Below are 258,140 nucleotides of genomic sequence, written 5' to 3' on the forward strand. Positions count from 1 at the left end.
GCCGCGCGAAGGTATGGGCTAAAATATGCGAGGCATGTGGCAGGACACGCGTGCCAGGATGTGCGTGCCACTCGTCCTTCCACCTCCAGCAGCCCACACCACAGACCTTCGAACCCTTTGCGCCTCCATTTTTTGTTTGCAAATTTTAATTTGTGTCAAATTGTTGCTAAAATGCAAAACGCATTGTGCGCCAGGAGACATCTCAACCCATTCGGGGCATTCCATTACCGGCTCCTTGCCGATGTCCTTATTCTATGGGCTGCCTCTGCTGCTCCTGCTGCTCCTGCTGCTCCTTCAGTCCCTCAGTCGGCACCTTATTTTCATTTTCATTTTCATTTTCCTTTTGTTGCCTTGTTAACACAGTTTTGTGCTTTTGTGTGCATGTGTGTGTCTGCGAAGGTTTGTTGTTTCTACTTTCTTCTTATTGTGGCATAACAAAAACACGGCCAAACAAAGGGGGAACTGGCGAAAAAGTGGGGTGAAAGCATGGGGCGTGGCTAGAAGGGTTGGGGCAGCCCACTCCCCTGCTGAAGGGGCGATTGCAGCTGCTGCAGTGTCTCCATGTTGCAAAAGCACAACAATAAAATGTTGTTACAAATTCATTACCGAAGGCGTTAAATTTGACACAGTTTTGCATGGTGCTCCATGCGGACGAGAAGAGCGCAAAATGTGGGCTGAGGAATTCAGGACGTGGGGCATTAAGGACGAACAGGACGTGCAACAAAGGAAATCAGTCCGATAGGGCAACGAAGTGCAATTTAATTCCTCTCGACTCCCTCGTTATTCAACAAAGACTTTACACAAAAAAGTCACGGATAGCATCCATTAAGTTATTTGACATTATTTTATACTATATGGCTTGTGCTGCCAATTTATATTTAAGCAGTTTCTTCAATGTTTTAGGACTTTGGCCTAATAGTAAATCTTATAATATGGTTTTGTAGGATGTGCACTGACATATCAAAGGATTGAATTAAGCATTCCCTACCTCTATATTCCATATTCTAATACAATCTTAAGCCCTGATTTCTACGTTTTAGACTCCGCGACTTTATGATCCCTTCCATTATTTAAATATACTTTATTGAGGATGTAGCCGAATAATTTTGTGACACATTTTATAACTCGTGGAGGCGTTAACAGAAAAGGATTATTATCCTGTGACATCTCAGCTAACACGAATCGTTTGGCACTTTGCATCTAAATCGAAATTACAGCCGCACGCATGCATGAGCAGGACGGCAGGAGCGGTGCGACAGAGAGGGGCGCAAGCGGAGTGAAAGAGAGGGGAGACGCCCCATAAAGTATGCAGAGGGCGTCACTTCCGCTTACTGTTCATTGCTCTTCGCAGGAGTGCGTGGCTCCCCTCTCTTTCACGCCCAGCACACCCATCTCCTTCACTCACCATTTATAAGCACAATTTATCCTCCACATTTTGTGGCGCGGCATTAACCTTAGGGTTTAATTTGTTGCGACTTCCGTTCGGCTGGCGGCATGTATGGGAATTCCTCAAATTGCGATTTCCGTTGATTTTGCACTGCCAGGGGCTTCTTCCTGCGGTTTTCCGCCCTTTAAGTGCAAAGTATTGAGACTTGCCAGTAGCTAAGTAATATTATAAAGGAGTTTGGAAAGCCTAACAATTATTAAAATAACAGGGTTCCTAATTCATTTTGTGAGTATACTAATCTGCACAAAGTTGAGATATGGGAGTGGCAGCCATCTTGCTTGCCTACCAAGTGACACTTGGTAACCGCACAATGGGACAATTCTTAATGGAGAATCGCATATTCAAGCAGGAGTGGAGCAGCTTGGTCTTCAGTGTTTGCTCAGCTGTGAAAATGACTCGAAAAAAGCTGGAACAATGAGGGAAAACAAACAAATGGGCGAATGCGAATGTGAGTGTGACTGTGTATGGGCGAATTCTATTCGCATTTAACCTTTGGCAGCCATTACCAACTGGCGGCCACCAAATGGACAATATCGATTGACCCCGTTTCCGTTTTCGATTGCAATTCGTTTCAGTTTCATGCACTTTGCACTCCGCAAAGCGCCCCCCATGTGGCCCCCTAATGTCCAGAATCCGATGGCGAGCGAGCAAAGAAAACATAATTTACTTCCGCTTGAACGGATTGACTTTGAATTTCATTTAGCGTCGCACCCCAGGACCTGGTCCCGAACCCGGACCACACCGGACCCACTCTTTATCCTGATGTTTTCCAGCCAGATGCTGACCATGCTTAAATGCGGCTCATTTATCAATAGCTGCTTAGCATGGAAAGGACACGAGAAGAAAGTCCTGCACCGCCTTAAATACTTTTAAAGCATGTCTTAAAATATTTGTAGGTATTTTGTTTTTTTAATGACTCTTACTCACGAATATAAACACGAATTTAGATTTTATTAACTCATGGGCTTGATGTATACAAATTATACTATTGTTGCTGACCATTGCTAGGCTCAAAAATATTAATTTCTGATTTTGCCATGTTGTCCCACCCTTTTTCCAGTGCACTGTGTTCACTTACCAACCAGTTGCTGTCCAACTGGGTGTAGTCCTGCATCCCAGTGCGAAATGGGCAAGGAGGTGAATCGAGGTCAACAGCAAGTCTCTGTTTCTCGGCTGCCGTTTCCGATTTCCGCTGGCGCACTTCAAAAATTGACTTTTACAAGAAAACAATTGCAGCAGTGCTGATAAGTGGCCGAGAGCAATGGACAGGCCATGTCCGCGTCTGTGTCCACAGTGTTCAATAGTCAACATGCCGTGGGATGGCCCACTGGACCACTGGCCACCGACTTCGCTCGGTATCCTTGTCGTTTTCGATTTCGTCCTGGAAGTCGCGGCTGTCGAAATGCGGGGAGCCAAAGATGGAGGCGAAACACTGGCGAATATAATCAATTCTTTATGGCAACGAACGTTCAATGCACTGCCAGATTTAAACAGGGGGTTTTCAATGGAATTTCATTAGATTGATTTTTGGTGTTCTTGTATTTGAATGTCAGTTTAGGAAATGAAAGACCCAATAAAATGAAATGGTCTGGAAACATCAAATTTAATATAGCTACTTATTGCAAATTCGGATTGGATTTTTTTAGTATGATCAGAGTAAAATTTTAAGATAAAAATTCCAATAGCTGATCAAATGTTCAGCATTTTTTGTGGAAAGGATTAACCTAAATATTAAACTTAGTGAGCTGCAAGCTAAATCGATTTCGTATTCTTTTGAAAGCTGCGACCCAGCTTCTCCTTGCACTTTTTCGCTCATTAAATATCGCATTAAATGCACTTGCTGGCAATAATGGAAAAAACGTGCCCAAGGAACCTTATTATCCTTTTGTCGGCAACTTAAATTCAAGCTCACAATTTCCATACAGAAGCCAACGGTTTTACTTCCATCCTTTTATATCCTACAATAAGAAAAAATAAAAAGTTAGTTTTCTTGAGGCTACGTGGTAAATTTAAATTATGTTTAAATTTTAAGTGATCGTATTCACCACAGCTGGAACTGCCACCGCGCTTTGCATTGTGGTGAGATTATCGATGGGCGATACTCACCCTGGCAATCGATAAATAATAAGTGCGCAGTTTTTGTGAAAGTTCGCGTGGAAATGTGTAAGTTGTGTGTAAGTCTTGATTAAATTAAAGAAAATGGCCGCGTAAAGTGAAGAAAAGTGTTACTGCTTGATGGAAAGTGTGTTGCAAGCTGAAATATCCAAGATTTTTGCGGGTAAGTGGCTTTTCTTGTCGCAACTTTTGCAACTGGCGCATATTTTACTTTGGCTTCTCTTTTCTTGCATTTGTTTTATGCTGAAAAGAAAACATGATTTTCCATTGCAGAAGTCAATTTGCTCAGGTGCAATTCAGTATTATTCCAATATTGTCACTGGGCAATGGTTTTTACACAGCAAATACGACTTAATTATGAGTGCACACACACATAGAAAGCATGCAAATGTAGGCAGTAGAAACATGCACGAAAGCGGGCTCAACAGTGACGTTCACGACAATAGTTGCTTGTAATGAAAATACGATTATATAGCCAGTTTTAATCCCTTGCATGAAATTTATGTTGATACTGCGTATTGAAGAGTCATATTGCAACTATGTATTTGATTTGCTGGCCTAACATCTGTATATTGTGCAACAGCATGTGTTCTGCCATCCACACCGACCACCATAACCTTGACCATCACTGTAAGCTACCGTTTTGCGAGATTGCTTGACCGTTGGTGTGGGAGCAAGACAACGGCAGTGATCTACACGTGCGCTTGCTCTCGCTCTTGCCTCTTGTGCACTTGCCCATGCAAATTTCATTTGTCGATTTTGTTATTGAAATATTTTGTACAACTAATGAATTGCAGAACAAACTGTGAACAAACAATTCGAACAAGGAAAACGGGCGACGGGGGGAAATCCCTTTCATGTGCCAGTTAACACGACCAGTTTGTCTGGCTTTTCAGTTAGGTAATAGCCCTCAATATTTAATGCCAATTTATGTTGTGTGTTCTCTGGTATGATACATGTATGTATACATGTACATATGTATATGTGGGTAGTATTCAGCTGGCCAAAGGAGACTCCCTGTATATTGTATCTGTTCTGGATATGCAGCATCAATTAAAGGTAATTCGTTCATGTGAATATTGCATGCCAGAGCCTTGCAAGGATCCACAGTTTCTTGCCCCTCCACTGCTCAATATCTCTATTTTCCTGCCTGCGAGTGTGGGCCGTCCCATCGATGGCCTCAAGTTTTGTGTTAGAACACTGAGAAAAATGTCCAACTTTTGTAATTTGCAGAAAATGTCCTGAAATGTAGCTGAACAGCAAGCTACATATATTAATATGTAATTATGCATGTTAAATAATAGGTATGGAATTAATATTTATATTTGCTTCTATACTCCAAGGCCCGTGAACTGAAACTCTGGTGTCCCCAGCTTGTCGCAGTGTATGCAAATCGAGCAAATGTCGCCCCTGGGAACTGCACCTTAAGTGGTGGGTGGTGTAACGAAACCCATTAGCCTTCGCCTGCGTTTGCTCCTGATGCTCCTGCCAAACTCCTGGGCTGGAAAATGTAAATGTGCATCTTAATGCAGATGTAAGCATTTCGCACCTGACGTCGGTTTATCTTGTCCACTTGATAATTTGCCAAGATTGTCTTTGGGAAAGGCATAATTTCGCCCCAAAGATTATTGTCTGGTCCATTGGGTGTGGCTTGATATGGAGATATGGGGCTTAGTTTGCCGCAATTATGTTCTGCGGCGTATTGGCATCAATGAAACCCAGATACCAGTGTTGAACAAAAGTAATCTAATTATCAGAAACAAGTCAAAACAGCATGTGATTGGATTACAAGGAAACAATGTAGGGAAAATCATTTCGTACTGGAAATCTCTTTGCACAATTAGGCCACTTTTGGTAAATTGAAACTGCATTTGTGTCGTTTTGTAGCTTACACGACGTGCTCGCCAGACGCAACAAATAGTACGGAATCAAATTTAAGTTCAAGGAATTTCATTAAAAGCGGGAGGTAGTGATTAAACTAGGCTCGAAAATAAAACGTCGCTGTTTACTGCTTGTCTGCCATGGCCTTCAGTTTAACCACCTTTTCCTCAACTTAACTAGTTCATTGCCTTTCAAGTTGCCGTCAAGTTTGCCAGAACACTGTTTGAAACTTTCTTTTGTTCTATTACAAAATATGTGTTTAGAACACAGGTGCAGGTGCCGGTGCAGGTCTACCACCTCCTGTTGGGGCACGGCATTTGAGGTCACGTCGCTCTGGCTCCTCTGACAATTTCTAATAAAATCAAAAGCTTCAAAGGAGCCCACGCTCAATATCCGTAACTGGCATCCAAACAAACAGTGGTATTTGAAATCTGCGAGTGACCCAGCTGCGACCTGGACAGAGTGGCAGAGTAACTTGCAAAATAAATAAAACTCGTCACTTGCAATACATTCGGCAGAGATGAGAAAGGTATTTTCACAAATATCAAAGGTTTTTTTTATAATACAACGAAAGAAAGGGGTCAGGAAGACGGAAATTCAAAACATACTTTCCGACATCTTTTTGATTGAATGCAGTTTCAAATATGAAATCCGCATGAAGTGTTATCATTTGAGCTCCGCGCTGTGCTCACTGTGATGCGCTCGCATCACCGATGTCCACACACAGTGGAGCAGTTGAAACTTTTGCTCACCTGGCGCTTTGCCTACCTGGGTCGCCTGTCTCCTGCCATCTAACTGGAAACTCGCAAAATATTTGCATGCAAAACTTTAGTCATAATTTCAATTCGTGGTAGGGATTTCGAGGAAGTGGGGGTTTCGCTCTAGTAGTCACTTCTGCCCTTCTATCTTTTACTCCAGTTTGTTGTGCACGAGAAAGTTTGCCATTCCTTTTGCTTTTGCTGCGCCTGCGGCATCGGCTTCACTTTCATCGTTGCTCGCACTGCCTACTTTCGACTTTCCAACGCGGTCTATTGATTTTTTTTTAAATATAGCCCTCACATCCCATATTCAGCGATTTTTTGGCATTTTTTTGCGGGATGCTAGAAGAGTGGAAAGATTGAAAGTTGGCTTTCTGAAAACGCGGCACGGAAAACTATGCGGGACCATAGCAATAACAATTTTACTACGCAAAAGCGATTGAGAAGCGAAGTTACAGTTTCAATAAACGATGTATTAATGCTCTCAGTCGCATCTCGAAAAAAGTGTTGCTGTGGCGCTTAAAATTTACAAATTTTAGTTTAAATAGTTACCAACTCATGAACATTGAAGTCAAGTTCGTGTTAAAAGCAACCGTAAAATCTATAAAATAGGTACCCAAATATCCCATTAAACTAAAGGAAAAACTATTTTCAACTTGCTGGCAAACTTTTTGCCAATTTGAATGGACCCACACCAAGCAGAGGATACTTTTGGGTCTCCATTGGCGTGTAAAGCATGATTTTTTTGGGACTTGTGGCGCACTTTTCGGTTAACATGAAAGCGGGCATTTGTTAGCCATAAATGTTTGTGGCCTGGCCACGTTTGAATGCTTGAATGTGATAGCCACAACAGCCGAATGGTATAGAATTATAAATAAACTCGGAGCACACTTTTGGGCATTTACACACCAGTAAACAGGTGTGCATACAAACAGCCCCAACTGGCAAGCTGCCTTCTGAAACAGTTTTTGGCCAGAATAGCCATAATTTTTTGGTTACTTTCCATGCAGTGCGTTCCCTCGTCCTCGATTCTCCTGCCCTTTTCCACCACTAAAAGCACTCAGCTCTCGGCCATTACTGGATGCACTCCTGGAACACAATTTTAAACTGCATCGTTTGCCGATGTCCTGCTAGCCCTCCTACCTCATTTTTTTTTTGGTAATCGGACACAGAATTTGTTGTGACCTTGTGCCCGAATAGTAGGTGAGTGGTCCTCCAAAGAAGTTGGCCCGAGTTGCATTTAAATGTGTGCACGTGTCTCTGTGCACGCTGTGTATAAATCTCATACTGTGCAAAATACCTTCGGAAATGTAACAATTAGTGGTGTTTATAAGGCAATTGGGGGAATGTAAAACATAAAGTTTGGAATAAAATATATTTCGGTAGATCTTATACAGGAAAACCTAACAACTTTTAACTAATAATAAGGCATACTTTTAGACAGCTTATGACCTCATGACGACTTGTTCATTTAATTTTGTAATTATAGGAAATACAACTAATGAACTTATTGGTTCTTCGAATTTTTCCACAGTGCATCCTCCCCCCCTCATGTGCCCCAAAAGTGGAGAACTTGAAGCCGTTCGGGCTGCTAAAGACACGCCTTCGAGGAAACTAAACGAGGGGCAACAAAATTCGAAAAAGGAAGGCAAAGGCTCTCTCGTGTATATTTTTTGGCACGCACTTCTGGATGCGGGCTTTAAAGGACGAAGGATGGGGGTCGAGGGCTAGTTTCTAACGTTTGTGGTCCGGTTGAGTGTTTGGGCTTTGTTACGGTTTTGTTTTGGGTTTTGTTTTGCACTCGCGTTTGACATGCATTGACTATGCATAGACCCCCTTTTCTTTTCCCCATTTTCCTCCATAGGTTCGGCGCCTTGGCGACGCAGCAAAGGTTCTCGAGATGGCAATCTTTATGATCTTTGGCAGGGTGCCAGAGGAGGGGCAGGAGCCGCAGAAGTGGAAAAACCCTCAAGTATACTTGTAATTCGAAAATGCAAATGCAAATCGTGGCTAGGCAAAGCACTTCCTTTGAGTCGTTTCACTTTGTGTAATTGCATGTAACAGGCAATAGAATTATGCAACTCGCAAGGCATTTGCATTAGGAAAATGTCCCTCAGATTGAAGCTGCTTTTTACGAGTATATATAGTTATATGGCGTTTTTATGGGCGAAAATGCCTATTAGATATGTCTTAAAGAAGGCGAGACTGTCAGAAGTAGTTTAAATCTATTTTGCAGCTTAAGTTCTTAAATTTATCTGCCTCTATTTCAATTGTCTACTTCCAATAGTAAAGAGATTGACCTGATAAATATTGTCCAAGTGCTGTTAAATATTTTTGTTAAGTATTTAATTAAGCCGCTCTGGTGAAGTGACTAAACCCGATTTAGTTCCCAGCTAATCCACTACTATTGAAGGATGCTTATATCACCGATGACAAAATTGGCTAATAGCTCCTGACATTATTTGAGCATTTCATCTTCAATTTCTTGCTCAACTGTCATTTATTGTGCTGCTTGGAAATTCTCGTATTGAACCAATTGTGCCAACACTTGAAACCCCTTTTGTTTGCCCCATTTAGTGCTGCTGTGTGTGTGCTCAAACCAGCCAAAACACACAGTGAGTTGGCCCAAAAAACTCTTGAGAATGTCGCTGTGTCTGTGCGTTAAACACACACTTTCGAATTCATGCGAAAAGTTACCCTGTTTTACTTGAGCTTGTTTTTCTTTTCCCCACTTTTTCCTGGGCAAATAAAAGTTTTTATCAGCCGTGTGCATGACTGGGAATGAATGTCACGGCTTGTTATCGCTGGAAATGCGCATAATCATAATCATAAAATTGATTTAACTAATCAAACAAGCATAAATATGTGGGAGTAGGCGTATAGGAAAATTAACACAACATTCAATGGGAATTGTCAAAGCGTTCGGCAAATCAGTACCTAATTCACGAAACTCGCAACTGCCAAGTTCAAAGGCCATCGAAGCTAGGAAACTTTGCCATCCGAGCTGACAAATTGGCAAATTGAATGTCAACATGCGTAAAAATATCACACCATTTGAGAGAACGTTGCTCCTGACATTCACCCACCCCATCTGATATATTCCGTATATATCCTGGGTCTATGCACATACGCATGTCCTTTTTGGATTTGCTTATGACGCACAGGCGACGAAGGCGAAGACATCTAGGAAATGCTACAATCAAATATAAATTACTCAAACGCACGTGTCGCCCTCTGAACGCTGCTCGTTCTCCCACTTTTGCCAGTCTTTAGATCTATATCTATATCCATATCTGGTATCTTTATTTGGCAGGACGAAGCTAACTAGCATTTAAAGTCGCATCCATCCAGCCATCGATTTGTCATGCCAGGCACGGCCCCAGGCTCAGTTTAGCTTAGTTTCGTCTTGGCTCACATAACATTTTGTTTAGCATACTTATCACACTCGCATGAAAACCTCTGCCCCACCACTTCTGGCCCATTTTCCGGGATCTATTTTCCGGGCACTCGCCAAGTTCGTCCAGTGATTGATTGGTGCTCCTGGCAGCTGACTGAGACTTCGATTACGTGCGACCATCTGAGAGCTGAGACCGCAAAAGGTCGCAAATTAGCCGATGGGTAAAAAGGAGAGCTTTCAAAGTACTCAACTTTTCCTTTTTATAAAAAGGTGAAATATTGAAACCTTAGGCCCTTAAAGCAAAGGGTATTTTAAAATACAGTATGGCTTTCTGGTCTCTTAAAATAATGAGCTGATTCCTCTCTCGAATTAAGTCATTCAATTAAGTAGAAGTTGTTAATTTTGTGTCAGTGGCTGTCAGGATTTTAATTCCCCGCGTCAACAGAACTTTGCTCAATATACTTGATTGAACTTTAAACTATTTGTGTCAATAAATTATTAAGGGAAACTCATAACCATGGCTGCACTGGCCTAAGTAAATTGTTTCTTCGACATGTTGTTTAAACCTCCTGGCCATGAAAATGATTTCATCACACATCCGAAACACTCTGCAATTCCCCAACGATTGCAATGTCACAATTTGCTGTTGACAACAGTTTGCTACATATGTACATAAGTACTCCACGGGCAAGTTTTCCAGCTGGGCTTTATAGTTTTTCACGATTCCTCATGGGCGAGATGAGTTGCTGTTGCAACTGCAGCTGCAGTAGCAGCTTCTCTGTCAGATGAAGGACATTTGTACAAGTAAATAAATGGGCTTTATTGCAGTTTTTAAACGCTTTGCTGATTTTCCTGCCATCGCAGCATCAAATGTGTGGCCCTGCGACCGAGTGCTCACTGTAGTCGAGTTGAAAATGTGGCAAAGTTTGTCAAGTCTCACAGGTGAATTAACTTTTCCGCTCCACTCACTGCTCCTGCTTCGGCTGCTGTTGCTGTTACCTGCTGCCTGCAGGCTGCAGCTGGCCAAAAAACTTTCGGGCCAAGTCAAGATGCATTTGGCGAAACTTTAGCAGCTCCGTGAATTGTCAACCGCAGGAGCAAAAGGTGGCAAATGGCAGCAGGTGGCATCGAAGCCTTAACACTCGACTGCCCACTAAGCCAATGCCCAAGTTATGCCACCCAGAAATTGTATTTAAATTGGATGCTTTAATGTCTCCCATTTATCGGGGTCATATCTGCTTGGGACGTTTGCGGTTGAGAATGCTGGGAAATGGAAATTGGTTGGTTGCACCGAAAAAAAGAAGAAAATTTATCATTTTGGTTTGTGTACAATTTATGTTCGAACCTAAAATGGAATAACATTGGTATACAAATATACATTTAAATAACTTTTTTAATATTAATACCATACATAGCACTTGTCTGAATTTCAAGGAATAAATATTCCAGCACCAGTGTACTTCCCCAAAAGCCAGCCAATAACGAACCGGAAGTGACCATTGCTTCACCGATTGAAGCTCAACAATTTGGCTTTGTTTACTTAACTTAAGTGACGACTGCCTTTGCCGCCTGAAGGATGAAAGTTGTTGGGCAAATAAGCCATAAAAGGGCATAAAAAATGTTTCAATTGTCGCCAGCTGAACAGCTGAACACTGCAACAAAATGACATATATATTTGTATATATATATACGAGCAGGCAATGAAAATATTTACACAGACAGACGGACACGGACTGAAGTTCAGCTCGACTGCAGATGCGGTAGTAAAAATAACAAAAATAAAAGCAAAACAACACGACTTCAGTAGCTGTAACGTTGACTGAAAAAAAGTGTATATAAAATTCACAAGGCGGAGGCCCCATAAAAAATTAAATCAGTTTGCGGAAAATACTCGTGCACACTTTTCTTTGCTTTCTGGTCCGGCAGCTAGCATTCTCTATATATTCCTCCTTTAGTTTGCCACCACCCCCTTTAATCCAGCGATGCCAACGCCCTTGGCCTTCCGGCCGCCATCAGGATTTCAATGAAACGCACGCGCACCATTTTGTTTGAGTGATTTTGTCTTGCAGAACGCGTAATTGCAGCGAAAGTTGAAACTCAAGCTCGAGACTTCAAAAAAGAAGGAAGAAAAGTCGGCAAATGGAAAGAAAAACTGTTGGTTGCCGGATAGTTATTATGATGTGTTCGGAATTGGACCAGTCAGGGGCGTTTCTGTAAATGAAATGGGCCAAAATATTTCTGGCGCGATTCTCTATAAATCAGCATTCAAATTTAGAAATTTATTTTTTTTTAATTTTTTTTCTTTATTTATTTTTTTTATTTTTTTTTTAATTTTTCTGTGTATGTATGTATGATGTTGAAATTAAAAAAAATTAAGAAATGTACTAAAGCTGAAGTTCTAAACTCCATAACTCAACTTATATTAATCGGATTTTAAAGTGGCATACCTCTAAATGTTTCTGGAGCAATTCTCTAAAAATCTGCATTCAAATTTGGAAATTTATATTTTTTCAATATTTTTGTCATTTTTCTGATGTTATGTTGTTGTACAAATTCAAAAGTGTCCCAAGGCTGAAGTTCTAAAGTCCATAACTCAACTTATATTAATCGGATTTTGAAGTGGCATACCTCTAAATGTTTCTGAAGCAATTCTCTAAAAATCTGCATTCAAATTTGGAAATTTATTTTTTTTCAATATTTTTGTCATTTTCCTGATTTTATGATATTGTACAAATTCAAAAGTGTCCCAAGGCTGAAGTTCTAAAGTCCATAACTCAACTTATATTAATCGGATTTTAAAGTGGCATACCTCTAAATGTTTCTGGAGCAATTCTCTAAAAATATGCATTCAAATTTGGAAATTTTTTTTTTTCAATATTTTTGTCATTTTCCTGATGTTATGATATTGTACAAATTCAAAAGTGTCCCAAGGCTGAAGTTCTAAAGTCCATAACTCAACTTATATTAATCGGATTTTGAAGTGTCATACCTCTAAATGTTTCTGGAGCAATTATCTAAAAATCTGCATTCAAATTTGGAAATTTATTTTTTTTCAATATTTTTGTCATTTTCCTGATGTTATGATATTGTACAAATTCAAAAGTGTCCCAAGGCTGAAGTTCTAAAGTCCATAACTCAACTTATCCTTATCGGATTTTAAAGTGGCATACCTCTAAATGTTTCTGGAGCAATTCTCTAAAAATCTGCATTCAAATTTGGAAATTTATTTTTTTTCAATATTTTTGTCATTTTCCTGATGTTATGATATTGTACAAATTCAAAAGTGTCCCAAGGCTGAAGTTCTAAAGTCCATAACTCAACTTATTTTAATCGGATTTTGAAGTGGCATACCTCTAAATGTTTCTGGAGCAATTCTCTAAAAATCTGCATTCAAATTTGGAAATTTATTTTTTTTCAATATTTTTGTCATTTTCCTGATTTTATGATATTGTACAAATTCAAAAGTGTCCCAAGGCTGAAGTTCTAAAGTCCATAACTCAACTTATATTAATCGGATTTTGAAGTGGCATACCTCTAAATGTTTCTGGAGCAATTCTCTAAAAATCTGCATTCAAATTTGGAAATTTATTTTTTTTCAATATTTTTGTCATTTTCCTGATGTTATGATGTTGTACAAATTCAAAAGTGTCCCAAGGCTAAAGTTCTGAACTCCATAACTCAACTTCTCCTTATCGGATTTTAAAGTGGCATACCTCTAAATTTTTCTGGAGCAATTCTCTAAAAATCTGCATTCAAATTTGGAAATTTATTTTTATTCAATATTTTTGTCATTTTCCTGATGTTATGATGTTGTACAAATTCAAAAGTGTCCCAAGGCTAAAGTTCTGAACTCCATAACTCAACTTATCCTTATCGGATTTTGAAGTGGCATACCTCTAAATGTTGCTGGACCAATTCTCTAAAAATCTGCATTCAAATTTGGAAATTTATTTTTTTTCAATATTTTTGTCATTTTCCTGATGTTATGATATTGTACAAATTCAAAAGTGTCCCAAGGCTGAAGTTCTAAAGTCCATAACTCAACTTATATTAATCGGATTTTGAAGTGGCATACCTCTAAATGTTTCTGGAGCAATTATCTAAAAATCTGCATTCAAATTTGGAAATTTATTTTTTTTCAATATTTTTGTCATTTTCCTGATGTTATGATATTGTAAAAATTCAAAAGTGTCCCAAGGCTGAAGTTCTAAAGTCCATAACTCAACTTATATTAATCGGATTTTGAAGTGTCATACCTCTAAATGTTTCTGGAGCAATTATCTAAAAATCTGCATTCAAATTTGGAAATTTATTTTTTTTCAATATTTTTGTCATTTTCCTGATGTTATGATATTGTACAAATTCAAAAGTGTCCCAAGGCTGAAGTTCTAAAGTCCATAACTCAACTTATCCTTATCGGATTTTAAAGTGGCATACCTCTAAATGTTTCTGGAGCAATTCTCTAAAAATCTGCATTCAAATTTGGAAATTTATTTTTTTTCAATATTTTTGTCATTTTCCTGATGTTATGATATTGTACAAATTCAAAAGTGTCCCAAGGCTGAAGTTCTAAAGTCCATAACTCAACATATCTTAATCGGATTTTGAAGTGGCATACCTCTAAATGTTTCTGGAGCAATTCTCTAAAAATCTGCATTCAAATTTGGAAATTTATTTTTTTTCAATATTTTTGTCATTTACCTGATGTTATGATATTGTACAAATTCAAAAGTGTCCCAAGGCTGAAGTTCTAAAGTCCATAACTCAACTTATATTAATCGGATTTTGAAGTGGCATACCTCTAAATGTTTCTGGAGCAATTCTCTAAAAATCTGCATTCAAATTTGGAAATTTATTTTTTTTCAATATTTTTGTCATTTTCCTGATGTTATGATATTGTACAAATTCAAAAGTGTCCCAAGGCTGAAGTTCTAAAGTCCATAACTCAACTTATATTAATCGGATTTTGAAGTGGCATACCTCTAAATGTTTCTGGAGCAATTATCTAAAAATCTGCATTCAAATTTGGAAATTTATTTTTTTTCAATATTTTTGTCATTTTCCTGATGTTATGATATTGTACAAATTCAAAAGTGTCCCAAGGCTGAAGTTCTAAAGTCCATAACTCAACTTATCCTTATCGGATTTTAAAGTGGCATACCTCTAAATGTTTCTGGAGCAATTCTCTAAAAATCTGCATTCAAATTTGGAAATTTATTTTTTTTCAATATTTTTGTCATTTTCCTGATGTTATGATATTGTACAAATGCAAAAGTGTCCCAAGGCTGAAGTTCTAAAGTCCATAACTCAACTTATCTTAATCGGATTTTGAAGTGGCATACCTCTAAATGTTTCTGGAGCAATTCTCTAAAAATCTGCATTCAAATTTGGAAATTTATTTTTTTTCAATATTTTTGTCATTTTCCTGATGTTATGATATTGTCCAAAATTCAAAAGTGTCCCAAGGCTGAAGTTCTAAAGTCCATAACTCAACTTATATTAATCGGATTTTGAAGTGGCATACCTCTAAATGTTTCTGGAGCAATTATCTAAAAATCTGCATTCAAATTTGGAAATTTATTTTTTTTCAATATTTTTGTCATTTTCCTGATGTTATGTTATTGTCCAAAATTCAAAAGTGTCCCAAGGCTGAAGTTCTAAAGTCCATAACTCAACTTATATTAATCGGATTTTGAAGTGGCATACCTCTAAATGTTTCTGGAGCAATTATCTAAAAATCTGCATTCAAATTTGGAAATTTATTTTTTTTCAATATTTTTGTCATTTTCCTGATGTTATGATATTGTCCAAAATTAAAAAGTGTCCCAAGGCTGAAGTTCTAAAGTCCATAACTCAACTTATATTAATCGGATTTTGAAGTGGCATACCTCTAAATGTTTCTGGAGCAATTATCTAAAAATCTGCATTCAAATTTGGAAATTTTTTTTTTTTCAATATTTTTGTCATTTTTCTGATGTTATGATATTGTACAAATTCAAAAGTGTCCCAAGGCTGAAGTTCTAAAGTCCATAACTCAACATATCTTAATCGGATTTTGAAGTGGCATACCTCTAAATGTTTCTAGAGCAAAGCTCTAAAAATCTCCATTCAAATTTAGAAATTTATTTTTTTTCAATATTTTTGTCATTTTCCTGATGTTATGATGTTGTACAAATTCAAAAGTGTCCCAAGGCTAAAGTTCTGAACTCCATAACTCAACTTATCCTTATCGGATTTTGAAGTGGCATACCTCTAAATGTTTCTGGAGCAATTCTCTAAAAATCTGCATTCAAATTTGGAAATTTATTTTTTTTCAATATTTTTGTCATTTTCCTGATGTTATGATATTGTACAAATTCAAAAGTGTCCCAAGGCTGAAGTTCTAAAGTCCATAACTCAACTTATCGTAATCGGATTTTAAAGTGGCATACCTCTAAATGTTTCTAGAGCAAAGCTCTAAAAATCTGCATTCAAATTTTGAAATTTATTTTTTTTCAATATTTTTGTCATTTTTCTGATGTTTTGATATTGTCCAAAATTCAAAAGTGTCCCAAGGCTGAAGTTTTAAAGTCCATAACTCAACTTATATTAATCGGATTTTGAAGTGGCATACCTCTAAATGTTTCTGGAGCAATTATCTAAAAATCTGCATTCAAATTTGGAAATTTATTTTTTTTCAATATTTTTGTCATTTTCCTGATGTTATGATATTGTACAAATGCAAAAGTGTCCCAAGGCTGAAGTTCTAAAGTCCATAACTCAACTTATCTTAATCGGATTTTGAAGTGGCATACCTCTAAATGTTTCTGGAGCAATTCTCTAAAAATCTGCATTCAAATTTGGAAATTTATTTATTTTCAATATTTTTGTCATTTTCCTGATGTTATGATATTGTACAAATTCAAAAGTGTCCCAAGGCTGAAGTTCTAAAGTCCATAACTCAACTTATCTTAATCGGATTTTGAAGTGGCATACCTCTAAATGTTTCTGGAGCAATTCTCTAAAAATCTGCATTCAAATTTGGAAATTTATTTTTTTTCAATATTTTTGTCATTTTCCTGATGTTATGATGTTGTACAAATTCAAAAGTGTCCCAAGGCTAAAGTTCTGAACTCCATAACTCAACTTATCCTTATCGGATTTTGAAGTGGCATACCTCTAAATGTTGCTGGACCAATTCTCTAAAAATCTGCATTCAAATTTGGAAATTTATTTTTTTTCAATATTTTTGTCATTTTCCTGATGTTATGATATTGTACAAATTCAAAAGTGTCCCAAGGCTGAAGTTCTAAAGTCCATAACTCAACTTATATTAATCGGATTTTGAAGTGGCATACCTCTAAATGTTTCTGGAGCAATTATCTAAAAATCTGCATTCAAATTTGGAAATTTATTTTTTTCAATATTTTTGTCATTTTCCTGATGTTATGATATTGTACAAATTCAAAAGTGTCCCAAGGCTGAAGTTCTAAAGTCCATAACTCAACTTATCTTAATCGGATTTTGAAGTGGCATACCTCTAAATGTTTCTGGAGCAATTCTCTAAAGATCTGCATTCAAATTTGGAAATTTATTTATTTTCAATATTTTTGTCATTTTCCTGATGTTATGATATTGTCCAAAATTCAAAAGTGTCCCAAGGCTGAAGTTCTAAAGTCCATAACTCAACTTATATTAATCGGATTTTGAAGTGGCATACCTCTAAATGTTTCTGGAGCAATTATCTAAAAATCTGCATTCAAATTTGGAAATTTATTTTTTTTCAATATTTTTGTCATTTTTCTGATGTTATGATATTGTACAAATTCAAAAGTGTCCCAAGGCTGAAGTTCTAAAGTCCATAACTCAACTTATCTTAATCGGATTTTGAAGTGGCATACCTCTAAATGTTTCTAGAGCAAAGCTCTAAAAATCTCCATTCAAATTTAGAAATTTATTTTTTTTCAATATTTTTGTCATTTTCCTGATGTTATGATGTTGTACAAATTCAAAAGTGTCCCAAGGCTAAAGTTCTGAACTCCATAACTCAACTTATCCTTATCGGATTTTGAAGTGGCATACCTCTAAATGTTTCTGGAGCAATTCTCTAAAAATCTGCATTCAAATTTGGAAATTTATTTTTTTTCAATATTTTTGTCATTTTCCTGATGTTATGATATTGTACAAATTCAAAAGTGTCCCAAGGCTGAAGTTCTAAAGTCCATAACTCAACTTATCGTAATCGGATTTTAAAGTGGCATACCTCTAAATGTTTCTAGAGCAAAGCTCTAAAAATCTGCATTCAAATTTGGAAATTTATTTTTTTTTCAATTTTTTTGTCATTTTCCTGATGTTATGATATTGTACAAATGCAAAAGTGTCCCAAGGCTGAAGTTCTAAAGTCCATAACTCAACTTATCTTAATCGGATTTTGAAGTGGCATACCTCTAAATGTTTCTGGAGCAATTCTCTAAAAATCTGCATTCAAATTTGGAAATTTATTTATTTTCAATATTTTTGTCATTTTCCTGATGTTATGATATTGTACAAATTCAAAAGTGTCCCAAGGCTGAAGTTCTAAAGTCCATAACTCAACTTATATTAATCGGATTTTGAAGTGGCATACCTCTAAATGTTTCTGGAGCAATTATCTAAAAATCTGCATTCAAATTTGGAAATTTATTTTTTTTTCAATATTTTTGTCATTTTCCTGATGTTATGATATTGTACAAATTCAAAAGTGTCCCAAGGCTGAAGTTCTAAAGTCCATAACTCAACTTATATTAATCGGATTTTGAAGTGGCATACCTCTAAATGTTTCTGAAGCAATTCTCTAAAAATCTGCATTCAAATTTGGAAATTTATTTTTTTTCAATATTTTTGTCATTTTCCTGATGTTATGATGTTGTACAAATTCAAAAGTGTCCCAAGGCTAAAGTTCTGAACTCCATAACTCAACTTATCCTTATCGGATTTTGAAGTGGCATACCTCTAAATGTTGCTGGACCAATTCTCTAAAAATCTGCATTCAAATTTGGAAATTTATTTTTTTTCAATATTTTTGTCATTTTCCTGATGTTATGATATTGTACAAATTCAAAAGTGTCCCAAGGCTGAAGTTCTAAAGTCCATAACTCAACTTATATTAATCGGATTTTGAAGTGGCATACCTCTAAATGTTTCTGGAGCAATTCTCTAAAAATCTGCATTCAAATTTGGAAATTTATTTTTTTTCAATATTTTTGTCATTTTCCTGATGTTATGATATTGTCCAAAATTCAAAAGTGTCCCAAGGCTGAAGTTCTAAAGTCCATAACTCAACTTATATTAATCGGATTTTGAAGTGGCATACCTCTAAATGTTTCTGGAGCAATTATCTAAAAATCTGCATTCAAATTTGGAAATTTATTTTTTTTCAATATTTTTGTCATTTTCCTGATGTTATGATATTGTACAAATGCAAAAGTGTCCCAAGGCTGAAGTTCTAAAGTCCATAACTCAACTTATCTTAATCGGATTTTGAAGTGGCATACCTCTAAATGTTTCTGGAGCAATTCTCTAAAAATCTGCATTCAAATTTGGAAATTTATTTTTTTTCAATATTTTTGTCATTTTCCTGATGTTATGATATTGTACAAATTCAAAAGTGTCCCAAGGCTGAAGTTTTAAAGTCCATAACTCAACTTATCTTAATCGGATTTTGAAGTGGCATACCTCTAAATGTTTCTGGAGCAATTCTCTAAAAATCTGCATTCAAATTTGGAAATTTATTTTTTTTCAATATTTTTGTCATTTTCCTGATATTATGATATTGTACAAATTCAAAAGTGTCCCAAGGCTGAAGTTTTAAAGTCCATAACTCAACTTATCTTAATCGGATTTTGAAGTGGCATACCTCTAAATGTTTCTAGAGCAAAGCTCTAAAAATCTCCATTCAAATTTAGAAATTTATTTCTTTTCAATATTTTTGTCATTTTCCTGATGTTATGATATTGTACAAATTCAAAAGTGTCCCAAGGCTGAAGTTCTAAAGTCCATAACTCAACTTATATTAATCGGATTTTGAAGTGGCATACCTCTAAATGTTTCTGGAGCAATTCTCTAAAAATCTGCATTCAAATTTGGAAATTTATTTTTTTTCAATATTTTTGTCATTTTCCTGATGTTATGATATTGTCCAAAATTCAAAAGTGTCCCAAGGCTGAAGTTCTAAAGTCCATAACTCAACTTATATTAATCGGATTTTGAAGTGGCATACCTCTAAATGTTTCTGGAGCAATTATCTAAAAATCTGCATTCAAATTTGGAAATTTATTTTTTTTCAATATTTTTGTCATTTTCCTGATGTTATGATATTGTACAAATGCAAAAGTGTCCCAAGGCTGAAGTTCTAAAGTCCATAACTCAACTTATCTTAATCGGATTTTGAAGTGGCATACCTCTAAATGTTTCTGGAGCAATTCTCTAAAAATCTGCATTCAAATTTGGAAATTTATTTTTTTTCAATATTTTTGTCATTTTCCTGATGTTATGATATTGTACAAATTCAAAAGTGTCCCAAGGCTGAAGTTTTAAAGTCCATAACTCAACTTATCTTAATCGGATTTTGAAGTGGCATACCTCTAAATGTTTCTGGAGCAATTCTCTAAAAATCTGCATTCAAATTTGGAAATTTATTTTTTTTCAATATTTTTGTCATTTTCCTGATATTATGATATTGTACAAATTCAAAAGTGTCCCAAGGCTGAAGTTTTAAAGTCCATAACTCAACTTATCTTAATCGGATTTTGAAGTGGCATACCTCTAAATGTTTCTAGAGCAAAGCTCTAAAAATCTCCATTCAAATTTAGAAATTTATTTCTTTTCAATATTTTTGTCATTTTCCTGATGTTATGATGTTGTACGAATTCAAAAGTGTCCCGAGGCTAAAGTTCTGAACTCCATAACTCAACTTATCCTTATCGGATTTTGAAGTGGCATACCTCTAAATGTTTCTGGAGCAATTCTCTAAAAATCTGCATTCAAATTTGGAAATTTATTTTTTTTCAATATTTTTGTCCTTTTCCTGATGTTATGATATTCAAAAGTGTCCCAAGGCTGAAGTTCTAAAGTCCATAACTCAACTTATCGTAATCGGATTTTAAAGTGGCATACCTCTAAATGTTTCTAGAGCAAAGCTCTAAAAATTTCCATTCAAATTTAGAAATTTATTTATTTTTATTTTTTTTTGTAATCTTTCTGATGAACAAATTTTGATTGATAATTGAAATTCAAAAAAACATTAAAAAATGTCCCAAGGCTAAAGTTCTAAACTCCAGAACTCAAATACACAATTTTAGGCAACATCTTTAAGTATGTTATATTTATTCCGAAAGTCCACATAATATATATATATATATAATTTGTAATTATCTTTTTATGGAGACAGTCACTTTATGACCAATTCCGCTCCGTGGTTTGGCTAGTTACTTTTTTGCTGTTTGTGCTCGCCATCGTTTCAAAAGTTGCACAAACTGTTTTGCCTCTGCGCGGAGCTGTAGAAACTTTTCCAAGCAGCATCATTTGTCAGTGGATAAATAGTTTTCCAGTAAGTAGCTAAAGTTATGTTTTTCAGATTATGTGGCCGTGCTTGATAATTTTTCATTGCGATAACTTCAAGTGGCGCTCTGAGTCTCTCAGTGAAAAGGAAACACCCAAAAAACATTATCAGGCACGATATCTAAGATGGGCATTTGGTAGGCCATAAATTCAAATTTCGTTGTGTATTTGGGGAAACCAATTTAGTTAGTAGACAAGACTTGGGACTTAATGTGTAATGTGTAAGCCGCAAACATAATAAATAAGCTTAAGTTTGGTCAATTTGACAAAATTGTTTGAGCTTAGCGAACTTTAAGGTGAGGGGTGTGGTCAAGTTGAATGGGGAGGGGAGAGGCAGTTAGGGCGGCTCAAATAAATCAGCTGCCATTTAATCTGCCAGCGTTAGCCATAAGCGAATTTATTACACACTCTGTCGAGGATGAGTGAGGTTCCAGCAGGAAGCTCTATATGTACCCAGGAAATATTGATGAGCCGAGATTTTGCTGCGACGGAAACCATTCTCCTTTTCTAATCAAATTTAACATAAATGATTGAATAGAATTTTTACCACAAATTCTGGAATGCTGTCATTGATTGAGCAGCCCACAGTTTTAATGCAGTTAGCAAAAAAAAAAAAAAATAACGTAAATACATAAAAAGGAACCCAAAAAGCAGACTTTTTCCTTGATTGATGAACTTAAAGTTCGTTGTCCGCTTCAGTTGCTACAAAAAAAGTGAGGGAAAAGCAGGAAAATCGGGACAAAACTTTTTCTGTAATGTATTTTGAAACCACTTGACAATAAATGCGAAATTGCAAACGAAGTGCACTCCATTGTGAGCCAATCCCGAGTTCCCTGTGTAAATGTAGCCATGCAGTTGCTCTCTTGTGACCCCTGCTCCCATCCTCTATATACATCTGTATATAGAGTATATAGGGTATATACTCCGATCCGATCCGAATCCCTTTGCTCCTGGCATTGTCACTGAACATGGCGTGGGATTTAAACGTTGTGTCAACGTTGCAAAGGTAATAAAAGAAGCGCACTCTTTCTCCTGCTGCAACTGAAATTAAATATTAAATGCATCCCCCTTGAATGCTGATAGCTCTGAGGGGCTTTGGGGGTTAAGGGAAAACATGGATTTGCCACTTGTGCTCAGATAGCAATCTTCCTGATTGGGATAGAGATATGGACAGCAGCGTAGTGTCCAGGTGGTGACAATGAAAGCATAAATCTGTGAGATCGATTGGGTTAACTGCACGGTCAATTCCCAACAAAAAGGCAATCCCGTTTAGATTGATTAATATAGATTTAGATTGATTTAATATAAACGGGATAAGCAAGCATAGTTACCTTTTTATAGGATTTAGCTTTGCATATACAACTTAAATGGTTAACAATAAACAAAATCCCACAGTTGCCATTTAAATTGTCTACAAATGATATCCTTGCTCCAAAGCTTTCATCTCGTCTGATAGCCAGGCATTAGCGGAAATTTAGCTGATATCTATATCGAAGCGCCATAAAATATGCTAATTTTTTTTAATAAAATCTCACATAAAAATACCTTAAATGCTTCTTGTCGCTTGTCCTGCGACAAATTCGAAATCCCCGGCACGTTCTGAGCGTTGCGTTATTAACACGTATACGCCGCGTTGTGCCGCGAGCCTAGAGCCTGTGGACAAAAAGCGATTTCGCCGTGAAATGGCTTTAATTTTGATGTGAAGAATTGCCGTTCAGGCTTTTGAATGCGCCCGTTTGTTCGGTTTGGGAACTTGTTAAAGCTTAGTTGGTCTCAAAATGTCATAAAATTTAATGCCAGCTCCCTTTTTCGTTGGCTCTTTGAATCTGACCATGGTCATTTGTTTGGGCTCTTTGTGGGCACTGTTGTGCGGGATGTTGTGTGTGCCATGTGTGTGGAGATGTTGCTTGTTAGCGGCCAATGCTGATGATGGCCTTTTTGTCTTTGGACGCGCCCGTTTTTATGCCACGTCATAAAAGCAGCTTGGAGGCGTCACACATTACCCCACCTTTTGCACACAAACAATGCTGCGCTGTAAAAAACATTGATGTGATTCCTTTTAATTTTGTATAAGCAATAAAAATTGTAATAGTTGAACTTCTATTCCTATTGTGTACACTTAGATCTTAGAAAGTAAACCACCAATTGAAAATTGTTAGTGTCTAAATAAAATGGTGTCTAAAACGAAGTAATTCAGAAAAGTTATTGATTACTACTTGCTCCATCCATAAATCTGTCTTGAGCAGTTATTTGTTATATCAATTTGATACTCATGCCAAATTTCGACCAGTGCACACGTGAAGTGGCTGCTATTTTGGTAGATTTCGCTCGTTAGTCGCGCTCTCGCCTATTTTGAGAAATTGTAGCTGTCTGCTGGAGTGCCTCTGCATGTTCCCGAATCTGGATCGAACTTCGCCATCAGTCTGTCTGATTGATTAATACATAAATTTGTTATTGAGCCATCTATCTCCTGGTAGCGCCGTTTTTCGTCGCTTTCATCCGACTGTTTCCTGCCGTTTTGCGTCCTTCCATAATCATCATACACTTGACACAGTTTGCAGCTCATTTAATCACCACAATACCGCATAAAAGCTAATTGTGCAAATTCCTTTTCTTTCATTCACCACTCGACCCCCCAAGTCAGAGCCTTAACCGCAGGAACTTGCCCACAGGAATCGACGACAAAAACGAAGAAGGCGACAACATATGATGAAAGTTCTCCTTAATGACACGCACAAAAAGGATGAAGGGAACAAAGGGCGTTTTGGTTTTTCTTTTCTTCGGAAGGCCGTAAATGCCGAAGTGGCAGGGGATGGGGATGTCAATTTAGGGGTCGACTACGTGTTTCCTTGCCTCTTGGCAGCGCAATTGACACCCTGCATCGGGAACTTGAGCAATTTAAAGTCCTCGTAAGAACACACATTCGGAATTCTTTTGCTTCTCAATATGCTTTAAAGTTCAAGTACTCACATTTAAACGCAGAACTTATTTTTTTAACACGTGTGTATTCTAAAAACTCAAAAAAATAGAAACATAAAATTTAAAATGCAAATGTTAGAAGAAAGTGCCTTGAAACTTGGTTTGTTGAACGCTTGCATACTCTTGTGGCTTCCCATTTTTATAGACAGGCCAGTAAAGTGCATTATTCTCCGAAATGAGGGAAATTACAGGGATATCGACTATTAATTTTTATTAAAGGTACTTGCTGCAGCTGCAGCACTCTATGAAGCTGCATAAAAACGTCTTTGTCTTTTGGCCCACACTCTATCGACCCGATTTGCGGTTAGCTTCATCGATTCTTGTGTTAAATTTTAATTGCTTTTCCCCTCTTAACCGCAAGACTTCGTTTAGCAAAGAGTCAAAGACTTAAATTGATTGCCCCAAACGCAACGAACTTTGTCTGCCTCATTCTGTCTGTTATTTCTTCTCCACTAGCAGTTTCCCTTTTATATAGTATACTTGCTGAAAAATGCACACTAGCAGTGCTGCAAAAAGAAATAGTATCAATAGATGGTTTAGGCAATTGGCCGACAGACAACGTCATAAATTATTCAGCTTATAACGGTTAGGAGCCACAGAGACGTCTGTGACAGCATTCAATATGCATAGTTAAGCAAGTTGTGCAATTTGTTTGATTGATCGACTGCCTGATTGAGCCGAGGTGCGCCGAGTTCGATTCAGTGCAGTTCAGAGTTCAGTTGAGTCCTTCGAGTCGAGTGCAGTTTAGCATTGGGTTTACTTTCGCAGTGATTCGGCGGCTAAGGGATGATGATTGCCAACCGCTTCAGCAGAAGTTAAACTTTGGCTTTATGACCTTTGCACAGGGAGAAAAGGGAGAGTGCACAATTAAAAACAAATGATATATCAAAAAATTTTCGTATTTAACCCTTTATGTATCTATTCAAATAAGGCAAATCAGATGTATCTTAAGAGGAAATTCTACTGCACAATTCATATCATCCTCCGTCGATTTTTCCTGTGTGTCCTTGTTGCATGTGGCAGCTGCTTTCGTGTCCTGGCGCAATTAAAAGCCAATGAAGAATCACGCTCTTTAATTGTTTGCACTCGCTGCCTTTGATTGGCGCTTTAAATGCGGAGCGCACATCAAAGTTTAATCGCTCGGCGCCGCACGAAATCGAGCATAGGCAAGCTAATTTGCAGAAGGCCGGGGTTAAAGTGCGGCTCCTCTGCAAATTGAATTATTTTCGACTTGGCTACCACTACTCGCTGAGGTAGAAATTGAAATATATTTTCTTATCGTAATTGGCGATCAAATTAATTCATGCCGATTGATTGCTTTAATTGCATTAATTAAAGTAGATACTCGAATGCTTAAGTTGAGATTTTTGGATCTCTGAAATGACCATTAGCGCAATTGAGTTAGGGCCCCAGCAACTTGGCTTGAGTTGACTTACCAACCCACACTTTGTGCAGTTTCAGTCTGCGTTGCTAATGATTTTATGCTTTCCTTTTATTTCAATTTCAGCAGTTATTATAATTTTATTTTTCCTTCCGTTGCGCATCGTAAAATCAAGACCGCAGCACACAAAAATGTACGAAACAAATTTTGAGCATTGCTTCCTTTATGAGCAGCCACAGCCCTCTTTCCCTGCAAGGGCCTCTGCCCCTCTTAATGTTGTTTTTTCGTGTAAATTTATAATAACTTGCATAAATTAAGGCTGGCGCGCTTGCAATTGAATGGAACTCAACTCCACCGCAGCGGCGAAGGGGAAACTGGACGAAGGTGTGGTGAATTTCGCTCGAAAGGTGACTCCCCTGATTTCCCCTGTACAATTTTTCAAACTATGCTTGGGCTTGGTTGGTGTGTGTTTCACTTTCTGCCTTTTGGTAAATCTCACATACAGCCTATGAAAATGGTCAAAGGGTCCTTCGTCCTACGTCCTTGGGTCAAATTGGCAAATTTTATATATGATTAGCCAAACTGGCACATGTTGGCCAGATATTGTAACATAACATTTATCTGTGCCTCCCACACGTCGAACAAACTAATGAGGGTCAACATTTCTGACATCAAGACACGCCCACATACCCCGCCTCCCGTCATCCCAAAACAAAGGACCTTGATCCTTTGACTTTAAGTTCCACAAAATTTCACTCCTGCCATCTTTAAATTTGCATTTAAATTTCTTGTGTCCTCTTCGTAGCCTTGCTCTTTTCCGGGCCGCTTTAAATTATGCATCAAAATAGTCCACAAATGTTTGTGCTCCCAGTGAAAGTAAAATGAGTGAAAGTCGGCTGAGCGGGCGGGCACATAAAAAAATAAGTAGTCTGTGGGCGTGGCACTTTTCTGGGCGGCTTGCAATATTTGCGATAAAATTGTGAGCCCCACTTTTTGGTCCTGTTTCCATGCACATAAATTTGCTTTAATGCGCTTAGCAAGCGTTGGCAGTGCCTCAATTCTACTCGTCTCTGGAACTTTCAGTCTATCTATCTCTATTTGGGTGGAACATAAATCGAGCCGAGAATTTTGATAATGACACGCGGGCCTGATTTCCTTTTTTATATTGTTTCGCTGTCATTTTGCCTTTTGCCCCAAAATTGTTTAATTAATTAGGGGCAACATTTTAATTAGGCTTAAGTGCTGCTGCGCTGTGGCAGCAAGTCCAATCATTAAATGAGCAAATGCTTTAAATGCCAGTTAGGTAGCCATCAGATGCGTGGGTTGCTTCTGCGGTTTTAATGGCTCATTATGAAAATATGACAATTTTTGGTCTTATCACAAAAAATTGGGTAGAACTGCATAATTTATTATGAAATTTATAACTCATAATACGCACTCTAGGAGTTTATAGAGCTTATTGTAATTTGGCCTAAAATGCAAATGAAACTTGTAAAAAAAGATTTCTGTAGCATAATTTTCAGGGCTTCTGGAACTAAATAACTGGTTCCAGCAGAGAGCTGCTTCTTAATCAGCTTGAATTTGCCGCCGTCACGGGCACTCAACCGCAGCAATGGCGAGTGGGTACCGGGCCAAGAACATATCGAGTAACCCATTTGGGGCTGCAACCAGAAGCTGACCCACTGAGCATGCAAACAAAGGCGTGGACTTGCGACTTGCCAAGACAATGCTCGTGGCATCCGTATGTGAAAGCATTTCGGCGGACTGACTCCGTGTGCCCACGAATGTTTGTGCGACTGTGTGCATCTTGGCCAAACAAGCCAAACAATGTAGACAATTGCTTTTAGAGCGTTGACTGATGACAATCGCAATCACTTTGCCGCCCACTCAACCTAGATTTCCACCAGCTAAAGCAAACACGCCAGGGGCAAGAGATTTCGGCATGTAGGATGTTGGATGTTGGATGTTAGATGTCGGCTACTGGATGCGGTATTTGGGACGATGATGCTATGTACCCGATCTCCAGTTCCCAGTAGTCAGGTAGCATTCGCTGGCGCTCAATTTGTAGTTTTCGGCATGGATTACACATACGCCGTGTGGTGCATTCAGCTCGCTTGTCAGCTTATAATTCAATTCGCCGGCAGATGCAGCTGCTGCAGCTTCAGCAGCTTCAGCATCTCCCGCCATAGCTATATCTATATCAGCTGCCCCAAATTGACAGACAAACTGCACACTGCCGTGTGCATGGCAAATTGCATTAGCTGTCAGAGGGAACTTTTAGCTTTGATTGTGTAATTTATACAAAGATTTGACCTGCACTCGCTTTGAGTTCGTTTCTACATGCGATGCCATGCGGTGAGTGAAACTTCTTTGACGTACAGTTCTTTTCATTAAAGAATTGCCTGTTTAGGCATCAAAGCAAGCGATTGTGTGGAAATTAACATGGAAAGTTAATGAATTTATCGCATTAAACAAGCATTATCAAAATACTTAGGGAAAGTCCGGGCCTCCGAAATATAGCAATCCCAAAGTTGTCCCACATTTCGACACTCATGCTTGACAGGAATGAGTTCAAGTTGCTGTCAGTGGCAAAGATTTAATGCTTTTTGCTCTCGCCCTGCCCGTTTTCATTTTTTTTCTCGTTGCTCCCTTTATTGAGAAACAGCTGCCATCATAATTCAATATTTTACACTCGAATGTACACGGAACAGAACTTGACAGCGACAACAACAAGGATCTGAGCAGCGAATGAAAATGTTTACACGCTGCTGAGTTGCTGAGCTGTGAGCTGCTGAGCACTTCGCACAGCCCCAGCCAACTAACTGAACTGAATGAGTGACTTCCCCGAGGTCGAGGAAGGAGTAGGGTCCTCAGAAAGGCGCCAGCACGTCTCCTGAATGTTCTGGGTGACCATAAGGAGCAGCAGCTGTAGTCTGAGCCCTGCTCCTTGCACTGAAAATTAAGTGAAATCTGCTGTATAATATGAGCCGTATACAATTTAAAAGGATTACAAATTGTCCTGATCAGAGGCAAAAAGCCATTCACCTGGCTTTTGCAGATAGGAAATAAGTTAAAATTACCATTCTAGGCAGAAGCGGTACACATTTAGACAGTTTACTACAAAAACACAAAAATATAAATGTATAAATAGCATATCGTATATCTTAAGAGAAATCAAATTGAAAGCCCACTGTATATGCTCTGTAAATAGGCTCCTTAGAGTATTTTTAGTAAATATTTACTGAATTGAAGATTAAATCGTCTCTCAGTGTAAGCATGTAAGCAACAGGCAGCAGAATCAAAGACGAATTGTAGTCAAGGTAACCAGATTGGCCAGCAGCCAAAGGCCTTTGTTTAGGCCCACCTTCCACCCACCGTGTGCTTGGGGCAATTAGCATGGTGTAGTTAATAATTACATTTAAGCCCTAACCCGCCCCAAATCATGAGGTTTCATGGCTGTCACGGCAGCCACGTCTCATTTAACTTAATGATCCTGACTGCATTTGCTGTGGGTGTGCGTGGGGGAGTGTCAGCCAGCAAATTCAATCAAAGATTCTCACACAACTCAACTGCAGTAAAATGGCTTACCGCAAATGCCGAAAATAAGACCAGAATTGCAGGTAAGCAGGCGCCTGAAAATCCAGTTGGAGCGGCAACCGAAACCACAGTTCTGCTACCCAACAGACAGCTGGCTATAATCCATTTTGTGTGGGGCTTTGGCCACTGCACTTTGAGTGGAGATTACCGATAGCTTTCATTTAATGGGAAAAATTAAATCGGTTAAAGGTCAAATGGTATCCAGACTTTAATCTTTTTCACTTTCATTTTTAGACAAACAACTATACAATGTTTATGGTTTAGATTATTGCTACCTAAAGCACAAAATATTTGCGAAAATGTTTCTTAAATTACTCAAACTGGATAGCTATTCAAGCTATCTTCGGTATTTCAATCTTCCTAAGCTTTGCATTTTACGACCTGCCTTCTGTCTGACTGCAATTTGCTGTCTGATATTTAAACGTCGGGACACCTGTGCGTATGAGCAATAAATTTGCAGAGAATATCACGCACTCGCCGCGTTTAACCTTTGAAAGAAATTGTGCGCTCAAAAAGCATTTTAAAGTCCTATTACACACAACAAGAACCAGCAGAGCCACAACAATTTATATAGGACACAGCTTCCCCTATCTGAGGAAACCGCAGTGAAAAAAGGAAAAGTTTTTCAAGGGTCGATAAGAGTTTTTTAATTTGTCTAAAAAAGCGCGGTAAAGGTGCGGAGGTGCGGAGGTGCCGAGTGTTCCCTGCCTCTATCCCTATATACTTATACATTCGTTGGGCGAACTTTTTAGGCGGCGTAATTTATGCACAATGAAAGCGTTTGGGATTAAGGACACACAAAAACACCGTCAAACGGGGCGTGGCAAAGGCGCCGTCTGTGGCGCGGCGTAAAAAAGCAAGTGCCCCCCACTCCTGTTTATTTTTTGTAAGGCAGACAGGTGTAGCAGGCAAGCCGGAAAATTAGCGGAAAGCGTCAAAAGCGTTCCCCAAACGGCAATGTCGGGGCATGTCTAACCTTAGCTGTGGCCCCTGCCCCCCAAAAACGCCCACCACTTTCCCCGTTTTTACCTGAGGCAGCAACTTTTTGCATAACCGCAATTAAACACTTGGAAAAACATCAATACAAAGATCAAAAGAACTGTTGTTAAACTTATTTAAAGTGGAATTTTAGACAAATTCATTCTAGGAACTGCGACATTTAAAAACAATATAGTACCTTCCAAATTCAAATTATTGTATCATACTTTTGTAGAGCATCAAATCGTGTTTATATGGGGTACGCTTATTAGGGCTCAAACTTACATGAATGTTTATTTTTGAAAAGTTATTGGAAATTGTTCTGAGTGCAACTGACACCACTAACTAACTGGTGCAAATGAGAGCACAGTTTATGGCTTATTGTCGTTGGTGTTGGCGTTTCTGTTTCTGCTGCTGCTGCAGCCATTTTCGTGTTGACAAATTCGCCGGCGGACAAGTTGGCTTTTTGTCTCCGCGTGTGGCTGTTGCCGCCGTATAGTATAGTTTGCCTATGCGTTTGGCTTCTGGTCTTGTGGTCCACGGCGTAATTACCTGGACTGCGGGCCACAATGGGAGCAGGTTGTTTGGCAGCTGCCTGGCGGCCACATTGACTCACAACAACAGGGAAACGAGCGTTTTGGGCATGATAACTTTGTCCCAAAACTTGTGAATGGGGAAGCAACCGATGAGAAAGGATAACTTTTTGCCCGAATTTGTGTTTGAATTGGTTCGGGGGCTAGTGAAACGAACTAGCCGGGCTCAAAACACTTTGATTAACTTGAAAGTTGGGACGTCGTTCAATAGCACGGATGCAAAATGTTTCTGCACTTTATATTTTTCCCCAAAGTCTTTTTGAACGGGTTTGTAAATAGGATTTGAGTGCTTTGGGAAATTCTTGGTTTTCAAAATTTACTCGAAATTAATTGGGTTGAATTGAAGATTTAAGATATTACATTTCAGCGCTTGTTATATTTATTTGAACTCTCATTTTTTGCGGATTATACTGTAAACATTTAATTTGAGGCCACAATTCAAAGTTCTTGTTGGTGATTTCTTTGTTTTCGTTATGGTTTTTTGTCATGCATATCAAAAGCTTTATGGCCTGTGGACACTCCCCAAAAATTCCCTCCTTATCCATGGGGCTTAAGTAGCCATTGTTTTTAGTGTTGTTATTGCGTTGAGTTTTTTCTGTTTGTTTGTTATTTTTTGGTTTATTTCTGGTTTTGCCTGCGGCTTTGGGGCGGCTTAAAATTGGATTTGCGTTTCGCTTTGACATTGCCTGTTTTTTTGTTGCTTAGCCAGTGCTGCGTTTTTTTCTTTTTGTTTAGAGATTTGTGCTCACCTCCACACAATTGTAAAAATGTCACTTTAATAACTTTGTGTTGCTATCTTGTTTGCCTGTATTTTTTTCTGTTTTTTGGCTTTTATTCGGTCGTGTTTTGCAGCACGTTTTAATTGCCCTTGCAGCAGCTGGCAACAATTCTCCTTTTGGTTTCTGCTCTTCTTCATCCGTTATTGTCGTATTTTTAGACGTGCCACAAATCCCCAACAGGCCAAAACATGGAAAAAGAGAAAGAAACAGAAACATTTTGTTTTTATGACTGCCAAACATGAAAGACACGAGCAACACAACAATGCGAACAATGTGTGAGATTTCGCACGTCGTTATAAATAGCAATAAAATGCAAAAAAAAATGTCTTAGAGAGGAAAACAATTTCCAAATTGGGGAAACTCAAATTGTAAATTATAATTTGATTCCATAAATGCGGGCTCCATTGTGTGGTTGCGGGAACACGCAAATAATTTTTCAGCTCTCCCCGTCCAGGGGTCAAAGTTGAGGCTTTTCGGGCCCCCATTACCCAACTCCTCCCTTGGAGGCATTAAATTAGCAGTCTGTTTGCCAGTGCTTCCCCCTCGATTCGACCAACTTTTCTTGGTAAGCTGCTTAGGAACTGCAACAGAAATGTAACAAAGTTTCGCCAAAGTCCACCGCAAAGTTATGGCCACACAAAAGTTAATTCTGAATGGCTGCGCCTGTCGCTATGCAGCACATTTTCCACAGATGAAGGGTAGCACACGGTCTATCTGCAAACGGCTGTCAACTCAGCAATCGACTTTGTTGATTTCAAAAAATTGTACTTGTGAAATACAGCTATGCTAGGTGTATAAACCTCGATAAATCTTTTCTCAGAAGCATAGTTTTAAATCGGTCAGACTATCATAATCGGATTTCTTCAAAGAATTAGTAGCGGAAGGAGGCTGGGCAAATCGCTTGAAATAATAAACATCTGCATTACGAGGTATCATGATTGCTCCTAATAATTTACAAACTCTTTTTCAATTACAAGCGGAATGTAAGAAACAGCAGCAGTGCTATAAAATTTCCTCGTAATTATTTGCACAAAATGCTTAATTGTTTGCGTTTCACAGCGAATTTCGTTGAGCGCCCCTGGCAAATATTGACGCTCATCAATGGCTGTGTTTGTGTGGAAGTGAGTTTTCCGCTGGTGGAAAAATTATAGCACAGCGTGTGAAAAAAGTGGAAGCAGCGCGCTCTTTGTGGCTCCTGCCTGTTGTTGTTTGGCATTTCAATTAAATAAATAGGCTTATTTTTTTATGGAGCACAGCGGCCGAGCCAAGGAAAATTTAAATAACGTACGTGAAAAAAAATGGCTCTTGCAAATGGTATATGTACATTGTACACTGTGAATAACTGAGTGTGTGTGTTGTGTGGTATGTCTGCCGAAGCATTGAACCAGTTTCAAACGACACGCACACATGTGCAGAAAGGGGGGTGGGGGTGCAGGAGAAGGAAAAGCTGCAGCTTTTAGTCAAGTCTCTGGTTGTACATAAAAAAGTCAACAGACAAACAAACAAACAACATGTAAATTATGAAAAATGTACTAACAAAGCAGCATAAGCACACATACACCAACACTCAGTCTGAGCACACTCCTGTCCTCACAGCAGAGTCCACAAAATTAGAATCCTCTGGTGCCTAATTCATAAAAGAGTTTTGGGTGGAAGATAGGTGTTGGAACTCTATTGAAACAACATTTTCAGTTCAATCCTCACGTTCCCTGAGCCCTGCTTATAGCATTGGAAGCCAATCTTCATCAGCTTCAGGATCCGTCATTCGTTCTCTTGGTGCTCCATGATGGCATTGCTATAAACAGTGTCCGTTAGATCACGTTTCTCGTCGTCCGACAGCGGAGATCTCTCAAGGGTCCACGGAAATTCTCTATCGGAGTGAAGGGGCGGCAATGGAAACTGATATGACCTCATCAGGTAGAACAGGTCTACTTTCGGCTCTAAGAGATCTGCATTACTGCTTGTATGGCGTGCGTCACTCCACTCCGGATAAATATTTGGTGGCATAGTGGGAAAGAATCCATCCATTATAGGTAGGATGCGGTAGGTCAAACCTATTTCTTGGTTTCCTTTTTTTTCTATTTTTAAGAATTTAGAATTTCGGAGGCAAGTGAAGCAGACAGCTGGAATTCGTCTGTTTTTGCCCGAATATAGTCAAAATGATTAAGGTTGGCAGGGTTTCTGAGTTGGCACTAGACTGAAAGCAAATGGATTTGAAGCTAATCAGGAAATGCTCAAGAAGTCGCATGCTTTTGAGTGTGAGCTTGAACTTTTTGTGTGCCGCCGACTGTTTGGGAATATGTACATTCAGAATTACTGCGTCTCGTTAGCCACCGACTGAGCCTGGTCTACCTGGTCTGCTTTTGCGCTGCTGCCAGTCTTTTATTTATTTTTTTTTTTGTTCGTATAGACCCTGTCCAACGATGTAGGCCGACAGCAGCAATAACCCATCTCATGTGCCTTCCGCTCCTGACTGCCCCTCATCCTTCCTGTTGCGAGTCCATCACCTCGCCGCCCCACCTGAAAAATGCGCACCTGTTTTGTTTATTTTGACTGCGCTGTTGTTGCAGTATCCGCTTCAATCGCGTTGCCGCAGCTCCTGTGGTCCGCAACTTGCCGCTGCTTGGTGTTTTTGTAGCTTTAGCCCAGCTGTGCCGCCATGTTGTGCATTTAAAGTGCAGCTCATCCCGCACGGAATCGAGGGTAGCACTTTTAAGCACGTTTCAGGATCATTTGCTCACAGTGCCCGCATTAAGTTGTAAGTCGTACAACATGGGGCCCATAAAAACGAGGCTGGTGTGTGTCAGTTATGGCTTATCCCTTGCACCTCACATCGATCAAAATAATGCCCAAAATGCATGTTTAAATGCTTTGAGTGTGCATTTTCTGGTCGTTTTATTTGAGTCCACCATCGATTTCACGTAGATCTACTTAAACTCGAATAATTATACAAAAAAAACAAGATAAACTGGAAAAATAAAGCGCATAAAGTGCTGAGGGACGTAATTCCCTGTTCCATTCCCCCAAAAACAATTGCTGGTCATCTGCGGTAAGAAACTCATTGCAAAGTATGTCCGCCGGCGATCGAATGGGTTTGAGCATTCCGCAGTGAGCTGAAAAGGCAACTTTAACTGCAACTTTGACTGCGGGTTACGCTTAATTAAATGGCCAAGCATCAGACCGAAGGGTAGCTAAGTAAATACCGGAGTGCGAGTGGTGAGTCGAGTTAGTTTCCTTTTGTTTGTTTGGAAAAAGCGCCCCTCTCAATCTCGCCCCGCTCATTGACAATGCAAGCCGGGGCTAATCAGTTGAGAAAATTTCTGTGAGATGGCTAAAACCAAACAAAAGAGCAAAAGCTCTGACCCTTTGGGGGCTGCCTTAACTAGCGCTGCAAACAAAGGAAACTTTCCGAGTCCGAGTCCAAGTCCGAGAAACGTTCGGTCAAAAGTGCCAATACAATGTGTAAATATAAATGAGCAGTGGTGCAAAAGCGTTCTTAATTATTGCGCATCATTGGAGATGGGTGGGAAATGTCGGGAAAATGCCGAGGAAATGCCGGAAGAGATACCTCGAAGTCAGAGACGGTGTCGGTGATTTCCGCAAGGTAAATGACAGACGGCTTAAGTTATTAATATATTTCCGCAGACTGCGTAATTCGACATCAATCAAGCCAGTCGACGTTGGCCTTAATGCTTGCCAAATTAATCGCAATTGTATTGAGATTGATAGGAACAGAAATTCGTTGATTTTCGAAGCGGGGAAAACAGCAATTTTACCCATTTTTTATGGGCCAATTAAAATGTTTGTTGTGCATGTGCTGACAATGCTTAAATGAGAAATTAACAGGAAAATGTGCATTCCACGCTCGAAAGAGGAAGGCAAATGGATCCTGTATAAAAAGAGGTTAACAAATATAAAATGGAAACGATAAAAATGTTATGGAGGGGCTTGTTAAAAAACTCACAGCAAAATTGTACGGTAGACAACATTGGTTTTTCAGTGCATCAGCGATTTTATCCGTATCTTCTCGGCAACTAACCCCACAAAAGGAGAGACTACGACTTTCCAACTATTAAATTCCTGTAATCAAGAACTCAAATCCAAATAATCATAAGTGGTTTGGTAGCTTGAAACTTCTTGGGAAACCTTTTAGGAACCCAGAACCGATGATAAAACCCCGGCTGCACAACCACAATAATTCAATTATGAGCGACCACATTTGCGAGCTGCCTTCTCCCAACGACGACAAATTGAATAAGTTGAAGGTCTTCCGGCTTGTCCTTTTCCCAGGATTGCGGAAGCTTTCAAAAGTTCCAACTCCAATGCTAGCCAAAGTGTTGCGGAGCATATAAAGTTATTGTAGTGAGGAAAAGTTTTTAGTGTTTTAGGCCTACAACAACCGCGAACAATTTAACTAAAAGCGGTCATGACCATTTAAAAGGTGTTTGGTTCTCGAATGGCCATCAGCCAGACCATTAACATTTATGCGGCTACTTGTTCAATGGCATAAAACTCACTTATTCGGAGCGCACAAATCCAATTGAAATCGTTTTGGCGCTGAATCCATTTAATAACCAACATAAATACTGTTCAAGACGCTTTACGACTTGAGTGCGCCGCAGGAAACTACTGCCAACCATCAAGAATGAAACTTGCTCACTGGCGCACAGATAGATATGCTTAAGTACGTATGTGTCCAAAATAATAGTAATGAAGAAGTTGTTTAAAATATTCGTGTCTAAGAACCTTATAGAGATTACTTTTCAAACAGCTTACCTTATATTTATAGAATACTCGTACTTCGGTCCTGTTTATAGACGGGAACTATGACTCTATTGTGTTGAACACATATGTGGGTCTCTGAGGAAAGACGTGTTCGTGTGAACATAACTCTATGCAAATGTGTTTGGGGCGTCGATTCCCGCAGCGACACTTTATGATATTTGCACGGAGCAATTGAGGAGGATAAAGCCGAGAAAGCGAGATTATTTTGAATATTTCTGCTGATTAATCTAAGCTCGTAGTTCGCTAAGACCTTGGCCCAATAATTTGCAATCTATCCGCTGAACCGATCTGCTCAGTAGATTTGGCCCCCTGTATGGCTCATAAAACGCAATAAAATACCCATAAATACATGGCAACAGTTTTCCTCGTTTCCTTTCCATTCAATGGCTGCCAAATTGAGTTGAAACGATGGCATATTATTGTGTAATTGCTCTTCATTGCCATAAATAAAAGTTCTCAAATGGGTTGGCCGACATTTAAGACGTTTGCATCTTGCATCTCGTCTCAATTAGGCCACAAACAGTTGCAAGTGCAGTTGAAATATTTAAGCAATTTCCGCAAGATTTCTTAATTAAAAAGTTGCTCCATCTTGGTGCTTCTCCATCTTGCATCCTTCGCGTTCGCCGAGGTGTCAGCAACAATGAAAATATTTTCTACTTACCAGCCAAAGTGTTTCGGAATTTTCTCCATACACTTCTCGCCCGGCAATTCGCTTTTGCACATTTTTCTTCATTTATTCTCAAGCGAAATCTACGAAATTTCATTTGCAGTTATGTGCTGCTATTTTCCCAGTCAGCCCAGCCAACACAAAAAGCTGGAACTTCAACACGGCACACGTTCTGTCCAGTCACTTGCCTAAAATATTTACAGAGCGCTTCACATCGGACTCATAGTCAAACAATTTGGGTCCGGGGCTCGGGAGCTTTTCCGAAAAAGAGATATGTACACAGTCTGAAGTTATTATTGTTGTTCCCCTGGAGAAAGTGGGGACTCCTGCCTTCAACTCTGCCCGCTTTCTCCCTTCTCTAATGCCATTTTACTGACTTCAATTTGGCTCTGTGTGCCTAATGCGAAAGATGTCCATTGTCCACGGGAATTTGCTGCACGCTTCAGTTCTTAAGCTGAATGTTGCTGAAGACAAACTTCGTATGACATTATTTTAGGCCACCTATTTTCGGTGATTTGAAGGCATTTTACTCACCCTATGAACGTAAATGGATTGGAAATAATATATTCTCATTTTATAACCAATGAAACGTTACAATGGTCCTGTGATACTTTCATGTTCTATCCATTCTTGTTTAGAGGTTTAGATTTAAAAATCCCTATATCCCTTAAAAATAAGAAACACCTTTTTTTAATTTAATATTACATACTTTGTTTGTTATCCAAATCATTTCCTGTATCTAAAATAACCCCCGATGTTAGGGTATTGAAAACTTGCTCCTCTACTCTTCGAACTTTTAGCATATTTTTCGACTCTTTCCGCCCCACTTCCTCATCTTTTGGGACAGGTCAATGCGTTTCGAAACTCACTTGTTATTACCCATAAAATTTGACTTGCCCTTGGCATAAGAGAGCCATCAAGTGGAACGAAAGGAAACGGAGGTGAGTGTCATGGATATGTGTGATATATAAAAGGGAAATCTTCTGCCCTGCTTCCCAGTCCCCGACACATTGTAATTGCAATTTGAATGACTGCATTTGGCAGAGTGATTGTGCGGTGTTGGTTTGGGGATAACCTCAGTACACACATGTCGCCGCTTGGCCGCAAAATATGGTAAATTAATTCAATATTAAGCAATCAAATGTTGTCGCCACATCATCAAATGCTGCGGCCTCGAACGTCAATAGCTATGTGTGTGACTTGTGGCCCAGTGTTTGTATTTGCAGACGCCCTCAATTAGAATATGGCAAATTGAACAGCAGCTGAGCGGAGGGCTGAGGATTTGGATTCAGTTAGAGATTGTCTGGGCTTGAATGGATTGCAATCAATGCTACAGGGTTACAGGATTCATCTAACAATGCGCAGTGGCGCATTTATTACATTCTGAAGACCCGCCCACATATGATTGGCTACCCATTTTGGCATTTGCCGGAGCGAGCTTCCTCTGCATTTTTATTAATTTTCCGCTTTCCCAGCCAGCTGCCACTGACTCTGCAGCTTTCCTTTCGCTTTTCTCGTTTCCCGTTTCCCGCTCCCCGTTCGAGTGTTGGATTTTTGCATGCCCGCCGCCTGTATGCGACAAAAGAATTTAATTAAAACGCGTGGCCGGGCAATGTCCTCGGGGCTCGGCTGCCATATCCTGGCAAAAGGATTAAGACGCTGCTGGTGTCATTTCAACGGAATAAGATCGCACCTACATAGATGGAATGGACTTGGGACTCGGATAACTACACGTTGACTTTAGTCTGCAAGGGCATTTACGGTGGCCTTTTACTTTGTCAGAGAAGTGTATGAAAATTGAAATTGATATTTTCCCATTTCTTTTTGCTTCCATAATATAAATATTCTAGTTTATCCTAGCAATTCCGTTAACCATGTCTTATAGAGTTTGGAACCCCTTTTAGAATTAGCTGTCATCCCTGACATTTGGTTAAGTTGGCTGAGCTGATGTCATTTCAGTTGATTATTGCCGCGACGTTAGGCAAACATAATTTAAAACGTGGTCGTAACTTTGCAACAATTATAATTTGCATAAAACGCTCAGCTCAGGTGTAGAGTGTGTGTCTGTCTGTTGTTTAATCCGTGTGTCACTGTGCGAAATTATAAAACTTTTTTAATTACACCTACATACATGCATACGCACTCTGTTTTGGCAGCATACATGTAGTAAGCAGACTTTTTGTTTTTTTTAGGGCCAAGATGAAGTTAAAGCCACATTTGTGTGTGAAGCTCGTAGCTGTATCTGTCATACGCCACGTTGTAGACGCACTCATTTTGACACTTCACATACTTTGATGTGCATTTAATTGCAGCAAAAATATGAAACCCGCTTTCTTTGTTTTCTTGTCAACGGAATTGCTGAAATGTCGAGCATAATGGAAACAACAGCAGCGGAAACAAATTGGGAAAGTCTAAAAAAGCAAGGGTGTGCGATTTTGTGTCAAGGGGCTTAGAAAACAATGCTGTGAGAATGTGTCAACAGGAGGTTCCAGACAATGGAAGGAAAAATTAAGAAAAAGCTACCGTCACTCCTGGTAATGCTATAAGCGAAATAAATATTAATGCTTAAAAGATCTTAGCATGCGTTCTAATCTCTCCGAAACCCCATTGTCTCTAATCGTTTCGAATCGTTTGTCGTCTTTATTTATTGATTGCATAACTATCCACACCATAAACAGACAAATTTAACAAGCCATTTGTTTGGATTGCCTTTGCACTAACGCAATTTTATCCTTATGGCCATCTGCATTTGGCATTTGTCTTTCTAAGCTGTGCAGCTCGGAAAACAAAAGGAGGCATTATATATTTAAATGAATCAAATGAAACGCCATCTGCAGCAAGAGCCTGTGTCTCTTTGTATTTGCCGATTTAAATGTAATTTATTTGCTGACTGTTTCACATGACTACGGTCGAATGGCATTTTGAATGGCTTTAATTAAAAAAGAATTTATGCTGCACACGTTTGTGCAGCAAGTTTGTTAGATATGCAGCCGGTTATTGAAGCCAAATGACACGGCACAAATCCGGATCGATTTGCCAGTTGCCAGCTGCAAAGGAAGTAGGAAGTTCACTATTTTTCCGTGTTTTCAGCTCTTTCGGTTATTGTCCGTGTTTTGGATGGCCTCGGCTTTTATTGCAATGGTCTATGGTCTATGATTATAGCCCTGACCGGACTTTTGTACGGCCTTTGGTCGGTTGAGCGCGTTTTCCATGCTTCGCAACGGAACTAGTGTCATTTCCGCAAAAAGTTTAGCATGCTTTTAGGCCGGGCCACTTAACACAGTGTTGTAGACGAAGGACATGCTGTGAAATTGGCAAACAGATGTCAGAGTGTTCTGGGAATTTATTTCAACCAGGCTAAGCCAGATAAAGGTCGGTGAAATTTGCGTTTCCTTTAGCTACTTCCTGGCATTTATCACTTGGCCATGGCCAATGAAGAAAAATGTGGCTTACAAATTGTACGCACTTGAAGACAACTATAGTAAATTTAAATAGTTTTTCGTTAACAAATTGAATATAAATTGCAGCATATTGTGATTGTTGTAATAGCACAAGGCGCGGAGCTGAAATATTAGAAATTTTCAAAGGATGTTCTAGATCAAACTAAGTTTCAGAGAAACCGCTTCAAGAACATTTTTTTTCTCTGCACGCATTCTCGGTAATTTAGTATGTGTTTTATAAGTTTTTCCCACCACTCGAAGGATTTGTGACCCTGAACTTGATAAATATCCCGAAATGTGTACATCCGCTGGCCTTTTCCTGGATTTTATCATTCCGCCCCCAAAAACAATGGGAAATTAGCATACGGAACATCCTTCGCCCATTTCCATGCTGATTTCAGAGCACTCCAGCTGTCGTTGACCCTGAAAGTTGTTTAATAAATGTACTCACACATGCTGATGGCCCATCGCGTGGTTTTTCCTATTTCTTGGTGGCCATTTTTCTATTTCCCTTATTTGCTTGCTGGATCAGCAAAGTGAAACGGACGACCTTGTGCGCCATGAACTTTTTTAATATCGAATAGCGAATAACTATTTTCCGCATATTTATTTAAGCCTCCAAATTTCCGAAATATGTTGTCTCCAAGTTGGGTGTGTGATTTTTGGCCACGTTGCATTTAATTTATGTGCCGCGTTTATTTATGAGCGTCGTCTGCTAATTACGAGTGCTTTTAATGAGCAGCAGTTAAGAGTCGTAACGAGCTTAATTGCGAGCAGCCTTTCATTAATAATTTTGTGTCTCTTGGCCGCTTTTCCCTCCTTGATTTTCCTTGTCTTCACTTTGTGCAAGTTTTAATGAAGTTTACATTTAGATTTCGTCGCTCGCTTACCTCGCTGAGTTGTTGTTGAGTTAACTCGAAAGTAAATGTGTTGGCCAAGTGGCCAGTATTTAATTTTCTGTCCAATTTTCGTATTTTTCAAAGCTCAAATTCTGCCTGCTGAATATCAATTTCTTGATTGAATGTGGTACATTCTTTATGGGCCTGTAATATTGTAGAAGGCAAAATAATTTGCAACTAAAATTGCTTTTATTTATTCGATATGCCAGAATATTTATTAGTTTTTGTTCGGATTTATTGACCATAAGAAAAATCTCTGTCGAGTCATATTTCACTTTTACTGTTGACTTGGAATTCGATGAAATCTTGCTACGATTTTGTTTGAAATGTGTAACCCAATTGGGAATGCAAATTGTGCGATAATTGCTGCAAAAATATATAGAAATAATCCCCTTGGGACTGATAGTTTGGACAGCTGCCGTTTGGACTAAATAAATATGTGACTTTTTGTGTATGTAACTTGCGAATTGCGTAACACGATATGGGTGTCCGGTAAATTGAATTAAAGCTGGCCAACGCATTGCGTTAACAACGCTAATTGGCGGTCATTATACCGCAGCTGATTAAATCCTTCGGGCACCTTTCTGACCACTGAATATGTGCTCTTTTTTGTCTAGACATGATTTAGCCCCGAGCTGCCGCCCATTTCGGGCTGGCCCAAATAAATCTGCGTGGGTTTATGTCTCAAAAGGGCGTTGGTTTGTGGGCCTGGCTGGGTTAATCAAATAAATGTTCTTCGGGGTCAGTGTTTCTATGGCTGGGCAGCTTCCCTCTATCTCTGGGCAAACACATGTAAACACAAACGAAAGACAAAACTTAAACACGTAGGAATCAGCTTAACAAGTCGCTTTTTGTTTGAGTTGTGCGTGGGTGAGCTCTTCTCAATAAAGCAATGGTACATTTGCTGGTACGCCTTAAAGGGCTAAGACACCATAAAAGCTGAATACTCAAAGGTGCTCAGATCTTAAATTTAGCATTGGTAGGGTTGGGTGACCCAAATTTGCATTCTTGACTCCAGACTCGCAGACATGCCATTGCATCCACTCAACAGGTGAAAGACGATGATCCCCCAGATGTCGTAATGACATTGATACAGCTGCCGCTATTGGCCTCTGTGGTGTTAATGCCATGCAGCAATTTGCCAGATGCCGAGCTCATTAGGGCAGCTCTCAATGGATGTCCAAAGTGGGTCATCTATGTGCCTGCATCACGGGCCCCTAATCACACATAGACACTCGCAGATACACATAGATATCATGGATATCCACAGCGTACCCACACTCGAACATTTCCATGCAGTGCTAAAGTTTCTTTTGGCCAAAGTTTTATAGCCCAGCTGTTAACACTTTGATTGCCTGGGAAGTTTTAAAACTGTCGACAGTCCGACCTCCCCCGAAAACTTTAACCCTCTCAAAACGGTGAACCCGCCACCAATACGTATGCAAATACTCTCGAGTGCACATGGCAAATGCTGGCCAAAAGTTTACTCAACTGTAACGCCAATTTATTTTGGCTATCAGGAAATCTATACGATAGTTGGGAGGGAAGTGGCCACACCAACTGCGATAGATAAAATGAATTCGAGTTCCTCAGTGCTAAGAACTATTATGATATACTATAACAAACTGAGATGGGCTATAACTGGAAAATGCTTTTTCAGCCTTAAGAACACAAATCATTATAATGTAAACAAGACAAAAAATTGATTTATTTAGTGAAATGATAAATATTTAATTTTTAGGCGTTCCTAATAAATTGGTTAAGCAATTCATTAAATTATGGAATTCTCCAAGGCCTTAAACCGTTTTGCTCGCCAGCCATTTAAGCTAGGTTTTTATTAAACACTACAGCAAGAAGTAAAGCGGAGTCCTTGAACTTTTCACTTCAATGACGAGGGTCTAACACCTTGATCCGCTTCGCTGCTTAGATAAACAGAGGGTAAGTGCATTTAACAATCGACTGCCCTCAATTACTCTCGATGGCCGGGGGATCCAGGGGCAATAAAGCCTTAAAGTAGCATTCGATGAGCGTTGCATTTCATGTGTAAACAGAGCCTGGCAGCTCTGAATAGCGCTGTAAGTACTTGTGTAAGCATGAGCACAACAGGGTTGCCAGGTAGCCGTGGTGGAGTGAGGGTAGTCATAAATAAATAAGATTAAGCGGGACACTCGAGTCCAGTGTCTGTGCGAAATGACTGAGTTGCGGCTTCGCGAACGGGGAATTTCCCGAACTTTCCGGACTCCCGCACTACAAACAACGTGCTCGGACTTGAGAAACATGAAATAAACATTTGCCACAATGCGAAGGAGTCCAGAAACATTTCCGCATGCCGCACAAGTGCAGTGGCATTACAGTGCGAAAAATGAATTAGCAAGAAGTTCGGTAGGTGATAACAAGAGCTTGAGCCAGGAACTTTATGATACGTACAGGTTTTAGTAGGATATGCAATGCTTTAACTTTTAAATGGATGAAATTCAATAACATGTTTTTAACAACGTTCATCTGTTTGTTTTTAATCCCTGTGATGTTAGTTATTGAGACTTCTGATGAACCAATAATGAACACCCAGCTGAAACGGTTTTCATTCCCGTGTAGAAGCTTCAAAGGCAAAGCGGAAAACTGGAGCTGACTGCATTCCGAATCAGCGCTGCATGTTCAAAGTCTGACTTTTCGCAGCGTCTTCTCCTCGGGATCCTCCACGTCCTGCAAGTCCTTGCGTCAGTTCTACTCATAATTCAGGAAGTGTGCAGCGCTTTTTGTACTGCGTACTTGCATTTCATAACAAGCTGGGCTGCCTGTCTCCAGGACAGCTTAATAAATGTCATAAAAGGAGCCCGGGCGCAGAAAGTTTTTTTTTTTTCAAAATCAAGAAGCAACTTTCAAAGTAAACAATTTAATTTCGCCGCCGTGCTGCTTTTTAATGAAAATGACATTTAATAAGTAGCAAAAACAGAGAGTGGTGGAATGTGCAGCCAGGCATTGTTCACTTTTAATGAGCCTGCAAATAGCCAACGCGCAAAAGAGCGATACAAATTTGCACATAACATTAATGGGAAACATTTTTATAATTAATATAAAAATCTGTGGGGCCGGCGCAGGGCGTCTGCATTTATTGTTGTTTAATTAATCAGCCATTGAGCACACAGTGCGGTCGCACAATTTGCGTGAACAATTTGTCATTGATTAATTAAAAATCTGCGGCACCTAAGAGTTGCAACTAAATGGGCAAATGGGTAAAATGTGCGTTACACTCAATGGGAATTCTGAATGCAATATCTGTTTAACAAAATGTTTGTGCATGGATTAAACCTATTGTTGCGGTTGAAAATATGAATACATGAAGTATCACGAAAGAGCTTCAAATGGTATGAAGGGGTCGTAAAAGAGCATTGTTTGTTATTCACATGTGTCAGATATTTATCGAAAACATGGTTAAATGATGTTTTATAAAAAATAATTATATGCCTGCGGCTAAATATTATTAAAAGGTGTCAATGCCCATCAGTATTGAAAAGTTTTGTTTGCAGTTTGAAAGCTCAATGTAATCAGTTTAAAATTGGTAAATATTAAGCTTAATCCCAGAAATAATCTATCGTTAGCTTAACTTTTAATTGACTTGCGCGAGTTTTTCACTTTAATAAGCCTTAAATCATGTCCGCGAATTACCGATTTTATGGCACACTTATATGGGCACGTTGCACGAATTTTCACCGTTTTTTACTTGGCATTAAATAATTAGCCGCGAATGAAGCCCAAAAAACAGTCGCAATTAGCGGCACACAAATTGCACTTAATTATATAATAAATTCAATTGACAGCTGCACTTTTTGTGCTGCACATTGTCGGCGGGATTTCATGCATGATTTCAGCATTATTTATGAGTTTAGCCTTATCTTTGTTTATGCACTTGTTTGCCATTATGATACAATTATCGCGATATTAAATACTTTTCATTTTCCCTCTTTTGTGATACATCACCAAGTTTGTTGCCGACTAATTGGCTTTTGTGGTTTTATCCGATTGCTCGAATGACGTTAATTGTGATTAAATCTCGACATCGCACCCCTCCCGAAACCTCGCCCCAAGCAATTTACCGGCTGTAATTGAAGATTGTTGCTCGGAAAATGCTTACAAAACCTATTTCGCCCCCTCTCAATCTCTAATTTGCCTCCGGCTGACGGCACAGAAATGGAAAAGGCAAAATGGCAAACTGAAAATTCAATCAAAAGTGTATACAGCACAGAATTTCATCAGGCATTCCTCTCTATATCAAAGCAAAAAAAGACAGGAAAGAAATATTACAAATAGATTTCAATATCTGGATAAATTTATCAGAAAACAAAATGCACAGCCAGAACAAAGTTTTTCTTTCTTTAGCCCAAAAGTCTCTTTTTTTTCGCATGATGAAAACTTTTTCAGGGCACAACTTTGTTGTTTTGCGCAGATTTCATTTGGATTTGTTTAAAAACGAAACACATTTTCTTGCCAGCCCGGAGATTCAAATATATATCGTACGTATGGAGAATAAGTGAGGGGCAGATGCAAATTGGGGAACTGGAAGGACTCCGCACAATGCCAAATGGCAGGTAAAACCCGCGCCAGGCTCTAGACCAACAAACATTTACATAGATACTTCACTTCGTTTGCATATTTTTTAGTCACCTGAATGAGGGGTAATCACGGGAATATCGGGGCAATCGAAAAAATAAGTGTTGTGGCTAAAAAGAAAAAAACGTATAAAATACAATGCATTTGACTTGGATCATAAGGTGAACTCTTCTGTGTACTGGGTAAATTATTTGGAGTATCATAACCAGTTTCAACGTAGGTCATCTGCGACTCTTCACATTCACATTCCACACTTTAATCTCGCCGAGTCGACAATGTGCCCATTGGAATTTACATGCAAATTTGTTTTGTGCAATATCCAATGATTTCCCATTCGCTGATAGCTGATGGCTGATACCAAAACACCCCGGTTTGCCAGCGGATGGAGGATGAGGTGGTGCAGGCTTAAAATCAGTGGTCAACTGACTGTCAGCGCATATTACGTATCCGCCCCGTGTGCCACTGGCTAGGCAGGATGATAAATGACGTGAGCGGGTCTGGGTCAGGGAATATTTTGCACTGTATTTAGCAGCTAACCAAGCCGTATTAATTAACTTTTATGATGGGCGTCGTGCTCTGAGCAAAGTGGGCCAAAGAAAGTGGGTTAGATGAGTGCTCTACTGTGCGTATGCGTAATATTTCATTATACGACCATGGCAACCTCAGAGGCCTCCTACTTTGGATTTTATCTAGGGCTCTCCTTTGGGGGCCCACAAGATTTATTGCCTGCTTGAGAGATAAAGCCATTATGATGGCATTATGAAAAGGGAAAGACGGCGGCGCCATGCGGCATTTAGGAGATATGAATCTTTGATGCATGTAATTGCCCCGGAACTCTGATCATATGTGAGTGGCCTGTTTAGCATTGATTTTCCTCAGGCTCTGCCATTTATGGTAATTTAGTTCTTACGTCTTTTTATCGCTTGTCTTGCACTAATTAAAATTTCATTAGCCACACTTCGCCAGCCCAGCCAGCCATCCATCCATCCAACCATCTATCCATCTATCCATCCCAGGGCGACTCTTTGACTTTTGTGGCCCCACCCGATGTGCATTAATTATGCATGTCAGAAGTCAAGGCGGCTGAAACGCTCAGCTGACAGCTGTCACCGCAGACAATCAACCGCGTCCCGCCCCAAACGCGCACATAATCAATATTTTCCGCGGTTGCCAAACACACACGTGTCACTAAATTACTAGATCGGAATATACGAATTCCCAAACTGCAGCTAAGCGAATATTGTGCACATTTCGCTCCGGCCCTCTGAAGTTTTCCGCCTTTCTGGCATTGTCCATTTTGGCAGACTTTCAAAACTGCCAAAAGAAATTGCAGACACATAGACGTGGCGCCTACACACATTGCGCGACGAAAATGGCCGACGAAATGGCGGCGCCGACTCAAAATGGCAGCGGGTCAGCGATGCCAAGCGCCATTTCAAGGTGCACTCTTTAAGTGCTCGAACATCCGCCGCACTGAGTGGTTTCGGTTCAAAAAATGTTGATTAAATCTGGTCGACTTTTGCCAGTCATGCCGATAAGGTACTTTGCACATAAGGTCTACAAAAATTGGTTATACAGTTATATAAGTTTACGGATTAGAAAAGTATTTTTTGATATTACATCCCCAATAGATGTACTCCAATTAGTTTTCTTTGAAGGTCTATCAGCTTTACACCTATTTTATACACCTATTTTATATAGTTAGTACTTTAAGAAACTATGCCTTTTTTTCGAAATAGCTTACATGATTGCCTGTGAAGTGAAACCAAACCGTGCCTTAATCCGGTCGACTCATTTCCTTTTTGGCTTTCGAATTCTTGCCTTGATTGAATTTCAGTGCCTGGCAGCCGGCGGCTGCATCGGTGGCGCATATGTTGCCAGTAGCTCGCATCATGTGGCAAGAAGTTTATTGGAATCGATCGAGTGACTCCACGACTCGGAGCCACGATACACAAAAAAGGGAAGAAAAAGTGAGCTCATGCCTGTGCATTCGCCATTTGCATACCGAGCAAAGTGGGCAACAACGGAGTGCCATGGAATTTTTGCAGATTTATGTTAATTTATTGAATTTAATTTGATTTTCTTCACTGTATCGATATGTTGTGCCCGGGAGTAAATCTGGACTGCGAATGAATTCAATCCAGTTTGGCGCATAAATTACACCTTTTTGGTGCCAACAAAAAGGTGCGCATCCTTAAGATACGATGGGCCAAGGCCAATGGAATACCAACAATACGGCTGCCATTTGTTGCTTTCCATTTTATGTTCATAATGGCAAAAGTTTTGAGGGTTGCCTTTTTATGTCTGTGATATTTAAAGAGGCCCGAGGTCAGGTCATTAAAATGGCAGAAAGGTTGGCCACCCGACTTTCTGCTTTGTATTCATTAAGTAATTGAGGGAAAGGTGGAAAGTGGACACAAAGCATCTGGGGTTCTTTTGTGGCATAAATAATTTATATACTAATTTGATTATTATTTAATTGCCATGATGATGAGTTGCGTAAGTTAACTTTATTATTACACCTGTTCAAGGTATTGCTGTAGATGTCTGAGTTCCACTTGCTGCACAATGTAGACGATGCCTGCCGCAACTACAAGATTTAAAAGTAGCTTAAAGTGCCTGGCTATGGTATTTAAACTAAAATACACAGAGTTACTATTTCGTAACTTGTTCGTTATAAAACAAATGGAAACAGGTTGATGGTCACATATAGGGATTCCTGAAAAAAACTGTGGATACAAATATACACAATATAAGCACCACATCCTTGTTTATATTATGTACAAACCAGTAAATCCAGAATATCCAATTGCTTAAAAGCATGCCCCGTCCAGCAGTTTTCGTCCAGAAATTCTTTCATTTCGCAATCGTGTTCATCCGATTTGAAATTCCAGCTTTTTTCCATTAAGTTGCAATATTCCTTCTGTTGAGTGTAAGCTGCAGCAAGTAGCAACATCCACAATGCAAAATGCCAGGATAATATCAGCAAAGGTGTCATCAGCGGCTCCTTGAGATTTGGCTGCCTTGAGTCTTCCTGGCCTTCCCAAAACGCTTCGTCGTCTAGATCATCCTGGCTCTTCTGTTTCTGCACAAGCTCATCGGCATTATATTTAAAGAACTGCAGAAATTCAGCTATTCGGAAAGCTATCATGCAAAGAAAGCACATGTAGGACACTTTAAAATAGTGACCTGCCAAGATATTGACCCCTTTTTGATTTGAGAATATATTGCGAAGCTGAAACTGATACAGCTTGAGATTCCTCTGCAATCGTAGCATTCTTAAGCATTGAAGCCACCCAGCGTTAATTAGATGAAACAGAATACGTAGTGCCATAATTAGTACAAAAAATAATCTGGGTATACCCATTATGTAATCGGAAAGCTGATGCAGTTCGGCAACCGTTACAGTATTGGGTTCGCCAGAAGTTTTTGGCCAGTTGAGAAATACAATGTTAACTAACATCATAGCTAGTAAAAGTAGCAAAAGTATGACATATATGAGGACGACCCAGGAGCATTCCAGTACTAAATGCTTTCCCAGCAGTGATTTTAGCTTCTTATAGTTCGTTTGCGCCTCATTTATCAATTTCCATAGTTCATTCTTGTTGACTAATGAACAGACTAGAGTCAGAAAGATATAAATGCTGGTTAAGTTTTCGCTCCATAGTTCTAGTTCGCTTCTCAGAGGTCTCTTTTCAATTTGTAATACGTTTACCAGCTTGTTCTCTCTTTCCAATCCATAGCTTGATAGCTTATGCAAGAGCAATATCAGAGTTATAAAAACGGCAGGTAAAAACCTGCAAAAGTTTGGCCTTTGTTGATATGTTTGTTGAGATGTATTAAACCTCAGCTGTAGAAGACCAAAAAAATGCGAAGGGAACCGCAGAACTTTGGCTATGTTAAGGATGAAGCGAAGTCGAGCCATCTTGAAAAACAACTAAAAGTTCCCACAAAGTGTCATTCATACCATAATGACTCTTCTCAACCATTAGGTAATTGATAATTAGGTTAATGTGGCTCATTTTGCTGTTTACTATTCACTCGAACTCATCATAGAAATAAAAGCGATAAACTTGACTAATTGTTTGGGTAACATTTCCATTCAAATCGTCCTGGGACTCATACTCATAATCCTGCCACGTTACGTTTTTGTTGAAAACTGAGCGAATTACTAGCATTAACATAAGTTCACGGATGTGGGTTTTCAGGCAACTCCTTAGCATAGAAAGAGAAATTCCAAACCTGAAAGGTTTAAAGCCAACAAATGTTAAATAGAGTGGTTGTTTGGTCAATTGCAGAACCGGGTAGTTGTTCGAGAACTGAAAAATATCAAATATTTATAAAAATATATAATAACGTTATTGAATACTCACCATCATAGTTACCACATCCTGTTTGTACCGAATTTTTTTCCGCTTTCGCAAAAATGTCACTTCGAATGCCTTTGGCAAAGTTCTATGGTGCAACAGGCTCCAGGATTTCAATACAAAATAGTTGGGATCATCTTTAAGAACAAGATAACTTCTCTGAAATTTGCGATGCTGCTTTTGTAGGTTCAAAGCAATTGTCAAAAATAAGACCAATAGAAGTAAATGTAACATTAGTGAAATCATTTGAGCATTCATTTTTTGACTTGTACTCTGCAATATGCATATTTTTATGCCCGGCTGGATAATAAAACTGATGATATGCAGGGCAAAGTATCGTGAAACAGTTTGATGAACGCGCCAAATTATGGTTTGCTGTCTCAGCACTCCCTTCAACATATGCAATCTATCATGTCTCATGTCTTGCAAGAGAAACGCATTAAGCGATCTGAAGATACAGCTTAGCCAGATCAGATAGTTTCCAAAGAACAGCAGCTCAAAGTGATAAATAAATCCCACGCCGAATAAAAAAATACTCTGGTAAACCGAATAGATTCGTATCTGCCATAGAAGTCGCAGAATAATCAGTATGACTAGCAGTAGGGTATAGATACATTCTCGAGGAATCTTTGCACACAACAGATCTCCCATAATCATTTGCATCGACCTATGCAGGCCAGCACATTCATTCAACAGCTTCGCGAGGTGTCTTCTCAGGATTAAAAAGTAAATATATAGCGGAAAATATAGTAGGATCACAAACTGGTCGTACATCCAGCGATGACTGAAGCACAGATAAAGCCAACTGGTCAGCAGATTAACAAAAGCCATTATTTGCACGTATAGTTGCTCGTCGCATACAAATTGCCTCAGGTGCTCCGAGTAGCCCACGTTATAGAAACCTAAATATAGTCCGATCCTTCCAGTCTGATACCACACACACATTAAGTGGCACAGACAAAATCCCCTGGCAGTTGCGTGTTTCTCCATTTGTGTGGTAATAAGCGTCGTCACTGAACTATCACAAAACTGTATCGAAAACAGGGGAAAGTTCATTTCAATTGAACTGAATTGGATTGAGTATGATAATAGATAATCGTTTATATAATTATTGCTGATCTAATGGCATTTATCCTAGTTCATGGTTATTTATTCAATTAACGAACTATATTAATCAGGTAGTCTGCAATACTCCAGAAACTCGTTTAAAATGCGTGTACCAAATGAACGAGTTAATACATTTGAGTGCGCGACTGGTTTGCAAATTCATTACCTTTGCGAAAAACTTTTTAATAAATTTGTACAAGGTTTTGTTCATAAACACAAAGAGCATCAGCCACTATCAATTATTTTCCATTGTTAACATACCTCTCAGAGTTTTTTTACCCACGAGAATTACTTGGAAAAAATAAAGAGAATCATATTTTATGCTCTGTTTATTTGCGGAGTTGCACTCCGGACCGCTTTAGCAGTTGACACTCGGATGTGGAAGTGGATAGGGATATGGATGTGGATGTGGCTATGGATACGGCTATGAAATGGGTGGAGCACTTAAAATGGCATAAAGCCATAAGAGGTCACCTCGTCCCCGTGCTCCACACAATCCCTGTTTACCTCTATCTCTGTCTGGCCATTGCCAGCGCACCGGAGCCCATTCTCCCCCGGTTGGTGGCATCTTGGCCAAAGTTTTTTCCTGGCTTTTTCATCGCCCGGCAAATGGTTTTACACGCATGTAACTTCCCCAGCCCACATACATATATGAATGCGATGGGGATCTCCATGCCGCAGTACAGGACAGCTTGTGTGGCCGCATATAACAATGGGAAAAAGTGCATGTTTTTATTACAAATTGCAATTGTGAAAAATTTTATACATGGCCGCATCGTTGTCCTCTCGTCGCCGCATCGTGTCACATTCCGGACCTTCGTCCTGTAACCGGCGTGACACGAAAAAAGGAACCTAGGGGTACACTCCAAAAATAACAGGGAATATAAAGTATAATTTCAATATCTTACCTATTTTATGGGACTTTGGAACCATGGGCACTTGTGTAACATTTTCAATATCATGGAATTAATTTAGTTATTAAAAATAATTTAATGTGCAGTTGCTCTGAAAACTGGAAAGTTAAGAAAAGCATTACTCAATGGTCTAAATTGCAAAAGAGAGTTTAGTTAGTCAAGCAAGAATCGGCTTTTTTACTTCACTCAACAACTTTTTATACTGCATAAAAGGGTTCGAGGGTATTGGGAGCTGTTCCTGTGATAGTGTCGCCAAAAATAAACTGCCACATAAAACTTCTACCGCATATCCTGTCTGTGTCCTTGCCACTTGCCAGGCTCCATTTTTTTGTTCTGTTTGTTTGCTGCGTGCGGCATGCATAAAGCAAATGAATTTATTTTTGGACTGCCATTTTTTCAATTTAAATGCTTTTTGCCGTCGGCTAGTTGGAGAGTCTTTCTTACTTTTATTTTTTACTCCAACTTTTTATAGGGATTTTTCTTTTTGATTCCACGCTTTAGTCGAACATTTTTTTGTCGATTTCGTTCGGCTATAAATTTCTGCATATTTTCATTAGTTGTCAGAAATGCTTTTGATGATTTATGCATGTTTTTGACGCTCTTTCGTTCGCCTTCGTTCCACATGCCCTTTTTGCATTTTTGGAGAACACCCCAGCCAGCGATAAAAAACAAAACAAACAAACTTATTAAAAATGTAGTTGGTAAGGCAAAGTTTTTAAGCTAATGAAAATTGCTGCATTTGTCGGAATGTTGAGTGTGGACAGCTGCGTACTCGAAAATCCTGTGCATTGAGGATAGAAGATTGAAGCGAAAACATTGTAGCAACTTTGTTAGTAAAAACTGTGGCAGACATTTCTCCAATTATGCTATGGAGAAGCTTAGAAAATTAGAAAAGCCAAAGCTTTATTAAAACCCATGCTCTCAATAGCTTTTATATTATATATTTTTCTTTTTTTTTCACTAAGTCATATTTTTAATGCCAGAATTTCCTAGAAACTCCTAAAAGCCATTACGAAAAAAAGGAATGGTTTAAGCTGGAGCCTTCCACATTCCTGTGAAGTTTCGCGCTGAGAGCTGGAATAATATTCCGCTCATTTTCTGCAAAGACGTCTTATTTAACTGCCGTCGTAAATTCGCACATAATGAAGTGGTCGACGGATATCTGCCATCTACTCCGGTTAGGTGTGATGTGGTTCAGACGGCAGCTGCTAACGCTGATTGTGATGTTTTCCAACGCCTACATTCCTGCAGCTTTTCCTCTGCCGACTGACGTCTCTAATGATTGTTTGACAAACATGCCCTGCTAACTGTCTGCCTTTCTTCCTGCCTTCCTGCCATCCGTTCTTGCTTTCCCTCATCAGTTCTGCGAGCCCAACAGCCTAGTATCCCGACATCGGCCAGTCGAAGCTCTTTATTGAATTCCAACGTGGCGCCCAGACTGGTCCTTGGCTCTTGGTCCTGAGTCCTGGGACCAGGGTCCTTGGGTATCCGTGCCTGGGCCGACATGTACAGGATTTTAAAAATGCCACATAAAAGCGCTGAGCGCTACGACACGAATTCAAAATTGAAATGACAAAGTAAACGGCGAGCGTTGAAAGCTGAGTAGGAAAGCAAGTACACCTAAAGAAATTGGTCGTTGAGCGGCACTTTTCCTTCTAACACAAATACATTCAGTATACATTCCGCTAAAAAAATATTATACAAAAGCAGTACTCTAAATTTCGCTAAGTGTGGTGTGGTTAGCAGCGTAGAAAAGTCGCCTAAGGAAGGAGCCGCTTGAGTTTGACAGTTTTGGGTTATGCTGCGATGAACATGGCCGATATGCTGCCATGCAAATCTCCTTCGCAAGTGGCAAGTGGAAAGTTGAGGGAGGGAAGTGAGCAAGCAGCGATTGAGACCTGAACAAATTAATCGCCATTCGGTGCTGAACTGAAAGTCAGGTTTGACCGAGTTTACACACTCTGCGCTTTATTTTTTGTCGCTCTTTGCGAAGGTGGGCTTCTGCGGCGAATTCCCAGTTCGCAAATAAATTAGTTTGCTACGTGAGCGACGCAAATCTGAAGTGGGTCTGACAGCGGTTCGGTAGAATTTTTAAATATTTAAGCGTGTGCAACTTATCGATTTGGCGGACTGACTACAGAGTCCGCTAATTGAAGTGGTTTTAGTGTGTGGCAATGCCATCAATTATCCGCAGCTCCGGAGGAGCTAAAAGCATTTGCCCAGGGATCCAAGTACAAAGCAGAGGTACACTCAAACAAATTACGGATAAGTCAATGGGGGTAGTAACTAAAAGCAGGACTAAGAGCTAAATATTCCTTACAATGTGTTTTAACACAATGTGATAAAAATGGTATTTAGATCTATTACGGTCTATACGGCGAAGTGCTCTTAAGTACTTAAGACTAAACTACTGTTATATTTTATACCGGTGTAACATTCACACATTAGAGCTAAGTACTCACCAAATTGTTATGGCCGTCAGTCGCATTTTTGCTCCTTTGACTGCACAGGACGACTCATCCTGTTGCCGTCGCTGTCGCTAGTCCAATTAGTTGGAAACATGCCGCTGTCAGCGCCGCTGCACAAACTGCTCTGCGTGTGCCACATTGTCAGCTACTTCGATTACCAGAAGAAAGTGTGCCAATTTCTGTGCTTGTACAACCTGCGATACAATGAGGACACCCAGGAGTTCGACTTTGGGCATCAGGTGTTCATATACTTCTTCTGTTTCTGGAGCCTCCTGTGTCTTTCGTGTTACTTAATGTATCTCGATGGATATGTTATCGATCGAGGTAGCCTCTTTATATACTTCCTGCCCTGCCTCTATTACAAATATCTGCAGAGATCAATGCTAGCAACTTTGAATGAGATGGCGAAAGTTCACAGGAATCTGCAATCCACAATGGGAACTATGTTTTGTGTGTCCGTCAAGCGGGCATTTTGCTGCTCCTGGCTGATATCTATTGAACTGGTCTTCGTCATCTACTGGCAAATTCGGTCCTTAAAGAACGTCATCCAACGTTTGTTGGTGTTTTCCTGCCTATTTGGCTGGCATCTGCAGCTTCTCCTCTTCGTTAACAGCTACATTTGGCTGCATTCCATCTACATAGTTATGAATCAGATATTTACTTCAAATCAACTTACGAATGAAGAGCACTGGAGAAGAATCAGGACTATAATGAAACTTCACGGTACCGTACAGCAAATCCAACGAGACATATCCCATTACTTCAGTGTGTACATATGTTCTGTAGTAGTACTTTTATCAAGCGTTTTCTACCGCGCTGCTTATGAAGCTGGTTTTGATTGGGATCATAGCCGATTGGTGTCGTTGAGATTGCAGTTTTGGCACATAAGATACTTTGGAAATCTAATTCTGCTCATTGGCACTCTACTTATTGTTGTTTGCGACTATAAATCGCAGAGAAATAAGTTCTTAAAAACTGTATGGAACACCCAACTCCTGCTCCAAAAAACATGGAGTAGCATAAGTTCGAATCGCTGCAAACAAACCCCCGATGTTCTCGATTTAATGGTAATTTAACTTCCTTAAGCCTTTTTATTAACTATTAAACGCTGTAAGCCCATAGATCCTGACTGGAAATACATTTCGGGATATGATATGCGCGACCGTCACTCTGTGGGAGTTAAGGATCGAACAGGACACTATACTCACACTAGAAGCAGCCTGCTTCATGAAGTACTTCTTCCTGCTGATGTTCAACGTTTGCCTAGTACCTATTATAGCTATCGCAAACGGATTTGAAATAGATTTGGAGCATAAGTTTTTAAATTTCTCATTCATTGAAATATATTCAAATGACTCGGATCCGGTAGTACTAACTATCGAAAATTTAACGATGTATTCCTATGTCCTGAGCCATGCGCTGGAATAATAAAACCAACAGATGCAGAGGCCTGAACTCTTGCCAAACTCTCGAAAGATAATTATGCAAAGCACGTCTGCTGGGTGGGTTACACAAACGAAAGAAAAAAATTGCTGAAAACGAAACCAATAAATCAAAGGAAAAAGGATGCCTAACCATTCATTACTCAGCAAACACTTTGCGGACCTCAGCCACCCAAAACCCCTTTTCCGTGAATACATACAAAATGTCAAAATGAAAATCTATTAAATCACTCGAGGGGCTAGAGTTGTTCGAACCTTAATTAGCTCTTAGCTGTGCAACGTGGCGTATGATTAACACGCGAGTAATGAACGTCATATCTACACGGATTGAAAATACTTTTCACTAGCGAGTCTGCATTTTATCTTTACTGTTGTATTTTATTTTATTGCTCAATATCGATATAATTCTTTCCCGGTAACGCAGAGTGCTATCACTCATCATATGATTTATAATTTATGGTTTGGTGAAAAAAAGTATGTACATACTCGTATATCAATCAATTGTTTCCGGTGTAGCAATAGCTGTTCCTCTACTGGGTCTGACATCGTTCGACTGTGAATGATTGAATTAAAATCCATTCGGCGGACCTGGCATAATCAATGAAATTATGGCCCCGGCCACGCCCACTTCAGTTCAGTGCACAGGCGGAAACTATTTCCGTGATTTCTAATTTTCGAACAGTCAAGTCCCGCGAGGCCAGTTGACTGGAAAATCTTTCGATTAACTGCATTCGGATCGGGGGCCCTGCAACATTAATGAGCCACGCCCCCCGACCATTAGCAGCCCGATTGTCACCCGCCCACATACACACACACACACACACACACAAAAGGAAGCCCACCCGCCCAATTTTGGGGCTTAATTGATATGCATGTGAGGGGGTGGATGGGTAAATGCAATTTCCTTGTCGCCCCTGCTGCTGCACTCTCTAATGAGTTCGAAATAATTCCATGTTATTGTACAGCTATCTTGCCGTCCATATACGCCCCATTAAAGGCCCCAAAATCATTTGATATGCGGCCCAATAAATTGTGTAGCAGTGCAAAAATATAGAAAAAAAAAGGAAAACAACCCAAAATGTAGGGAAGGCAACAAAAGTGGAGGATACGAGCAGAAAAGCAGAGCTTACGTATTGCAATTTGTGCAAAATGCAAATTTCCTCACTGATGACAGCCGCAATTTTGCGCTCCATTGTTGTTAGTGGCTCTCGGGTTGTTGCTATTGTTGTTTGTGTTTGCAAACGTCCATTGTTAAGGACATGAGTGCGGACTTGTGTATATGTGTTTGCCTGTATGTGAGGATGGACACATGTCCACAGGCGAGGATAGCTAAATAGATACAAATTAGGAGTAGACAGCTCATACATTAAATTATAATAGAGATGCACGTTTGGGAAAGGTATGATAAATTAACACTGGTCTCTTAATGTTTTTTAATTTTTTATATATGTTACTAGATATTAAAATACAGAAAGCACTTTGAAATAAATTGGCTTCACTACAGAAAACTAATTAGGCCATACCATTTCCCATGGTCTTAACCTTGATTGTGCCTGCAGTTCAGACAGCACCGGGCACATACTACCGAGCACAGCAGGCCGGGCGAAAAGCCACAGTTGGTCTGAATTCCTGACTAGCAAATGTCTGGCTATCGGCCATTGGCCACCGGACAGCACAACAATGGCTGACCAGCGTCAGCATTAGGGTTACTCCCCAGATCCTGCCTAGTCCGCCTTTGATTAACAATGATGGGCATTATTTTTGCAAATAAATTCTGACGAGCAGATGAGGGCCAGATAAGCGGAGGTCAAGGCAAGAAATGCTTTGTTTGTCCAATCGTTGACATTTTTCCATGCTCAAGTTGCACTCTATTGATTTATGGCAGTCGGCGTCAATCATTGGGTCATGCATGTGCTGGCCAGGCAGTTGGCTCGTGCTTGGTCATAATTGCACATTTGCTAAGAGCAACAAGGACACGCTTCTCAGAGCCGAGCGGAAGCTTTTAAGCAAACAGGATGTGCTGGGGATGTGCATGTGTGTATGCTGGTGCAACAGCTTTTCGGAACAATACTTACAAGTCCGAGAAGTTGAAGGCAAAACAATGCATTTGTTATGCAAAGCCTCTGATGAGTCTGATGTTGTCCTTGGCCAAAGTGCCGAATGCAGGAAGGGGCCATGAGGATGCAGATGTAAATGACAAAGTGATTTTGCTGTGAGCGGGCCAAACACTTTGCCTTTTTATCGGGAAATGCTCTTAAACTTTCGAGTCCAGTTTTTCAGTTTGATGCCCGGCCAAATGGGTCAACAGCGAAAACAACTTGGGCAGCTACAGAAAGTTTTCAAAGATTAAAAAATATAAAGAAAGCACAAAACAAAATAATTAAGGTTGTTCAAGCTTATTGACGTTTTTTGTGATCGGGTGGCGGACCAAGTTTATTTCACTGAAATTTTCAGAGATTATAATTAGGGTAGCCGCAGAAATGAGCAAAAAAGAACAAAAGCCCGGGAGTGGCAGGCATAAAAAGGTCCGCTAAATAAATATTAAAAGAACCGAGCTAGGATAGCCAAAGAAATAGGAGAGTGGGAGTTAATACCCTGCTAAATTCCCACATAAACGAATGTCGGGCGCACTTAGCAGGCAATTGCGAGATAATTTAATTATGCGCCACTCCTGGCAGCAGCAGAAGCTCCAGGATAACAGGATAATGATAACGAAATAAGCAAACCAAAAGGGCTTACACCACATTCAGCCTGTTAAACAGGAGCACGAGGAAAGCACCAGATAAACCGAAATGAAAAATGGCCAGCAAACACCGCGCACAGAAATGTGTGCCACAGACCGATAACAATAGTATCGGCGGTGTGGCTTATACAAATTGCACCCGACTTAATTGCCGACCGGAAGCGGGCAAAACTTGTCGCCGGATGCGATGTACTCTATACGAGTATGTGTTTGCGCCGCCGGAGGACAGGTAACAGCTGGATGTGCCAGCGAATAACCATTGCCAGGACATTAAGCATAATTAGCGTGGAAATAATTTATTCAAGAATCGAAAAGGTCAGTTGTGGGCAACTCCACTAATTACCGTTCTCTCGTTTTACACATTTTCAATTGAAAATTCGGTTTCAAACATTTCCGCCATGGATTATGCAAACTTTCCAACGGGTGTCACGTGTGCATCAGATGTGAATGATGTTTTGCGGTCAAGCTAATTTGCGAAGGTTAAACTATTTGACTTGTAGGGAAATTAAATTGCCTGACAGTGCCATGTTTCGTTTTGGCTATGAACTAGTGGGTTAGCCATTAATATCAATTAAATGTAATAGTTTTCAACTCTTTTCTTACCCAGGCGAATGGGCGATTTGACTTTAACATTACGGTTAAGCATGCATGTCAAGCACATTGCAACACTGCAAAGTTTGTTGCTCCAGCTGCAGTCGTAGTTGTAGTGTTGCTGCACTTGCAAATTGCACTTGCAGTGGCAACTTGCAACTTGCAACTTGCAGCTTGCACTGCCTGTGGCATGCAGCCCTTGGCCTGTGTTGGTAGTGGTGTCAGCCCCAGGCGGAACGCCTTGGTGCCCCCGTTTCAGTTCCTTGTGCAATAATTAAGTGAGTGCCAAGTAGAGTGAAGCGTGAATCGTCGCCGCCGCTCTCATTTTCGCATTTACCGCCGCAGCCCTCCTGCAAATTCATGCGTGAACAAAGCAAGCAAAAGGACTCATCACAGGGTTACGAATTTAGCGTACCCCGTAATCAGACAAATAAATAGCACCTTATGATTGCGATGCCTTTAAAAATAGCTATAATAGGGAAAAGAGGTAGGGCTTATTAAGATCCCAATTGTATGACTTTCTTTCTAATATTGGTATTACAAAACAAGTAATTATAAATTAATTAATTGGTAATTATCAGAGAGATTTCCGTCAAAAATATTATTTATTGTGCTCCCGAGAACACAGTTACTCCATATGCTGAAATACCCATTACTTGCTAAAATGAGACGGGGATTCACGTAAAGGAGAAGGCGAGAAGTTCGACGGGATGCGAATGTGTGTTATTTTGGCTACCCTCGCGGGCACCGAACGCGGCTGAGTAAACGTTGCACGCATGAGGAATCAAAAGCAAGCAGCACCACCAGCGACGGACTTTGCCACCCACTCAGCTACTTGCTCCCCTCTTTGGCGCCCACAGTTCCCCTCGAGTGGTTGCTCCTTATGCTGCATGCTATTCTTATTCTGCTTTCCCAACGACGACTCCTGCGGAGGAACTTTTGCCTGGCAAGTGCCCCAAACTGTAGCCACTGTGCGCCCATGAAGGGTGAGCTGCTGGTCCAGGGGAGCAATGTGGCAGTTGAACTGTGGGGTAATGGTAAATTACAATAACTGGAGAATGTAAAAGCGGCAGCGGGAAACACGGAAAGATGTATAATCAAACGCTTAATCGAAGCTGGGGGCAATTAAAAAGAAAAAAATGGCCAAACATGCAATTCAGACGCCGGATAGGTTAAGAAAAGCGATGGGATTACCATTTTGTAAAGCATTATACCGAACAGAGTTCTTTTTTTAGAAATTGTAATATTAAAAACCAAGAGCCCTATTGTTGAAGTCAAAGAAGTTTAAGCTACTAAACCTTCGAACCGAAATCATATAAATTTAAAAGACAGCTTTGGGTAATTATTGAATGGACCCAGCGTGACCAAACCAAATCGCATTTTATCGCTCTGAAAATTGGGACTTATCTCAAACTACTTTTTAGTTTGGAAAATCACGAAAGAAACTTCCTGGAATCCCCAGCGGTTGATTGAAGTTTCTTATCTGGCGCTTTAAGTTCACTTGTCTTAACCTGTTCCGGTACGCAAGTTGAAGTTTCCCTTAAACGCTCTCGACTCGCCTCAAACTTTCAGCTTGAACTGGAACTTTTGGCCATAACAAGGACACGTAAGCTGCCGCAACACGCATTCACTTATTTCGCCATCAAAATGCTGGCACTTGAAATCAAATTTAAACATCTCCCACGACCCCACACACACATCTATTTATCCCCTGTGGTGGTGTTGGCAAATGTGCGTAGTTTTTTCTCATCTTTTTTCTATATATGTATATATATACATTTTTTTATACCATCCTGGCTTCTTTTGAGGCAAGCGACACGTATATCCGTTCATAAGCCAAGCCAAACTAGGCGAGAAGCAAAATGGTGGCGAACTAAAATGGTAAAAAGAAAAGAAAGCAGTCGCGAGGGGAAAAAGTCCACCGAACACTCTCACACTTTTAACAGTGTAACGAGATAATATTTTTCCAACATATTCGTGTGCGCCTAGGACAAGGCTAAATGATATTACCTGAAGTAACATCAGCCCAACTGACAGACAGGTCCTGCTGTCGGAGGGCGTGGCACTGGGCGGAACGGGGCGGGGCGGGACGGACTTGCACAACTAACGGAAACCGGATGTGCTCGGCTTGGCAGTTGTGAAGTGATGTTTAGGCCAGGATGGCAATGCTCGTAGGCAACCAACCGCCACTACACCCACACACATATATATATATTGGTTCAACGCGATGTGCGAAGTCGCCCATAGGCATCATCGAGTGCCACGTTTTATGTCTTGCGAATGGAAGCCCGGAGCAGACGCAGCGACTCCAGTCGAGTCACACGCTCCGATGTGACTGGCAATGATTGTGTGGCTCCCACAGGCAGTGGTGTCGAAACCAACTGGCTTTAGTAGACATATAGTGAGGTATTTAAGCATGAACACTGCAAATCAGCGGAAGCAATTGTAGTAAGCCCTAAGATATGGGAACGCGAATTCTTAAGCATTCGAACACATTTATTTTGTTGCAACATTAACTTCTATATAAGAACGGCCCATTTTTTTTTTGGTTTTTGGATCCCTCTTTTAAGACAATTATTTTTAAAATTAAAATTATTTTCAAGAGAATTGCAACATAGTTGAAGAAGTAGGTTTGTCAAATAAAGTGCTGTTTAAACACTAAAGTGCTGATTTGTCAGCACTATCGCGCCTCCACGTGTTTGACTGCGAGTAGAGTTGTTATGGCCCCACAGGCGCCGCTTCACTTGCTGCTTTCACTGCTGCCCCGTCGAACTCACCCACTAAATGTGACAGCATAAATCGCTGCCACAGGCACAGGAACTCGGAGGCTGCGAAGTCTGGATGGGAGATCTGAGGACAATAAAGCCATATTGGCAATTTAATGTGCTGCAAAACATTAGAACATTCGATTGGCACTAGGAGAACGACAACACGCATACGCAGCGTATGCCGATGCCGATGCCGAGGAGTGCATTTTAAGCAGCTGAGCTGGGCACGTAAACAGAAACATTACCAGTGAGCAGTGCACTTGTGCAGCTGGAAGGCAAAGCTGAGTTCAACGTTTACTTATCTTTGGCAATGCCCAACACGTATCCACATTAAGTCACAGCCGCCCACCGAACAACCAGCTATTCACCCAATTCCCTTCAGAAAGCAACTTCATTTTCAGCTGCTGCCTGCCAGATGGTAGCTGGCCAAGTTTAAAAAATTTAAGTATTTTTTTTCCCTGGCTTGCTGTGATCCTTAGCGCCAGGAGCAACATTCTCACAGGGGACACCCATTGTCGTTTGCATATTTTGTGTAGCGAATTTTCGTAGCGAACTTGCAAATTTGACTTTATATATGCAAGGTGCAAATCTGTTTAGCGTCCCTCGTGTGCCTGCAGCTGCATCAAAATGCATTTATGCTAAGGCCAATGGAACTTACAGCGAAATTAAGTCACCGTGGCCTGAACATCTGACTGATGACGGAGTTGAAAGCGCGGAAAAATTACTGCGGAGTGAAAAATATATATCAATGGCAGCTGATGCAGAAATTTTGCTGCACTTGCATGGAAAACTCTGCGTCTGTAAATTATAACTCCCATTCGGCGGAGTTTTCGTGAATTATGGAAATATAAACCACCGAGAAAGGTTAAGTAAATATTTATAATTGGTAGAGCTTGAGGATTTCGAATCGAGAAAAAATATTATTGTTGTGCTTCAATCATGCGCACATGTTTTCAATATATTATTGATAAATAAATTATTTTCCTATTATGGTAATACTACCAACGATGTCGATTATTTATAGGCACATCAACGTGTACGTATTGACGATTTAATTTTCCTGCTTAAAAATTGCTATTCGTTTACGAGCAATCCACAAATATCCAATCACTTTTATAAGCTTTAAATTATAGTAGTAGTATCTCTTCAGTAGTTGATTCATATTCAAAAGTGTTGCCCATCGTTATCCCCACTCACCAAAAAATATGCTCGTAAATGTCAAAACACTCTATAATGGGCTAATCAAGCAAACTCCAGCCGACAACATAACAAAGTTGTTAGCGGATAAATGCAAATGGTTTTCGGTTTTGGCCACAAACTGAACTTTTACGATGGCATTACAGAGCCATAAAATATCTGACTTTCTTTGGTATAGCACCTAGATTGGCGGGTGTAAAACAAAAACGTTGAGCGCAGCACAAAAGTATGAAATCAAAATCCAAATAAGGCTTGGGTTTTCAGCGCTTTGAGCCCCTAAGCCATAACATTTTGCCAAGCAGAATTTTGACAGACGGTTCTTTAATAAATTTAGCACACTCTGTGGTGTTAGCTAATAGCTGGAAAATCAACGCAACTAATGGTGTTGGCAGAGGGCAAGAGGGCACAGGGGGAAACGAGCCATACACCAATAGCATTACGTATACGCCACGTTGAGCGCATTTTGGCAGAATGGCAATTGACTTTAATTACTTCGCCGCCAAAAAGTCATGCAGACTTTTGGGCGAATGTGTGTGTGTGTGGTGTGTGCTTAGCGCACGATGTCATCAGATGTGTGAAGAAAGTACATATTCGGTGGTGGTCAGGGGGTGACAGAGGAAGGAACTTTCATTAGTTTTTGGATTGCTCGACTGCCACGGCGGAAGCCACTAAAAGTCTTTACACGGCAACAGCTCTTCCACCTCCTCCACATGTGAAAACAGTTCGTGAAATTTAATTTTCAGCTCTCTTGATTTTTAAATGGCAGGAGAAACGAAAGGGAGTGCAATCATATTTGCTGTTAATTTGTACAGAAATGTCTCTATTAAATTTTAAATTGGTGTTCTGGTAAATGTAATGAATTGGCTCAAAGTGTGGCCACCAAGGGTTGTGAATGCATGTATGGAAAAAGGAGGACGAGTTAAAAAAAAAAGTTCCATGTTCTTGCTGCGGATGCTCTCAATGCAATGCATTCATTGGGAAGGAAGCGCCTGAATGGACGGGGTGTGTTGTATATGTGTCTGTGAAAAGAATCAGGTGCACAGAAAGAAGTTTTGACGATCCACGGATTTTAAATTGTATGTGGAACGGACTTGGGGTTCTCTTCAGATTCATAATAATAGAAAGGATTTTAAGCATTCGAAGGCTTCGAATAAATAGGGTAATAAATACATTCAAAGCCGCTCTTTTTTTACTAACCGGTTCCTTTCTGTGCAGGAAGGTGCTGGTGAATAAAACCAACTGCAGTTGTGGGATGCGTGTGCAATCTGGCAATAAATATTTTATATTTACAATATGCTGCTCTGCTGGGAGCCAGCAGCAATCGGGCATATTGATTCTCCTCAACTGTTCGCAAATAGTTGGGCGCAAAAAAGCTGAAATTGTATTGTTATTTAAATCGTTAAATACGCCAGCTGAATTCGTAATGGTCGTCTAAAACCAGTTTGAATTGTAGTTAGAGTGCGAGTGGCATTGCTCTGGGCACAGTAATTCCATACCGTTTATGGCATGTTTCTTAAATGTTTGCACACTTTACTCAACGGAAATCGGTTGATCCTGATGCCACTGCAGATCGTTCCGGAAGTTTTCCGTTTTTTATTTTATTTTATATCTTTTATGACGCTGCACTTTGTGGCATGTATGGGCCTGTCAACTTGTTCCTGGCTTTATTGCCGACAACTCCTTGGTCCGGGCAATTACACATATATACAGCTGCTTCGTCCTGACTATTTGGGGAATAAACCTGACCATGCTGCGCATCGTAAGTGAGTACGGATGTTTTAACAAGGCTAATGTCTGACCAAGCGACTCATGGGGGGCTAATGCAATGGCGTAATAAACATGAGCTGTAAGTAACATTTTATGGCTTTTTGCTAAATCTGCCAGAATAGTTCAGTTAAGGAAATAAGTATTAATAAAACTGTTTTATAAGTTAACTTGTTACAATACCATGTATTTGGTAAATTTGCAAAAAAGTGCTTATAAGATAATTTATTGTTAATTCTTCATTTACAAGTGTTAATAACAACCCGTTGAATTCTGCTACTTCCTTCTTTTCCTCTCTCCCTTTAAAAGATTTAGGTATAGAATAAGAACTAATGGTTTTTGTGATTTAAACACGCACTTACCATCATTCGAAATTTGCTTTTTTGAGCTTCCGTGAGTTTTGACCACATCTTGGCTGCTCTTTGCAGCCTTTTCTTTACGTCTAAGCTGGCGTTTCTTCTATGGTACTCGCGCAGAAATCCTATGAAGGCGCCGCTCATTACAGGACTCGAAAGATTATTTTTAGGCCTGAACATTGTTCTTTTCCTGACATGATAACGCCAACCGGGCACTGATTTCTTCTGCTTATCAGGCTTTTTTCTGGTGGCGGGCAATACTCTATTTACGGAGATTTCTTTGGGTCTCACCTGCTCAATTGGCGCTAAAAATACTGTATGAACATAAATACTCATACTCACTTCAAAATGCTTTTTTTGATGGGGCATAAGCTTTCCCCAGGCATTTTCTCCTGACCTCTTCACCTCGTCTTCGTCTAGGTCGGCATGGTTCTTCCTGTAACTCCTCATGAACCTCTTCATGGCTTTGCACTCCGCGTCAGAGAAGGGCTTAACTCTCGATGCTCCCATGGCGCTGATTAACTGCACTTTTTATAAATGAAACCATAACAATTTTGGCCCAAAACAAAAATTATAAGATGAACACACGTCCTGAAAATGTCCTTACATATATTATATACAATTTTTAACATAAATTTCGTTCTTAATTTGTTAAAAATTTAAGCTTTCAATATTGATGTTCATCCGAACACTAATAGTACAATCGAAGCCTGCTCATTTCTCTACACTTCATGAAGTCAGATTCCAAACTCTATTTCCTTAGGTAGGCTTCAGGCTCACAAGTTGATAATTAAATTAATTTGCAAAACAAACGTCTTTGTTGTTCTTCTGAAGTCATCCTTATTATTTTGGGAAGTAATTAAGCAAACTTTCTACTGTCTTTTCTTACGTCTTTATTTCGTGTTTTTATTCCTAGGCCATCACGTTTGACGAGCGTCGACATGGCCAACGAGAAAAGGAAGAAAAACTTGGGGAGGTGGTGCGATAGGAAAAGAAAAACCAGAATGGGCCTCAATTTTCTACGTGCACACCATAAAGTTGATGTGTAATTTGCTTTTATATGCATTCAACAGAACTTGCCAAATTCTATTACAAGTTTACAATTGTGTTACTACGGCAGAGAGCTTTCCGACTCGTCTTCACCTTAATAAACCATAACTAATGGGGTCGCACAAGCAGAAGTATCCATTTGTGTGTGGAAAATGTTGCATAATACTTGAAGATGTCGTCTTTAAAGCGTCAAAAGGAGCTTACCAGCTTTCAATTTCGCACAATAACAACGGTAGGAAAATTGAGTGAAGGACCGGTCCCTCAGAGAAAAAAACAAGTCACACTGTCACTCAGATAGTGGAAGTGCAAACGAGAAATTTCAACATCTGGAATATTGGTAGAAATTGGGGAAAAAAAATTATAATATAAAAAATCATACCATTTTTTTTTAAGGTCTGGGCGTGGCAAAAAGATATTTGCAAATCTATAAAAATGTACTCTACGATTAACTTGTAAAATTAAAAAAAAATCGAATACAAAAATTTTCTAAATCTGAATGCAGATTTTTAGAGAATTGCGCCAAAAACATTTAGAGGTATGCCACTTCAAAATCTGATTACGATAAGTCGAGTTATGGAGTTTAGAACTTCAGCTTTAGGACATTTCTTAACTTTTTTGAACTACTGCAGCATCATAACATCAAAAAAATAACAAAAAAAATTTTAAAAAATAAATTTTTAAATTTGAATGCAGATTTTTAGAGAATTGCGGCAGAAACATTTAGAGGTATGCCACTTCAAAATCCGATTACGATAAGTTGAGTTATGGAGTTTAGAACTTCAGCTTTAGGACATTTCTTAACTTTTTGGAACTACTGCAGCATCATAACATCAAAAAAATTACAAAAAAAATTTTAAAAAATAAATTTTTAAATTTGAATGCAGATTTTTAGAGAATTGCGCCAGAAACATTTAGAGGTATGCCACTTCAAAATCCGATTACGATAAGTTGAGTTATGGAGTTTAGAACTTCAGCTTTAGGACATTTCTTAACTTTTTTGAACTACTGCAGCATCATAACATAAAAAAAATTACAAAAAAAATGTTAAAAAATAAATTTTTAAATTTGAATGCAGATTTTTAGAGAATTGCGCCAGAAACATTTAGAGGTATGCCACTTCAAAATCCGATTACGATAAGTTGAGTTATGGAGTTTAGAACTTCAGCTTTAGGACATTTCTTAACTTTTTTGAACTACTGCAGCATCATAACATAAAAAAAATTACAAAAAAAATGTTAAAAAATAAATTTTTAAATTTGAATGCAGATTTTTAGAGAATTGCGCCAGAAACATTTAGAGGTATGCCACTTCAAAATCCGATAACGATAAGTTGAGTTATGGAGTTTAGAACTTCAGCTTTAGGACATTTTTTAACTTTTTTGAACTACTGCAACATCAAAAAAATTACAAAAAAAATGTTAAAAAATAAATTTTTAAATTTGAATGCAGATTTTTAGAGAATTGCGCCAGAAACATTTAGAGGTATGCCACTTCAAAATCCGATTACGATAAGTTGAGTTATGGAGTTTAGAACTTCAGCTTTAGGACATTTCTTAACTTTTTTGAACTACTGCAGCATCATAACATCAAAAAAATTACAAAAAAAATTTAAAAAAATAAATTTATAAATTTGAATGCAGATTTTTAGAGAATTGCGCCAGAAACATTTAGAGGTATGCCACTTCAAAATCCGATTAAGATAAGTTGAGTTATGGAGTATAGAACTTCAGCCTTAGGACATTTCTTAATTTTTTTAAATTTCTACAACATCATCACATCAAAAAAAATTACTTAATAATTTAAAAACAAAGAGAATGCTATAGTAGAGATCCCCGACTATCAGATACCCGTAACTCAGCTAGTGGAAGTGCGAATAAAATTTCATAATTTTCTGGAATATCGGTAAAAATTGCGAATAAAATTAAGAAATTAAAAAAAATTGTTCAAAAGTTTGGGCGTGACAGTTTTTGGCAGTTTGTGGGCGGTAGAGTGGGCGAGGCAGAACTATTGTTGCTAAATCGATAGAAATTTAAAAGACTAATCAAAAAATGAAAAAATATCAGACGGACAAACGGACTGATAGTCGTTTACGACGATTGACTCGGCTATTGATCCTGATCAAGAATATATTTACTTTATATGGTCGGAAACGTAATAAGTAAATGAAATTTCCGTTTTGAGCTGTTCCTCCTCAGTTTCCTTCTCAATCGTTTAGTGTATTAATAACTGAATAACAGGCTAAAGAGACTATGCCCTGCAAGTGCTTGGCGGCTTTGTTTGCTTCTGCAATTTGATGTGCCGGAAATATGCTATGGCTTTATGGGCCTCTGCGCATATGAAGGTCAGTCCTATCACAGACATTTCTGGTCAAAAAGTTGGCTCAAATTACTGCGGCTAGCCGCACAGAGAGTTACATCTCAGCTCCTCGGTGAAGATAATATCTTTTGATTAGTGGCAACCGCAAAAACTTTAATTAAATTTGCACACAATTCTCTGCTGGAAAGTTTATGCAGCATTTGTGCCATGTCACCAGATAAGTTTCTACCGCCTGGACTCACGCATGTGGACCGGGGAGTTTTAGCTTTTGTTTTTCCAGTCCAGACCTGCGCTTTAAGTTTTACAATTCGAAAATACCCGAAGAAAAGTTTTCCACAAAGTTATGCGGCGGGAGACAAGTCTAATGAATTAATTATTAGAATTCAGATTAAGTCAAAAAGCTTCCGCCAAACCAGAAAGCACTTGAAGTCGTAATTCATTGAAAATTCTTCGATTAATTTATTTTGTTTACTTGATTCCGTTGGGTTGATTTAATTTGATCCTTGTCTGACAATCTCAAATTGTATGGTCACTTCAAGCATATATTATTCCAATAGCCCACAGGGCTGTAGCATAGTAAAAATGCTTTGTTATATTTTATACAATTTATTTATTTAGCTCTGGTAACTTTAAAGACACACGAGTATATTCCCTCTCATATTCCTATGCCATAAATTTAAACCAAGGCGAATCCAGGACAAAGGCAACGGCAGCCAGCGACTCGCAACACACTCCCCAGGAATAACTCATATCGAATTGCACCATTTGTTGTTTTGTCTCCCGAGAGGATATTGAGTTACGCTGGCTGGGATGGAGATGGCATTGGGCGTTTGGAGGGTTGTGGCTCGTTGGCTCCCGTTGCCCGATGCCGATGGATTGGCGCTTGGTGGCATTTTTATTCAGTTTAATGTTTTGTTGCTTCGTTTGACGCTTTCGATTTTGATAGATTTATCACAGCTTACAAAAATAAGGCACAAGTAAAACAATATAAAACCAAAAAGGAACTCTATGCAAATGAAAAATCTAAAATTATGTCCGTTAATTGAATGGCGTAATGGCCATCCAAAGGCATTGAGCCACGCCCACGCACCCGAGCATTAAGTTTATTCTTCGCTCGCACTCTTTGATCGGGGGTCGTGGGCATCGCTATCAATGGGATGCCACATTACATTACACCATCCTCACATTTCGTCATCTTTACTAAAGTACAAAAAGCTATAAAATCAAGGGGGTTCTCCCCATTGTGTTGTTGATATATAAAATACAATTGAAATACGCTTAACCTACGACTAAAGTGTTTCTTATTTCGTTGTCGTTCATCGACTATTTGGAGCTCTTCTTCTTTTTGCTCTTGGGCAAGTCAGCCCACAACCGGAAGAAGTACTCATCGCGTTGAAGCAGCCTGCCGCGGGCATACGAATGAATATCTGCATCCATGTGGTGGTCACGCAGCCACGAGGAGGTGTTGCACGAACTCATCTCCGTGCGCGGCTCGTCCGGCAGGATCTCATGACCTGGTTTTGAAAATAATAAATGTATATAAGTAATGACTATTTGTCAAGATCGCAGATCCATTTCCATGCCCTGGAAGCGACTTGTAAAATAGGTTACACCTATCAACCAACAATCAATAAATTGACCAATAGTTGTTTTTGATAAGTGTGAGCCTATGTATATTCGACAGTTGCCACTTACCAGCAGTCATTGCCTTGTAGGGCTCCTCCGATTCCAGAGGTTCACTTAGACCAATCTCGTTCTTCGCGAATATGCGAATCATGTACTCGTGGTTCTCCTGCAGGTCTCTGATCTGGAACTTCTGCACGCCAGCTGGCACACGACCCACCTCGATCCACATGGTCTTCTTCATGTCCCGTATAGCAATGTGGTAGCCGAGCAGAGGCGCACCTCCATCTGACTCGGGTATACCCCATTCGAATATGTGGGCATTGACGGCGAGAACGCGCGCCTCCAGTGGGCCGGTGGGTGGTGAGGGTACGGCTGTAAGGAAACCAAATTCAGTATAGGATACACAATTAGGAACTGCCAATAAGAACTTACTAGCATGTGTCTTGAGCGATATGCTCTCGGTGACGGCTGGTGCACCTAATCCAACCTCATTCTCCGCTGACACACGGAACCAGTACTCGCACTTCTCCTTCAGATTGTCAATTGTGTAGTGCAGCTGGTGAGCATCCAGTGTAATGACCTTCGTCCAGTTTGTAGATGTTGAGGAACGTTTCTCCACGCAATAGCCTGTTGGAAGAGTTATGAGTGAGGTGATGTCGTGGACACCTTCTTTAAACTATCTTACCGGTGATTTCTGATCCACCGTTGCGGGCTGGCACCTCCCAATCCAATGTGACACTTCGGCTAGTGACATCCGGGGCCCTCAAGTTCTGAGGGGGCGATGGCGGCGCTGGAATTCATTAAATCAATACCCATTAGTATCCAAGCATCCTGAACTTTTTAAACTCCTTACGTACCTAAGGCTTCATTATCGTTAGCTGTTGTCGTTTTGGGATTAGATTTGCGCATGTTTAAGCATTAGTGGCGTTTAAAAGAAAGCAATTTGCGAAAGCAATAAGCAATTGTGATAAAACGAAAAGCTGTTGAGACTTACTAATTTTGCGGCCCACGACAATCTTCTCCGTGGTCTCAAACGCCTCGCTGGTGCCAACCTCGTTTCTCGCATATATGCGGAACAGGTAGCCCTTGTTTCTGACCACCTTCTCTACGTGGATGTTGGTCACTGTGCCCAGGGTTACGCCCACCGATCGATAGGTGGTTTCAGTCTCTTCCCTTATTTCCACAATGTACTCTATGATCTTTGAACCGCCGTCGGTCTCCGATGGCTCCCACGCCAAATTGAAGGACGTGTCGTTCATACCCGAGACTGTGGTAGGCCCACGAGGAGGCGATGGTTTTTCTGTTATTTTTATAAAAGTTTAATTTAATAAAGAAAATGTATTAATTCTTGATTTAAAATAATCTGACCACATTTGTTATCGGGTTCCATGTAAAAACCGTAAGTGATTTCCATTCCCGATTGTAAAACTTACCGAATTTTTTCGTTATTGTCACTGGATCACTTTCCGTTGGCTCAGACGCGCCAATAGGATTAGCGGCCACCACACGGAACATGTATTGCGCGTTCATCGACAGTTTTTGAACAGCATACGATTTAATGTCTTTGTTAAAGTCGGATACCTTCATCCAGACATTGTTTTGAATGTCGCACTTCTCCAGCGTATACTTTTCAATCTCAAGACCTCCATCATCTACAGGTGGTGTCCACTCTAGGACAATGGAGTCCTTTTTAATGTCCTTGATCTCCAGAGACTGGGGTCTGCTGGGTTTGTCAATCACCTGAACAGTGCACTCTACGTACGTAGTGCCCGACTCATTGGTGGCCGTCACCTTGTACTTGCCGGATTGTTCGCGAGTCACCTTCTTAACCGTGTAGGTGGAAGTAGTCTCCGTGGTCTCAATGGTTACCGACTTGGTAGTCTTCTGCTCGATCGTCTCTTTGTGCCAGGTCACAGTGGGCTGTGGATAGCCGCGGACCGCCGCTGGAATGGTGAGAGTGCTGCCCGTGCGCAGCTTCTGCGTCAAGTACTTGTCCTCCACCTCGAGAACCGGTTTCTGCTGCAGTTTCAGGCGACACGAGGTCTCCGCGGAGCCCTTCTCATTGGTCGCCACGCACGTGTAGGTGGCTTCAGTCTCAATGGTTGTCTTTTCAATGGTGTACTTGGCCACGCGATTTTCGTAGCGTATGCTGCTCGATTCGAACACCTGGCCGTTCTTCTTCCACGTCACCTTTGGCTCTGGAATGCCGCCGAACACGCAGGACAGTGTCACCTCCTTGTCCAGTTCGCTAACCACATCCTGTAGTGGTTCTTGTACGCTGGGCGCCTTGGTGTCGACCTTGGGTACCAGTCGGATGGGCGGCGATAGCGGTGATGGCGGCGACGGCCCCACTTCGTTCACAGCAATTGAACGGAACACGTAGTCCGTGTCGATCTTCAGCTTGCTTATGGTGTAGGTGGTGTCCTTGATCTTTCTAATTTCAGTCCATCTTTAGATAAAAATGATTACAATTAAAGGGCTTTCTCAATGTACGGTTTATATTCAATATATGTACATATGTATGTCAATTTAAAAGACTGTTGAACTAGCATTCCTTACCATATTATAAACATGGAGTTTTAAAAATGAAGTTTCATAATAGATAGATAATTTGATTACTTACTTTTCTTCCTTTACATCGTGATACTCTAGAATGTACTCAATAATCTCCGACTTGCCATCATCCTCCGGAGCCTTCCAGTAGAGCGTAATCGAGTCATGCATTATCTCAAGGGGTTGAGGTGTGCCAGGTGCAGTTGGCTTGCCTAAGTATTTGATTGGGGTATTCAATTCCGGGGTAATTAACTTCAAATATAAGCTGGGCTACTTACGCATAATGACCAAATGGAGGCTGGCCTCCGCCTCGCCCACCGGGTTGACAAGCTTGACGGTGTATTCGCCCTCGTCATCGTCAACAACCTTTTTGATGGTTAGCGTGGCTGACTGCTCATCGATGGTCGGGATTGTCCGCTTTGACTTGGGTACGACAACCTTGCGCGTGGTCCAACAGGCCTCAGGCGTTGGCACGCCTGTGTACTTGACAGAGAAAGTCACGTCTTCGTTCTCCTTAACCTTGATGGTCTGATCCTTGTCAGAGGTAATGACGGGTGGCAGCTTGAGCTCCTCGACGCACAGCTTAGTACTGCTGGTGACGTTCTCTGCCACGCAGCTGATCTCACCGGCATCTTCGTCGCTAGCATCGTGGATGACCAGTCGTCGGACAGTGCCCTCAACGAATACCTCGTGCTTCTGGTTGGGCTTGATTGGCTTGCCCTTCTTGCACCAGGTTACCTCGACATCGGGCTGTGAGAGCTGCACTGTGAACTCGGCATCCGTTGTCTTGGTGGCCAGCGTGATATCCGGCAGGCGGATGACAAAGTCTACGAGAGGCTCCTCTACTGTCAACTTCGCCTTTGATGTCTGGTCGCCCACCTGAACGGAGTATTCACCCACATCTTCCGGCTTGGCCTTGACCATACGCAGAGATTGTTTCTTGCCATCGATGGCCAATTGAATGCGCTCATTGAACACGATTTCCTTGCCGTTCTTGAACCATTTGACAAGGGCATCGCCCTTGCTAAGTTCAACCTCGAAAATAGCATTCTCGCCCTTGGTCACTGCAACGTCTGTCAGTGGCTTCACGATTTCAGGAGGTAGCTCGATTACAACCAGCTCACAGCTACACTCCTGTCCCTCCATCTTGCATGTGTACTGGCCCTCGTCGTGAATGGTGACATCGCGGATAACCAACCGACGAGCCTTTCCATCCTTGATGAACTCGACGTTCTTGTTTTCTGGAGTGATCTTCTCGCCGTCCTTGTACCAAGTGACTTCAGTCGCCTCGGTAGTAAGCTCCACATCCAAAATGGCGGTATCCTTTTCGGTTACCTCGTAATCCTCGAGAATCTTTATAAAGTCTGGCTTACGTTGCAACACCTCCACAGTCGATTGGGTTTCTTGCTTCTTAACCTTGCACGTATAGGTTCCAGAGTCACGTAGATTCGTGTTTCTGATAACCAACTTGTGAGTCTTGCCGTCCTCAACCACGACGCGATGATCCATTCCACTGAGTTCCTTGCCATTGAAGAACCACTTGGTGGTGACTACGTGGGAGGTCTCACACTCCAGTGTAAGAGATTGTACCTCTTCAATGGTGATGGTTTTCTTAAGCTTCTTCGTAAACGTCACTTCATCGACCTCGACAATCACACGAGCACCGTGGGAAGTCTTGCCAATGGGGTTACTTGCAATGCATTTGTAGTCTCCAGAATCGGTTTCTGGATTGGCATCCTTAATGATAAGCTCGATGTTCTCGCCATCGTAAACCTGCTGGATGCGGTCGCTGGGGAACAATGGTGTGTTGTTAAACAGCCACTGAACCTCAGGCACCGGGTTCCCGGAAACTTTGGCTGGCAAATGAATTTCGCCCTTTTGCGGAACGTTCTGCTCCTCAAAGCGTTCTACGAAGAGTGGTGGCTCAGCATTACCGCCAGCAGGCTCTAAATTAAGAAATAACACTAGTTAGTACATATTTTAACAAATTTTTTTTGTAAACCTAAACATGAAACAATGAATTTACCTTCAATTGTTAGATTAGCAGTGGTCTCCACGCTACCCAAGGGGTTCACAGCCTTCACCGTGTATTCACCCTTTTCAGACTTTTGTGGTGTAATCAGTGTTAGGGTATGCAAATCCTTGTCGGACTTGGCGTTTTTAACAGGCTTGCCATCCTTATACCAGGTTACCTTTGGCGGTGGATTACCTACAATTTGCGTAGAAAGTACGACACTCTCGCCCTCACGTATAACCATGTTGCGCAAGGGTTCCAGGATTTGCGGCGCCTCCTTGTCGGTGGTGCGCACCTTGAGCGTGATTGGCAGACGTGCCTCACCCTCGCGATTTGTTGCAATAACCTCGTAGGTACCTTCCTGCGATTTCTTCACCTTAGAGATGTGCACCACACTGCAATACATGTGCATGTCGGATTCGGTAACGATGCGAATGTTTTTAATCTCTTCGTCGTCAATGTCTTCGCCATTGAAGGTCCAGACAATATCGGGTTCAGGCACGGCCACCAGTCGGCACTCAAGAATCACATTTGTATTCTCGTCCACATATTGAGCTTTGGGTTTCTTTGAGAAAGTTGGTGGAATGCCCTCCAATATGTCAGCCAGCGAGGATTCACGAGACATGCTGCGACGTGAAAGAGCTGTGGCATCAGAGCCGTGATCAGATAGTGGACTTTCAACAATCAGTTCCGTTGTGCTGGAAGTGAAACCAGCAGCATTCTTTGCCACAACTGTGAATTGGCCGGCATCCTCGGGGAACACCTCGCGAATGATCAAGGTGGCAACATTGTCATCATCATAGAACATTTGGAAGTCTTGGGAGGGTTTGATAATAGCAGTTTCGCGGAACCAGGCAATCTGGGGTCGTGGATTGCCCTCCACCTTACACTCGAATTGCACCGTATAACCGTCAGGAGTATGAATCGGCTGCAGTTTCTCAATAAATCTTGGGGCAATGGGCTTGCCCGGTCCAGGACCTGAACAATTGACAATCACAACAAAACACAAAATAATTTGTTAATAGACCAAACGCGGACAGTGACAAATCATTTTTATGGCTGACAAATAAACCTTTCGTATGGGCAATAACTTACGTTCAAATACAGGCAGCTTATCGATTTTCTCGTGCAGCTTATTTTGCACATACTGCGCGTATTCCTCGGGCTCCATCAGATATTGAGCTGGAACCCAGCCTTCCTCTTCCGTAGTGCTTTTCTTTACGTACCACCACTCTGAGCTGTGACGCCCAACGACCGTAACCTTCTCACCTTCGACTAGGTTTATAGCCTCGTTGTTGTCGGCAATATAGTTGCAGATTGAGTACATAACATTGATATTCTCGGATTCTAATTTAAAAAAAAAAATAATAAATTGCGTATATTTCATTGAACACTTTTAAATCTGGGAGTACATACCTTCAACATTCATTTCTCTGGTAATGTTAAGCGAAGCTCCATCTGTGCAAAAAATTTGGACATTATTATTTTATCTAAACAAGATTTAATTTTGTTTAGGTTGTGAACAATGAATTGTTATAGCGTTAGCAACCAACATATGAATTGGGTATTTTTACCTTGCCACTCTGATATCATATAAGCAGATATTTATTTATGTAAAAGTAAAGCATTTTGATGTTTTTTAAAATCTACCGTAACTGGTCACAAAAGACGGCTTACCTTCGTTGAAAAGTTGTTGCACAACCTTACGCTTCTTCTTAAAGGTAAGAGAATCCTCGTCGTATGTGACCGAATCGCGTTTGGGATGACGAATGCCAATTAGGAATTGTTCTTCCTCTTCATCTTGAACAGAATAGGATGGTTTCGGATGCTTCTTTGGCTTAAGCTTGAAATCCACTTCGTCTGGTGGCAATTCCTCAACAAAGTATTCTTCTGGCTCCTCCACTTCATCGATGGTATCCTCATCGTCTCGAATTTCTTCGATAATGGGTTCTTCACCATCGTCGAAGTCCTGTATGATCTTAATCTTGGCTTCATCGGATGCTTCAGAGAATGTCTTCTTAATAGGCTTCTTTAACTTCACCTTTCCAGACATGGAAATTTCCTCCTCGGCATATGAGTCCAGGGCAATGTTGAACTCTTGATCGACATCCTCCTTGGTCTTGGTACTTCTGGCACGGAATGTGACGTTCTCAACGTCTGCGTATTCGGGAATGTCTACTTGCTTTCGACGCTTAAGTTTCTTCACTGTGTAGGCCTCCTCATCCTCTTCTGTGATTTGCAAAGGCTTGGGCTTTCTTTGCTGACTGACGACGAACTCTTCGATGTCATCGCCCTCTTCGTATTCTTCTTCCTGACGCTTGATAGAAAGCTCAGCTGCAGCTTCATCCAGAGTAGTGGGTTTGACAGGTCGTTTTTTCAGAACTGTGGCGGCCTCTTCCACACCCTCATTAATGGTATGGGGCTTTTTGAAGGAGAGACTGAACTCTGTTTCTTCGAGATCTTCAACAGTCGGCTCGAAAGGCTTCTTTGGCTTTTTGCGAATGATAACTGCTTCTTCAACGATCTCTTCTTCTTCAATTTCCACAGGTCTTTCTTCGACAACAGTTTGCTGTAGCTTAAGCTCGTCCGCAGCTTCTTCCACTGGTTTCTGTGGCTTCTTCTTTTTCTTGAGCTGTACAGTTTGGTCAGAAGTTTCCTCTGTAATCTCCTTTTCCTTTGGCAGCTTAACATCAACGGAATATTCTTCCTCTGTAGCCTCCTTTTTCGCCTTGGGCTTAAGGGTAACTTCAGCCACAACTTCTTCAGCATCTACTGGCTCTGGTTTCTTTAGTTTCACAATCGCAGCATCGACAATGTCCTCTGGCTCCGGCTTCTTCGGCTTCTTTTTAATCTGGATTTCTTCTATCACTTCTTCTTCCACAATGGGTTCTGGGATAACCTCTTCTTCAACCTTAACCGTAAGCTCGTCGGCCACTGCTTCTTCGACATTTTTCTTTGGCTTTTTCTTTACTATCTTCGCTTCTTCCTGAACTTCTTCCGCCTTTGGCTTTGGTTTTAGAGTTACTTCTGCTTCTGGCTCCTCAACCACTGGAGCCTTCAGTTTCTTTTTCGGTAAGCTGACTTCCTTTTCTTCTACAGTTTCTGGTTTGCTTTCCTTAACTTCAATTAAATACTCTGTCGGCTTTTCTTCCGCGATCTCTTCGATTTCCTCGATAATCTCTTGAACTTCTGGTTCAGTTGGAATTTCTTCAGTGATAGTTACTTTAAGCTCTGCTGCGGCCTCTTCTTCCTTTACAGGTTTTTTAGCCTTCTTCGTTATCTTAGCTTCTTCAGTAACTTCTTGTACAGGCGTCTTTGGCTTAACCAAAAACTCGGCTTCGGGTTCTTCGACTACTTCTGGTACTGCCGCCTTCTTTTTCTTTTTGTGGATCGTGACCTGTTCCTCGGGCAGTTCTTCCACAGTCGGTTCCTTTTCGGAATCCCTTGTGACAAATGTGAAATCCGTTGGTTGTTCTTCAAGGGCCTTTGGTTCCTCGACGATTTCAATTTCTTCAATTTCCTGGACAAGTTCTTGTGGTGGTGTTTCTTCTTCAATTATTGTTATCTTGAGATCAGCGGCCTCATCCTCAGTAGGTTGTTCTGGAATAATAGAAATACTGGACGTAGCTTCCACTTCATCGACAGGCTTTGGAGCAGAGACAGTAACTTCCGCCTCGGGTTCCTCCTTGATTTCTGGCTTAGGTTTCTTTTTGCGAATAACCTTTACCTCCTCCTCAATGACTTCCTCTACCAGTTCTCTAGGTGTTTCCTCAATGACTCTAACCTTGTGTTCCTCGAAAACTTCTGGTTTCGGTTCTTCCTCAATTGGCTCTGTTACCACCGGTTCTTCCTCGACAATTACATCGGCGGGTTTTTCCGGCTCCGTCTCCTTGACGCCAATTTTGTATGTCTTCTCTTCAACAGCTGGAGCTGTCTTCTTGATTTCAGTGATCACCTCTTCTTCCGAGACCTCCTCCACTATGGGAATTTCCTGCGGAAGTTCCTCAGTGATCTGAATCTTTAGCTCCTCAGCTTCTACATCCTTTACCTTCTTTTTCGGCTTCTTGGTCTTTATATGAGCGTCCTCAGTAACCACTTCTGTGGGCTTACTCTCCTTAAAAACGATTTCAGTGGCAGGTTCGTCGGCGAAAGTAACAGACGGCTTGCGCTTTTTAACTGTGAACTGTTCAACACTTGGCTCTTCGGGCTTAGTTTCTGTTTCAGAAACCCGAATTTTAAAGTCTTTTGGCTCTTCTTTCGCAGTAACTTCCTCCTCAACAATCTCACTCTCCGGAGCTTTAGTCAACACTTCTTCGGGAACAGAGGCTTCACTCTCGACCACCTTCATTTGTAATTGAGCTTCCTCTTCGTTCTTCTTTGGTTTTTTCGTCTTTTTCTGTTTGATTTCAGTTTCTACAGTCGTTTCTTCTACGACCTTGGGTTCAGTCATTACAAACTCGGCCTCGACTGCTTCAGGTTCCTTGGATTTTTTCTTTAATATAACTTCTACAGGGGTTTCATCCTCGGGCTGATCGTCAACTGTGATTACCTTTTCCACATCAGTTTCCTTAAGAGTGAATTCGTAGGAATCGAATTTCTCGGCAACCTTTTCCTCTACAACCTTTGGTGTTTCCTCAGGAGTTTCTTCAACCACTTCTATTGGCTTTTCTTCAATAGGTTGGGACTCTGAAATTTTGAACTCGTACGATTTCGGTTTCTTGGACTTCTTCTTTTCGTCCTGCTTTTCAACCTCCTCGACTGTTTCCTCAACTGGTTGCTCCTTTTCTTCTACTTCAACCACGACAATTTCATCCTCTTTGACTTCCTTAACAGGCTTTGTCTTGGCCTTTTCCTTGACTGCGATTTGCACATCATCGGGCTCTTCTGGTGTAGTTTTAGATATTTTAACTTCAACCTCATACTGTTCTGGCTTCTGTTCTGGTTGCTCAATCGGCAAAGAGATTTCAGCTGAAACTACATCCGGTTGTATTTCTTCTTCTTTTGGCTCTTTTAAGGTGACTTCGAACTCTTCAGGTTGCTGTGGTTTTGGTTTCTTCTTGCGCGTCACGATCTTTTCTTCAATTACCTCCTCGGTAGTTTCCTGACGCTCATCAAAATCAATGACTTTGACTTGATGTTCCTTTGGTGCATCCTCTGGCTCCAAGACTGTAGTTGTTATTTTGTACTCCACAGGTATTTCCTCGGGTACTTCTTCTGGCTTCGGCTCTTCTTCAAAAACGACTACTTGGGACACAGGTGCTTCCTTGGGTTTCTTCTCTTTCACCTTGACTTCTTTTGGTTTTTCAATTTCAACGGGTTTGTCAACTAGAATTTGTTCCTCTTTCACCGATACCTCAAATTGCTCGGGTTCTTCCTTTGCAGTCTCCTCCTCCTTTGGTTGAATCTTTTTAGGCTTAGATTTCTTTGGTTTCTTTTCGTCATCGACGGTCTTATCTTCGGTTTCCTCGGGAAGTGGCTCCTCTGCCTTGGGCTTAACCAGAGCTTGTTCGGCAGGTTCTTCAGCCTTAGGAGCCTGAGGTACAGGACGTAGCTTAAATTCAGAATCAGTCTCTTCTGGAGCGTCTCTCTCGGGCTTACGGAACTTAACATCCTGTTGGGGTATTGCCTCTTCCTCCTTTGGAACCCCGGCAACAATCTCCGATATAATGGTTTCCGGCTCAGGCTTAGACTTATCTTTAGGCTTGTACTTAGTCTTAGACGGCTTCTTAACCTTCTCGGGCATCTCTGGATGTTCGATCTGCTCAAGTTCATCGGGTACGTATTCAGGACGATCGAATTCAGATGGTTCAAATGGCTCCACAACGAACTCTCCCTCCTTGGGCTTTCTTGTTTGTTCCTCAACAATAACAACCTCCTTAGGTTTGTGTTTAAGTTCAACTTCTTCCTCAGCTTCTTGTGGCTTTTGCGGAATGTTTTTGAGAGTAACATTTTCGGGTTCGTTGTCCTCCATTGGCTTTTTCTTACCCTTGCCCAGCTTAAGGTTTACATCCTCTTGTTTTTGCTCTGGTTTTGGTGCCTTTTCAGGTTTCTTATAAGGGGTCTTTTCCTCTGGTTCTTCCTCGCTACTAATATATTTTTCGTACTTTTCAAGCTCGACCTTTTCTAAATCATCCTTGATTTTCTTAATTTTCTTAGTCTTATGCGGCTTGAACTTTAGAACTTCTTCAGCCTCTTCGATGTTACGAGATAGTTCTCCATTGTCTTTGATGGCCCCAATATCCGTGGTTTTCGGAATTAGGGGAGCCGGAGGGTATTCAACCAAGACCATTCGGGCCTTAAGTCTGAACTTTGGAAGTTGAACAGTCGGTTCCTCGGCAGGTTTCTCCTTACGTTTACTTGGTTTGAGCTTCACTGTTTTAGGAACATCAGTGGCGTCGAGAATCGTCACCTTTGTGGGCTTTTGCTCTTTGCGCTCGATCTTTATTGGTTCAAGAGCAGCGAATTCTGGTTTGAGTTTCTTTGGAACATCAAATTCAATTTTCTCGTATTTCTCCAGTTCCGTCTTCTCTATTTCCTGCTCCAGCATCTTCTTGATGAGTTCGTCATGGTCATCGGTCTTCTTTTTAACCACCTTCTTCTTTTTAGACTTGGGTTTTGTGACGTCCTCAACCGTTTCTTCTATAGCTGGCTGCGATTCCTCCTCTTCAACCTCTTCCACAATGGGCTGTGATTCTTCCACCTCGGCGACTTCATCGATAACTCTAACCTCCAAAATCTTTTCGGGCTGGTCTTCCTCGACAATGTCTTCGTGAATGATTCTAATTTGATAGTCTTTTTGAACCTCTGGTAGTTCACCTGTTATAAAAATGCATCAAGGTTTTTATGAATAAAGCTTAATACGGTGCATAAACCCGGAAAACCACGCATTGCTTTCGCAAAGCAAGCCTTTCGATGAACTGGACAAAATACATTATTTGAGGCTTTATTTACATGGACAGCAGTTGAAGGAAAACATTTAAAAACTGAACCAAATTAAACAATTAAATTTGTAAAGGAAACTGTTAAAGACGATCACGATTAATATATGGAAATGTGGTTAATGTGTTTTTAGTGTGAAACTATAATTTAATTTAATGATATAAATTTTGCTTTTAATTTGTTTCAACAATTAACGCGTGAAATTTGAAATGGTATGGTCAGACATTAGTACTACATTTTTATGTTACATAAAGGTTTAGAACATTAAACATGCATAAGATATTATTACAGAGTGACTGTTTTTTGGGACTGGTTAACTGGAAGAGATTAGGACCGCAATTAAAATGACTCAAATTAAGAGATCCGAAATTCAACAGCGAGAAAGAGAAGAGAAATATAGGTGGGAATAGGCGTAACAATTGGAAATCAACGTTGATTCAGGGGGAATAAACAAATGCGAAAGACACAGACAAAGGAGCAGAAGGTACTGCGGCAGGATTTGGTGGCTCCAAAAACTCCCTTCTGGTAACTTACTTGTTTCAACGCTTTTTTGTGTGTCTGGTTTTGTTTTCTTATGTTTAACTGTTTTCTGAATTGTATCTTTAGTGTCATCTTGAGTAGATTTCTCATCTTGTGCGCTTGGTGTAATTTGTGCAGTGGCTGTGTCCTCGGGCTGTGCAATTTGGGTTGGTGTAAACTCTGGTATGTCAGTGGTGTCTACAGTGGTCTCTGTCGGTTCGTCCGGTACTTGCTGGTCTGCGTCTTCTGTCTTTGGCTTAGGAGTTTTAGTTTTCTTGGGTTTCGTGGTATCGTGTGCTATTGATAATGGTTGCGATTTTTCAGGTTTTGTTTCTTCCGAAATGGTTTCAGAAGGAGCTTGTTTTACAGGTTTTTCTGGCATTTCTACCTTTTCATATTTTTCAAGGTCTACCTTAGGAATTTCTTCTTCAATTAGTTTCTTTACGTATTCGTGTAAGTCGTCCTTTTTAACCTTTCTTACAGTTTTCTTGGGTTTTGGAGCTAGTTTTTCTTCAGGCTGTTCTGGATGTTCTTCGGTAGACTGTATGGGAACTATTTCAGGTTCTTCGTCAACAATAACTGTAACCGAGTCATTATCCTCACTTTCAATCGTTGTAATCTTGAAAGTTGTTTGTTCCTCGGGTCCCAACTTCTTTAAAACACGCTTAGTAGTCTTTTCATGACCCGGCTTGCCGTCTTTAGTTATAACCTCTTTAACATCTACCTCTGCTGGCTGAACTTCTAGAATTTGGACTGGTATTTCGGGTTGCTCAGGAGCTTCTTCTTCGACCACTTTGACCGTTGCATATTGATCCGGAACAGGAGTTTCCTCTTTTGGAACTTCCTTAGACTTGGGCTTTTTATCTTTTTTCGGCACTTCAATGGGCGTCTCGTCCACAACGTCAATCAGGCTATCCAATGGCTTATCCTTGACAACTGGTTCGAATTCGATTTTTTCATACCTTTCCAGCTTCGTCTTTGGAGTTTCCAAGTCTATTAACTTTTGTATGTAGTCATGTATGTCATCCTTTTTAACCTTCCTCGTTTTCTTTTTAGGTTCTTTGGGTTTTTCATCTTGGCTTACATGTTCTGGTTCATACTCCACAATAGTTATTTCCGCCTCAGGCTGATCATCCCTAACAACCTCAATAATCTCTATTTCACCTTCGCCGTCGGGTCGTCGTAGCATTCGTTTTGTAGTAACTTGCTTATGTACTTTTCCAGTGTCATCTTTGGTTTCTTCTACGTTTGTTTCGCTCTGAATAACCTGAACTGTAAACGGCTTTTCTTCTTCAGGTTCCAACACTTGTTCCTTTACTGAAATTTCGTATTGTTCCATAGAAGGCTGTTTTGGTTGTTCTGCTGTTATTTTAGAAGATTTCTTCGTTTCAGGTTGAATACGTTTTTGTTCGTCTTCCTTAACAGAAACAAAGAATTCCTGAACATCTGGTTTTTCCACCTCAGAATCCTTCTGTAAAACATCCAAAGGCTGTTCAACAGTGTCCTCTAGTAGTTCTTTCGTTTGATTTACAGCTGAAGACTTCGGTTTCTTTTTCTTCTCGGGTTTCTTAGTATCGTCAATCTGGTTTACTTTACTTTCTGGTTCTTCTTCGATTGGTACTGAATCCACCACAGTTATAAGATCATCACTAGCTGGAGAGTCCTCCGGAAGAGACTCAATGAACGTAACTTTATCCTGGTGAGGCGTTTCTTCCTCAATGGAAGATTGCTTTTCTTTTATTGGCTTCTTTTTCCTCTTCTCAGAACTTGGTTTGGGAACCAAATCCTCGATAACCACTACGTCCACGGGCTCATCCGGCTGTGGTGCCTCCTCTTCAATAACTCGTTTAATAAAGTCTTCAACTTCGTCTTTCTTAATTCTCTTTGTACGTTTTTGTTTTACTGGCTGTTCTTCCTGATCAGCTGTCTCCTTTGGAACGGTGGTCGTGACTGTTATTACAGATTCGTTTGTATCCTTATCGACTTCCTCGACTATGTCATGAACCATTTCCACAGAGCCTCTATTCTGCTTTATCTTTTTAGTCTTAACCACCTTTTCTCTTACGATTCCTTCTTCATCTGGTTCACGCTTTGTTTCTACCGTTTCTTCAAGTACTACTATTTCGAATGGCTTTTCTTCTGTCTTTTCTGGAACAAATTCCTTAACAGAAATCGTTAGCATTGGTTCGTCAGTGACAGCTTCAGGATATTCAGAAATCTTCACAACCGGCTTTTCCTCCACTGGCTCTTGAGTTTCCTTTGTTGGTTGTTCCTCAGATTGCTTGACCTTTTTGATTGGCTTTCTTTTCATTTTTACGGGCTCGTCCAAATCAATTTTTTCATATTTTTCCAATTCTGTTTTTGGAATATCTTGCTCAATAAGCTTCTGAATATAATCCTGAAGATCGTCTTTTGGAATCTTTTTAGCTTTGCGGACCGTTTTCGGTTTTTTCTCCTCTGGAGCTTCTTCGCTGGTTTCTTGAACCTCTTCGGTAGTTACAATGACTTCATACTCTGGAGTATCACCTGTCTTAGTTTCCACAATTTCAATAATTTCTTCCTTGGGGCCAACCTGCTTTTTGATTTTTCTTTTGGTTACACTTTGCTTTGTCGTTTCTCCCTTGTCGTCGGTAACATCTTTTTCCACTGCTTCGTTTTCGATTTCTTCTACATGGAAAGTTTGTTCTTCAGAAGGTTTATCTTCTGCAGCTTCAATTACCACATAATCTTCAGGGACTGGTTCATCATTTATGCTTTCTTCAGATACCACCCGAACAAGATAGTCTAGGCTTTTTTCAACAGAAGGCTGCTTCATGGACTTAGGCTTGCTTATCTTTTTGGGCTTAGGTTGTTTTTGTTCTTCACCCACGGGTTCTTCTTCAACACTGATGGTATATTCAGGGGATTTTGAAAGCTTTTCTAAACCGTACTCAATCGTTTGCTCTAAGTCTTCCTTAACCAACGCAGTGACATTGTTATCTATGTCTTCTTGTTCTGTGGCTATGTACGTTGTTGGAGATTTCTTCGGCTTTTTAGTTTTTTCATCCAGGACTTTTTCTACTTCACCTTCAACTAGGCCAACTGGAATTGGCTCTATGAATTCTTCGATAATATTAACTATATACTCTTCCACGTCATCCTTCTTTAACTGCTTTGGTTTTTTAACAATCTTCCTTTCATACTTCGGTTTATCTTCAGAAGCTATGATTTCGTCGCTGGTCAACTCAACTACTGTAACTTCAGCCGTGGGCCGATCTTCACTTGTTGTTTCCGTAATTTCAAAGATGTGATCCTTAGACCCCTTTCTACGCGATACCTTGCGTTTCTTGACAGTTACTTCCTTAACAGTTCCATCCAGCGTGGGTTCAGCAACGACTTCAACGGTGTGATCAAATGCTTCCAAGGAAACAGGACTCTCAACGACCTTTTTCTTTTTTAACGGCTTTTCCTTTTTCTTGGGTTCCTCCTCAGTAGGCTGTTCTATTTGCTTATCAGCTTTACAAAATTCATCAGAAATGTTAATAAGGTAATTGGAAGAATCGTCTGGCAGTTGTGGTATTTCCTTGATTTCCTCTAACAAATTTTCTGGTTTTTCCTTGTCCTCTGGTTCTGGAACTATGTCCTCCACATTGAACTCATGAATGGTAACTGGTAACCCATCAACAACTTCAATGGTTTTTTTGTTGTGAGATTTAACCTTCTTCTTGGGCTTCTTCTTCGAATCCATTTCGGTTGGCTCATATTCTTCTAGAGGGGTTTTTGTGATTTCCTGTTCGATTAACTGCTGTATGTATCTGTCAAGATCGTCTTTAACAGGCTTCTTCTTTTTCACTTTCTGGATAACAGTTACTGGTTGATCACCAGAGGCATCAGGAGAGTTCTCAGGAGCCAACTCCGTAGTAGTTATTTCAATGTCGCCCTCTGGCTTGTTTTCTTCATACGTTTCCTTTATTTCAATGAGATACTCTTTAGGGCCTTCCTTTTTCTTAAGTTTCTTGGTTGTCTTAACTTGTTTTACTTTCTCTCCCTCTTCGTTTACAATATTTTCTATAACCGTTTCAGGTGCCATTTCTTCTATAAGAATAACATTTTCTAGTGGTTTCTCAATCGGCTTCTTAGGCTTCTTGCTTTTTGTTCTAGTTTCAAGTGCCTCTTCATCAGTAGTTCTCTCAAAGTTTTGAGGCTCACTAAACTCTTCTAAAACATTAACGACATAGCTTTCGACGTCTTCAGGCTTCAGTTTCATTGTTTTCTTGATTGGTTTCTTTCCCTTAGGCAGAATAATGTCTTCTTGAGACTTGTCACCACTTAGCTCGAGGATTGTAACTTCAGCCAAAGGTTCGTCACTAGTTTTCGTTTCGATGATTTCAAAAACTTGTTGTTTCGTACCTTGTTTGCGGGAAACCTTTTTCTTCTTAACCTCAACTTCCTTGGTTGTGCCATCTTCTTCAGTAACTGGAACAATTTCAACGGATTCTGCAATGTCCTCAATAATTGGTTTTTCGGCATTTGCATGCCATTGAGGTTCATTAAACTCTTCCAGAACATTAATGACATAGCTTTGGATATCTTCAGGCTTCAGTTTTTTCGATTTCTTTACTGTTTTCTTTTCTTTAGGTATCTCAATGTCTTTATATAAGCCTTCTTCTGTTACTTCTACAATTGTTACTTCAGCTAAAGGTTCATCACCAGTTTTTTTCTCGGTAATTTCAAAGATTTGTTCTTTTGGACCATGTTTGCGGGAAACCTTCCTTTTCTTAATTTCAATGTGTTTTGGTGAGCCGTCTTCTTCTATAATTTGTACAACTTCCACATCCTCCGAGATATCTTCAATTACTGGTTGAGGTTTGTCTTCTTCAGCTATTTTGAACTTTAACGATTTTTCTTTCATTGATTTAGGCTTTCCTTCTGAGACTTTGATTTTCAGATCTGTGGGAGCCTCCTCTGCATCCTCATTATCGGTTTCCTTTAAAGTGTATTGATCTGGCTTATAATCATCTTCATCAATATCACTCTCTTGTATTGTTACCTCAAATACTGTAATCGGTATGCCGTCAATAACCTCGGTAGTTTTTTTGTGATGTTTCTTAATTTTCTTTCCCTTTTTAAACTCTGGAGAGGTCTCCAGTATAGTAGCTTTAAATTCTTCATGATCTAACTGAGGAATTTCTTGATCTATCAGTTTTATAATATAATTGTCCAAGTTTTCGGTCTTTGGCTTCTTCTTCTGTACGACTTGTATCTTGTGGTCCTCCTGAGGCTTGGAATCAATTGATGGCGTTGTCTCAGTCGTCCGAATAAAAACATCGGCTTCTGGCTTGTTATCTTCATATGTTTCAGTAACTTCGATTAGATATTCCCTCGGTCCCTCTTTCTTTTTGATTTTTCTTTTGTTAATAACACGTACAATTTCCGTACCGTGTTCATCTATTTTTTCGGTGACTGTTTCCGGAGTCAACTCCTCAATACGAATGGTGTAAAGCGATATAGGCCCAGCGAGAGATTCCTCCTTTTGCTTCCTTAAAGATTTCTTTTTGGATTTTGGCAAACTATCTTTCACTTCTACCAAATATTCGTCCGTTTGAGGATTTTCATCATGTTCTGAAATCGTTGGAGTATATTCCGTGATCGTTGAATCTTCTGAAGATTGAGTAGGTTCAAATTCGACTGTTTTTATCTTTTGCTGATTATCAGTTTTCTTTTTCTTATGTTTTGGCATGCGAGCATCGTCCACCGGTTTTGTTTCTTCGGGCAGCAAAGGTTCTACTATTTGGTCGTCAATTACCGTAGTTGTAAATGAACTAATATCCTCTTTCTCCGAGCTTTCTCTGTCAGGAGGTCTTGAAACACCTTCACATATTTCAGAGACGTGATCTAATGGGGCTTCCTCGACTACATTGACAATGAATTCCTTCAGCTTCTCTTTCTTCACTTTTCTGACAGATTTTTTTGGTGCCTCAGTACTAGATGAAGCGGGTCCGTCGATTGTATCACCAGAAACTTCTGTCGTTATAACTATAACCCTTTCGTCATCAGGTTTGTCATCTGGTTTTTCGGTTTCAATTATTTCGATTTCGTATAGTTTGGAGTCCTTCTTAGCTCTGACCTTTCGTTTCCTTAGTATTTTCTCATCTTCTAAAGGAAATTCATCATGGTCCGATGGCATATTCCTCAAATCTTCCTCAACAACCACAAAAGGTAGACAATCACTTAAATCTGCCAAGACTTTATCTACGACCGGCAAGATTTCTTCTTCTGTTCCTTCAATGTTTTCATCTTGAGGACGTTCCGACTCAATCTTGTTGATAAGGAACTCATCGTATTGTGGAACTCCTTCGTGATCATCAAATTCTTTTTCTTTTACCATTTTCTTTAACTCCGGTTTTTTTGTTTTTAATTTTTTGGTTGGCTCATGATCTGTGACTCCAACTTGAAGAGTTTCGCCTTCATCAATAATTGGTTTTTCAGCTTTTGGCTTTTGCTTTTTAGGTTTTTTCGCTTTACCATCTACATCGATTTTTTCATATTTTTCTAGTTCTGTTACTGGGATTTCGGCATTGATCAACTGCTGTATATAGGCATCGAGCTCATTTTTTTTAATTCTCCGCGATTTCTTTTTTATCTTGTCAGTTGTCATCTCTCCACTTTCTTCTTCCGTATTTTCACTAGATATTACAGTTATTTCATAGAAAGGTTCTACACCGGGGGCTATCAAGCCTTCGACAATTTCCAAAACTTGCACTTCATCGCCCTTTTCATGTCTTAACCTGCGTTTCTTAGGCATATCTTTATCCGTCTCTGCCGGCAATTCGGTCAACTTTACCTCATAGAAATCAGACATGATAGTCTCATAGACCTTCTGATTTGGCTCCTCTTGTAACTCTGTGACAAAATCATCCAATTCATGTTTGTTCATTCGCTTTACCTTTTTCTTAACAAGTGTTTTTGCTTTGGCGTCACCTTGAAGAATTTCTGAGCTTGTGACTGTAATTTCAAAGATTGGTTCATCGTTATCCACAGGAGAAAGAGGTACGATTTCAATCGTGTTATCTTCTTCTTCCGTCTTAACCTTAATCTTTCTCTTTTTCTTGGGTTCCTTTGATATTGTTTGACTAAAAGTTACTGTTTCAGCTTGGACCCCTTCTGGTTCCAGATCAAGCAGTTCGAACTTATAAAATGGTTTGAGCTTAATATCTGTCATTTCATTGTCAGGCCTTTCACCTTGTCGTTTGCGCAGATTAAGGTAATTTTCTGGGCTTTCTTCAAGTTCCCTTGGTTCCCCTGGTAATATTTCGTACTGATTTCCCTTTTGACTAGGAGTTACCTTCTTTTTCTTTTTATTTATAGGTTTCTCCTGCGTGAAAGCACTTTCTACAGAAAGTGATGTGTCGGATTCTTCTGGGATCTCAGACGTTGACTCCATGTCTTTAAATTCAATAGGTTCAAACTGAAGTCCTTCTTCAGGCTTGGAGCTCTTTTTGGCCTTCTTCTTAACAACTTCCTCTTCGTGTGCTTTAACTGGCTTCTCATCATCTTTAATCTCTGCGATATCAAGCTTAACTGGTTTCAAATGCACTTCCTCAGAAGCTTCCTCGTTTTGTGGAATTTTACCCTTACCAAGCTTAAGTTTCCTTGGTTCTTCTGGAGTTTCGCTCTTTTGCTTTTTGGCGCGTTTATATTTCGGTTGTAATAGTTCCTTGTTAGACTTCTCGGAATGATCAGATTCCAATGCATCTAGATCGACTTCTTCGAGTTCAGCCTTTTCGGGCTTTGAATGCTTAAATTTCCTTGGACGCAATTTCAATACCTCTTCCGCTTCATCAACATTTCGTGAAAGTTCGCCTACCTCGCGATTAGTTTCTAATTCGGTAACTACATATGGGAAGCAGTATGGTGCATATGGTACAAATCTAATCCAGCTCTTAAGTTTTTTGTTTTTGAATGAAGCTTCCTTCTTCTTTTTCTCTTCCTGAGGACGTTGTTTTGGGGCTTTAAGTTTGAGCATTTGTGGGAACTCTACTACCGAACTTATTTCAACCATTTTGGGCTTTTTAATCTCGACTTTTTCAATTTTCATTGGAGTAAGCTTGACTGGTTGTTTAAAAGAAGAGTCACTACGTGCTCTTTGTGGAAGTTCCATTTCGGTGCGTTGGTACGGTTGTAGTACAGTCTTTGGAATTTCTTGGTGTATGAGAAATTGTATGTAGTCATCCATTTCATCTCGTTTTGTTTTGACCACTTTCTTTTTTGCCTTTTCCTTCTTTTCAATTGGTTTCTCATCAACAACATCTACCTGTACGTTACCCTTAACCTTTTTTGGCTTTCGTTGTATAGCTGTCTTGTCAGTCTGTTCCTCTGTACCCTCTTCAACGATAACAGTCTCGTCAACTTCCTCAATTGGAGTTTCTAGTGTCTTTTTCTGTTTTGGTGTTTTGTCTTTAGTTGGTTTTTGTATAGCGTCTGCACTTGCCTCTTCAGGTTCAGTGATAGTGTACTCTTTGTAGTATTGGTCTGTTTAAGAAAAAATTATGTGTTTTGTGTTAGCACTAAACTAATTTTTAAATTTATATTTGCATTTTATATAATGCTTTACAACGCACAAACTTTGTATATAGAACAAAGTTTTGCGCTTAGAGATGAGTTCGTTAGAGAATTGCTTTTATTAAATTGTGGGTTACTCTTTTATAAACCAAAACCAAATTATAAAAAATATTTACAAAATACTTAAAAAGGATTAACCACTTAAAAGGATAGAAAACATATTTTTCTTTCTATTTGCGAATTATATTTAGTTTGTAAAAGTTTAACCCATGTACGTATTAGACTCAATGGTATATAGTTTTAAATTAACGTCCCACGTACATAAAATAAGTTAGTTAGTAGATATAATTATTACAAAATATCGATCATGTTTCCGTGTATGCAGTTTTGTTACGTATAAATTTTATGAAAGTTATGCCTATAAATCCTAGCCTGATAAATTGTGTGAACCTCAAATTTTTCAAACATTGAAAGTTACCTATATATTTGTTTGTATATGTATACATATAAAAAATACGTGTTTATAAAGAAAAAATCACCTGTTGGTTCGCTGACTTCGGTTATTTCAAGGTGTAATTGTGTTTTGTCTTCTGGAATGAGTTCTGTATCGCTGAGGACTTCCTCAACAACGATGCCTTCCTCCTGAGAAATTCGCTTGTTTTCAGTTTGTATGGTTGTTTCTCCATCTTCGTGTTGTACAGACTTAAATGTCGTAATGTAAACTGGGTGTTCCGTTTCTGTGTTATCGTCCATTGGTTTATCCACTGTATTAAGGCATTTTTATGTTTGTTTGTGTTTTGTAAAATGATCAAAAAAATATGTTATTGAAGGCCTATTTTAAGTATTAAATAATAACAAAGATATATAACAAAACAATTGTGAAATAAAAAGTGGAAGAAAAAAAGATGTCTTGCGTATACTTCATTTTTAATGGTTTTTGCTAATTGAGTGTTTGAATTGTGTTTCTTTGTGTTCTTACCCTTATGCTTGTGTGGCTTTTGTTTGTGTTTTGTAACCTTTTCATCATCAAGTTTACTAATATCGATAATATCAGCAATATTTTCATCGCTAACAACTCGAATAAGCGACATGGGCTCCAAGCCCTCTTCATCTATTGTTTGAATTTGGAAATATTCATCGTCATCTGGACCTCGCTTTTTAAATGTGCGTGTTTTGGTAGTTTTCTTCTTTGGCTTCTTATTCTCGTCTAATTCTTCGGTAAATACGGTTTCCTCGGGAAGTTCTTCTATCGGTATAGGCGCGATTGATATCTCATCAGAAGGCACAACTTCTATGTTTACTGTTGTTAGTGGTTCCTTATCCTCCTCCTCTATTATATGGATAGTTGTAACTTCGTCAAGATCATCGTCAAGGCTCTTTTTGAAAGCTCTCGATTTAACGGTCTTTTTCTTCTTCGTCCCATCAGGCAAAATTACTTTTAGTTCTGTAACATGTTCGGGCAACTCGATTAATTTACCGTCCTCTGGCTTCGATTCAGTTAAGGGTCGTTCTTGTATTTTAACTGAATATATAGGCTCCGTATTGTCTTGTTCAATAATTCCTATTTCAGTTACTTCTTCAGTATTATCCAGTGCAGGTTTTTTAATGATACGCTTCTTGGTTTTAATAATTTTTAAACGTCCTTCATCATCAACAGCTTCAGACTCAAAAACTTCATCAGGTAACAAAACTACTTCAGATAGTCTTTCTTCAGGAAGTTCCGGGAATGGCATATTGAACTTTTCTACTGATACTTTAGTTTGTGGTGCTTTTTCATATTCCTCAACGGTTTCAACTTTTGTGACCTCCATGTTCGGCCCTTGAATCTTTTTAATGATTCTTGTTTTAATAACAGTTTTGGTCGGAGTTCCATCTTCTTTTTCTGAAAGTATAACTGATTTCCGCTCAGGCAATTCAAACACAGTAACATCGTCTTCGGGTTTTTGAACGATAACTCTTTTCTTAAGTTGAACTTTGCCTACACTGGGAGCACTTAATTCAGTTTCTTCGACTGTTACCGTTGTTTCCGATTTCTTGTCGTCCTCCTCGACCGTTTCAATCTTGGTGACTTCCTGCTTATCACCCTTGACCTTCTTGATAACGCGAGTGCGGATCTTCTTCGTCTTAGGCTTGCCATCTTCCGTTATGCTTTCAACGACGCGAACCTCTTCTGGAAGCTCTTCAATTTCTTCAGGCTTCTTTTCTTCAATCGGAAGTTCTTCAACGGTGACTGTTGTTTCGGGCTGTTTGTCGTCCTCCTCGATAGTTTCAATCTTGGTAACTTCTTGCTTATCACCCTTGACCTTCTTGATAACGCGAGTGCGGATCTTCTTCTTATTAGGCTTGCCATCTTCCGTAATGGTTTCAACGACGCGAACCTCCTCCGGAAGCTCCTGAATTTCTTCAGGCTTTTCTTCTTCAAACGGAAGTTCTTCAACGGTGACTGTTGTTTCGGGCTGTTTGTCGTCCTCCTCGATAGTTTCAATCTTGGTAACTTCTTGCTTATCACCCTTGACCTTCTTGATAACGCGAGTGCGGATCTTCTTCTTATTAGACTTGCCATCTTCCGTAATGGTTTCAACGACGCGAACCTCCTCTGGAAGCTCCTGAATTTCTTCAGGCTTTTCTTCTTCAAACGGAAGTTCTTCAACAGTGACTGTTGTTTCGGGCTGTTTGTCATCCTCCTCGACAGTTTCAATCTTGGTAACTTCTTGCTTGTCACCCTTGACCTTCTTGATCACGCGAGTGCGGATCTTCTTCTTCTTAGGCTTGCCATCTTCCGTAATGGTTTCAACGACGCGAACCTCCTCCGGAAGCTCCTGAATTTCTTGAGGCTTTTCTTCTTCAAACGGAACTTCTTCAACGGTGACTGTTGTTTCGGGCTGTTTGTCATCCTCCTCGACAGTTTCAATCTTGGTAACTTCTTGCTTGTCACCCTTGACCTTCTTGATCACGCGAGTGCGGATCTTCTTCTTCTTAGGCTTGCCATCTTCCGTAATGGTTTCAACGACGCGAACCTCCTCCGGAAGCTCTTGAATTTCTTCAGGCTTTTCTTCTTCAAACGGAACTTCTTCAACGGTGACTGTTGTTTCGGGCTGTTTGTCGTCCTCCTCGATAGTTTCAATCTTAGTGACTTCTTGCTTATCACCCTTGACCTTCTTGATAACACGAGTGCGGATCTTCTTCTTCTTAGGCTTGCCATCTTCCGTAATGGTTTCAACGACGCGAACCTCCTCTGGAAGCTCTTGAATTTCTTCAGGCTTTTCTTCTTCAAACGGAAGTTCTTCAACGGTGACTGTTGTTTCGGGCTGTTTGTCGTCCTCCTCGATAGTTTCAATCTTAGTGACTTCTTGCTTATCACCCTTGACCTTCTTGATAACACGAGTGCGGATCTTCTTCTTCTTAGGCTTGCCATCTTCCGTAATGGTTTCAACGACGCGAACCTCCTCCGGAAGCTCTTGAATTTCTTCAGGCTTTTCTTCTTCAAACGGAAGTTCTTCAACGGTGACTGTTGTTTCGGGCTGTTTGTCGTCCTCCTCGACAGTTTCAATCTTAGTGACTTCTTGCTTATCACCCTTGACCTTCTTGATAACACGAGTGCGGATCTTCTTCTTCTTAGGCTTGCCATCTTCCGTAATGGTTTCAACGACGCGAACCTCCTCCGGAAGCTCTTGAATTTCTTCAGGCTTTTCTTCTTCAAACGGAAGTTCTTCAACGGTGACCGTTGTTTCGGGCTGTTCGTCGTCCTCCTCGACAGTTTCAATCTTAGTGACTTCTTGCTTGTCACCCTTGACCTTCTTGATAACGCGAGTGCGGATCTTCTTCTTCTTAGGCTTGCCATCTTCCGTAATGGTTTCAACGACGCGAACCTCCTCCGGAAGCTCCTGAATGTCTTCAGGCTTTTCTTCTTCAAACGGAAGTTCTTCAACGGTGACCGTTGTTTCGGGCTGTTTGTCGTCCTCCTCGACAGTTTCAATCTTAGTGACTTCTTGCTTATCACCCTTGACCTTCTTGATAACACGAGTGCGGATCTTCTTCTTCTTAGGCTTGCCATCTTCCGTAATGGTTTCAACGACGCGAACCTCCTCCGGAAGCTCTTGAATTTCTTCAGGCTTTTCTTCTTCAAACGGAAGTTCTTCAACGGTGACTGTTGTTTCGGGCTGTTTGTCGTCCTCCTCGATAGTTTCAATCTTAGTGACTTCTTGCTTATCACCCTTGACCTTCTTGATAACACGAGTGCGGATCTTCTTCTTCTTAGGCTTGCCATCTTCCGTAATGGTTTCAACGACGCGAACCTCCTCCGGAAGCTCTTGAATTTCTTCAGGCTTTTCTTCTTCAAACGGAAGTTCTTCAACGGTGACTGTTGTTTCGGGCTGTTTGTCGTCCTCCTCGACAGTTTCAATCTTAGTGACTTCTTGCTTATCACCCTTGACCTTCTTGATAACACGAGTGCGGATCTTCTTCTTCTTAGGCTTGCCATCTTCCGTAATGGTTTCAACGACGCGAACCTCCTCCGGAAGCTCTTGAATTTCTTCAGGCTTTTCTTCTTCAAACGGAAGTTCTTCAACGGTGACCGTTGTTTCGGGCTGTTCGTCGTCCTCCTCGACAGTTTCAATCTTAGTGACTTCTTGCTTGTCACCCTTGACCTTCTTGATAACGCGAGTGCGGATCTTCTTCTTCTTAGGTTTGCCATCTTCGGTAATGGTTTCAACGACGCGAACTTCCTCCGGAAGCTCCTGAATTTCATCAGGCTTTTCTTCTTCAAACGGAAGTTCTTCAACGGTGACCGTTGTTTCGGGCTGTTTGTCGTCCTCCTCGACAGTTTCAATCTTAGTGAGTTCTTGCTTATCACCCTTGACCTTCTTGATAACACGAGTGCGGATCTTCTTCTTCTTAGGCTTGCCATCTTCCGTAATGGTTTCAACGACGCGAACCTCCTCTGGAAGCTCTTGAATTTCTTCAGGCTTTTCTTCTTCAAACGGAAGTTCTTCAACGGTGACTGTTGTTTCGGGCTGTTTGTCGTCCTCCTCGATAGTTTCAATCTTAGTGACTTCTTGCTTATCACCCTTGACCTTCTTGATAACACGAGTGCGGATCTTCTTCTTCTTAGGCTTGCCATCTTCCGTAATGGTTTCAACGACGCGAACCTCCTCCGGAAGCTCTTGAATTTCTTCAGGCTTTTCTTCTTCAAACGGAAGTTCTTCAACGGTGACTGTTGTTTCGGGCTGTTTGTCGTCCTCCTCGACAGTTTCAATCTTAGTGACTTCTTGCTTATCACCCTTGACCTTCTTGATAACACGAGTGCGGATCTTCTTCTTCTTAGGCTTGCCATCTTCCGTAATGGTTTCAACGACGCGAACCTCCTCCGGAAGCTCTTGAATTTCTTCAGGCTTTTCTTCTTCAAACGGAAGTTCTTCAACGGTGACCGTTGTTTCGGGCTGTTCGTCGTCCTCCTCGACAGTTTCAATCTTAGTGACTTCTTGCTTGTCACCCTTGACCTTCTTGATAACGCGAGTGCGGATCTTCTTCTTCTTAGGCTTGCCATCTTCCGTAATGGTTTCAACGACGCGAACCTCCTCCGGAAGCTCCTGAATGTCTTCAGGCTTTTCTTCTTCAAACGGAAGTTCTTCAACGGTGACCGTTGTTTCGGGCTGTTTGTCGTCCTCCTCGACAGTTTCAATCTTAGTGACTTCTTGCTTATCACCCTTGACCTTCTTGATAACACGAGTGCGGATCTTCTTCTTCTTAGGCTTGCCATCTTCTGTAATGGTTTCAACGACGCGAACCTCCTCCGGAAGCTCTTGAATTTCTTCAGGCTTTTCTTCTTCAAACGGAAGTTCTTCAACGGTGACTGTTGTTTCGGGCTGTTTGTCGTCCTCCTCTATAGTTTCAATCTTAGTGACTTCTTGCTTATCACCCTTGACCTTCTTGATAACACGAGTGCGGATCTTCTTCTTCTTAGGCTTGCCATCTTCCGTAATGGTTTCAACGACGCGAACCTCCTCCGGAAGCTCTTGAATTTCTTCAGGCTTTTCTTCTTCAAACGGAAGTTCTTCAACGGTGACTGTTGTTTCGGGCTGCTTGTCGTCCTCCTCGACAGTTTCAATCTTAGTGACTTCTTGCTTATCACCCTTGACCTTCTTGATAACACGAGTGCGGATCTTCTTCTTCTTAGGCTTGCCATCTTCCGTAATGGTTTCAACGACGCGAACCTCCTCTGGAAGCTCTTGAATTTCTTCAGGCTTTTCTTCTTCAAACGGAAGTTCTTCAACGGTGACCGTTGTTTCGGGCTGTTCGTCGTCCTCCTCGACAGTTTCAATCTTAGTGACTTCTTGCTTGTCACCCTTGACCTTCTTGATAACGCGAGTGCGGATCTTCTTCTTCTTAGGTTTGCCATCTTCGGTAATGGTTTCAACGACGCGAACTTCCTCCGGAAGCTCCTGAATTTCTTCAGGCTTTTCTTCTTCAAACGGAAGTTCTTCAACGGTGACTATTGTTTCGGGCTGTTTGTCGTCCTCCTCGACAGTTTCAATCTTAGTGACTTCTTGCTTATCACCTTTGACCTTCTTGATAACACGAGTGCGGATCTTCTTCTTCTTAGGCTTGCCATCTTCCGTAATGGTTTCAATGACGCGAACCTCCTCCGGAAGCTCCTGAATGTCTTCAGGCTTTTCTTCTTCAAACGGAAGTTCTTCAACGGTGACTGTTGTTTCGGGCTGTTTGTCGTCCTCCTCGACAGTTTCAATCTTAGTGACTTCTTGCTTATCACCCTTGACCTTCTTGATAACACGAGTGCGGATCTTCTTCTTCTTAGGCTTGCCATCTTCCGTAATGGTTTCAACGACGCGAACCTCCTCTGGAAGCTCTTGAATTTCTTCAGGCTTTTCTTCTTCAAACGGAAGTTCTTCAACGGTGACCGTTGTTTCGGGCTGTTCGTCGTCCTCCTCGACAGTTTCAATCTTAGTGACTTCTTGCTTGTCACCCTTGACCTTCTTGATAACGCGAGTGCGGATCTTCTTCTTCTTAGGTTTGCCATCTTCGGTAATGGTTTCAACGACGCGAACTTCCTCCGGAAGCTCCTGAATTTCTTCAGGCTTTTCTTCTTCAAACGGAAGTTCTTCAACGGTGACTATTGTTTCGGGCTGTTTGTCGTCCTCCTCGACAGTTTCAATCTTAGTGACTTCTTGCTTATCACCTTTGACCTTCTTGATAACACGAGTGCGGATCTTCTTCTTCTTAGGCTTGCCATCTTCCGTAATGGTTTCAATGACGCGAACCTCCTCCGGAAGCTCCTGAATGTCTTCAGGCTTTTCTTCTTCAAACGGAAGTTCTTCAACAGTGACCGTTGTTTCGGGTTGTTTGTCGTCCTCCTCGACAGTTTCAATCTTGGTAACTTCTTGCTTGTCACCCTTGACCTTCTTGATAACACGAGTGCGGATCTTCTTCTTTTTAGGCTTGCCATCTTCCGTAATGGTTTCAACGACGTGGACTTCCTCCGGAAGCTCCTGAATTTCTTCAGGCTTTTCTTCTTCAAACGGAAGTTCTTCAACAGTGACCGTTGTTTCGGGTTGTTTGTCGTCCTCCTCGACAGTTTCAATCTTAGTGACTTCTTGCTTATCACCCTTGACCTTCTTGATAACACGAGTGCGGATCTTCTTCTTCTTAGGCTTGCCATCTTCAGTAATGGTTTCAACGACGCGAACCTCCTCCGGAAGCTCCTGAATTTCTTCAGGCTTTTCTTCTTCAAACGGAAGTTCTTCAACGGTGACCGTTGTTTCGGGTTGTTTGTCGTCCTCCTCGACAGTTTCAATCTTAGTGACTTCTTGCTTGTCACCCTTGACCTTCTTGATAACGCGAGTGCGGATCTTCTTCTTCATAGGCTTGCCATCTTCCGTAATGGTTTCAAAGACGTGGACCTCCTCCGGAAGCTCCTGAATTTCTTCAGGCTTTTCTTCTTCAAACGGAAGTTCTTCAACAGTGACCGTTGTTTCGGGTTGTTTGTCGTCCTCCTCGACAGTTTCAATCTTAGTGACTTCTTGCTTATCACCCTTGACCTTCTTGATAACACGAGTGCGGATCTTCTTCTTCTTAGGCTTGCCATCTTCCGTAATGGTTTCAACGACGCGAACCTCCTCCGGAAGCTCCTGAATTTCTTCAGGCTTTTCTTCTTCAAACGGAAGTTCTTCAACAGTGACCGTTGTTTCGGGTTGTTTGTCGTCCTCCTCGACAGTTTCAATCTTAGTGACTTCTTGCTTGTCACCCTTGACCTTCTTGATAACGCGAGTGCGGATCTTCTTCTTCATAGGCTTGCCATCTTCCGTAATGGTTTCAAAGACGTGGACCTCCTCCGGAAGCTCCTGAATTTCTTCAGGCTTTTCTTCTTCAAACGGAAGTTCTTCAACAGTGACCGTTGTTTCGGGTTGTTTGTCGTCCTCCTCGACAGTTTCAATCTTAGTGACTTCTTGCTTATCACCCTTGACCTTCTTGATAACACGAGTGCGGATCTTCTTCTTCTTAGGCTTGCCATCTTCCGTAATGGTTTCAACGACGCGAACCTCCTCCGGAAGCTCCTGAATTTCTTCAGGCTTTTCTTCTTCAAACGGAAGTTCTTCAACAGTGACCGTTGTTTCGGGTTGTTTGTCGTCCTCCTCGACAGTTTCAATCTTAGTGACTTCTTGCTTGTCACCCTTGACCTTCTTGATAACGCGAGTGCGGATCTTCTTCTTCTTAGGCTTGCCATCTTCCGTAATGGTTTCAACGACGTGGACTTCCTCCGGAAGCTCCTGAATTTCTTCAGGCTTTTCTTCTTCAAACGGAAGTTCTTCAACGGAGACTATTGTTTCGGGCTGTTTGTCGTCCTCCTCGACAGTTTCAATCTTAGTGACTTCTTGCTTATCACCCTTGACCTTCTTGATAACACGAGTGCGGATCTTCTTCTTCTTAGGCTTGCCATCTTCAGTAATGGTTTCAACGACGCGAACCTCCTCAGGAAGCTCCTGAATTTCTTCAGGCTTTTCTTCTTCAAACGGAAGTTCTTCAACAGTGACCGTTGTTTCGGGTTGTTTGTCGTCCTCCTCGACAGTTTCAATCTTAGTGACTTCTTGCTTGTCACCCTTGACCTTCTTGATAACGCGAGTGCGGATCTTCTTCTTCATAGGCTTGCCATCTTCCGTAATGGTTTCAAAGACGTGGACCTCCTCCGGAAGCTCCTGAATTTCTTCAGGCTTTTCTTCTTCAAACGGAAGTTCTTCAACAGTGACCGTTGTTTCGGGTTGTTTGTCGTCCTCCTCGACAGTTTCAATCTTAGTGACTTCTTGCTTATCACCCTTGACCTTCTTGATAACACGAGTGCGGATCTTCTTCTTCTTAGGCTTGCCATCTTCCGTAATGGTTTCAACGACGCGAACCTCCTCCGGAAGCTCCTGAATTTCTTCAGGCTTTTCTTCTTCAAACGGAAGTTCTTTAACAGTGACCGTTGTTTCGGGTTGTCTGTCGTCCTCCTCGACAGTTTCAATCTTGGTAACTTCTTGCTTGTCACCCTTGATCTTCTTGATAACACGAGTGCGGATCTTCTTCTTCTTAGGCTTGCCATCTTCCGTAATGGTTTCAACGACGCGAACCTCCTCCGGAAGCTCCTGAATTTCTTCAGGCTTTTCTTCTTCAAACGGAAGTTCTTCAACAGTGACCGTTGTTTCGGGTTGTTTGTCGTCCTCCTCGACAGTTTCAATCTTAGTGACTTCTTGCTTATCACCCTTGACCTTCTTGATAACACGAGTGCGGATCTTCTTCTTCTTAGGCTTGCCATCTTCCGTAATGGTTTCAACGACGCGAACCTCCTCCGGAAGCTCCTGAATTTCTTCAGGCTTTTCTTCTTCAAACGGAAGTTCTTCAACAGTGACCGTTGTTTCGGGTTGTTTGTCGTCCTCCTCGACAGTTTCAATCTTGGTAACTTCTTGCTTGTCACCCTTGATCTTCTTGATAACACGAGTGCGGATCTTCTTCTTCTTAGGCTTGCCATCTTCCGTAATGGTTTCAACGACGCGAACCTCCTCCGGAAGCTCCTGAATTTCTTCAGGCTTTTCTTCTTCAAACGGAAGTTCTTCAACAGTGACCGTTGTTTCGGGTTGTTTGTCGTCCTCCTCGACAGTTTCAATCTTAGTGACTTCTTGCTTGTCACCCTTGACCTTCTTGATAACGCGAGTGCGGATCTTCTTCTTCTTAGGCTTGCCATCTTCCGTAATGGTTTCAACGACGCGAACCTCCTCCGGAAGCTCCTGAATTTCTTCAGGCTTTTCTTCTTCAAACGGAAGTTCTTCAACAGTGACCGTTGTTTCGGGTTGTTTGTCGTCCTCCTCGACAGTTTCAATCTTAGTGACTTCTTGCTTGTCACCCTTGACCTTCTTGATAACGCGAGTGCGGATCTTCTTCTTCTTAGGCTTGCCATCTTCCGTAATGGTTTCAACGACGTGGACTTCCTCCGGAAGCTCCTGAATTTCTTCAGGCTTTTCTTCTTCAAACGGAAGTTCTTCAACGGTGACCGTTGTTTCGGGCTGTTTGTCGTCCTCCTCGACAGTTTCAATCTTGGTAACTTCTTGCTTGTCACCCTTGACCTTCTTGATAACGCGAGTGCGGATCTTCTTCTTCTTAGGCTTGCCATCTTCCGTAATGGTTTCAACGACGCGAACCTCCTCCGGAAGCTCCTGAATTTCTTCAGGCTTTTCTTCTTCAAACGGAAGTTCTTCAACGGTGACTATTGTTTCGGGCTGTTTGTCGTCCTCCTCGACAGTTTCAATCTTGGTAACTTCTTGCTTGTCACCCTTGACCTTCTTGATAACGCGAGTGCGGATCTTCTTCTTCTTAGGCTTGCCATCTTCCGTAATGGTTTCAACGACGCGAACCTCCTCCGGAAGCTCTTGTATTTCTTCAGGCTTTTCTTCTTCAAACGGAAGTTCTTCAACGGTGACTGTTGTTTCGGGCTGCTTGTCGTCCTCCTCGACAGTTTCAATCTTAGTGACTTCTTGCTTATCACCCTTAACCTTCTTGATAACGCGAGTGCGGATCTTCTTCTTTTTAGGCTTGCCATCTTCCGTAATGGTTTCAACGACGCGAACCTCCTCCGGAAGCTCCTGAATTTCTTCAGGCTTTTCTTCTTCAAACGGAAGTTCTTCAACGGTGACTGTTGTTTCGGGCTGTTTGTCGTCCTCCTCGACAGTTTCAATCTTAGTGACTTCTTGCTTATCACCCTTGACCTTCTTGATAACGCGAGTGCGGATCTTCTTCTTCTTAGGCTTGCCATCTTCCGTAATGGTTTCAACGACGCGAACCTCCTCCGGAAGCTCTTGTATTTCTTCAGGCTTTTCTTCTTCAAACGGAAGTTCTTCAACGGTGACTGTTGTTTCGGGCTGTTTGTCGTCCTCCTCGACAGTTTCAATCTTAGTGACTTCTTGCTTATCACCCTTGACCTTCTTGATAACGCGAGTGCGGATCTTCTTCTTTTTAGGCTTGCCATCTTCCGTAATGGTTTCAACGACGCGAACCTCCTCCGGAAGCTCCTGAATTTCTTCAGGCTTTTCTTCTTCAAACGGAAGTTCTTCAACGGTGACCGTTGTTTCGGGCTGTTTGTCGTCCTCCTCGACAGTTTCAATCTTAGTGACTTCTTGCTTATCACCCTTGACCTTCTTGATAACACGAGTGCGGATCTTCTTCTTCTTAGGCTTGCCATCTTCCGTAATGGTTTCAACGACGCGAACCTCCTCCGGAAGCTCCTGAATTTCTTCAGGCTTTTCTTCTTCAAACGGAAGTTCTTCAACGGTGACTATTGTTTCGGGCTGTTTGTCGTCCTCCTCGACAGTTTCAATCTTGGTAACTTCTTGCTTGTCACCCTTGACCTTCTTGATAACGCGAGTGCGGATCTTCTTCTTCTTAGGCTTGCCATCTTCCGTAATGGTTTCAACGACGCGAACCTCCTCCGGAAGCTCTTGTATTTCTTCAGGCTTTTCTTCTTCAAACGGAAGTTCTTCAACGGTGACTGTTGTTTCGGGCTGCTTGTCGTCCTCCTCGACAGTTTCAATCTTAGTGACTTCTTGCTTATCACCCTTGACCTTCTTGATAACGCGAGTGCGGATCTTCTTCTTTTTAGGCTTGCCATCTTCCGTAATGGTTTCAACGACGCGAACCTCCTCCGGAAGCTCCTGAATTTCTTCAGGCTTTTCTTCTTCAACCGGAAGTTCTTCAACGGTGACCGTTGTTTCGGGCTGTTTGTCCTCCTCCTCGACAGTTTCAATCTTAGTGACTTCTTGCTTATCACCCTTGACCTTCTTGATAACACGAGTGCGGATCTTCTTCTTCTTAGGCTTGCCATCTTCCGTAATGGTTTCAACGACGCGAACCTCCTCCGGAAGCTCCTGAATTTCTTCAGGCTTTTCTTCTTCAAACGGAAGTTCTTCAACGGTGACTATTGTTTCGGGCTGTTTGTCGTCCTCCTCGACAGTTTCAATCTTGGTAACTTCTTGCTTGTCACCCTTGACCTTCTTGATAACGCGAGTGCGGATCTTCTTCTTATTAGGCTTGCCATCTTCCGTAATGGTTTCAACGACGCGAACCTCCTCCGGAAGCTCCTGAATTTCTTCAGGCTTTTCTTCTTCAAACGGAAGTTCTTCAACGGTGACTGTTGTTTCGGGCTGTTTGTCGTCCTCCTCGACAGTTTCAATCTTAGTGACTTCTTGCTTATCACCCTTGACCTTCTTTATAACACGAGTGCGGATCTTCTTCTTCTTAGGCTTGCCATCTTCCGTAATGGTTTCAACGACGCGAACCTCCTCCGGAAGCTCCTGAATTTCTTCAGGCTTTTCTTCTTCAAACGGAAGTTCTTCAACGCTGACCGTTGTTTCGGGCTGTTTGTCGTCCTCCTCGACAGTTTCAATCTTAGTGACTTCTTGCTTATCACCCTTGACCTTCTTGATTACACGAGTGCGGATCTTCTTCTTCTTAGGCTTGCCATCTTCCGTAATGGTTTCAACGACGCGAACCTCCTCCGGAAGCTCCTGAATTTCTTCAGGCTTTTCTTCTTCAAACGGAAGTTCTTCAACGGTGACCGTTGTTTCGGGCTGTTTGTCGTCCTCCTCGACAGTTTCAATCTTAGTGACTTCTTGCTTGTCAACCTTGACCTTCTTGATAACGCGAGTGCGGATCTTCTTCTTCTTAGGCTTGCCATCTTCCGTAATGGTTTCAACGACGCGAACCTCCTCCGGAAGCTCCTGAATTTCTTCAGGCTTTTCCTCTTCAAACGGAAGTTCTTCAACAGTGACTGTTGTTTCGGGCTGTTTGTCGTCCTCCTCGATAGTTTCAATCTTGGTAACTTCTTGCTTATCACCCTTGACCTTCTTGATAACGCGAGTGCGGATCTTCTTCTTCTTAGGCTTGCCATCTTCCGTAATGGTTTCAACGACGCGAACCTCCTCCGGAAGCTCCTGAATTTCTTCAGGCTTTTCTTCTTCAAACGGAACTTCTTCAACGGTGACTGTTGTTTCGGGCTGTTTGTCGTCCTCCTCCACAGTTTCAATCTTAGTGACTTCTTGCTTATCACCCTTGACCTTCTTGATAACCCGAGTGCGGATCTTCTTCTTCTTAGGTTTGCCATTTTCCGTAATGGTTTCAACGACGCGAACCTCCTCCGGAAGCTCCTGAATTTCTTCAGGCTTTTCTTCTTCAAACGGAAGTTCTTCAACAGTGACTGTTGTTTCGGGCTGTTTGTCATCCTCCTCGACAGTTTCAATCTTGGTAACTGCTTGCTTGTCACCCTTGACCTTCTTGATAACGCGAGTGCGGATCTTCTTCTTCTTAGGCTTGCCATCTTCCGTAATGGTTTCAACGACGCGAACCTCCGGAAGCTCCTGAATTTCTTCAGGCTTTTCTTCTTCAAACGGAAGTTCTTCAACAGTGACTGTTGTTTCGGGCTGTTTGTCGTCCTCCTCCACAGTTTCAATCTTAGTGACTTCTTGCTTGTCACCCTTGACCTTCTTGATAACCCGAGTGCGGATCTTCTTCTTCTTAGGTTTGCCATCTTCCGTAATGGTTTCAACGACGCGAACCTCCTCCGGAAGCTCCTGAATTTCTTCAGGCTTTTCTTCTTCAAACGGAAGTTCTTCAACAGTGACTGTTGTTTCGGGCTGTTTGTCATCCTCCTCGACAGTTTCAATCTTGGTAACTTCTTGCTTGTCACCCTTGACCTTCTTGATAACGCGAGTGCGGATCTTCTTCTTCTTAGGCTTGCCATCTTCCGTAATGGTTTCAAAGACGTGGACCTCCTCCGGAAGCTCCTGAATTTCTTCAGGCTTTTCTTCTTCAAACGGAAGTTCTTCAACCGTGACTGTTGTTTCGGGCTGTTTGTCATCCTCCTCGACAGTTTCAATCTTGGTAACTTCTTGCTTGTCACCCTTGACCTTCTTGATAACGCGAGTGCGGATCTTCTTCTTCTTAGGCTTGCCATCTTCCGTAATGGTTTCAACGACGCGAACCTCCTCCGGAAGCTCCTGAATTTTTTCAGGCTTTTCTTCTTCAAACGGAAGTTCTTCAACAGTGACTGTTGTTTCGGGCTGTTTGTCGTCCTCCTCGACAGTTTCAATCTTAGTGACTTCTTGCTTATCACCCTTGACCTTCTTTATAACACGAGTGCGGATCTTCTTCTTCTTAGGCTTGCCATCTTCCGTAATGGTTTCAACGACGCGAACCTCCTCCGGAAGCTCCTGAATTTCTTCAGGCTTTTCTTCTTCAAACGGAAGTTCTTCAACGGTGACCGTTGTTTCGGGCTGTTTGTCGTCCTCCTCGACAGTTTCAATCTTAGTGACTTCTTGCTTATCACCCTTGACCTTCTTGATAACACGAGTGCGGATCTTCTTCTTCTTAGGCTTGCCATCTTCCGTAATGGTTTCAACGATGCGAACCTCCTCCGGAAGCTCCTGAATTTCTTCAGGCTTTTCTTCTTCAAACGGAACTTCTTCAACAGTGACCGTTGTTTCGGGCTGTTTGTCGTCCTCCTCCACAGTTTCAATCTTAGTGACTTCTTGCTTGTCACCCTTGACCTTCTTGATAACACGAGTACGGATCTTCTTCTTCTTAGGCTTGCCATCTTCCGTAATGGTTTCAACGACGCGAACCTCCTCCGGAAGCTCCTGAATTTCTTCAGGCTTTTCTTCTTCAAACGGAAGTTCTTCAACAGTGACTGTTGTTTCGGGCTGTTTGTCATCCTCCTCGACAGTTTCAATCTTGGTAACTTCTTGCTTATCACCCTTGACCTTCTTAATAACACGAGTGCGGATCTTCTTCTTCTTAGGCTTGCCATCTTCCGTAATGGTTTCAACGACGCGAACCTCCTCCGGAAGCTCCTGAATTTCTTCAGGCTTTTCTTCTTCAAACGGAAGTTCTTCAACGGTGACTATTGTTTCGGGTTGTTTGTCGTCCTCCTCGACAGTTTCAATCTTAGTGACTTCTTGCTTATCACCCTTTACCTTTTTTATTACACGAGTTCGAATCATTTGTTTTTTCGGGGAGCCGTCCTCAGATATTGTTTCAATAGTTTTAATAATTTCTGGCGATTCTGTGATTTGATTCGAGCTGGATTCTAATTTTTGTGTTGGTGTTATTTGTTTTTTGTGTGTTGTGTCTGTGGTTTGATTTGTATCTGTGTAAAAAAGTGTGCATTTAGTATTTTGTATTGTATGGCTATTGTGGCATTGCTTTGTTTTGTGTAATATGTGCTTTGGGCTTGTAGGGACGGTGCTAGTGAAAGTAATACGCCTTTTTTTTAACTACCTAAATAAATCCTAATAATATACTTACCCTTTTCGACTTTTACCGTTTTGTCAGAGTTCTTTGTCGCTAATTTATTAATCTTTTGAACATCCTGCATTAATTTCTTTTGAGTACTATCAATGTCATCTCTTAAATCGTGTATTGTTGCTTGTGACTCAGTGGTCGTTGAATATGCCTCTTCGTGTGTTTTTGTTTCAAAGTGTGCATTTTGGGAAATCAGTGGTGAAATTTCAAGGATCGACTCTGATTCAAATTGTGAAGTTTGTAAAGCATTTTTTGTGCTTCCCTCTTTTATGGTTGGCTTGGTACAAATCTGACTCGGTGCTGCATTACACATGTTGGGTTCTTCTGGTGTGACTGAAGTTTTGTTTTCAAAGTATTCTTCTGCATCTCCCTGAGTGTTAAGCAATTTATCTTTTTCTACAATAACCTGTGCATGTGGGCTAAAACTTTCAAAGGCAAGTTCCTCGGTGTACGCAACATTTTTTAATGATTTGGAAACTGACACTGATTTCAGCTCCTGGGGTTCGACCGTTGCAAGGCTGCCCAAGGATGGTACCGAAGTCACCTCTTCTACTACCGAAACTACCAATTCGGAATCCAAATTGGAAGTGAGGTTTGCAGTATTCGGCCTAAAATCACCATGCCCTTCAATGTTTTCATAAATATTAACGGTTTCATTTTCGGCTGGTTCAAGATCTGTCGTTACAGAACTAGAGGTTGCGCGCATTAATACGCGCGGCTCAAACACAATGTCAGGAGTTTGTTCATATGCAAGTTCCTGACAAACATTTACAGAATTCTGTGGAGTTTGCTGAGTTACGTTAGCTGTTTCTTCTATTGGAATTTGAAGTTCATATGTTTCTGGGATAGACCTTACGCTCACAACTTCCTCGGTTACCAAAGATTGGAGTTCAATATTACCAGCTTGAGCTGTATCCTGAAGAATGTTAGGTTTGGGTAGGATGTCCTCTTTTAAGAATGTCGATTGTATTGTTGTCAAATGAGCATTGCTTATATCAGAATCCTTTGATACTTTAACAAATGAGCCCTGCTTGTTTTGATGTTGAATAGCTTTAGTTTCTTCGTAAGCATTGACTTCAGATACGTTTGTATGTACTTGGACTTCAGCTGATTTGACCTTAGCTTGGGCAATGTTGTCGTAAACAGCTTGAGCTTCACTTTCCATTTCTAATGGAACTTGTGTTTGTACAATGTGCGAATGATTGATTATATCGGTAGATGTGAAAGTGGCTAAAAATTTAGATGGCTCTGGGGCTAAATGAATACCACCCACATTATCTATTGGCACCACTTCAATAACAACTGTTTCCTGCTGCGTGCCTTCAGTAATTGGTTTACCAAAATTCGCCATCTCGGCAATTTCTAAAATATCTTCCTTATGCATAACTAGGTTATCCGTTTGAACTTGAACTTTATTTGACTCCACCTGAGTGACATACTCCTGTTGCGCCTTTTGCACAGCGACTTGAGTATCTTTAATATGTACGGATGATTCTAAGGGAGTGACATCGAATGTGGTGGCTCCTTGATGTAGATTCAAAGATGGGTTTGCTTTGGCCTCCAATGGGCATACAGTCGGTATTGATAACTCTTTATGGAAAACTGGTGGTTGATGAGAATCTGATGTCACCTTAAACATAAGGTCAATCGACTCGACAGCGGAAATAGGACGCAAACGTGCATCTGTGAGTTCTTCGGATTCCTCCATCGCTTGGGTTTCGCTGACATCTATTTCATATTTGGTTTCTTCATAGTTTGTCTGCGCAAGCGTTGCGTTTGGAGGCAAACTTAACAGAACATCAGTTCCGTCGACAGGGTGCGTCTTTGTAGTTATCGCCAAACCAAGTCGCGATGGAATAATATCCGTTGTTGCTGCTTCATAAGTTTGCTTACGACTCTTTAGCTCTTTTTCAGCATCAAACGCTTGTTGCAGATCGGTTGAATAAACTTGAGTTAGATCGTGAGTGACCTCCGCTTGCTGTAAGTTAAATTTATCTACATTTTGCTCCTGTCCCATGGCTTCATATACTGCGGCTTCGTCCACGAGTTTAGCATGAAGATTTTGATCATCCTTTAGAAGTTTAGCTTTTTGGGTAGGGGTAGTTTCGGGACTCAGATTTTGTGCAGACTCGAATGTTCTTCGATCCTCTGCCATTATCGATTGACTTAGGCTATCTTGCACATTTGTTGCGATTTGTTGATCGGCAGACACGATTTCGAAATTATCAGATGCATCAAAAGCAATGTTTTCTGTCACCATTGTATGCCGATAGGGAACCAGCGATTTTTGAGGCACTATGCCACCTGGGAACGAAGAATCAACTGATTTTATAGACGAGTCGTACACAATCGTTTCAGATGAGTTTGTTTCATATAAATGATCAATTTTAGGAGAAGCACATATGTTTGAAACTTTGAAATCCACCATGTCGCCAATACCTTGCTGTGCTTGAACGTATTCAGTTAGAGGCAACCCAAGTAACTCTGAAGAACCAGGTATTGCCTTTTCCGGCAGAAATGAGGGAACTTTAAGATCCTCCTCTTGCTCTAGGGTTTCTTCTTGTCGAACTTGTGCGATGCCCGTCGTGGAGTCCAATACAATTTTAATCAGACGACCACTTGGTTGAGCAACATCTTGCAGGGACTCCTCTTTTTCCAAAATATCTGTCTCTCGTACATGTATCTCGTGTAAACTTTTAATTGAAGATTGAATCGTTCCCAATGTGGGTAATACCGTGTTCAAGTTCGAAACATGTTCTAGAACATTTGTTTCCGCGGAAATAGAGATTTTCTGGTCAGATTCATAAGGCCTAGGCTTGATATGAACTGGTTGGGTAATGCTTATGTCCTTTAATTCTTCTGTTCTTTCACTTACAACAGCTGTTGTCGTGTTTAACGATGTTGTGCTTTCAATTAACTGTACACGACTTACAGATGATTTTGTGTAATCTGGTATATCCAAATCGCTGAGGACATCAAAGGAAGCGATTTTCTCAACATTTGGTATAGTGATTTCCCCAATATTAACATTTGCCTGATAAGAAGGCATCTTCTGTTCATCTAGCCCCTCCAAAGTTTCCATGTGCTGGGGTCTCATGCTGTTAGCCACTTGCAGGGCAGACGAAGCTCCAATAGATGCGCTTTGCATGGGATGGGGCTCTTTAACTGATAGAATGCTTTCTCCTTCTAAGGTTACACATGAGCTGGTTTCCAGAGATTGCAGCAAACCAAACTGGCTTTCTGTTGTTTGCGTCTGAGGCTTTAGATCCTCCTTGTGCGTTTCAGTGCTTTCTAGGGGCTCCTGCTCTCTAACATCTGTTCCAAATTGTTGATGCATGCTTATGTCTGCAATTACCGCCGTCGGTTTGGTGTCTTCGACTTTATCGATTGTCGACTCCATTGAAATTACAACTAAGCCCTCAGCATATTCAAATGCATCGGTGACAGCTTCGGCATTAGTAAGCTTTTGATTAGGAAATACATCAGTAATATCCGTACTTGACTCGGTTATCTGCACGTTGGTTACTTCTAAAGGTTGTTGGTTTTCATCCAGAATGGTGGCCCCTGTTTTGAGCTCAGGATGTTGGAAGGCATCAATGTGACTAGTACTCTCTAACATAGCTGGCTTACTAGCAACTCCAACTGGCATCGTCTCAAAGACTTGATGTGCAGATACAGGCTTCGTTTCCTCCGTGATGATATCACTTGATGTCACTCCTGGTTGAACTTCGTATATGCTTGTAACCTTTAGCTCAGCAGGGAACATATTTGATACAGCTAACTGTGGTGGCAGTTCTATATTGGGATATAGAATCTCCTCCTTCTCCGCTGTCGTATTCTGCTTAATCTGCAACGCAGATTGCTCGACGAAATCGAATTTGGCATCCACCAGTTTTGGAGCTACAGAAATAATATCTTGCTCTGTGTCAGTCACCATCGTAGTCTGAACTTTTGCCACATACTCCCCTTCACTAATATTTACTTTCCCTTGCGCTAGCTTGCGATTGTCGTCTGGCACCAAACCGAGTGATTCGAGGGGGGTTTCTTCGTTACTCTCGGCTGTGCCATATGCCTCTGTTAAGGCGCCCTTAGCTGGTTTTGTTGATTCAACATTTGGTTCGATGAGCTCAACTGCAGTTTCTACAACGTTCATCTGCTGCGTTTCCCCAATAGTTAACGCACTAGATTGCCCCAATGTGCCCTCAGCCATTTTCGGAATATCACCTGATTTCAAGTCCTTTACTGCATCTTCATTTGAAACTGTTTCGAGAGTTGTTACGTGGTGTTGCGTTTGCATATCTATCGTGGCTTCTTTTACATCTTTCTCAAAAATAGGCAACTCCTCGGCTATTGGACTATGAGAATCTGCGGTAATGTTGACTAAACCCTCGGCTAACTCGAACAATTCAATTGCATTACTTTCGGCAGTCTGTTTCTTGGTCACCGCTTCTCTTTGCAAACTCTCAAAAGTTGTAATTTCTTGTACCTGTACTGGAACGTCCTCGGCTTTAATGGTAAAATCAGCCAAGCCCTTGGTCGGCTGGGTTATACATGGCATATCGTCCACGCTTTCCAAAACGTCCACTTCCTGTCCACCAGCTGCCTTAGATTCCGTTACCGACGTTGAAGATGTCTCCAGACGACCTTTAGCAACTTGTTGCATCTCGCCTAAAGAATCCTCCGGTTGGCACTCGGTAATGCAAAGGCTCATGTTGGGGGTAACTCGAGGAGAAATCTTTTCACCCGGTGGCCTAACATCAGTGACATCCCTTCCAACAGTTTCGGATGCTAGCACTTCCGCGATAATAAGCTCCTCCTGGTTCAGCAGTTTCTGCTGAACGGTTTCCTCAATGGCAGCGGTGGGCTTTAGCTTCTCAATGGTCTCCAGTGCATGGTGCTGTTCCTCGGTTATCTCATGCGAGACTAATATGTCGCCATGTACCTTTTGCGAAACGGCCTTCAGTGGCTTTAGATCTTCGATAGCTTCTTCGGCGCTTGGAGCTTCAACCTCCAAGGAACGTGACTCTTTCATTTTCCGCTGGGCTTTAACGGATTTCGGTATTTTGGAAGGCAATTCCCTCGGAGACTCAACCGTCTTTGCTTGTGACACATTAAGAGCATGCTTTAACCTTACTTCCATATTTTCGGTAAGCTTGTTTTCTTCGGGCTTGGGAGATTCCCTCGGCAGGCCAAACTCATCGAGTGGTAAAACCTCCTCATTGATGGCCAATACCTTTTGGGGTAGTATCTCCTCCTGTACCCGAGCCGCAATTGGGCTTGGAGTAGAAAGTTCTGTGGTGACTGCCAGTGCAACGGTTTCAAGCGTGTCTGTTGAAAGATTTTGTATGGGTAGTGTTTCGTATGTGGGCAGGGACTCTTCAATTTGTTCAAGAGTTTCTGCCTGTGGTGAGTCTGCACTTGTTTCGTGAGCCAGTGTTTCTTGTTGTTCGTATTGAATTGTTGACTCCGAAACATCTTGTTCTTGTTGTATGTGTTTTTTATGCTTTTTGATTTTGGTGTTTATCTGCACAATTTGTTTAGTCTGAGCCTGAATAACCACTTGTTCTTGTTGTTCTATATTTTGCACATGTTCTTGTTCCTGCTTTTTGAATTGTTTTTCCACTTTAGTGGTTGCTGTTTCTGTGAATGTAATGTAATTAAACAATGACAATGTCGACCTTTCTTTGTGTTTTCGTTAATAACAACAATAAAACAATGATGTGAACAGCTGTAAGCCGTGCAAGCATCATTCATTTAGTAATTGTGGTGAGATATAGACAGCAAATGCAAAATTAGTTGCACAAAAAACGATAGGATAAGAAATGATACATTTTTCGTTGAATGTTTCAATGATTTCAAACAGACAGAAATGGGAGATAGACCTTACCTCATTTTACATCCAAAAGCCTTCCAGCTTGGCGTGCAAGGGAATAAAGCTCTTCTACTCTTAAAAGTGAATGCATATTGCAAAAGCATTAGAGTGTGCGATAGTCAAAAATAGTTAAGCTTATATGGTACAAAGTAGCAGCAAGATATTGAAGTTAAGACCAGGTGGATATAGCTTTTAGTGGTGGTGATTAGCGGTTAATGGGTATATTTATTATTCGGTGGCGTCTTTTTAGAATATACACATGATTTCTTGGTTTGGCTTAACAAAATTTAATTGTTATATTTGTATAGACAATATTTATTATTGTTTTTGTATTGTATATTTTAATAATATTATTAGACTGTAGTTGAGTAGTTCGTGGGATGGTACATCGTTACTGGTGGGATTTTTATAACTGGTGGTTTGTTTTTTTTTACAGGACATCTGTGTTTATATTCAAACCTTCTTGGACAATTATCGTTCGTTCCTCAACAAATGTTTCCTCTTTCGGATGTGTTATGGGATTTTATTGGCCATGTTTTGGGATTGGCGCGAAAAGCGTAGGTAAGTTTACAAAGCAGAGTTACATATTAAAAAAAGAAATAGATATAAACTTTTTTCAGTATGCGTATTACAAAAGTCTCTTTATACTAATCGATTTCAGCTATAAGCTAAGGAAAATCCGCATATTTTCCTGGCACTCACCTATTTTCACATGTGTGATGGCCTCGTGACTTTCAATTATTTGCGAAGTCTCTACTATTCTCTAGATTTCAGTGCATCAAATAAGATAGAAATGTTTAAAATATGTAAATAATTATCAGCCCATTGTTTTTTGACAAAAAATTAAGTTGAAATGCGAAAATTAACCCACAGAAAGGAAACGGAAAATAATTCGAAAACGTTTTTTTTTTTAGCATTTCAACTATCTGCACAAGACATTTCAAACAAAACAAAAACACATTGAACAAATTTCAAACCTCCTTTCCACATATCTTCCAGTCCTGCGATATGAAGTCCTCCCTAACAAACTTTCGTATGACGATCTCAATAGTGATTTCGTACGTCTGAATCATGCGTATGAAGGCCTTGAAGCCGACAGTGGCTGCTAGGATGGTCTCGTCTTCATTCGAAGACTCGCTAAGTATTTGGGAGATCAGTTCTTCGTGGCCCTCTCGTTCGACGAGCTGCACCAGGGCCGATTGGGACTCTGGTTTCTTCAGCGAAATAAATATGTTTTGCTCATACATATATGTGATTTCGTAGTGCTCACAGCCATAACGCAATAGCAGACCAATAGTTGCCAAATCTCTAAGGGCAGACTCGCCAATTTGGCCAAAAGACTCGGCCTCGATGGACTCGAGCAGCCATTGTACCTCCTCATGGTGCGAAAGGACTTGAACATCTTCTATTGTTATGATCTTTTCGCTAATTTTTGTGCGTATCAGCTCCACAGTTTTAGATATCTCAATTTTCTTGCTAGACGTATATGTTTCCTTCTGCTCTACTTTCACCTCAACTTCATCCTCCTCGTCATGCTGGACTTTCTCCTCAATCTCTTCCTCCTCTTCTATTTCTTCGATTAATTGGCTGCTACGCTCTTCGGCATCGGCAACTTTCCGATCTTTCACAGCAAATACCTCGGATTTTTCGCTCTTTTCTACGAGTATGGATACGGGCTGTTTCACCTTGATCACATTCATGCTAGTCTCTACCGTGCTAGTTGGAATAATACGGATTTCTGTCTTTTGCACGTTCTGGGACTCTGATGTGCCGGATCTTTTCACCAAGGTTTTCTTGCCAGACTTCTTCTTGACGGTTGTCTTGGCCTTGGATTCCTCCACTATGGTGGTCGTGGATGATATGTCGAACTTGGCCCGAGTCATCGTCATGCCGATCTCATTGATGAGCTTGCAGTTATAGTAACCGCAGTCTTCGCTTGTAATTTTCAGTATTTCTAGCGTAGCTTCATGTTCCTGCACTACCATGCGATACTTATCGGATGCCCTAAGCTGAACGTTGTTGAAATACCACTGAATATCTAAAGTCAAGGGTTAGAAACGAAACCAAGCTACATCAGTTCCCGACACTAAAACTCTTTGGCATACAATACCTGGTATCGGATTGCCAGCAAACTGTATCGAGAACTTGGCTGTTTCGCCTAAGGCAGCACGGCAGTCACGCATTTCGTTTAGTAGTGAAGGCGAGCATTTAGCAGCTATAAGCACACAGATGGCATAATATCTATAGATTAGACGCTAAAAGGATATTCTAAAAGCGGTGGGACTGGGCAGGTTGTTACATTGTGTACTTACACAGATCGGTTTACAACAAGTTGGTTTTCGTGTGCCTTTGAGTGCATATTTCTTGTGTCTGCTTGTTTTTAGTCGTGTGATAAGTAATAAAGTTATGAATGAATAGTAACACTTAAATGTTTTTGAATACATGCAACATTGGCTTCATTTCCACAAAGTGATCTGTAGAGCAAGCAGCGTTCTGGGAATGTTATAGAATTTCTTTGGGTTGGATTGAACACTTTTTAAAAATGTTGGGTTAGTTAAAATTTAGAATAATACGCTATTAATTCAAAAAACCAATTACTTGTAGATGATATACAGATATCGATACTGTAAGAGATACATTTTATATACGAATGATAATTAATTTAAGTTTATACTATATGTTCTATATTGGCGTTTACTTTTCGGATAACATTACTCATTAAGGGCGTAGTGGGGTTTGGGTAGGGGTCAAGCCTTAGAGCAGTAAGGACTGAGACAATCACAAAGCTACAATATCTTGGGGAAGGTCAATTCACAAGTTTAAATATTTGTTGCTGTTGTACGATACATTGTATTATACATGGACAAATACGAAATAGAGACAGAAAATAGAATAAGACAGGAGACAGAGGACAGACTTTGTGAATTTTTGTAGTTTTGTGGTTTAAGACAAAGGCACAGTAGACATTTGTGTGTTGGAAACACGAAATTAAAACACATATACACATAACAGTGGTAACAGAGCTGGCATTAGTCGAGAATACATACCTTTGAGAGCCACCTGCATTTCCTCCATTTGAGTCACCCATTCCGGCTTGCGGTAATCCTTCGAACCAACGATGCCTTTCGGTATAGATGAAAACATAGTGGAAGTAATAAATACGGGTTCAATTATATATATTCTTGGAACATTAAAGCAAAAGAAATTTGTAAATTTAGTTCGGTTTTTCTTAAACTAGAAAAGTATTGCCTATACTTCAAGTATGTTTGGTGTATAATTCTGCAGGTGTTTAATACTAAAGTGTGGGGGGGATTTGGGGAAATTAAGAGAGACTGGACTCGAGAGAGATTGGGAAAAATTAAATAATGCAGCTCCGGACATCTGAAAAAGAATTTTACTAACAAAGCACGAAACAGTTGATTCATATTACAGATTGCACCATATTCCGAATAAACCATAATAGTACCTTCGACCGCAAAGAGCGCCGTAGTCACTGCCACACCGAGTGGATTGTATGCCTCGAAACTAATTGTACCCAAATCATCGGGATAGACGTGGTTAATGACCAACACTGAGGTGCCGTCTTCGAAATTTTCGATCTGATATTCCTCGGAGGCGAATATCTGTTCGTCGTCGCGCAGCCATTTGACCTTCGGTTTCGGTTTTCCAACGACCTTAACCTCCAGCTTCGCTTGCTCGCCTTCTTTTGGCTCGATTTTCTCCGGTAGTTTTTTAATAATTTTCGGAGCTTGTTCGTCGATTGAGAGGGTCTAAAATGGTTTGCGAAAAATCCTTGGTTTAAGATCTCAAGTACAACAGTTACGCTTACTCTATCAAGTAGATCCTCCTCAGATCCTGTGAGTCCAGTGATTTCAGAATCGGGGATATATTCAAATGCTAAAAAATACACATTTGAAAGCGTTATGAATATAAGCGTGTCTCGGCACGAAACTTTCTTGAAACGAACTCAAAAAATGGAAAAAGTATTTACAAAAGACGGGATCAGAGGGTTGACCGGAAAAGTTGGAGATACATATTTTATAAGGTTGAAAGAGTAAAAACACATGCAGGCCCACAAAGCCAGTTAGTAAAAACAGGGATTTTAAAAAGTTCAGTTGTCAGGGGATAGTGTAGTTATTGGAAAACCTATCTAGGTGTGGGATGCATGTAGTGTGTAGAGTGGCACTACTTCCAGACGGTTAACTATTTAACTACCGATAGATACCATTACAAGTACCTTGTATTTTAACGTTTGTCTTGCTGACGCTCTTGCCAATTTTATTTGTGGCCACGCACTCGTATTGGCCCTCGTTTTCGGGGAATACTTCCGTAATCTGCAGCTGGCAAACGCCTTGCAAGTCCTGCGATATCGTAGTTTCCTTGTTCTCAGTGATCTTCTCCGCATTGTGGTACCACTCCACCTTAGGAGTAGGCTTCCCTGTTACTTGACAGGTCAGCAGCAATGCCTCGCCATCCATAACCTCCACGGGTTGAATGAGTTCCTCAACAAAGCGCGGCGACTCAAATTCCTCGGCCACCTCTTGTGGCAGAGATTCAATTAGGTTAACGGTGGCCGTAGACGTTACCGATCCACCCACATTCTCTGCCCGGCAAGTAAAAGGCCCGACAAACTTGCTTTGGAAATTTTCAATCAGCAACGTTGACTTGTTGGCCTGGCTAACGATACGCACTTCGTTTGAACTCTTGATTGGCTCGTTGTGCACAAACCATTGGAAGGACGATAATGGCTCAGAGTCCACAATCGCTTCGATAATGGCCACTTCGTGCTCGCCAAAGTATTTGGGCTCTAGGGGTTGAATAAATCTAGGTGGCTTGATTTGCTCGTCGGGCTTTTGATCTGAAACCACCACTGACCCAGAGGACTTGGCTTCACCCACCTTGTTCTTTGCCCACACTTCATATTTGCCAGTTCGTTTGCGAGTCATATTGACAACCTTTATTGTGGTGGTTGTTTCTGTAGTTTCTATGATGGTCTCCTCATTCTCGATTACCTCGCGGCCATTGCGCATCCATTTTATTTCAGGCCTAGGCAAACCATCGTATTTCGCTTCAAAGAAGAGTGTACCACCAGTAGGTACAACAACAGCATTCAGTGGAGTTACGGTAGGGGCCTTCAGTATCTCCCGAGGAACTTCATCGACCCGACTTAAGATATTGGCATTGCCAATGGCACGTCCAAACTGATTCTGCGCCTGCACAGAGTAGACAACTGCTTCATTGGGTGTGGGGTTGATAACCTCCAGGGCCACATCGCCGGTTTTTTCATCATAGAACATTTGAACTGTTTCGCTGGGTATAACTTCCTCTATTCCTCTATACCATTTGACCTGAGGATTTGGTTTTCCTGTCACTTGACAAGTCACCGTAACCTTAAGCCGCTCGGGCTGCTTCTCCTCAATAAACTCAATCTTAAGTGGTTTTGTAAACTGGGGGGGCACTCCTTGTTCTTTTTCTGTATTCAATGTGATTAAGTGGAATTTAAATATTGTGTGTGCTCTTGATAGAATTACAGGGAATTAGGGAACTTTATACATAAACGTTCGGATTAAAGGTAAGTTAAAATTAGAAGGAACGCTTGACCGTTTGAAACAGCACCGCAAAAATAATCATTATAATTATATGGCGATTTAAGAACAATTTCCGTTTATCGCGAAGAATATTTTTATACCCGCTACTCGTAGAGTAAAAGGATGTACTAGATTCGTTGAAAAGATTCTGGCGCAATTCTCTAAAAATCTGCATTCAAATTTAGAAATTTATTTTTTAAAAAAAAGTTAAGAAATGTCCTAAAGCTGAAGTTCTAAACTCCATAACTCAACTTATCGTAATCGGATTTTGAAGTGGCATACCTCTAAATGTTTCTGGCGTAATTCTCTAAAACACTGCATTCAAATTTAGAAATTTATTTTTTTTCAATATTTTTGTCATTTTCCTGATGTTATGATATCGTACAAATTCAAAAGTGTCCCAAGGCTAAAGTTCTGAACTCCATAACTCAACTTATCGTAATCGGATTTTGAAGTGGCATACCTCTAAATGTTTCTGGTGCAATTCTCTAAAAATCTGCATTCAAATTTAGAAATTTATTTTTTAACATTTTTTTTGTAATTTTTTTGATGTTATGATGCTGCAGTAGTTCAAAAAAGTTAAGAAATGTCCTAAAGCTGAAGTTCTAAACTCCATAAATGAACTCATCTTAATCGGATTTTGAAGTGGCATACCTCTAAATGTTTCTGGAGCAATTCTCTAAAAATCTGCATTCAAATTTGGAAATTTATTTTTTTTCAATGTTTTTGTCATTTTCCTGATGTTATGATATTGTACAAATTCAAAAGTGTCCCAAGGCTAAAGTTCTGAACTCCATAACTCAACTTATATTAATCGGATTTTAAAGTGGCATACCTCTAAATGTTTCTGGAGCAATGCTCTAAAAATCTGCATTCAAATTTGGAAATTTATTTTTTTTCAATATTTTTGTCATTTTCCTGATGTTATGATGTTGTACAAATTCAAAAGTGTCCCAAGGCTGAAGTTCTAAAGTCCATAACTCAACTTATATTAATCGGATTTTAAAGTGGCATACCTCTAAATGTTTCTGGAGCAATTCTCTAAAAATCTGCATTCAACTTTGGAAATTTATTTTTTTTCAATATTTTTGTCATTTTCCTGATGTTATGATGATGTTGTACAAATTCAAAAGTGTCCCAAGGTTAAAGTTCTGAACTCCATAACTCAACCTATCTTAATCGGATTTTTGAGTGGCATACCTCTAAATGTTTCTGGAGCAATTCTCTAAAAATCTGCATTCAAATTTGGAAATTTATTTTTTTTCAATATTTTTTAATTTTCCTGATGTTACGATGTTGTACAAATTCAAAAGTGTCCCAAGGCTGAAGTTCTAAACTCCATAACTCAACTTATATTAATCGGATTTTAAAGTGGCATACCTCTAAATGTTTGTGGAGCAATTCTCTAAAAATCTGCATTCAAATTTGGAAATTTATATTTATTCAATATTTTTGTCATATTCCTGATGTTATGATGTTGTACAAATTCAAAAGTGTCCCAAGGTTAAAGTTCTGAACTCCATAACTCAACTTATCTTAATCGGATTTTGAAGTGGCATACCCCTAAATGTTTCTGGAGCAATTCTCTAAAAATCTGCATTCAAATTTGGAAAATTATTTTTTTTCAATATTTTTGTCATTTTCCTGATGTTACGATGTTGTACAAATTCAAAAGTGTCCCAAGGCTGAAGTTCTAAAGTCCATAACTCAACTTATATTAATTGGATTTTAAAGTGGCATACCTCTAAATGTTTCTGGAGCAATTCTCAAAAAATCTGCATTCGAATTTGGAAATTTATTTTTTTTCAATATTTTTGTCTTTTTCCTGATGTTATGATATTGTACAAATTCAAAAGTGTCCCAAGGCTGAAGTTCTAAAGTCCGTAACTCAACTTATATTAATCGGATTTTAAAGTGGCATACCTCTAAATGTTTCTGGAGCAATTCTCAAAAAATCTGCATTCAAATTTGTAAATTTATTTTTTTTCAATATTTTTGTCATTTTCCTGATGTTATGATATTGTACAAATTCAAAAGTGTCCCAAGGCTAAAGTTCTGAACTCCATAACTCAACTTATCTTAATCGGATTTTGAAGTGGCATACCTCTAAATGTTTCTGGAGCAATTCTCTAAAAATCTGCATTCAAAATTGGAAATTTATTTTTTTTCAATATTTTTGTCATTTTCCTGATGTTACGATGTTGTACAAATTCAAAAGTGTCCCAAGGCTAAAGTTCTGAACTCCATAACTCAACTTATCTTAATCGGATTTTGAAGTGGCATACCTCTAAATGTTTCTGGAGCAATTCTCTAAAAATCTGCATTCAAAATTGGAAATTTATTTTTTTTCAATATTTTTGTCATTTTCCTGATGTTATAATGTTGTACAAATTCAAAAGTGTCCCAAGGCTAAAGTTCTGAACTCCATAACTCAACTTATCTTAATCGGATTTTGGAGTGGCATACCTCTAAATGTTTCTGGAGCAATTCTCTAAAAATCTGCATTAAAATTTGGAAATTTATTTTTTTTCAATATTTTTGTCATTTTCCTGATGAGATGATATTGTACAAATTCAAAAGTGTCCCAAGGCTAAAGTTCTGAACTCCATAACTCAACTTATCTTAATCGGATTTTAAAGTGGCATACCTCTAAATGTTTCTGGAGCAATTCTCTAAAAATCTGCATTCAAATTTGGAAATTTATTTTTTTTCAATATTTTTGTCATTTTCCTGATGTTATGATGTTGTACAAATTCAAAAGTGTCCCAAGGCTGAAGTTCTAAAGTCCATAACTCAACTTATATTAATCGGATTTTAAAGTGGCATACCTCTAAATGTTTCTGGAGCAATTCTCTAAAAATCTGCATTCAAATTTGGAAATTTATTTTTTTCAATATTTTTGTCATTTTCCTGATGTTATGATGATGTTGTACAAATTCAAAAGTGTCCCAAGGCTAAAGTTCTGAACTCCATAACTCAACTTATAATAATCGGATTTTAAAGTGGCATACCTCTAAATGTTTCTGGAGCAATTCTCTAAAAATCTGCATTCAAAATTGGAAATTTATATTTGTTCAATATTTTTGTCATTTTCCTGATGCTATAATGTTGTGCAAATTCAAAAGTGTCCCAAGGCTAAAGTTCTGAACTCCATAACTCAACCTATCTTAATCGGATTTTTGAGTGGCATACCTCTAAATGTTTCTGGAGCAATTCTCTAAAAATCTGCATTCAAATTTGGAAATTTATTTTTTTTCAATATTTTTTAATTTTCCTGATGTTACGATGTTGTACAAATTCAAAAGTGTCCCAAGGCTGAAGTTCTAAACTCCATAACTCAACTTATATTAATCGGATTTTAAAGTGGCATACCTCTAAATGTTTGTGGAGCAATTCTCTAAAAATCTGCATTCAAATTTGGAAATTTATATTTATTCAATATTTTTGTCATTTTCCTGATGTTATGATGTTGTACAAATTCAAAAGTGTCCCAAGGTTAAAGTTCTGAACTCCATAACTCAACTTATCTTAATCGGATTTTGAAGTGGCATACCCCTAAATGTTTCTGGAGCAATTCTCTAAAAATCTGCATTCAAATTTGGAAAATTATTTTTTTTCAATATTTTTGTCATTTTCCTGATGTTATGATATTGTACAAATTCATAAGTGTCCCAAGGCTGAAGTTCTAAAGTCCGTAACTCAACTTATATTAATCGGATTTTAAAGTGGCATACCTCTAAATGTTTCTGGAGCAATTCTCAAAAAATCTGCATTCAAATTTGTAAATTTATTTTTTTTCAATATTTTTGTCATTTTCCTGATGTTATGATATCGTACAAATTCAAAAGTGTCCCAAGGCTAAAGTTCTGAACTCCATAACTCAACTTATAATAATCGGATTTTAAAGTGGCATACCTCTAAATGTTTCTGGAGCAATTCTCTAAAAATCTGCATTCAAAATTGGAAATTTATATTTGTTCAATATTTTTGTCATTTTCCTGATGCTATAATGTTGTGCAAATTCAAAAGTGTCCCAAGGCTAAAGTTCTGAACTCCATAACTCAACTTATCTTAATCGGATTTTGGAGTGGCATACCTCTAAATGTTTCTGGAGCAATTCTCTAAAAATCTGCATTAAAATTTTGAAATTTATTTTTTTTCAATATTTTTGTCATTTTCCTGATGAGATGATATTGTACAAATTCAAAAGTGTCCCAAGGTTAAAGTTCTGAACTCCATAACTCAACTTATATTAATCGGATTTTAAAGTGCAATACCTCTAAATGTTTCTGGAGCAATTCTCTAAAAATATGCATTCAAATTTGTAAATTTATTTTTTTTCAATATTTTTGTCATTTTCCTGATGTTACGATGTTGTACAAATTCAAAAGTGTCCCAAGGCTAAAGTTCTGAACTCCATAACTCAACTTATCTTAATCGGATTTTGAAGTGGCATACCTCTAAATGTTTCTGGAGCAATTCTCTAAAAATCTGCATTCAAAATTGGAAATTTATTTTTTTTCAATATTTTTGTCATTTTCCTGATGTTATAATGTTGTACAAATTCAAAAGTGTCCCAAGGCTAAAGTTCTGAACTCCATAACTCAACTTATCTTAATCGGATTTTGGAGTGGCATACCTCTAAATGTTTCTGGAGCAATTCTCTAAAAATCTGCATTAAAATTTGGAAATTTATTTTTTTTCAATATTTTTGTCATTTTCCTGATGAGATGATATTGTACAAATTCAAGTGTCCCAAGGCTAAAGTTCTGAACTCCATAACTCAACTTATCTTAATCGGATTTTTAAGTGGAATACCTCTAAATGTTTCTGGAGCAATTCTCTAAAAATCTGCATTCAAATTTGGAAATTTTTTTTTTTCAATATTTTCGTCATTTTCCTGATGTTATGATATTGTACAAATTCAAAAGTGTCCCAAGGCTAAAGTTCTGAACTCCATAACTAAACTTATATTAATCGGATTTTAAAGTGGCATACCTCTAAATGTTTCTGGAGCAATTCTCTAAAAATCTGCATTCAAATTTGGAAAATTATTTTTTTTCAATATTTTTGGCATTTTCCTGATGTTGTACAAATGTTCTAGAATGTAAATCAGGTAAATTTCTACAAATTTGTCAAATTTTGACTTTCCAACGCCCACAAACCGCCCAAAACTGTCACGCCCACACTTTTGAAAAATGTTGTGGCAGTTATTTACTGTTTTATATATTTTGTTAATTTCATTATATATATTTAAAAAACTTTTTGCCACGTCCTCATATTAAAAAAATTTTAAGTTTTTTTTTCATTTTTTCACAAATTTCTACAGATATTCCAGAAAATGTTCAAATTTCTCGTTTGCACTTCCACTATCTGAGTAACGGGTATCTGATAGTCGGGGAACTCGACTACAGCATTCCATCTTGTTTTGTAATTTTATTGTCAAGCTTTGGTACGGAAATCGGCCTTAAAGTAAATATTATTTTTAATGCAACCTTACCTAAAATAATGTTGGTACGACTTGTTGCCACTCCAGCCTCGTTCTTGGCCTCGCATGTATAGACGCCAACATCACTGGGAGTGACCTTGGCTATCTTAAGCTTAGCCACTTGCTCGATGACAGTAATCTCGTACTTCTCAGAAGCAAAAAGAAGAATGTCGTTGAAGTACCATTTTATTTCTGGGAATGGAACTCCTTCCACTTTGCACTCTAGCACGGTGGGTTCCTCGGGAACGCATTGGCGTGGCCGCAATTTCTCGGTGATCCTTGGAGGCTTAATCTCTTTCTTCTTCTTCTTGACAAGCTTGCGCTCCTGACCGATAACCTCAGAGGTAGTCGTCTCCTGCTGGTTTTGGGTAAGCTGCTGGTCCTCTATAAGCTCCTCATCGGCCACCTTGTCGATGCCCTCTTGGATTCGTTTCTGGGTAATAAGCTCCAGCTCAGGCAACGGTTGACTGTCGTCCAGCACCACGCGACGCTTCTCCTTCTTAATGATGTTCGATGTGACCTTCATTTCCAGATCGCGTCGTACGTCCTCCACATCCAGCTCGATAAGCTGTTCAGTCGTTATGAATTGAGGTCTTGTGTCTTCAGTCTTCTTGAGTAGGGTAATAGTCTTTTGTGAGATCTCCTGGGATATTTCATCCACCTTTTCGATTTCAGCAATGGCCGCTTCTAGCAGCTGAGGCTGACCTTCTACGGAGGCCTCCTTTAGTCGCTTCGTGCGCTTCTTGTGCGCCTTCTGCTTTGCCTCAGGAGTCTCCTCTGTGGGCACAACTTCCTCTTCAGGCAGTACGTCTTCAGATACTGCCACGACCTTGACATCGTCCACTGGCATTTCTTCCACTTCATCTTCCTCTGCAATGGGCTCGTCGAAGGGCTCAGCCACTTCCTCGGACACCTCATCTACTGATGGTGTGGCCTTCTTCAGCTTGGGCTTCTTCTTCTTCTCCTTCTTAGCCTTCGGCTCTTTTAGCTGCTTGTCCTCGGGCAGCTTAAGAGGTTCAAGTTCCAGTTCCTCCTCTTCGCTTTCAGGCTTTTCTTCTGGCACAAGATGCGGACCAGGTATGGCCTTCTCTGGCTTTTGCGGTTCTTCAATTGGCTTAGATGGAATTGGCTTTAGTTGAACTTCTTCCGGCTGCTGTTCAGGCAGTGGGCGGCGTTTTCCAGATGGCCATTTCTTTTCCTCCAGGACTTCCTCAACAGGCTGTTTCTTTTCACCTCTCTTCCATGGCACCTGAGGCTGCTCCTCTTCAGGCTTTGGCTGTTTCTCAAGATCAATGTGTTCAGCCTCTTCCAGTTGCGTTGGCTCAGCATCAGAAATTTCCGGCAAGTCTTCGTGTTTCGGCTTCTTAACCTTCCTGGTCTTTCGTTTCTCTTCCTGAACGATTTCATCCTCTTTTTTCTCCACATGCTGCAAGTCCACTTCCTCTAGTTTGACTTCTTCGGGCTTGATAGAAGTACGTTGAGTAGGCTTCAAACGGACTTCCTCGATGGTCGCCTCTTGAGGTAGCTCTTTCTTTGGCCGAATAACCCGCTTAAGAGCCACTTCTTCAACCTTCTCGATGATTTCTTCTTTTCTTGGCTTTGGCTTGGGTGCCGTTTTTTGTTCGTCAACAACTTCCTCTACTGGTTGCTCCTCCGGAATTTCCTCAACTGGTTGCACGTCTTCCGGCTGGGCTTCCTCTTCTTCAAACTCTTCAGTTTCTTCAGCTGGTTCTTCAGTTGATTCTTCGGCTGCAACCTTTGTTTTTGGCTTCTTCTTTTTAACTCGCTTCTTTGTTACATCCAGTATATCCTCTTGAGTGGTGATGACGAACTCTTTCACCTCAAATTCCGTTTCAGGTGTTTCAGGTTGTTCTGTTTCCGAGACAGCAGCAATCTTTTTCACGGGCTTAAGCAAAACCTCCTCCACTTGTTCTTTTTCGGGCAGAGGACGTTGTTTTCTTGGCGCAGGTTTCAGTGAAACCTTTTCGATTTGCTCAACCTTTTCCTCTTCGGGCGCAGGCTTAGGCTTCTTGGGTTCTTCGGGTATAGTTTCTATTATTTCTTCCTGCTCCTCAACTATTTCTTCTTGGGGAACGTCCTCTTCTGGTTGGTCTTCTTCTACTTCGGTCTTTTCTATAGTCTTCTTGGGCTTCTTTGCTTTTTTGACCTTTCGCTTTTGTTCCTGAATTTCTTCTTGGGCAACGATCTCCTCCTCCTCCTCGATGGGCTCATCCACTGGAATTTCCTTTTCCGGAACATCCTCTTCTGGCAGTTCCTGGACATCAAGCTTTTCAACCGTTCGTGTTGGTTTCTTTACTTTTTTAACCTTTTCGCTTTCTTCAACAACTGATTGCTGCTTCTCAACAGTTTCTTCCTCTTCAACAGCCTCCTCTACTGGGATTTCGTCTTCTTCGAGCTGTTTCTCCGCCTTGGGTTTCTTCACCTTCTTGACCTTTTTCTTTTCTTCAACAATCTCTTCCTGTTCTTGAACCACTTCTTCAGACTCTTCGATTGCCTCTTCATCGGCTTTTTCCTCTTCGGTCACCTGCTGTTTTAGCTTAGGTTTTTTCGTTTTCTTGACCCTATGTTTTTCTTCAACAATTTCCTCAAGTTCTTCAATCACTTCTTCCTGCGGCACTTCCTCTTCTGGAGATATTTCTTCTTCCGGCTGTTCTTCAAACAACTCCTCGGTAACTTCTTTCGTTGGCCTAGGCTTTTTGGCTTTCTTGATTCGGCGTCTTTCTTCGAGAACGACTACATCTTCGTTTACTACCGTCTCTATTTGGGCATCTACCTCATCCTGATGCACTTCTTCAATGGACTCCGGCTTGGGAATCTTCTTCTTACCACGCTGCCATAAGACAGGCTCTGGCTTCTCCTCAATCTTAGGTTCCTCGGATAAAACATCAACCGCTTCTTCGTATGTCTTGGTCGGAGCTTCCTCCACCTTCTCTTCGACTACGTCTTGAGGTTGCGGTTTCTTTTTCTTGCCGCGTTCCCAAAGAACAGGTTGTGGTTCAGGTTGAACGGGCTTGATAAGGTCCTCCTCTATAGTGTCGACGGCAATCTCGAGACTCTTTGGAAGCTCCGGTTTTTGCTCATCAGCCTTTTGAGGCTTCTTCTGGCCACGCGCCCACAAAACAGGTTGTGGTTGCGGTTCTGTTGGCTTAGGCACTTCCTCCTCAAGCGTGTCGACTGCAATCTCAAGAGTTTTCGGAATCTCGGGAACTTGCTCTTCGGGTAGTTGGGGCTTCTTTTTGCCCCGCTCCCACATGACAGGCTGCGGTTGATCCTGTACTTGAGATAGTGGCTCTTCGGGCAACTCATCCGTAGCTTCTTCGTAGGCTTTCTGTTCCGGCACCACTTGTTGTGGTACGGGTCTGGTACTTTTCAAGGGTTTCAATTGAATCTCCTCAGTCTTTAGAGCCTCCTTAGGACGAGGTCGGGGTGTTGGCTTCAAGGTAACCTGTTCCACCTTCTGCTCCGGCTCTCTTGGTGGTATCACTCGTCTAACAGCCGTTTTCTTTGTTTCCTCAACTATCTGTTGTTCGACCACCTTAGAAGTTTGCACCACTTCCTGGGATAAAATAGTCTCCTGCTGAGCCACCTTCTTCTTGCCGCGCTCCCACATGACTGGCACGGGCTCTGGTTGCTGGACTGGAGTGGGTTCAACCAACTCGTCGTGCGCCTCTTCGAAGGTCTTATGCTGGGGCTGGGGTTTCTTCTTGCCACGCTCCCACATAACTGGTACCGGCTGAGGTTGTTGAACAGGGGTTGGCTCAACCAGTTCGTCGTGCATTTCCTCGTACGTTTTTGGCTTCTCCACGTATTCCTCCTTAACAGGCTCCGCCTGGGGTTGCACATATTGTGGTTGATCGGGCTTCTTTCTGCCACGATCCCACATTACAGGCTGTTGTTGCAGCAGCTGCTGTTCCTGCGTATCCTGACGTTCCTGTAAGTGAAGCAAGGAGGAGTCCTCCACCTGAATAAACTTCTGGGGCTCACGTGGCTGTCGCCAGCTATAGGCTTCTTGTTGGGTTCGCTGGTTAATCATCTTTTGGTGCTCATACTGCTCCAGGCTCATCATCTGGGAGTCCTCGACCTGCACAAAGTGCTGACGCTGAGCCTCCTCGATGAAGCTCTGCTGTTGCACCAACTTCTGTCTCTCAGTAGTCTGAGAGATCACTGTATCCTCAACTGAAGTCAGGGGCTGCAACTGAGGACGCTGTTGCTGTTGGCGCCAATTTACAGCCTGCTGTTCGCGTATCAATCTCTGGGCTTCCAGCTTCTCGCGCTCGGAAACATGCATAATATTAACATCCTCAGTGGTGATAAACTGCTGCCTATAGATATTGGACTGATCTTCGTACTGCTGCAGTTCATCGCGACGCATTACTTTAGAGATCGAGCCCTTGGAGCTCTCATCAATCATGACCACAGTCTCCTCGGCTGTTCCTGTTTGATACTCCTCCGTAATGGCTTGTTGAGCCTGCAGGTGACGGAGCTCGACTTCCTCAATCTTAATCTTGTCGATCTGCTTAGTAACGCGTTGGACGCTCTTGAGCTGCTGGCGCATCTCCTTCCAGGGAATGAGATCTTTGGCGTTTTGCTGCTGGGTGATCAGCTTATCGATCTGGTCAGTCATCTCCATAATCTCAACGCTTTCCATGCTCTTCAGGCGCTGGATTTCCTTGGTGCGCTGCACCTGTTCCACCTGAGCCTGCTGTGGCAGCTGCTCATCTGTTTCAATTTGGCCTTCAAAGGGTTGCAGATAGACCTCATCTAGATCGAATTTGTTGAGCTGTTGCTGAACACTCTCGACTGCCTTAAGTTTTTCACGCATAGTGATCCAAGGAATCGCTTCCTTTTCGGTTTTTCCGGCAATTATCTGTTCCAGGGTAGCGCCAAGACTCATGATGCCCTGATCCCGTTCGGTCTTGATGGACTTCAGTACAACCTTAGCTGCCTCTAGTTTTGGCGCGGGCTTTTTCTTTTCAATCGGCGTAGCCTTCAGGCTAATAGTCTCCTCAGTCCAGGACTTAACAGGTTCAGGCTTAAATCCTGGCAGGAAAACTCCCTTGTCCAGGGAACGTCCTCGAGTGGGACGCGATGACTTACGCCATGGTATCACCTTTGTAGCCGGCTGCAGCGACTTGCTGCGTACCTTGGGTTTCTTCTGCCGCGACCTTCCCTGATGCTGACCCTGCCCGTTGACGCCCAGGAATTGACCAAACTGCTGGCCGGGTTGCTGGCCAGGTTGGAAAGCGTGTGGCGACTCGGGGGCACTGTCCTCCCGGCCAGAGGAAGAGGACTCATCCTCGGCGGAATCAATCGTTCGCAATTGAAAGGCCGAGATGCGTCGTTCTAAGAGGGATTAAGTGTATATTTTATTTAATATATCCCTAGGAATATAAGTGGGATAAATAACAAAACACATCCAGAGTTCGAATGGGACAATGATAGTAATGTTTTTTCAACCTTCTAATAATAATATTCGCTTGATAAAAGAGCAGTGCTCTAGCAGAGCTTAGTATTCCCGTACATTATAAATTAAAATAACATTAAATATCTAGTTAGTTCATTCGCAATGAGATCGCAAGCCATTAAATGTAATGCCTCATGGAGCACTATCCAGATGTCAAGTTGATGCAATTTTGTACCACTTACCTGCTTCTCTCTATAAATACATTTTTATTCTGGGCCATTAAAATTAGTTTGGTTGTTCGGAATCGAGGAAACCAAAAACCCTCCATCTGAAAGGTGCGTGTGTGGACCACAAATCATATTTCCCCGGCTGACAGCTCATCTGCGTTGACCGTGAATAAAGCTTAAATGGGATTGGGCCCTAGGTCAATACATATTTTTGATAATTGGCATTGATAAAAATAGGTGCGAATAGTCAGATGCCGTATTGAGTAGGACGATTATCTATGATTCGTGATTCACTAATCGGGTGTGACGAATCCACTTGGGGATGATGGATACTGCATTAGCCTGCATCTAAATCTGGCGCATTGTCATGGCAGCAAGTCACAAGTCGTAACGAATAGTGACATTCGTTTGACTTCAGCTCATCATCCTCGTCATCGTGATAGGGGTGGAGGTGGTCTGGGGTTGTGGCCACGCAAGTGTACAATTGAGAGCAAACAATTCAAATGCCTGTGTATACATTACGGCCAAAAATAGATATCTGATTAGTGGCGGCTACGTCACCAGGTGGGGCTGTTCAGCTCGACCATCGGCAGAGCTACTACAGATTTATGGGCGGGGTGTGTCTGCTTCGACGTTCTGATGTTCTCGGGACTCATATAGACCAGCCATATAGCCAGAGCGCAGTGCGGCGCACTCCAACGTTCTCAGTCGGATGTAGACAACAATCGACCGCAGAACAGAACACATCATAAGGTAGACAGTTTTTGGCTGGGGCAATACATGTACCCCGTGCATCGAGACTACCTACCTGTAGTAGCTGACCTCCAGAGATTCCGGGCGACATTCGGATGACGGGAAGCAAGCAGCGGCGGTGCAAGTTTAGCAGTAGCAGGAAGATTGTGGCAAGAAGGACATTTGGCAGTTGTAAAAAACAAGTTTCCAATCATTATGCATTTTGCTTGGATTTATTTATAGACGCGGTATTGGTTTTAAGTATTAAATACATGAGAGATACAATTAAACAACAAAAGAGTGTACGCGAGTGTTGGTTCTTACCAAATAATCAAATGGAAACAAATCAATTAAACTTCAAAGTCATCGTAAAGTGATCGAAAATAAAAACATATCGGGTAAACATAAACATGACAGATAAGACTTAAAACGAAGGTCGCATGAGTTTTTATGATTAATTTTTTAGTAAAGCTTCTCGCCACAAAGGAAAACATGTAACAAAGAGTATTAAGATTGGCGGCAAAAGCAGCATTTACTTTCGAGATTCGTTTGGATTTTGTACACGAAATGTATGATTGATTGGTGGCGATCGAGAACGAAAGTGTGTGACAAATAATAGAGTAACGAAACGAATTAGTAAAAAGCGGTAATAAAAAATGAATAATAAAATCTCATGCAACATCACTACAAAATAAATAAAATTCTATTAAATTAAATTCAATTAAAGTAAACAATACAATAATCATTTTAACGTCGTCTACTATCGGAGTCATCATAGATGGACTGAAGGACTGGAGCGTACGACTGTCTGTTCGGATTTGCTGGTAAAAGTCATATATGATATTGTATCTTAAAGCCTCCTGTCGAAACCTTTCTAACAACGATTTCACTTTCAGAGGGACCTACGGAACCTCAACCATTGCTTAAAAGCCGAAAACAGCCTGCCAGCTAAATATAAATCTTGGTGCAACTATGAATCACAGTGGCCCGCGGCTTGATGACTGAACAGCCGTAACTGATTAATCTAATTAAATTCTTTTCTGCACCATAAACAGAATCATCAATTCATGTTCTTCTCTAATGACCAAGAGGATGAGTCGCCCGACTAACATCGGTATATCTCTCATCTCTGCCTGATCCACCTTATAGACAGCAGTAGCAACAACAAAAGGTAATTTATCATGATGTTTTGTTCTAGAACCTAGAAGCTAGTACCTAAACCATCCACGTATGCCTAAGCAAATATATTTATTCGGTTTTGGTGTTTTTGTTGTTTTTGTGTTTTATTGAAAGAAAATTGAAATAAATTTCAAGATTTACTTGAGAAAATACATAAATGTTTTTCATTGTAGCTGAAAGCCTGAAATCCAGACAGCACCGCGTGCCTAAAAATAGCAGAACGGATTTCGAACGCTAATCTATTGGAAATTAGTTCTCGAAAGCCAAACATTCACATTCTCCAAAAAGAAATTTGAAAATAGAACACCCGCTGGGCGTACATATGTCTTGATATGTCTGAGAAAATTCGGCTGGCAGCTGAAAGGCTTTCGATATTTTCTGTTTTTTCTACAGACTGCTATCTGCTCGATTCGTGCTAGTTTTTGCGCACGTTCACAGGGGGAAATGGAAAACGGAAAATAGAATATGGGAAATGTGTATCTGGCAGATACAAGATAGCGCACCACTGGCATCGCCATGAAGCCCGCGGTGTGTGTGCGCTAGATGTGTCATCCATAATATTTTATGCTAATATTCAAATGAAAAATACAACTTTCACGCTCGAGCGGAGGCGGGACAAATGTGCGTTTTGCACACGGCCCCAAAACTATCCTACTGATACTCATAGATGGGGCACATAATACCTACATATGTGCATAGCTATAAGTATTTAAGTATATTTACGGACGGGTCGGGTACTGAAAATATTATTATGTGTGCTTAAAGTGGCCTGCTGTACATAAGCTACCTTATTTATAACTCAACTCGAGGGGCTAGAGATCTATATGCTACATTTGGGTTTGAGTCATTTCCACTTTCACTCAACTGGCTGCAGAAAATTTCAAATTTTATTTAATGGCTGTTGTTGTTGCTTCTGTTGTCTTGGCCGTGCCAGAAAGAAAAATGGTCTATAAATATTTATGTTGCAAAATACTTGTAATTATTTTTATTATTTTTCAATTAAAAAGTGTTTTCATATGTTTGTTCTTCTTTTTCGGTTACGTTTACGTGTTAGACATCTTTAATTTATTTCTTTTTTTGTTTTTTGCTGCATTTCACTTGTAACATTTTGCAATGGTTAGTAAAAATAACTCGTTCGTTTGATAGTTTAGAAAAATCCTTGAAAGGTTCGACAGGCTCGCTCTAAAATATTCTTCACTCAAACTTTTACGACTAGTAGTTGATCATATATATAGGTAGGTTGGGGTAGTAGTAACTGTATGTAATACGTCAGTAACTCGGGGATTAATAGTTAAAGTTCTTCTCGGTCGTTGTTTTGTTTTTGTTCATTTCATATTTTCTTTTTTGAGCATTCTTTGGAGTTGGTTTGTTGATGTTGGTTGGTTTGTTTGTTTGAACACGGTTCGCTTACGTTTGGTTTTGCTAGGTTTCGAACTCTGGTTTCGGTTTTGGCTTAGCTTTAGTTTAATCCTTACTTTTAACAGTCAGTTTGGCTGAGGATTCGACCTGGCCGGTGGACGAGGTTACGCGCACAGTAAAGATGCCCGAATCCTCCTCGTAGGTGGTGCCAATCAGGAGTACAGCGCTGTTGCCATCGAAGATCATCTGAAAATATGAAAGGAGGCTATCAGTTTTAAGGGTATGCAAAAATGTGTATATGTATGGCCCTATCCCATTCTTACACCATGCTGCAATCTATTTTTGTCTTTTCCCATTACTTGTGTTGTTTAGTAAAATGTATTATTTAGGCGTGGAACCCACCTGGAAATCCGGTGTTTCGGGAATCAGCTGACCCTCGCGGAACCATTGGACGCTGGTGGCTTTCACTTTGCCGGTCACCGTCGTCTTAAACTGAGCGGGCATGCCCTCGGTGACGGAGACATCCTTAAGGGCTGTGATGGTGGGCGGGGCGTCTAGGTTCTCGATTGGACGGACCTTAAGCTGGGCGCTGGTCTGAATGCTGCCCAGTTTGTTCTCGGCCACGCACTTGTAGGTACCCTCGTCCTCGGGGAAGGCCTCCGAGATGACCAGCTGGTAGTACTCGCCTTGGCGGCTCATCTGGAAGTAGCGTGATGGTTTCACAAAGTTCTCGCCACGCATCCAGCGGGCGGTGGGAGTGGGCTTGCCATCCACTCGACAGCGGAAGATAACCTTGCTTCCCTCCTCGACGGACTGGCTCTTTAGCTGCTCCACAATGTGTGGGGCCTTCTCGCTGCCCGGAGTTGTTGGTTTCTCCGGTTTGCTGGGCGACTGCACAATGCAGTCACCATCGCAGCGGGCCTCTCCAGCGGCATTGACGGCCACACACTCGTAGCGACCGGAATCCTCGGCGAACGGTTCGATAATAAGTAGAGTGTGAACACTGTCCTCCTCCAGCATCTTGAACTTGATGCTCGGCTGAATCTTCATGCCGTTCTTAAGCCAGTAAACATCGAGCGGGCGAGTTCCCGTAACCTTGGCATCGAAGCGAGCCAACTGACCAGTGGCCACAGTGGTGCTCTGGATGGTGGTCACGAAGCTAGGCGGCTGAATGCCACCCTTTCCGGCGCGACGACGTTCCTCCACAACAAGATTGGCACTGCACTTTGCAGTTCCTCCACGATTTTCGGCCACACACGAGAAGACTGCGGAGTCCTCGACGAACACCTGGCGGATAATCAGAATCGACTTGCCGCTAAAGGTGTGGATCTGCAGATCCGGGGAGTTCTGGATGGGGAAACTCTCACGGTACCATTTAACCGTTGGATTGGGCTCTCCGTCGAATTCCACTTCAAATTTGGCCTGCTCGTTCTCAAAGACGCGGCATGGCTGGATCTTCTTGGTGAAGACCGGAGCCTTGGACGGTTTTACGGGTCCCTGAACGACACGCTCCTGAATGGTTCCCTTATGCTCAACCTCGGTTGTTTCGGTGGCGGTTATCTTGCGTGTAATCTCAAGGTCACCCTGGATCTCCTTCTGCACCTGCTGCTGCTTGTTCATATGAACCTCGCGACCATGGACGAATGATTCGGACGGTTGGGCAGTACCCTTGGGTGGGGCAGCCTGCACTTGAGTAGTGCTGGTTTTCTCTTGACTAGAAGGGGAGAAATCAGTGTGATCTTTCTTAAGCTCGTAGGCAATGTGTTAGGTACTCACAGATTTTCTTCGTAAGACTGAGCCATTCCCTTGGCCTGGGAACTGCTCACGACCTTCTCTCCGGGAATGGCGTACTGATGGGTATCCCTTCGCAGGTTGGTCTCCTTCAGCAGCTGTTCAGTTTCCAGAGTCTGCAGCTTGTTGTAGTAATCCTCGCTCTTCTTGGCCTTGACATTTTGCTGCCAGTCCGGAGTGGGTGGCTTGTATTGCTTGGGCTTCAGGTGCTCCACGCCCTTCAAGGTGTGGGTGCTCTGTTCGGAAAGCACCTGCTTACGCTCATCGAATACCTTTTCCAACTCGTTTTCCTGGCGCTCCTTCTGATAGGCAGCTAGTTCGTAATCGTACCAGGCTAAACAAAGATGCGGTCATTATTAGGTGCCGCCCAGAACGCATTTAAACAGTAATTCTTGGTAAAGCCAGTTTTAGCTCAAACACATGCACTTTTGGATGATCCATGAGCGTTAGCAAATAAACTAGCATGCAATAAGAACTTGAACATTATTTACAAGTAGGCGACTTAAGTGAAATTAGGTATGAATGGGGCTTTTACAGAGGTTCACTAGCTCTTTTGGTTTCTTCAGAGGGAACAGCAAATGAGTAGAGACAGAGAGAGGGTCAATGGCTAGCTGGATGATAACCACAGTTTAAAACAGACGGAAAGTGCACACGCAAAACTACGTCATAACCATATTACCCCGGGTCCGGCAATACTTAGGGAGCCAACTTCCTTGGTTTCCTTTGCGTGATTTCCTCCTCTGAAGTCTCTCGTTGACTGGAGTTCGACAATCGGTTCTTTGGGGGATTTTTGGGATTTGGGGACATATCGGGATTGTTTTTTTTGGAAGTTGGGTATACTTGTGCTTGTTGTTTAAAATGTTTAAACTACTTGAAATGTGGTTATAGTGAAATTAACTTGGGTGCTACGGCTACGTAAACTTGTGTGGCGTATTGTGCGTTGGAATGTATATATTTACAATGAGTTCTTGTTTGTGAAATAGCATGTAGTGTCCATATTTAGTTTTTCTCAGTTAAAGACTACTGCATTAAAAAATTGTTAACGCTCTAATATCTGTTAAATAGATAGTGTTTCCAGAATTTCTGGGGTGTCTTCAAAATTAAACTTACGACGTGGCGAATTCTTCAGCACATTACGATAATCGTCCGATCGTGCAACAACCTTCAGTTCAGTGGTGGCAATCGATTCGCCCACAGAATTGCGAGCAATCACCTCAACCTTGCCAGTATCGTACTGACGTGTCTTCGGGACATCCAGATGGAACATACCATCGTTGGTCAGCTTGTAACGCGAGCCCTGATATAACAATTATCAGTTTCAAGATTGTTTCAAAACGGGATTCCATTAAAACTTACATGAACGACAGTGTGGCCGTTGATCAGCCACATAACCCTCGGACGTGGATGGCCGGTGACACGAACACAGAATCTAGCTGGATCACCCTCCTCCACAGTCTGGGGCTCCAGTTTGCTCACAAAGACTGGCTTGGTTCTGGGCTTGGCATCGGGATCTACCTCTTCGGGCACCCTAAGCAAAAACAAATTATGAATTAAATTAATGGGAGATTTGGAGGATAATTTGTACCGACAATCTGTGCGGAAACCATAAGCCCTTAAAATCTTTACATTCGGTTGATACTTACACCTGCCATGAGGCTTCCATTTCTCGGATGCGGTCAATGCTCTGCATGTGTGCGGGCAGCTGGGAATCATAGACGATTCCTGGCTTTCCAGAAACCTTAATAAAGGCACGAGTCTCGTCCTTGCCATACAAGTTGGTGGCACGGCACACGTACTCTCCGCTGTCTTCGGGATAAACCCAGCCAAAGTTCATTGCCACATAACCAAAATCGTAAATGGGCTGGAAGCGATTCTCTGCAGAGGGTAGGACATTGCTTAGATTGCATTCGTGTTAAGCGATAATTTTAGAATACTCACTGTGCAGCAATGGCTTGCCATTGAAGAACCACTCGACCTTCATGTTGGGATCTCCCACGGGAGCCAACTGGCATTCGAATTTGGTGACCGCCATCTCGGTAAGAGTAAGCTGCTCCTTGATCTGCGTAACGAAGCGGGGAGGTTGCTTGCGATCCGGATCGAATAGATCATCCTCTGTCAAATGGACCTCCGATGTATATTTCTTGATGGTAGCTTCCATTTGGGTTAGAGCATCTGAACGCTTCATTCCGCGAGGCACTTGGTTCTGGAGTAGGATGGTAGGGAGTTCTGGAAAACAAATGTTGTATTGAAAGCAGTAAAAACAATGTGTATTCTAACTTACTCTTGCAGGACACTGTGGCTCTGGTGCGATCCTCGCCATGGTTGTTAATTGCGCGGCACACGTACTCTCCAGAGTCCTCTCCATAAACGTACAGAATATCCAGGGAAACAAAGCCCATGTCGAAGATATTTCTATAACGGTGTCCGGAAGGCAAGGGCTTGCCATTGCGGTACCATTCCACGCGCAGGCTGGGATCCGTCTTGGGTTCCACCTGGCACTCAAATCGCACGGCCTCGGCTTCATCGACAGTCACAGAAGTGATCTGTGTGGTGAACTTTGGTGGTCCAAACTCCTCCTCCACCACCTTCGGTGCTTCTGGGATGCGTCCTCGCTCCAGCTCCTTTAGCTTTTCAGAGGTCATGCCCTCTGGCAACTGCGACTCGTACACAATATTGTGCTTTCCTTTGCAAGTGACCTTTGCGCTGGTGGTGGCAGTGCCCCACTTGTTGGTTGCCCGACAAGTATACTCGCCTGAATCCCTAGCATAGATGTAGTCCACATCCAACGCAATAAAGCCAAAGTCGTTGAGCTGATGGACCCTAGATCCGGTAGCCATAACATGTCCATTATAGAACCACTCAATGCGCATGGTTGGATCGCCCACAGGCTCCACACGGCAGTCAAAGTGGATTGGACCACCCTCGGGAACATCCAAATTGTCCTTAATTTCCTCCGTGAATTTCGGTGGGTTAGGCTGTTCGTCTTCAATCACAAGCTCCTCGCGCTTATGCATGGTCTCCTCCAGTTTCTGCAGACTCTCAGTGCCGGTGCGGAAGTTGGAGGGCAACTGGGGCTCCATAACTATGCCCTGGCGGCCCTTGACCTGCAATTTGCAAGAGACCGTGGCCTCACCATGCTTGTTTGTGGCCTTGCAAGTGTATAATCCCGAATCACGCTGATAGCATCCAGCGATTTCGAGGATTACGAAGCCAAAATCATTGATGGTCTTGATGCGAGAACCAGCCCACAAGGCCTTGCCATTGTGGAACCAATCCACACGCATCGATGGGTCATTAATCGGCTGGAGACGGCATTCGAAGTGAGCCAGAGCGTTCTCGCCGATAACCATATCGAAGGGAGAGGTGATAAATTCTGGTGGCTTGCCAGTATCGTCATCCGGTACAAACTCGGTGCTGCGGGAGCCCAAGCCCTCCAGTTCGGCGATGCGATCGATAGTTCCCTCCATGCCCTTGGGCAGCTGAGATTCCATGATGATGCTGCGCTTACCCTGGATCTTCATGGTGGCGGTGGTCACCGCCTCACCATACTCGTTGATGGCGCGGCAAGAGTACTCGCCGGAGTCCTCGGGATACACAGGAGAAATCTCCAAAATGACAAAGCCGAAGTCGCAGAAAGTACGGAAACGAGAACCGGCCTTCAATGGACGACCGTTCCAGTACCACTCGACCTTCAGTTTGGGATCATCGGCCGGGGTAATCCTAGCCTCAAAGTGGGCATTTTCACCCTCGCGCAGATTTTCGATGTTTTCCAGCGGTACTGTAAAGACGGGAGCCTTGCCCTTGGTCTCTTCGGTGGTCTCTTCGCGAGTGCGGACCATGCTGTACTCCAGGTTGGCGATCTTCTCCAAACCCCCTTCCATTCCTCGCGGCAGCTGGGAGTCCAAAATGAGGCTTGCCTTCGAGGCGCACTTGAGCGAAGCCCTAGTAACATCCTCACCATACTTGTTACGGGCCCTGGCCTCGTATACACCAGAGTTCTCCTCGTAGCAGTACAGAATGTCCAGGATAACAATGCCGAAGTCGTGGAAGGTGCGGAAGCGATGACCATGGGGTAGTTTCTTGCCGTTGAAGTACCATTCCACCACCAAATCGGGATCGGTGATTGGAGTCAAACGTGCCTCGAAATGAGCGGACTGTCCCTCCACCAGCTTGGTGACATCGACGATCTGGGTGATGAACTTGGGTGGCTCAGCGACCAGAGGAGCGGAAGTGTCTGCCTGTTGTCCTTGTGGGCACTCGAGCTCCCTGATCCTCTGCAGTGAATCCGGCTGCAAGCTATCATAGAACACTCCGCCACGGCCTCCACAGTTGAGAGTGGTACGGGTAAAGTCCTCGCCATACTTGTTCCAGGCTCTGCACACGTACTCTCCACTGTCATGATCCTGCAGATAGGAAATATCCAATACGACGTATCCAAAATCGGACACCGTCTTGATGCGGTTGGAGTGACGCAACAGCTTGCCATTATGATACCACTCCACCTTGAGCTCCGGATCGTTGACTGGGATCAGAGTGCACTCGAAGTGAGCGGACTGTCCGTCCTTCAGGCCCTCCAGCGGCTGGATGTGGGACGTGAAGCGCGGCTTCTGGCCCCTCGGCTTGTCCACGCACTCCAGGTTACAGCTGATCTCAGCAGTTCCATGCTTGTTGGTCGCGCGGCAAGTGTAGGTGCCGGTGTCTTCGATCTTGGTGCCCAGAACCTCCAGGGCAACCGTGCCAAAAGCGTAGATGGTACGCACGCGATGGCTGGCCTCCAGAACCTTGCCGTTGTAGAACCACTCAATGACCATGCTCTGGTCGCCGACAGGGATGAGATTGGCCTCAAAGTGAGCCAGTTCGCCCTCACCAATGTCTGCAATATTAACGAATTCAGTGGTGAAGCGTGGTGGGATGCCGAGATCCGGCTGTTCTGGCTTAGAGCCGTCCTTGCGGAGGGAGTCCTCAAGGTCCTGGATTTGCTCAAGGCCTTCGGCTCCCTTCGGGTGCTGAGTTGACTCGATGATGTTCTCCTTGCTCGAGCAGAAGATGGTGGTAGAGGTAAAGGCCTCTCCAGCCTTGTTATACGCTTTGCAAGTGTAGATGCCCTGATCGCGCGCATAAACCTCGGTCATATCCATGGTAACAAAACCAAATTCACTGGTCATCTTGAATCGAGAACCATGGTTCAGCATTTTGCCGTTAAAGTACCACTCGATGAACAGGTTGGGATCCTCCTTGGGCTCCACGTTGGCTTCCAAATGGATGGGTTGGGCCTCCGACAAGTGGAACTCGGCCTGCAGTGGCTTCGTCCAAACTGGTGGTGGATACTGTGTCTCGGGCTTTGTCGATTTGCTGGTGTAGCGTTTGGCCAGCTCCTCCTCGGTTTCCTGAACAGCCTCAAGACCAGCCTCTCCCTGCGGATGCTGCGTGTCCAGGAACATGGTCTTGCCACCAGTGCACTTGAGAGTGCCCGAGGTGGTTGCAGATCCCTTGCTGTTAGTAGCCTTGCAGGTGTAAATACCGCTGTTCTCAGCATAAGAGTTGGTCAGATCCAAAGCGCAGTAGCCAAAATCGTAGATGGACTTGAATTTGGCAGCGGCCTGCAGCGGTTGTCCATTGTAGAACCACTCGATGGACATGGTAGGATCACGAGCCGGCTCCACGTTGCACTCGAAGCGCACATTGTCGCTCTCCTTGCACTCAATGTTGTTAAGATGAGTAATAAACACAGGAGTCTCGTAAGTGGGCTCTGGAGCCTCTGGTCGTCCCTCCTTGGGCGCCTCAAGCTCTCCAATGCGGGGCAACGAATCTGGATGCAAGGACTCGGCCTGAAGCCAGTGGCGATCTTCGATCTTAAGAGATGAGGTCGAAACAGCTTCGCCAACTTGGTTGGTGGCCTTGCAGGTGTAAATAGCGGAGTCATCAGCACGCAGTCCGTTGACGGACAGTGTAACCAGCCCAAAGTCAAAAGTACTGCGGATTCGGGAGCCAGTGGTGAGAGAAACGCCATTCTTAAACCACTCAATGCGCAGGTTGGGATCCGCGCGCGGTTCCACTTGGGCTTCCAGGAGAACGTGCTGACCCTCATGCAGCTTGTCGTAGCTCTGCAGATGGGTTGTGAAGACCGGAGCCTGTTGGGGTGTCGAGTCAACAAACATCTCTGGTACACGATTCATGGCAGCCTCCTTCAGTCGAATCGCCTCCCAAGACTCTGGGATCAAAGGCTGACCATCAATATTCGACTTGGTCTTAACCTTCATGGCAGTAGAAGAGACAGCCTCACCAGCGGCGTTGTAAGCACGGCACATGTAGACACCGGCATCCTCCGGCACCACAGCAGTAATGTCCAAGGTGACGAAACCAAAGTCGTGGGTGGTGCGCAGGCGAGAGCCCATTTGAAGCTCCACGCCGTTGATGAACCACTCAAACTTCAGCGAAGGATCTCCGACAGGCACGACTCGTGCTTCGAAGTGTGCATGAGCACCCTCCCACAGCTCCGAGGGTCCAGTGAGCAGTTGAGTGAAGATGGGCTTCTCGAACAGGCGCTCCGGTTCGGTGGGGCGTGGTGCCAGTGGTTTCTCCAGTTGATGGATGCGACTGATACTGTCCGGATGCTGAGTATCCATTTGGATGCTGGCCTCGGATACCACACGCATGGAGGCAGTGGTCACTGCCTCACCCAGAGGATTGACGGCGCGGCACATGTACACGCCCTCATCCTCCTTGCGAATATGCGAGATATCGAGCGACACAAAACCGAAATCGTGCTGCTTGGTGATACGGGAGCTATCTTCAATGATCTTTTCGTTGCGGTACCACTCCACCTTCAGATTGGGATCTCCCACTGGGATCAAGCGTGCCTCGAAGTGAGCCGTCTGGTGTTCATTGATCCTGTCGATGTTCTGAAGAGGTTGAGTAAACACTGGGCGCTGGCGAGTGCCGGGTGTCTCAGGCTCCTGGCGCTGATGTGGCGCAGTCGACTCCAGCTTGCGGATCTTCTCCAGTCCCTCGGGATGCTGGGTGTCCGAAATGATGGTGCCACGCGGAATAACGCGCAGATTCGTGGAGGACACAGCCTGGCCCAAAGCGTTAACAGCACGCACGGAATATTCTCCGGCGTCCTCGGCCACAGCATGAGTAATATCCAAAGACACGTATCCGAAATCGAAGGTGATGTGGAAACGAGAAGCGGACGGCAGAGGCTTGCCATTGTGATAGAACTCAATGCGCAAGTTAGGATCGTGGACTGGAGCGACCTGGGCCTCAAAGTGAGCGGTCTGACCCTCATAGATCTCAGTGGAGCCGCGAAGTTCGGCGGTGAAATGTGGTGGACTGATTGGAGCGTCTCCAACTTCGGTACGGGCATTCGGCACCTTCGACTCCAGCTTTTGAATCTTTTCCAGAGCATCGGGATGCTGGGTATCCAAGATCATGCTGCGCCGGTTCAACACGCGCACATTGCAGGTGTTTACAGCCTCACCCAGCTGATTGGTTGCCTTACAAATGTAGGTGCCGGTGTCCTCGCCATAGACGTAAAGAATGTCCAAAGCGACGTAACCGAAGTCGTGGGTAGTGCGGTAACGGTGACCGGTAGGCAGCTGCTTGCCATTGCAGAACCACTCAATCTTTAGGTTGGGGTCGTTGATCGGCTCCACTCGGCACTCCAAGTGGGCGTGCTCGCCCTCCTTCAAGTGTTCTAGGTTGCTTAGCGGTGTGAGGAAAATGGGTTTCTGGCCCTTCTCCTCCACGACGGGCTTAGGAGGAGGCGCATATGTTTCCAGTTGGCGAATCTTCTCCAAACGCTGAGCATCCAAGGTGTCCAGATCGAGTGTCTTGTTTGCTGTTAGAAAGACATTGAGAGTAGATTAGTGAATTACGAAAAGGTTATTCCTTGTTTTCATTACCTGTTACGTTTACAGCACAAGTCGTGACAGCTTCTCCAATAGCGTTCTTGGCCTTGCACATGTAGGTGCCGGTGTCTTCGGCATGGGCATACAGAATATCTAACGCCACGAAGCCAAAATCGTAGGTGGTCTTGAAGCGGTGACCAGTCTGTATGGGCCGGCCGTTGCAGTACCACTCCACCTTCATGGTGGGATCATTCACAGGAATTAATGTGGCCTCCAGGTGGACGGGACTTCCCTCGTTGACCTTGGCATTACGCAGAGGCCGGCCGAACTGCGGACGTTCGGCGTGGAACTGCTCCTCGTCGGTTTTCCTCTGGAATCGCGAAGTATCTTCCAGATGCTGGATCTTGGTCAGAGCCTCCTCGTGCTGAGTCTCGTGAATGATGGACGAGCGCGAGGTCACGTTGAGCACAATCGAGTTGATGGCTTCACCCAGGTTATTGGTCACCCGGCAAGTGTACTCGCCGCTGTCCTCAGCATAGACAGTGAGGATGTCTAAGGCGGCAAATCCAAAGTCGTACGTGGTGCGGAAGCGATGACCAGTGCTCAGTGGCTTTCCATTGTGGAACCACTCCACCTTGAGGTTGGGATCTGGATAGGGTTCAATGCGGCACTCGTAGTGGGCACTCTGACCCTCGACCAGGTTGCTGGGTCCAATCAGCTTGGTGACAAATACCGGGGCGGTGGTCACCGTGTACTCCTCCTCCTCCCTGCGCTGGTACCTGCTGTGATCCTCCAGCTGGTGGATCTTGTGCATGGCGGCTTCGTGCTGGGTCTCCAGTTGAATGGAAGTCTTGGATTGCACAATGAGCGAGGCAGAGGTAACCGCCTGGCCCAGATCGTTGACAGCCCGACAGGTGTAGGTTCCAGAGTCTTCGGGATTCACATACTTCATGTTGAGAGCCACATAACCAAAATCATGCATGGTGGTAGTGCGGTTGGAGGCTTCAATAGGTTGCCCGTTTCGCAACCACTCAACCTTCAACTTCGGATCTCCCACTGGAATCAAGCGAGCCTCAAAGTGGACCGCCTGGTTTTCAGCCACACGGACATCCCTTACCGGCATGGTGAAGACAGGGGCCTGGGACACGAATTCGTCCTGGACGCTGATGCGCTGACGCTTGGAGCCATCCTCCAAATGCTGCAGACGAGGCAGAGCGGTTTCGTGCTGGGACTCCAGGTAGATGGACTTCTTGGTGTGCACAACAGCTACAGCAGAGGTGATGGCCTCACCCACAGCGTTGTAGGCACGGCAGGTGTAAGTGCCGGCATCTTCGGGCAGAGTGGACATTATGTCCAAGGCAACAAAGCCGAAGTTATTGGTCTCAGTGAAACGAGAACCAGACTTAAGTGGGAGGTTGTTATGGTACCATTCCACGCGCATTGACGGATCAGAAACGGGAATCAGACGGCATTCGAAGTGGGCCCTCTGGTTCTCCTTGATCTCAACATTTTTCAGTGATGTAGTGAACACCGGAGCCTGCTTGGTGCTTTCATCGATTTCCTCACGTCGGGTATAGCGCGAACGATCCTCCAGGTAATGGATCTGCTCAAGTCCGGCCTCGTTCTGGGTGACAGTAACAATCTGCTCACCACTGCGGCACTGCAGCTCCACTTGCGTTTCGTCAGAGCCAATCAGGTTAACAGCCCTGCAAGTGTAGACACCCGAGTCCTCAGCAATCAAATGGACAATGTCCAAGGCCACGTAACCGAAGTCATGGATGGGACGGAAGCGGTGGCCCACAGTGATGGGACGTCCGTTCTTAAACCACTCCACCTTCAGGTTGGGATCAGTCACCGGCTCAATCTTGCACTCGAAGTGGGCGTGACCACCCTCGCGGGTGTTGGTCAAGCTTTTGGGGTGGGTGAGGAACCGCGGACGAATGTTCACCACCTCGTCGACGAACTCGCTGCGGCGATGGCGGGTCGAGTCCTCCAAGTATTGGATCTTCTGGAGACCCGACTCGTTTTGGGTCTCCAAAATCAAATCATTCTTGGCGATAATTCGCACGGAACACGAGGTTACGGCTTCACCCAATTGGTTTCTCGCCTGGCAGGTGTAGACGCCCGAGTCGATGGCGTAGCAGCCCAGCAGGTCCAAGGCCACGTAATCAAATTCGTAGGCGGGACGGAAACGATGTCCTGTCTTAACAGGCTTTCCATTTACGAACCACTCGATGCGCATGCTGGGATCTCCCACGGGCTGCAGGCGGCACTCCAAGTGCACGTTGGTGCCCTCAATAGTCTCAATGTTGTGCAGGCCCCTGGTAAACTGGGGCGCTTGCATGATGGTGATATCCTCCTCCTGGTGATGGCGGCGCCTTGAGTCCTCGAGCAATTGGATCTGCTCCAGCGACTGTTCGTTCTGAGTCTCAGTCACAACGTCCGTGTGGTCGATCACACGCACGCAGGCTGAAGTGTGGGCCGTACCCAAGTGGTTGGTGGCCCGCACAGTGTATTCTCCAGAATCGGCGGCCGTTGCCTTGATAATATCCAAAGCCACGAAACCAAAGTCATAGTAAGTGCGGAATCGGGAACCCACAGTAATGGGGCGACCGTTGTGGAACCACTCGACGCGCATGGTGGGATCGCCCATCGGCTCAAGGCGGCATTCCAGATGGATGTTCTTGCCATCGTGGATGGGCTTTGGATCACTTAGCGGTGTCACAAACACTGGCTTCGACTTGGAGATCTCTTCGATGTCATACTGAGGCTCCACGAACGGCTTGTTTTCCAAGTTTTGAGTCTTCTCGTACAGGCCGCGGTGCATGCTAGATGTGTCGATACTGGAACGAGCTATCAAGGAAAAAATAATGAATATTGGTTCTCATAGGGAGCACTGGGTTTTGTACTTACTTTCCACTATCATCGTTGCTTGCTGCTGAGCTTCACCTAGCTTGTTCCTAGCCACCACGATGTACACGCCAGCATCTTCAGCGCGCACCTGGGAAATATCCAGGGCGACGTAACCGAAATCGTAGTATGTCTGGATGCGATTAGCGGCGGTGATGGAGCGACCGTTGTGGTACCACTCGATCACCAGACCCAAATCGCTCTGGGGCTCAACACGGGCCTCAAAGTGAGCGCGCTGGCCCTCGAGAATTTTGGTGGTTCCCTTCAGAGGGCCGAGGAAACGGGGAGCCTGAGTGATGTAGGTCTCCTCCTCCTCGCGACGTCCGTAGCGCGACGAGTCCTCGAGATGCTGGATCTTCTGCAGACCACCTGGGTGCTGCGACTCCGAAACGATTTCGTTCTTGGAGATAACCGAAAGCTGGGCCACGGTGGTATCCTGACCCATGGCATTGTAGGCACGGCAGGTGTAAGTACCGGCATCGTAGATGGTCAGCTGCTTAATGGTCAGCGCCACGTAGCCGAAGTTATGGTAGGTGGTGATCCTGGAACTGGCTTCCAGAGGCTGTCCATCCTTCAGCCACTCGACCCGCATGGTTGAGTCTCCAATGGGTTCAAGTCTTGCCTCGAAGTGCGCATGCGCGTGCTCGCGCAGATCCAACTGGTTCTGGATCGGTGTCTTGAATTGGGGCGGAGCAATAGCCTCGGCAGCCTCTTGGACGTGACGACGCTGCTGGGACTTTCGGTAATCCTCCAGTTCCTCCACCTTTTCGATGTAACGCTGCTGTTCGGGTATACCCAGATCAGCAGTGACTTGCGAACGTGAGTGGACGCGAATAGTGGACTGACTGATGGCTTCTCCGATGCGATTCACTGCCCGCACGGTGTAAGTGCCAGCATCTTCGGCTCTCAGGTGCAAGATGTTCAGGGAGACATAGCCGAAGTTGAAGATGGCAGTGATGCGGGAGCTAGCCGTGATGGGTAGTCCGTCCTTGTACCATTCCACTCTCATGGAGGGATCGTTCACAGGTGTTACTTGAGCCTCAAAGTGCACGTTCTTGCCCTCCTCGAATTCGCCAAGATCGCGGAGTGGGCGGATGAACTGTGGCGCCTGGTTGAGCTGCTCGTCGATGCTCTCTGTGCGCTGGTAGCGCGAGTAGTCCTCCAACTGGTTGATGTACTGCAGACTGTTGGGGTTCTGCGAAGATTGCTCAATGGATGGGCGCTGCACCACGGACAGAATAGCGCGGGATTCAGCCACTCCGCTGGCGTTGCTCACGCGGCACATGTACTCGCCGGAGTCGTGACCCATAATGCTCAGAAGATCCAGAGCAATGAAGCCGAACTTGAAAACGGATGTAGCGCGGGCACCTTGCGATAAAATGTAATGATTTAGCTAATCTTCTTAATTTACGTTATTGAGATTACTTACTGGCTGCGAGCGGACGCCCATTGAGGTACCACTCGACGACCATGGTGGGATCGCCAACTGGTTCGATGCGGGCTTCCATGTGAACACGGCCACCTTCGGTCTGCTGCACATTCTGCAGCGGGATGATGAACTGAGGCGGCGGATAAACGCGATCCTCCTCACCAGGGCGCAGATGGGGCTTGGCGCGCTCCACATGGCGAAGGTAGATGATTTCAGGGCCAGGAATGGGTCTGGTATACAAAAAATAACTTGTTAGGTAATTTCTAAATATCAGTAAAAAAAATATTAGTAAAACCTACTCTGGCTCGATGACTTTCGTTGGTCTCGGGAGATTGAGACGACGCTGCTCGTAATTTGGTTGTTCCCTAGGAACCTCGACATACAGCCTGGCCCTATTGGCCGTGGATCCAGCGATGTTCTGGGCGGTGCACTGGTACCATCCGGCGTCGTTGGCAGTGACGCGCGGAATCTCCAGGCAGGTGGCTCCTCCGTCGATGCCCACAAAGCGCTCGGCGGTGGACGAGATCTGGACACCGTCCTTTTGCCAGGTGATACGTGGCTGCGGAGTTCCAATGGCATTGGCACTCATGGTGATCGGCTCACCTTCGCGCACAGTCATGGTGCTGAAACGCTGGACAAATTGTGGTGCGACAACCTGTTCCTTTTCCAACACGTTCAACTGCGCCTCGATGGCCACCTCTCCGGCCTTGTTGCGGGCCAGACATTGGACAGCTCCGGCATCCAATCGGGTCACATTGGTGATCATCAGCGAGTGGCTGCCCGATTCGTTGACTAGAATCTTGTGCGAGGCATCGTCGCGCACTTGCCGGCCGTTGATAAGCCAAAAGACCTCGGGGTAGGGATTGCCAGTAACGCGACAATCGAACCTGGTCATGCGACCCTCGGTGATCTCACGATCACCGAAAGCCTTTACAAAGGCTGGCGGCAATGCTTTGCCGGCCTCCAATTGCTCGGCCATCACGTCCACGGGCTTTGGTTCGTAGACGGATTCCGCGGCGGGTTCCACAGCCAACACGGCGGATGAAACCACGCAGCCCTGCAGATTCTCGGCGAGCAGGGTGTAGTGGCCGCCATCGCGAGCCGTGGCATTCTTCACGCGGAGCGTAGCCACTCCACTCGAATAGGAGATCTCGTACTTCTGCGAGGCCACCAAACGCTGGCCATTGTGGAACCAGGTGAGCCGGGGCTTGGGGTTGGAGCCTACGCGTGCGGTGAACACGGCATCGGATCCCTCGATCAGCTTGGAGCTACGCGGCTTCTGCGAGATCTGCGGCGCCTGCGCAGGACCCAGGTTGCGGTCCAGCTCCTGGGAGAGTTGGGAGTCCTGCTCGTAGCCAGATCGACGGGTGATGGCCTCTCGGAAGGAAACCTCACGTAGCAGCCTGTACTCGAACGTGTCCACACGGAACTCCTCCTCAATGGAGGTATACGAATATCCGTTCGAGTAGATGTTCTTCTCCAGATTCTGGATGGGCTGCAGGGCGGGCATCGGTGCTCCCTCCGGCTGGATGTAGACGCTGCAGATGGCCTCGCCATACTGATTGCGGGCAGTGCACGTGTACTCGCCCTCGTCCCCGGGTCCGATCTGATTGATCAGCAGGGACACATCGCCGGTGGCCTCGTTGTAGCTCATTCGGAACTTCTGCGACTCGAGAAGGGGTGCGCCTTTCCGGGTCCAGGTCACGAATGGCTTCGGGTTGCCACGCAGGCGTCCCTCGAACAGGGCATTGCCGCCCTGGGCGAAGCGAGCGTTCTTGAAGATCTGCTCGAAGACGGGCGGCGAGATGTCGCCCTGGGCGTACACGTGTGTCAGCGATGGGGGCACGTAGGCGCCTCCGATGCTGCCACCATGATGTTGTTGCACTGTAAGATGTAAGCATTCTCATTAGGATCGTTAGGTTTTGGGAGTGGCGTGGACATGGTTGCGGATGTAGCTTTTTCATTTGATTTTCAAAAAAAAAATAATAATACAAATTTAGTTGACAAAATTGTATTAATTTACCTTCAAATGTATTAAAATTAAAAAAAAATTCTGCGAGTAAAGATCCTAACCCACTCGTTAAAGTCAGCTTAATTATCATGTCGTATTTCGTATTAAATAGGTTTTGTAATAAAATATAAAATTAATATTAATTGGTTTATTATTTAGTTCAATTGAAACGCAAGCGGCATAAAATATTTAAGTGACACATTTCTCCAAGCTGTCATGTAAAATTATGCGTTCAATTAAAACTAATCGTTAAATTATCGTTCAATTAACTTTAATTTCATAGTTAATATCCGCGCTAACTAATTTATAAAATTCTGAAAGCTTGTTAGCATAGTCTAAATGTATTTCAAACTTGCACTATCTGCACGATCTATTCTTGAAACATAAAGTTTATTTACTTTTTTTGCATATATTTAGTTCGCTCACGTACGAAACTATTTATAGTTGTAATAGCCCAAAGGTAAACAACTCTAAATAAATATCTATATTTGCATTCGTACCTGTATATATATAATATATATAAGTATATATGCATTGTTTATCACTTGAAGATATTTATGTGTTTCATGAACGTAAGGAACATATATGTACGTTCATGACTTTTAAAACAGCTGATCTGAAGAATTGCTTGATGCAAACAAATAATAATATCAGCTGCCAGTTCTCTTTATTTTGAATTCTCTCTCCCACTTGCTTCGGCTTTTTACTTCGTGAATGAATTCATATTCGGTTCTTTAGTATAAGAGATCCGAATTGTTAGGAGATAATATTTTTTTAATTCTCTTCTACTGCTCTCTCGGTGTTTGCTCTATCGCTCTTTTTCTCTCGCGTAGTGTTGTAAAAACGTTGTTTTTAAAATGAATGGATAAAATTCACTGGAAGAAAAATGTAAACAAATTGCGAGGTATATAAACTCTTATACCATTTATATATAGCATCGGCATTCATATGTGTGTCAGTGCAGTCGTGGGAGATGAATAGATAATCTTATAAATAACCACATTTTGGCTGTATCCGTCAATTAAGATTTAAATGATGAAACATACGTTGACACATGAATTATATGTTGGGTAAAATGTTGGACATTCTAAATGTATGAGCTTGGGATTTATTTTTGATTTCATAAATTTCCGTATCGACTCATGTGCGGATATATTAGGAGGAATATAATAAATGATGACTCAAAATGTTCATTACACTCGAAATTTTTCTGCTTTCCCAAGGTAGATTTATGAGGAGACATAAGCAAGATTGATCTGAGTTATTCGCCAAGTGAAATAAACAAATGTTACCTGTATTTCAATCGCTAAAATCTTTTAAGTAGATATTTTCTAATAATTGTTTCCTGTTTATCTCAGAAATGTGAAAAAGGGATTAAAATACTTTTTAAAAAGATTATTTATGGGGCTAACAATATCATTTTTGAAAATACTGAAAAAGCTTAAAATCGTTTAACCTTGCGCTTGGATAATATCATAATCAAATATGATGTGATACTCATTATATCACTAATAGAGCTTATTCCAGGAAAAAAAGTTCTATCAACATAAGGCAACAAAAGCTTCAACAGTATCAAATTTACGAAATACTATACTGCTAGACAAAATCTCTAATGCAAGTGCAACATAAACAAATGATTGTTTTTTTCCAAGAAAGTTTCGTTTGATTCAATAAAGTCAGTCTTTTTAGTTTGAAAAGTAAATTTGAGAACGCACCTAATACTGAAATTCTGTTAAAAGGAAAGCACACCCTATGGTTGTGTATAGTAGCTCATAGCATATATAGCATAGCTATATACAGTATATAAGAATATACTTAGGATTGAATTGAAAAATAGTCTGTTTAAACCTAAAACAGCTTAGTAGATATATGTAATTGATGGTGTACTAAGATCGTCGTAAAGTATATTTTTTTTTTTCATTTTTAATTAAAACCGTATTAAAAATATTATCTAAAATATTCGACAATAAATAAGAGACCAATATGCCCATTGCTACCAATATCAGATTCCGTAGTCTTATCGTTGACAATTAAATAAAAATACGCGACTTAACTTTTGATCTGAACAGCATTTTTGGACAAAGTGCAAGTCCCTTTAAACCGCAATCACATAAGTTAAGCCCAAATATTTAGTTTTTGATATACATAGCTCTTGCATTCAGCCAGCAGAAAATTAATGATTTCAAGGACATAGCAGTGGAGCAACGATTAAAGCTTGATGATTAAAAGCATTGTCCTGGAGCCTTCGGCCATCCAGCGGAAATTGCTTGGGGACAGTGGGGATTCTAAATCCACGGTGTGAATCCCACCGAGCCTTGCAAACTTTCCCTGGGTTCGGCCGCCCCTAACAGGGGACATCCAAGGACATAGGGGACAAGGACGAGGACTGACCTTGCCGCTGGGTGGTGACTTGGCTGCGCTGGACATGCTGCTCGGTGCGGCTAATCCTTTGCTCCTGGTGCTGCTCCTGGCTGGAGTGCGAGTACTCCTGGGTGGAGTACTGCTGCACCTGCTGGTGCTGCTGGTTTTGCTGCTGGTACGGGTTCGGATTTTGTCGTTGCATTTTGCTGCGTTATATATCACTATATATCATTTAAAATGACAACCAAATCGTTGCAGAATGAACTGCACTGTAGAATTGAACACCTCGCGATCACTCTTTCTTTGATTTGCTTCTTCACTTGATATACTTCTATATATATTTATATCTCTTTGGTCGCTGCTTTAAATTGCTGAAATAAAAATAATAATTGGTACGAACTTTCCCTTTAATTAGGCAACGGATATTCACGACACTGCTAATTTATCACTGCGGTTTTGGCCACCATTTATTTTCATTTTATGGCATTTGCATCTTTGATTTCTTTTATGTTTGGCTGTCACACATTTTGTTTAATGGCTTCAAAATTTCTTCCTCGATATACGAGTAGATATAAATCAGGCGAGATCGCAGATCTTCGCATGACGTTCATATCAGCCATCCTTCTTCATATTCATTTTCATATTCTTTGCCTGTGAGGCATTTCCAACTATTTTTAGCCCCGAGAATATTTCACTGCGACACACAGATACGCACTCACACACACTCCTTCTCATACACACAAAGAAACACAGTCGGTGGTAGCTTCTTATTTTTCACGGGGCTATTAATAAACATTTTTCTGGTTTCTCCTATAGGAAAACCTTGCATTGGCCCAATGATCTCCGTTTGAGAGTGTCCACAAATTTTCAGACACTATCTTGGCTGCTCCAGCGTATAATCCTTGCCAGGATCAGCCAGGATAATGCACATGACACACATGGAAGGACCGCGTATACTTGATCTTTTGATTTGTGCAGGTTCGACTATATATATAGATTGCTTGATATCTGTTTGCACACGATTTCACCGCCCATTCGTTGAATTGGGTGCGGACCCACGAAGTGGAGCCACCGAAGCACCGATCCGATCCGATACGATCCGAATCGGAATCGGAATCCGAAACGAAGCACCCGATCGGTTGATATTTTTAGATATTTAGCGCACTGAAAAATTCTTTCGGCATTTTTCTCAAAGTGGTTTCGTAACCAGAAAAAATTTTCATGAACACTTTTTCCATTCACAATTGCTCCAGGATTTGCTTATTTTTCACACTTTGCACTAATCCTTACTCGAAATTGCGATATCCTTTCGACGTTCTATATATATTTGCGTGTGTGCGGCACTCTAAGCGAACGAAATGGCTGCGAACGTATACATATATCTGTACCGTGTGGTGCGTTTAGATATAGATATATGTATATTCTTTTAAAAAATATCTATTTTCAAACTGTTTCAAGTCATAATCCCCGAGACTGAAACCAAGACGTCGATCGTTTCTGAGGTGCGAGCGAAGAATGACAAAATCTCTCGGAAAATGCGATCAAGTAGCTGTGCCTGCCCAGCCGAACTTCGCCCGAATCTACACGATTCCACACGATCTCCCGCCGAGAGAGAAACTCTTGCTCCACATGAGATATTTTTGCATTTTCCTCGGGAAAACAGTCTCGCAGCTTTTAATGCACTACACATCACTGTGGGGTGTATAGGTTTTCCGGGCATGTTTCATATATTATTCTACACCTTTTGTAGATATTGTTTTGAAAGTTTTAAAAAACAATCGATACCATTTTTATCATCCATATCTCGACAGCTCCGTGCTGGTTTTCTTATTGGAAAATTTACCAAAACCCAATTGCTGGGTATCCAATAGTTCGATGGTAATTTGGCCTAGAGTCTCGGGCATTCTCGTTGAATCGGCAATGAGAGATACCTCTGAGGATTTAGAAAAGTGTTCGGGCTTTGAGTAAGTTGGCTAAAAATATATGCCGATTTATTTTTGACACGTATTTTTCAACATTGTGTGCACGAAAACGAAGACATCCTACAGAAATTCTAGATACTGTAAGAGTCAAATGCATACACACGGCACAGATCCGTATTTATTGATTCCAGCTAGAGAACCGTTTAGAATGCTGCTGCCCTCCAAACCGAAAGTCAAAAGGAAATCTCTATCAGATTCGAACTTGTATAAATAAATAAGACAGCCATTGCAATAGGATCTTGGAATTATCACTTGCACAATACAATCAAAGGCTTAGGCGATTTGGCTCGTGTTTGCTTTGCCTTCGGGTTTTTTCACATTATCCACATAATTTATTTTGTTTGTCTAAAATTAAAACCACATAAGATGTATAGATATGTATAAAATTTGGCTCGTCCGCCCGTTTGATACATATAACTTGATTATTCATTTTGTCTCTTAATCATCAGCACAGAGATGTGTTTTAGTGACCAATTGGCGAAAAAATGTCGCAACTTTCTATTTCTTTTTAGCCATTTCAGAAAATCTCAAATACAAATTGCACCTAAATCGACAGTTGGCTTTGGCCTTTTATGGCGAGGAGTTGTCCCAAGGCAGCCACTATATCGCTGTATACGGCAACCCGGTTTGCAATGGTCATGCAATATTGTTTTTTATTGTGCACAAATTAATTGTTAACATGGCCAGTAGTTTAGTTGCAGCAACCCAGTAACAGAATCATTAAATTACAAACTCGGCGAAGTTGATTCTAGGCAGCCAGGCGCAGCGACGACAAAGTTTCGACTGTCACCGACCAGGTACAAAAGTATCTACAGGCATTTAAGTGCCCCGGCCAGAGATAAGCCAAGAAACAGGCAGCACGCATCGTGGCTAGCTTTCTTCTGGCTAAATTATATCCACCGAAACAACAACATCAGGAGTAACAGTTAGCCGGTTCTGCAAGGCAGATTGCAAAGATAGTTTGTGTTTGTTGTTAGCGATGCGCTACGAAAATTAATGGCATGTAGTGAAAAAAATATTTGCATTTAAATGGTGCATCTGCTCCCATTATAAAATACTTTTTAAATTAGTTCGAAGGCTCATTACTCTGACGAGTACTTTTATATACGAGAATAGTATAGATTTTTTAAATTAGAATTCTGATCATATAGGCTTGAGATGGTTACTTTATTTTTGAAAGTGTACAGCTTTTCCAAGCAACCATTCGCTTGACAGCTGTCCGTAAGATTAAGAGCACTTATCTATCTGACCAAGCTGAGGCTGTATCTGTATCTTATCTGTATCGCAGATACTTTGTGCAAAAATATTCGCCCAATTATGTCACTGCCTGAGAATGTGCCAACAAACACAACACTTGTAAAAGAAAACATTTCACTTGTCTTTTAATTAGTATTATTAATGGTTTAGTATACATAATAAGGCAACTGTAGGTTTAGTTCGTTTTAGTTTTGCTCAAAAATTAGTTTGGCTTCTCCCAGCTCTCGAACTCGGGCGATGCATTCAATTTACTGCAAACAAGAAAAAGAATTCGAGTTCAATTAACGATCGTACAGAAGACAAGATCCACAGGATGGAGCAACAGATGCTGGATGAGTTGACACTTGAGTGTTGGAAGCGGGCAGAACATGCAACATGCAACAGGCAGTGGGAAAGATGGATATAAAGTATCTCTGGATTATGTATGAGAATGCCACCCCCCAAGACGATGAGCCGAGCTGGCGACCCCAAGCCAAGTCAAGCCCATCTTGAAGCTATAAATACACTACGGAATGTTCTTTGCTTTGATTTTCACTTCTTACAGATGTAATGACTCGCGTAAGCAGATCTGAATTGCCAGAGTTTCGTCTGGCATCGAATTTCGCGACCATTGCAGCCAGCCTCAATCTCAATCCCAATCCCAATCCAAGTTCCAGGTCCCAGTCCCGGTCTTGGGCCCCTCCATTCAGCAAAACCATAAAACCGAAACGAAACGACGACAACAACGATGTTGCGGCTACTGCGCCCCAAGAGCACCGCATGCCAAGCGGCAATTTAGGTATAAAATGTCCAAATGTGGTCGACTCGAGCCTTTAAAGAGGGTGTCAAAACTGTCTAGTACTATACAATTTAAAGCAGTTGCACAGAACGCCTATTTAATAAAAAAAATACAATGAATAACATGCTTTTAAGCATTCTTTAATATATTTGAGAAAAAAAACTGTTGAACCGTGTTTTAAAAATATGCAAGAAGAACTACAAACGGATCATTTTATAAAATGTATCCAATTATTTTAACAATTGAAAGAGTATCCCTAAATCGACTTTACATGGATGTTTTCCCTGCCTTTTCATATCAATTGTTTATACAATTAGACACACGAGTCGCAGTCAAAGTCCCCACCTCCCAGCGCCACTGTCGAACCTCCCTTTCTGGTAAATGAAAGTTGCAATGTGGTGCAGAGTGGTGGCTGTAATCTATATTTAGTGATTTTACATGCGGTACCTCAAAGATATTCGAAATATGTGGATATGGATTGCGTGACATGGCAAAATGGCAAATGGATGCAAGATTGAGAGATCGCGACTGCCCATTTTGTAGCTAGCAATTTTCCAGATCGCTTGAGGATCGAAATGATGCATTTAGCCGATGATTAATTATGGATTCAATATGAAAACAGCATTCAATGTAAACTATTTGCAAAATGGCATTGATATGATTGATTTTGTTTACCTGTTTGCTCACGTAGCTGCGGTTCCTGGCTAAAATCCGAGATGGACACGGTCTTTGTGCTCACATAGCTGATGGACTCTATCGTGGTCTCCCACTTCTGGAAAGTGTTGATGGTGTCGCTCCGAAGAGCCCGACTCGACTGGGAGTGATTATTGCTCCTCAGGGGCGTCGAGGAGCGCAGCGACATGGTCGATGTGGCCGAACCCATGGACGAACTGGCCGGCGAACTGGTCGACGTGGATGAGAACGACGCAGATTTGCGCAAAGGCGTTTTATTGACGCCATTACCCAGGGGCTGATCCGTGGCCTCCGGCGCCGGTTCCTCTTCGGTTATTAGCAAGCAATCCGTTTGAGTGCCTTGATCTGCAGAAAGGTGCACGGAAAGAAATGTCAGTGTTTCGTATGGAATAAATTTCTATCATACTTTTAGAACTACCATTTGAGATTTGCAATTACGTAGATATTCTTCATATACCAATAAAAAAAATATTAGATATTTTGCATTAAATTACATTAGGTAATTCAAGAAGTTTTAGAATATAGCACACCTGACACTTTTTTCCTACTGTGTAGGGGGACTGGGGATTTTGGCGAGTTTGAAACGCGGAAACGATTGGATTCTTCAAGTTTTATGGTTGCACTGCTGCGTTTTTATATTCCTGCTCAATTAGCTGAAAACAATTAAATTCTAGCGCCTTTCTGGCAATTAGGGGAATTCGTGTTTATGCTAAAACTTGGCCCCATGCTTTCAACGGAATAGAAATCGCTGCACATTTTCAGCACACCAAGTTGTCTATTGTCTGCGATTGCTCGCTGTTTTGTTTGCTAATTTACAGCGTGCGTAGAAATAAATAAGTTGCCAAGATTCCTTTCGCCCCGAATAGAGTGACTGACTTGGGCAGGGTCATCAACGCGTGGCGGCGCGGATGTTTCGGATCCCATTCCCAAGCAAACCAAACCCATCCCTAAGATGAGGCGGCCTGTCAACGGGGATTATGCAACTTAGTTCGCGGTTCTTTCACGGCGCCAGTCTCCCAGCTTGCTGCGCCCAATTAAATGAAATCTATGCATATAGACATTAAAATATTTTCATGTTTGAATGTGTTCATGTTTGTGAACTGAAGTGCTAAATGGTTTTGGCCAACATCTGCGCAGTTCTGGGCCAATTCCCTCAGTTCTCGAACTGCTGCTGGTTTATTACATTTTTCTTCTGGCCGTGGGTGTGAGGAAAACAATTTTACGAGCCTCCCAACTACTTTATAGTATCGGATTCGAATGTCTTTGGCTCTTATCCAGTTTATAAACATATACGTTGGGCTAATGTGCCTATAGATTGTCGTGCCAGCCCAAAAACTTGACTGAAACCAAAGCGGAAATAGTGTTATTAAAATTTATTTGTGGCAAGTGCGCCGGCGGTCATACAGAGCAATCTGCCAGAAATTATTAATCGTATTAGACAAATATCTATATTTCTGCGGTACTACGTAGTTAGCTTAAGAATATACTCATTGGGTCTGCTACGATGGTAGAGAAGCTAGATTATTATGCCTCTATGAGAAGTGCGACCACGCCTTTGCCATGTCGACCAATTTGATATAATATCTTAATAAACCACTCAACTGGATCCCACAGAAAGATCCCATCTAATGGATCACCAAATTGTTTCCTCATCCACAAATTTCTGAACAAAACAAAGAAAAAATAAGAAAATATGAACGGATTTCTAAAGTGGCAAAGGAAAATTGTGTTGTGTGTGTGGTTTGTGACTTGTTGCGCTGAGTTCATTTGCTATTTAAAGAAAATTACCCAATTAATTTAGAAAAACACAGAGCTGGGAAAAAACCATAATGCAAATGTTTGTGTAGCTGCGGAAAAGACTCATCACAAAAAAATGTGAACGGGACACTTCGGTGGTCAAAACGTAGCACATATTTTGGCACTCAGTTCCCAAAATCCAGGCAGTTTAAAAACGTACTCATAGAAGCGTTAATGTTTGGCTTTGGGTATTGAAATCTTGCGAAATAACATTTACCAATTCGCACTGGCAAAACATTTGCCACACGATACTGATACATAGATTTTGTGTTTGCTCTAAAACGAGGGAAATTTTGCGAATGTGCCAAATAAAAAAAAAAGGGTAGAACGAATGAAAAAAAATATACTAAACAGCCGGACACGGCCCGAATATTTCAGATTCGCATTGAAGAACGCCACACGCGAAATGTTTTTCATATTTTCACTTCGAATTTTATTTTGACATAGTTTCATAACATATGTACATACATCTGACAGCAACTTATCGGTGCGGTAAGCAATTTTCTGAATCATTAAGGTGCAATATCTGGCCATATGTTCACATTCAAAATCCGAACGCATCGCAATTACCTCGCCATTATATTTTCGTAAAAGATGCACTAAGCACTGGCCATGATGATGCTGCAAATGACTCAGAGTGCCTGCATTTGGCCTCTGAGTAGAATCTAATTTGTTTCTTGGACCGCTGCCTAATGACTCGAACACTCTGGCCAGGCACTAAGCACACAATTAGAATTGGCAGATTGGCAGGCGAGGCAAAGGACCTTGAACCCCCCAAAAACACACAGTCAGCCATCGACCACCCACCATCCACTAGCGACTAATCAAAGGCAGAATCGACAGAAGTGTGTCATATGCCCCAAAGTGAGTGGCATAGGCTGGTGATGGCTATGCGATGTACACCTTTGCGAACTAGAATCCCATATTTGGTTCTATTGATATAGTAAGTGTTATCGAGAACACTGATTAAATAATCAGTCAACCGATAAGTTAGTTTCATTTTCATAAATCACACAAACAATGAAATCCTATTTGCCCTGGCTACTTTTTGCTATGTTCGAATAGTTGGCAACACTGCCGGGGATTTGTGTTTGGTGTCAGTGTCAAGGACTCTCAAAGGCCTACATACTGGGCCCATGTGTACTCAATTGCCTTGACAGCCGAGAGTGTTTATGTCTGGCCTGTCCGAGTTTCAGCGCTGCCCCTTTGTTTCGTAGAATATTTCGCATTTCGCGCGTTTTACTCGCCAGTGATTCTTGGCAAGCGATCGCGACAAAAAGAAAATGCCGAGAAAATTAGATAAATAAACATTGCCGAAAGGCAAATAAATCATCTGCGAGCAGCAAAGCGAAACAGTCGGACTGTCAGCCGCCCACCCAAAATATTTTATTCCACACATATCCAAACATTTGTTCAGCCGATGCCTCTCGAATTTTTTGAATCAATTTCTGACCTGATTTCGAATGTAGTTTTTTGGCCTATTTAAAACATTTATTTGGCAATGAGTAATGAAATGCAATTGACTGAAATTAATTGATCGACTGAGTGCTTAACATGATATATGGGACATTAAAATTCTGTAATTCATTCATCAAATTAAATTTGAAAACTTCCTAGAGTATGAAAAAAATTTTATAACGAGATCAAAGAACAAAATTAATGTCAAAATCAATCTGGCGAATTAGTTTTCAAAGATCTAAGGGATACAAACTATATAGTGAACAGAACTAGAATAATAAATCGTGTGTGGTTGGAATATTTAATTTTCGGTATATTTGCTTATGTGATTTCACTTATTTTCTAAAATTGTTCATACATTTTCTCAAAATTCTGAAATCCACGATCTATTGGCGCCATCTAACGCGTAAACATTTCGAAAGCTTTTTCGAATATTTGTTAGCAGCTTTTTCGAACATTGTGATCGATCCCATATATAGAGAGCGCCACCATCGAGCTTTTCACGATCAGCTGGGTAGAGAAAACCCAGAAAAATCGTAAAAAAACGTTCGTTTTCGTTTAAATATTTGTTTATTTCATTTTCGACAAAAACACAAGTAATACTATATTCCTTTGTTGTATGCATGTATAATGGGTATTTTTAGGCGACATTTTGTAAGTCCATCAGCCCACAAAACGAATAAGTGACACGGGCACAGTGAATACATACACACAATAAGGCGAAACTTTGGCATTGAACAAATCATAAAGCAAATAATAATAATAGTTGCATTTAAACAAGCTTAGTATCTAAATCCGCGGTTTGTGCTCGAAACGGTCAAATTTCCGCTGGTGGTGGCCGCTCCCAGGGGATTCATGGCGGTGCAGGCATAGCTGCCGTTGTCATCTGCCGGATTCCGAACCATTCCAAAGGATGCCAACCATTCAAGGAGGAAACGAGGAATAGAGAAGGTAGAACGATTAATGAGCTGGCTCCAATTGATTGTACACAGAACGAAATTGAGTCGAACCTAGAGATGGGCATGTATCTCAAGCCATCAGCATCTCAAGGATTGTATCATCAGATTTCTTTATAATTATTGTATCTTTCTATACAACAGTCAGACCTTTAAAATTGGGTTCACAGTTGGAAGACAAAGGAACTCTATTTAAACAAACACACCAATTTGGTTCTGTGCATCTTTGGTTGACCTCCTTGTCCGCGGTACTCACCCGGATAGGCCTGCGGCAGAGTTAGCCGGCACACGCCGTTCCGGTACTCGATGCAGTGCCTGCTGCCCGACTCGAGGAGTCCGCCGTTGTGCGTCCAGTTGACCTGCGGCTGCGGATGGGCCTGCACAATGCACTCGAAGCGCGCCGTGCCTCCAACTCCGACCGCGATGTCTTTCAGCGGCTGTCCATTAATCCGAGGTTCCGAGGTTGGGAGAGAGATGGAGGGGTTTTCAGTATTCCGGGTCGGACACGTGGGTCGTGGGTTAATGACTCTGGCTTACCGTTATGAATAATGGCTGCCTTTGTGCCAGCTCATCGCGACTCAGATGCGCATTGACGGGTTCCGTATTGGGCAGCTCCGGCACTGAAGTGTGGGGAAACCATTAGAATCTCTGGCTCAGCGTTTTCAAAGCGCATCCATTAGTGGGATTAGCACGCAGCAAGCACGGAACACAAACACTTTGACGTACAATTCACTTTAAAGTTTAAACACGGAGAACGCAAACAAACGCAAATTTCATGCAAAAACAAGGCGGCAAGCTGGATTCTTTCGGGTTAGCATGCTTTTTTTCGAATTTGGGGTTACAACAACAGGACCTGCCTATTTACACACTTAAACTACAGCCGATGACGTTTTGGGGGTTAGTCACAAGGGCTCAAGGCCACGATAGCCTCTTTATAGCTCAAAAGATATGAACTATTTTAAAATCTCAGTATATCACTGCAGTTTCTATTAATAAGTTACGTTCATATCTCTGAGCAAGCGACAATCGTGATCACAACATAAACTTGTCCTAGACTAATTGACAACATCGATAGCGGTAAGCCGTTCTGATTGATGGCTTTCATCTGGCGACAGCCTTCCGATTTTTGAGTGCTTCAGTACCTGTGCGGATCATCTGATCCGGAGGCAACCGAGGTGCCTGGGCATGGAGGCGATCCAGGTGGATGTCGAGGCTGTGGCCACTGGGCAGGCTATAGCGCTTCTGGCTGTTGACAGTACGTGGGGCCATGGGCCTGGTAGTCGACCAATTCCTGGTCTGGCTCCTTCGCTGCACCTCGTTATCTGAACTATATCCTTGAGCGGATCTCTCGTGCTGAACGGGAATCACCAGCTCATTTCCCGGGGGAAGTTTCAAAGGATATTGGGAGTGACGTCCATTTTGGATTGGCTTGGCATTGCTATTGCTTTTGCCACTGCTGTTCCACTGGCTACTGACGAACTTGTGCCCCTCGCCAGGGAACAGGATGCCAAACTCATAGCCAAAATCATACTTGAAGTAGATCAAACCGGTATTGGGGTCGACGCATTTTGTTCCTGATTACAGTTTACAGACAAACATATACGATAGAGTTTATCTTGATGGTTGGGAGTTGTTAGATTTCGATACAAATGATAAAATCTTTTTCCGAAAAATCATGAACGCATAATGCGAATTGAATGGCAAATTATGAATGATTTCTGGTTGGTGATCAAAGTTAGGGCATATTTACAAATAAAAACTTATAAGTAAACATAAAAAAGATATATTGGTCTTAAAAGATAAATAATTAAGTTTTCAAAAATTATAAGTATGTATAAAAATAAAAATGTTTGTTGATTGATTTAGGATTAGTGTAGTTCGGATTCAAACTAATAAAATAAAGTGAACAAAAAAAGTAACTGTTTAGTAAAGGACTTGTATATAAACTGTTCCAAATAATACTTGAAACTCCATTAATTAAAAACGTAAACAATTATTATTTCATGAAATTTTTGTAATTTGAGCCTTATAAACAATCATAATAATGATCTCAAAATGATAACGGATTAGTAGTGGGTCCGGTATGTCCAACGAATGCAAATTTCTCAAACCAATTTAACCGAATTCTCAATACTCAAATTTTAATTCTCAAATACCAATTCAAATGAGGGGAGCTACCTCGAAATCTCTACTGCGGATTGGGTCCGGAGATTGAATTCAAGTGGGGACTTACCGTATTGAGAGACGCGCGATTCATCCCGGAAGGCCTGAGGTTGCTGGCTGCTGCCCTCGCTGGGAGCCCTTTTGAAACCCGGACGGATGCCGTTCGAAGCGGAGCTCCTGAACTCCCTGCTAACATCGTCGACAAACTGATGGGACTTCTGGAGGAAGGTGGAGCCCATGCGACGACCCTGATTCTCTGCCTGTTGCTGGAGGGAACTATAACCATAGCGGGGCAGGGTTCCGGCCTTATCGATCTGATCCATGGACTGCTGCTGCTGTTGCTGTTGCTGATGTGGCTGCTGTTGCCTCATGGTGGTGTTCCTGTTCAAGGATTGAGTACGATTTTGGGTTGTCACGGTACTGCCCCCGCGTTGTTCTTTCCTCAGGGTGTTTATATCCACGTGGATCTTGCTGGGCATCTCGGGACCTCGATCGAATTCCATGGGGGACAAGACCCTTTCATAGGTCCGAGGCAGACTGCACGATCGACCAGCTCCTTGGGGTGGCGCCACTCGCCTGAAACCTTTGGTCAAACCATCGCCGTAAGGAGACCACAGCGGTTGGATGCGTGCTCCATCAACCTCACTCTCGTAATCACTCTCCCGGAATTCTCCGGGCACAAATTTAGTGGGCGTGGCTGGCGGTGGCAGATGGGATTGCCTCGAAGGAGTACGACTGGTGGCCGGACTGTAGGGGAAGGGTTCCAGGACCTGCTGATCCCTCTGCTCCTGCGGACTATCAAAGTGTATTACCCTCTTGGTCTGTTGCATATTCACCACCCGCTGTGAACTCTCAGTGGACTCGTGCATCTGCATCACGTTCTTGGTTTCGGTGGCCACCTTGGCCACGTGCATCGGAGCTCCAGCAACAGCATTGTAGTACATGGTCGGACGGGCTGTGGCCTGTGGCTGCTTCTGCTGCTGTTGTTGGGTGGCCGCAATGAACTTGGCCGCCACAGGTTTTGGCTTGAAGACTGGCTGACTCTGGTGTTGGTTTTGCATGAACTTGGATTGCTTGGAGCTAGTCTCCGTCTTGATTTCATGGCGTATCTCCTTGCTAATCGGTTCAAATTTGGGCCTGGCATAGTCCTGAGGAGTCGGTTCGAATTCCATGGGCGAAGGGGTAATTACCACCACTGGTGATTTGTGGCCATTGGTAGCTATGTTTGTACGAGGAGTAGGTGTGGGTGGAAAGACCACTCGGTAGCCCTTGATCTCTGCATCGGATTCATTGGCGCGGGATACGGAACGGAAGCGTTCATCAATCTCACTGCTATAATCACTGAACTCCGCCGCCGGAGTTTTCCTCTGGGCAGGAATAGGACTAGGGTAGGTGACCACTGGTGGCGGTGCTGACGTTGAGGAGTACTTCGTCTCGTGATGGGAGGAACTGCTGCTGCTCTGCATATTGTGCGAGTAGTTACTGGTCATACTCGAGGAGGTGTACTTGTAGTCCTAAAGGGATACAAAATAATATTAATAAAGATGATACTTTTGACAGACATCAGACATAAAGGGTTATGCAAGTAACGAACGAATATCAGGCAGATGCTTAGCTCGATTAGGGTGATTATATTAGAGTAGGATTCATGAAACATCAATCAAATGAACGAACAGGAACTTTTCAAAAACTGTGATTAATATGGGGAGTTCTCAACCTTCATTTCAATGTAAAATGTGCATGATCGTTGAGGAGTATAGACATTAATTGGAGCTTAAGTGTTAGCTAGTTAGCTGATAGGAACAACAACGGAATAGAGGCCATTTGCTTGTGTAAATGGGAGCAATCTTTTGACCTCCCAGTGCTAGCAACAACGACAATTAACGACAATGGTAACGACACACAGATAGACACAGAGAAGATCTAATCCGAACCTTCGCCTCCTGACTGCTAAAATTCGATTGAGGTGGTGGCGCCTGTGGTTGCACCTGCGGTTGTGGCTTCGGCGTGAAGTAAATCGGTGCCGGTGGCTCAGGCTGCAACTTCGGGAACTGCGTTTGCGGTGGTGCGCTTCCCATAGAGGACGATGACTTGGTTTCGTAAAAACTTGACTCCGACTTGCGGTAGCTAGAATGCTCCTCTGTATCAGCTGTGTAGCCACTGGACTTAAAGGAAGTCTCCATGGTGGTCAGTTGTGGCTGCTTGCGAGTTCCGGGCTCCACATCCGATTCACTGCCACTATACTTGTACCGATCACTCTCATAGTCGCTTTCGTAGACTCCCAGTCGGGTGGGTAGAACAGGAGGTGGTGGTCTGTAAGTGGTGTTACCCAAAGGTTTCGACTGAACAGGTGGTACAGTGTTCGGTGTCAGGGTGGGCACCGAGTGCGGTAACACCTTCCTGGGTCCTTGGATCAAATTCTGTTCCAGTTTCTGCTCCATGGTCTCAACCAAGGAACGTCGACGTGTTTCTTCTACCTTGGGCGCAAAGCAAATCTCTGGTGGTGTTCCTGGTTCCAGTTCCACATTCACCAAGTGCGTTACGGGAGCAGTTGTCGAAGGTATGCTCTTTGCTATCTGATTGACCAGGAAGGGTGCATTCAGCTCCTTGGTTGGAGTTGGTGTGGCCAGTTTGGAGATAACTGTTTTCTCAGATTTTTGCTCTACATCACTGGTGTAACCAGTAACCCCAGTTGGTGTCCATAGTCTCGACATGGCCACTCCTTCGGCGGAGGGCTTGGGAGAGGGTGAGCGTGGGTTCTGCTGGGCAGGAGTGGCTAAAACCGCAGCAGGGCGCACAATTGGTTGTCCATACTCCACCTTCACCTCCTTGGTGGTTGTGCTTTCGTGTTGCACAGTTTGGAGACCCAGAGGTGGTGGAAAGACGGGTACACCACCCTGTGGTGGTGGCTCCTTGGGTTGGACCTCGGAAAGTATCTTGATCTTCTCAGTAATCAGTGGTATCTTGGGTTCGCTTCTTTCGGTTTTCGGTGAGTAACAGAACTCTGGGGCATCTCCCGGTATTAGGTTGAGACTCCTGAGCTCCTCTGCCAGAGATTGTGCCTGAGGTTGTCGTACCACAGTCTCCAGCGGCTTAAATGTTAATGGATTTGGTCGCTGGATGATGGTCTCTTCATCGATCTTCTTGAAGTAGTCGAACGATGAGGAGGAGGTGGTTGACTTGTGCTCGCTCTGCTCATATCTGGTGCTGGTCAGCGTCTGTGGTGGTTGCTGCTGTTGGCCAAATGTGGTGGCCACCACTGGCGTACAGGGTTTGGGTGGCACTGGCGGCGGGGCTTTAGTGGTGGTGGTGGTGGTGGTGAAGGTGGGTTGTGTCAGATCTGGCTGATCCATGCTGGCGGTGGCAGTGTTTGTGGTGATGGTGATAGTATCGTTTGTGGTTGGTGTCTTGGGTCGCGAGGTCAGCTCGGGCAGATCCAGGTAGTTCGATTTGTGCTCTAGACGCATGGTTGCCTCGGTAGTGCAACGATGCTCAGTGATCACTTTCGACTCGGACAGACCGTGGAGATCATTGGCACTAGTCACTTCGGTCTGACTGTTCTGGTAGGACTGTTGGTTTTCGCTGTTCTGATTTTGATTCTGCACCTGAATCGGTTTCAATGTATTTTTTGTATCATGATGGAGTGTTGCAAACCCGTGGAATGAGCAAAGCGAAACGACAGAACGAACGACGTTGACATCATGAGAGGAGAAAATTCACAAAAGTTTGGTTTATTATATTGATCGATAGTAAAGTAAGTTAACAGAGTCGAAAAGAAAGATAGAATAGATCGGAGTAGATTGAAAGAGTTGTAGGTGATCGTGGAGGATAATGCATAGTAGTCGTTGGTTAGATATTGAGCACATGCACACTTACTTCAGTTTTGAATTCGCTGGCCGGAGCCACAGGACCCGCCTCATAGACAATCGTCTTGACCACTTCCTGCAAGCGTTCCGGCGAAGGCTCGAGGATGGCACAGTCGGCAATGCTCTTGGCCTCACCTCCCGCATTTGTGGCACGTACCATGTATTTTCCGGAGTCCGTGGTTTCCGCTAGAAACAACAAAATATTCACATTAAAATGTTAAATCAATTAACAGAAGGCAGGTATTTGTATTACCATTTTTTAGATATTTTTATAAATTTTATTGTACTGAAGATATTTGCCGACGCAATGAAAATGAAATGGGCAATGAAAGCTTATTTAAACATGTTTTGAGACCTAAAGTCTTTGTATGAGATGTTTGCGAAAACATTTTAGTGTTGATAAATAAAACATTGCAAAAATGTGGGTTAAATAAACAACAATCTAGCTATGCCATTTGGCTGTCATTTCCTGGCTAATTTCAAAATAAAATTCGAAAGCGAAATTTCTAAACGGAAAAAATTTGATTAACAAGTACAATAGAAGACAAGATAAAATGCTATAGTCGAGTTCCCCGACTATCAGTTCCCCAACATCATCACATCAAACAAATTACAAAAAATAAAATTCTAAATTTGAATGCTGATTTTTAGAGAATTGCGCCAGAAACATTTAGAGGTATGCCACTTTAAAATCCGATTAATATAAGTTGAGTTATGGAGTTTCGAACTTCAGCCTTGGGACACTTTTGAATTTGTACAACAACATAACATCAGGAAAATGACAAAAATATTGAAAAAAAATAAATTTCCAAATTTGAATGCAGATTTTTAGAGAATTGCTCCAGAAACATTTAGAGGTATGCCACTTTAAAATCCGATTAATATAAGTTGAGTTATGGAGTTTCGAACTTCAGCCTTGGGACACTTTTGAATTTGTACAACAACATAACATCAGAAAAATGACAAAAATATTGAAAAAAAATAAATTTCCAAATTTGAATGCAGATTTTTGGAGAATTGCGCCAGAAACATTTAGAGGTATGCCACTTCAAAATCCGATTAATATAAGTTGAGTTATGGAGTTTAGAACTTCAGCTTTAGGGCATTTCTTAATTTTTTTGAACTGCTGCAGCATCATAACATCATAAAAATTACAAAAAAAATTCAAAAAAATAAATTTCTAAATTTGAATGCAGATTTTTAGAGAATTGCTCCAGAAACATTTAGAGGTATGCCACTTCAAAATCCGATTAAGATAAGTTGAGTTATGAAGTTTAGAACTTCAGCTTTAGGGCATTTCTTAATTTTTTTGAACTACTGCACCATCATAAAAATTACAAAAAAAATTCAAAAAAATAAATTTCTAAATTTGAATGCAGATTTTTAGAGAATTGCTCCAGAAGCATTTAGAGGTATGCCACTTTAAAATCCGATTAATATAAGTTGAGTTATGGAGTTTCGAACTTCAGCCTTGGGACACTTTTGAATTTGTACAACAACATAACATCAGGAAAATGACAAAAATATTGAAAAAAAATAAATTTCCAAATTTGAATGCAGATTTTTGGAGAATTGCGCCAGAAACATTTAGAGGTATGCCACTTCAAAATCCGATTAAGATAAGTTGAGTTATGAAGTTTAGAACTTCAGCTTTAGGGCATTTCTTAACTTTTTTGAACTACTGCACCATCATAAAAATTACAAAAAAAATTCAAAAAAATAAATTTCTAAATTTGAATGCAGATTTTTAGAGAATTGCTCCAGAAGCATTTAGAGGTATGCCACTTTAAAATCCGATTAATATAAGTTGAGTTATGGAGTTTCGAACTTCAGCCTTGGGACACTTTTGAATTTGTACAACATCATAACATCAGGAAAATGACAAAAATATTGAAAAAAAATAAAATTCCAAATTTGAATGCAGATTTTTAGAGAATTGCTCCAGAAACATTTAGAGGTATGCCACTTTAAAATCCGATTAATATAAGTTGAGTTATGGAGTTTCGAACTTCAGCCTTGGGACACTTTTGAATTTGTACAACAACATAACATCAGGAAAATGACAAAAATATTGAAAAAAAATAAATTTCCAAATTTGAATGCAGATTTTTGGAGAATTGCGCCAGAAACATTTAGAGGTATGCCACTTCAAAATCCGATTAAGATAAGTTGAGTTATGAAGTTTAGAACTTCAGCTTTAGGGCATTTCTTAATTTTTTTGAACTACTGCACCATCATAAAAATTACAAAAAAAATTCAAAAAAATAAATTTCTAAATTTGAATGCAGATTTTTAGAGAATTGCTCCAGAAACATTTAGAGGTATGCCACTTCAAAATCCGATTAAGATAAGTTGAGTTATGAAGTTTAGAACTTCAGCTTTAGGGCATTTCTTAATTTTTTTGAACTACTGCACCATCATAAAAATTACAAAAAAAATTCAAAAAAATAAATTTCTAAATTTGAATGCAGATTTTTAGAGAATTGCTCCAGAAGCATTTAGAGGTATGCCACTTTAAAATCCGATTAATATAAGTTGAGTTATGGAGTTTCGAACTTCAGCCTTGGGACACTTTTGAATTTGTACATCATAACATCAGGAAAATGACAAAAATATTGAAAAAAAATAAAATTCCAAATTTGAATGCAGATTTTTAGAGAATTGCTCCAGAAACATTTAGAGGTATGCCACTTTAAAATCCGATTAATATAAGTTGAGTTATGGAGTTTCGAACTTCAGCCTTGGGACACTTTTGAATTTGTACAACAACATAACATCAGGAAAATGACAAAAATATTGAAAAAAAATAAATTTCCAAATTTGAATGCAGATTTTTAGAGAATTGCGCCAGAAACATTTAGAGGTATGCCACTTCAAAATCCGATTAATATAAGTTGAGTTATGGAGTTTAGAACTTCAGCTTTAGGGCATTTCTTAATTTTTTTGAACTACTGCAGCATCATAACATCATAAAAATTACAAAAAAAAATTCAACAAAATAAATTTCTAAATTTGAATGCAGATTTTTAGAGAATTGCTCCAGAAACATTTAGAGGTATGCCACTTCAAAATCCGATTAAGATAAGTTGAGTTATGAAGTTTAGAACTTCAGCTTTAGGGCATTTCTTAATTTTTTTGAACTACTGCACCATCATAAAAATTACAAAAAAAATTCAAAAAAATAAATTTCTAAATTTGAATGCAGATTTTTAGAGAATTGCTCCAGAAGCATTTAGAGGTATTCCACTTCAAAAACCGATTCGAAAAACTCAGCTAAACGGAAACGCTTCTTTCGGCCTGGTACATACTTTTCGACGAATCTAGTATACCCCTTTACTCTACGAGTAACGGGTTTAATTAGTACTTACCCTTTTCGATGATCAGCCTGTAGGAGTTGCCCTGGGCCAGCAAGCGGTGCTCGGAAATTCCAGCGTCCTTTAGCGGCTTTTCGTCCTTCAGCCAGGTGACCGTCGGTTCCGGCAACCCGGTGACTTCCACCTCCATGGTTAGCTTCTCGCCCTTCTTGCTGACTTGAGCCTGCAGACGTCGCCCAAAAACAGGCGGGAATATGGTCTCTAGATTTCGGGGAAAAGACCAAAACAATGAGCATTAGCATAGGCGAACACATTTCAGCAGCCTTTGTGTGTCATTGCAACAGATTTGTAGCTGAATAATTTACTAGAACAGCCGTCCAATAATCGGCCATAATGAATAATTCGCTTAGACAGCCGACAGGCAGTAAAAATAATCTCAAACACACATTGCAGGCAGCAGCGACAAATCTGCAAACAGCCCGAGTAAATAAACGATCTCAGTCTTCAACCCGATTTACATAATAATAATTGCAGGCATTATCCCACAACCCCAACCCCAATCCACAACCATATCCACATCCCGATGAACCACCACCCCCACGGCTGCCAGAAAATATTTATAAATTTGTGTAAGAAAATCTTTTGCATTGGCCAAGAGATTCTCCCTCACCCGGGCACACCAGCCAACCAACGAACAGAACAGATTGAAATATAAACAAAAACAATATAGCCAAGAATCATCATCCTCCAACCCTGTCGACCACTAAAAACTCATCAATATTCTCGGGAGCAGTCGAGCGGCGTTCAAGGCATTGACGTTTGAAGATCTATTGACGGTCTAGGCCCCTCGTCCCTCGACAATGACACTTTAATGCTCTCCACTGATTGATGTGGTCAGAACAAACGCCAACATATGATATAGGGTCCCTCCCAGGGAACATGTGTATGTGGTTTTTTCAGAGTTGTGCACACTTTTCGACAGCTTTTTAGTTCATTTAATTCTGCGAAATTTATTTCTAAAAAAAAATCTGACGATAGTAATTTGATATGATAAATTAGGTCGCGTATCGGCAAACGTTGGGTACCATTAAAAGAATTTTTTGTACACGAATTTTTATGGTTTCTAGGAAAATTTAAATTTTAATTCCTTTAAATAAATAAATGTTAAATAAATCTTATTGTGGCAAGATTAAACTCAAAATTACACATCGACTTGTTTCTCCTAATGAAATACCTCAGAGCTAGTCTAAAAATATCTCCTCTTTAAGAAATTTGTTCAATACTCACTTTTAACAACCAAGTCCGCTGTGCTGGTGGATTGGCCCACAGTATTGGAGGCGGTCACCGCGTATCGTCCCGCATCGGCCACGCCCACCTGTTTGAGCTCGATGGTCACGCGATTGCACTTGTTGGAGATCCTAGTGTGGGCATCCTCGAACAGCTGACCGCCATTCTTCTCCACCTTGATCTCGGGCGAGGGAAAGCCATCGTAAATGGCCTCCATGCTGACATCGGCGCCCTGATCCACGATTTTTCCACTAAGGGGAGTGGTGAACCTGGGTGCTATTTCTCTTCTGAGGCGAGTGGGCGAGTCCGGTAGTGCTACTGCGGATTGTCCATTGGCTCCACTGGATTGGATAAAGCTGAAGGACTTTTGCTGCACACTGGGGCTGCTCATCTCCTTGCTCTTGTGCAACTCCTGGTAGTGATGGCTCTCCACGATCTCCGGCCGTTGTTGTCCAAGTTGCTTCAGGGACTGATCGATGTGAGCGGAGGAGTGATGAACCTCGGTTTGAGGAGCATTTCCCTCATAGGAATTGACCTGCGAGGTGGAGGTGGTGGTAAAGGTCTGCTTTTTGATCGTGACCCTCGAGGATTCGGTGTTGTGCTCCTGGCTCACGGTTTGAACATCACTAGAGGCGGGCAAACCACTTCCTCGGATATTCAAAAAGGCCACACAGGTGGCCTTGCCCGCCTCATTCTCAGCTACACAGCTGATCTTGCCCACGGCATCGTGGGTTAGCTTCTGAATGGTTAGCACTTGACGTTCTCCACTTGTAGAGACGAGGAAATTATGACCGTGAACGGGTTGATCGTTGAAGAACCAGTGGACCTTTGGTGTGGGCTTCCCCTTGACAATGCACTCGAACTTGATCACCTCATCGATTTCACCTTGTTTGTCACTAAACAGTTCTTTGAATTCGGGGCACTGATGACGGTCTATGATTTCAACCGATGATTGGCTACTTCTACGGTTCTCCGGAGCATTCACGGACTTCACTATGAGATGCGAAAAGCATTTGGCATCTCCCGCTGGATTGGTTACCTTTACAGTATACACTCCCTTGTCGTCGCCACTCACGTTGTTCAGGATGAGCTTAAAGATTCCCAGTTCGGAGTCGGATTGTGTGGTAATCCTCTGATCCAGTTGGAGTTCCTTGTTGGTCAGGAACCACTGTGCCGACAAGGGTTGATCACCACTGGCCTGCACCTCGAGGACCACTTGCTCGCCTTCATCAGCCAAGACATCGGATAGAAGTCTCTCGAACTTTGGCTGCGAGTCCTTCGGTAAGGATTGCCGCTCCGCCTGCGCCCGAGTGGCCGGTTCCGCTTGATTCAGGGGAGTAACCTTGAGTTCACAACTACTGGAAGCTTCTCCAGCCGAATTAATGGCCACCACTTTGTAGTGTCCTGCGTCCTCTTGGTACACCTCTTGGATGATCAGGGAGCATCTGTCCCCTTGGAACAGCAACTGAACATCGGCGGACTCCTTAACAGGTCGCTCATTGTGGTACCAGATGACCTCGGGCTCGGGTTGACCCACAATCACGCAGTCCAGCCTAACGGGCTTACCCTCGAATATGGAGACATCCTTCAGGGGCAAGTGGACGGCGGGCTTGATCGGTTCTATATCGCTGGCCATCTCGGAATCGGAGGTCTCGTTGGGCAGTCGACCCTTTACTATCACGTTGCAACTGGTATAGGCTTCGCCAGCCAGGTTCTTGGCGCTCAGGACGTAGGATCCGGCGTCGTTGGGATAAGCCTGCGGGATTATCAGCGTTACGCGGCCGTATTCGTACTGAAAGTACAGAGAGAAAAGCACGGAAAGTCAAGTCAGTTTGAGTTTCGGTATTCACCACACCCCAATACAAAATTTGGTGGATATTGAATGCTTTCGTTTCGTTCTAGTTGTGTGCTTTTTTTTTTGCAATTTAATTTTCCTTCTTTTTTACACCGATTTAAATCTTATTTACGAGTGTCTATGTGCACGGATGAGGCGCATCCGGCGGATTGGAGGCGCAGACGCGAGCATGTTTTGTTTATTTTTCGACAACAAATGATCTTTGTTTTGCCCCAAATTGCAGGAAGCACCTGAGTTCAGGTGTTCAACGCTTCAATGGAGAACAATCAGAGATTTGCTGGCATAATTGAAATGGTTTAATTCATCAAATAGAAGTGAGATCATGTTTTGTCAAACAAGCGGCGACGGCGGCAATTAAAAGTGCTGCCAATGAAATCATTTCTCAATTTTTAATTTTGCCCAGATTTTCGTTTTCATTACGCTTCTTTGCCAATATGAAAATGAAAATCTGCAATATGTGTGCGCACATTTGTATACACAATGTTGGCGCCCACAATAAACAAATTGCCTGGCCTGACTGTGGTGAATTGAATTCGCCATGCTCACATGGCTCGTTGCACGGTGAAGCTGCCAAAAATTGCAGCTATTAGATATTATTATTATACGGCTGCTATATGTTTTACCGACCTATGCAGCGCACTATCTATCCGTAAAGTGCGTTGGCGTGTTTTCAAAACGATCGCCTTGAATTCTGTTTGACCAACGATCATCTTTTTGCGGAGGGAGAGAGCAAAAATGCGTGACTGACGTCAGTCGGATCATTTCTTTTCGAATTTTGGAACATGCAACGCCCACCGCAAAAAATATGTGAATTCGGTCTGCTTTTTCCAGCCAAAGATTCTCATATGATACATACAATGTTGCTATGTATATGGAAATGGTCAATAGCCAGACAGTTGGGGGAATTGCTCTAGCTGGTATGCCTTTCCATTTGTTTACCCTTTGCAGGGGGGTCTGATCGCAAAACATCGGAAGAAAGTCGGCGGAAATCTTTGGGGTTTCCTTTCGAAGCCAATTAAAATGTACATGTTAATGCTGGTTTTTCTGCTTAAAATTATTTGACTAATCTTGAGGAGCGGAAAAATAGGTAAAATGTGTTTGTAAAATATATATAAATTAAATTTCTGGTTTAACTAAATATTCTGGACGAAACAATTCAGTTGTGCGGTTAAAATGCTTGCAAATTCCTTCAAAATTGTATATCAACACTTTGTCTGTTCATTTTAATTTATGCATCCCAAAAGGGGACAAATTATTGGTCGACTGGCAAAAAGACTACGAACCAAATCATTCGCAGAAAAGTATAAAAATAAATTCCGTAAATTACGATCTATCAAACAGTCTCAAGAGTCTATGCACTGAAAAATATATCCAGCAGAGTTTATTTTACGAGATTTTTGCCTTCTAATTGAACAGCCATCGAACTCACCTTGGAATCGCGCGGCTGGAAGGGCTTGCCGTTGTGCAGCCAGTAGACTTCTGGCCTGGGAATGCCGCCCACGATGGCCTCCAGCTTGATTTTCTGACCCACACGCGCCATGGCATTTGAAAGGGGAACCTTGAAACTGGGCAACTCTGTGGGTTCCAGAGCTACAAGACGAGATAAATTTTGACGAATTGTATTTAAGCAATAGAAGTGGAAGGTGTTCAGAAATCTTCATGTCAAATATAATATATGATGCTTACGTTCCACAATCAGAGATGCCGAGCAATGTTCAATGCCCGCCGGATTGGCGGCACTGCAGGTGTACACCGCGTCGTCCTCCAAGAAGACCTCCTCGAACTTCAGAGTGGCCTCTCCATTATTGTAGCTGATCACGTAATCCGGAGAATCGTCGATGCACTTGTCATTTTTGAACCACTGAACAGTGGGCAGGGGAACTCCAGCCACCACGCAAGCAAACTGAAAGGAGCTGCCCTCGGTCGCCTTGCCGCTCTGCAAGTATCGAAGGATCCGTGGTGGCACCAACTGCACTTCGGCGGCATTTTCCCGGACGGATAAGGTGGCATTAGTATCGCAAGTGCCCACCAGATTCGAAGCACGGCAACTGAACCGTGCTGAGTCTGCGGCAAAGGTTTCTTCGATTACCAATCTGCAGATGCCCTTATCGAAGGTGGTCTTGTAATCGGAATTAGTTTGGATACTGATGCCATCCTTGAACCATTCCACGGCGGGCTCTGGAGTACCAGTAACCTCGCATTCGAAAACGAATCGGTCTCCTTCGCGAGTAACTGCATCTTTCAGAGGTCGAGTGAAAAGCGGAGAGGCATAGCGCAGCTCAGTGAAAATGGAGTTAACCTGAATGTCCTTGCGGATGTTCTCGGTTACAATTCGCTGCTGGTCCACCTGATCGCGTAGGGTCTGGAGTCTGGTAATCTCCTCACGCTGGATGCGGGCTTCCTCTTCGCGTTTCGATCGTGACTCGTTTTCTCTACGAATACGCTCCTCCTCCTCGCGGCGAATGCGGGTTTCCTCATCCCTGATATTTTGGAGGCGCACTTCCTCTTCTCTGCGGGCAATCTCCCTGAGCGATTGGATGCGCAACTCCTCCTCCCTGGCAGCCTGTTCCCTGGCCAATTGCTCTCGAGTGGCCTGCTCCCGAATGGCCTGCAATCTAGCCTCCTCCTCCCGGACAGCTTGCTCCCTCAGAGCCAATTCTCTGGCTGCCAGTTCCCTCTGAGCCTGCTCAATGGCCGCCTGCTGGCGCTGGTTTTCTAGGCGGGATTGCTCTTCTCTGTGCAACCTTTCCTTGGCCTCCGCTTCCTTTATAGCCTTTTCCCGTTCGGCTTGGTCGCGAGCATCCCGTTCCCTTTGCTCCTTTTGGCGCTGCTCCTGCTTCAGCCTCTCCTGCACCACATTTATGTCCATCTTGAGCTTGATGAAGGACTGGAAGATGTTCATTACATCGTTGTACAGGGACGACACCTTGTTCATATCGTGGGCACATTGCGAGGCACTATCCAACTTGGAGCGCAGAGCAGCCTCCCGACTGGTCACGTAGTTTTCGATATCATTGACCAAATTTCCCGCTTCCACGGAATCGCGCAGATATGGAACCTTGTTGGACACGCTGGTGTAGAAGTAGCTAATCTCACGGTACTCCGCGTCGATCTGGGAAATATTAATAGGTTATTAACATCGAACGCAAGACTTAACAATGCATGAAGCTCGTGCATCGCTAAATGAGTAATAACGTTTCCATAATTACGTTTACCAAGAATTTAATTACCAAGGATTTTAATTACCCACCTTTTCGACCACCTCGAAGAAGTCGGTCGCCTGGTTGAGGCTCTTTCGTTTCTGCTTCACTTGATCCTTGAAGCTCTGCCATTTGTCGTTGAGTTTGCGCAGTTCGTCCTTGACGTACCGCTCGCTCTCGGGATTGGTAATAAAAAGCTGTTGGCTCGTGGACTCCGTAAACTTCTCGATCCGCTTCTCGAGCAGCTATTTTGTGTGGGTGAGACAAGTGATGTAGTAATCTTCTCAGACAGCCAAAAAAAAAATATGCACTTATCGCCAGCGAATTAACCCATTAGGCAGCAACTAAAGCGTAGTGTGTCTAGGCGAAATGCAGCCAAGCGTGAATATATTCTCTTGCACAGAAGAAAATATTTATAAGCTTTTTGGATAGATATAGCTCATACAAAAACGCAACTTTATGCAACTATTTCGGACATTCCTATCGGAAATAATTTGGAAAAACTAAATAAATTTTGTGATAATGATTTTCTTTGGTTTTCCAATTCTCGTTCGTGCATTTCCACATCCATCTGCTCTTTGGCTTAGCTGGTCATTAAAATGGGAACGCCAGAAGCAATTTATAACAGCAAATGCCCAACGGCAAGTATAAGTGCATTAAAAAGTGGTCTGAATGTGTTTCTGTTTCGGTTTTGGCCTACTGTATCTGCTGTATCCGTATCTCTGAGTTGTATTTCATGTATCTGGCCCAGAGTTTTTAATTACAAACTAACGACAGCTGCCGCTGTCTGTCTAAAGCCCATCGCCCGCCGCTGACAGCGACAACATTTTGAAAGTTGCGATATTTTCGAAATGTCATCCCGGCAGTGCGTCGTTTCCCATTTGGAAATTTGATGAATGCTGTGGGGCTGCCAGTTGGATGGGTGGTCACCCATCCGCCCCAAAGGGTAAGCGGGATGTGATGCAAAAATAAAGACCAACACACAACTCTGTCGCATGCAGGGATCGATCCGGTCTGTATCTGTATCTGTATCTATTCATCTATACATCTATGATCTATAGCTATATATCCATGACTACTGCTACCTCGATCGTGTGGGCTGTTTGGCCCCAGCGTCGCTGATGGTGCGTTGATTTCAATTGCCTGGGCATTGAACACTAGAATGGGATTAGATCATTCAATAATTTTAAGCCCATCAAAGTCGACTCGAAATCTATTAGAGATCTATTCGGCGTCGTGTGGTGTCATCATTAAAGAAAATATGTAAATTTTCCCTCCTATAAATTATTTTCATACCTTGTAGTTCTCAACGATTGAATTTGTTATTAAACATATAATTCAATCATGTCCGATTATTAAAATAAATTCTCTTGGATGTACGTATTTTCTAGCATTAGTGGTTGCATCGCGAATGAATATAGTTCTGCCCCGAAATGTAGTCACTTGCAACAGAGAACTAACAGAACCCCTGGACTTCAACACTTTGTTGCATCTTGTTTACCCAGAGAAATAAATAGTTGCGCCCATCGCCCGATCCGAATGATCCTAACCCACCTCAATAATCCGATTGCCGGCAGTTCACTCACCTCTATGGTCCGTTCAAAATACTCAAACGCCAGCGACGTGGTCTTGGCCGCCGCCAGACTGTCGACGCTCTGGTTGTTGATCTCGTGGAGCTGGTGGCTAACGCTGTCCAGGCTGCGATCGATGTCCTCGAGATCGGAGCGGAACTGCTCGATCTTCTCCAGACGCTCCAGGGTGGACATGCGTGCACTGCTGTTGGACTCGAAGTGCAGGCGCAGGTTCTCGAGCAGCTTCAGTATGCGGTCGGTGTCGATTTCCCGGGCTCCCGGCGGTTCCAGTACGCGCACCCGATCGATCAGCAGTTCGGATTGTGTGATTAGCGATCTAAATTTATCCATGCACTGATCGCGGAATTTCTCGTGCTCCGCGATGCTGCGATCCGCGCCGGATGCGGGTTCCTTCTGCTGCCTGGCGAAGTAGTCGTCGATTTCGCGACGCAGCTGCACTATGTTCTCCAGAAACTGAACCACACTCTCCACCAAAGTGCGATAATCGTACTTGATGCCGTCCAACTTGGCCTTCAGCATGCGCAGGTTGTTGATCACCTGCTCGATCTTGGCCAGCGATGGCTGATCCTTGGTCTGGATGCCGAGCGTGGTCTGGATGCGCTGCTGTATCTCATCCTGGGCCCTTTCGATGTCCTGGGTCACGTTCGTCAGCTTCTCGCGGGTGCTGATCAAGAGCTGCTTGGAGTCCACGCTCTGCGAGGTGAATACGGGATACAGCTGCGTGTCCACCTGGGTGCTCTTGGCCACGGTCTTGAAGGAGGACATATAGATTGAATTATTTAAGGTACTAGGGTACGTAATCTCTTTACAAAAGGAGATGCTTTGATCTGCAGACGGAGGCAAATCATAAAATCTCCCAAAATCTAATTGGCATGTGTTTGTAGTTGCAACGCACTCGAAGTGCATTTCAAACAAACTTCCTCGGGCAAATGCGAATTTAGAAATATATATTTACTCTATTAAATCCTGACTAGACGCAATTAACTCAGAGATTCCCGATCCCGATCCCGATTTCCGCACTCACCTCCTCGTTGTCGCTCATGACTTTCTCGAGTAGATATTCGACTTCTCGCTTCTCCGCAATGCTCGTTGTCCAATGCTCCAAACTGCTCGTCACGTCGACCTGCCGCTTACTGAAGTCGTTCAGCGTCTCTTGCACCGCCTGTGCCGAGGATTTGGTCTCGAGATATGGATCCACAATCTGCGCGGCGCGCCGTTAAAAATAGCATGGAAATAGATGATTTTTATTTTTATTTCTATTTGATTTTGGTCGCGTTTTGTTTTATATTATTTTCTGTTTGACTGCTGTGCTTTGTCGCTGGCAGGAAGGGAATTTTCCGAGAAAAGGCGGCGCGTGGCACGCTTCTGTGACTGACTGTGGCCAGGGTCTGCTGCCTTCTGCCACTGCTGCCGCTTCTGCCACTGCTGCTCGAGTCCAGGCCAGATCCGACCGACCCGACCAGCACCATACAGCCTATCTATAGCCCGGCAGCGCAAATTGCTTTCTTTATTTATGGACTCAACTCGAGTCGAGTCGAGTCGAGTCGAGTCGAGTAGAGTCGAGCCAACAACTCTCGACGCACAAAACTCGCGGCAGAATCTCCGCAAAGAGCGAAATTTCTAATTTCAAAAATTTTCTTTTGCGCCTGTTTGGCCGCATCTTCCCGGTTTTATGTTCACGTATGGGGCGAAATGACGTTGTCGTTTTGAATACATGTTTATGGGCAAGCAAATCATATTGTTTATAATTTATAGTCCCCGAGCGGGCTGGCAAAATATAAATGGAGAGCTGGGAGTGGCGAACTGGAATACCCTGCACAAATGATTGCGAATGAACTAAACTCAAAATCATAACTTCCTTGTACACTTAAACAAGTGCATTTAAAATCATAAATCATTGCCATATTTGTAATTTCGAAAACAAGTAAAGACATTGCAGACTAATAGTTGCATACTTTTAAAGTGCTCTGTGAACCGAACCGCATGTGATTCTGTTTTTCGATACTAAGGTCATACAGAAAAGCAAAGGTGTTGTGCAGTGTACATGCATCCCAGATCTCCAACCCGCCTCCATAGTCAGAACACCCCATCTGGCCCAACCTTTCGCGATTGTTTGTGCCGCGTCAGCAAGCTGCTTCTGGGAGCTGATGGACAGCGTGCAAATGCGCCAGCTGTCAGCAGTTAGTTGTTCCAAAAGCAAAGTTTGCGAGCATAGATGAAGCATAAACAGAGTGCAGCATGCATAACCAAACAGCGCCGCCCTGACATTAGAGAATTCCTCAAAACTTAGATTAAAAAACTTAAGGAACTAGCAGGGTCCCTTCCCCCGATACAGACTTTTAGGTTGATGAATCGCTGTCCGCGGGACTTCAGTTCTCCGAAGGTGGATGCGATGCCCGTCCAAGTGGCCTGGAGGAATTGCAGCTTGTGCTCGTCCGGAGTTTGTTGCAGTTGGCGCTGCAAGTTGTCCAGCTGGCTGGAGAGCTCGTTGGCCAGCTCAAAGAAGTCTATCAGCAAGGACACGTAATCCACGCGCTTGAGAACCAGGTCCTTCAGTTCGATCCAGTGCTTGTGCAGAGATTCCGCCTTGGAGTCCACATCGTAGCGCTCTTGCGGGCTCAGGGATTCCAGATGGACCTTGATGGACTCGAGCAGCAGGTTTATCAGTTCGCCTTTTATCTAAGGGGTAATCAATGTGATTTTTGTCATTAGTTTAGCTTTCTCTTTCAACGGAATAAATCGTTTTTTATACGTGAAGGCGGTCACTGCACTAGACTCACCTCAATCGCACAACATACGTAAAGAAACTCTTTATAAAGCATTTCGGTCCATCAATTTTTGTCGAACCATTTTTGTATAAAGATTTTCGGTTCGTAGGTAGTCTGATTCATGTGAGCACTAAATGTCGCTTAACATTTAGTAAATAGTATAAGGATATGCGATATACATATAAATAATAATAATAAAATAATAATAATAATAATAAGTAAATAGTATAAGGATATGCGATATACATATAAATAATATATTTGGTCATTTAAAACCACAAACCTCGAGATCCTGCATAAGTTCATGGTGCTGGAGAAGGAACTGCTTGGCCTGCTGAAGATTAACGCCCATATCCACGCTTTGCTGCAATTGAAGTTGGCCGGAGGCTCTCAGCCAGGCCAAAAGCTCATTGTGGTGGCTCAGAAATTCGCTCAGTGCTCGCTGAACCTTCTGCTGATCCTCGCTGCTGTTGGCACAGATTCCCTGGATGTAAACCTTCCTGTTTTCCAGCTCATCAAGGACCCTCTTCACACCTTGAGTCTCCGGCTGAGTGCGTCCCACTTCATCGAGAATGCCATAACCCAAGCGCAAAGGTTCCTCCGTAAAGTTACGAACATCGCGATCCACCTTGGAGTACATGGCATAACTCTCCGGGGAATGAGGAGGCAGTTTCACGCTGGTCAGCTCCAGTTCTAGTTTCTCCAGAACACTCACAGTGTGCTCAGCCTTGGCGAAAAACTCTCGGGATTGATGCAGCCAGTGTTCCCGCTGATCCACCAGATCCAAATGCTCTGTGCAGCCACTCAAGACCGCATAGGCCCTAGCACATGCGTCTTCTTCGGTGAAGTGACCAGCGGATTGGACCTTCTCCTTGGCTCGCGTGATCTTCAGAGCTCGATCACGGAGGAGCAGGGCCTGCTGTTTCCACTCCCTGTACTTGGTGAGCATTTCATTGGCCGTGTGCTCGCACTCGCCCAGGCTGTACATGCTATTCAGCTCCATCCTGGCTTGCTGGAGAGCTGCCTCCAGGTCGACTAACTCCCTGCCCAACAAAGCCAATGCCAGGCACTGCTCCATTTGGATTTTCCTCGTCTGCCAGGCGAGTTCCAGGGAGTTCCTTCGGTCGTGCAGGGCCTCTAACCACTGCTGAACTTGGTGAACTGCCCTCGTGGCGTCTCGTTTAATGTGCTCCGGTCTTGTATCGAGGGTCTCCAGTTTTTCCAACTCCTCCAGCTGCGCCAGCAGCTCGTTGCCATCTTTCAGGGCTGCCATCACACCGGTGAGCATGTCTATCCTGAGCTGCTTGAATCTGTTCAGAAATTCCTGGACACGGGGCACATCCGGGGGATGGAGTGTCTCCTCGCAGGCCAATTCCAGTTGGTCCATCTTCCTGAAGCATTGTGTCATCTTATCGTGGAACTGTGTGCACAGTATCAGAAGGTGCTGACGATCCTGCAGAAGATTCAGTATGTCCTGCCAAATGATGTTGAGCGTATCGGCCATGGCATTGACCAGTTCGGAACTGATGCGCTTGCTAGCCAACAGTTTGTCCGCCTTCTGGACGAACTCATACATTGGTCCCGGCAGGCTCTGAAAGGGTTTCGAATTATTTAAAGGCTTAATTTGATATTGCAGATTGACTTACCTGTAGATTGCGAAGAGTTTCGTCATGCTCCCTTTGCATGTGCAGAGATTCGTCCAGATTCTCCCCAAGCGCTGTGATCTTCGGCTCCAATTCTACCACTTTGATGTAGATCTTTTCCGGACTCTGAAAGGGTTGATGGTGTTTAAGATGTTTCATGGTTAAGTGGCTGAGCGGATTTTAGTGTGGTTTAAAAGTAGTGTCAGACTAAGACTGTTTAGTTCATTCTCTCATTCATTTACGTCAATATTAAATTTCTTTAGTAATTTTATATAAAACTAAAGATTCATCCCCAAGAGTATTATTTAAGCTTTACTTTCAGTATCACAGTAGTATAGTATTCTATTTTTCTGGAGCACACAAACTCCCATATCGCATAGGACAACACACAACACACACAAGGGTCCGCTGCATTCCTTGCCTGCCCCCAAATCCGTTCCAGTCACGTTCCTGGGCTCCCAGCAGCTGGCTGCATTCCCATTCATGCGGCTCGCAGTTGACATTGGAGGCCAGGAGACGTGTGCGATGATCTCGTGCAGCGAGGGAAAAGCAAACCTGCTCCCGAAGCAGCTTCTAATTTTGGTAGCACCACCAGAAGCTGCCTCCGAACTCGCAGATGTAGAAGAAGTAGCAGAAGTGGCACCACAACCTCAGTTCTGTTTGATAGCAATGAAGGTCAGCATCGGCTGTTTATGGTAATGGCATCCGTTAGTTTTTCCTGTTGGGATGAGCATGTGTCGATGGAGATGCTGCTGGAGCTGGTGAAAAGTGCCACATGCCATGGCCATGAAGAACTCGGCTGATGGCTCACAAACTGTTAAAAGGTCTTGCCACTGATTGGGTTTTATGTCTAGGGAAAGCTGCGTGGGCGCTAATTTGTTCGCCGAAAATGTTTTGGGCAAGGTACAGTCGTACCTCTGTAAACGGAACTTCCCTACTCACTAATACTATGAAAGGATTTCATTCCCAATATATATATGTATATAGTTTATGTTGAAATCCTTCTTTTCTGAGATTACTTATTGCAGATATATTTAAAAGTGGTTCTTGCCACAGATGTTGCGCTGTAGACTTCCATTTTAGGCGCTCAAGGGTTTCGATTTTGATCTGCGACTGCCATTAATCAATTTAAAATACAAATTAATAACCGGGCTATTAAATTAAATTGTGTGCCCCACTGGCAGCGATGTAAACCGATTAGAAAAACCAGTCGAAGTCACTGACTCAATGCGACGTGAGTGAGTTTTCAATATGCACACATCAATAATTCTCGAAAATCTGAATAAATTTTGAAGTGTAACGGGCGGCATGGTGGGAAAGGGGGAATAATCACGTCGTCTAACTGAAATATGAACCATAAATGGTATGACATCACTATAAACAGGCCGACCATAACTTAGCTTATGTACGTATAAAGCATAAAATAAACCATTATGCACATGGACGGGCGCCTCACTATTTCCCCTCCGCACAAACATACGTCACTCATTGCGAAATTGAATCGTATTTCAAGTGGCACACAAACACGCACCCAGCCGTTAAGATTCGTAAAATGCATTTGGACATTTAGAAGCGTCAAGCGTCTTCGCCCGGCACTTGTGCAGCTCCACATGGCGGAAGTGCTCCAAGATCGTGGCCAAGTCGGAGTGGGAGTGCTTTTGCCCCCATCCACAGAGCCCGCAATGACGGCGATGATATAATGCCTAAAGCCCCAACGGCGGTTCAAAACAATAACACCCTGGAATGGAATGCACGGGGAGAGAAACGGTCAACGCAATACCCTTTCCGATCTCCAAGTTCCCAACACCATCCACATTTTGGTACTTCTGACAGATGGAATATGTGTGTATATGAGCTGCTATTTGTCATTCGACTGTTTAGGTGCCGATATGTTGCAGAACTAATGGAATCAGTCATTGAATAATTACCTCTGCATTTTAAATCGGGTTAGGGTATCTACCACTGATTCTACCAAAGCCGGACAGAATGATTTGGGGAAGAAGGATGGGACGGGAGGGGCTACAAGCGTCCTCTTTGAGGCGCTTAGCGTGAAACACGTTTTTGGCTTTTAAATTAATACTTTGCGGAGGGGATAGAACACGATTTCGATATGAAATTACCTCGATGCTGTTGCCGTTGTTGTTGCTGCCATCGTTTTGTGTGAAATCATTGCGCATTTTTATAGAGCGCCGGCCTTCTCCGCTCTTTCATTACGGCCATTGGCTACAATATCCCAAATACCGATCACCGATCATCGATTTAATTGGGAATCGCAATTGCGAAGGCGTTGGCTTGTTCTACCTGATTTATTTGGCCAGATAGCTACATGTAAGGTGACCAATTACTTAAAGATTTCTTATAAACAGTTATTAATTACAGTTTATTAATTTAAATACATTGCCCATATTCTGCGAGTTTTGATTTAAATATAGATTTTAAGCAGCGTGGAGCACATTTGCGAAAACGAACATTATTTCATCGCAAAAGTTCACCAGCCAGCCTTGACCCAAAATCCAATGTCTCTCATCTGCCCATTAATATGCAATTTAGGTACATTTACGCATGGCATGTTGGGCTTTTTGCAACAATTTCATTTTGTGGCTGTGCGAGTGCTCCAATAAAGGTGAGCTAATTGAATACAAATTGAAATTGGCTAATTAAAGCGACATAAATCAAATGCTCGTGTATGTTTGTTCTGCTCCTGATCAAACATAGGCCACTGGGGCCATAAAAAGTGTGTATAAACAGACTAATAAAAAACCGCATCAATTTTCGTGTGTGTGTGTGTGTGTGAGCGGTTTGATGGAGAGCAAACAGCATTAATGTATTGTACAAATACCCATATGCAAATGAATTTGCTGAATTTACTTCGGTGTTTTGTGGATAGCACGCTCTAACGCGTTTACCCTGTTCCTCCATTAAACCCAACTTGATTTTGTCATAAAACAAAAAACAGCACAAAGCATTCGTCTATTTTGTTATTGTTCACTTAGCAGAGGTTCAGCTTTTGTGCCGCGATCATCAGCTGTGTGTGCCAGAGTGATGTCAGACTTTTGGGTTCTATAAATACCATCGAACATGAAACAATTTCTGTTCAGGTTTTTGTAGGTCGCACTTTCCCAGGCCGACGGCGTATTATGAGTACACGTATTGGGCAATCTTGTTGCTGCCATCGAATGCAATTTAAATTTCAATTTAATTCGCAGCCAACAAAAAGATAATTTCTATAATTGTTTCTACAAATTATTGGCCACGACTCGAGACTCGCGACTCGCATCGCCCATCTGCAGCATCTGCAGCAGCCACATCTCGGCTGCTGTTGCGCTTTTCCAGTTGCAGCAGCAACTCGCGCGACTTTCATTGAACGTTTATCGGCGACTATCAGTTGCCATGTAAACATGCAATATATTTCGCGTCTCTAACTCGAAAAGCACCGAGCCGTCGCTTCCACTCCGGTAATTACAGCAGCTGGATCCCCTACAGTGGACCCCCGGAAAGCGGAAATTGCGGGGTATTTGGTTCAAAACTATCCACGAAATTGCACGTGAGTGCCTCTATTGAAAGAATTTCTTCCCATTTAACATAGCGTTTAAAAGCGATAATGGGATAATAAATGGTTCAATATAATGTATGGTCTTCTCCCTAGATACAAAAAATACTTTTATGTATCGTTACTTTCGCATATGGTGAGGGGCCACTGTATACTTCAGCTTTGCAAATTTATGCTTCGCCTGAAAAGCCCCCTTTTGAATAATTTTCCATGAGCCGCTTTCCTTGCTTATCAATCAGTGCGTGCCAAACTGTTTTGTCAGTTGCGCTAAGTAGCAGCTGCATTAAATCCACCGATAGACGGCATATCCCCAGCCGTCTTTCGAGTGGATCCCGATCCTCATGCCCCAAGCCAATCCGCAGACCCATCTCACAACTCACAAGGCGAAGAGACGCGACTGCGTTTGCGCATAGAATACATTATTTTTAGCGCTTGAAAACGTTGACGACGCTTTTGGTGTTGGATACCGTCAGTTAGGGCTGGAATTTTTCAATTACTGATAAGATTTACGGCCAATTCGCCGTGACACGCCATCGGGCAAATGAAGAACTGCCATCGAAGTCACAGCTTGAATATATTTTCGTAAGCCAGCATTAGGCTTGGACTTAAATCTTTTTTTTATGGTTGTAACCACCTAGATTAAAACTTCTCATAAAAGCTAGTGAGCAACACGGTTACATAAAATCGGAAAGTAAAAACCGAATAGCTGATATATTTTACTTTGAAAAGAGAATTATTATTTTTGATAAAATTGTTAAAATTGACAGAATTGCAACCTAGACAATGATAACCACGGCCTTGCCTTTCCCTGCCGTTCGCCTCGAAACAGCGATCATAAATCACAGTGACAAATCGCAGTCACATGACTGAATGGCAGATCTGAACGCGACCAAGTCACAGTTTCTGCCCGTTCGCTGGCAAAATGGGATGCCGCGACTCTTTGGCGAGCGGGCGGAATGCGCAAGCTTTTCATGCGTAAATTTATGTGCCTGCCAAGCGTCGTAAACATTTCTTTCTTTTGAGCCTTGGTGCGGCTTTCTATCGGCCGTCTCTTTCGCTGCACGTGATGCCATCTCTTTCGTCCATTAGACAGTGCGCACCGCGCAGCTGCGGCGTTTCACCCACGCCAAAGGCCCAAGGCAATGGCACATAACTCGTACAGTGCCGGGCATAAGTACATGCTCATATGTCTCGCCAATTTATGAGTGAAATGCTGCGACTTTTACAAATGAAAATGCCATAAATTCAATTAGAGCTTTACGCCTGCTTCCTCTGGCGCCGCCTCGTGTGCAAATCAGAGCAGATCGCGTTTTAAGCCCGATTCGATGCGATTCGAGATTGCGCAGACCCAAGATCTGAAATTCAAAATCCAAAGCAGGTCGCCAGTCGCGCCCCAATTGCTTCATTATGGCCAAACCAAAGGCTCAAATTAATTTCGCGCATTAGATTCAATTAAAAGAGATCTTCAGCATTCGTGGCCAGCATTCGCCTCACATTCACAAGGAAAATCGGAAAATCTATTTATTTAGAGAGAGTCTAGCTAAGCAAACATGTAAATCTTCTGCCTTTGAAGTTTCTCTTTCCAGTTTGTTTCAGCCTTTTAATTGCCATGAAGCAAATTTTTCATTCCAGAGCCACAAGAACATAAAAAGGAACGTTTTGTTACCAGGCCCAAAACATTTTTCTCATTTCAAACACTTGTAAATATTTTCGTGTTGCATCAACAAACATTGTAATCGACATTTGCGTCAGAGCCAAAACCGAATCATCCATTGAGATTGATGCCCGGATGGCCGAGAAGTTGAATCGCCCTGGTTAATTAGCTCTGGGTGGGGCCCATCTAAGAAGTTGATAGTTTCCTTGGGGGATATGTAAATCATGTCAGGGTGATTTTAATACAAGACGATTTCGGATGCCCATGGAGATAGAGATCCAATTAAACGCTCTGCCGACAGACAATGTACTTTGTATCTGCGTGGAACTTACCACATGTCTACGGAATTTCTTTCAACGGAATATCTTCAACTGTTTTTCACAGGCAAATAAATGTCATTTAAGTAGTCACCACAAAATCGCATTGTGCCACTAAAAACTTGGCAGATATTCATATTTTCTGCCAGCACTTAACATTCAAAATCTTAATAACTCAACTTTGTTGTGAGTTGGAGTATGGGTACACAGACAGAATAATAACTTAGTTATTAGGATAGGTCTTATAAGTTCAAATATCTTAGGTGAGAAAATATTGAAGAGGGCATTTGTAAAATAGATATCTTTATTTGTAGATAGTCTCATACTTTAAAATCCTCCTTGCCAAGTTGTAATACTAAAATGCAATATAATCCTACTCGTAATTTCTTTCTGTTGAGGAAAACTAACTGAAAGAATTGTCTGTTGCCTGTTTCGAAATATAAACCCGGAAAGGAAGGAAACTTTTGACATATTTGCATAGTTTTAAGTTTGAGGCCGCGGGACGAAGGGGGTCTTTCAACTTATTGTTTCTTTAATCTTATGCTGAAGCACAAAGTTTAAAGAACTTTCGCCGCCATTCCCCCTAGAAAAAATCGCCCACCGCCCACGTGGAATTTATAACAATAATAAGGAGCTGAGCTCATCGAACATTTTTGAGCTCATACATTTGTTACATTTTGCGTGTGTTTGTTGTACATCTGTTGGCTTTTATTGTGGATTATTGTGTATTTATTTTTACTCATTTGTTGTTCTTATTTCAGCTTTTTTTTGGCTCTGTTCCGTTGCTAATTTGTTTATCTGCGAGAACCAGGGAGAGAAACCGCTCTTGTTTATTTTCAACAGCATTTTTGGGACCAGTTCGAGAATAACAAAAACAACGACAGGTAAGCTACATAATAGTTTCGTTTTCAAATTTCAATACTGTTTCCAAGCAGGCCAGCGGAAACTGAAAGAAATCTGTATATTTTTGGGGTCGCTTGTGTTCAATTCATAGAAATGCGAGTACGTATACAGCAGAAACGTGTTGAAAGGCTCGCCAGTAAAATGTTTTTGCATAATTTCCAGAATCAAAAGTGGGGGAAAAAAAAAGGGGTAAATCAAATCAAATGTTTAACACATGGAGCCGTGAGTCTCGAATGGCAAATGAAGCAAAAATAATTATTCTCATGGCGAGAAAAAATTGGCACAAAGTGGCACACCGAAATTTCAATGGACCGTTGGTTGAATGAACAGAAAAGTTGGTGCAGAAAGAGGCACATTCCCCTTAGCCCAAAAACTATAAACCATACAACGTTGCCCATAATTATTGAATGTGTTTTGTTTCGGGGCATAAAACTTGTAGCGCTTCATCAGAGATGCTTCTCAATCTCAAGTTCAAGTCGCAGCTTCAAGTTCCAGCGATTTGAGGGTGGTGAAGAGGGGGAAATTCAGTGGAGAAGACCCAAATAAAGTTTCTCTCTCAAGAAACTGATTCAGCCAGCTCGAATGGGACCCAGACAGGTAGCAGCTGCGCCTAATTGTTGAAAGTATCTGGCAGATACATTTCTTTTTGTCACGTTTAGTTGGCTTTTGCGTCTTGTTCTGATGTCAGACAACCTTGAACCTTTTGTGGCGTTTGTTTTTCTGCTGCCGCTTTTCAAATATTTATAACCGCTATCAACAACTTTTGCTTTCGTTGTTCGAGTGCTAATTGGCGCGGAAATTGCTGGAAGCCGGTTTAAACAATCGAAAATTGTAAACCAGTTTTGGGCATTAGAAGTTCATGAATTTTTCAGTGCTAAAGTCACATAGTTTCGCCTTATATCTGGGGGGTAACTACGGGATAATTATAGGAATTTATCAATTAATGACGAATGTGGTGGCCTACGATCTGTAATAAACATGTGCTATGTTGGAGGCTGGACTATTTAATAATAGTCGTATGTTGTTGTATAGCGACTTGATTGATAAATGGTTTGATAACAGTCTGAGATAGTGTCTATTGAACTTCAATTCTCTGTTTTGCATCTGTCTGTTTTTGCCCAAGGCGCAAACTGCACTAAATAAAAAAGTTTAATTGCACTGTCATTACTTATAAACGAAGACAATGTCGTCATTCAAATGATTAGCTATATAGCTTTATATTGAAAAAAGGTCATTATTTTTACACAGTCCTGATTGATTTTTATGATTTTTTTTATAGCTTCACATAAACATGAGTCGAATGCAACTGCTTTTATAAGGTTTTTCAATGGCTAAAGCTTATCCTTGATGTTTCCCTGTGTTTTTGCAAACTGACTGCATTTCCTAGATTTATGATTTATTCAAGATCTCCCAATACCCCGACCCAAATCTCTTTCGGAGTCCTCCCAGATCGCCTTCCGCATAAATTTCCGCGCACTTCAAGAGCTTTCTCCGAACACTTCTCCCGTATCTAGATAAATGTTTCTTCATGTTTGTTTCCCATTTCTTAGCCTTTTTGCTGTGTGTTTTGTTTGGTTTCGTTTTTAGTATCTTATTTTTATTGTTTGCGGGGTACAAGAGTACAACTCACTTGTAGGAGCGCTATCACCAGCTGGATGGGTCCGCATCGGACGACAACGGTGCCAATGGTGGTGGCTCTGAGGGACGTGGATGGCGGTGTGGTGTGGGTGGTGCCGGTGCCCGTGCCCGTGGACATGGCCGTGGACATGGCCTGGCTTGGAGTCGGCGACGATGATGACATTGTTGCTGAATAATTGAAGGCGTCTAGCTGGGACTGCTGAGATTGCTGGGACTGCTGCGTCTGAAGTTGGTGGCCGGTGTGCGGCTGGCGGGGATTGGGATTCGAGGAGGAGGCGACCGAGTAGAGCGAAGACATCGATGAGTCTAGGGCTTGGCGGCGTTCCATGGTTGCTTTTCTTTCTATCTGCGCTTCTCTACTTTTTTTTTGACTAACTTTCGAGGATTGAGTGCTTGTAGCTTGGTGTGTTTTGCGTGGGCGTTCTATAATCTCTGTCGTTTAGTTTTTCTCGTATTTTGGCTTATTTCCCCTGCTTGTTTCGCGTGTTTTGCATTTTGAACTCTGCTCGAAAGTGGAACTATTAGATTGAGTCACTCGCGTTCGGATTTAATTTATTGGGTTAGTTATAGCCAGGGGATTCGATTCGGCGGTTCCTTCGGTTCGTTGCGAGCGCTATCAACGCCGGCGATCGTCTGAGAACCTCCGCGAATCGGTTGATTTTCGAAACGGAGAATTCTTTTTGCCCGCCGCGATGACTATGACTTCATACTCGCGCTCTCCCTGTCGCTCTAGTGCCTGTTTATTATTCCGTAGTGTCTATATATATGGCTATATAGCCGAGAGAATCGTTTGTACTTTTTGCATATTGAGCCTGAGAAAATTGCCTTTGATGCGTGTGCTAGTCTCGTTGTAGAACCCCAGTAGCCCCTCTCGCCAACGAAAGTCAAAGACAATGCTCGATTCGCGTTTATTTTTAAAACAACAAACTATTGAGTAATTTTTGCGGCGATTTTGCCACGAAGCTAAACTGTTGTTCTAGCCCAGATACTCAGATACGGGGATGCTGCAAATACTGGCTACTATAGATAATAGAAAGATAAATCGCACGGATGTGCGTCAAATGTAACATGTGCCAATTGCATTGGCAGGAGTCGTCGGCAGTCAGTCATTTTTCATGGATTTTTCTATATTTTTGAATACATTACGCATACGCCACGTATGCTCGTGTGCAGCCAGCTGCCTCCATTAGGTAATTTTTGGTGTTTCTCTCAATTTTTAATAGTCGCCGCCGTTGCTGGCGTAATGTAAACTATTTTAATTGTACTTTGCGATGGCTAAAAATAAACAGCGAACAACAAAATTGGGAAGAACAAGTTCCCTTTTTAAAAGTTTACACTAGGGCTATAGAGGAAATGCTTTGCTTCCATATGTTGTTGTCCAAAAATTTTAAATAAAAAAAAAGCGAAATTGTTGATTGAAATTTTCTGGGGCGTGGACTGTTGTAGCATATTGAAAAGTGCACATGACTCAAACAAATAAGCTTTCAATGCATCAAGTCACCGAATATTTTTGAAAAATATTTTTTCGCGCACTCTGCGTCCGTTTCTATTTGTTAAACATTTTGTTTGTGTTATGTGAGGGTCGTCACTGAATATTCGACAACAACAATAAATTTAGCACACTTTGTTGATTTCATCTTCAGATGAGTGAACGCAAAAAAAAACTAGCGCCAAGCATTTTTGAATGTCAAAAATTCTAGGTAAATTATGGTTGATTAATTTACGTTTCATTTTACTTTGTTTGAAGTGCCAAATTTATTGTCTTCTTCCTCGTTTTTTGCCTAACTTAATTTACATAGATATGTTTTTATTCGCACATTATGGAAGCGAAGGAGATATGGAAAATTAAAACGCGCGCGCCGCTTTCCCGACAGCCGAACAACCGAACGCCGCGAACTTCGAACAAGACTGACCAGAGATCCGCAGACTGAAAACCGGAGACCGCAAACTGAGCAGATTCTACGGAAAGCAGCAGATCAGAAAGAGAAGAGCGTGCAGCCCATGAAACTTAACCGATTCGCTCAATTCATTCATGCAGGTCTCATGCTCGGGCTCTCTTGTTTTGATCTCTTGACGCTCGTTAAGCTCAGTTTTAAAAAGCCGGCTTGTGTTTTGAAAATGAGAGAGTGTGAAAGAGCGGGCTGCAGACGCTGGGGAGAGAGGGATGATGCGGGGCTTTAGGGAAGACGACATGAATAAACAAGTGCTCTTGGCATTCGCAGCGTCGTTAATTCATGATTTCAATTTTTAATGCCCTGCGCCCGGCTTTTCAGCAATTACAATACCGGGAAAAGGTAAGGGTATACGAAACGAGATTGTACCCTGTAATTCGGGTAACTTTAAGCAAACAGTACCCCCTTTACCCTCTTCTCTCCATTATAATAATAGTTTAATATAACCATTTACCTCTTAACATTGGTCTGCTAAACAAAATTGAATTTTTAAAACAAACTTTGTTAAAACAAACTCAACACCTACAGATGTTTTGTTAATCTTATGTGTGCATGTTTTCATGTTTTCTCTCTTGCTTGTTGGACTGATACACCCCATATAAGACGGGGTACCTGAAACCACAACGTATTCAAGTGCAGCTTTGGTACTTTAATAACAGGGCGAAGAGTGGAAGATCAAAATAACAACACCAGAACAGCGGAGGAAACCAGACGATATCGTGTCTTAATGCAAGGCAAACTGACCGCCCGCATTTAAATCCCCTCACCTCCCATGATACCCAATCCCTCAATTTATGAAGTATTTTTCACCCAAAATGCGTGTCTTGGAGCTTGACTTTGGCCCCGCATTTCGTGCAATATCCAACGTGCAATATCCGACGCTCCTTGCGTGCAACAGCAGTTGCGGCAATCAATGCGCTGCAGATGTGTGTTATTATTTTTCGCTATCAACGATTCGAACTTATCAAATTATGCTTTCAGCGCCAGCACGTCAGAAAATCTGGTCGAATGGCATGAACAGAAACTGATAGATATTTGGTTCGCCTTTTTGGATGATCAGCTCGTTAAGGATAAATTCTTTTCACTCACTCACCACACTCGGAGCGATTTATTTATATGTTTTTAATTGAGATTAATGAGCCACTTGACGAAGCTCACAAAAGCAACCAACCCCTCTTAACCCCATTTCCCCCCGCTTCGCCCACTGACAGTTCACATTTCAGATAATTGAAATCACTTGAGGACCACTTGTATAATGGTTGGGGAAAGGGCCACCCACAGAGGAAAATTCAAAAAATTATTTAGGGTGGAAAAGTCGAAAAGAGCACTCAAGGGTTAAGTGCACATGATGGCAATGACTTTTCCGGATCCAGCCTAAAGTTATGCAATGCTTTCAGGGATTTGGAAAATTACTTTCACATTTTTTTTCTTACTTACTTGTGTGGTTAGGTTAAAATTTAAAAGTAAATTTAAAACATATCTGAAAAGTTAGAAGGTATTGAACATTTTTGAAATGATTAGCTTTATTTTTGGGGTAAAACATTTTCGTTTTTAATTGCACTATGTATTGTGACTGTGTAGAAGAAATAGTTATAAATAAATATTAAGCATACGATTAATGGCAAAAATTTCGACTGGCTGTAACTGAATTTAAATTCTTACTTTAAATATTTGAAATATATTTTCTATTCATTTTGGAATTCTCTAATTTTGCAAGCCTTAGACATAATTGAAACTAACTAAATAAATATTTCTACTACTAGTTTTAAAGCAGAGGAAACATAAGCAAGAAACAAATTATAGTAGATTTGTCGAGCAAGATTTCAAAAGGCTTTGCTCAAGCATTTTAGTATTTTTTAAGCTAAAGTTCAACAGAACTAATAAAATTTGGCAGAAAACAGTGAACAATCATGCAAAGTAAAATAGCAAACAAAACAAAACAGGCAAAAACTTGTAGCTCATGGGCTAAAATTGGTTTTGGGAAAACAGCAAAAATAATACGCCAACTAATTAATGGCAAGAATGTCGAGGATCGGCAGAGAAGCAAATGGCGCTGGTTAATTGGGCGGGAAATCGTTTTGTGTTCATCATTCAGCTGGGGCAGGTGGTCCAGATCTCTCAGAGAAATCCCTTGATCGTCTGTTTCGTTATGTTCTCGTAGTATTTGCTGCGTCGCCAGGAAGGCGGCGGTTTCGATTCGTTGGGGTTAGTTGAAGCTGGAGCGGTGTTAACAGCGGGTGGGTAGCTCACCTCCGGAGTGTGGGCATTGGGCATCCTGGGCGCTAGCTCCGTCGTAATGCCGGTGGCCAAACTGAATCCTTCCACCTCGCTGTCGGATTCGATGGCCTGCGGCAATGGAAGTGGCAGCAGCAGGTGTTGCTGCTCCTCGTCCGGAGTGGGCGTTACACTCTGACTATGCAGCTCTGCCACGCCCACCACACTGTCCTGGTCCTCACTCTTCATGCGCTGCTGATGTGCGGAGAAGTAGCTCATTTCGGAGCTATCAAAGGACATATTGACTGGCGAAGGTGGTAGTTCGGGTATTTCGAATGTGCTCAAAGTAGAGTCGTCCGCCTCATCGAAGGAGTTCTTGGCCGATCCTATATAGGAGCTAGTGCGTCCCGAGGCCGTTTGGAAGGATGAGGAGTGCGAATTGGGCGTAAAGTTGCCCTCAGAGGCGGTGGCGAAGGATTCGTCCTCGGTGGAGCGGGAGTGCCAATCCTAAAGCGACGAGATTAGTACCATTAAGCAAGATGTGGTTTAGTACGAAAAGGGAACTAACATTTCATTCAAATTTGTATGGGACTGTTTTTAAACTTACCTCAATGCTGCCCAGTTTTTTGATGGCATGACCTCCAGTGCCATTGCTTATTCCATTGCTAGTGACGCCCTCCTGCTGCTGGACATCCCGGATGACTGCGTCCAGGGACTCGGCCACCTCGGCTATGGCACCCAGCTTGTGGGAAATGGCGGCGCAGGCCAGTTCGTTGCTACCTGTGGGCACCACTTGCACGGTGGCTGGCGAGGATTCTCCGGGTAACTCGCTTCCAGCACTGCTGGTCCTTCCACTGTCATGGAGTGGACTTGGTGCAGTGCAATCCAGGGGCAGTTCATCGGCCACGACACTGAAATCACCAGAGAGACGGGGATTATCGGGAGCTCCGGAATCCACTGAGGCAGTGCGTGAGTGTGATGGCGTTTCATTATCGGTATAGTCGCTGTGCGGATATGTTTCACTATCGTTGCGGATGAGGGCCTTGATCTTGTCCAGACTCTTCAGCGCCGGTCCTGAGTCTACCTCATCCTCCTCCTCCTCCTCCTCTTCGTTTTCCTCCAAAATAATATCCCTTTCGATTGAAGCCTTGGCTATTTTGGTCTTGACACTTGAAGTACTGGCTGTCTCATCATCATCATCATCCTCGTAGTCCTCATCTTCACTTTGGGCATCTTCGCTGCTTAGTTCGGGTAGCTTACTGGCCTCATTTATAGCCTCCAAAAGTCGACTTAGATCGCTAGAGGATTCACTTAGGATCTCATGAGGACTCTGTGCCAAATCCTCCTCTTCGCTGGCCAGAGGCGCAGAGGCATTAGCCTGATTATGGGCTTCATTTGGGGATTTACTTTCACCTTCCTCCACTGGAACCTCGACCTCGTTGGGCGCTTCATCCACCACAATGCTGGGCACATCCGGCCGGGGGGTCACCGGCTCCTGTTCCACTTCCTCGTCTCCCTTTGATTTGGCAAACAAATTACGAAATCTGGCAAACATTTTGAGCTTTTTCGAGTTCGCTGCCTAGTTGGCGCCTATTCTTTTTGGGCGTGGAACAATTAGTTTGACGTAAGGAGCAACAACACGCGTTTGGCTGTGGGCCAGTTGAAGTGAGCTACGTCTCTCTGATAATTGTAGATTCAATTATTCACTTTGCCGGGATAAGCATGCAGAGAAATCGAGAGTGGAACCATGAAGACACTTCTATATTTATCACCTTCCTATCACAATGCTCCCCACTTTGACCCACTTGTCACGCCTGTTCTCCAGGAAATTCACTCTATAGCTGATATGTGCTCTATACGTATATTCTTTGACAATCTGACAGTTTTCTTGAGACTTCCCGCTCCGCACCGAAACGAAAAACAGAATCGAAGGAGGACCGAACGTCGACCGCACTGGACTACGCACTGAAATAGACTGCTTGGATTTGGACGCCGACTCTTGGGCGGAATGAGCTGCTATATAGAATAGTTCTTTTATTTTATTTCAATATTTTTTGTGGTTCTTTCGAATTTTGGGTGGTGGAACTTTTTGAGTGCGTCGTGGCAGCTTGACATTTGTTTCATTCAGTCAAAAATTATTTTTGGCTTTCTAGTTTGCGGTTACTTGGGAAGTGTTGTACGGTTTGATGGGTTTCGAATTGCTTTTATATGACTATAATTCTTACCAAAAAATGATCATTTAATATAAACAGTTGGTAGGTGTTGTACACGTGTTGAGGATTTTTTAAGAAATCGTTAATCAGGAAGGTTATTTATTTATGGAATCTTTATCTAAATAACAAACTTCCTATCTCATTTATTTATTCCATTAGAGATCTAATTCAAGTCCGTTTTCGGAATATGTTACCGAATAGGTAAAATACATATTTTTATATTTTTATAGCGTATTGCCAAGTTGCGTTTGTAATTTGTTTTCCAAATACAATTTGTCATTTCTTTTAGTTTTATTTCTAGCAACTTGTTAGTTCTTTGCCGTGTTCGTTGTTGTTTTTCCTTAGTTAATTTGCCGCCAACTCGTGGGACCTGAGTGAAAATCTTGCTCATGTTTTATTTGATATGCAGAGCGTTCTGCTGTTTTTGTTTCTGAGTTTTATGCGTTGAGCATAATGAAGTAGCCGCCGATCTAAGGTTGAAGTCCATGCACTCACGCAACTGCAAAAGTATTATAGATTGTTATTCACTTTAACTCACCTCTTTCCGGTTAATGCATCCAGAACGAAGGGCTCTTTGAGACGCTTCTTCAGCAGTCTTCCCAGTCTGACCATTCTGCCCACTTCGACGAGCAGTTGCTCCCTGGCCAGCAAGTGCCTCTGTAGTCGCGGAGGCATTTCGGCCAAAGGAGACAGCTCCGATTCCAATTCTGCCTCGGCATCGCTACTTATTCCACTGCTACTGCGGTTGTGCTGCTGTCTTTGCTGCTGCTGCAGTTGCGCGGAGAGTTCCTGGGTCAAAAGGGGCCGAAGTTCCCTCAGCTGGCGATAATAGGCCTCCACACTGCGGTGGAAAACGGCGGAGACGCGCAGTCTGGTCATCTGCTCCTGGGCCACAGACTGCAGACTGTGCCACGTGTGCTGCAGTTCGTCACTGATGAAACTCTGACTGGGATTGCTTTGTGACCTAGATCCTGCTGGGTTCAGCTTACAGCAGAGGCGCAGCGTTTGGGAAGCCTCCAGCAATTGGCAGCCATAGTGGTAGATGCTCTAAAAAAAAACGTAATTAATACGTATAACTACACATTTAAAATTATAGTAGATACGCATTAGACGCATAGAGACGAAAAACTAGATAGTCAACCTTGTACCAACCCAATCCAATGAGGCCTTGATTTTTGCTAAGAAATTCGACAAGCTCTTAGTATGTTTTCGGTCATTTTGCCGTTGGCCAAACTGGCCCTCCCTTTCTCTGTCTTGCACTCCGGATGGCTTCCCTCAATCTTATTCCAACCAAAAAATGAAGTCGCCCGAAAAAAGGGGGGAAAACTCACCCGTCCGGTTTCCTCGAACCCCTGCAGCTCGTCCTTCTGCAGCTGAATCTCGTGGATGTTGCAGCCGACATGGGAGTGGCACCGCAGCAAGACGGCATACAACTCCTGCAGCCAGTCCCGCGCCCTCCGCGCGTCCTCCTCGTAGGCATGGATGTGGGTCACCTGCTCCAAGGTGAGCCGCTGCAGCGCCAGCCGATGTCCGCACACCTGACGACGTCGCCGGCTCTCGTCGATCTGCCTGCGCAGCTGGGCAATCTCGGCACTGTAGTCCAGCTGGAGGTCACGGCCCAGAGCGTCTTTCACCGGCATGGCCAGCATGTCGCTCAGCTTTTCACCTTCACGCACAAGTTCGCGCTCGACGTGGCCTGTGGATGTTGGAAACATGTTTAGAGATCGGTTGGATGTTGTATGCAGCTCGTTTAGAGATTTGTTGTTAATCGTTTGAGTTGGAACAGACCCATGGTATATAACCAAAATAATTGTGTTATATTGTATACTATTTTATATGAATATGATTCATATTATTTAAGCGAGTTGAAAAAGTCTTGGTTCGATGTTTAAAGCTCGAGTTGCATCAAATGGTTTTGATGTTGGAAGCTGCTGTGTTTGATCTCAATACTTCGAGTTGCAATAGATATTTTGAGTGCTGGCTTATTTCTGTGCTATTCATTGAACTTTAGAACCGTGACACTTGTTGTATTTGTATTTGTAATGAATTTTTTGTTCGTAAAATTTTTTGTCATATCCGTGGTAATTATCAGAGCAATTTTAGTATTATTTTGTCAAGGCTCGCTGGCTATATTTCGAAAGTAGTTGTCAAGGTTTCACACATTTTTCTTTACCAATAGATCAAATGACATGAGTTTGTTAATGTTTAGAAACTCACCCAACATTTCCTGGTTGTTACTGAGCTGCATGAGTAGCTGCTCAGCCTCGACCCAGTCAAGCGATCTACTGTCCACCTCCACCACATGGTTACCGGTGGCCAGCAACTCCTCAAATTGATCGAGGAGGCGATGGAACCTGAGGGCGGTCATCAGGACATTTCTTCGTCGTTCCAATCGCTTTGCAAAGGAGCGACACACGAACTGCATGAAGTCCCGCTGCGACAAAAGATCCTGGCACCGGTCCATATCCTTCGAAGATGCCTGCCTTTCAGCGGCAAACTTTTCGATCTTATAGAGCAGCTCCGCATAGCAACCGTAGGTTTCCCGGCACTCCAGCTCCAGTTGATCGTGAGCAGAACGTAGGGCCTCACAGCCCCTAAAATCACCGGCAACGCTCCTTTGGCGGCTGAGCAACAGCTCGGCCTCTTGCAGGATCCAGTTGGTGACGAAGGACACCCCCTCCTCCAAAGTACAGAGTTCGCGTGCCTCCCTCAAAGATCGGAGCAGTTCCAGCCAGGCAGTCCGGATGGCCGTCTGTTTCTTTTCGATCTCATTCAACCGCAACTCGATGCGGGCGCGTTCACAGACGAGATCGGGCGGCAGGAGGGGCTTCTGCGGGGAAACTGCAGTGGCGGAGTGGGCAGGGATGGGCGGGGGGCCCGCAGGGGACTCCGAGGCAGGTGCGACCGCTTGTGGCGGCGGTGAATGCGTCTCGTAGACCTCGTTGAAGCGGGCCAAGATCGCGTTACCTGCACAATGCCGCCAAGCAAAGAGAAAAGGGAAAGGGGATGAGAAATATAGCAGTCTGAAAAATAATCTGATCTTACAAATCATTCTCTATTTTAAAACGACACCAGTTTATCAGGCCGAGTCACTTATTAAATACATTCTTCCCTGGCATTTTCCAAAGTATAACTTAAATATTTCTTTTAAGACCTTAGAACATCATTGCATTTTTCCGAGTGCATCTTATGGCTTTCATTGGGGGATCGGATCTAGCGCTATTCACACATCCACAAAAGTGAAAACTCACGCCCGGAGCGGTTTTTAATCCCAGTCTGACTCTTTGGACTGTGGCATGTGCCACCATTTCGCTGCGCATCACCAATTTTTGTGGCTTTAAGTGAAAGGTCACGATTGTCGTTGTTGCTGTGGCTGTCGTTTTGCCAAACCCACGCACTCAAACCAGAACTCGGTCGAACTTGAAGTCGCTGTTCAAAAATTGAAGTGTGAACATTGTGAAACACGGTTTGCTCAGAGCACGTTGATCCCCAACCGCAAATGTTTCTCGAAAATAACTTAATGAAGCCAGAAAAGTATTTGATTCTTGGCTGTGGCTTTCATAAATTCTGAATGAATATGTGGAATTTAAGAAGTCATGATTGTCTGAGTCTTAAAAAAAATTGATAATAGGTGGATACCATTTCCAATCAATCAAAAATAGTCTTTCTAATTTCACAAACAATTCTCAATTGTCAAATCAAAGCTAAAACAAAGCCTATTCAACAGTTCTACCTAAAACACCTTCTATAGGCCTCAGTATCTAAGCTCTCCAAAGGCAATTTCAATGTTATTCAGTGCCGTTAAAGTCAACCCACAATAAAATGTACGACAAACGGCGCGAAAAACGAGTTTGCCAAACGTGGCGCATTTCTAATTGAAAACACACAAAATTCAATGATTTACTTGTCACATGTGTGTCTTTCTTCCCGTCTCTGTCTGTCTCACTTAACTCGTTTGCTTCGAGGGCAAACCGAATTATGTTAATTGCTTGGGGGGCAAACAAAAAATCTACAAGCGAACAGCTCAAACAACAAAAGACTCAAGTGACGAACTCGACTCACCCAAGTCGATGGCGGACTCTATGTCGTTTTGGACTCCGGCATGCAACTGGGCGCACTTCTTCAGCTCCACATCCGCTTCCGCCGGCCGCAGAGACTTGTGCTCCCGCAGAAGAGCCAACAGCTTCTCCATCGAAGCCAAAGTCTGCACATGCGACTTGGTGAACTCGTCGATGGACTGAGAAAATATAGCCATTAGATGCCGTTTCGAACGGTGCAAAAATTGGGGCACTTACCTTGCGCTGCTGCAGCCACAGATCGTAGTTGAACTGCAAGGTGCCGCCCAGTTCCTCGGGCAGGTTCTGCGGCTCTATGAACTTGAACAGCCTCGCCTTCGACAGCACCAGGGGCTATTTAAAGAGCACCGTGAAAAATTATTGAGTACAATGCTGAAACTTTAATTGCTTGGCAGCAGTTCATTGTGGAGTTTATGTTTATGACATATTTTATTTGGTAATAAATCATTTCGATTTTTCAAACACATCTATTTAATTGGGTCAAAGACTGCACCCCAAAATCTCATTAAATCTTGTAATTCCATTCCTGTGTTGTTGCACTTTGTTACTTCAACTAAGGTTATTGCTTACCTCTCCCTTGACCTGGGACTTGGTGCACGGCTCCACATGCTTCTCCCAGAAGCCCTCCGCCCTGACTAGATACAGATCCACATTAATGTCGCCCCCGAAGAGGGCGTAAATCTGGCGCACCTGCTGCCTCGATATCCGCGAACTGCTCTCCTGGGCATTGACCACCACACTCACGCCATTCTGCAACACCGAAGCGCTGGAAGAGATTAATACCAAGTTGGTTAATCGGTTGGGAACTGGAGGAAAGCGGCGTTAAGTGCTTCATTAGCTTGCCAGTTGGGATTTGGCTTTAATCAACCACATTTTTTCAGGGGAACTCTTGTGACCCATTGCCAGTTGATTGATCACAATCAATATATCCATAATTCATGTGGCTTTTTCTCTGTATTTAAGAGATAGTTTGATGGCTAGCTCGTAAAATTAAATAATTTGCTTGTTGTGCCAATGAAGAAACAAACTGAAATGGGGAAAAAACAAAAGAAGGGCGTTGCTGTAATGCCCATAAGCAGTTGTTCAAATAGGTTACGAGCGGAATATAATTTTAATAAATTATTTCAGAGTTTTTTTATTGAGACCATTTATTGCTACTACTATTCTTACAAATGTTTGCTTTTAAAGTGTGCTAATAAAGGGAAAGTGTGTTTAAACTGACTGGAAAATGTATCAAGTTACACTGAACTTATAAATTTTAATCGAAGTATTATCGTTGATATTAAAACAATTTTCCATTCAAAACAAATCACCTGGCTTCAAACACTTTAAATTATTTAGTCGTCTTAAAATCTCTGACACTTAGCATGTAAATAACCAGATTTTGTACGGCTTTTCCGCATTTCGAGACCCGTTTCGAGACGACCCCTTCCAGAGGACCGTGTCTAATGAAAAGTAATGCATTAAAGACGACAAAAAAAGGAACCTTCATCATCTGCGGGTTATTTGAATATTTCGGCCATATGCTAATGAGTCGTCGGCATTTCCACTGCCGGTTTCTAAAATTTCTGTGCCTAATGGCAAATGCCTAATGCCACTTAATTCCCGATTCTCACCTGAGAGACCGCTTCAGATAGTCCAGAGTCACCTGCAGATAGCGGCGATTCCACAGCTGCAGATCGTTGAACGCGTTGACAACGAAGATGATGCGCTTCTGGCGATCGAATCCGCCGGATAAGTAGGCACTCCGCGTCTGCAGGGCGTTCAGCACGTCCTCCTCCATCTATAGGGAGTTTAATGATGGGATCGCGATGATGATGCAGCTTTTCTAAATGCTAATTGTGGCTCTTGTCGCCGCACACATTTTGCTGCCAAGACAAGGCGGGATTAGGATTTTCTTTTTGTTTGCAGTTTGCTGTTTGGAAAAGCTTGAAAATTAATACAAGTCACAGTTATGCGAGTTGTTTTCCTTTCTGTGGCTGCTGCTGTTTTTCTTGCCGCTGCACAATGCTGCACATTTCCAAATGCCGAGAGACTTTGTTGGGGAACACGTTTGACAAGTTGCAGCTTGAAACTTCGGTTGCCTTTACTTTACATTAGTCCAATACACCGAGAAAAATACTCATATGTTTAAAAAAATAGTTTGAATAAGGCCATTTACCCGAACCAATTTACGCTTGCTTCATTTGTTGAATGAATCTATAAACCGCATTATTATAAAATATTTGTAAGGTCTACTTAATTTTTCTCAGTGCCTAGCTAGTCCCTCCACATGAATTTCACTGTTTTTTATGTTAGTTTAGGAGTTTTTTGTTGGCTTTTTCAGTTTGGGTCTCTATCTCTCTGGCCTAATGGAAAAATTCCATTTTTGCGCATGAGTATTTTGACACAAATTGAAGTTTTAGCTCTTTTCCATGCCGGTTAGCAGCAGCAGTTTGAACTTAATTTGTCGGTTGATAAGGTGTGCGGCAGACCCAACCGCTATATGGTATATAGTACATAGAGGAGAAAAAGAGCCAAGTAATTCTTTCACTTGTGAGCAAGAAGTACGTGCCAGAAATCCTGTTTGCTGCCAGTCTATCTTACAGTTATGCGTAAGTGGTCGATGCCACTTTTCCCGCCTCACTCTGCCCCATCTTGCTCGGTTATTTCTTTACTCTTCCAGAGGGTATTCGAATATCTGCTTCATTCTTTTGTAATGTCTTGATATATATATTTTTCCGAATTGATAGAATTATTTTAGAGAAAATTTGCTATTATAAGAAGTTACATTTTCAGCAGAGAACTTAAATACGATATGTTAAGGCACACATTAAAATTGAACAAGATAAAATGCTATAAACAAGTACAAACAAGAAAATTCGACATTTTCTGGAAAATCTATATATTTAGATAGAGAATTCCGCCAGAAATAATTCGAGGTATCCCACTTCAAAATCCGATTAAGATAAGTTGAGTTATGAAGTTTAGAACTTTAGTTTTAGGACATTTCTTAATTTTTTTAACTACTGCAGAATCATAACATCATAAAAATTACAAAAAAAAATTCAAAAAAATAAATTTCTTAATTTGAATGCAGATTTTTAGAGAATTGCTCCAGAAACATTTAGAGGTATGCCACTTCAAAATCCGATCAAGATAAGTTGAGTTATGGAGTTTAGAACTTCAGCTTTAGGGCATTTCTTAATTTTTTTGAACTACTGCAGCATCATAACATCATAAAAATTAAAAAAAAAATTAAAAAAAATAAATTTCTAAATTTGAAAGCAGATTTGTAGAGAATTGCTCCAGAAACATTTAGAGGTATGCCACTTCAAAATCCGATCAAGATAAGTTGAGTTATGGAGTTTAGAACTTCAGCTTTAGGGCATTTCTTAATTTTTTTGAACTACTGCAGCATCATAAGATCATAAAAATAACAAAAAAAATTCAAAAAAATAAATTTCTAAATTTGAATGCAGATTTTTAGAGAATTGCTCCAGAAACATTTAGAGGTATGCCACTTTCTAGTTTCCTGCCCCATAAGTGTATTTAAGTCTTGGCTCTGCAGCTTCAACTTCCTTTCCCGTTTTTTGTTCTATGTTGGCAAACCAATTTGCACTACTTGGCTTCACTGCGAATTTTGATGGCAGGAGCGAACAACCTGTTTCATTGGCCGCTTTTGGGAAGCTGTAATAATTGTCATAGCCTAGCGGTTTGCCCCTCCCAAAGCCCCTTTTCAATGCACTTTACTACGCCCCTTCCGCATTGAATTTCAATTAATGGCAGAGGACAGGTAAAAACAACCTTGCAGCAGCAACTTTGGGATGGGGCATACATATTTCTGGTTTCAAATGTCAGTACGAAAATTACTTGCAAATATGAGCGGAGTTATGTATATATTTTCATATCCCACTGAGCTCAGCGAAAAACTCACGAAAAGGGTAGCTGAAAATTGAGAACCCCGTGGGGCTCGTAATGCCTCGAATCTTTGGAATCGGGCACACCTTTCGGCCTAAAAAAATCGCTTCCAAAATAGACACCAACAACGAAAACCGTTTGAGCTGCTGTTTTGTTTTCTTTCAATTTCGTTAAACTTTCTTGAGAACTTTTTTGGGTTTTGTTTTTCTCGGCTGGGCTTTTATTTTTTTGTTTTATGATATGGCGATAAGATCTATGCCAACGACGACGGGCTGTTAAATTAATTGAAAAGTTCAGCGGCAGCAACAACAAAAGTCATTAGCATTTCTCCACACAAAATTTGTTTTAACAGCTGACAAATGTGTTCAGCTGTTTCGAAATGAGTTTTCAGTTCATTTTGCGTGTTGTTCACTGTGGGGTAACTCGACTTGGTCTCGACATGCAGAGCGACTCCTTATCGATTTGGGTCTTACTTTTCTGTATTTCGAAACGAATTCAGTTCTTATCGCACTTTTCGACACCTGAATTCAACCGAAACAAACCGATGTCGTTCATCCGCCCCGTCCGCCCGCGTGGAATTCTCGCGCTCAACTGAAAGTTGCCCAATCTTTGTTGCGATCTTAGCCATGATCGGTGCCAACTTGGTTTTGGTTCGAGTTGCGGCTCGAAGTGCGTTCGAGTTGCAGTTGCTTGCATGTCAGCTGTTTTTTGTTGCATTTCAATTGATCGTGAACTGTAGTATTTCGTATTTTCATTTTTTACAGAGTTGGCTGATTACCCGCACGTTTTGCCCTTTTTTGTGAGGCGCCTTGCAAACCGGTTGGGATTTCTTTTCTTCCGAGTGCAAAATTAAAACAAAACATGCGTTTTGTCTGGCAATGGAGATATCGGAGTTCTGTGGGAGCACTCTTTAATTTTCTTTACTTCCACTTCTTTTCTGCTTTTATGGGTATGATGAACTCGGCAAGAAAGTTTAACATGTGGGAATTTATTTGAATGGATTTTCATTAAAAGAATTCATTGAAGAAAGTTTATATGATATATGCTTAGGTTTATCCCCAATTAATTTACTGTTCTCTGTTGATGTTTATTCATAGGGTATTTAGGGTAATATCCATTCGATTCAGTTGTATTCCTTACTCACGCACTCGATTTTATTGTTTTATTCATGTATCCCTTGACGTGGGAACTTTTAATTGTGTGTGCTGGGGGTTTTCATGCAATACCAGGAATGGTTGTACACTTCAACATCTTCCGCATGGCAAAGGAAGAGTCCTTGAAAATGCAAAAGCATATTTAGTATGCTTCTCCGACAGCGCAAATATCAAAGATTTATTTTTCTTTGCGGGGTAAATGAAAAAAGGAGCAGTCCAAAACCGTTTTAGGCTTCACTTGCTTATGAAAGGGGACAAAAACAAACATCTCCACCAGAAAAGGGTCACTCGCTGGAAAAATCGTCCAGGGAAGGGGTTCTGTGGGTTACGACCCTTATAAACATGTCAATCACAAGTAAATTGTTGCAGATTTAATGGTCGTCCAAGGAATGTGGGTCTGGCAATAGAAATGCCGCCTCGACAGCCCGAAATCACTGAAATGCAAACGGATTCCCTCTGCTGTGTCAGCAGAGGAAACCGACGAGGAATACAGTAGACTTTCCTAAGATGACCGAAAAACAAACGAACGAAAGATATCGTTTTTTATCTAATAAAATACAAATAAATTAATTCAGGACTTTTTTTGTTATTGCATTTTGCAAACTAGTATCTATCGAATCTATTTTTCCGAAAGCTTACTGTACCAAATGGCGCCCCGCCGTAGATTTTGCTTTCCATTTCACTGACTCCCATGAATTTATAGGCAATCTTTGGAGGCCTAGGCGCTATGGTTTTGTTTAATGAAACTTAAAGTGCGTGCCGTAGTGCTCGGGCACGTATCCTCGAGCTCCTTGAGGGATCCTTGGGGGCTGAGGAGGGTGGAACTGGAAGCTGATGAAGTCAGGCCTGCACTCAATTGCAATAGCCGGCCGCAAAATGGCGTCGAAAGCACTTCCGTTCGAGCAAAAAACAAGAAGTCATGCAACTGGGCATCATCGGACGTGAAAAGCTGCTGTTTTCCTTTTTTATTTTTGTTTTTTTTAATGTTACTGGCGCAGGGCGAGGAATGGAACCCTTCCCCCGACAGCTTTAACGGCTATTAGAAAATTGCGAAAATTGCGCACACGTTTTGAAGAGAGAAAAGCGGGAACGTTGCATGTGGCAGGGCAATCGAGTGCAGTTTGTGGCCTCAGATTTATTGCACCGAGCTGGAAATATTCGAGATGGCCAGCTCGCATTTTAAACAGTTTTCGTTAAGTTTGGTTTATTAAGCCCCACGCCAAGCCTCTGCATAATTCATTCGGTTTAAGGGTTTTCCACCAATTCATTTCAATCAGGCCGAGAGAGCAGAGAGTCTCGGTAGTCGTGGCTCGTTTTAAATCATTTAGCGTGGTAGTTCTGGCCGTTTTATGGGACCGACTAAAGGAGTGCCAGGTGATGTTTATTGGACGTATGCATGCCGCATCGAAAGTGCTCCAGAATCGCTTTAAAGTTTGCTGGCAAAATTTACTGGCTTCACCTTGAACACTTTTCCGTTTACGGTGAAAGTTTATGGTGGGTAAAACTTACTTACCTAGGGCTTTTCATCTAATTATATAAAAAATCTAAAAGCCCACATACATTTAAATTGTCACATTATTTTAAATTGTTAAACGTCAATTAATTAATGCCGTTCAATATTTGTAAATTGCCTCATACAATGAATTTCATACAGGACTTTAGAGACCTAAAATATTTCTTGGAACTTTTTCCAATTAACATCGGGTGGATTTAAGGTATGCGCAAGTTTCCTGTCTGAATTCACGTAAATCTTCCTTTCACAGAAACGGTAATCTAGTAAAAACGGCGGCTTTCTTTCACTTTCATTAAGTGCCATCCAAGGTTGCCCCGCGAATTCATCAACTTTCCCGGCCATTAGCCAGGGAAACCCGAAACCCAAACACCAGCAGATCCGTTCCTCGAAAGATTTCCTTAACCTCTTTAAGTCTCCTTAACCCAATATCACACCAAAAGAAATTGTTGCTGAAATCGGAGGCGGAAAGCGTTCGAGTTGCTCACCCGTTCAAAGGGAATTGGAGTGCACACGAGCTGGGCAGCCAGTATTCGCCTTCCAACCCACTTTAATTTGCAAATCTAGGCATATGCCGTAAAGGCTTTATGGCTTCCACCTTAGAAACGCCAAAAAATGAATGGGGGAACCCTGTGGCGTCTCAGATTACAGGCGAAATATGCCACGTGTATGTGGTACGCATATGTGTACGGCAGACTTGACTCCTTGAAATGGCAAAATCGATAGTGTATGAAGGGAATTTTCTTGTATTTTCTTGCCTTTTCACTCGAAGGTTAATTGATTGAATTAGCCAGCCGAGCGATGACACAAAAGGAGAAGCTACTTTCATAAATATTAATATGGGCCAATCGAAACAAATGACAAGAAAATTATGCAATACCAATGTTTAAAATTCAACAACTTCCTGGCGAACAACAAAGAGTTTAAATTAATAAATGCCACTCCGTTTTCCACACCCACTTCATAATGGCATTTTCCCGCATTTCGTTACTAGGCGTCGCCCTAAAGGTAGGCAACGAAAATCTTCTCCGTCTGCCGGAAAATAAATTTTCAATGAAGCAGTCTACTTTTCTGATGACAGAAAAGTTTCGCTGGAATTTTAGGAATTTAATTTACATACATTTGGTTGCTGATTACTAGCTATAACTCGACTTCAAAACTATATAAGCTTGTCATTTTCGATGTGAGGAGAATTTCGAGTGCCCCTTTAAGGACTACATATTACATATTACAGCTTAACTTTTTTGTTCCAAGGCATCGATAACTGTAGCATCGACAACGCTAATTGTTCTAATGCGCTCAAGCTGTAAGCTGCTTAAAATTGCTTAAATTGCAAGTTGTATAACAGCAGGGGAGAAGGAAAATCTCGTGCAAGGACCTCATGGGAAGAAATATATCCGCATATGTATAGATATGTAAGACTGCCCTCCGAGTAATTGACGTCACTAAGGAAATAATCTACAATTACGAAGCAGTTGGAGAAATCGCGAACGATTATTGAATTACTTACTTAGTGTAAGTGGGGAATGTCATACAAAGTTTGCAATTTAAAGAGTACGAGATTTCTCTGCGAACAGTATAAATCCATATTAAATAGCACCTTTTTGAACTCTTGTTTTATTGATAATAATAAGGGCTAATAGCTTTTTACCTGAGCTGTAATAACTTAGCATTCAACTAATTGTTGAGATATACACGTATGTATGTCATGTATAACATTTTATACCATAGGGATTCATATAAACTACATCACAGCTTGCTTCCCTCGGTGTTTCCCCTTTTATAGAATTTTTCTAGCTGTCGTCGGTTTTCCTCGGCACTTAGTTGCTGCTCCTTGCCACTCAAGGACCAAGAAGTGAGAGCCGGGGGTCGGTGGTGTCGGATGAAGGGCACTATGTATCGGGCACACTCCTCGGCGGCATGAAGGTGAACGTGATGGGTACCCTCCAACTCGTAGAACTCAAAGTGCGGATTGTTTCGGCGTAAGATGGCAATTGCCTTTTCGGTATCAGCTCCCAGAAATGGAGAATTTGACCCTTTTATGATCAGGTAGGGTTTTCTCCGGATAAGCTTCACCAGCCCCTCAGGAACTTCAGATTGCATTAGCATTTGGTTATAGTATTTAACTCGGCCATCTCTGGAGAAGTAGAATCTATCAGGATAGAGTTGCGATCTCAACACCTGCCGGTGAAGCAGGTGTTTGGCAAACTCTGGGGCCACCGAGTTATAACTTCCTTTGGCCAAAACCTTGGTCAGCTCTGCGAGGGTGTAGGAGGGAGGCTCGTGCATGTTACCCTTCTCCTGACGGTCCTCTTCCACCAGGTGCTTTTCCATGCTGTTGGCCAAATTTTGCAGAACCGTTTTGGAGTCCGGTTCCCAGGGCATTAATATATCCAGGGAGATGACCATGTCCACTATATGTGGTGCCAATGCCGTGTAAATAAAGCTTAAGATGCCACCCAATGAGTGACCCATTAACGAGACCGTCGACCAGCCGTACTCCTTCATCACTCGAGGGATGACATACATGTAATCGTAGACGGCGTACCGCATTCCCTGTTGAAGGTGAGCGGATCTTCCATGTCCGGGAAGATCGATGCAGAGCACTCCGATGTAGTCGGGTAGCAGGGGTATCAACCGATCGAAGGTTCCCAGATTGTCGAGCCATCCGTGAATCGCCAGGATCGGTCGTTCCGTTCGATTGCCATACCAACGTCCAGAGATTTGACCCCAAGGTGCCGGTATTCTAACCTCCTTGAACTAAAAAGAAAAAATACTGTTTACTCTTTCATATAAACTTGTCAAGATTTTACTACACACTTTCAGTACTCTCACTGTAAACAAAATTTGCCGGTACGCTTAAAGGTTGCTTATCTTGGTATTTCGTCTATAATATTATTTCTGTCATACTCACATCGCTTAGAGAAATAGTTCCCATATCGATCGGCTTAATCGATTTGCTGAACCTTGCCCGTCTGTAAATGTTTCCCAAATCCAAAAATGAGGGCCCTCTTGTTATCTTAAGTATCTAAGCAATACCAAAGATTTCTCTATAACTCTGCGATTCAGTGATCGCACCTCTTTCGGCTACAACAGCTGATCTACGACTAATTTATAATATTGGTGTTTTACCTTTAAAAGCGGCTGAAAGAGAACGCCAAAATAAAGAGTACGGTTTTTGGCGCGGAATTGTCAACTATAAGAGAGCGAAGATAACAATAATCTCTAATCGAGATTTGTTTTACAGTTGAAAATATGTAGATATTTTTTTGTTTAAATTCATGTCTATTCAAAGTGTTACAGAAATTTGTTTCAAAGACCTTTTCAGTATATATTTTTCTATAAGAGAGCGAAAATAACACTAATCTCTAATCGAATTTTGTTTAATGAGCAGCTAATGAAAATATGTAGATATTTTTTTGTTTAAATTCATGCCTATTCAAAGTGTGACAGAATATCGTTTCAAAAATTAAATGCATTTTTTATTTTAAGACCTTTTCAATATTTTTTCCGAAATGCCACTGAAAATGCCATTGTGAAAAGTCAATCAAAGCTTGGTCCCAAGAACTGTAGCTTGATCACACGGACTATACTAATTTCCAAAGTTCACCGAGAAAGTGTGTAAGCAGGTGTTAATTGTTCTTATCTCCTTCTTTTGTCGGTTTATGATTTTCTTTATTAGCTTACTCTCTTCGCCTAATGACAAAGACGACAGCCTTTGAACTTTGAATTCTAGACTCGGTCCAGTTGTTGTGGTAGCACTTCGAGAATTATCTTGAGTATCTGGCTAAGGCGGCGACTATGTACGATTAAGAATCCGGAATGATTTTATAGAACTTTCCTTCAAGCAGGTGTAACAGCTGTTCAACGACTATTTCATATTATCTACGAGGTTTACGTAAAGTGTAAAAACAATCAGAATTGTTTGTATCTATGTATTAAGTACATTTAATTATCCAAAAAATAATTTTTTGAAATATGCTAGTTTGATAGCAATACTCGAAGATCGGTAAAAGCACAAGTTCTTAAATTTTACAACTTATCTTATACATGTAAAGTTACAGTAAAAATGTAAAAAAAGTTTACCCTCTGATAGACCTAATAGAACCCCAGCAATAGAACTCCTATTAATATCACAACTTGCTGCGTTTTTTGTTGGTCCATGTGAAAAATCTCTTTGGTTTCCTCAATCTATCGTCCCTTCCGGTTACAGCCCAGGAGGTCAGGGCAGGAGGTCTGTGGTGTTGGATGAAGGGCACAATGTAACCGGCGCATTCCTCGGCGGCATGGAGATGGATGTGATGGGTGCCGTTTTCCACCTCGTAGAACTCAAAATAAGGGTTATCCTTCGCCAAAATCGATATAGCCTCGTTGCAGCGGGTAGAGAGAAATGGTGACAAGGAGCCTTTGATGATTAGATATGGCTTCTTGATTATTCGTCCCGCCATTTCTGCTGCAAGACCATCGTCAATGTCCATGTAGTGATAGTACTTCACTCGAATATCCCTCGAGAAGTAGAACCGTTCGGGGTACAGTTTCGACTTGGTCAACTGGCGATGGAGCAGGTGCTTGGCCAGGTCGGGGGATACGGAATTGAAGCTTCCCTTGGCCAGCACCTTTCCCAACTGGGTGTGGGTGTAGGAGGGTGGCTCACTATAGTTTCCCAGCTTCTGTCGCTCAACATTCACTAGTTGTTTCTCTATACTCTGGCCCATGTAGTCTATATCGTTTCTCAAGGGGAGCAGTATATCCAGGGAGACGATCATATCGACGGTATGAGGAGCTAGGGAGGCGTAAATGAAGGCCAGGACTCCGCCCAGTGAGTGTCCAATTAGGGAGACCTTAGACCATCCGTACTCCTTCATCACCATTGGAATTGTGAACACGAACTCGTAAACACTGTAGTACACTCCCGGTGGCAAGTGTGAGGATCTTCCATGCCCAGGAAGATCGATGCAGAGCACTCCTAAGTAGTCAGGGAGCAGGGGAATCAGCCGATCGAAGGTTCCCAGGTTGTCCAGCCATCCATGAATCGCCAGGATGGGTCGCTCCTTCCGATTTCCGTACCAACGTCCAGAAATGTGACCCCAAGGCACGGGAATCTTTACAGCTTGGAACTGCAAAGTGTATAGACTATATTACTGTCTTCTTAATCACTCTACCAGTTATTAATAATAATAAGTTTATAATTGGTGGGTATTATCGTCTATGAATCAGGTGTACTTACATCGCTCAGTGACAAGGTTCCCATTGTAGTAGTACTGGTTTTCCTTATCTAAATTTGTTCTAAATTATTTGTAATCCGCTTATTTTCTACACGTCTTTACGCTTTAACATTTTGCCGCAAAATAGTTTTTGTCTCTTTAATGGCTTAGTTTTTACTTGAACTGAAAACGACAAGAGATCTTTTTATTCTCCATTGAAACTCTTAAGTTATTATTAAGAGAGCGATATAAGATTGTGCTTGAGGTTGTATTTCCCGCGCGCTCTTACTGCTGTGTATTAAATCCATAGAACGTTCATGTTCTTTATTACACCAATAGTTGTTGTTAACTATTTTGTGTTATTTATTAGTTTGTTGTTAATTTAAAAATCATTCAGTTTATTAAAACACAAACGCCTTGCAATTCGCGTGTTGACTTGCCGAGGTCGAAGAACAAAAACATGAATTAAGCTTTTGATGAGCGAAAAAGCTCCCGAACATTTCGGGGCGAATGGCAATGTGAGATCTGTTAAATTTAAATAGTACTTTTTATCTTAAAATAAGGTCTAAAAATATAAATTTCATTCTATCCAAATATAAATGTAAAGTAACGTCTATTTATAAACAACGTTTATTACTTATTTCCATTTTTATTTTGGTGCCGCTTTGCCGCTTTTGTTTAGAATATCAGTAATCGAGATACACTTAAAAAGCTGCCCACATAAAAGCTTTTTGATAACAAAACGCCCAAAATAGTATAAAAGCAGAGACCTAATTGTTTTCCCATGTATCAAATGGGCAACCTTCGCAAATACTTACTCCAAGTTTTAATATCTAGTTTATTTTACTGCACCCAAATATATGATTCCTACAACTTGAAAGGCACATTAAAGTTTGCTGCTTCTTGGAGGTCTGTGTTTTCGGATGAAGGGAACAATATAGCGGGCACACTCCTCGGCGGCATGAAGATGGACATGATGCTTGCCGCCCTCCACCTCGTAGAACTCAAAGTTGGGGTTATCTTGGGCCAGAATGGACATTGTCTCGTCACATCGGGGTCCCACAAATGGCGAAAGGGATCCCTTGATTACCAGATAGGGCTTCCTCTCAATGCGCCTTGCCATTTCGAGAGCCAGACCGTTTTCAATGTCGAATATGTGGTAGTATTTCACGCGCCCATCTCTGGAGAAGAACACCTTTTCCGGGTACATCTGTGACTTGGCCACCTGGCGGTGGAGCATGTGATCGGCCAGGTGTTGCGGCACCGAGTTGTTGCTGTTCCTGGCGAGCGTCTGACGCAACTTACTCAAGGTGAAGGAGGGCGGCTCATGTTCGGTGCCATCCGCCTGCCGTCTCTCCTCCAGCAAATAACCCTCTATGTCCTTGGTCAACTTGCTGGGATCCTCGATCCTCCGTGGAAGCAGTACATCCAGTGATATAATCATGTCGACTGTGCTTGGCGCCATGGCGGCGTACATGAAGCTCATCACTCCTCCGAGCGAATGACCCATTAAGGAGACCTTGGACCAGCCGAACTCCTTCATCACCCTCGGTATGATGAACACGTAGTCGTAGACATTGTAGGGCACACCCGGCGGAAGCCTAGAAGATCTACCATGTCCGGGTAGATCGATGCAGAGCACTCCTATGTAGTCGGGAAGCAGGGGAATCAGCCGGTCAAAGGTGCCCAGATTGTCCAGCCATCCGTGAATCGCCAAAACGGGTCTATCAGCTCGATTGCCATACCAACGGCCTGCTATGTGACCCCAAGGTGCTGGTATTATCACCTCTTCGCATTGCGGGTGTTTCTAAATATGTAAAAAAAAAAATTATTTCAATTGTTTGTTTTTTTTTTTTTTTGCGGAATTCATTTAATGGCACAACCAACGCAAGAGTATGAAATCTTCGCCTTGCAGAGATGCACATTCTTCTGCTCTTTGTTTTGATTACTCACAGCCCTGATTGACAAATTTTCCATCACTTCTTTTGCTTTTCGTAATTTGAACCACTGAAAAAGTAATTTTCTGCTCTTTATTTTTACATTCTTATTCAAACAACCGTTGCTGACGTATCAACAGCCTGGAACGCGAAGATTTGTTCCAGTTATTTTGACCGAGTATTATCTCTTTTTATATACTTGGGCACCATCGTCAGTGAATTGCCAAAATTTTTAGCAACGACTTGCAACTGCGACGGCCATATAGCAACTAAATTGTTTTGGTGGCAATAATCAGCATGAACAGCCCAGCAATATAAAATCTCTGAAATAAATATACCTTAATGAGCAAAAATGAGAAAGAACGCAGTAAGCAGGAGGATGGTGCAAAAAACGGGAATTAACCCATTTTAGCAAAACACTATTATTTCAAGGGCCACCAAATATTAAATATGTTAAAAATTGAATATGATTAGACTAGAAAAAACAAACATACAATTTTAATAAATTAAATAAAACATATTTTACAAAACTTAAATATTAGGGTAATATAAGAAATTCCAGTTTGTAGTTTACATTTCCCCTTTACATTTTCGCAGTACATTTGGCGTTTAAATTTCGTGCGAAAATGGCCCATAGGTATACGTGGGTTAAGGTTAAAGTAAAGATTTTGGGACGCGTGACGCACTCAACTGAGATAAGGGAAAAAGTTTTGGTGCCTTAGGTAAACAAACGCAATTCAACTGTGTCGTTATGTTTTTGCGTGTACTTTATAATTTCGGGCGATGATCCTCTTATCAGTTTCAAAATCACTACTTTCTCAACATGCTTGTATCATGACTGTGCCGAGTTTGGACCACTTGATGGTCAGCCATCGACGTTCGGTCTCAATAAACTGCCGTGGGATTTTGGGAATGTGTCAATTACTACGTGACCCTCTGGTAGAATCGAGTTTTCCACTTCCCGTGTCCACATCGATGCACTCGGTTACGCCATGTTGGCCTGGAGTGGTCATGTTGCACGTAGAAGTGCAGCTTTCCCCTCTGACTTTTTTAGCACCAACGGGCACGTTTTTCCATTTTTCTGTAAGGGTCTTGGCGACGTTTACCTGCAAAACTGCATTCCAAGCCGAAGATATCTATTTTTATCAGTAATCCATAAGAGAGTAGTTCTTTGCTTTAAAGTAAGTCGAAGTGCCTATATCTGGCAATCGCACTATCCACTGCATATAGTACACAAAACTAGTTATTGTGTACTTACGTTCACCTCCTTTTCAGGCGAACTTCAGGCCTCTTCCTGCCCAACTGTCACCCAAGTGCGACTACCTTCCGCTGTCTTTCCCCTTGACTGGATGTGGTTCCTATGCAGTAATATCTGATCCCCTCCAAAGCTTAATTTGCATTTGGCCAAATTCCTTATGCATTTCAATCGGGTGTGCAAGAAGCTGCAGCCATGATTTATCTTTTGTTTATGTCTGAGTAATTTATCATGTCTGCTGGGGCCATGACGTCACCTTCGCCTCACTCTGCCTTCCTGTTGTGTCATTTTCCCAAGGCAGGGGGCTATGCAAATTGTCCTCAGCTTTCCCCAAAGGGAAAGTGCCATTTCACTGGCGAAATTTGTGCGTGCACTGGCCTTGAATCTGAATCCATAATTTGCCTGTCAACGGCAGCAAAGCAATGTCGTTGTCGTCGTGGCCCCAAAATTGTGCGCACATAATTGAGTTCAAGCATTTGGAGGCCAATTATGATTTCCCACTTTTCACCCAATTTTCTTTTGTCCCTTGCCGCGGCTCCTTTCACATCTCAATCAAAAGGGCGCGCAAAGTCCTTTGTCCTTCGAGCTTTCTCCGCGTGGCTTTAATTGCCTCTGCCACTTAACGTATGCAAATTAAATTTAATTCTTTTTCTTTCCACCGGATCTCCTTCGGTTTTTCGGGTCACCTTAAGTGGGAAAGCGAGCAGCTCACCTTCAGTTTGATAAATATTTATGATACCCAATGATAGTTGTGCTGAACGAGGAAAAAGGGTTGCCCATTTCCCATTTCCCCTTTACTCATACTTTTCTTGCTCCCTAAAAAGTAAATAAATAAATAAAACGTACACTTAAAGAATGTTTAGCCTTGCACTGGAAACATGTAATATTCTTTCAAGCTAAACTGCTCTCCTAAGGTGTACGGATACATCTTTAAAAGTGTTAGATGATGATACCATATGTATATAAACACAATTCAGATGGGTAGGTATTGTAGCAGTGTACGGCAAAGTACTACATATGATGCTTTCAACCTGTCAGCGTAGCTCCTGAAAAAAACCTTGAGCCGGGGATCAGCTTCACAAAGACACCGCCGGAAGTCTCGAGCTGATACGCATGCATCTGCTGAAAAAGGAGAAAAATCCAGGGAAAATGGCAGGAAAGGCGGTGGGGGAAAGTCGGCACCCCGGCTATAATGCTCTATGTGTTGCTATTTTGCTTTTTCAGCCGGAATTTCTTTAGACCCGAAGAGGGAGTGAGATTTAAGACCGAACAATAGATGAACTAAAATACCTGAGTGTGTGAGGAATTGCATTAAGAAATCATTTTCGTTTTGTGGCAGTTTCCATGGAGTTTTCCGTGGTTTTCACAGATTTTGCACGGCTCTGCGGGTCTAACTCAAATGAATTATTTGAGCCAGAATATTTCAGTCGGAGCATTTTTCTGGTTGTGCGGTTTTAACAGCATTTCTTTGGCTAATGAATTTGACTATTATACCAGCATATAAGAGCCACGGTGTTTGCATTTGCATGTGTGTATAAATAATTGTATTTCCTCTAATTATACAGCAGAGCTGGAAATTTGCATTTGAATTCATGTGCAGTTTTGTCGGGTAGACTTACACCGGCACACATCCACCTAACAATTAAAAATTCCACAGAATTGCGAATGTAAACCAGAGCTTTCTGGCATGAAATTTGATGCTGAGTTTTGAAATCCTAAGCCTTGGGTGCATTAATTAAAAGATACGGAGGTTTCAGGTACGTTGTGCAAATTCGATTAAAATAACATGAAATATAACATCGAATATCCAAGCTGAAATATATTTATCAAAGGATTTATATATTGTATACCTATAAACTCAAACTAACCAGCTCACACAACTAATTAATAAGAAATCATTTAGATATTGACCTCACTATAAGTTCAGGAGCCCATTAATCCACTTGATTCCAAAGCTTACGACTCAAAGATTTATGAATTTCCCCACCCACTACCCACCTAAGTATGCAATTATTTATTTTTATATTTAGTTAATCAAGTGCCCATAAGAGCCACAATCAAAAGTCAAATGGCACGTTGTTCGACTCAATGCCAATAAATTAATTAACCACAAAATTTATGATTATTACCGCAATGAGTTCGCTTTTTCTGGCGCCTTTTCTTGAGGATTTGCCACGACTTTGCATTACTTTCGCCTTTATTCATTTATTTGTGGCCAAATGTTTCTACTGCCGCTTAATAAATAATTCCCATAATTTATGCATTGTCATACGCTGACTAATGGCAGCAGGGGCGTGGCACTTGACAGGCGGAATAAAGCGATTGTTTACATTCCGCTCGGTACGAGAACTCAATTGCCTCGCACTCAATTTGCAAGGGCGGCAGAAAGGAAGATTTCATAATTCAAATCCTTCGATTTATGGCCAGCTGGTGTATTGTCCTCCGGGGTTTATCGAAGTCTCGAAGGCGAGTAGAAGCCCGGCCAGCATTTCGCACTTGAGCCAACTCTCCAGCAATCGTAATTTACGGTTGCCAAACCCAAAAACGCACTGCACTTGTGCGTAATGCCAAAGCAAGTGTGTACACAAGCGGCAGATACTGAGAAAAAATAGCTACATTTTAAAATCGTAATTTATTTCATTTATATTCAGCGCGAAGAACATTCGGAGACAGGGACACAATAAACCCTCAGTATTCTAAAGTAAGCTCCTAAAAAAGCTTAAGAAATGAAAATAAGTATTATTTTTAGGTCTAGAATTTATTGGATTTTATTTTTGAAAGTGTGAGGACTATCAAATATGCAGTACCCACCCATAATTCCCACCTCCCATGCGACTGGCTCTCAACTGTGTTGTTACCGTATATCGGATCTTGTCCGGTCATAAATTTCCGTTTTTGGTTAACTCCTGCACTGCTGCCTGTGCTACCAAATTCGGTGGCTTTTCCCTACTTTTAACTCGAATGGGGAAATACTGAGAGAATTCCGAGGGGAGCCATGGAGAATTTGATTCTCTGTTGGGCTTCCGAGAAAGGGGAGCATTCTGAAATTATACTGGCCTCTGCACATTTTGTTGATCCCCCGTTTGTAATTGGAGATTGCAGTTGAAAAGTTTGCCATTCAAAGTTCACATTTTGACTCAGTTTTTAGAGCCTGGCGTTTGCCAATTTATCCGTCTGGGTATGTGTACATTTGTTGTGGGCTGTCTGCAAAAACTTTTAACATTTTGACCAGTAATTGAACTCGACAAAATGTCACAAACACAGCTCAACTTTCAATCTAATTACAATCTCTCATTGCTGCATTGTCTTTGCCGAAAACTGCTCGAATTTTCGGAGTCTATTTCGCTTTTAATTGGGGTCGAATTTGTGTGTGACAAGCTGAGAAAAGCATAAATCTTCAGCAATTCATCTGTAAAATTGGAAGCAAGTCACTTAGATGTGCAAATAGTTTGCCTTAGCCGTTCGCTTCGGGGTCCACTTCATATTCATAGTCCTGCAGGCTGAAGATCCGGCAACTTTTCTAATTAAAAACAAATTCATGAATGCAATTTGCATGAAATTCAATTCAACTTTTTATCTACGCAGCATCTCACGAGTGCTCTTTTCCAGTGAAGCGGCAAATGTTAAGCATACGCACTGTTGTACCGTTGTGTGTGATTGTGATCAAGATAATGTCGAAATATTTTGTCGAAATCTCGAATGAGAAAAAAAACGAGGAGTAAACGGAAAGATGAAAAAAGGAAAACAACTGGAATGAATAAATGAGCGTAGTGAACGATGCCGCAAGTAGTACCAGTGAAACGTGCCACAGTGGCGGGCAAAAGTTACTGCACGTTCGCTGCTGCATCCTTCGGATTGTTTATTTGCGTTTGCATTTGCATTTACTTTTATTCCACTTTCTGGCGTTTTCTACCCCAATTCTTGGCTCGTTGCTCTCTGTTTGCCGATGGCGATGGCCGTGTAATTTCACTCAAAAACATCAACATCAAGTGCAGCAGCACAAGAACTTTGTTTTCCCCATTTTTCCTCAGCATTTTATTTCGAATGTTCACTCGTCGGTTGGTTTATTTTGGTATCAATGTAAATTTTAATTTGTTTCGCAAATATTTTGTTACTCAAGCGGACTGTGGAGCAGGCGAAACACCAAATGTGAACAGGAAGGATGCTTCTCGCTAATTTGCCTGCAAAGCATGCAGCAAATTGCTGCGAGGAAATTTCTGGAAAAAATACGAGAAGCCAAACTGAATTTGCCAACTGAAGTGTAAAAAATACTCTTTAAATGGAGCATATGTATAATGTATTCGGAGACCATGTCTTCCAACGAAATTTCAAGTATATTTCAGGTATAGATAAAATCATGTATATAAAATCATATTATTCTTATACTGAATTGAAATTTGAAGCGGTACGTATGCCAAAACAATTTTATTTTAGGATGTTCAACTTTCGGTCAAACTGAAACTTTTAGGTCTGCTTTTTATATTGCCAGTGGGAAAAGTTTTAAACTTAACTAAACCAAAAGGCGGAACGGCAGGACTTCCTTCATATATGTACGTACATATGGGAACATGTGAACATGCAACAAATTCATGAACTTACACTCTCCCCCAAAAAACTTGTTTCACTTTTGATTGTCGGCGCACATTTAAGTGCAGAATGTAAAGTTTTCAGCCCAACTTGATCGCAACTAAGTAAGTGGCAAGGCATTTGCACGCATGCCACAACCACTTCTCAAAACCCCCTCATCGCTGATGTCCTGTCACTCCTCCAGCGCTTTCGCCTCGGAAAGTCCTGACAGTGAGCGCCTTTTCCATTTTTTTAATGCCTACCTAACTGAGCTTACAGAGGAAAAAAATCATATGTTACAGAAGTACTGAGATGAAGATTTTGTAAATGAGTTCAAACCGAAAGTACACAACCCTCGATTTACTTTTTAAGTTACTGGTCTAGACTTGCCACTGCTGTTTCTTGAGCTACATTTCTCAATGTAAGGCCTTTTGCCAGTGTATTCTTGTGTCAGTTGGCCGACTTCTCCTTGGCGACAATTGCAGAAGTGACGATGACAGGCAGGAGGAGGTCGTCGTCATCATCGGGATCCTGGCTGCTGCTGTCAGGCACGTGCACCATGTGTGGGTGTGTGTGTGTGTGTGTGTGGGGAACTGAGGTCCTGTCCAAGGGTTTCTTGCCCAGTCTAGACAGCACCCAGCGGTGCAAGAAGTCATGCTATGTTGCTGCTGAAAATCAACAATTTCTTGGGTATTTTTCTCAATAAATGCAATTCCTGTATTACCCGTAGCTAAACTTTAAATTAAGCCAGTAAGGCAACATGAAAAGTTTTTTTGCTGACGAAAACTTAAATGAGCATTGTTCCTATCGCACATCTCTTTGGACATTATTGTTCCCGGGGCTATAAAATAAATAAAATTGAAATTTTATGCAAATTACTGAGATGGTGTACGACTATGTGGAGCGGCAAAGCGGAATCACAATAATAATGGAGGAAAGAAGGAGCCACGTGGATGAGACGGAACCGAAACGAATATGTTTGAATCGAGACAAGAAGTTCATTTGGGGAGTGGTAAAAAGTCCTTTGGGCGGTCTGGTAAATGAAAAAATTAGATTAGACCTTAACTGGCACAGGACGCGATGCCATTTTGTTAAGAAGATTGTCTAAAAGTTGTGCAACTAATTTTCGCCGTAACTTTAAACTTTTCAATCTGCTTAAGAAATGTATTGTTCCTAGGTTGTAAAAATTTACCCTTTTTTATTTCTCCGCTGATTTAATACACAAATGCAAATTCCTAATTGCTCTGAAGAGAAGCAAATATGGCAGTCACAAAAATACTTTGCTCAAATGAAACCACAAATATAATAATTTCCTTTCAATTTAGTTTTAATTCAATTCTGAATAATACACAACTTTGAATGTTCATTTCCGGTCAAAGACTTCTTCGAAGCTCAAATTTGCTTTGCCATCATGCCCTCAACATTACTTAAAATGGCAAATGAGCTTCCGTTGGGCCATCCCAAGTGCCATCTCCTTGCCGATTTTCTTGGCCGCAACTGGAGTGGCCAAGTGGAATCCCAATCCCAAAGCCAAATAGAATTCTGGCTCTGTAAATGTCCATCCATTCGACTTATTACATAATTAATAATTATAAGATATAGAGTGCTGAACGAGAAGGGAAGGAGGAAAAGCATTTTAATAACCCATCACATCATTTGGCCCACTCAAGTTTCCACTTGGCACATGGCAGTTTTTGGGTGGCTTCCATGGGTTTCCATGGACGTCAATGGCCAGAAATCAATGTGTGAAACGTGCTAATTGCGGCAGCTGTGCAAATGTGTGCCTGGCCATTTGATAGTTGACCATCATTTTGATGACCCACAAGGAACAAGGAAGGCTGGCAAAGTGTAGGAAATGGCCCTGCGGATATCTCTAATGTGTGCGGTAGGGGGGAGAAAAAACTAATTGCCCGAAAGTGAGTGAAGGAGAAAGTTTTGCATAAATGGCAGCCCGTCTTGGCTTTCCGCTTGGCCAAAAGTACGAGAGTGAAAATGTGCTTGAGTCGTAAAAAATGGCAGTGGCGCACTCATGACTGCCGTAACACGTAATGAGATACTTCAAAATGATGTTATTGCTTTATTTATAGGGCTGCATAAAAAGTCCAGAAAAAGTGGGCAATTCGAAGCTAGGATGGCAGTACCAGTTACTTCGACATAGGTTTTCGTTCATAACCTTTTTTATGCCGACGTGAATGGCCTGTAGTTTGGTTTTTTTTTTTTGTGGTATATCATATTGTACCTCCTGTCATTCTTTCGCAGCCGTTCTTGTTTAATAAACTTCAACTGTCACACACGGTGGTGCACTGAGAAGAATATCGACTTATTGTAGTATTATGATTTAATAGTTACTAGGTTATCCAGACATAAAATCAGCTTTAAAAACGAAAGATTACTTATTCCTAAGGCACAAGAGAAAGTGCCGTCTTGCTGTATTGTTATAAATCTGACTTAAGGTTTTTTGCAGTGTGCCAACAAAATTCATGCGACTACAAAAAATATAACCTATCTTTGTGATGGATGCATAAATCTTATCTGCTCGCAAATAAAAGCTGCAGCCAGGCGTTATTGCCGTCTCTGTCTCTTGCGCTATCTCTATCCCTATTTGATTTTTCCCCTCTCTCTCTCCTCTCCCTTTCTCTATTTATTTATATATATATCTCTCTGTCTCTCTCTGGCTGCCTGCTGCTCCATTATGTCCTGGGATTGGCTAATAACTTTCCCAGAACTCGTTGAACTTGAGTGATTGCGCTGGCCTCCGTGCTGTTCTTAGACTGGCAATATTTAGATAAAAATAATTTTCAGTCATGAAATTATTCATAGCCTGTTGTTTGATTAAAGGCTTCACATCAGCGGAAAATGAACAAAATAAAGCAGGAAGAGCAGGAATAGAACGATCCGGGTAATAATGGATGAGGTCATGTCGTTGAACTGTGCTTTTCTGTTTACTTTTTCACTGAAGCTAAAGTTTAATTAAAAACTAATACCAAAAGGGGAATTTTGTAAATCGTCAGCAGGATTAAAGGGTTTACTTAATGAGCTTAAATTCCCTTCAAACTGGACCGCCTAGTTCCACATCAAACTCAGCTGCTGACTCATGAAAAATTAACACACAAATCGCATGAGGAAGACATTTAAAATGCACTTTGTTGCAGCTGCATTGCATAAAATTACTGCAGAAACAAAAATGGTCAGCGATAAGCACAGCAAAGCCGACAACGACTGGGAAATGAAATTAAAAATCGAAGGAAAGCAACGAGTTGGTTGGTACTTTATAAGTTTTACACAATGTAAACTCATAAATTTCTAGTCTCAAGAAATTCTTGCACACGGTCAAATGTAAAAAAATTAAATATAGCTTTAAATTAATCTTCGCAAATAGCATACAAGATTTTAATAAATAAGGTTTATGGTAAAGGTTAGTGGACATCACATGTGAATATGCTTATGACGCTGCCCAACTCATCATGCTTTTTTTTTCAATGGGTATTGAGATAATGCGTTTTCCTTGACTTGCAGCCGAATGCTTTAAAGTGCATCAATTTTAATGCAAATGCAGCAAGCAGCATTAACTCTTGCTGCACTCTTAAAAATTTACATAATTGCTAAAAGTCAGGCGAGAGGCGCCACATTCGACCCCCTTGGCCAGCATGTGTGCAGTGGTAGTGGTAGATCGCGGGAAGGGGAGTCCGAGGGAAAACTTTAATGAAAAACGTCCAGCACTTTGCACAATTAACGATTTTTCATGATTTCCCCCCAGCCGACCGCCCTGCCCGCAGGCAATTTGCATAAATCAGTGCAAAGTATCTGTGACACATGGAGAGCACGCCTCGTAGGTGCTGGCTTTTGGCCACCCGGTCAAATGGGCGAAAGTGGGTGGTTGGGAGGATGAGTGGTTGGGGCGCTTCTGAAAAATGTTTACACATTTGCAAATGTCTGAAGGTCAGGGGTGCGGAGGAGCGGAGAGGGCGGACCAGCGAGCTGTGCAACATGATTTAGGCGTTTGCCCGCTGAGTAATTGTTGTGCGGCTGTTCCGTGGCTCACTGGCGCAGCTTTAATTTAATTTATGCAACGGAAGGAGGCGCCTCCGACATCACCTCCTCCTCCGACTTGAAGGAGGGCCACTAAGTGGCCGCTTCAACGAAATTAAATGCACTTTCCCCGGCTGTTGTCGTCGTCATCGCAGTTGTTGCAAGCGATGGCCACGGGGTATCGCTGGGTATTTCAGATAGCGTAAATTGATATTCCTGTTAAATGGCAGAGGTGCAACAGAACATGATTTATAATTTTGATTTTATAATATGATTTCACTTCTAAAGGTGCTCCGGATCTTTTCAAAATTCCCGTAGGATACTCACTGCGTTGTATCCATGCTTCAATAAAAGTTTATATTCTACAGTTTCCAGGGAAAGTCAGCGCTAGTATTTAACGGCTGACATGAACCAATTCCAGAGTATTTTGTGGTTAAACCAGGGATCGCTTAAATTATATTACTAACCATCAACCGGTCGATTCTGGACCATTAGAAAATAATTTCATTCGCTATTATTTACGCTGGTTGCAGCTTGCAGCTGCCACTGAACCGAATTTATTATTATGGCCGCACAATGTGTTTAGTTTTATGGCCCAAGACGTGAAGTGTTTATAAGCAGCAGCGGGCAGACTGCATTCTCCGGACTTATTTAATGCGTAATTACAGCGCAAATCTTGTTAAGCAGTCCAAGGAGCTGGGAAAACGGATGGAAAAGCGGAAAAGCGAGATAGTTGGCCCCGAGCATTCTCGAAAAGGCAACACTTTTCCGAGGGCCAAAGGAGCAGTGCTGAGAGGCAGCTTAGTGTTTGCTTCATTGAATTCATAAGCGTCTCGAAAAGTAAATCCCAGTGAACTTTAGCGAAAATCCTTCGCCCGGATGGTGGAAAGAATGCAGCTAGAAAAAATCCCTCACATAAAAAGCTATGGGGTTAGCCGAGGATTTCCCAGCTCCTCCATGACGAGTTTCCCATCCTCCACAGCGGACAACGGGTCGTCAAAAGTCAATTAACTGCAACACTTGCAACACAGCTTCAACTAATTAGCGTGAAGCTGCCCCAGGTGAAGAGGTTGGGTAGGAGCGTAGGGTGCTAGACGTATACCTTGTGCGTATAAACCCCCAGGGAGCCAAGAGAAAACACAGAAATAGGTAGCATGCTTTTGGGCTTGTGGTAAATGAGAATGCACTTAACGTGGGGTTTTAGATGAGGTTGCATAGAGGAATGGACGGGTCTTTTTTTGAGGGGAAACCCCTGGCTTTAGGAGGTGGAAAGATAGTAAGTATGTCATGATGGGAGAGGTTAATTTGGGTTAGTTGTGGCCAACAGGGAATACTATCTAGCTCTGGGAAGGCGTATAAACGGGTACGGAGTACGTATTTCGGCACTTTTCGGTAAAACTAATTATGCAGAATTATTAAGCAATTATCATATGCTTATAGCAAATATATCAGCTACAAGATTTATCGACAATTGAATGGAGTCATTCTCTAAATCAAAAGAATAGAACCTCATATGAAATAGTTATCATAGCTAATATAAATTTTTAGAAATTATAGCTTTTAGCTTTAAATGGCTTTTGCGTTCCAAAACTCCCGCCTATCATCACTATGCCAACCCCCGGGATGTTTGATGTTATAAATTATGTCAATAAATTGGAATGAGAAATAGGATCATAGTGATAAGCGCATTAACAAACGAACATGTGTGCAGTGCTTGAATTAATCACGAACATATGATATTAATTTGTAGTTATCATGATTTATAACATTGTTATCGAGACAGCTATTGACGTATAACTTATAGATACATTTTGGACCCCCCTGCTGCAGTTTAATGAAATCTGGTAGCTAAATATAGATATACTTCTCCAGCTAGAGCTATAAATATTCTCTTGTGAAACTTCAATCACTTTGCTCCCATACTTCGGTGGCGTTTCTATGGCCAATCATCATCATCATCTGCGTTTAATTAGGGTGTCGCTTGTTCCGAGCTCCTTATCTTATCCACGCTCTTGGAGACATTCGCAACTAGATGTGCTATCGGGTATCGGGCGATGATAACCACCTGTGGCGGAGTACCAAAACTTCGAATGCATCTCCATTTCGAATTCGCTTTCCGCTTGGAGTAGATGTGTCGTAAATTTCCACCCGAATGAGGCTGCCATCGATGGTGGCTAACGTGTGGAAGCGTTTCATAGCCATGTTGTCACTGCCGGACTTATTGGGTAAGACCCTTGCATGCTGTATTACTTGCAACTCTTAGTTTCCATTTGACTTGGCCATTTACCAGTCCTCGGTTGCTTGTGGGCCAGTGGCTTCTCCTTGGGCTACTATGCTAAGTCGGCTTATGTGTACGACAACCTGTGGCCCCATTGGTACGCCCTAGTGGGCGGGTTGGTGGCCTTGGCCCTGACCCTCGGTTGGACCCTCAGGAAGCACAAGAAACAGCAGTACAGCTACGATCACTACTATATCATTTTCTACGGGCTTCTCTGTTCGCTGATGGGGAGCTGCTTCATGCTGACTAGACAGTTGGGTGAGTAATCGATGGAATTCGTTTCCCGATATCATCAGAGAGATGTTTACGAACGTGCGAAGGCTGCCACATAAAAAAAAGATATAAAGATATCTGCAAATCTTATGGTCAAGTTCTCCATTCTTGTCGCCAGCTGTTAGCTATTACTTCAGCTTCGTGGGATTGAGTGTGCAGTACTTGGCCGGATTTAGTTACGTGAGCCTGCGTTGTGATGCCTCGGGATCACGACCCTCCAGAATCGCATTGGCCAACTCTCTATATGCCGGAGGAATAGCCACAGGATTTGTGCTTTTCAACGAGATGGAACCGCAGCGCAGCGGATTGATTGCTCTGGGAATCAATCTGCTGTTACTCTGCCTGGTGTGTCTAAACGAGCTGCTGCACCATACGGGCTGCATTAACTACAAGGAATCAAGGGATTTGGTGTTTAATCTGCTCAACGAGGAGAAGATGGTCTTCCTGCCGCGCCAGGCGATTCTGGCGCAATTTGTGGACAGAACGGATTACCAACTGAAGGACAGCAGGCAGTGGCTGGTGCTGATCCTGGGAGGATCTCTGGTGTGCCTCCAGAAGAGCTGCCTCCTCTTCTCACCCACCTACATGCAGCTAACGTGGAGCAGCACGATGGGATATTTGCACCAAACCCATCTCTATATACCCTTGGTTCTGTACTCGGTTGGCACCAGTTTTGGAGCCCTGCTCCTGATGAGGTACACCCCCAAGTTGGTTTACTTACTCTTCGGACTCATCCAGATGACGTTGATAGTGGCTCTGCTGTGCATCTACAGCGATGAGCAATCGGAGCACTGCTTCCTGTTCCTCTGCCTCATATACATCACCATGGGAGTGCTTTCGAGTCAGGGAATCCACTGGCTCCTGGAGTGCTCACCCTTCCTCCACACAGAGTTGGCCCTGGCCACGGGATTCGTTCTGCAACTCTGCGTTATCGAGGGCTCCAAGTACGAGTCCTACGCCACGGACACTTGGATTGCCCTGATAATAGTGAGTGTAATCACTCTGGTACTCACTGCCCTGGCTATTCCTGTGGTGCAGTGGCTCCAGCCGCACTCCGCCAGCCTCGTGGATGTGCGCAACCGCCTGCTGGGCATCCGACGACGGTCGCTGCCCCCGGAGCAGACCCAGTTCTGGCACACCAACCACTTCCTGGCCCATAACAAGCCCGCCAACCAGCTGGAATCCGTGCAGCTGGGCAAGAGCAGAGTCTTCCAGCAGTATCCGATCAGCGGGAGTGACATCGCAGAGAACCACAAGGGCGACAAGTTCTGATAATAAAGTGTTGCACTTTAAACCCCCACTTGTTGCTGTTTTATATAGCCCAATCATTACTCAATCTCATTAGTGCTGTCATTGGATTTGCTCGGCTATTTGTCTTCATCGTCCGTGTCCACAGACTTGCACAGCATATGTCAGATATTCTCTATTTAATATATAAACCTGAACATATTTCGGAAATGTACAAGGAAAAGCAATAAGTTCAATTCAGCTTTCATTCAAGATATTCATTTGCCATTGAAAACCACAAAAACACATAATCCATCTGCAAACTAATGCTACCAGAAATTTGGCTTTTTATAAAGCATTTGTAAGCTGCAGGTGCTGAGAAATCCGTTGCTTTGTTGTAAGCCTTCCTCAGAGATTATTAATTATTTATGAGTCGGCATTATGATTCCCACAGCTCAAAAGAATTAAAGTCCGTCTGCAAAAGGCTTTGAAATACAAAGTTGAGCACAGGGGTGAGCCAGCAACGTTAATGATTTTTATTGATTTTTAAGCAAATTAAATTGTGCGTAAACCGCAAACTGAATTTATCATAAAGTCGCTTTATCAGCCGACTTCTTCCGCTGTGGCTTCTTTGCTCTGCATTTTTATTGCCGAAACATTAAACATTTATATCCGCTATCAATTCCGTAACGACGGAAAGAGCGTAATCGCATCTCGACTGTTGCCGGCTGAAATTTTCCGGTTCTACCTAATTTAATTTCGTAGAGAATCGAACCAGGGCCCAAAAACCGGAGCGGAGCAACGTGCAATGGCAATAAAAGCGTTAAATTTGTTTATTTTTCCCAGTCTCGCAACTCCTACGGGTTTACTGCCCCGCTGGCTTCCCCGCCATCCCAGCCATCCAGCCAGTGGGTTTTCGGTTCGATTTCACTGTTTTTCCATCCATCCGCCCTCCTGTTTAGAGTGCGGCATGCCTTCCGGACCCGCTGGATATCCTCCCACACGAAGGATGTCCATACCCATATATATGTACCCCATATAGCCTCCGCTCCGGGCACTCCACGTTCCATTGTTTTTGCTTCACCATTGTTTTTAAGTGGATGCCGATGCCGATGCCGTTGCCGGCACCTCCTTTGTTCCTGGTGCAGCGGTAGGGGAAAAGTGGGAGCCACCGGCCGCTCCGATGCCCTTATCACTAATGAAGTGGCCAATGAACTGTAGTCCCAAAGATTAAAGCGAAATTAAATGGCCAGCCGAAAATTGATTGATCGAAAAAGGTGCGCAGCCCAAACCAGAACACAGAACCGGCGAGGAAAATAAATGAGAGGAATTATTTAAACTGATTTAGGTTGCGGTTTGCTGTATTCCAATATGTTGTGCGGTTAGGGGCTAAAAGAGATAAAAGGTGTGTGTATCTCACCACACACTCCAAAGGAATTACGTTTAAATGGGCTTAAATTTACGACAGATGCCGCAAACTTTTTCGGTCAAGATGTTATTCTAAACGAGGACGAGGATACTTATATTTGTTCAACTGTGTGCAGTTACTAGCTAGTTTGCCAGTTGGCTTTTAATTAAATCGAAAATTATTTATTGTTGAGCCACTTAGACATTCATCCAACTTGTTATGATCTTCAAACATCGTATAAAATTGTCTAAATTAGTTTTCTAAAGCGTTAAGGCTTGAATAAAGCATCACATGGGCAAAATGAAATCAATATCTAGTTTCGCATCGGAAATTTTCTCATCGCGCTGCTGACTGAACCTCAGAGATGCTGGCAGCAGCTAGAGATTGCTTTTTCTCTTCCTCCGCTTGACATTCTCTGAGTCCTCCACGGTCAACTTGAATTCCTTGACGACCTCGGGCAGCGCCTCGTCCGCCGCGTCCACCGTCCAGTTCTCCAGATGCGGCGGTCGGTGGTGCAGGATGAAGGGATTGATGATGGCCGCCACTCCCTGCGCATTGTTGAGGTGAACGTGGTGGGTGCCCTGCACTTCGTGGAGTTCAAAGTGCGGGTTGTTCTCCCTGAGGATGCCAATCACCTCGTCGCTCTGCTCGTCTATGAAGTTCGACTCGGAGCCCTTGATCACGCAGTAGGGCACATTCTTGATGGTCCTGGCCAGCTCAGCGGCAAAGGGAGGACTCGTGTGGAACTCCGTGTAGTACTTGCAACGGCCGTCGCGCGAGAAGAAGAACTTGGCCGGAAACTTGGTGGAACGGGTGATGTTGCGCTCCAGGATGTGGCGGCAGTTCTCCAGCTCCACCGAGTACTCGGAGCCCTTGTGCAGGACCTGCTCCAGCTCTGTGTAGGTGTAAGCCGGCGGCTCCTGGCGCTTGGCATTCGCGAATCGCTCGTCCTCCACCATGTAGCCCTCGATGTTGGTGCGTAGGTAGTCGATCTGCGAGGCGGGCTTCCTATAGCGGGTCTTCACTATATCTATGCTGACCAGCAGGTCGGTGCGATGTGGGTACAGCGAGGCGAATATGAAGCACAGCATGGCGCTCATCGAGTGGGCCATCAGGGACACCTTCTGCCAGCCGTACTCCTCCATTACGCGCAGGATCACGCACAGGTAGTCCACGAAGTGGTAGGCGATCCCCTCGGGCAGCTTCGAGGAGTATCCGTGGCCGGGCAGGTCGATGCAGAGCACTCCCAGGTGCTTCGGCAGCAGGGGCAGCAATTTGTCCCACGTGCCCAGGTTGTCCAGCCAGCCGTGAAGCGCCAGGATGGGTCGTACCTGCCGATTGCCGTACCACCTGCCCACCACATACCCCCACGGCATGTCGATGCGCACGTCCTTGGGCTCCTGAAATGCACAGAGAGAAATTGCTTACAATTATGCACTTTCTAAAGTATTGCTCACCTATGAGCACATTTGTAATGCACAACTAACATGTCATTCGCATTATGAAATCTTTACAATAGGTGGACAGCATATAGAACTTCATTTAAAGGTCAACAAATACATGTTTTTTCTCCTGGTGTAGGAAAGTACCGAGAAAGCGTTGCATGGGGAAAAAAGTTGGTTGCGAAGGGGGGCTTTGAAAAGGGTGAAGGTTTGTCCAGCTTGTTAGCTGTTAATTGCCAGTGGGCAACTTGGTAGCTGCTTTTGGCCCGCTGTCAACCAGTTGGCTTAGATGGGTTTTCGGTTTAGCGGAGGATATTGAACAGACTGGCCAGGCAGGTTGGAAATTCGCCAATGGCGTTGCCCAAACTTCATTTTGGTGCTTATTTCCAATTTCCTATGCCCTGAACTGAGCACCACACATACCGAAAGTGTAGGGATTTGTTCAAAAAAAAGAACTAAAATTAAATCGGCAGGCAGAATACTGTCTGCGAAGCATCAGAGTGCATCATTCAGGCCCTTTGAAGACCCACGTCATATGGCCATATCATTTATATCCGCCGATGCGAACTGGTGCGTATTTCCCCATCCCCGGGCGATTTGATCAATTGGTTTGTTGGAAAAAGTTGAAGTGGCTGACAACTGAGCGAGTTTTTCGGACGGGGACCAGGTGTCAACTGATGGACAGGAGGCCCCGCAGTGCCACGAGTTGCCTGGCCAACAATTTATCATCTAGTTCTTGCTTTGTTTCGACTCCAATCGATAAGCGATTGTGTATCCACTGCAATTGACTGATGCTGCACATGCAAACCCCGCAAAGTTCGAACAAATGGATTTTCGTAGTTTGCCACCGCAGAGAAACTTTTTCCGAGCTCGGTTTAGCACGGTCGCTCAACTTGAAAATCAGTGCCGGGTACTTTCAACTGTAACGACATTTTCCGAGGGGTAAATACATACATATATATTGGAGGGGGAGAGGAAGATGGAACGGATAACTTTTCGAGCATCCGCCCTACAGTTTGATGAACTCCTAATGAGCTAGATAATCGAAGAATACTAATTTGAACCCATTAGCGTACACAAAGGAAAAAGCTGGCGTCAAACAATAAAGTTTTAAAAGAGAGAGATTAATTGGACGGCCAGGTTCTATCAGAAATTCTATACTAATCCAGGTGATTGTACTTTTGCCTTTATTTTTACAAACCCAGACTAAAATCTTTATGTTATGAAGCAATTATCAGATGATTTTAAGTGGCTTATGACGAAAGTTTTCGCCACCACTACCACTTAACCAGAACAATATTCCACCGGTAGCTGATGGCTCCAAGTAGACATTGACTTTGATTCCGTATTAGCCGGAATCTTATCAGCTCGAGGAGTCCAAGGCGATAAGAATGCAATTCCGTTCAAAGGTAAGAATTACGAAGGGGGCAACTAAACGTGTCTGATCCGTTTATGTGGACGGGAATCTTTTTAGCTCGATAGCAGGTCGTATAACGTATATGAAATGTTTATAATACACGGCCGCATCGGATCCAATCAACTCCATATAATTACCTGTTCATGCGGCTCGATGGGATTGCCTCGACCCTCAGATTTCGATGTCATTTTAGTTGGCAATCTGTCCGTAGTGAATGACACAATCTAAATCGCAACTAATTCCGACACGCGCCGTGTCGGAAAATATATAAGCAATGTGTTTGGGAAAACTTTTCTATTTTTATAATATAATAACTAAATTAGTTGAACACTAGCGAGATCGAGCCGAAGAGAAGTGGCCGCTAGTTGGGCGTAAACAAAACTAAATCGTGTTTCGCCCGAGAAGCCGATTAAATTCTAACTGAGACCGAACTTTAATCAGCGGTGTTTCCAAATCAGAAAGCGGGAGAGCTGTTTCAAGAGAACGGGAACTGACCCTATAAAGAGGCTTTATGGGGAGAACTAAATAAAGCGATCCATCGAGAGCTTTTGGGGGAAGATAAATGCCTAGTCAGTTTTTGTCTCTGTTTTGAAAGAGAGTGAGTGAGCGGAGGGAAAGCTTTTTAATGCCCCAATGCGATGTATTAACAAAAGACCGTACTAACAAAAATTTATTACGGATCAAAGGTTGAAAAGTTCAAGAAACTTTATGAATTGAAAATACATTAGCAGAAAAAGTAATAAAGAACCTGAAATAAGTTATGTCCGCCAATTAGCTAATTGAGAATATATTCTCTGACAATTTAAATTATTTTAATAGCATTAATATATATGTTACAACTGCCCACAAATTTTTATGGCCGCAAATAATATAAATAAAAGCCCGAAATGACACACCAATTAAACCAAATTATTGGGTTTCAAATAACAGAGACCATGAAAAACATTGAAATTACAATGTTCATATCACGACGGCATCACAAAATATGTGCTCATCCATACAAAATCGAATATTTATCCAGATCAACATAAATATCTATGGATTTCATATTCCAAAAGTGACTATCGAATAATTGATGCAAACATGCCAAACCTCATAATGCCAAACCAGAAAATAAAGCACACTCCACAATATTGCTTTTTGATCAAACTCCGAAAATAGGTAGAAAAAATGTTAAATTTTTCATATTTTATTATTAATTTTATGAGATTGGCAGAAAAAGCGTACTCACACATTCCAATAAAATGCAAATGAATTCGATTTGTGTGTTCTTAATAGCATTTTTTATGCAGCCTGCAATCGGTTCAAAAATTAATAAACGAGCAAATCAATAAATATTTATTTAGCTCTCCAGGGATGAGATAAAACTTGGCTTGGGGTCAGCCAAAAACAGACATTGCATGTTCAAAAAACTATTGGCCTCTTTCGACAACAGTTTACACAATAAATGTGTTTAGTTTTTGCTAAATGGAAACCATTTGAAAGTCATACTCGCTCGGGGCTGTGGCTCAAATCATAAATCTTCATGGAGTGCAAATTGAATGTGTTGCCGCGAGTGGCCAGCGACTGTTTCGCGCAGTGCCATAAATAACGTATCGAAACCATAAATCTGGCGATGAAAAGTATGCAAAGCCTTTTTAATTTCCAATGCAATTAAAACGGCAACGGCAACGGCTAGATTTTACGATTCACGATTCCGTATTCAGGATCAGAGGCCATGCGAAATGGTTGGTCGGTTGCCTGGTTGGCTGTATGGCCAAGAAAGGAAACACCGGTGCGGTGTTTAATCAAATGCATCTGCTGCTGACCAAGTGGCGGAATCCCGAATCCTGTTAGCACCTTACCGACCCGCTTGGCATTTCGAAGCTCGCAGCGAAATCAAATTACGCTGCATGCAGCCCCGGCCACAGGACATAGTTCACCTGCCACACGACGCCCATTCCGCCCATTCAGCCCCTCTTGCCACTAATGACATTCGAATGACATTGGTGGATGCTGCCGAACTTGGCTAATGACTCCGGTTCCCCTCCGGCGGCCACACTTACATGTGTTTTTGAAACTACAGCATAATTTAAAGCTACTGTTTTAAGGTCCGTTCTAATATACTCATTATTGCTAGTCTGTAATTATAATTACATTTTGCTTAACTAATTATCTACGCAAGGACCAGTTAATACTCAATTCGAAATTGGGTCAAAAGTATCTAAGCGGAATGACAGCCTTCATCACGGAATCATTTGCATGTCTCGCTTGGCCAAAGATTTACACTTCGTATTTTCTGGATTTATGCGAAAGTAAAGGCATTGGCGGTGCCTGTCACGCCCATTAGTGACGTGTTCCGCCCTAATATTGTTGCAAGGTGCAAAATGCAAAGTAATGGGCTTTGAAAATGCCTGCCAAGCAGGCCAGCGAAGCAGACAAATTCGTGGTCACGAATATGAAAATACCCTTGAAATGGAGATTAATGTTGGCAATGTTGGTAAATGCTAGATGGTAATACCATCTTTCTAACTAACTTAGTTAATTTAACATATTTACCATCTAATTTGCTGCAAATAGGGAATATAAACGTCGTTCCCCGGCAGTTTATCTGCCATCCAGCATTCTGAGCTCCTGTTTTCTGGTCTGCCCTTTTGTCTGGCACTCGAGTGAAAAGCTTTTGTCGGCGCAGGGAAATTTGACGGAAATTGTTTGGTCTGATGGATGCAGCTGCAGATGCACCTCATTCTCTGGACTCCCGATCCTGCTCCTTCTGCTAGCTTGGTTGCTGTGTACCTTTGGCTAATGGTCTCGTCTCCCCGTTCCTCTGTGTGCTGTGTCAATCCTTCAGCTAAGTAAGCAGACAGTTTTTAGCATTATGGTCAGTTGAAAGGCCATAAACTGGCCTGTTCAGCAGAGTGTTGTCTAACCGAATGAAAATGGCAATTTCAATAGAATTTAAGCCTGATTCTTGCTGTCGAGCGGGAAGCGAGGATTACGCCAAGCGAAATAAATGCAAATCGCATTAGAATAAATTTCGGCTCGTCGCTTTCTGGCAGCGTGACTGCAACTGCAGAATAATGTCCTTAGAATGGCCAACCAGACGGGGCATCTCGAGCGGCGAACTTTGGCGTCAGGTAGCCCAGATAGTGGAAGGGAAATATATACAAGCACTTTGGGAAAAGTTCTTAGCAAAATTGCATTCGTGACTTTTCACAATTTACAAAACAAGCATTTTGTGTACAGCTAAATCCATTAGAGACAGCAAAATATTTCATTAAATTGGCATATTCGGCTAAATAAATATGCAACTGCGAGTTTCGCCAAGTGTAAAAACTCCACGAATACTCGTAGCATCATTACGTTGAAGGAGCATGGACCTTGCCGCTTATGCCCCAGCACATTCAAAAGCCAGTTGAACTTTTTAATGCATAATTTATTGTCGACTTGGCCACGGTTAACTAACTGAGAAACAGCCAGCGGGCACAGGTTAAAGTCAGCCGCGTTTTTGTTGACTTTATTTTGTATTTTCTATGCGCAGCGCGGAAAATCAGTTAGAACAATGGTTGGGATGCAGATCGGTGGCGCATCATAAATATTTATGAAAAGTATGGCCAGGCACGTACCACCGAAAGCACCTCATGTAGAAACACCGGCGCATGGTCGACCAAATTTATTGTGCCTCTTTGCCAAACTCATCTTTAATGCCGGCACATGTGGCACGTATAAATATTGAGGCGAAATATTTATCTGCAATTGATTGTTGATTTATTTCGGGAGAAATGTGGCTAGAATGAAGTGTTCGTAGATTTATGTTGGGTAATATAAACTGAAGTCTTCTTATGATTTAACTCTCACCAAGCTATTTATTCAAGAAACATCAAATTTATATTTATTTTCTCAGTATCAGCACAACTATAGTTAAACATTTGCACTGTCCAAACTTCAACGATCAAGCAATTTAATCAACGAGAGAAGAGATATTTTCTTTATCCCAATCATATCGCCATCTGTCTGCAACTGTCCAACCATTTTGTGCTTCCCTCTGTGAAAACTTTTCAGATTTGTTTGCGTGTTTCGCTGGGGCACAGTGAAGTTACAAAACCAAATCGCCCGATCCGAGTCACAACTATCAATTAAACTAATTAGCTTGATTTCCCAGCAGAGTTGCCCGACCAAGGGACACGCCCAAAACTTTCGCCTTGGCTCTCGACTTCCTTTTGGGCTGCGGTTGCGCTGGAAAATTCAATCAGCGCGTGCAGAAAAACGCAATCAAATGATTAAGTCAACAAATGATGGCAAATTGCTGGGGCCGCAGCTGGTGCCGGACTTTTGGGATGCACTGTGAGCGGAAAATCGAAGCCAGAAAGCAAAAAGTCGCAGCGGCCAATGAGCTTGTTTCAACCGAGGTCTTTCTCAAAACTTTGGCCAACTTCTCCTCGGGGATTCCCCTTTTTACTAGTTTTTTTACATCAACAGAGCGCATTTTAAGCAGGTGAAAAAGCGAAAAAAACTTGTAGCTTTCCTAATGAGTGTGGTACTTTGGCTATTGATTAAATGGAGGTTGCTGCCAGCTGTGTTCCCGTCTTCTTTTCCTGCTGGCCAACATATTTTAGACATTTTTATGGCGTAGCTCGCTTTTTGGTCCACATTCAAATTCAATTGACTGGGCGTGGCACGTGCTACAGGGTACACAATCTATCCATCTATATCTACCACTGAGTGTGTGGCCGCCTCCTTCGAGCATATATATTCCCTTTTCCTTTTTCGGTGCGATTGCCTGGCAGGAAATTTATTTATATTCAATTTGTGAATTTATGCCACTTTTTTTGCCAGGGAAGACGGCGACAATGCCGGGGGAAATTCAGTTTGGTGCAGTTGCATCAATGGGGCAGGATGCAGGCTATGTGAGGAGTGCACTAGGCGAAAATGTGTCGGGGATTCGGGGCTTGGGGGTTCACTTGATGGGCTTATGGCAAGCTAAACGAGTGGATATTCTCATAAGAGGATTTCGGGGAGATCCCAAGGACCAGATTGTTGCAAAAATATTTAAGCATGATTTATATAATATTATGCCAATAAAATATTGGAAGATGGAAGGATGAATAGTAAAGCACCCAAGATCCGGATTGCTTTACTTGCATATATATAAATTATTTTAAAAATGTTATGATATGATTTTAAGCAGAAAAAACTTGAATATAAACATAATGATAACTTATTGACATTCAGTAAGGATGAATATACTATAGAAAAATTTGCAAACATATATAAATTATTTTAAAAAATTTTATGATATAATTTTAAGCAGAAAAAACTGGGATATAAACATAATGTTAACTTATTGACATGCAATAAGAATGAATATACTATAGAAAAATTTGCAAACGTTTATTTGAAGTATAAGATACTATACATACTATTAAGAATATAGTTCTGAAAATATGGACTTCAATTTGCTTCAAATTTCTCGCTGTGCCTTACAGAACCTTTGTGAACATCTTGCTCAGACTTGCTGTTCCGTGGAAGGAAAGTTAATGCTGTATTTAGGGCCACTGATGCACTTACTTCTACTGATGTTCCGTCTGTTGCCTGTCGATAAGGTCCATACCGAATGGATATATTTTCCGCAAAATCATAAACACATTTGGTCGCTGTCGTTCTGGCTGATTACCTAATCTGAAGGACTAAATACTGTGTACCCATTACCTGGTAGTTCCATAAGGTACAGTCCTAACCCATGGAAAACCAGCGGTACCTACTGGTCTACCTAGCTATTCAACATAAGGTACTTAGGTAGTTTGGTTCTCTGGGAATATATAGTGCCATTTGGCTGGGAATCCTTCATTCCGTCGATGTCCTTCCACAGCGATAGTCAGCCCCGAATCGTCGTCCGTTGAGAGCGCGAGTTTTTGAGTCTGTGATAGTTCGACCCAGTGCCAAGTGCCAAGGATGTTATTCCTCGCGCCGCGCAAACATCTGTTTGCCACCAACTTGATCATCCTGCTGATGATCTACGTGATGCGCAAGTGCCTGCAGCTCTTCTGCATCATCGAGAACCGCACCGCTCATCCGGCTGAAGAGGAGGAGGAGGTCAAGTTGCCGGAAAAGGAGATCCTCCAGAAGCGCCGCGGCGGCTTCACCATCATCCCAGCTGCCATGCACCAGAGCATGCACGGCTTTGGCTACGGCGAGGGTCACTACCAGATCTTTGTGGAGAAGAAGGAGCGCAACCTACCCACCAAATCGCGCCTCAATGCGGCCACTGCTGAAGTCAAGCTGAATCCCAATTAGTTGGGTCTTCGGGGCCAAAAGAAACCACTGACATCCCATAATGTCAATGACAATGTGCCAATTGAGCCAGCAACAAAATCAAACCCAACTCCCAAACATCCCATTACATCCAAGTCTTCTTCAATAGTCTAAATAATATAATATCTACATGCATGCAACAATCACTTATTTGTACAATCATCAAAGCGCATTATTGGCCATAATAAAAAATTCAAAACAAGATAAAATGCTATAGTCGAGTTCCCCGACTATATCCGTCAGATACCAGTTACTGCTAGTGGAAGTGCAAACGAGAAATTTCAAGATTTTCTGGAATTTGGTAGAAATTTGGGAAAAAATTATGAAACGGCAAAAAAAAATTTTGCAAATCTATAGAAATTTACAAGATATATAAGGCGTGACAGTTTTGGGCCTTTTACTCTACGAGTAACGGGTATAATTACAAAAAAATTGAAAACAAAAATTTTTAAAATTTGAATGCAGAACAGACGCACAACACTTTCTTTTAGGAGTTAATAAAATATTTTCCTTGTAGGCAATTTTGATTGATGTGACCATTGTAGGCGAGCTGCAAACTTTTCTGCTTACTTAGTTTTTTACTTAAAGGCAGATTGCTAGAGAAATTGAAACGGATTTCATGCCACTTGAAAAAATATATCCTGCGGAGGAGGCGGCCTCGCTGATCGCGTGGGTGTTGCAGCAACATTAAATGGCGCCAAATTTATCACAAAGTAGCAGAACGCCCATGTAGCAGGTCAGGATGGGGGTTGGGAATGGCTGGAGCTGGAGATGGAACTCGAGATGGAGCTGGAAGATGGGCCTGAGTGGCAGCGGCAACAACAATGTCTGGCAATATGCTGAAGTCATTTGCAAATACTCTTGCCAAAAGGGGCGTAAGTAAGGTATATGGATTAATGTGGCCTAGATTATTGAATTAATTTAATGTGGTGGTGCATTTAAATAATAAGCACACTTAACCAAAAATTAGTTGTTGATAATTCATGTTCGTTATTAAGCTTAATTAAATATTATAATGCACGCTGTAGCACTCGCATTTATTATTGACGCCATTTATTAAGTTGATTGGCATTAAGCGTATGTTAATAGGGTTATTCGTTAATAGTGCAACCAGGTTTGGTTAAATTTTCAATTTATTGGCCGTTAAAGTTCGCTAAGTGTTCTGTCACTCTACGGTAATAATATAGCTCAGCATTACCCAAATCCCTAAAACTTGTGTAGGGTTTCTAATCCCCCCTTTGTCAGGGCATTTCCAGGTCGCCACTAACGGTGGCCCACTTCCATTGTTCGGCATTGGCCAAGATAAGGACGACGGAGATGGCAGGACTCGGCTCGAGCGCAGCAATTGTTAGCAAATCTATCATCATCATCTGGCTAAGCACGTGTCTGTAATGCGTGTGTGTGCCTGTCTCTTTCTCCCGATTATCGCCCTCTCTCTCTCTTCCACTTGTAGCCGTCTCTGTCGCTGCTAAGCTGCTTGTAGAAGCAGAGACAATGTGTGAGCGTGCAACATTCTCTGCATTGCATTATAAATGAAGGAAAATTTTTAAGTTGTAAGCTGCATCATCAGCGCTCGAGCTGCATATAAATTATCCCGCCAAATAAAGCATCCATCCACATCCACATCCACATTCACCCACCACCCACCAGCCACACGACATTATAGTCGTGATTGTTATTGCTGTAATTCTAATTCCATAACTATGTGGCTCTGGGCATTATCCATACGCCATGTGGTGTCGCCCACACGCCGTGTGGAACGTGCGCTCCTCGGCAGCTGTTGATGTGTAAAAATGAAATGTCAGTCGGATAAGCGCCCACAGGCTTCCTGGCCATAATGAGGTGGCTCCGGGAGGATAACCCACCTAACCCATCGACGTCGCTGGACACTTTCCTCACCCCTTTGGCCGCTACGTGCTCCAGTTATTTCTATCTGTGGCTGTGCCCGCATAAAACGTTAAGCTCTGATGTAAATCATGTCGCCATTGTTACTCCCGTAGTTTTGTGCGCTGCTGGACTCATTATAATTAACAATTTATAAAGCGTTAATCCACATACACTCGCACCAAAACTCTTTGGCTCACCAACACAACCATAGCTGCTGAGCACCATTAGAAAATATACCTTTTCATATTCATTCATATATTTAAAAGAATAGCTGTGTACTTATGCATCCACGATGTTTGTATTACCACTTTGAAGTACCTAATCCTTAGGTTAAACCCAAATAAGCAGGAATGAATACAGATCTGTTTTTTTCAAATATTAAAAATTCCTTACTTCCCATTTTTGAAGTGTACAATATCCATTGACGGTAATTTGCCAAGGCAGCCAAAAGAGCATGTTCAGCAACAGCTATAGCAAAATCCAGCCAAACAAACAAGTCAGAGGCGTGGGGTAAAAGGGGGATTGGGATGAGAGTGAGTAAGCAGCTTTCATTGCTGGAATCCCCTCGTTTCCTGCCCTCCATCTCCATCTCCATCCGCGACCCCGTCCTTTCGCCCAACTGCTCCACTGGCACGTCGCGCGCATTAAGAAGATGAGCTGCATTTTTCATGCATGTGAAGTTGAGATTGCAGCTGCTCCTCCTTTCGCTCTACTCCATTCCTTCCTACTCATCGAGCCTTGCTCATTTCGTTTTGGACTGGCTTTTAGCTGCTCCTCGGCATCTGCCACTGCGGATGCCTCCGCATCCTTGCAAGCTCCTTGGGCGACTACACCATCATCTCGCTCATCAGCGTCATTTGTATTAATTGCCCAAGCATTTTGCTCCGCGCAATGATACTCGTACCGAAAATTGGGGACTCTACTGTCATTTTGTTAGCCACAGTTTTCGCGGTTTCCCTTATTATTTCACATGACTTTAAGTGGTGTTTTTTCTAGATTAAAAAAATGTAAAACAGAAGCTTGTTTTAAATATATTGAAAGATGTCGGCGAATAGCAAGCACCCTGGCTCAAACCCCACTCACTTTCGTTGAAAAATACAACCATTCAACTGTTGACAGTTTTTCCGCTGACTTTCCCAACAAATTGCCAATTTAGCAATCTGCCAATAGTTTGGCAGCAACTGGCTCAATACTAGTTAAGCCGCATCGACTTTTATGGACGCTCAATTAGTGGTTCAATCGAGGGAAAAACAGCGCGTTCGATTGAATTTTATTGAGTCTTTAATTGATGCCATACACGCTGGGATTGCACATTTTCCGATGGCCAAACAATAGTAAAAGCGACTGTGGAAATTCCACCGAATTCCTGCACTCACATTGCAAGGATAATTAGCAAACCAAACAGCGGATGGGGAAGTCATGTAAATGATTTGCAAAATGACAGCAAATTGCCGTACTTCCTTCCTTCCCCACTTGAAAATTGCTTGAGGCGGCTGCGGAAAAACAAAGAAACCCATTTCAAAACCGTTCAGCTCTGAATGAGGCAATTAAGCGGCGCTAATGAAGCGGCGACTGCCACAAAATTCGCGTTGCATTTTAAGAGCACCAAAATCCAAATGAAATGCCAACTGCAAATGGACAAATGCAAACAAAAAATTGCGGAATAAACTTTAATCAAATTGCCAAACGAGGCGAGCGAAATAAAAACCGGTAGCCACGGCATAATAAATAAATATTCGATTTTAAATCAACCAAAATGGAGCAAAACAATATGCAACAGAGGCAAGTAAATTAAAATTCGATGAAATTACCAGCGCCAGTAAATACAATAAAAATATATATTTAAATCGGTCTGAAATGCATGTGGGTCTACAGTCGCTTTCAAAGCAATAAAATGTTTGAATTAGTATTCAAAAATTAATATTTGTTCATCAATTAAATACAATAAATATCCTAAATGGTATTTATTCTTCTTGTATCAATCATTTTAAATGGGGGGGCTTAAAAGATCCCCTAGTATTTTGAACACGGCTGTTCATATTTTAAGCGGCTTCCCGAGCCGATATATGTGTGGCCACAAAAAGACACACATAAAAACCAAGCCACAATGGTTTGCGCTCATAAATAAAGTAATTAAATTAAATAAACCTCAAATGAACAGCAGTCAGTCGATATTGCGCTTCAGCAAGAGCCAAAAGACACATGGCATGCCTTACGAATTAAATATTAAAAATCAATTAAGTGACACTAATACCAAGGAGTATTTTAAAATGTGTTCCCCGACTCTTCAGCAAATTTATGTGGCCCTTCGGCTTACTCCACTCACTTGTCGTCGGAGCGGCGCCAAAATCCTGCCACCATAAGCCCATACATGGACATTGCGCATACGCCGTGTGGTCGCTGGTGGTCGGAGGCCAAACCAGAAATGTTTATTACAAGCCACTCAATAAAGTATCGAAGGCCTATAAATTGCGCTGCCGATAATGCGATCACATATAACCGTCGGTTATAGTGCGTAACGACAGTATGCAAACAGCACTTACTGGCTGGCACTGTGTGAGCATTGTGGTGCCAGCTTTCGGCTGGCACTGTCATGTCCGCGTGGAAAGTCGTAACTTTCAACTCGTTACGACTCGCCTCGTTCTGCTGCATGCAAATGGAAGGACGACTGCGAGCAGGACTGCCGTGAGGATTCGTTGTGACTGCGCTGACTTGGCTGGCTCCTGCTGCCAAATGGGTCAGAGTGGCAGTCAGCCAGGCGGCCAAACCGTTTGGCAAGCCCAGTGCATCACTCACTTTGGCACACGTACTCAAGATACACTAGCACAACACTTAATTTATTCCATCATTTTGTTAAATTTATTTTAAACAAACACAATCTTTCTTTTAGAGGGTCTAAATAGGGCTTAAAGTGTTTTAAATTAAACACCTATTGCCGCATATAAAATGGTGTCCGTTTTATTCAGAGTGTACAGCAGCCAAGTATGCAACATGAAAAGCTGGTAGAGAGGGAAATTGTGCGCGCTAAATTCGAAATCAAACACAAAAAATGCAAGTAAATAAAGGCGAACTGTGTGTGTGTGTGTGCGACTGTGTGGAGCCAAAGGCAAATGTGAAGATGCAGGGTCAGGGGTCAGCGGCCAGGGGCACGGGTAGGGGTGGGGGATCAAATGTTGGCTCAAAGAACCGCACATATGAGCACACACCGAGGCGAACCGCTTGGCCAAACATTTGTCCAGCTTACCCAGACCCAAGCCCAGACCCACATCCGTGCCCATCCAATCCCTCCAGCTTGTAGGCACGTACAAATCCGATTTGCGCAATTCAAACAGCGTGAGTTTCGGACGGAATGCATGCGAATTATTTGCTGATATTGCCCGCAGTCGTCACCAGCATCCATCCGCACTGGCATCCCCATCTGCATCCCCATCCGTATCCGCATCCACATCGCCTTCATCATCGGCATCATCATCAGCAGCCGGCAGGCTGGATGGCCATGTTTATTCCTCTTTATGCCCGACTGTCCCTGGGAATGTTTATATAATTTTAATTAATTTTCTGCGGCCAGCTTAAATCTTCATTGCTCTGGAGCAACGTAAACCGCAGACGCGTCTCCCTTAAGCCACCAACTTTGCTTTCATTTTAATTAAAAATGCGTTTTAATGCGATTTCCCTTTCACGCCGTTGCCCTTCGCAAGTTCAAGGCGGAGGTTGCATTCCGATCGGGAAATCACAGAATCACCAGTCGAGTGCCGCAACTGTTGCACTTCTGATGGCCTCAGAAATGGCAAGCAATAAATCGCATAAAGCAGCGCCGGAACATGCCAGCAATTCCATTAAATGTCGAATAAAAATTCAAAACAAAGCTCCTGCACACACAATGCGCAATCAAAATGAACGACAAATGCCCGACACACATTGCAAATATTTTCCGGGCACAATTTCCCCCAGTCCCCACTCCCCAAACAATCTGTGGCACATTCGAGACCCCGAAAGCCACATGGACGAAGATTGAATGCACTTTTTCAGCGCACGCTCGGACAATCTGGGAGTGACGCATGTGGGCCCCATCTTTGTTGCTCCTCTGCATATGATTAACCCGCACAACAAAGTTGAGATACCCCCAGAACATTGTTGACAACTTGGCTGCCGGAGTCGGGAAAAGCCAGGAAAATTTAAGGACTGCAGTGCTTTATGTGGAACATTTTAGTCAGCTTGCCTGCAAAGAAATTAAGTTGCTTGCGAAAATACCAGCAATATGCAGGAACAGATTATGCAGGCCAAGTTTATGAGGCCACACTTGGCAAAAAGTGTTATTCTTGCTGGGTATATATCTGATCATTAACTATATTTAATCAATAATATTCGCATTTGTATTTCTGCTGAACGCCACCATTGCATAGTGGTAAGACATACTTAGTACTAGTTGTATAGATACATTCCCACATTTGGTTGCTAGAAATAGTTCCAAGTGCAGAGGAAAGCGTTCTGAGTGCGGCATTAGCTCTCGTTATTATCGCACAACTTTTATGTTCCGGTCCAGTCCTCCCCGCCTCCTGCAGGACCCAATAAACACATAGTTCCCAGGGTCTGTCCGTGTCATAAATTGCGTGTACGCCATGTGGTACGCTTCAGCAGACAGCGGAAAGATAGCCTTAACCCTCTGCATTTTTTGCGCTGCAGTAGTGCAGCTTATAAAAAAGGACACGAATAACTGGGGGCGGAAAGAAGGGCTTTCGCCGACTGAAGACTAAAGAGCTAACGTGGCATTTGCGGCGAATGAGCATTAAGATTGGCGCATGTAAAATGGTACCGAGTTATGCCAGTTTTGACAAGAATTTGAATGATCCTGCTACATCCATATTCATTCCATCAATCTCTACTCTCCAAATGCAAATCAAAGACAACTGCATTCGTGGCAGCATTTCATTGAAATGCCTTTCTCATTTGCCACATCAATTATACCACATCAAATTGCCATAAAGTGTCTTAAATTTGCCTCGTTTCTTGAGCAAGCTCCACACCTTTTTAATTGCCTTTAAGTGTCTTTACATATTTATTCAAATATGCATGGATCAATTATGCGGTCATAGGTAAAAACCTATTTTTTCAAGATTTTTTTTTACTACAGAGAAGGGAAAATAATTGATTCAAACGAGACTGTTAGGTATTCTTAAACCAGAACCAGTGACCTATCAATGTATATAACTTTATTATCTTATTTTATTGGCACCCGGGCAATGGTGGAACCAAGTTTTAATTGCAAAAACCAACAGAACCTAAGGCAATCGCTGAGTCCCCAGACAAGTCAAGTCAATAAATATTGAACTCGAGGCGGAAGCAAGTTCTGTTGGGAAGTGAGTTTTATGTTGCGTATAATTAGAGTGAGTTCGACCCCAGAGATTAGTGGGGTTTGCTCATTGATCCGGGCGATGGACCATTCTAGTTAATTTTCCCCAACGAAACGGGGGCGTGGCAGCCGCAGAAGGTCGAAGTAATTGAGATTGTAATCGTTACTTATTGTGCGTATTGGTTCACAGCTCGGCATCCACTGTCCGTTTCCCCAACTTTCCCCGTTGGCCCCATTCATTACGCCGGGTGTGAAACTTTTCCGAGCATTAAGTTATTAAGCTGTTTGGCTCTGATGGTCAAGCTGTGTGGCCCGGCTTACATCGCATATTGAAATATGCTGTAAGCAATTAATAACACCACTCCCGCCCATTTCGGGCCACATTTGGGGGCCAGAGATCGAATCGTTGCCATCCGCACTGCCATCCACAGCATCGGTGTGTGCAAGTAAGCGTTTTCAATGCCATGGCACGTAATAATCACAATGAATTGCACTTGAACAGTCCAAACAGTCGACCCTGGCTGTGCGCCTGAGAGTATGCAGCATTCCGTGGCATTAGCAATGGAGTTGAGCGCTTGGCTATTTCCTAGCCAAAAGTGAGAACATCTTAGTAAGCTGAACAACAGTTGTATTTTATATAGATTTATATACTATATTTCCATATATTTTTATGTGATTTGTCCTTGTTAGGCTATTAGCTTCAAGACAGTTGGGCAGTTGTTTCTTGTTGCGGCTTTTACCTATTGTCAACAGTTCTGATTAGAAGTGGGCTGATTCAGGGGGCGTTTAGAGGGCGTGGCTTAGCCCCCTTTCGCCATGAGCCGTGTCGTGAGGAACGTTTTTCAATATCAGACAAATAGACAACGAATTACATTGTAAGTAGCTCACGTGCCCTGGATTATGCGTGATATGCCTGGAAATTACTTCATTAGCAGCCGCAAATGGCGCTCTGCATTCTAAACAAGTGTGCAAAAAGTGGGGCGAAATAGGGGAACGGAAAATAATCGGGGAAAGGGGAAATACGCACACAGACACAGGGATTGCCACTTTTTATGCAAAGCAGCAGAGCAAAAAATTGCCAAACACAGAGGTCACACAATACAAAAGGAAAACAATACGAGAAAAACTAGAATGGAGAGGCGGTGTGAGGGGGCGTGTCACTTAAATGGCATTTGAAATGCGCTTGATAATCAATAATTTGAGGCGATAATTGTGTGCGTGTTTCGGTTTTATTTAACCAACTGTGTGAACATGTTATTGATAATCAGCCAAAGATATTTAAGGTTATACACGTACTGATTTTCCCTTTGAAATTAAAAACTTACGCAAGCTAACAGCAGAGGCACTCAAGTTATGGAAATATAATAATAATTGTGCCAGACCCATCAGTTTTACAATGAGATAAAGTCAAACGACACCTTCAAATGAGCCATTTCAAACGCAAACTGCAATCATTAATTTAAACTTAATGTTGCTCTGCTCCGACAGTTGGGTTTCGTTTTTCCATAAAGTTTGTCACGACCAACGGCCACAAAATTAAATCAAAAGGCAGCCGGAGTTATTTTCCTCGTTTTTTATTTTTGCAGTTTTATCCGGTCAATTTACGCTGGAAAAATTGCACACGGCCAGCAGGAAAATATTGAAGATAATTTGCGGCTTTTGATTGTGCATTGGATTTGCGCAAATTAACTCAATTCATGGCCGCTCACATTGCAATTTAATTAACTGAACCAAAACCGAATGAACCTTTAACAGGACCCGGCTTTAATTAATTTGCATGGAAGAGATTGCCCAAGTTGAAGAAGAAACTTTGCAGAAACAAAAACTTTCCACACGCACACCCATCCTCTTGATGTGGAAGAGAAATTAATAAGCTGCCTGCCATTTCGTATGCCACGAACACTGCAAATCTATGTAAATGCGCCGCATGTGGCGTATACTTAATGTGGCTGACATGCAATGTTCGGCACTAGAAGAAGCAGCTGCAAGAACATTTATAACATTGTGTTAATGCGACTTATGTGACAGACCAGTTAATTACTGCGTACCGAAAACACTGCTTGACTGCTCGCACAATGCCACCGAGTTTCCCCCAATTTTCCGCTTACATTTCCCATTTTCCGCACCCGCTGGGCGCCCTAACTGGAAATGCTTTTTAATGGGATCGCTCTAGATGTTTACTTTGACAAATGTTTCGCTGCGATGTGTTTGCCCAGCTCTTTCTTGGGCAGATATGCTCGTATATAATTAAATCCAGCACTTGAAGCGAGCTAAAAATATTTATGAAATGCTCGTGGCGCAACTTTACTTAACTTAAGTGGCGGACAGTATTTATCCTGACGAGCATTGTTTATGGAATTTCAGTAGCCTTTTTCAGAGAATTCCAGTAGCTGCTGGCCTAATGAGTGACCCCTGGGGTGTCCTGGCCTTCCAATTATAATGCTTAGAACCTGATCTACTGCCTGAACTTTGACCTTACGAGCAGGCTTAGCCGCAGCTTTCTATAAATCATCGTTTCGGTCTTTCTGCTGAGACGAGGTCTGCCAGAGATGGCAGAAACAGTAACCAAAACACTTGTAACTATGTAATTTAAAACGACAACGCACGGTCTTGCTCCAAAGACACCCAGCCATAAGGAATGACAACAGCTTTAAAGCAACAAAAAATAGGAAGGAAAATGGAAGTCCTAACAGTAACAACAAACAAATTCAGGCAAAAGGCCAAATCCTGCCGCCGGTCAGCAGTCAGCAGGGAGCAGGCGGGAAATGGAGAAAGGAAAGGCCCGGGACAGGACAGGAATTCCTGGGACAGACCTCGGCGCTACGGGCGCTAAACTCGAGCATAATCACATAATAAACATTTGCCATGCCAGCCCCAAAAAAGGGACAGTCGGAGGTTTTCATTAGAGCGGGAAAGCAGCGGAAATGGAAACGCAAACCGAAACCGACATGATAATAAATATGTGGGGCAAAGTGTAAAAAATAAAAAGGCGACAGGCGAATTCAAGATAAACAAAAGCGCAAACAGACAAATATGCATACGTGCACTGCAAAAAATGAAACGCTCACACTTAAAGGCCATCAAATTGAAGTTTCGAAATGGATATTGTGTTTCAAGTGCAAATGTTTCCCAAAGCCAGCATTTCTGAAGCTTATAAGTATACCTACATATATAGCATAAGGAATGTATTTCTTTCAGTGCTTTTTAGGCAAACGCACACACGCATGTAAGCAGCCTCGAAATGAGATCTACTTAATGTTCGAAATTAAGCGCGCCTGAATGGTTGGATTTCCAAGGCCAGACAGGACTGTCAACCAGTCAGCCAAACATCCAGTCCTCCAGCTTGGGCTTTGCTCTATTTTCCAGGCATTTTCACTGATTTTTTTACGCTTAATTTCCGAGCCTCCCCAGGCAGCTTGTGGTTTTATGTGCGCTATTATTTTTAATTTCTTTCATATTTTCCGCAGTCGTTTTGTGGTTTAAGGACATGCGTAGCCTCCCATTTATGGCAAAAGTTTGTGATTGTTTTGGGAATTAAACTCTAGGCATTCAATTTGATTTAAAGCCTGCACCACTAGGCGTATGATGAATGTGGCCCACAGCGGCCCACGCAATTTCTTCAGGCAAAAGTCAATAAGTTGGCAGGCATAAATTGTGGAAAAGTTTGTCGACTGGGCAGCCGTAAGTCAAAAGTTGTCTTATCCAAATGAAATATGGGCCACGTCCTGCTCATTTGACTAATTGCAGCTTCCCTTCGAATCAGATCTTATCCCGGGACAAGTCCTCCTCCTTTGAGTCGTTCCTTTCGCTGGCAGTTAGTTGGCAAACGTTGTCCGGGAAATGCAATCCGGACCCGTGTCGGGGAGACTGCCCCGCCGTTTTAGGCCAGCCTCTCAGTTGTTGCCTGCAAATCTGCGAAACGTTGCCATGTTATCCTTGAATCGCCTTTTGCTGCCAAAAATGCTTTTCGTGCCAAAGAGGAAGGAGGAGCAGCTGGCAGGGGCAGCTGGCAAAAACAAAAGCTGGGAAATTCGTTTATCGCGCCGCAAAATTGTTTTCCTTTTTGTATACACAACACATAATATATATTTTAGTTAGTTTGCACTCTCTATTTCCCAGCCGCTTTTGTCTGCTTTTAAAGTGTTATAAGCAAACGAAAAGTGCAAAAGTTCAGAAAACCGAAATTATATTGCACTGTCAGTTAGCAAAAAGTTTATTTGTTGTCATTTAAATTGCCTTTATAATAATATTCAATTGAACACTCCACGAAAAGGTAGTTAAAAATGAATGGCTGAATTGCATATTTTATAAATGCATATTGAAATATGCAGTATACCCAGAAGGAAATATTAGCACTTAACATTTTTTGTGTATTTTCTGTTTATCTTCTCAGATAGTTTCAAGATTTCGGAATACCTTTATTTTATAGCGCTCCATGGCGAGAGTATAAGAAAATTGAGTTTGGCTTAAATTATGCCTGGTCCTGGCGCCCCAGACCGAGTAAAACGGAGGCTAAGGCCACGCCCTAACGCCCCCTTAGCGACTGCAGCAAACAGTTTCACTTTTGATGGGCCAAAAACAGCAGCAGCAGCAGCAGCCAGAACAGAACAGAACAGAGCAGTACAGCAGCCAAAAGTCATTTTAGCCGCCTCTTTTTGGCCCTCTCACCCGCCTCTGTAATTTATGAGTTTGCGCCTCAAGTTGTGGGCCACACGTAGCCGTAACATTCTCATGCCGGAGTCAGGAGTCAGGAGGCAGGAGTCCGTAGTCCAAAATCCGTAGAAAGAGTAAAAGTCCGGAATCGAAAACATGGAGTGCAGCAGCCACTGCAGCACCGTCGGCTTATCGCCATTGTCTCGGCCAACCTTGATGTGGTTTTTCCCCTTTCAGCTGCTGCGCTGTCTGCCAGTTTATGAAAACTGCAGCGGCAAATGTTTGGCTCTTCCTCGCTCTCGAGGGAACCCCCACCTGCAGGCCGATGGCCAGGAGTGCCACCCAGGAGTGCAATGTCCTTGTTTATGCGGCGACACTCGCTGTCCGTTCGGCAGTTGTTGCCGCACTAGGAGCTGCAGCTCCTGCGGCGCTTGATTGAATTGTGTCCTTGTCATTGCATGTCCACCGTTGCCAAACAGCAGGATCATGCAGCATGCAGCATGCAGCGTGCAGAAGGTTCAGGAGCAGAGGTGAAAAGGTGAAAAGCAACAGCAGGAGGGGTCGCCCAAAGTTTAATTAACTTTTTCAGCACCATTTCTAAACGTGTTCTCGCGGCTGCCGTCATTTTTAAGCCCCGAGGGGTAATTCAATTTAAATGCTCAGGCTTTGCAAAGAGTGCAAGACAAGTTTAAAATTCAAGTATAATTCCAGCGAATCCAGTATACCCTTTTATTTGAACAAAATCACCCGAACCCATGGATTACAACATGTTTTCGATTTGTTAAACAAACTAACGATTCAACGCCTTTGCCTTCCCCCAACGAATGATTAATCGTGAGTAAATATTCAACTCTATTAGGGAACTTTCTCGAGCAAACCTCTGCTTAACCCCATCACATTTGGGCAACCCTTAGCCCACACAATCCCCCATAAGCTGCCGTGTTCTTTTGGCCTACTGTCAAGTGACTTCAAATGGCAGCAGCGGCTTTTGACAGCTGCAAGCTCGGAGCTCCAGCAGTATTACAACTGACAGCTGGCGTCTGATGCGGTTTATGTTAAAAGGCGCCCCACTCAGCCATTCGCCAGCCAGCCCACACATGTGCGCACTCACGCCGCGAATTTATGTTTATGTTAACAAAGTCGAGCTATTCAAGTGGCAAGCCAAAACAAGACAGTCCCGATTGGGCTAAAACCACACACCAGCCAAAAACCCCTCACCTATCCATGTAACCAGCAGCCACCAGCTCCATCCACCTGCCCTCAGATGAGATGCAGTCATGTGCACAATGCCGAAAACATTGTAACCGAACGCGCGGTTCAGAGATAACAGCGACAACTGCCGCTCCTTGATGACGACGGCGATGGCTGAACACTGAGAAAACAGGGCTTCTGAAAATATTCAACACAAAATCACACAATCAATAAATATATATTACTTATTTACAAAAAGTTCACTGTAGGTGAAGACACGAATTCTTCAGGATCGGATTATGTTTATACATAAATTCTTCTTTAGAACTGGAAGTACTCTCAGCTGTCTCAGTTAATTATTATTTTCGTTCGTTTTCTGACAGCTCACTAAATCGAATAGATAAAACACTAGAGCCAAGTACAACTGAAATACCAAACCACTTATTCTGTCTTCGGCGGGGTCTCTTGGTTCTCTGGAGCCTCCTCCTCGCCACCGACACTCCCGACCTGGCTGCCACGGGTTTTTCTTTTGCCAGCCTCTGCGGCGTATTCCCCAAATGTGAGATTTATGTCGTACGGAGTGCGCCGGAAGATGTTCGGAGGGGTGTAGTTGCTCTGGATGGGCCAGAAGAGCCCGTCCTCGTCGGGAGCGAAGGGCACCCGACCGTAGAGCCCGGTGAACTCTCGCAACTCGTAGTAGAATCGCGTGGAGGCCAAAACCAGTTCGATGCGCTGGATCTCGGGCAGATGCTTTCGGAACACCTCCACCGGCAAGTGGTCGCTGAGGATTGAGCTCTTGGACTTGGACTTGAGCAAGTCCTCGTCGAAATCGCTTCCTCGCGTGGAGGATGCATCCACATCCACCTGCTGACCATCCGAGAGCAGCCGGCAGATAGTCAGCAGCTTGTCCTTGATGATCAAGTGCTGCTTTCCCATGAGATACTCATCGGTGGGCGTGGAGGTGGGGAACTTCTCGTTCAAAAAGACGGAAGGGATGCGGCGATACATGAGCTCCTTTGTATAGAGCTCCTGCACGTGATCCTCGATCTGGAAGACGCGGTTCATCAACCAGAAGTTCTCACAACAGTCGGCCAGAGCCCGTGTAAAGCATCCGATCATGTCCTCGGAGGACTCCAGCATCAGCATGCTGTATTCGCCCATGTGGAGGTACAATCCGCACATGGGATCCGGCGTGATGGCCAGAGCCAAGCACTGCTTATGCAGCTCCTGCAGGCGCGCGCTGAAGACAGCAAAGAAATCCTTGGGCTGATCGGGTGCTTGGGTGTCTATTTCCAGTTCCTCCTCTTCGACAAACTGTTCTTCTATATCACCTTCACTGAAACGGAACAGATGGGTGACCACTTCTCCAGTTTCCGTCACAGGTTCATCCGGCGCAGGAATGGGCGCTGGATCCGCCATCGTGGCCATGTGCGATTCCGTGTCATCCAAGAGCACATTCTCCATGAACTGTGTGGGCTCCGCTTCAGCTGGTTCAGGCTCCGCCTGCTCCACCACCACATCGACGGGCAACTCCTCTGCAGACGCCACTGGCGTCAAGTGGCAGTTCTTGGCCAGGATGAAAATGCGCTGATAGAACACCGAGGTGTCCATGTCCGCCAGCTCCATGTCCACGTACTCCACCAGCGACTTGCGCACCTGGAAGGTGATGGGCCTCTTCAAATTGAAGATGGTGTGCCGGGTCATTCGGGTCGACCGCGACTGCCGCTGGCGCGCGGCGACGGAGGCTTGCCTGGGATTGATCCGGTGGAAGGACATCTTGGCAAGGTGTGACTGCTTCTTTCGGGGGTCGAGAGCACACTTCCAGGGTCACCGGGGTCTACCAGGAATATCGATAAAGCTGTTGCGAGCGGACTTTGTTTCTGGAATTTTGATGTTGTCTAGCAACTAAGCGGTTGCTTAGACTGTTGTCGCTTTGGTTGCTCTGGAACCAATGGAGGAAATCAATAAGTAAATAAATTGAATCAAGGAACTGCAACTGATTTAAGTCACACTTACTTACTGTCTCCCTCTGGTATTTTTAACATTTTAAGAACGTTTCCCTTACACATTTCGGAAAATGAATGATTTCCCAGATTATGCATTTACAAAAATTATGTAAACTACGATTTCAGCACATTTTTTCTCAGTGCCGACTCATACACAACACACTTGCTTGTTTAATGTACATGTACAGCGTTATTACCTAACCAATGTGCAAGTACTTGGGTCGCTGCCTCAATTATTATTATCATTCGTTTGAAATCTAAGGCTCTGCTCAGCTACCATTTGCCCGCCTTTGTTTTTGCTCGGCTTTTAGTTTAGCTTGGCTTTTGCTTTTCAGCGAGTTAATTTATTCATGGCGCATTTATGAGCATAGTGATTTCCGGCGGCACCTACACTTGCCACCCACCAACATCCCGCCCGCAACATCCGACATCCAGCAACAACATCGGCAAGGACGAAAAGGGAAAACTTCTTCATCAGGAGCCCAACTCGTCCTTCGAGTTTTCCTACTCCCTTTGAACAATTTGAAACACTTGGGCATACAATATGTTGAAATGATAATGAGGCGAAATTGTTTTTTGACTCGCTCCCAGGTGTTTCTGTTTCTCCTTCCCCCCACCTGGCTTCAAAGGATGTCTGAGCTGTGCTGATTATCCTTACCCGCCAGGATTCGCCTGAATGGCCTCGCCCGTTTTGGGCGTTTAGTTTATTGACGCCAAAAGTTGCGTAGCAATTTGCCGCAATGTTTTAATAACCAAGTGGATTCGTAATGAGATGGAGTTTTTAAGAGTTCATCAGTTTTTTGTAGCTTTTTTATATTACTATTATTAATAAATGCAACTCAATGTAAAGTTGGTAGAGTTACGAAGCGTATTACATAGAAATAATATGATTAATGTAATACGCTTCCCGGTGAGCTCTGCGGCCCAAAAACAATATTATCTTTCATAGCTGACCTACAAAGTATTAGAAAAATATGGCTTTTGGGTCAAGTGGTTTTTCACTCAAGCGTTGATTCTGTGCTCGCTTTATTAGTTTAAGCTTTCCCTCCGGCTTTCACTTTTCACTTTTCCAGCTCGCCTAGTTTCACTTTCGTTGCCATGCAAATATGCCGGCTCCATCGATTTGCCTCCGAGATGTCGACATGCCACGCCCATTTGTCACAGTCGCCGGCAGCGTTGATTGCATCGAAGTTCTTAGTCAATATTTGCCGATTTCAATGAAATGAGAATTTGACATGCAGGCAAACACGGCAGACGACGGCATGCCAATGGATCCGATGAATCCGACGGCTCCGATGGAGCCGTCATTCCATGAGTGTTCTGTTCGGATGGCTAAGAGCGGAGAGTAGATGCTGCCAGGAGGAGACACTGTGCCGGGACAGACTCGGATGCAGATGCATCTGGCAGCTGCAACAGGAGGAGGACAAACACAGGCTGACTCCAAGCCAAATTGGGGCTGGCTGGCTTAGGTAAATTAATTGCGATCTGTGTGCCATGGCATTTTTGTGTGTGGCCAAGTGATTGATGTCGTGGGAAGGAGTGTTTGCCGTCGTTACCTTTGTTTCTCCAGAAAAATGCAAATTTGTCATCCAAACGATGGCAACCTAATACGGTCTTTAATTGGACATTCAAAGGTACGAGCTATTAACACTCGAAAGTTGGCTTAGCCCTTAGCTGCAGAATCGTTCCTTTAATTTCTTTGAACATTTTAAAAGGCTTTTAATTCAGCAGGAGTTACAAAGTGATAAGTGATTACTAATATATAAAAAGCCAACATTTCAATTCCACACCCAATTTACAACACATTGTGATGGGCTCATCCTGTTTATCCCAATTATGAACTAAATCCGCCGCATGGCATCACCTGCAATTGCAGCGAAATCAAAATGCTGAATAGTTTGCCATAAATTCAATTAAAATTTTAAATGGTTGGTAAACAGAATGGAACTTTAGCTTTTTACAAAATTAATGACAGCCAGGCAAGTAGAATTGTTCTAGGCAATTTTAAATTAATTCAATTATCCGGGGCATCAACAGCAGCACAAGTTCGTCCCTCGATTGCCTTTGCCCGACTGGCAGAAAAGTTCGTCCAGGTGCGATGATAAAATTTAATTGTTTTTGCCCGAATCCTTATTTTGGCAATGCAATTAAATGCAATGACAACTTGGTGATGGCGAGGTGGGGCGGGGCGGACGTTTCTTCCCGATTGGGAAAAGAACTCTTAGCCATGGCTAATCAATTAAGCCTTGGCAACGAGTCGAATCTTGGTCCAAGTTGTGCATTGCTTGAGTGAATCGCCCGCCCGCATTTCCAATTAATGGCAGCTAATTTATTTGAACGGGCCCGAAAATCAATACAATTGGTCCTAGTGAAAGCGTACACCAAGAAAAACAAGTGGTCGAAGCACGCTAAAAGTAATTTTCTTTAAAATAATATATATTAAAATACAATTGTGGTTTTGATTACAGTATATATTCAAGCATAAATCCAATTTAAATAACAGCATTTCACTTGGAAAGCTATTAAAGTAGGAAATCATAAACTTTTTGGCCTGTGCATCGAATTCCTCATCATCGTAGCCAGTGGCCCCAGGGATCTGATCTGGATCCGATGGAGTTTGGGGCAAGTGGCGGAGGCGGGTGGGAGCTCAATTATATTTTTATTTATGCGCCAACATTCGCGCACTTAACAAAATAGCATCCGGCTGGGACCGAGGCATCCCTTTCTGACAATGGAATTTTATTGTTTCGCCAATGTAAGCAAATTCGGTGGAAACTTTTTGTGGGCTCTGGATGGGAAAGGATGGGACAGCATAAATAAAGTTATGTATTTGATTATGGAACAGGCGGATAGGCTCGTGCTTGTGACCAATGGATTCAATTGCTCGGCAATCTTTTATGGCCGGGACAGACAAATCATAAAAAGAAAGCAGCCTCACAATGGCGGCCGAAGAAAGCCTTTTATGGGCCCAACTCGGCTTTAAACGAAAGTGTCCAGTGAAGTGTCCAGTGCTGGTGAAAAGCATGTCGAACCGAAGGGTATTTTATTTCTTTCTTAGGATTAACCACACTTGAAAGCCCCAGAAATGACTTGGACCATATTGACTTTAACCCTTTTCACCTGAATCGAATGAGATTTTGGTGCGCACTTGAGGCATATGTGTTTCTTTTGTTCCCAGTTGAGTGAACCTTTTCTCTTACTCTTTTCATCTCCTGTGGCATTCCAAAATGTCACTTCCGGTTCTTAAGTGTATTTCTTTGTGTCTCTGTGTGGGTTGGGCATTCTGACACACATTCCACAGATTTTTAAAGCCTCTGCACAACAAAATAGCACGAATATCTACTTTTTTTGTTGCCACAACTATTTGGTTGCATTTTTCTGGAATAAGTGTTGGCTGCCCATGTTTCGCATGCTTAATTGCAATGCCAGCAGCAATTGGCATTTGAAAAGCAAACAAAACCAGATAACAAACAGCAGTTTCACAAGTGTATTTACACAGTTGAAGGCAAGATATCAGCAATTCAGATGGCACATGTTTATTTACGCTTTATTTTCTACTCATAGATACACTTTATTAAAGGAAATAACTCAAACTGAGACTACTTAAGTGAAATATAATATTTTATTAAAATTTAAAAGTGTAATACCCTTACTGCCAACACTTGTTCCCCGACTGTGCCCAATTCATAGCCATAAAAAAGGACAAATTAATGCTGAAATACAGTTGCAATAAAATTGTATTTCCTTTGCGGGGACTCATCGTCGACGTCAAACAATGGCAAAGCTTGATTGAAGCACTGCGATATGGGGACAAATTTCGTAGTTCTGTGGATGTGCGGGCAAATATCAAACAATTAAATTACACGCCAGAATGAAAACGAAAACGAAAGCGAAAAGTTGCACACAGAACTCTATCCAAAGTGAACTCAATTTGCTGGCATCTAAATCATTTTTAATTTGAGCAGCAACAAAACAGAAACGTTTTATTTTCCCAACAAAATGCAGCTCAAACCGTAACATATTTAACAATAACAAAATGTAGCATACATTTGAGGGGCGCCTGTGGAATGGAAAGTGAGAGAAAGAATGTTATTGTGCGAGAGCACAGTTTTCCGCGGCCCAAAAACAAAAGCAGCGAACACAACGGCAGCGGGGAAAGTGCAACACACTCCCTGCAACTTTTCCACACCCCTCCCCCGCGCCAACGTGCCGTTACACGCTGCTGCACAATTATTCAAATCTACGAGCCATGGCTGCGTTGCACCAACGGAGGGTTAAGGGTCGCAGGGGTCGCTGGGGTCAGGGGCGGTGGGTGGAGGTTGGAGGTTGCGAGGCCACAGGAATGAACAGCAGAAGCTGTCATCCGTTGGCAGGTGGCAAGTACCCTGTTGCGGGTTTCGGTTTAATGAAATCTAGGAACACAAAAATATATATTTAATAATGTGGTTGTACCAAAGACAATAGAATAATAAGATGCGTAACGCCATACGATTTTTTTGCACACGATTTTTTCGGGCTGGCTCTAAACCTAGAATTTTTGTTCAAGAGCCAGAGAGATAAAGCGCTCTAGAGCCAGTAGCTCTCTTGTACGCATCAGTGATGCCAATATTTTTCTGAAAAAAGGAGAGATTGAGAAAAAAAAAACGGAAACAATAAGCCGAAAATTTCAAAAAAGGTTGAAAAAACAGGACAGATTTTGATTCATACGTTTGATTCATACGTTGCCATTGTGCCAGTGCGTTTCAAATACGTTTCGGGAATTTTAAAGGCTTTATTTAAGACCATTTTTACTACTCACTTTAAAGACCTCACTATTTGACTCAC

General features: G+C 42.3%; 14 protein-coding genes and 2 long non-coding RNA genes across 22 annotated transcripts; 3 read left to right on the top strand and 13 right to left on the bottom strand.

Moving 5' to 3' along the window:
• Window positions 1–33,132: 33,132 nt before the first annotated feature.
• LOC26526945 lies at window positions 33,133–33,665 on the bottom strand. Its single transcript, XM_015158878.2, has one exon. It carries the CDS (start codon window positions 33,508–33,510, stop codon window positions 33,244–33,246), a length of 267 nt encoding a protein of 88 aa, XP_015014364.1. The 5' UTR covers window positions 33,511–33,665; the 3' UTR covers window positions 33,133–33,243.
• A 14,732-nt stretch (window positions 33,666–48,397) lies between these two features.
• On the bottom strand, window positions 48,398–49,806 carry LOC26526118. Its single transcript, XM_015158737.1, has 2 exons — window positions 48,670–49,806; window positions 48,398–48,610 (listed from the first exon to the last, which is right to left on the bottom strand). The coding sequence occupies exons 1-2, from the start codon at window positions 49,804–49,806 to the stop codon at window positions 48,398–48,400; spliced, it is 1,350 nt and encodes a 449-aa protein (XP_015014223.1).
• A 111-nt stretch (window positions 49,807–49,917) lies between these two features.
• Window positions 49,918–51,238, bottom strand: LOC26526508. Its single transcript, XM_015158805.2, has 2 exons — window positions 50,255–51,238; window positions 49,918–50,200 (listed from the first exon to the last, which is right to left on the bottom strand). The coding sequence occupies exons 1-2, from the start codon at window positions 51,236–51,238 to the stop codon at window positions 49,919–49,921; spliced, it is 1,266 nt and encodes a 421-aa protein (XP_015014291.1). The 3' UTR covers window position 49,918.
• A 3,591-nt stretch (window positions 51,239–54,829) lies between these two features.
• On the top strand, window positions 54,830–56,165 carry LOC26526321. Its single transcript, XM_026977632.1, has 2 exons — window positions 54,830–55,804; window positions 55,860–56,165. Exons 1-2 carry the CDS (start codon window positions 54,830–54,832, stop codon window positions 56,163–56,165), a joined length of 1,281 nt encoding a protein of 426 aa, XP_026833433.1.
• Window positions 56,166–65,452: 9,287 nt separating this feature from the next.
• LOC6546457 lies at window positions 65,453–66,228 on the bottom strand. Its single transcript, XM_026977313.1, has 3 exons — window positions 65,941–66,228; window positions 65,605–65,889; window positions 65,453–65,542 (listed from the first exon to the last, which is right to left on the bottom strand). Exons 1-3 carry the CDS (start codon window positions 66,106–66,108, stop codon window positions 65,519–65,521), a joined length of 477 nt encoding a protein of 158 aa, XP_026833114.1. The 5' UTR covers window positions 66,109–66,228; the 3' UTR covers window positions 65,453–65,518.
• A 3,328-nt stretch (window positions 66,229–69,556) lies between these two features.
• On the bottom strand, window positions 69,557–191,827 carry LOC6546537 (titin). Of its 4 annotated transcripts, XM_026976633.1 has the most exons (40): window positions 152,601–152,811; window positions 151,243–151,583; window positions 147,140–148,724; window positions 146,841–147,070; window positions 145,415–146,779; window positions 142,556–145,354; window positions 136,933–142,491; window positions 136,590–136,877; window positions 136,295–136,526; window positions 136,008–136,179; window positions 135,762–135,948; window positions 134,637–134,985; window positions 133,263–134,574; window positions 132,977–133,106; window positions 123,951–129,302; window positions 117,100–118,335; window positions 116,692–116,759; window positions 116,329–116,632; window positions 115,910–115,984; window positions 114,973–115,077; window positions 113,840–114,900; window positions 113,565–113,625; window positions 106,994–112,630; window positions 105,886–106,835; window positions 100,777–102,906; window positions 93,886–97,368; window positions 92,136–93,246; window positions 91,696–91,920; window positions 82,631–91,126; window positions 76,835–81,973; window positions 76,574–76,615; window positions 76,253–76,504; window positions 75,170–76,135; window positions 73,422–75,089; window positions 73,214–73,355; window positions 72,024–73,039; window positions 71,585–71,890; window positions 71,276–71,380; window positions 70,660–71,217; window positions 69,557–70,478 (listed from the first exon to the last, which is right to left on the bottom strand). In XM_026976633.1, exons 2-40 carry the CDS (start codon window positions 151,412–151,414, stop codon window positions 70,288–70,290), a joined length of 55,059 nt encoding a protein of 18,352 aa, XP_026832434.1. In that variant the 5' UTR covers window positions 151,415–151,583; window positions 152,601–152,811; the 3' UTR covers window positions 69,557–70,287. The 4 variants fall into 4 exon arrangements, with proteins under 4 accessions (XP_026832434.1, XP_026832432.1, XP_015013513.1 ...); XM_015158027.2 differs by lacking the exons at window positions 69,557–70,478; window positions 70,660–71,217; window positions 71,276–71,380; ... (35 more) ...; window positions 151,243–151,583; window positions 152,601–152,811 and adding exons at window positions 159,729–160,063; window positions 160,390–160,570; window positions 160,671–160,753; ... (14 more) ...; window positions 189,876–190,385; window positions 191,679–191,827; XM_015158012.2 differs by lacking the exons at window positions 69,557–70,478; window positions 70,660–71,217; window positions 71,276–71,380; ... (35 more) ...; window positions 151,243–151,583; window positions 152,601–152,811 and adding exons at window positions 159,729–160,063; window positions 160,390–160,570; window positions 160,671–160,753; ... (13 more) ...; window positions 189,876–190,385; window positions 191,679–191,827.
• On the bottom strand, window positions 97,964–99,222 carry LOC113563879. Its single transcript, XR_003407653.1, has 2 exons — window positions 99,073–99,222; window positions 97,964–98,007 (listed from the first exon to the last, which is right to left on the bottom strand). It is a non-coding gene; the product is annotated as an uncharacterized LOC113563879 (long non-coding RNA).
• Window positions 99,242–99,642, bottom strand: LOC113563878. The gene is made up of 2 exons (XR_003407652.1): window positions 99,499–99,642; window positions 99,242–99,285 (listed from the first exon to the last, which is right to left on the bottom strand). It is a non-coding gene; the product is annotated as an uncharacterized LOC113563878 (long non-coding RNA).
• A 1,519-nt stretch (window positions 191,828–193,346) lies between the features above and the next one.
• On the bottom strand, window positions 193,347–204,836 carry LOC6546538 (SEC14 domain and spectrin repeat-containing protein 1-B). Of its 4 annotated transcripts, none has more exons than XM_015158005.2 (10): window positions 204,712–204,836; window positions 201,955–202,206; window positions 200,909–201,104; window positions 200,558–200,671; window positions 200,325–200,499; window positions 198,480–199,229; window positions 197,594–197,958; window positions 196,801–197,309; window positions 194,657–194,960; window positions 193,347–194,556 (listed from the first exon to the last, which is right to left on the bottom strand). In XM_015158005.2, exons 2-10 carry the CDS (start codon window positions 202,119–202,121, stop codon window positions 193,954–193,956), a joined length of 3,183 nt encoding a protein of 1,060 aa, XP_015013491.1. In that variant the 5' UTR covers window positions 202,122–202,206; window positions 204,712–204,836; the 3' UTR covers window positions 193,347–193,953. The 4 variants fall into 4 exon arrangements, with proteins under 4 accessions (XP_015013491.1, XP_026832876.1, XP_026832875.1 ...); XM_026977075.1 differs by having other exon boundaries at window positions 201,955–202,253; XM_026977074.1 differs by having other exon boundaries at window positions 201,955–202,266.
• A 3,674-nt stretch (window positions 204,837–208,510) lies between these two features.
• LOC6546539 (probable serine hydrolase) lies at window positions 208,511–210,146 on the bottom strand. Its single transcript, XM_001971207.2, has 2 exons — window positions 209,817–210,146; window positions 208,511–209,662 (listed from the first exon to the last, which is right to left on the bottom strand). Exons 1-2 carry the CDS (start codon window positions 209,838–209,840, stop codon window positions 208,652–208,654), a joined length of 1,035 nt encoding a protein of 344 aa, XP_001971243.1. The 5' UTR covers window positions 209,841–210,146; the 3' UTR covers window positions 208,511–208,651.
• A 677-nt stretch (window positions 210,147–210,823) lies between these two features.
• LOC6546540 (probable serine hydrolase) lies at window positions 210,824–212,594 on the bottom strand. The gene is made up of 2 exons (XM_001971208.3): window positions 212,130–212,594; window positions 210,824–212,019 (listed from the first exon to the last, which is right to left on the bottom strand). The coding sequence occupies exons 1-2, from the start codon at window positions 212,151–212,153 to the stop codon at window positions 211,036–211,038; spliced, it is 1,008 nt and encodes a 335-aa protein (XP_001971244.1). The 5' UTR covers window positions 212,154–212,594; the 3' UTR covers window positions 210,824–211,035.
• A 191-nt stretch (window positions 212,595–212,785) lies between these two features.
• Window positions 212,786–214,413, bottom strand: LOC6546476 (serine hydrolase-like protein). Its single transcript, XM_026977094.1, has 2 exons — window positions 214,060–214,413; window positions 212,786–213,913 (listed from the first exon to the last, which is right to left on the bottom strand). Exons 1-2 carry the CDS (start codon window positions 214,081–214,083, stop codon window positions 212,993–212,995), a joined length of 945 nt encoding a protein of 314 aa, XP_026832895.1. The 5' UTR covers window positions 214,084–214,413; the 3' UTR covers window positions 212,786–212,992.
• Window positions 214,414–225,997: 11,584 nt separating this feature from the next.
• On the top strand, window positions 225,998–227,743 carry LOC6546477. Its single transcript, XM_001971210.3, has 3 exons — window positions 225,998–226,118; window positions 226,184–226,429; window positions 226,563–227,743. Exons 1-3 carry the CDS (start codon window positions 226,046–226,048, stop codon window positions 227,714–227,716), a joined length of 1,473 nt encoding a protein of 490 aa, XP_001971246.1. The 5' UTR covers window positions 225,998–226,045; the 3' UTR covers window positions 227,717–227,743.
• A 1,447-nt stretch (window positions 227,744–229,190) lies between these two features.
• Window positions 229,191–232,362, bottom strand: LOC6546478 (probable serine hydrolase). The gene is made up of 2 exons (XM_001971211.3): window positions 232,076–232,362; window positions 229,191–230,479 (listed from the first exon to the last, which is right to left on the bottom strand). Exons 1-2 carry the CDS (start codon window positions 232,124–232,126, stop codon window positions 229,457–229,459), a joined length of 1,074 nt encoding a protein of 357 aa, XP_001971247.1. The 5' UTR covers window positions 232,127–232,362; the 3' UTR covers window positions 229,191–229,456.
• Window positions 232,363–237,718: 5,356 nt separating this feature from the next.
• On the top strand, window positions 237,719–238,438 carry LOC6546479. Its single transcript, XM_001971212.3, has one exon. It carries the CDS (start codon window positions 237,870–237,872, stop codon window positions 238,209–238,211), a length of 342 nt encoding a protein of 113 aa, XP_001971248.1. The 5' UTR covers window positions 237,719–237,869; the 3' UTR covers window positions 238,212–238,438.
• A 13,094-nt stretch (window positions 238,439–251,532) lies between these two features.
• LOC6546480 lies at window positions 251,533–253,252 on the bottom strand. The gene has a single exon (XM_001971213.3). It carries the CDS (start codon window positions 253,084–253,086, stop codon window positions 251,752–251,754), a length of 1,335 nt encoding a protein of 444 aa, XP_001971249.1. The 5' UTR covers window positions 253,087–253,252; the 3' UTR covers window positions 251,533–251,751.
• Window positions 253,253–258,140: the final 4,888 nt, after the last annotated feature.

The sequence above is a fragment of the Drosophila erecta genome, unplaced genomic scaffold (assembly GCF_003286155.1).
Source record: "Drosophila erecta strain 14021-0224.00,06,07 unplaced genomic scaffold, DereRS2 tig00000021-arrow-pilon, whole genome shotgun sequence".
Classification (NCBI taxonomy): domain Eukaryota; kingdom Metazoa; phylum Arthropoda; class Insecta; order Diptera; family Drosophilidae; genus Drosophila; species Drosophila erecta.

Coding starts and splice junctions, on each gene's coding strand:
- LOC26526118 (XM_015158737.1), bottom strand. CDS start 49,806: ATGGCTCGACTTCGCTTCATCCTTAACATAGCCAAAGTTCTGCGGTTC. Junction 48,611..48,669: donor TGGATATTCTGGATTTACTG/GTTTGTACATAA, acceptor TTGTATCCACAG/TTTTTTTCAGGAATCCCTAT.
- LOC6546480 (XM_001971213.3), bottom strand. CDS start 253,086: ATGTCCTTCCACCGGATCAATCCCAGGCAAGCCTCCGTCGCCGCGCGC.
- LOC6546539 (XM_001971207.2), bottom strand. CDS start 209,840: ATGGGAACTATTTCTCTAAGCGAT. Junction 209,663..209,816: donor GAACTATTTCTCTAAGCGAT/GTGAGTATGACA, acceptor TTTTCTTTTTAG/TTCAAGGAGGTTAGAATACC.
- LOC6546537 (XM_026976633.1), bottom strand. CDS start 151,414: ATGCAACGACAAAATCCGAACCCGTACCAGCAGCAAAACCAGCAGCAC. Junction 147,071..147,139: donor ACGAAAGTCATCGAGCCAGA/GTAGGTTTTACT, acceptor TTTGTATACCAG/ACCCATTCCTGGCCCTGAAA. Junction 97,369..100,776: donor TTCAGGAGCTTCCGGAGGAG/GTTCGCGTCGTT, acceptor CTTCCAGAGGAG/GTTCGCGTCGTTGAAACCAT.
- LOC6546479 (XM_001971212.3), top strand. CDS start 237,870: ATGTTATTCCTCGCGCCGCGCAAACATCTGTTTGCCACCAACTTGATC.
- LOC6546476 (XM_026977094.1), bottom strand. CDS start 214,083: ATGGAAAATTTGTCAATCAGGGCT. Junction 213,914..214,059: donor AAAATTTGTCAATCAGGGCT/GTGAGTAATCAA, acceptor TTACATATTTAG/AAACACCCGCAATGCGAAGA.
- LOC26526945 (XM_015158878.2), bottom strand. CDS start 33,510: ATGGATGGATTCTTTCCCACTATGCCACCAAATATTTATCCGGAGTGG.
- LOC6546457 (XM_026977313.1), bottom strand. CDS start 66,108: ATGGGAGCATCGAGAGTTAAGCCCTTCTCTGACGCGGAGTGCAAAGCC. Junction 65,890..65,940: donor ATCAAAAAAAGCATTTTGAA/GTGAGTATGAGT, acceptor CCAATTGAGCAG/GTGAGACCCAAAGAAATCTC. Junction 65,543..65,604: donor AAAGCAAATTTCGAATGATG/GTAAGTGCGTGT, acceptor AATCTTTTAAAG/GGAGAGAGGAAAAGAAGGAA.
- LOC6546540 (XM_001971208.3), bottom strand. CDS start 212,153: ATGGGAACCTTGTCACTGAGCGAT. Junction 212,020..212,129: donor GAACCTTGTCACTGAGCGAT/GTAAGTACACCT, acceptor TACACTTTGCAG/TTCCAAGCTGTAAAGATTCC.
- LOC26526508 (XM_015158805.2), bottom strand. CDS start 51,238: ATGGAGAAACACGCAACTGCCAGGGGATTTTGTCTGTGCCACTTAATG. Junction 50,201..50,254: donor AGGATGTGGTAACTATGATG/GTGAGTATTCAA, acceptor GATATTTTTCAG/TTCTCGAACAACTACCCGGT.
- LOC26526321 (XM_026977632.1), top strand. CDS start 54,830: ATGCCGCTGTCAGCGCCGCTGCACAAACTGCTCTGCGTGTGCCACATT. Junction 55,805..55,859: donor CCGATGTTCTCGATTTAATG/GTAATTTAACTT, acceptor GTAAGCCCATAG/ATCCTGACTGGAAATACATT.
- LOC6546538 (XM_015158005.2), bottom strand. CDS start 202,121: ATGGAGGAGGACGTGCTGAACGCCCTGCAGACGCGGAGTGCCTACTTA. Junction 200,672..200,908: donor AGTCCCAGGTCAAGGGAGAG/GTAAGCAATAAC, acceptor CTCTTTAAATAG/CCCCTGGTGCTGTCGAAGGC. Junction 200,500..200,557: donor TGTGGCTGCAGCAGCGCAAG/GTAAGTGCCCCA, acceptor ATATTTTCTCAG/TCCATCGACGAGTTCACCAA.
- LOC6546477 (XM_001971210.3), top strand. CDS start 226,046: ATGAGGCTGCCATCGATGGTGGCTAACGTGTGGAAGCGTTTCATAGCC. Junction 226,119..226,183: donor GTCACTGCCGGACTTATTGG/GTAAGACCCTTG, acceptor GCCATTTACCAG/TCCTCGGTTGCTTGTGGGCC. Junction 226,430..226,562: donor CATGCTGACTAGACAGTTGG/GTGAGTAATCGA, acceptor TCTTGTCGCCAG/CTGTTAGCTATTACTTCAGC.
- LOC6546478 (XM_001971211.3), bottom strand. CDS start 232,126: ATGACATCGAAATCTGAGGGTCGAGGCAATCCCATCGAGCCGCATGAA. Junction 230,480..232,075: donor CCATCGAGCCGCATGAACAG/GTAATTATATGG, acceptor TGTGCATTTCAG/GAGCCCAAGGACGTGCGCAT.